Raw genomic sequence first — 288358 nt, forward strand, 5'->3', positions numbered from 1 at the left:
AAACCCTTTTTGCTGGGCAAGTAGGACCTGTAAATCTACACAATACATAGTTTAAAGTTTGAGTCTATCAAATTAGGTTTTGGATTTATAGCTGTTTTTGTGTCTTTTGCTTCAAAAGCATTTTCAGATAATTTGTGTGTTCTGAAGAAACTACAAGAGATATCTAACCCAAACTTTCTGTGCAAGAGGGGCTTGTACATCTGCACAACATGTCTTTTAAAGTTTGAACTTATCTTATTGCATTTCTGAGTTATAACAGTTTTTACGTTTTTATTGCTCCAAAAGCCTTTTCAGCCCATGAACAGTTGTTTGTGAGTTTCGAAAAAAGTGCAAGAGCTATTCAAACCCTTTTTGCTGGGCAAGTAGGACCTGTAAATCTACATAATATATAGTTTAAAGTTTGAGTCTATCATATTAGGTTTTGGATTTATAGCTGTTTTTGTGTCTATTGCTTCAAAAGCATTTTCAGATAAATTGTGTGTTCTGAAGAAACTACAAGAGATATCTAACCCAAACTTTCTGTGCAAGAGGGGCTTGTACATCTGCACAACATGTCATTTAAAGTTTGAACTTATCTTATTGCATTTTTTGAGTTATAGCAGTTTTTAAGTTTTTATTGCTCCAAAAGCCTTTTCAGCCCATGAACAGTTGTGTGCGTTTCGAAAAAAGTGCAAGAGCTATTCAAACCCTTTTTGCTGGGCAAGTAGGACCTGTAAATCTACACAATACATAGTTTAAAGTTTGAGTCTATCAAATTAGGTTTTGGATTTATAGCTGTTTTTGTGTCTATTGCTTCAAAACCATTTTCAGATAATTTGTGTGTTCTGAAGAAACTACAAGAGATATCTAACCCAAACTTTCTGTGCAAGAGGGGCTTGTACATCTGCACAACATGTCTTTTAAAGTTTGAACCTATCTTATTGCATTTTTGAGTTATAGCAGTTTTTACGTTTTTATTGCTCCAAAAGCCTTTTCAGCCCATTAACAGTTTTGTGCGTTTCGAAAAAAGTGCAAGAGCTATTCAAACCCTTTTTGCTGGGCAAGTAGGACCTGTAAATCTACACAATACATAGTTTAAAGTTTGAGTCTATCAAATTAGGTTTTGGATTTATAGCTGTTTTTGTGTCTTTTGCTTCAAAAGCATTTTCAGATAATTTGTGTGTTCTGAAGAAACTACAAGAGATATCTAACCCAAACTTTCTGTGCAAGAGGGGCTTGTACATCTGCACAACATGTCTTTTAAAGTTTGAACTTATCTTATTGCATTTCTGAGTTATAACAGTTTTTACGTTTTTATTGCTCCAAAAGCCTTTTCAGCCCATGAACAGTTGTTTGTGAGTTTCGAAAAAAGTGCAAGAGCTATTCAAACCCTTTTTGCTGGGCAAGTAGGACCTGTAAATCTACATAATATATAGTTTAAAGTTTGAGTCTATCATATTAGGTTTTGGATTTATAGCTGTTTTTGTGTCTATTGCTTCAAAAGCATTTTCAGATAAATTGTGTGTTCTGAAGAAACTACAAGAGATATCTAACCCAAACTTTCTGTGCAAGAGGGGCTTGTACATCTGCACAACATGTCATTTAAAGTTTGAACTTATCTTATTGCATTTTTTGAGTTATAGCAGTTTTTAAGTTTTTATTGCTCCAAAAGCCTTTTCAGCCCATGAACAGTTGTTTGTGAGTTTCGAAAAAAGTGAAAGAGCTATTCAAACCCTTTTTGCCTGGCAAGTAGGACCTGTAAATCTACACAATACATAGTTTAAAGTTTGAGTCTATCAAATTAGGTTTTGGATTTATAGCTGTTTTTGTGTCTTTTGCTTCAAAAGCATTTTCAGATAATTTGTGTGTTCTGAAGAAACTACAAGAGATATCTAACCCAAACTTTCTGTGCAAGAGGGGCTTGTACATCTGCACAACATGTCTTTTAAAGTTTGAACTTATCTTATTGCATTTTTGAGTTATAACAGTTTTAACGTTTTTATTGCTCCAAAAGCCTTTTCAGCCCATGAACAGTTGTTTGTGAGTTTCGAAATAAGTGCAAGAGCTATTCAAACCCTTTTTGCTGGGCAAGTAGGACCTGTAAATCTACACAATATATAGTTTAAAGTTTGAGTCTATCGTATTAGGTTTTGGATTTATAGCTGTTTTTGTGTCTATTGCTTCAAAAGCATTTTCAGATAATTTGTGTGTTCTGAAGAAACTACAAGAGATATCTAACCCAAACTTTCTGTGCAAGAGGGGCTTGTACATCTGCACAACATGTCTTTTAAAGTTTGAACTTATCTCATTGCATTTTTGAGTTATAGCAGTTTTTAAGTTTTTATTGCTCCAAAAGCCTTTTCAGCCCATGAACAGTTGTTTGTGAGTTTCGAAAAAAGTGCAAGAGCTATTCAAACCCTTTTTGCCTGGCAAGTAGGACCTGTAAATCTACACAATACATAGTTTAAAGTTTGAGTCTATCAAATTAGGTTTTGGATTTATAGCTGTTTTTGTGTCTACTGCTTCAAAAGCATTTTCAGATAATTTGTGTGTTCTGAAGAAACTACAAGAGATATCTAACCCAAACTTTCTGTGCAAGAGGGGCTTGTACATCTGCATAACATGTCTTTTAAAGTTTGAACTTATCTTATTGCATTTTTGAGTTATAGCAGTTTTTACGTTTTTATTGCTCCAAAAGCCTTTTCAGCCCATGAACAGTTGTGTGCGTTTCGAAAAAAGTGCAAGAGCAATTCAAACCCTTTTTGCTGGGCAAGTAGGACCTGTAAATCTACACAATATATAGTTTAAAGTTTGAGTCTATCATATTAGGTTTTGGATTTATAGCTGTTTTTGTGTCTATTGCTTCAAAAGCATTTTCAGATAAATTGTGTGTTCTGAAGAAACTACAAGAGATATCTAACCCAAACTTTCTGTGCAAGAGGGGCTTGTACATCTGCACAACATGTCATTTAAAGTTTGAACTTATCTTATTGCATTTTTGAGTTATAGCAGTTTTTAAGTTTTTATTGCTCCAAAAGCCTTTTCAGCCCATGAACAGTTGTTTGTGAGTTTCGAAAAAACTGCAAGAGCTATTCAAACCCTTTTTGCCTGGCAAGTAGGACCTGTAAATCTACACAATACATAGTTTAAAGTTTGAGTCTATCAAATTAGGTTTTGGATTTATAGCTGTTTTTGTGTCTACTGCTTCAAAAGCATTTTCAGATAATTTGTGTGTTCTGAAGAAACTACAAGAGATATCTAACCCAAACTTTCTGTGCAAGAGGGGCTTGTACATCTGCATAACATGTCTTTTAAAGTTTGAACTTATCTTATTGAATTTTTGAGTTATAACAGTTTTAACGTTTTTATTGCTCCAAAAGCCTTTTCAGCCCATGAACAGTTGTTAGTGAGTTTCGAAAAAAGTGCAAGAGCTATTCAAACCCTTTTTGCTGGGCAAGTAGGACCTGTAAATCTACATAATATATAGTTTAAAGTTTGAGTCTATCATATTAGGTTTTGGTTTTATAGCTGTTTTTGTGTCTATTGCTTCAAAAGCATTTTCAGATAATTTGTGTGTTCTGAAGAAACTACAAGAGATATCTAACCCAAACTTTCTGTGCAAGAGGGGCTTGTACATCTGCATAACATGTCTTTTAAAGTTTGAACTTATCTTATTGCATTTTTGAGTTATAGCAGTTTTTACGTTTTTATTGCTCCAAAAGCCTTTTCAGCCCATGAACAGTTGTGTGCGTTTCGAAAAAAGTGCAAGAGCAATTCAAACCCTTTTTGCTGGGCAAGTAGGACCTGTAAATCTACACAATATATAGTTTAAAGTTTGAGTCTATCATATTAGGTTTTGGATTTATAGCTGTTTTTGTGTCTATTGCTTCAAAAGCATTTTCAGATAAATTGTGTGTTCTGAAGAAACTACAAGAGATATCTAACCCAAACTTTCTGTGCAAGAGGGGCTTGTACATCTGCACAACATGTCTTTTAAAGTTTGAACTTATCTTATTGCATTTCTGAGTTATAACAGTTTTTACGTTTTTATTGCTCCAAAAGCCTTTTCAGCCCATGAACAGTTGTTTGTGAGTTTCGAAAAAAGTGCAAGAGCTATTCAAACCCTTTTTGCTGGGCAAGTAGGACCTGTAAATCTACACAATACATAGTTTAAAGTTTGAGTCTATCAAATTAGGTTTTGGATTTATAGCTGTTTTTGTGTCTATTGCTTCAAAAGCATTTTCAGATAATTTGTGTGTTCTGAAGAAACTACAAGAGATATCTAACCCAAAGTTTCTGTGCAAGAGGGGCTTGTACATCTGCACAACATGTCTTTTAAAGTTTGAACCTATCTTATTGCATTTTTGAGTTATAGCAGTTTTTAAGTTTTTATTGCTCCAAAAGCCTTTTCAGCCCATGAACAGTTGTGTGCGTTTCGAAAAAAGTGCAAGAGCTATTCAAACCCTTTTTGCTGGGCAAGTAGGACCTGTAAATCTACACAATACATAGTTTAAAGTTTGAGTCTATCAAATTAGGTTTTGGATTTATAGCTGTTTTTGTGTCTTTTGCTTCAAAAGCATTTTCAGATAATTTGTGTGTTCTGAAGAAACTACAAGAGATATCTAACCCAAACTTTCTGTGCAAGAGGGGCTTGTACATCTGCACAACATGTCTTTTAAAGTTTGAACTTATCTTATTGCATTTTTGAGTTATAACAGTTTTAACGTTTTTATTGCTCCAAAAGCCTTTTCAGCCCATGAACAGTTGTTAGTGAGTTTCGAAAAAAGTGCAAGAGCTATTCAAACCCTTTTTGCTGGGCAAGTAGGACCTGTAAATCTACACAATATATAGTTTAAAGTTTGAGTCTATCATATTAGGTTTTGGATTTATAGCTGTTTTTGTGTCTATTGCTTCAAAAGCATTTTAAGATAATTTGTGTGTTCTGAAGAAACTACAAGAGATATCTAACCCAAACTTTCTGTGCAAGAGGGGCTTGTACATCTGCACAACATGTCATTTAAAGTTTGAACTTATCTTATTGCATTTTTGAGTTATAGCAGTTTTTAAGTTTTTATTGCTCCAAAAGCCTTTTCAGCCCATGAACAGTTGTTTGTGAGTTTCGAAAAAAGTACAAGAGCTATTCAAACCCTTTTTGCTGGGCAAGTAGGACCTGTAAATCTACACAATACATAGTTTAAAGTTTGAGTCTATCATATTAGGTTTTGGATTTATAGCTGTTTTTGTGTCTATTGCTTCAAAAGCATTTTCAGATAATTTGTGTGTTCTGAAGAAACTACAAGAGATATCTAACCCAAACTTTCTGTGCAAGAGGGGCTTGTACATCTGCATAACATGTCTTTTAAAGTTTGAACTTATCTTATTGAATTTTTGAGTTATAGCAGTTTTTACGTTTTTATTGCTCCAAAAGCCTTTTCAGCCCATGAACAGTTGTTTGTGAGTTTCGAAAAAAGTGCAAGAGCTATTCAAACCCTTTTTGCTTGGCAAGTAGGACCTGTAAATCTACATAATATATAGTTTAAAGTTTGAGTCTATCATATTAGGTTTTGGATTTATAGCTGTTTTTGTGTCTATTGCTTCAAAAGCATTTTCAGATAAATTGTGTGTTCTGAAGAAACTACAAGAGATATCTAACCCAAACTTTCTGTGCAAGAGGGGCTTGTACATCTGCACATGTCATTTAAAGTTTGAACTTATCTTATTGCATTTTTTGAGTTATAGCAGTTTTTAAGTTTTTATTGCTCCAAAAGCCTTTTCAGCCCATGAACAGTTGTTTGTGAGTTTCGAAAAAAGTGCAAGAGCTATTCAAACCCTTTTTGCTTGGCAAGTAGGACCTGTAAATCTACATAATATATAGTTTAAAGTTTGAGTCTATCATATTAGGTTTTGGATTTATAGCTGTTTTTGTGTCTATTGCTTCAAAAGCATTTTCAGATAAATTGTGTGTTCTGAAGAAACTACAAGAGATATCTAACCCAAACTTTCTGTGCAAGAGGGGCTTGTACATCTGCACAACATGTCATTTAAAGTTTGAACTTATCTTATTGCATTTTTTGAGTTATAGCAGTTTTTAAGTTTTTATTGCTCCAAAAGCCTTTTCAGCCCATGAACAGTTGTGTGCGTTTCGAAAAAAGTGCAAGAGCTATTCAAACCCTTTTTGCTGGGCAAGTAGGACCTGTAAATCTACACAATACATAGTTTAAAGTTTGAGTCTATCAAATTAGGTTTTGGATTTATAGCTGTTTTTGTGTCTATTGCTTCAAAAGCATTTTCAGATAATTTGTGTGTTCTGAAGAAACTACAAGAGATATCTAACCCAAACTTTCTGTGCAAAGAGGGGCTTGTACATCTGCACAACATGTCTTTTAAAGTTTGAACCTATCTTATTGTATTTTTGAGTTATAGCAGTTTTTACGTTTTTATTGCTCCAAAAGCCTTTTCAGCCCATGAACAGTATTGTGCGTTTCGAAAAAAGTGCAAGAGCTATTCAAACCCTTTTTGCTGGGCAAGTAGGACCTGTAAATCTACACAATATATAGTTTAAAGTTTGAGTCTATCATATTAGGTTTTGGATTTATAGCTGTTTTTGTGTCTATTGCTTCAAAAGCATTTTCAGATAAATTGTGTGTTCTGAAGAAACTACAAGAGATATCTAACCCAAACTTTCTGTGCAAGAGGGGCTTGTACATCTGCACAACATGTCATTTAAAGTTTGAACTTATCTTATTGCATTTTTTGAGTTATAGCAGTTTTTAAGTTTTTATTGCTCCAAAAGCCTTTTCAGCCCATGAACAGTTGTGTGCGTTTCGAAAAAAGTGCAAGAGCTATTCAAACCCTTTTTGCTGGGCAAGTAGGACCTGTAAATCTACACAATACATAGTTTAAAGTTTGAGTCTATCAAATTAGGTTTTGGATTTATAGCTGTTTTTGTGTCTTTTGCTTCAAAAGCATTTTCAGATAATTTGTGTGTTCTGAAGAAACTACAAGAGATATCTAACCCAAACTTTCTGTGCAAGAGGGGCTTGTACATCTGCACAACATGTCTTTTAAAGTTTGAACTTATCTTATTGCATTTCTGAGTTATAACAGTTTTTACGTTTTTATTGCTCCAAAAGCCTTTTCAGCCCATGAACAGTTGTTTGTGAGTTTCGAAAAAAGTGCAAGAGCTATTCAAACCCTTTTTGCTGGGCAAGTAGGACCTGTAAATCTACATAATATATAGTTTAAAGTTTGAGTCTATCATATTAGGTTTTGGATTTATAGCTGTTTTTGTGTCTATTGCTTCAAAAGCATTTTCAGATAAATTGTGTGTTCTGAAGAAACTACAAGAGATATCTAACCCAAACTTTCTGTGCAAGAGGGGCTTGTACATCTGCACAACATGTCATTTAAAGTTTGAACTTATCTTATTGCATTTTTTGAGTTATAGCAGTTTTTAAGTTTTTATTGCTCCAAAAGCCTTTTCAGCCCATGAACAGTTGTGTGCGTTTCGAAAAAAGTGCAAGAGCTATTCAAACCCTTTTTGCTGGGCAAGTAGGACCTGTAAATCTACACAATACATAGTTTAAAGTTTGAGTCTATCAAATTAGGTTTTGGATTTATAGCTGTTTTTGTGTCTATTGCTTCAAAACCATTTTCAGATAATTTGTGTGTTCTGAAGAAACTACAAGAGATATCTAACCCAAACTTTCTGTGCAAGAGGGGCTTGTACATCTGCACAACATGTCTTTTAAAGTTTGAACCTATCTTATTGCATTTTTGAGTTATAGCAGTTTTTACGTTTTTATTGCTCCAAAAGCCTTTTCAGCCCATTAACAGTTTTGTGCGTTTCGAAAAAAGTGCAAGAGCTATTCAAACCCTTTTTGCTGGGCAAGTAGGACCTGTAAATCTACACAATACATAGTTTAAAGTTTGAGTCTATCAAATTAGGTTTTGGATTTATAGCTGTTTTTGTGTCTTTTGCTTCAAAAGCATTTTCAGATAATTTGTGTGTTCTGAAGAAACTACAAGAGATATCTAACCCAAACTTTCTGTGCAAGAGGGGCTTGTACATCTGCACAACATGTCTTTTAAAGTTTGAACTTATCTTATTGCATTTCTGAGTTATAACAGTTTTTACGTTTTTATTGCTCCAAAAGCCTTTTCAGCCCATGAACAGTTGTTTGTGAGTTTCGAAAAAAGTGCAAGAGCTATTCAAACCCTTTTTGCTGGGCAAGTAGGACCTGTAAATCTACATAATATATAGTTTAAAGTTTGAGTCTATCATATTAGGTTTTGGATTTATAGCTGTTTTTGTGTCTATTGCTTCAAAAGCATTTTCAGATAAATTGTGTGTTCTGAAGAAACTACAAGAGATATCTAACCCAAACTTTCTGTGCAAGAGGGGCTTGTACATCTGCACAACATGTCATTTAAAGTTTGAACTTATCTTATTGCATTTTTTGAGTTATAGCAGTTTTTAAGTTTTTATTGCTCCAAAAGCCTTTTCAGCCCATGAACAGTTGTTTGTGAGTTTCGAAAAAAGTGAAAGAGCTATTCAAACCCTTTTTGCCTGGCAAGTAGGACCTGTAAATCTACACAATACATAGTTTAAAGTTTGAGTCTATCAAATTAGGTTTTGGATTTATAGCTGTTTTTGTGTCTTTTGCTTCAAAAGCATTTTCAGATAATTTGTGTGTTCTGAAGAAACTACAAGAGATATCTAACCCAAACTTTCTGTGCAAGAGGGGCTTGTACATCTGCACAACATGTCTTTTAAAGTTTGAACTTATCTTATTGCATTTTTGAGTTATAACAGTTTTAACGTTTTTATTGCTCCAAAAGCCTTTTCAGCCCATGAACAGTTGTTTGTGAGTTTCGAAATAAGTGCAAGAGCTATTCAAACCCTTTTTGCTGGGCAAGTAGGACCTGTAAATCTACACAATATATAGTTTAAAGTTTGAGTCTATCGTATTAGGTTTTGGATTTATAGCTGTTTTTGTGTCTATTGCTTCAAAAGCATTTTCAGATAATTTGTGTGTTCTGAAGAAACTACAAGAGATATCTAACCCAAACTTTCTGTGCAAGAGGGGCTTGTACATCTGCACAACATGTCTTTTAAAGTTTGAACTTATCTCATTGCATTTTTGAGTTATAGCAGTTTTTAAGTTTTTATTGCTCCAAAAGCCTTTTCAGCCCATGAACAGTTGTTTGTGAGTTTCGAAAAAAGTGCAAGAGCTATTCAAACCCTTTTTGCCTGGCAAGTAGGACCTGTAAATCTACACAATACATAGTTTAAAGTTTGAGTCTATCAAATTAGGTTTTGGATTTATAGCTGTTTTTGTGTCTACTGCTTCAAAAGCATTTTCAGATAATTTGTGTGTTCTGAAGAAACTACAAGAGATATCTAACCCAAACTTTCTGTGCAAGAGGGGCTTGTACATCTGCATAACATGTCTTTTAAAGTTTGAACTTATCTTATTGCATTTTTGAGTTATAGCAGTTTTTACGTTTTTATTGCTCCAAAAGCCTTTTCAGCCCATGAACAGTTGTGTGCGTTTCGAAAAAAGTGCAAGAGCAATTCAAACCCTTTTTGCTGGGCAAGTAGGACCTGTAAATCTACACAATATATAGTTTAAAGTTTGAGTCTATCATATTAGGTTTTGGATTTATAGCTGTTTTTGTGTCTATTGCTTCAAAAGCATTTTCAGATAAATTGTGTGTTCTGAAGAAACTACAAGAGATATCTAACCCAAACTTTCTGTGCAAGAGGGGCTTGTACATCTGCACAACATGTCATTTAAAGTTTGAACTTATCTTATTGCATTTTTGAGTTATAGCAGTTTTTAAGTTTTTATTGCTCCAAAAGCCTTTTCAGCCCATGAACAGTTGTTTGTGAGTTTCGAAAAAACTGCAAGAGCTATTCAAACCCTTTTTGCCTGGCAAGTAGGACCTGTAAATCTACACAATACATAGTTTAAAGTTTGAGTCTATCAAATTAGGTTTTGGATTTATAGCTGTTTTTGTGTCTACTGCTTCAAAAGCATTTTCAGATAATTTGTGTGTTCTGAAGAAACTACAAGAGATATCTAACCCAAACTTTCTGTGCAAGAGGGGCTTGTACATCTGCATAACATGTCTTTTAAAGTTTGAACTTATCTTATTGAATTTTTGAGTTATAACAGTTTTAACGTTTTTATTGCTCCAAAAGCCTTTTCAGCCCATGAACAGTTGTTAGTGAGTTTCGAAAAAAGTGCAAGAGCTATTCAAACCCTTTTTGCTGGGCAAGTAGGACCTGTAAATCTACATAATATATAGTTTAAAGTTTGAGTCTATCATATTAGGTTTTGGTTTTATAGCTGTTTTTGTGTCTATTGCTTCAAAAGCATTTTCAGATAATTTGTGTGTTCTGAAGAAACTACAAGAGATATCTAACCCAAACTTTCTGTGCAAGAGGGGCTTGTACATCTGCATAACATGTCTTTTAAAGTTTGAACTTATCTTATTGCATTTTTGAGTTATAGCAGTTTTTACGTTTTTATTGCTCCAAAAGCCTTTTCAGCCCATGAACAGTTGTGTGCGTTTCGAAAAAAGTGCAAGAGCAATTCAAACCCTTTTTGCTGGGCAAGTAGGACCTGTAAATCTACACAATATATAGTTTAAAGTTTGAGTCTATCATATTAGGTTTTGGATTTATAGCTGTTTTTGTGTCTATTGCTTCAAAAGCATTTTCAGATAAATTGTGTGTTCTGAAGAAACTACAAGAGATATCTAACCCAAACTTTCTGTGCAAGAGGGGCTTGTACATCTGCACAACATGTCTTTTAAAGTTTGAACTTATCTTATTGCATTTCTGAGTTATAACAGTTTTTACGTTTTTATTGCTCCAAAAGCCTTTTCAGCCCATGAACAGTTGTTTGTGAGTTTCGAAAAAAGTGCAAGAGCTATTCAAACCCTTTTTGCCTGGCAAGTAGAACCTGTAAATCTACACAATACATAGTTTAAAGTTTGAGTCTATCAAATTAGGTTTTGGATTTATAGCTGTTTTTGTGTCTACTGCTTCAAAAGCATTTTCAGATAATTTGTGTGTTCTGAAGAAACTACAAGAGATATCTAACCCATACTTTCTGTGCAAGAGGGGCTTGTACATCTGCATAACATGTCTTTTAAAGTTTGAACTTATCTTATTGAATTTTTGAGTTATAGCAGTTTTTACGTTTTTATTGCTCCAAAAGCCTTTTCAGCCCATGAACAGTTGTGTGCGTTTCGAAAAAAGTGCAAGAGCTATTCAAACCCTTTTTGCTGGGCAAGTAGGACCTGTAAATCTACACAATACATAGTTTAAAGTTTGAGTCTATCAAATTAGGTTTTGGATTTATAGCTGTTTTTGTGTCTATTGCTTCAAAAGCATTTTCAGATAATTTGTGTGTTCTGAAGAAACTACAAGAGATATCTAACCCAAAGTTTCTGTGCAAGAGGGGCTTGTACATCTGCACAACATGTCTTTTAAAGTTTGAACCTATCTTATTGCATTTTTGAGTTATAGCAGTTTTTAAGTTTTTATTGCTCCAAAAGCCTTTTCAGCCCATGAACAGTTGTGTGCGTTTCGAAAAAAGTGCAAGAGCTATTCAAACCCTTTTTGCTGGGCAAGTAGGACCTGTAAATCTACACAATACATAGTTTAAAGTTTGAGTCTATCAAATTAGGTTTTGGATTTATAGCTGTTTTTGTGTCTTTTGCTTCAAAAGCATTTTCAGATAATTTGTGTGTTCTGAAGAAACTACAAGAGATATCTAACCCAAACTTTCTGTGCAAGAGGGGCTTGTACATCTGCACAACATGTCTTTTAAAGTTTGAACTTATCTTATTGCATTTTTGAGTTATAACAGTTTTAACGTTTTTATTGCTCCAAAAGCCTTTTCAGCCCATGAACAGTTGTTAGTGAGTTTCGAAAAAAGTGCAAGAGCTATTCAAACCCTTTTTGCTGGGCAAGTAGGACCTGTAAATCTACACAATATATAGTTTAAAGTTTGAGTCTATCATATTAGGTTTTGGATTTATAGCTGTTTTTGTGTCTATTGCTTCAAAAGCATTTTAAGATAATTTGTGTGTTCTGAAGAAACTACAAGAGATATCTAACCCAAACTTTCTGTGCAAGAGGGGCTTGTACATCTGCACAACATGTCATTTAAAGTTTGAACTTATCTTATTGCATTTTTGAGTTATAGCAGTTTTTAAGTTTTTATTGCTCCAAAAGCCTTTTCAGCCCATGAACAGTTGTTTGTGAGTTTCGAAAAAAGTACAAGAGCTATTCAAACCCTTTTTGCTGGGCAAGTAGGACCTGTAAATCTACACAATACATAGTTTAAAGTTTGAGTCTATCATATTAGGTTTTGGATTTATAGCTGTTTTTGTGTCTATTGCTTCAAAAGCATTTTCAGATAATTTGTGTGTTCTGAAGAAACTACAAGAGATATCTAACCCAAACTTTCTGTGCAAGAGGGGCTTGTACATCTGCATAACATGTCTTTTAAAGTTTGAACTTATCTTATTGAATTTTTGAGTTATAGCAGTTTTTACGTTTTTATTGCTCCAAAAGCCTTTTCAGCCCATGAACAGTTGTTTGTGAGTTTCGAAAAAAGTGCAAGAGCTATTCAAACCCTTTTTGCTTGGCAAGTAGGACCTGTAAATCTACATAATATATAGTTTAAAGTTTGAGTCTATCATATTAGGTTTTGGATTTATAGCTGTTTTTGTGTCTATTGCTTCAAAAGCATTTTCAGATAAATTGTGTGTTCTGAAGAAACTACAAGAGATATCTAACCCAAACTTTCTGTGCAAGAGGGGCTTGTACATCTGCACATGTCATTTAAAGTTTGAACTTATCTTATTGCATTTTTTGAGTTATAGCAGTTTTTAAGTTTTTATTGCTCCAAAAGCCTTTTCAGCCCATGAACAGTTGTTTGTGAGTTTCGAAAAAAGTGCAAGAGCTATTCAAACCCTTTTTGCTTGGCAAGTAGGACCTGTAAATCTACATAATATATAGTTTAAAGTTTGAGTCTATCATATTAGGTTTTGGATTTATAGCTGTTTTTGTGTCTATTGCTTCAAAAGCATTTTCAGATAAATTGTGTGTTCTGAAGAAACTACAAGAGATATCTAACCCAAACTTTCTGTGCAAGAGGGGCTTGTACATCTGCACAACATGTCATTTAAAGTTTGAACTTATCTTATTGCATTTTTTGAGTTATAGCAGTTTTTAAGTTTTTATTGCTCCAAAAGCCTTTTCAGCCCATGAACAGTTGTGTGCGTTTCGAAAAAAGTGCAAGAGCTATTCAAACCCTTTTTGCTGGGCAAGTAGGACCTGTAAATCTACACAATACATAGTTTAAAGTTTGAGTCTATCAAATTAGGTTTTGGATTTATAGCTGTTTTTGTGTCTATTGCTTCAAAAGCATTTTCAGATAATTTGTGTGTTCTGAAGAAACTACAAGAGATATCTAACCCAAACTTTCTGTGCAAAGAGGGGCTTGTACATCTGCACAACATGTCTTTTAAAGTTTGAACCTATCTTATTGTATTTTTGAGTTATAGCAGTTTTTACGTTTTTATTGCTCCAAAAGCCTTTTCAGCCCATGAACAGTTGTGTGCGTTTCGAAAAAAGTGCAAGAGCTATTCAAACCCTTTTTGCTGGGCAAGTAGGACCTGTAAATCTACACAATATATAGTTTAAAGTTTGAGTCTATCATATTAGGTTTTGGATTTATAGCTGTTTTTGTGTCTATTGCTTCAAAAGCATTTTCAGATAAATTGTGTGTTCTGAAGAAACTACAAGAGATATCTAATCCAAACTTTCTGTGCAAGAGGGGCTTGTACATCTGCACAACATGTCATTTAAAGTTTGAACTTATCTTATTGCATTTTTTGAGTTATAGCAGTTTTTAAGTTTTTATTGCTCCAAAAGCCTTTTCAGCCCATGAACAGTTGTGTGCGTTTCGAAAAAAGTGCAAGAGCTATTCAAACCCTTTTTGCTGGGCAAGTAGGACCTGTAAATCTACACAATACATAGTTTAAAGTTTGAGTCTATCAAATTAGGTTTTGGATTTATAGCTGTTTTTGTGTCTTTTGCTTCAAAAGCATTTTCAGATAATTTGTGTGTTCTGAAGAAACTACAAGAGATATCTAACCCAAACTTTCTGTGCAAGAGGGGCTTGTACATCTGCACAACATGTCTTTTAAAGTTTGAACTTATCTTATTGCATTTTTGAGTTATAACAGTTTTAACGTTTTTATTGCTCCAAAAGCCTTTTCAGCCCATGAACAGTTGTTAGTGAGTTTCGAAAAAAGTGCAAGAGTTATTCAAACCCTTTTTGCTGGGCAAGTAGGACCTGTAAATCTACACAATATATAGTTTAAAGTTTGAGTCTATCATATTAGGTTTTGGATTTATAGCTGTTTTTGTGTCTATTGCTTCAAAAGCATTTTCAGATAATTTGTGTGTTCTGAAGAAACTACAAGAGATATCTAACCCAAACTTTCTGTGCAAGAGGGGCTTGTACATCTGCACAACATGTCTTTTAAAGTTTGAACTTATCTTATTGCATTTTTGAGTTATAGCAGTTTTTAAGTTTTTATTGCTCCAAAAGCCTTTTCAGCCCATGAACAGTTGTTTGTGAGTTTCGAAAAAAGTGCAAGAGCTATTCAAACCCTTTTTGCTGGGCAAGTAGGACCTGTAAATCTACACAATACATAGTTTAAAGTTTGAGTCTATCATATTAGGTTTTGGATTTATAGCTGTTTTTGTGTCTATTGCTTCAAAAGCATTTTCAGATAATTTGTGTGTTCTGAAGAAACTACAAGAGATATCTAACCCAAACTTTCTGTGCAAGAGGGGCTTGTACATCTGCACAACATGTCTTTTAAAGTTTGAACCTATCTTATTGTATTTTTGAGTTATAGCAGTTTTTACGTTTTTATTGCTCCAAAAGCCTTTTCAGCCCATGAACAGTATTGTGCGTTTCGAAAAAAGTGCAAGAGCTATTCAAACCCTTTTTGCTGGGCAAGTAGGACCTGTAAATCTACACAATATATAGTTTAAAGTTTGAGTCTATCATATTAGGTTTTGGATTTATAGCTGTTTTTGTGTCTATTGCTTCAAAAGCATTTTCAGATAAATTGTGTGTTCTGAAGAAACTACAAGAGATATCTAACCCAAACTTTCTGTGCAAGAGGGGCTTGTACATCTGCACAACATGTCATTTAAAGTTTGAACTTATCTTATTGCATTTTTTGAGTTATAGCAGTTTTTAAGTTTTTATTGCTCCAAAAGCCTTTTCAGCCCATGAACAGTTGTGTGCGTTTCGAAAAAAGTGCAAGAGCTATTCAAACCCTTTTTGCTGGGCAAGTAGGACCTGTAAATCTACACAATACATAGTTTAAAGTTTGAGTCTATCAAATTAGGTTTTGGATTTATAGCTGTTTTTGTGTCTTTTGCTTCAAAAGCATTTTCAGATAATTTGTGTGTTCTGAAGAAACTACAAGAGATATCTAACCCAAACTTTCTGTGCAAGAGGGGCTTGTACATCTGCACAACATGTCTTTTAAAGTTTGAACTTATCTTATTGCATTTTTGAGTTATAACAGTTTTAACGTTTTTATTGCTCCAAAAGCCTTTTCAGCCCATGAACAGTTGTTAGTGAGTTTCGAAAAAAGTGCAAGAGTTATTCAAACCCTTTTTGCTGGGCAAGTAGGACCTGTAAATCTACACAATATATAGTTTAAAGTTTGAGTCTATCATATTAGGTTTTGGATTTATAGCTGTTTTTGTGTCTATTGCTTCAAAAGCATTTTCAGATAATTTGTGTGTTCTGAAGAAACTACAAGAGATATCTAACCCAAACTTTCTGTGCAAGAGGGGCTTGTACATCTGCACAACATGTCTTTTAAAGTTTGAACTTATCTTATTGCATTTTTGAGTTATAGCAGTTTTTAAGTTTTTATTGCTCCAAAAGCCTTTTCAGCCCATGAACAGTTGTTTGTGAGTTTCGAAAAAAGTGCAAGAGCTATTCAAACCCTTTTTGCTGGGCAAGTAGGACCTGTAAATCTACACAATACATAGTTTAAAGTTTGAGTCTATCATATTAGGTTTTGGATTTATAGCTGTTTTTGTGTCTATTGCTTCAAAAGCATTTTCAGATAATTTGTGTGTTCTGAAGAAACTACAAGAGATATCTAACCCAAACTTTCTGTGCAAGAGGGGCTTGTACATCTGCACAACATGTCTTTTAAAGTTTGAACTTATCTTATTGCATTTTTGAGTTATAGCAGTTTTTACGTTTTTATTGCTCCAAAAGCCTTTTCAGCCCATGAACAGTTGTGTGCGTTTCGAAAAAAGTGCAAGAGCAATTCAAACCCTTTTTGCTGGGCAAGTAGGACCTGTAAATCTACACAATATATAGTTTAAAGTTTGAGTCTATCATATTAGGTTTTGGATTTATAGCTGTTTTTGTGTCTATTGCTTCAAAAGCATTTTCAGATAAATTGTGTGTTCTGAAGAAACTACAAGAGATATCTAACCCAAACTTTCTGTGCAAGAGGGGCTTGTACATCTGCACAACATGTCATTTAAAGTTTGAACTTATCTTATTGCATTTTTGAGTTATAGCAGTTTTTAAGTTTTTATTGCTCCAAAAGCCTTTTCAGCCCATGAACAGTTGTTTGTGAGTTTCGAAAAAACTGCAAGAGCTATTCAAACCCTTTTTGCCTGGCAAGTAGGACCTGTAAATCTACACAATACATAGTTTAAAGTTTGAGTCTATCAAATTAGGTTTTGGATTTATAGCTGTTTTTGTGTCTACTGCTTCAAAAGCATTTTCAGATAATTTGTGTGTTCTGAAGAAACTACAAGAGATATCTAACCCAAACTTTCTGTGCAAGAGGGGCTTGTACATCTGCATAACATGTCTTTTAAAGTTTGAACTTATCTTATTGAATTTTTGAGTTATAGCAGTTTTTACGTTTTTATTGCTCCAAAAGCCTTTTCAGCCCATGAACAGTTGTGTGCGTTTCGAAAAAAGTGCAAGAGCTATTCAAACCCTTTTTGCTGGGCAAGTAGGACCTGTAAATCTACACAATACATAGTTTAAAGTTTGAGTCTATCAAATTAGGTTTTGGATTTATAGCTGTTTTTGTGTCTATTGCTTCAAAAGCATTTTCAGATAATTTGTGTGTTCTGAAGAAACTACAAGAGATATCTAACCCAAAGTTTCTGTGCAAGAGGGGCTTGTACATCTGCACAACATGTCTTTTAAAGTTTGAACCTATCTTATTGTATTTTTGAGTTATAGCAGTTTTTACGTTTTTATTGCTCCAAAAGCCTTTTCAGCCCATGAACAGTATTGTGCGTTTCGAAAAAAGTGCAAGAGCTATTCAAACCCTTTTTGCTGGGCAAGTAGGACCTGTAAATCTACACAATATATAGTTTAAAGTTTGAGTCTATCATATTAGGTTTTGGATTTATAGCTGTTTTTGTGTCTATTGCTTCAAAAGCATTTTCAGATAAATTGTGTGTTCTGAAGAAACTACAAGAGATATCTAACCCAAACTTTCTGTGCAAGAGGGGCTTGTACATCTGCACAACATGTCATTTAAAGTTTGAACTTATCTTATTGCATTTTTTGAGTTATAGCAGTTTTTAAGTTTTTATTGCTCCAAAAGCCTTTTCAGCCCATGAACAGTTGTGTGCGTTTCGAAAAAAGTGCAAGAGCTATTCAAACCCTTTTTGCTGGGCAAGTAGGACCTGTAAATCTACACAATACATAGTTTAAAGTTTGAGTCTATCAAATTAGGTTTTGGATTTATAGCTGTTTTTGTGTCTTTTGCTTCAAAAGCATTTTCAGATAATTTGTGTGTTCTGAAGAAACTACAAGAGATATCTAACCCAAACTTTCTGTGCAAGAGGGGCTTGTACATCTGCACAACATGTCTTTTAAAGTTTGAACTTATCTTATTGCATTTCTGAGTTATAACAGTTTTTACGTTTTTATTGCTCCAAAAGCCTTTTCAGCCCATGAACAGTTGTTTGTGAGTTTCGAAAAAAGTGCAAGAGCTATTCAAACCCTTTTTGCTGGGCAAGTAGGACCTGTAAATCTACATAATATATAGTTTAAAGTTTGAGTCTATCATATTAGGTTTTGGATTTATAGCTGTTTTTGTGTCTATTGCTTCAAAAGCATTTTCAGATAAATTGTGTGTTCTGAAGAAACTACAAGAGATATCTAACCCAAACTTTCTGTGCAAGAGGGGCTTGTACATCTGCACAACATGTCATTTAAAGTTTGAACTTATCTTATTGCATTTTTTGAGTTATAGCAGTTTTTAAGTTTTTATTGCTCCAAAAGCCTTTTCAGCCCATGAACAGTTGTGTGCGTTTCGAAAAAAGTGCAAGAGCTATTCAAACCCTTTTTGCTGGGCAAGTAGGACCTGTAAATCTACACAATACATAGTTTAAAGTTTGAGTCTATCAAATTAGGTTTTGGATTTATAGCTGTTTTTGTGTCTATTGCTTCAAAACCATTTTCAGATAATTTGTGTGTTCTGAAGAAACTACAAGAGATATCTAACCCAAACTTTCTGTGCAAGAGGGGCTTGTACATCTGCACAACATGTCTTTTAAAGTTTGAACCTATCTTATTGCATTTTTGAGTTATAGCAGTTTTTACGTTTTTATTGCTCCAAAAGCCTTTTCAGCCCATTAACAGTTTTGTGCGTTTCGAAAAAAGTGCAAGAGCTATTCAAACCCTTTTTGCTGGGCAAGTAGGACCTGTAAATCTACACAATACATAGTTTAAAGTTTGAGTCTATCAAATTAGGTTTTGGATTTATAGCTGTTTTTGTGTCTTTTGCTTCAAAAGCATTTTCAGATAATTTGTGTGTTCTGAAGAAACTACAAGAGATATCTAACCCAAACTTTCTGTGCAAGAGGGGCTTGTACATCTGCACAACATGTCTTTTAAAGTTTGAACTTATCTTATTGCATTTCTGAGTTATAACAGTTTTTACGTTTTTATTGCTCCAAAAGCCTTTTCAGCCCATGAACAGTTGTTTGTGAGTTTCGAAAAAAGTGCAAGAGCTATTCAAACCCTTTTTGCTGGGCAAGTAGGACCTGTAAATCTACATAATATATAGTTTAAAGTTTGAGTCTATCATATTAGGTTTTGGATTTATAGCTGTTTTTGTGTCTATTGCTTCAAAAGCATTTTCAGATAAATTGTGTGTTCTGAAGAAACTACAAGAGATATCTAACCCAAACTTTCTGTGCAAGAGGGGCTTGTACATCTGCACAACATGTCATTTAAAGTTTGAACTTATCTTATTGCATTTTTTGAGTTATAGCAGTTTTTAAGTTTTTATTGCTCCAAAAGCCTTTTCAGCCCATGAACAGTTGTTTGTGAGTTTCGAAAAAAGTGAAAGAGCTATTCAAACCCTTTTTGCCTGGCAAGTAGGACCTGTAAATCTACACAATACATAGTTTAAAGTTTGAGTCTATCAAATTAGGTTTTGGATTTATAGCTGTTTTTGTGTCTTTTGCTTCAAAAGCATTTTCAGATAATTTGTGTGTTCTGAAGAAACTACAAGAGATATCTAACCCAAACTTTCTGTGCAAGAGGGGCTTGTACATCTGCACAACATGTCTTTTAAAGTTTGAACTTATCTTATTGCATTTTTGAGTTATAACAGTTTTAACGTTTTTATTGCTCCAAAAGCCTTTTCAGCCCATGAACAGTTGTTTGTGAGTTTCGAAATAAGTGCAAGAGCTATTCAAACCCTTTTTGCTGGGCAAGTAGGACCTGTAAATCTACACAATATATAGTTTAAAGTTTGAGTCTATCGTATTAGGTTTTGGATTTATAGCTGTTTTTGTGTCTATTGCTTCAAAAGCATTTTCAGATAATTTGTGTGTTCTGAAGAAACTACAAGAGATATCTAACCCAAACTTTCTGTGCAAGAGGGGCTTGTACATCTGCACAACATGTCTTTTAAAGTTTGAACTTATCTCATTGCATTTTTGAGTTATAGCAGTTTTTAAGTTTTTATTGCTCCAAAAGCCTTTTCAGCCCATGAACAGTTGTTTGTGAGTTTCGAAAAAAGTGCAAGAGCTATTCAAACCCTTTTTGCCTGGCAAGTAGGACCTGTAAATCTACACAATACATAGTTTAAAGTTTGAGTCTATCAAATTAGGTTTTGGATTTATAGCTGTTTTTGTGTCTACTGCTTCAAAAGCATTTTCAGATAATTTGTGTGTTCTGAAGAAACTACAAGAGATATCTAACCCAAACTTTCTGTGCAAGAGGGGCTTGTACATCTGCATAACATGTCTTTTAAAGTTTGAACTTATCTTATTGCATTTTTGAGTTATAGCAGTTTTTACGTTTTTATTGCTCCAAAAGCCTTTTCAGCCCATGAACAGTTGTGTGCGTTTCGAAAAAAGTGCAAGAGCAATTCAAACCCTTTTTGCTGGGCAAGTAGGACCTGTAAATCTACACAATATATAGTTTAAAGTTTGAGTCTATCATATTAGGTTTTGGATTTATAGCTGTTTTTGTGTCTATTGCTTCAAAAGCATTTTCAGATAAATTGTGTGTTCTGAAGAAACTACAAGAGATATCTAACCCAAACTTTCTGTGCAAGAGGGGCTTGTACATCTGCACAACATGTCATTTAAAGTTTGAACTTATCTTATTGCATTTTTGAGTTATAGCAGTTTTTAAGTTTTTATTGCTCCAAAAGCCTTTTCAGCCCATGAACAGTTGTTTGTGAGTTTCGAAAAAACTGCAAGAGCTATTCAAACCCTTTTTGCCTGGCAAGTAGGACCTGTAAATCTACACAATACATAGTTTAAAGTTTGAGTCTATCAAATTAGGTTTTGGATTTATAGCTGTTTTTGTGTCTACTGCTTCAAAAGCATTTTCAGATAATTTGTGTGTTCTGAAGAAACTACAAGAGATATCTAACCCAAACTTTCTGTGCAAGAGGGGCTTGTACATCTGCATAACATGTCTTTTAAAGTTTGAACTTATCTTATTGAATTTTTGAGTTATAGCAGTTTTTACGTTTTTATTGCTCCAAAAGCCTTTTCAGCCCATGAACAATTGTGTGCGTTTCGAAAAAAGTGCAAGAGCTATTCAAACCCTTTTTGCTGGGCAAGTAGGACCTGTAAATCTACACAATACATAGTTTAAAGTTTGAGTCTATCAAATTAGGTTTTGGATTTATAGCTGTTTTTGTGTCTTTTGCTTCAAAAGCATTTTCAGATAATTTGTGTGTTCTGAAGAAACTACAAGAGATATCTAACCCAAACTTTCTGTGCAAGAGGGGCTTGTACATCTGCACAACATGTCTTTTAAAGTTTGAACTTATCTTATTGCATTTCTGAGTTATAACAGTTTTTACGTTTTTATTGCTCCAAAAGCCTTTTCAGCCCATGAACAGTTGTTTGTGAGTTTCGAAAAAAGTGCAAGAGCTATTCAAACCCTTTTTGCTGGGCAAGTAGGACCTGTAAATCTACATAATATATAGTTTAAAGTTTGAGTCTATCATATTAGGTTTTGGTTTTATAGCTGTTTTTGTGTCTATTGCTTCAAAAGCATTTTCAGATAATTTGTGTGTTCTGAAGAAACTACAAGAGATATCTAACCCAAACTTTCTGTGCAAGAGGGGCTTGTACATCTGCATAACATGTCTTTTAAAGTTTGAACTTATCTTATTGCATTTTTGAGTTATAGCAGTTTTTACGTTTTTATTGCTCCAAAAGCCTTTTCAGCCCATGAACAGTTGTGTGCGTTTCGAAAAAAGTGCAAGAGCAATTCAAACCCTTTTTGCTGGGCAAGTAGGACCTGTAAATCTACACAATATATAGTTTAAAGTTTGAGTCTATCATATTAGGTTTTGGATTTATAGCTGTTTTTGTGTCTATTGCTTCAAAAGCATTTTCAGATAAATTGTGTGTTCTGAAGAAACTACAAGAGATATCTAACCCAAACTTTCTGTGCAAGAGGGGCTTGTACATCTGCACAACATGTCTTTTAAAGTTTGAACTTATCTTATTGCATTTCTGAGTTATAACAGTTTTTACGTTTTTATTGCTCCAAAAGCCTTTTCAGCCCATGAACAGTTGTTTGTGAGTTTCGAAAAAAGTGCAAGAGCTATTCAAACCCTTTTTGCCTGGCAAGTAGAACCTGTAAATCTACACAATACATAGTTTAAAGTTTGAGTCTATCAAATTAGGTTTTGGATTTATAGCTGTTTTTGTGTCTACTGCTTCAAAAGCATTTTCAGATAATTTGTGTGTTCTGAAGAAACTACAAGAGATATCTAACCCAAACTTTCTGTGCAAGAGGGGCTTGTACATCTGCATAACATGTCTTTTAAAGTTTGAACTTATCTTATTGAATTTTTGAGTTATAGCAGTTTTTACGTTTTTATTGCTCCAAAAGCCTTTTCAGCCCATGAACAGTTGTGTGCGTTTCGAAAAAAGTGCAAGAGCTATTCAAACCCTTTTTGCTGGGCAAGTAGGACCTGTAAATCTACACAATACATAGTTTAAAGTTTGAGTCTATCAAATTAGGTTTTGGATTTATAGCTGTTTTTGTGTCTATTGCTTCAAAAGCATTTTCAGATAATTTGTGTGTTCTGAAGAAACTACAAGAGATATCTAACCCAAAGTTTCTATGCAAGAGGGGCTTGTACATCTGCACAACATGTCTTTTAAAGTTTGAACCTATCTTATTGCATTTTTGAGTTATAGCAGTTTTTAAGTTTTTATTGCTCCAAAAGCCTTTTCAGCCCATGAACAGTTGTGTGCGTTTCGAAAAAAGTGCAAGAGCTATTCAAACCCTTTTTGCTGGGCAAGTAGGACCTGTAAATCTACACAATACATAGTTTAAAGTTTGAGTCTATCAAATTAGGTTTTGGATTTATAGCTGTTTTTGTGTCTTTTGCTTCAAAAGCATTTTCAGATAATTTGTGTGTTCTGAAGAAACTACAAGAGATATCTAACCCAAACTTTCTGTGCAAGAGGGGCTTGTACATCTGCACAACATGTCTTTTAAAGTTTGAACTTATCTTATTGCATTTTTGAGTTATAACAGTTTTAACGTTTTTATTGCTCCAAAAGCCTTTTCAGCCCATGAACAGTTGTTAGTGAGTTTCGAAAAAAGTGCAAGAGCTATTCAAACCCTTTTTGCTGGGCAAGTAGGACCTGTAAATCTACACAATATATAGTTTAAAGTTTGAGTCTATCATATTAGGTTTTGGATTTATAGCTGTTTTTGTGTCTATTGCTTCAAAAGCATTTTAAGATAATTTGTGTGTTCTGAAGAAACTACAAGAGATATCTAACCCAAACTTTCTGTGCAAGAGGGGCTTGTACATCTGCACAACATGTCATTTAAAGTTTGAACTTATCTTATTGCATTTTTGAGTTATAGCAGTTTTTAAGTTTTTATTGCTCCAAAAGCCTTTTCAGCCCATGAACAGTTGTTTGTGAGTTTCGAAAAAAGTGCAAGAGCTATTCAAACCCTTTTTGCTTGGCAAGTAGGACCTGTAAATCTACATAATATATAGTTTAAAGTTTGAGTCTATCATATTAGGTTTTGGATTTATAGCTGTTTTTGTGTCTATTGCTTCAAAAGCATTTTCAGATAAATTGTGTGTTCTGAAGAAACTACAAGAGATATCTAACCCAAACTTTCTGTGCAAGAGGGGCTTGTACATCTGCACATGTCATTTAAAGTTTGAACTTATCTTATTGCATTTTTTGAGTTATAGCAGTTTTTAAGTTTTTATTGCTCCAAAAGCCTTTTCAGCCCATGAACAGTTGTTTGTGAGTTTCGAAATAAGTGCAAGAGCTATTCAAACCCTTTTTGCTTGGCAAGTAGGACCTGTAAATCTACATAATATATAGTTTAAAGTTTGAGTCTATCATATTAGGTTTTGGATTTATAGCTGTTTTTGTGTCTATTGCTTCAAAAGCATTTTCAGATAAATTGTGTGTTCTGAAGAAACTACAAGAGATATCTAACCCAAACTTTCTGTGCAAGAGGGGCTTGTACATCTGCACAACATGTCATTTAAAGTTTGAACTTATCTTATTGCATTTTTTGAGTTATAGCAGTTTTTAAGTTTTTATTGCTCCAAAAGCCTTTTCAGCCCATGAACAGTTGTGTGCGTTTCGAAAAAAGTGCAAGAGCTATTCAAACCCTTTTTGCTGGGCAAGTAGGACCTGTAAATCTACACAATACATAGTTTAAAGTTTGAGTCTATCAAATTAGGTTTTGGATTTATAGCTGTTTTTGTGTCTATTGCTTCAAAAGCATTTTCAGATAATTTGTGTGTTCTGAAGAAACTACAAGAGATATCTAACCCAAACTTTCTGTGCAAAGAGGGGCTTGTACATCTGCACAACATGTCTTTTAAAGTTTGAACCTATCTTATTGTATTTTTGAGTTATAGCAGTTTTTACGTTTTTATTGCTCCAAAAGCCTTTTCAGCCCATGAACAGTATTGTGCGTTTCGAAAAAAGTGCAAGAGCTATTCAAACCCTTTTTGCTGGGCAAGTAGGACCTGTAAATCTACACAATATATAGTTTAAAGTTTGAGTCTATCATATTAGGTTTTGGATTTATAGCTGTTTTTGTGTCTATTGCTTCAAAAGCATTTTCAGATAAATTGTGTGTTCTGAAGAAACTACAAGAGATATCTAATCCAAACTTTCTGTGCAAGAGGGGCTTGTACATCTGCACAACATGTCATTTAAAGTTTGAACTTATCTTATTGCATTTTTTGAGTTATAGCAGTTTTTAAGTTTTTATTGCTCCAAAAGCCTTTTCAGCCCATGAACAGTTGTGTGCGTTTCGAAAAAAGTGCAAGAGCTATTCAAACCCTTTTTGCTGGGCAAGTAGGACCTGTAAATCTACACAATACATAGTTTAAAGTTTGAGTCTATCAAATTAGGTTTTGGATTTATAGCTGTTTTTGTGTCTTTTGCTTCAAAAGCATTTTCAGATAATTTGTGTGTTCTGAAGAAACTACAAGAGATATCTAACCCAAACTTTCTGTGCAAGAGGGGCTTGTACATCTGCACAACATGTCTTTTAAAGTTTGAACTTATCTTATTGCATTTTTGAGTTATAACAGTTTTAACGTTTTTATTGCTCCAAAAGCCTTTTCAGCCCATGAACAGTTGTTAGTGAGTTTCGAAAAAAGTGCAAGAGTTATTCAAACCCTTTTTGCTGGGCAAGTAGGACCTGTAAATCTACACAATATATAGTTTAAAGTTTGAGTCTATCATATTAGGTTTTGGATTTATAGCTGTTTTTGTGTCTATTGCTTCAAAAGCATTTTCAGATAATTTGTGTGTTCTGAAGAAACTACAAGAGATATCTAACCCAAACTTTCTGTGCAAGAGGGGCTTGTACATCTGCACAACATGTCTTTTAAAGTTTGAACTTATCTTATTGCATTTTTGAGTTATAGCAGTTTTTAAGTTTTTATTGCTCCAAAAGCCTTTTCAGCCCATGAACAGTTGTTTGTGAGTTTCGAAAAAAGTGCAAGAGCTATTCAAACCCTTTTTGCTGGGCAAGTAGGACCTGTAAATCTACACAATACATAGTTTAAAGTTTGAGTCTATCATATTAGGTTTTGGATTTATAGCTGTTTTTGTGTCTATTGCTTCAAAAGCATTTTCAGATAATTTGTGTGTTCTGAAGAAACTACAAGAGATATCTAACCCAAACTTTCTGTGCAAGAGGGGCTTGTACATCTGCACAACATGTCTTTTAAAGTTTGAACCTATCTTATTGTATTTTTGAGTTATAGCAGTTTTTACGTTTTTATTGCTCCAAAAGCCTTTTCAGCCCATGAACAGTATTGTGCGTTTCGAAAAAAGTGCAAGAGCTATTCAAACCCTTTTTGCTGGGCAAGTAGGACCTGTAAATCTACACAATATATAGTTTAAAGTTTGAGTCTATCATATTAGGTTTTGGATTTATAGCTGTTTTTGTGTCTATTGCTTCAAAAGCATTTTCAGATAAATTGTGTGTTCTGAAGAAACTACAAGAGATATCTAACCCAAACTTTCTGTGCAAGAGGGGCTTGTACATCTGCACAACATGTCATTTAAAGTTTGAACTTATCTTATTGCATTTTTTGAGTTATAGCAGTTTTTAAGTTTTTATTGCTCCAAAAGCCTTTTCAGCCCATGAACAGTTGTGTGCGTTTCGAAAAAAGTGCAAGAGCTATTCAAACCCTTTTTGCTGGGCAAGTAGGACCTGTAAATCTACACAATACATAGTTTAAAGTTTGAGTCTATCAAATTAGGTTTTGGATTTATAGCTGTTTTTGTGTCTTTTGCTTCAAAAGCATTTTCAGATAATTTGTGTGTTCTGAAGAAACTACAAGAGATATCTAACCCAAACTTTCTGTGCAAGAGGGGCTTGTACATCTGCACAACATGTCTTTTAAAGTTTGAACTTATCTTATTGCATTTTTGAGTTATAACAGTTTTAACGTTTTTATTGCTCCAAAAGCCTTTTCAGCCCATGAACAGTTGTTTGTGAGTTTCGAAAAAAGTGCAAGAGCTATTCAAACCCTTTTTGCTGGGCAAGTAGGACCTGTAAATCTACACAATACATAGTTTAAAGTTTGAGTCTATCATATTAGGTTTTGGATTTATAGCTGTTTTTGTGTCTATTGCTTCAAAAGCATTTTCAGATAATTTGTGTGTTCTGAAGAAACTACAAGAGATATCTAACCCAAACTTTCTGTGCAAGAGGGGCTTGTACATCTGCACAACATGTCTTTTAAAGTTTGAACTTATCTTATTGCATTTTTGAGTTATAGCAGTTTTTACGTTTTTATTGCTCCAAAAGCCTTTTCAGCCCATGAACAGTTGTGTGCGTTTCGAAAAAAGTGCAAGAGCAATTCAAACCCTTTTTGCTGGGCAAGTAGGACCTGTAAATCTACACAATATATAGTTTAAAGTTTGAGTCTATCATATTAGGTTTTGGATTTATAGCTGTTTTTGTGTCTATTGCTTCAAAAGCATTTTCAGATAAATTGTGTGTTCTGAAGAAACTACAAGAGATATCTAACCCAAACTTTCTGTGCAAGAGGGGCTTGTACATCTGCACAACATGTCATTTAAAGTTTGAACTTATCTTATTGCATTTTTGAGTTATAGCAGTTTTTAAGTTTTTATTGCTCCAAAAGCCTTTTCAGCCCATGAACAGTTGTTTGTGAGTTTCGAAAAAACTGCAAGAGCTATTCAAACCCTTTTTGCCTGGCAAGTAGGACCTGTAAATCTACACAATACATAGTTTAAAGTTTGAGTCTATCAAATTAGGTTTTGGATTTATAGCTGTTTTTGTGTCTACTGCTTCAAAAGCATTTTCAGATAATTTGTGTGTTCTGAAGAAACTACAAGAGATATCTAACCCAAACTTTCTGTGCAAGAGGGGCTTGTACATCTGCATAACATGTCTTTTAAAGTTTGAACTTATCTTATTGAATTTTTGAGTTATAGCAGTTTTTACGTTTTTATTGCTCCAAAAGCCTTTTCAGCCCATGAACAGTTGTGTGCGTTTCGAAAAAAGTGCAAGAGCTATTCAAACCCTTTTTGCTGGGCAAGTAGGACCTGTAAATCTACACAATACATAGTTTAAAGTTTGAGTCTATCAAATTAGGTTTTGGATTTATAGCTGTTTTTGTGTCTATTGCTTCAAAAGCATTTTCAGATAATTTGTGTGTTCTGAAGAAACTACAAGAGATATCTAACCCAAAGTTTCTGTGCAAGAGGGGCTTGTACATCTGCACAACATGTCTTTTAAAGTTTGAACCTATCTTATTGCATTTTTGAGTTATAGCAGTTTTTAAGTTTTTATTGCTCCAAAAGCCTTTTCAGCCCATGAACAGTTGTGTGCGTTTCGAAAAAAGTGCAAGAGCTATTCAAACCCTTTTTGCTGGGCAAGTAGGACCTGTAAATCTACACAATACATAGTTTAAAGTTTGAGTCTATCAAATTAGGTTTTGGATTTATAGCTGTTTTTGTGTCTTTTGCTTCAAAAGCATTTTCAGATAATTTGTGTGTTCTGAAGAAACTACAAGAGATATCTAACCCAAACTTTCTGTGCAAGAGGGGCTTGTACATCTGCACAACATGTCTTTTAAAGTTTGAACTTATCTTATTGCATTTTTGAGTTATAGCAGTTTTTAAGTTTTTATTGCTCCAAAAGCCTTTTCAGCCCATGAACAGTTGTTTGTGAGTTTCGAAAAAAGTACAAGAGCTATTCAAACCCTTTTTGCTGGGCAAGTAGGACCTGTAAATCTACACAATACATAGTTTAAAGTTTGAGTCTATCATATTAGGTTTTGGATTTATAGCTGTTTTTGTGTCTATTGCTTCAAAAGCATTTTCAGATAATTTGTGTGTTCTGAAGAAACTACAAGAGATATCTAACCCAAACTTTCTGTGCAAGAGGGGCTTGTATATCTGCAAAACATGTCTTTTAAAGTTTGAACCTATCTTATTGCATTTTTGAGTTATAGCAGTTTTTACGTTTTTATTGCTCCAAAAGCCTTTTCAGCCCATGAACAGTTTTGTGCGTTTCGAAAAAAGTGCAAGAGCTATTCAAACCCTTTTTGCTGGGCAAGTAGGACCTGTAAATCTACACAATATATAGTTTAAAGTTTGAGTCTATCATATTAGGTTTTGGATTTATAGCTGTTTTTGTGTCTATTGCTTCAAAAGCATTTTCAGATAATTTGTGTGTTCTGAAGAAACTACAAGAGATATCTAACCCAAACTTTCTGTGCAAGAGGGGCTTGTACATCTGCACAACATGTCTTTTAAAGTTTGAACCTATCTTATTGCATTTTTGAGTTATAGCAGTTTTTACGTTTTTATTGCTCCAAAAGCCTTTTCAGCCCATGAACAGTTGTTTGTGAGTTTCGAAAAAAGTGCAAGAGCTATTCAAACCCTTTTTGCTGGGCAAGTAGGACCTGTAAATCTACACAATACATAGTTTAAAGTTTGAGTCTATCATATTAGGTTTTGGATTTATAGCTGTTTTTGTGTCTATTGCTTCAAAAGCATTTTCAGATAATTTGTGTGTTCTGAAGAAACTACAAGAGATATCTAACCCAAACTTTCTGTGCAAGAGGGGCTTGTACATCTGCACAACATGTCTTTTAAAGTTTGAACCTATCTTATTGTATTTTTGAGTTATAGCAGTTTTTACGTTTTTATTGCTCCAAAAGCCTTTTCAGCCCATGAACAGTATTGTGCGTTTCGAAAAAAGTGCAAGAGCTATTCAAACCCTTTTTGCTGGGCAAGTAGGACCTGTAAATCTACACAATATATAGTTTAAAGTTTGAGTCTATCATATTAGGTTTTGGATTTATAGCTGTTTTTGTGTCTATTGCTTCAAAAGCATTTTCAGATAAATTGTGTGTTCTGAAGAAACTACAAGAGATATCTAACCCAAACTTTCTGTGCAAGAGGGGCTTGTACATCTGCACAACATGTCATTTAAAGTTTGAACTTATCTTATTGCATTTTTTGAGTTATAGCAGTTTTTAAGTTTTTATTGCTCCAAAAGCCTTTTCAGCCCATGAACAGTTGTGTGCGTTTCGAAAAAAGTGCAAGAGCTATTCAAACCCTTTTTGCTGGGCAAGTAGGACCTGTAAATCTACACAATACATAGTTTAAAGTTTGAGTCTATCAAATTAGGTTTTGGATTTATAGCTGTTTTTGTGTCTTTTGCTTCAAAAGCATTTTCAGATAATTTGTGTGTTCTGAAGAAACTACAAGAGATATCTAACCCAAACTTTCTGTGCAAGAGGGGCTTGTACATCTGCACAACATGTCTTTTAAAGTTTGAACTTATCTTATTGCATTTTTGAGTTATAACAGTTTTAACGTTTTTATTGCTCCAAAAGCCTTTTCAGCCCATGAACAGTTGTTAGTGAGTTTCGAAAAAAGTGCAAGAGTTATTCAAACCCTTTTTGCTGGGCAAGTAGGACCTGTAAATCTACACAATATATAGTTTAAAGTTTGAGTCTATCATATTAGGTTTTGGATTTATAGCTGTTTTTGTGTCTATTGCTTCAAAAGCATTTTCAGATAATTTGTGTGTTCTGAAGAAACTACAAGAGATATCTAACCCAAACTTTCTGTGCAAGAGGGGCTTGTACATCTGCACAACATGTCTTTTAAAGTTTGAACTTATCTTATTGCATTTTTGAGTTATAGCAGTTTTTAAGTTTTTATTGCTCCAAAAGCCTTTTCAGCCCATGAACAGTTGTTTGTGAGTTTCGAAAAAAGTGCAAGAGCTATTCAAACCCTTTTTGCTGGGCAAGTAGGACCTGTAAATCTACACAATACATAGTTTAAAGTTTGAGTCTATCATATTAGGTTTTGGATTTATAGCTGTTTTTGTGTCTATTGCTTCAAAAGCATTTTCAGATAATTTGTGTGTTCTGAAGAAACTACAAGAGATATCTAACCCAAACTTTCTGTGCAAGAGGGGCTTGTACATCTGCACAACATGTCTTTTAAAGTTTGAACTTATCTTATTGCATTTTTGAGTTATAGCAGTTTTTACGTTTTTATTGCTCCAAAAGCCTTTTCAGCCCATGAACAGTTGTGTGCGTTTCGAAAAAAGTGCAAGAGCAATTCAAACCCTTTTTGCTGGGCAAGTAGGACCTGTAAATCTACACAATATATAGTTTAAAGTTTGAGTCTATCATATTAGGTTTTGGATTTATAGCTGTTTTTGTGTCTATTGCTTCAAAAGCATTTTCAGATAAATTGTGTGTTCTGAAGAAACTACAAGAGATATCTAACCCAAACTTTCTGTGCAAGAGGGGCTTGTACATCTGCACAACATGTCATTTAAAGTTTGAACTTATCTTATTGCATTTTTGAGTTATAGCAGTTTTTAAGTTTTTATTGCTCCAAAAGCCTTTTCAGCCCATGAACAGTTGTTTGTGAGTTTCGAAAAAACTGCAAGAGCTATTCAAACCCTTTTTGCCTGGCAAGTAGGACCTGTAAATCTACACAATACATAGTTTAAAGTTTGAGTCTATCAAATTAGGTTTTGGATTTATAGCTGTTTTTGTGTCTACTGCTTCAAAAGCATTTTCAGATAATTTGTGTGTTCTGAAGAAACTACAAGAGATATCTAACCCAAACTTTCTGTGCAAGAGGGGCTTGTACATCTGCATAACATGTCTTTTAAAGTTTGAACTTATCTTATTGAATTTTTGAGTTATAGCAGTTTTTACGTTTTTATTGCTCCAAAAGCCTTTTCAGCCCATGAACAGTTGTGTGCGTTTCGAAAAAAGTGCAAGAGCTATTCAAACCCTTTTTGCTGGGCAAGTAGGACCTGTAAATCTACACAATACATAGTTTAAAGTTTGAGTCTATCAAATTAGGTTTTGGATTTATAGCTGTTTTTGTGTCTATTGCTTCAAAAGCATTTTCAGATAATTTGTGTGTTCTGAAGAAACTACAAGAGATATCTAACCCAAACTTTCTGTGCAAGAGGGGCTTGTACATCTGCACAACATGTCTTTTAAAGTTTGAACCTATCTTATTGCATTTTTGAGTTATAGCAGTTTTTAAGTTTTTATTGCTCCAAAAGCCTTTTCAGCCCATGAACAGTTGTGTGCGTTTCGAAAAAAGTGCAAGAGCTATTCAAACCCTTTTTGCTGGGCAAGTAGGACCTGTAAATCTACACAATACATAGTTTAAAGTTTGAGTCTATCAAATTAGGTTTTGGATTTATAGCTGTTTTTGTGTCTTTTGCTTCAAAAGCATTTTCAGATAATTTGTGTGTTCTGAAGAAACTACAAGAGATATCTAACCCAAACTTTCTGTGCAAGAGGGGCTTGTACATCTGCACAACATGTCTTTTAAAGTTTGAACTTATCTTATTGCATTTTTGAGTTATAGCAGTTTTTAAGTTTTTATTGCTCCAAAAGCCTTTTCAGCCCATGAACAGTTGTTTGTGAGTTTCGAAAAAAGTACAAGAGCTATTCAAACCCTTTTTGCTGGGCAAGTAGGACCTGTAAATCTACACAATACATAGTTTAAAGTTTGAGTCTATCATATTAGGTTTTGGATTTATAGCTGTTTTTGTGTCTATTGCTTCAAAAGCATTTTCAGATAATTTGTGTGTTCTGAAGAAACTACAAGAGATATCTAACCCAAACTTTCTGTGCAAGAGGGGCTTGTATATCTGCAAAACATGTCTTTTAAAGTTTGAACCTATCTTATTGCATTTTTGAGTTATAGCAGTTTTTACGTTTTTATTGCTCCAAAAGCCTTTTCAGCCCATGAACAGTTTTGTGCGTTTCGAAAAAAGTGCAAGAGCTATTCAAACCCTTTTTGCTGGGCAAGTAGGACCTGTAAATCTACACAATATATAGTTTAAAGTTTGAGTCTATCATATTAGGTTTTGGATTTATAGCTGTTTTTGTGTCTATTGCTTCAAAAGCATTTTCAGATAAATTGTGTTTTCTGAAGAAACTACAAGAGATATCTAACCCAAACTTTCTGTGCAAGAGGGGCTTGTACATCTGCACAACATGTCATTTAAAGTTTGAACTTATCTTATTGCATTTTTGAGTTATAGCAGTTTTTAAGTTTTTATTGCTCCAAAAGCCTTTTCAGCCCATGAACAGTTGTTTGTGAGTTTCGAAAAAACTGCAAGAGCTATTCAAACCCTTTTTGCCTGGCAAGTAGGACCTGTAAATCTACACAATACATAGTTCAAAGTTTGAGTCTATCAAATTAGGTTTTGGATTTATAGCTGTTTTTGTGTCTACTGCTTCAAAAGCATTTTCAGATAATTTGTGTGTTCTGAAGAAACTACAAGAGATATCTAACCCAAACTTTCTGTGCAAGAGGGGCTTGTACATCTGCATAACATTTCTTTTAAAGTTTGAACTTATCTTATTGAATTTTTGAGTTATAGCAGTTTTTACGTTTTTATTGCTCCAAAAGCCTTTTCAGCCCATGAACAGTTGTGTGCGTTTCGAAAAAAGTGCAAGAGCTATTCAAACCCTTTTTGCTGGGCAAGTAGGACCTGTAAATCTACACAATACATAGTTTAAAGTTTGAGTCTATCAAATTAGGTTTTGGATTTATAGCTGTTTTTGTGTCTTTTGCTTCAAAAGCATTTTCAGATAATTTGTGTGTTCTGAAGAAACTACAAGAGATATCTAACCCAAACTTTCTGTGCAAGAGGGGCTTGTACATCTGCACAACATGTCTTTTAAAGTTTGAACTTATCTTATTGCATTTTTGAGTTATAACAGTTTTAACGTTTTTATTGCTCCAAAAGCCTTTTCAGCCCATGAACAGTTGTTAGTGAGTTTCGAAAAAAGTGCAAGAGTTATTCAAACCCTTTTTGCTGGGCAAGTAGGACCTGTAAATCTACACAATATATAGTTTAAAGTTTGAGTCTATCATATTAGGTTTTGGATTTATAGCTGTTTTTGTGTCTATTGCTTCAAAAGCATTTTCAGATAATTTGTGTGTTCTGAAGAAACTACAAGAGATATCTAACCCAAACTTTCTGTGCAAGAGGGGCTTGTACATCTGCACAACATGTCTTTTAAAGTTTGAACTTATCTTATTGCATTTTTGAGTTATAGCAGTTTTTAAGTTTTTATTGCTCCAAAAGCCTTTTCAGCCCATGAACAGTTGTTTGTGAGTTTCGAAAAAAGTGCAAGAGCTATTCAAACCCTTTTTGCTGGGCAAGTAGGACCTGTAAATCTACACAATACATAGTTTAAAGTTTGAGTCTATCATATTAGGTTTTGGATTTATAGCTGTTTTTGTGTCTATTGCTTCAAAAGCATTTTCAGATAATTTGTGTGTTCTGAAGAAACTACAAGAGATATCTAACCCAAACTTTCTGTGCAAGAGGGGCTTGTACATCTGCACAACATGTCTTTTAAAGTTTGAACTTATCTTATTGCATTTTTGAGTTATAGCAGTTTTTACGTTTTTATTGCTCCAAAAGCCTTTTCAGCCCATGAACAGTTGTGTGCGTTTCGAAAAAAGTGCAAGAGCAATTCAAACCCTTTTTACTGGGCAAGTAGGACCTGTAAATCTACACAATATATAGTTTAAAGTTTGAGTCTATCATATTAGGTTTTGGATTTATAGCTGTTTTTGTGTCTATTGCTTCAAAAGCATTTTAAGATAATTTGTGTGTTCTGAAGAAACTACAAGAGATATCTAACCCAAACTTTCTGTGCAAGAGGGGCTTGTACATCTGCACAACATGTCATTTAAAGTTTGAACTTATCTTATTGCATTTTTGAGTTATAGCAGTTTTTAAGTTTTTATTGCTCCAAAAGCCTTTTCAGCCCATGAACAGTTGTTTGTGAGTTTCGAAAAAAGTACAAGAGCTATTCAAACCCTTTTTGCTGGGCAAGTAGGACCTGTAAATCTACACAATACATAGTTTAAAGTTTGAGTCTATCATATTAGGTTTTGGATTTATAGCTGTTTTTGTGTCTATTGCTTCAAAAGCATTTTCAGATAATTTGTGTGTTCTGAAGAAACTACAAGAGATATCTAACCCAAACTTTCTGTGCAAGAGGGGCTTGTATATCTGCAAAACACGTCTTTTAAAGTTTGAACCTATCTTATTGCATTTTTGAGTTATAGCAGTTTTTACGTTTTTATTGCTCCAAAAGCCTTTTCAGCCCATGAACAGTTTTGTGCGTTTCGAAAAAAGTGCAAGAGCTATTCAAACCCTTTTTGCTGGGCAAGTAGGACCTGTAAATCTACACAATATATAGTTTAAAGTTTGAGTCTATCATATTAGGTTTTGGATTTATAGCTGTTTTTGTGTCTATTGCTTCAAAAGCATTTTCAGATAATTTGTGTGTTCTGAAGAAACTACAAGAGATATCTAACCCAAACTTTCTGTGCAAGAGGGGCTTGTACATCTGCACAACATGTCTTTTAAAGTTTGAACCTATCTTATTGCATTTTTGAGTTATAGCAGTTTTTACGTTTTTATTGCTCCAAAAGCCTTTTCAGCCCATGAACAGTTGTGTGCGTTTCGAAAAAAGTGCAAGAGCAATTCAAACCCTTTTTGCTGGGCAAGTAGGACCTGTAAATCTACACAATATATAGTTTAAAGTTTGAGTCTATCATATTAGGTTTTGGATTTATAGCTGTTTTTGTGTCTATTGCTTCAAAAGCATTTTCAGATAAATTGTGTGTTCTGAAGAAACTACAAGAGATATCTAACCCAAACTTTCTGTGCAAGAGGGGCTTGTACATCTGCACAACATGTCATTTAAAGTTTGAACTTATCTTATTGCATTTTTGAGTTATAGCAGTTTTTAAGTTTTTATTGCTCCAAAAGCCTTTTCAGCCCATGAACAGTTGTTTGTGAGTTTCGAAAAAACTGCAAGAGCTATTCAAACCCTTTTTGCCTGGCAAGTAGGACCTGTAAATCTACACAATACATAGTTTAAAGTTTGAGTCTATCAAATTAGGTTTTGGATTTATAGCTGTTTTTGTGTCTACTGCTTCAAAAGCATTTTCAGATAATTTGTGTGTTCTGAAGAAACTACAAGAGATATCTAACCCAAACTTTCTGTGCAAGAGGGGCTTGTACATCTGCATAACATGTCTTTTAAAGTTTGAACTTATCTTATTGAATTTTTGAGTTATAGCAGTTTTTACGTTTTTATTGCTCCAAAAGCCTTTTCAGCCCATGAACAGTTGTGTGCGTTTCGAAAAAAGTGCAAGAGCTATTCAAACCCTTTTTGCTGGGCAAGTAGGACCTGTAAATCTACACAATACATAGTTTAAAGTTTGAGTCTATCAAATTAGGTTTTGGATTTATAGCTGTTTTTGTGTCTATTGCTTCAAAAGCATTTTCAGATAATTTGTGTGTTCTGAAGAAACTACAAGAGATATCTAACCCAAAGTTTCTGTGCAAGAGGGGCTTGTACATCTGCACAACATGTCTTTTAAAGTTTGAACCTATCTTATTGCATTTTTGAGTTATAGCAGTTTTTAAGTTTTTATTGCTCCAAAAGCCTTTTCAGCCCATGAACAGTTGTGTGCGTTTCGAAAAAAGTGCAAGAGCTATTCAAACCCTTTTTGCTGGGCAAGTAGGACCTGTAAATCTACACAATACATAGTTTAAAGTTTGAGTCTATCAAATTAGGTTTTGGATTTATAGCTGTTTTTGTGTCTTTTGCTTCAAAAGCATTTTCAGATAATTTGTGTGTTCTGAAGAAACTACAAGAGATATCTAACCCAAACTTTCTGTGCAAGAGGGGCTTGTACATCTGCACAACATGTCATTTAAAGTTTGAACTTATCTTATTGCATTTTTGAGTTATAGCAGTTTTTAAGTTTTTATTGCTCCAAAAGCCTTTTCAGCCCATGAACAGTTGTTTGTGAGTTTCGAAAAAAGTACAAGAGCTATTCAAACCCTTTTTGCTGGGCAAGTAGGACCTGTAAATCTACACAATATATAGTTTAAAGTTTGAGTCTATCATATTAGGTTTTGGATTCATAGCTGTTTTTGTGTCTATTGCTTCAAAAGCATTTTCAGATAATTTGTGTGTTCTGAAGAAACTACAAGAGATATCTAACCCAAACTTTCTGTGCAAGAGGGGCTTGTACATCTGCACAACATGTCTTTTAAAGTTTGAACTTATCTTATTGCATTTCTGAGTTATAACAGTTTTTACGTTTTTATTGCTCCAAAAGCCTTTTCAGCCCATGAACAGTTGTTTGTGAGTTTCGAAAAAAGTGCAAGAGCTATTCAAACCCTTTTTGCTGGGCAAGTAGGACCTGTAAATCTACACAATACATAGTTTAAAGTTTGAGTCTATCAAATTAGGTTTTGGATTTATAGCTGTTTTTGTGTCTACTGCTTCAAAAGCATTTTCAGATAATTTGTGTGTTCTGAAGAAACTACAAGAGATATCTAACCCAAACTTTCTGTGCAAGAGGGGCTTGTACATCTGCATAACATGTCTTTTAAAGTTTGAACTTATCTTATTGAATTTTTGAGTTATAGCAGTTTTTACGTTTTTATTGCTCCAAAAGCCTTTTCAGCCCATGAACAGTTGTGTGCGTTTCGAAAAAAGTGCAAGAGCTATTCAAACCCTTTTTGCTGGGCAAGTAGGACCTGTAAATCTACACAATACATAGTTTAAAGTTTAGTCTATCAAATTAGGTTTTGGATATATAGCTGTTTTTGTGTCTATTGCTTCAAAAGCATTTTCAGATAATTTGTGTGTTCTGAAGAAACTACAAGAGATATCTAACCCAAACTTTCTGTGCAAGAGGGGCTTGTACATCTGCACAACATGTCTTTTAAAGTTTGAACCTATCTTATATCATTTTTGAGTTATAGCAGTTTTTAAGTTTTTATTGCTCCAAAAGCCTTTTCAGCCCATGAACAGTTGTGTGCGTTTCGAAAAAAGTGCAAGAGCAATTCAAACCCTTTTTGCTGGGCAAGTAGGACCTGTAAATCTACACAATATATAGTTTAAAGTTTGAGTCTATCATATTAGGTTTTGGATTTATAGCTGTTTTTGTGTCTATTGCTTCAAAAGCATTTTCAGATAAATTATGTGTTCTGAAGAAACTACAAGAGATATCTAACCCAAACTTTCTGTGCAAGAGGGGCTTGTACATCTGCACAACATGTCTTTTAAAGTTTGAACCTATCTTATTGCATTTTTGAGTTATAGCAGTTTTTAAGTTTTTATTGCTCCAAAAGCCTTTTCAGCCCATGAACAGTTGTGTGCGTTTCGAAAAAAGTGCAAGAGCTATTCAAACCCTTTTTGCTGGGCAAGTAGGACCTGTAAATCTACACAATACATAGTTTAAAGTTTGAGTCTATCAAATTAGGTTTTGGATTTATAGCTGTTTTTGTGTCTTTTGCTTCAAAAGCATTTTCAGATAATTTGTGTGTTCTGAAGAAACTACAAGAGATATCTAACCCAAACTTTCTGTGCAAGAGGGGCTTGTACATCTGCATAACATGTCTTTTAAAGTTTGAACTTATCTTATTGCATTTTTGAGTTATAACAGTTTTAACGTTTTTATTGCTCCAAAAGCCTTTTCAGCCCATGAACATTTGTTAGTGAGTTTCGAAAAAAGTGCAAGAGCTATTCAAACCCTTTTTGCTGGGCAAGTAGGACCTGTAAATCTACACAATATATAGTTTAAAGTTTGAGTCTATCATATTAGGTTTTGGATTTATAGCTGTTTTTGTGTCTATTGCTTCAAAAGCATTTTCAGATAATTTGTGTGTTCTGAAGAAACTACAAGAGATATCTAACCCAAACTTTCTGTGCAACAGGGGCTTGTACATCTGCACAACATGTCATTTAAAGTTTGAACTTATCTTATTGCATTTTTGAGTTATAGCAGTTTTTAAGTTTTTATTGCTCCAAAAGCCTTTTCAGCCCATGAACAGTTGTTTGTGAGTTTCGAAAAAAGTACAAGAGCTATTCAAACCCTTTTTGCTGGGCAAGTAGGACCTGTAAATCTACACAATACATAGTTTAAAGTTTGAGTCTATCATATTAGGTTTTGGATTTATAGCTGTTTTTGTGTCTATTGCTTCAAAAGCATTTTCAGATAATTTGTGTGTTCTGAAGAAACTACAAGAGATATCTAACCCAAAGTTTCTGTGCAAGAGGGGCTTGTACATCTGCACAACATGTCTTTTAAAGTTTGAACCTATCTTATTGCATTTTTGAGTTATAGCAGTTTTTAAGTTTTTATTGCTCCAAAAGCCTTTTCAGCCCATGAACAGTTGTGTGCGTTTCGAAAAAAGTGCAAGAGCTATTCAAACCCTTTTTGCTGGGCAAGTAGGACCTGTAAATCTACACAATACATAGTTTAAAGTTTGAGTCTATCAAATTAGGTTTTGGATTTATAGCTGTTTTTGTGTCTTTTGCTTCAAAAGCATTTTCAGATAATTTGTGTGTTCTGAAGAAACTACAAGAGATATCTAACCCAAACTTTCTGTGCAAGAGGGGCTTGTACATCTGCACAACATGTCTTTTAAAGTTTGAACTTATCTTATTGCATTTTTGAGTTATAACAGTTTTAACGTTTTTATTGCTCCAAAAGCCTTTTCAGCCCATGAACAGTTGTTAATGAGTTTCGAAAAAAGTGCAAGAGCTATTCAAACCCTTTTTGCTGGGCAAGTAGGACCTGTAAATCTACACAATATATAGTTTAAAGTTTGAGTCTATCATATTAGGTTTTGGATTTATAGCTGTTTTTGTGTCTATTGCTTCAAAAGCATTTTAAGATAATTTGTGTGTTCTGAAGAAACTACAAGAGATATCTAACCCAAACTTTCTGTGCAAGAGGGGCTTGTACATCTGCACAACATGTCATTTAAAGTTTGAACTTATCTTATTGCATTTTTGAGTTATAGCAGTTTTTAAGTTTTTATTGCTCCAAAAGCCTTTTCAGCCCATGAACAGTTGTTTGTGAGTTTCGAAAAAAGTACAAGAGCTATTCAAACCCTTTTTGCTGGGCAAGTAGGACCTGTAAATCTACACAATACATAGTTTAAAGTTTGAGTCTATCATATTAGGTTTTGGATTTATAGCTGTTTTTGTGTCTATTGCTTCAAAAGCATTTTCAGATAATTTGTGTGTTCTGAAGAAACTACAAGAGATATCTAACCCAAACTTTCTGTGCAAGAGGGGCTTGTATATCTGCAAAACACGTCTTTTAAAGTTTGAACCTATCTTATTGCATTTTTGAGTTATAGCAGTTTTTACGTTTTTATTGCTCCAAAAGCCTTTTCAGCCCATGAACAGTTTTGTGCGTTTCGAAAAAAGTGCAAGAGCTATTCAAACCCTTTTTGCTGGGCAAGTAGGACCTGTAAATCTACACAATATATAGTTTAAAGTTTGAGTCTATCATATTAGGTTTTGGATTTATAGCTGTTTTTGTGTCTATTGCTTCAAAAGCATTTTCAGATAATTTGTGTGTTCTGAAGAAACTACAAGAGATATCTAACCCAAACTTTCTGTGCAAGAGGGGCTTGTACATCTGCACAACATGTCTTTTAAAGTTTGAACCTATCTTATTGCATTTTTGAGTTATAGCAGTTTTTACGTTTTTATTGCTCCAAAAGCCTTTTCAGCCCATGAACAGTTGTGTGCGTTTCGAAAAAAGTGCAAGAGCAATTCAAACCCTTTTTGCTGGGCAAGTAGGACCTGTAAATCTACACAATATATAGTTTAAAGTTTGAGTCTATCATATTAGGTTTTGGATTTATAGCTGTTTTTGTGTCTATTGCTTCAAAAGCATTTTCAGATAAATTGTGTGTTCTGAAGAAACTACAAGAGATATCTAACCCAAACTTTCTGTGCAAGAGGGGCTTGTACATCTGCACAACATGTCATTTAAAGTTTGAACTTATCTTATTGCATTTTTGAGTTATAGCAGTTTTTAAGTTTTTATTGCTCCAAAAGCCTTTTCAGCCCATGAACAGTTGTTTGTGAGTTTCGAAAAACTGCAAGAGCTATTCAAACCCTTTTTGCCTGGCAAGTAGGACCTGTAAATCTACACAATACATAGTTTAAAGTTTGAGTCTATCAAATTAGGTTTTGGATTTATAGCTGTTTTTGTGTCTACTGCTTCAAAAGCATTTTCAGATAATTTGTGTGTTCTGAAGAAACTACAAGAGATATCTAACCCAAACTTTCTGTGCAAGAGGGGCTTGTACATCTGCATAACATGTCTTTTAAAGTTTGAACTTATCTTATTGAATTTTTGAGTTATAGCAGTTTTTACGTTTTTATTGCTCCAAAAGCCTTTTCAGCCCATGAACAGTTGTGTGCGTTTCGAAAAAAGTGCAAGAGCTATTCAAACCCTTTTTGCTGGGCAAGTAGGACCTGTAAATCTACACAATACATAGTTTAAAGTTTGAGTCTATCAAATTAGGTTTTGGATTTATAGCTGTTTTTGTGTCTATTGCTTCAAAAGCATTTTCAGATAATTTGTGTGTTCTGAAGAAACTACAAGAGATATCTAACCCAAAGTTTCTGTGCAAGAGGGGCTTGTACATCTGCACAACATGTCTTTTAAAGTTTGAACCTATCTTATTGCATTTTTGAGTTATAGCAGTTTTTAAGTTTTTATTGCTCCAAAAGCCTTTTCAGCCCATGAACAGTTGTGTGCGTTTCGAAAAAAGTGCAAGAGCTATTCAAACCCTTTTTGCTGGGCAAGTAGGACCTGTAAATCTACACAATACATAGTTTAAAGTTTGAGTCTATCAAATTAGGTTTTGGATTTATAGCTGTTTTTGTGTCTTTTGCTTCAAAAGCATTTTCAGATAATTTGTGTGTTCTGAAGAAACTACAAGAGATATCTAACCCAAACTTTCTGTGCAAGAGGGGCTTGTACATCTGCACAACATGTCATTTAAAGTTTGAACTTATCTTATTGCATTTTTGAGTTATAGCAGTTTTTAAGTTTTTATTGCTCCAAAAGCCTTTTCAGCCCATGAACAGTTGTTTGTGAGTTTCGAAAAAAGTACAAGAGCTATTCAAACCCTTTTTGCTGGGCAAGTAGGACCTGTAAATCTACACAATACATAGTTTAAAGTTTGAGTCTATCATATTAGGTTTTGGATATATAGCTGTTTTTGTGTCTATTGCTTCAAAAGCATTTTCAGATAATTTGTGTGTTCTGAAGAAACTACAAGAGATATCTAACCCAAACTTTCTGTGCAAGAGGGGCTTGTACATCTGCACAACATGTCTTTTAAAGTTTGAACCTATCTTATATCATTTTTGAGTTATAGCAGTTTTTAAGTTTTTATTGCTCCAAAAGCCTTTTCAGCCCATGAACAGTTGTGTGCGTTTCGAAAAAAGTGCAAGAGCAATTCAAACCCTTTTTGCTGGGCAAGTAGGACCTGTAAATCTACACAATATATAGTTTAAAGTTTGAGTCTATCATATTAGGTTTTGGATTTATAGCTGTTTTTGTGTCTATTGCTTCAAAAGCATTTTCAGATAAATTATGTGTTCTGAAGAAACTACAAGAGATATCTAACCCAAACTTTCTGTGCAAGAGGGGCTTGTACATCTGCACAACATGTCTTTTAAAGTTTGAACCTATCTTATTGCATTTTTGAGTTATAGCAGTTTTTAAGTTTTTATTGCTCCAAAAGCCTTTTCAGCCCATGAACAGTTGTGTGCGTTTCGAAAAAAGTGCAAGAGCTATTCAAACCCTTTTTGCTGGGCAAGTAGGACCTGTAAATCTACACAATACATAGTTTAAAGTTTGAGTCTATCAAATTAGGTTTTGGATTTATAGCTGTTTTTGTGTCTTTTGCTTCAAAAGCATTTTCAGATAATTTGTGTGTTCTGAAGAAACTACAAGAGATATCTAACCCAAACTTTCTGTGCAAGAGGGGCTTGTACATCTGCACAACATGTCTTTTAAAGTTTGAACTTATCTTATTGCATTTTTGAGTTATAACAGTTTTAACGTTTTTATTGCTCCAAAAGCCTTTTCAGCCCATGAACATTTGTTAGTGAGTTTCGAAAAAAGTGCAAGAGCTATTCAAACCCTTTTTGCTGGGCAAGTAGGACCTGTAAATCTACACAATATATAGTTTAAAGTTTGAGTCTATCATATTAGGTTTTGGATTTATAGCTGTTTTTGTGTCTATTGCTTCAAAAGCATTTTCAGATAATTTGTGTGTTCTGAAGAAACTACAAGAGATATCTAACCCAAACTTTCTATGCAACAGGGGCTTGTACATCTGCACAACATGTCATTTAAAGTTTGAACTTATCTTATTGCATTTTTGAGTTATAGCAGTTTTTAAGTTTTTATTGCTCCAAAAGCCTTTTCAGCCCATGAACAGTTGTTTGTGAGTTTCGAAAAAAGTACAAGAGCTATTCAAACCCTTTTTGCTGGGCAAGTAGGACCTGTAAATCTACACAATACATAGTTTAAAGTTTGAGTCTATCATATTAGGTTTTGGATTTATAGCTGTTTTTGTGTCTATTGCTTCAAAAGCATTTTCAGATAATTTGTGTGTTCTGAAGAAACTACAAGAGATATCTAACCCAAAGTTTCTGTGCAAGAGGGGCTTGTACATCTGCACAACATGTCTTTTAAAGTTTGAACCTATCTTATTGCATTTTTGAGTTATAGCAGTTTTTAAGTTTTTATTGCTCCAAAAGCCTTTTCAGCCCATGAACAGTTGTGTGCGTTTCGAAAAAAGTGCAAGAGCTATTCAAACCCTTTTTGCTGGGCAAGTAGGACCTGTAAATCTACACAATACATAGTTTAAAGTTTGAGTCTATCAAATTAGGTTTTGGATTTATAGCTGTTTTTGTGTCTTTTGCTTCAAAAGCATTTTCAGATAATTTGTGTGTTCTGAAGAAACTACAAGAGATATCTAACCCAAACTTTCTGTGCAAGAGGGGCTTGTACATCTGCACAACATGTCTTTTAAAGTTTGAACTTATCTTATTGCATTTTTGAGTTATAACAGTTTTAACGTTTTTATTGCTCCAAAAGCCTTTTCAGCCCATGAACAGTTGTTAATGAGTTTCGAAAAAAGTGCAAGAGCTATTCAAACCCTTTTTGCTGGGCAAGTAGGACCTGTAAATCTACACAATATATAGTTTAAAGTTTGAGTCTATCATATTAGGTTTTGGATTTATAGCTGTTTTTGTGTCTATTGCTTCAAAAGCATTTTAAGATAATTTGTGTGTTCTGAAGAAACTACAAGAGATATCTAACCCAAACTTTCTGTGCAAGAGGGGCTTGTACATCTGCACAACATGTCATTTAAAGTTTGAACTTATCTTATTGCATTTTTGAGTTATAGCAGTTTTTAAGTTTTTATTGCTCCAAAAGCCTTTTCAGCCCATGAACAGTTGTTTGTGAGTTTCGAAAAAAGTACAAGAGCTATTCAAACCCTTTTTGCTGGGCAAGTAGGACCTGTAAATCTACACAATACATAGTTTAAAGTTTGAGTCTATCATATTAGGTTTTGGATTTATAGCTGTTTTTGTGTCTATTGCTTCAAAAGCATTTTCAGATAATTTGTGTGTTCTGAAGAAACTACAAGAGATATCTAACCCAAACTTTCTGTGCAAGAGGGGCTTGTATATCTGCAAAACACGTCTTTTAAAGTTTGAACCTATCTTATTGCATTTTTGAGTTATAGCAGTTTTTACGTTTTTATTGCTCCAAAAGCCTTTTCAGCCCATGAACAGTTTTGTGCGTTTCGAAAAAAGTGCAAGAGCTATTCAAACCCTTTTTGCTGGGCAAGTAGGACCTGTAAATCTACACAATATATAGTTTAAAGTTTGAGTCTATCATATTAGGTTTTGGATTTATAGCTGTTTTTGTGTCTATTGCTTCAAAAGCATTTTCAGATAATTTGTGTGTTCTGAAGAAACTACAAGAGATATCTAACCCAAACTTTCTGTGCAAGAGGGGCTTGTACATCTGCACAACATGTCTTTTAAAGTTTGAACCTATCTTATTGCATTTTTGAGTTATAGCAGTTTTTACGTTTTTATTGCTCCAAAAGCCTTTTCAGCCCATGAACAGTTGTGTGCGTTTCGAAAAAAGTGCAAGAGCAATTCAAACCCTTTTTGCTGGGCAAGTAGGACCTGTAAATCTACACAATATATAGTTTAAAGTTTGAGTCTATCATATTAGGTTTTGGATTTATAGCTGTTTTTGTGTCTATTGCTTCAAAAGCATTTTCAGATAAATTGTGTGTTCTGAAGAAACTACAAGAGATATCTAACCCAAACTTTCTGTGCAAGAGGGGCTTGTACATCTGCACAACATGTCATTTAAAGTTTGAACTTATCTTATTGCATTTTTGAGTTATAGCAGTTTTTAAGTTTTTATTGCTCCAAAAGCCTTTTCAGCCCATGAACAGTTGTTTGTGAGTTTCGAAAAACTGCAAGAGCTATTCAAACCCTTTTTGCCTGGCAAGTAGGACCTGTAAATCTACACAATACATAGTTTAAAGTTTGAGTCTATCAAATTAGGTTTTGGATTTATAGCTGTTTTTGTGTCTACTGCTTCAAAAGCATTTTCAGATAATTTGTGTGTTCTGAAGAAACTACAAGAGATATCTAACCCAAACTTTCTGTGCAAGAGGGGCTTGTACATCTGCATAACATGTCTTTTAAAGTTTGAACTTATCTTATTGAATTTTTGAGTTATAGCAGTTTTTACGTTTTTATTGCTCCAAAAGCCTTTTCAGCCCATGAACAGTTGTGTGCGTTTCGAAAAAAGTGCAAGAGCTATTCAAACCCTTTTTGCTGGGCAAGTAGGACCTGTAAATCTACACAATACATAGTTTAAAGTTTGAGTCTATCAAATTAGGTTTTGGATTTATAGCTGTTTTTGTGTCTATTGCTTCAAAAGCATTTTCAGATAATTTGTGTGTTCTGAAGAAACTACAAGAGATATCTAACCCAAAGTTTCTGTGCAAGAGGGGCTTGTACATCTGCACAACATGTCTTTTAAAGTTTGAACCTATCTTATTGCATTTTTGAGTTATAGCAGTTTTTAAGTTTTTATTGCTCCAAAAGCCTTTTCAGCCCATGAACAGTTGTGTGCGTTTCGAAAAAAGTGCAAGAGCTATTCAAACCCTTTTTGCTGGGCAAGTAGGACCTGTAAATCTACACAATACATAGTTTAAAGTTTGAGTCTATCAAATTAGGTTTTGGATTTATAGCTGTTTTTGTGTCTTTTGCTTCAAAAGCATTTTCAGATAATTTGTGTGTTCTGAAGAAACTACAAGAGATATCTAACCCAAACTTTCTGTGCAAGAGGGGCTTGTACATCTGCACAACATGTCATTTAAAGTTTGAACTTATCTTATTGCATTTTTGAGTTATAGCAGTTTTTAAGTTTTTATTGCTCCAAAAGCCTTTTCAGCCCATGAACAGTTGTTTGTGAGTTTCGAAAAAAGTACAAGAGCTATTCAAACCCTTTTTGCTGGGCAAGTAGGACCTGTAAATCTACACAATACATAGTTTAAAGTTTGAGTCTATCATATTAGGTTTTGGATTTATAGCTGTTTTTGTGTCTATTGCTTCAAAAGCATTTTCAGATAATTTGTGTGTTCTGAAGAAACTACAAGAGATATCTAACCCAAACTTTCTGTGCAAGAGGGGCTTGTACATCTGCAAAACATGTCTTTTAAAGTTTGAACCTATCTTATTGCATTTTTGAGTTATAGCAGTTTTTACGTTTTTATTGCTCCAAAAGCCTTTTCAGCCCATGAACAGTTGTTTGTGAGTTTCGAAAAAAGTGCAAGAGCTATTCAAACCCTTTTTGCTGGGCAAGTAGGACCTGTAAATCTACACAATACATAGTTTAAAGTTTGAGTCTATCAAATTAGGTTTTGGATTTATAGCTGTTTTTGTGTCTACTGCTTCAAAAGCATTTTCAGATAATTTGTGTGTTCTGAAGAAACTACAAGAGATATCTAACCCAAACTTTCTGTGCAAGAGGGGCTTGTACATCTGCACAACATGTCTTTTAAAGTTTGAACCTATCTTATATCATTTTTGAGTTATAGCAGTTTTTAAGTTTTTATTGCTCCAAAAGCCTTTTCAGCCCATGAACAGTTGTGTGCGTTTCGAAAAAAGTGCAAGAGCAATTCAAACCCTTTTTGCTGGGCAAGTAGGACCTGTAAATCTACACAATATATAGTTTAAAGTTTGAGTCTATCATATTAGGTTTTGGATTTATAGCTGTTTTTGTGTCTATTGCTTCAAAAGCATTTTCAGATAAATTATGTGTTCTGAAGAAACTACAAGAGATATCTAACCCAAACTTTCTGTGCAAGAGGGGCTTGTACATCTGCACAACATGTCTTTTAAAGTTTGAACCTATCTTATTGCATTTTTGAGTTATAGCAGTTTTTAAGTTTTTATTGCTCCAAAAGCCTTTTCAGCCCATGAACAGTTGTGTGCGTTTCGAAAAAAGTGCAAGAGCTATTCAAACCCTTTTTGCTGGGCAAGTAGGACCTGTAAATCTACACAATACATAGTTTAAAGTTTGAGTCTATCAAATTAGGTTTTGGATTTATAGCTGTTTTTGTGTCTTTTGCTTCAAAAGCATTTTCAGATAATTTGTGTGTTCTGAAGAAACTACAAGAGATATCTAACCCAAACTTTCTGTGCAAGAGGGGCTTGTACATCTGCACAACATGTCTTTTAAAGTTTGAACTTATCTTATTGCATTTTTGAGTTATAACAGTTTTAACGTTTTTATTGCTCCAAAAGCCTTTTCAGCCCATGAACATTTGTTAGTGAGTTTCGAAAAAAGTGCAAGAGCTATTCAAACCCTTTTTGCTGGGCAAGTAGGACCTGTAAATCTACACAATATATAGTTTAAAGTTTGAGTCTATCATATTAGGTTTTGGATTTATAGCTGTTTTTGTGTCTATTGCTTCAAAAGCATTTTCAGATAATTTGTGTGTTCTGAAGAAACTACAAGAGATATCTAACCCAAACTTTCTGTGCAACAGGGGCTTGTACATCTGCACAACATGTCATTTAAAGTTTGAACTTATCTTATTGCATTTTTGAGTTATAGCAGTTTTTAAGTTTTTATTGCTCCAAAAGCCTTTTCAGCCCATGAACAGTTGTTTGTGAGTTTCGAAAAAAGTACAAGAGCTATTCAAACCCTTTTTGCTGGGCAAGTAGGACCTGTAAATCTACACAATACATAGTTTAAAGTTTGAGTCTATCATATTAGGTTTTGGATTTATAGCTGTTTTTGTGTCTATTGCTTCAAAAGCATTTTCAGATAATTTGTGTGTTCTGAAGAAACTACAAGAGATATCTAACCCAAACTTTCTGTGCAAGAGGGGCTTGTACATCTGCAAAACATGTCTTTTAAAGTTTGAACCTATCTTATTGCATTTTTGAGTTATAGCAGTTTTTACGTTTTTATTGCTCCAAAAGCCTTTTCAGCCCATGAACAGTTTTGTGCGTTTCGAAAAAAGTGCAAGAGCTATTCAAACCCTTTTTGCTGGGCAAGTAGGACCTGTAAATCTACACAATACATAGTTTAAAGTTTGAGTCTATCAAATTAGGTTTTGGATTTATAGCTGTTTTTGTGTCTATTGCTTCAAAAGCATTTTCAGATAATTTGTGTGTTCTGAAGAAACTACAAGAGATATCTAACCCAAACTTTCTGTGCAAGAGGGGCTTGTACATCTGCACAACATGTCTTTTAAAGTTTGAACCTATCTTATTGCATTTTTGAGTTATAACAGTTTTAACGTTTTTATTGCTCCAAAAGCCTTTTCAGCCCATGAACAGTTTTGTGCGTTTCGAAAAAAGTGCAAGAGCTATTCAAACCCTTTTTGCTGGGCAAGTAGGACCTGTAAATCTACACAATACATAGTTTAAAGTTTGAGTCTATCAAATTAGGTTTTGGATTTATAGCTGTTTTTGTGTCTATTGCTTCAAAAGCATTTTCAGATAATTTGTGTGTTCTGAAGAAACTACAAGAGATATCTAACCCAAACTTTCTGTGCAAGAGGGGCTTGTACATCTGCACAACATGTCTTTTAAAGTTTGAACCTATCTTATTGCATTTTTGAGTTATAGCAGTTTTTAAGTTTTTATTGCTCCAAAAACCTTTTCAGCCCATGAACAGTTGTGTGCGTTTCGAAAAAAGTGCAAGAGCTATTCAAACCCTTTTTGCTGGGCAAGTAGGACCTGTAAATCTACACAATACATAGTTTAAAGTTTGAGTCTATCAAATTAGGTTTTGGATTTATAGCTGTTTTTGTGTCTTTTGCTTCAAAAGCATTTTCAGATAATTTGTGTGTTCTGAAGAAACTACAAGAGATATCTAACCCAAACTTTCTGTGCAAGAGGGGCTTGTACATCTGCACAACATGTCTTTTAAAGTTTGAACTTATCTTATTGCATTTTTGAGTTATAACAGTTTTAACGTTTTTATTGCTCCAAAAGCCTTTTCAGCCCATGAACAGTTGTTAGTGAGTTTCGAAAAAAGTGCAAGAGCTATTCAAACCCTTTTTGCTGGGCAAGTAGGACCTGTAAATCTACACAATATATAGTTTAAAGTTTGAGTCTATCGTATTAGGTTTTGGATTTATAGCTGTTTTTGTGTCTATTGCTTCAAAAGCATTTTCAGATAATTTGTGTGTTCTGAAGAAACTACAAGAGATATCTAACCCAAACTTTCTGTGCAAGAGGGGCTTGTACATCTGCACAACATGTCTTTTAAAGTTTGAACTTATCTTATTGCATTTTTGAGTTATAGCAGTTTTTAAGTTTTTATTGCTCCAAAAGCCTTTTCAGCCCATGAACAGTTGTTTGTGAGTTTCGAAAAAACTGCAAGAGCTATTCAAACCCTTTTTGCTGGGCAAGTAGGACCTGTAAATCTACACAATACATAGTTTAAAGTTTGAGTCTATCATATTAGGTTTTGGATTTATAGCTGTTTTTGTGTCTATTGCTTCAAAAGCATTTTCAGATAATTTGTGTGTTCTGAAGAAACTACAAGAGATATCTAACCCAAACTTTCTGTGCAAGAGGGGCTTGTACATCTGCACAACATGTCTTTTAAAGTTTGAACTTATCTCATTGCATTTTTGAGTTATAGCAGTTTTTAAGTTTTTATTGCTCCAAAAGCCTTTTCAGCCCATGAACAGTTGTTTGTGAGTTTCGAAAAAAGTGCAAGAGCTATTCAAACCCTTTTTGCTGGGCAAGTAGGACCTGTAAATCTACATAATATATAGTTTAAAGTTTGAGTCTATCATATTAGGTTTTGGATTTATAGCTGTTTTTGTGTCTATTGCTTCAAAAGCATTTTCAGATAATTTGTGTGTTCTGAAGAAACTACAAGAGATATCTAACCCAAACTTTCTGTGCAAGAGGGGTTTGTACATCTGCACAACATGTCATTTAAAGTTTGAACTTATCTTATTGCATTTTTGAGTTATAGCAGTTTTTAAGTTTTTATTGCTCCAAAAGCCTTTTCAGCCCATGAACAGTTGTTTGTGAGTTTCGAAAAAAGTACAAGAGCTATTCAAACCCTTTTTGCTGGGCAAGTAGGACCTGTAAATCTACACAATACATAGTTTAAAGTTTGAGTCTATCAAATTAGGTTTTGGATTTATAGCTGTTTTTGTGTCTTTTGCTTCAAAAGCATTTTCAGATAATTTGTGTGTTCTGAAGAAACTACAAGAGATATCTAACCCAAACTTTCTGTGCAAGAGGGGCTTGTACATCTGCACAACATGTCTTTTAAAGTTTGAACTTATCTTATTGCATTTTTGAGTTATAACAGTTTTAACGTTTTTATTGCTCCAAAAGCCTTTTCAGCCCATGAACAGTTGTTAGTGAGTTTCGAAAAAAGTGCAAGAGCTATTCAAACCCTTTTTGCTGGGCAAGTAGGACCTGTAAATCTACACAATATATAGTTTAAAGTTTGAGTCTATCGTATTAGGTTTTGGATTTATAGCTGTTTTTGTGTCTATTGCTTCAAAAACATTTTCAGATAATTTGTGTGTTCTGAAGAAACTACAAGAGATATCTAACCCAAACTTTCTGTGCAAGAGGGGCTTGTACATCTGCACAACATGTCTTTTAAAGTTTGAACTTATCTTATTGCATTTTTGAGTTATAGCAGTTTTTAAGTTTTTATTGCTCCAAAAGCCTTTTCAGCCCATGAACAGTTGTTTGTGAGTTTCGAAAAAACTGCAAGAGCTATTCAAACCCTTTTTGCTGGGCAAGTAGGACCTGTAAATCTACACAATACATAGTTTAAAGTTTGAGTCTATCATATTAGGTTTTGGATTTATAGCTGTTTTTGTGTCTATTGCTTCAAAAGCATTTTCAGATAATTTGTGTGTTCTGAAGAAACTACAAGAGATATCTAACCCAAACTTTCTGTGCAAGAGGGGCTTGTACATCTGCACAACATGTCTTTTAAAGTTTGAACTTATCTCATTGCATTTTTGAGTTATAGCAGTTTTTAAGTTTTTATTGCTCCAAAAGCCTTTTCAGCCCATGAACAGTTGTTTGTGAGTTTCGAAAAAAGTGCAAGAGCTATTCAAACCCTTTTTGCTGGGCAAGTAGGACCTGTAAATCTACATAATATATAGTTTAAAGTTTGAGTCTATCATATTAGGTTTTGGATTTATAGCTGTTTTTGTGTCTATTGCTTCAAAAGCATTTTCAGATAAATTGTGTGTTCTGAAGAAACTACAAGAGATATCTAACCCAAACTTTCTGTGCAAGAGGGGCTTGTACATCTGCACAACATGTCTTTTAAAGTTTGAACCTATCTTATTGCATTTTTGAGTTATAGCAGTTTTTACGTTTTTATTGCTCCAAAAGCCTTTTCAGCCCATGAACAGTTGTTTGTGAGTTTCGAAAAAAGTGCAAGAGCTATTCAAACCCTTTTTGCTTGGCAAGTAGGACCTGTAAATCTACATAATATATAGTTTAAAGTTTGAGTCTATCATATTAGGTTTTGGATTTATAGCTGTTTTTGTGTCTATTGCTTCAAAAGCATTTTCAGATAAATTGTGTGTTCTGAAGAAACTACAAGAGATATCTAACCCAAACTTTCTGTGCAAGAGGGGCTTGTACATCTGCACAACATGTCATTTAAAGTTTGAACTTATCTTATTGCATTTTTTGAGTTATAGCAGTTTTTAAGTTTTTATTGCTCCAAAAGCCTTTTCAGCCCATGAACAGTTGTTTGTGAGTTTCGAAAAAAGTGCAAGAGCTATTCAAACCCTTTTTGCTTGGCAAGTAGGACCTGTAAATCTACATAATATATAGTTTAAAGTTTGAGTCTATCATATTAGGTTTTGGATTTATAGCTGTTTTTGTGTCTATTGCTTCAAAAGCATTTTCAGACAATTTGTGACTTCGGAAGAAAATACAAGAGATATCTAACCCAAACTTTCTGTGCAAGAGGGGCTTGTACATCTGCACAACATGTCATTTAAAGTTTGAACTTATCTTATTGCATTTTTGAGTTATAGCAGTTTTTAAGTTTTTATTGCTCCAAAAGCCTTTTCAGCCCATGAAGTTGTTTGTGAGTTTCGAAAAAACTGCAAGAGCTATTCAAACCCTTTTTGCCTGGCAAGTAGGACCTGTAAATCTACACAATACATAGTTTAAAGTTTGAGTCTATCAAATTAGGTTTTGGATTTATAGCTGTTTTTGTGTCTACCGCTTCAAAAGCATTTTCAGATAATTTGTGTGTTCTGAAGAAACTACAAGAGATATCTAACCCAAACTTTCTGTGCAAGAGGGGCTTGTACATCTGCATAACATGTCTTTTAAAGTTTGAACTTATCTTATTGAATTTTTGAGTTATAGCAGTTTTTACGTTTTTATTGCTCCAAAAGCCTTTTCAGCCCATGAACAGTTGTGTGCGTTTCGAAAAAAGTGCAAGAGCTATTCAAACCCTTTTTGCTGGGCAAGTAGGACCTGTAAATCTACACAATACATAGTTTAAAGTTTGAGTCTATCAAATTAGGTTTTGGATTTATAGCTGTTTTTGTGTCTATTGCTTCAAAAGCATTTTCAGATAATTTGTGTGTTCTGAAGAAACTACAAGAGATATCTAACCCAAACTTTCTGTGCAAGAGGGGCTTGTACATCTGCACAACATGTCTTTTAAAGTTTGAACCTATCTTATTGCATTTTTGAGTTATAGCAGTTTTTAAGTTTTTATTGCTCCAAAAGCCTTTTCAGCCCATGAACAGTTGTGTGCGTTTCGAAAAAAGTGCAAGAGCTATTCAAACCCTTTTTGCTGGGCAAGTAGGACCTGTAAATCTACACAATACATAGTTTAAAGTTTGAGTCTATCAAATTAGGTTTTGGATTTATAGCTGTTTTTGTGTCTTTTGCTTCAAAAGCATTTTCAGATAATTTGTGTGTTCTGAAGAAACTACAAGAGATATCTAACCCAAACTTTCTGTGCAAGAGGGGCTTGTACATCTGCACAACATGTCTTTTAAAGTTTGAACTTATCTTATTGCATTTTTGAGTTATAACAGTTTTAACGTTTTTATTGCTCCAAAAGCCTTTTCAGCCCATGAACAGTTGTTAGTGAGTTTCGAAAAAAGTACAAGAGCTATTCAAACCCTTTTTGCTGGGCAAGTAGGACCTGTAAATCTACACAATACATAGTTTAAAGTTTGAGTCTATCATATTAGGTTTTGGATTTATAGCTGTTTTTGTGTCTATTGCTTCAAAAGCATTTTCAGATAATTTGTGTGTTCTGAAGAAACTACAAGAGATATCTAACCCAAACTTTCTGTGCAAGAGGGGCTTGTACATCTGCAAAACATGTCTTTTAAAGTTTGAACCTATCTTATTGCATTTTTGAGTTATAACAGTTTTAACGTTTTTATTGCTCCAAAAGCCTTTTCAGCCCATGAACAGTTGTTAGTGAGTTTCGAAAAAAGTGCAAGAGCTATTCAAACCCTTTTTGCTGGGCAAGTAGGACCTGTAAATCTACACAATATATAGTTTAAAGTTTGAGTCTATCGTATTAGGTTTTGGATTTATAGCTGTTTTTGTGTCTATTGCTTCAAAAGCATTTTCAGATAATTTGTGTGTTCTGAAGAAACTACAAGAGATATCTAACCCAAACTTTCTGTGCAAGAGGGGCTTGTACATCTGCACAACATGTCTTTTAAAGTTTGAACTTATCTTATTGCATTTTTGAGTTATAGCAGTTTTTAAGTTTTTATTGCTCCAAAAGCCTTTTCAGCCCATGAACAGTTGTTTGTGAGTTTCGAAAAAACTGCAAGAGCTATTCAAACCCTTTTTGCTGGGCAAGTAGGACCTGTAAATCTACACAATACATAGTTTAAAGTTTGAGTCTATCATATTAGGTTTTGGATTTATAGCTGTTTTTGTGTCTATTGCTTCAAAAGCATTTTCAGATAATTTGTGTGTTCTGAAGAAACTACAAGAGATATCTAACCCAAACTTTCTGTGCAAGAGGGGCTTGTACATCTGCACAACATGTCTTTTAAAGTTTGAACTTATCTTATTGCATTTCTGAGTTATAACAGTTTTTACGTTTTTATTGCTCCAAAAGCCTTTTCAGCCCATGAACAGTTGTTTGTGAGTTTCGAAAAAAGTGCAAGAGCTATTCAAACCCTTTTTGCTGGGCATGTAGGACCTGTAAATCTACACAATATATAGTTTAAAGTTTGAGTCTATCATATTAGGTTTTGGATTTATAGCTGTTTTTGTGTCTATTGCTTCAAAAGCATTTTTAGATAATTTGTGTGTTCTGAAGAAACTACAAGAGATATCTAACCCAAACTTTCTGTGCAAGAGGGGCTTGTACATCTGCACAACATGTCTTTTAAAGTTTGAACTTATCTCATTGCATTTTTGAGTTATAGCAGTTTTTAAGTTTTTATTGCTCCAAAAGCCTTTTCAGCCCATGAACAGTTGTTTGTGAGTTTCGAAAAAAGTGCAAGAGCTATTCACAAACCCTTTTTGCCTGGCAAGTAGGACCTGTAAATCTACACAATACATAGTTTAAAGTTTGAGTCTATCAAATTAGGTTTTGGATTTATAGCTGTTTTTGTGTCTACTGCTTCAAAAGCATTTTCAGATAAATTGTGTGTTCTGAAGAAACTACAAGAGATATCTAACCCAAACTTTCTGTGCAAGAGGGGCTTGTACATCTGCACAACATGTCATTTAAAGTTTGAACTTATCTTATTGCATTTTTTGAGTTATAGCAGTTTTTAAGTTTTTATTGCTCCAAAAGCCTTTTCAGCCCATGAACAGTTGTTTGTGAGTTTCGAAAAAAGTGCAAGAGCTATTCAAACCCTTTTTGCTTGGCAAGTAGGACCTGTAAATCTACATAATATATAGTTTAAAGTTTGAGTCTATCATATTAGGTTTTGGATTTATAGCTGTTTTTGTGTCTATTGCTTCAAAAGCATTTTCAGATAAATTGTGTGTTCTGAAGAAACTACAAGAGATATCTAACCCAAACTTTCTGTGCAAGAGGGGCTTGTACATCTGCACAACATGTCATTTAAAGTTTGAACTTATCTTATTGCATTTTTTGAGTTATAGCAGTTTTTAAGTTTTTATTGCTCCAAAAGCCTTTTCAGCCCATGAACAGTTGTGTGCGTTTCGAAAAAAGTGCAAGAGCTATTCAAACCCTTTTTGCTGGGCAAGTAGGACCTGTAAATCTACACAATACATAGTTTAAAGTTTGAGTCTATCAAATTAGGTTTTGGATTTATAGCTGTTTTTGTGTCTATTGCTTCAAAAGCATTTTCAGATAATTTGTGTGTTCTGAAGAAACTACAAGAGATATCTAACCCAAACTTTCTGTGCAAGAGGGGCTTGTACATCTGCACAACATGTCTTTTAAAGTTTGAACTTATCTTATTGCATTTCTGAGTTATAACAGTTTTTACGTTTTTATTGCTCCAAAAGCCTTTTCAGCCCATGAACAGTTGTTTGTGAGTTTCGAAAAAAGTGCAAGAGCTATTCAAACCCTTTTTGCTGGGCATGTAGGACCTGTAAATCTACACAATATATAGTTTAAAGTTTGAGTCTATCATATTAGGTTTTGGATTTATAGCTGTTTTTGTGTCTATTGCTTCAAAAGCATTTTTAGATAATTTGTGTGTTCTGAAGAAACTACAAGAGATATCTAACCCAAACTTTCTGTGCAAGAGGGGCTTGTACATCTGCACAACATGTCTTTTAAAGTTTGAACTTATCTCATTGCATTTTTGAGTTATAGCAGTTTTTAAGTTTTTATTGCTCCAAAAGCCTTTTCAGCCCATGAACAGTTGTTTGTGAGTTTCGAAAAAAGTGCAAGAGCTATTCACAAACCCTTTTTGCCTGGCAAGTAGGACCTGTAAATCTACACAATACATAGTTTAAAGTTTGAGTCTATCAAATTAGGTTTTGGATTTATAGCTGTTTTTGTGTCTACTGCTTCAAAAGCATTTTCAGATAATTTGTGTGTTCTGAAGAAACTACAAGAGATATCTAACCCAAACTTTCTGTGCAAGAGGGGCTTGTACATCTGCACAACATGTCTTTTAAAGTTTGAACCTATCTTATTGCATTTTTGAGTTATAGCAGTTTTTACGTTTTTATTGCTCCAAAAGCCTTTTCAGCCCATGAACAGTTGTTTGTGAGTTTCGAAAAAAGTGCAAGAGCTATTCAAACCCTTTTTGCTTGGCAAGTAGGACCTGTAAATTAACATAATATATAGTTTAAAGTTTGAGTCTATCATATTAGGTTTTGGATTTATAGCTGTTTTTGTGTCTATTGCTTCAAAAGCATTTTCAGATAAATTGTGTGTTCTGAAGAAACTACAAGAGATATCTAACCCAAACTTTCTGTGCAAGAGGGGCTTGTACATCTGCACAACATGTCATTTAAAGTTTGAACTTATCTTATTGCATTTTTTGAGTTATAGCAGTTTTTAAGTTTTTATTGCTCCAAAAGCCTTTTCAGCCCATGAACAGTTGTTTGTGAGTTTCGAAAAAAGTGCAAGAGCTATTCAAACCCTTTTTGCTTGGCAAGTAGGACCTGTAAATCTACATAATATATAGTTTAAAGTTTGAGTCTATCATATTAGGTTTTGGATTTATAGCTGTTTTTGTGTCTATTGCTTCAAAAGCATTTTCAGATAAATTGTGTGTTCTGAAGAAACTACAAGAGATATCTAACCCAAACTTTCTGTGCAAGAGGGGCTTGTACATCTGCACAACATGTCATTTAAAGTTTGAACTTATCTTATTGCATTTTTTGAGTTATAGCAGTTTTTAAGTTTTTATTGCTCCAAAAGCCTTTTCAGCCCATGAACAGTTGTGTGCGTTTCGAAAAAAGTGCAAGAGCTATTCAAACCCTTTTTGCTGGGCAAGTAGGACCTGTAAATCTACACAATACATAGTTTAAAGTTTGAGTCTATCAAATTAGGTTTTGGATTTATAGCTGTTTTTGTGTCTATTGCTTCAAAAGCATTTTCAGATAATTTGTGTGTTCTGAAGAAACTACAAGAGATATCTAACCCAAACTTTCTGTGCAAAGAGGGGCTTGTACATCTGCACAACATGTCTTTTAAAGTTTGAACCTATCTTATTGCATTTTTGAGTTATAGCAGTTTTTACGTTTTTATTGCTCCAAAAGCCTTTTCAGCCCATGAACAGTATTGTGCGTTTCGAAAAAAGTGCAAGAGCTATTCAAACCCTTTTTGCTGGGCAAGTAGGACCTGTAAATCTACACAATATATAGTTTAAAGTTTGAGTCTATCATATTAGGTTTTGGATTTATAGCTGTTTTTGTGTCTATTGCTTCAAAAGCATTTTCAGATAAATTGTGTGTTCTGAAGAAACTACAAGAGATATCTAACCCAAACTTTCTGTGCAAGAGGGGCTTGTACATCTGCACAACATGTCATTTAAAGTTTGAACTTATCTTATTGCATTTTTTGAGTTATAGCAGTTTTTAAGTTTTTATTGCTCCAAAAGCCTTTTCAGCCCATGAACAGTTGTTTGTGAGTTTCGAAAAAAGTGCAAGAGCTATTCAAACCCTTTTTGCTTGGCAAGTAGGACCTGTAAATCTACATAATATATAGTTTAAAGTTTGAGTCTATCATATTAGGTTTTGGATTTATAGCTGTTTTTGTGTCTATTGCTTCAAAAGCATTTTCAGATAAATTGTGTGTTCTGAAGAAACTACAAGAGATATCTAACCCAAACTTTCTGTGCAAGAGGGGCTTGTACATCTGCACAACATGTCATTTAAAGTTTGAACTTATCTTATTGCATTTTTTGAGTTATAGCAGTTTTTAAGTTTTTATTGCTCCAAAAGCCTTTTCAGCCCATGAACAGTTGTGTGCGTTTCGAAAAAAGTGCAAGAGCTATTCAAACCCTTTTTGCTGGGCAAGTAGGACCTGTAAATCTACACAATACATAGTTTAAAGTTTGAGTCTATCAAATTAGGTTTTGGATTTATAGCTGTTTTTGTGTCTATTGCTTCAAAAGCATTTTCAGATAATTTGTGTGTTCTGAAGAAACTACAAGAGATATCTAACCCAAACTTTCTGTGCAAGAGGGGCTTGTACATCTGCACAACATGTCTTTTAAAGTTTGAACTTATCTTATTGCATTTCTGAGTTATAACAGTTTTTACGTTTTTATTGCTCCAAAAGCCTTTTCAGCCCATGAACAGTTGTTTGTGAGTTTCGAAAAAAGTGCAAGAGCTATTCAAACCCTTTTTGCTGGGCATGTAGGACCTGTAAATCTACACAATATATAGTTTAAAGTTTGAGTCTATCATATTAGGTTTTGGATTTATAGCTGTTTTTGTGTCTATTGCTTCAAAAGCATTTTTAGATAATTTGTGTGTTCTGAAGAAACTACAAGAGATATCTAACCCAAACTTTCTGTGCAAGAGGGGCTTGTACATCTGCACAACATGTCTTTTAAAGTTTGAACTTATCTCATTGCATTTTTGAGTTATAGCAGTTTTTAAGTTTTTATTGCTCCAAAAGCCTTTTCAGCCCATGAACAGTTGTTTGTGAGTTTCGAAAAAAGTGCAAGAGCTATTCACAAACCCTTTTTGCCTGGCAAGTAGGACCTGTAAATCTACACAATACATAGTTTAAAGTTTGAGTCTATCAAATTAGGTTTTGGATTTATAGCTGTTTTTGTGTCTACTGCTTCAAAAGCATTTTCAGATAATTTGTGTGTTCTGAAGAAACTACAAGAGATATCTAACCCAAACTTTCTGTGCAAGAGGGGCTTGTACATCTGCACAACATGTCTTTTAAAGTTTGAACCTATCTTATTGCATTTTTGAGTTATAGCAGTTTTTACGTTTTTATTGCTCCAAAAGCCTTTTCAGCCCATGAACAGTTGTTTGTGAGTTTCGAAAAAAGTGCAAGAGCTATTCAAACCCTTTTTGCTTGGCAAGTAGGACCTGTAAATCTACATAATATATAGTTTAAAGTTTGAGTCTATCATATTAGGTTTTGGATTTATAGCTGTTTTTGTGTCTATTGCTTCAAAAGCATTTTCAGATAAATTGTGTGTTCTGAAGAAACTACAAGAGATATCTAACCCAAACTTTCTGTGCAAGAGGGGCTTGTAACATCTGCACAACATGTCATTTAAAGTTTGAACTTATCTTATTGCATTTTTTGAGTTATAGCAGTTTTTAAGTTTTTATTGCTCCAAAAGCCTTTTCAGCCCATGAACAGTTGTGTGCGTTTCGAAAAAAGTGCAAGAGCTATTCAAACCCTTTTTGCTGGGCAAGTAGGACCTGTAAATCTACACAATACATAGTTTAAAGTTTGAGTCTATCAAATTAGGTTTTGGATTTATAGCTGTTTTTGTGTCTATTGCTTCAAAAGCATTTTCAGATAATTTGTGTGTTCTGAAGAAACTACAAGAGATATCTAACCCAAACTTTCTGTGCAAGAGGGGCTTGTACATCTGCACAACATGTCTTTTAAAGTTTGAACTTATCTTATTGCATTTCTGAGTTATAACAGTTTTTACGTTTTTATTGCTCCAAAAGCCTTTTCAGCCCATGAACAGTTGTTTGTGAGTTTCGAAAAAAGTGCAAGAGCTATTCAAACCCTTTTTGCTGGGCAAGTAGGACCTGTAAATCTACATAATATATAGTTTAAAGTTTGAGTCTATCATATTAGGTTTTGGATTTATAGCTGTTTTTGTGTCTATTGCTTCAAAAGCATTTTCAGATAAATTGTGTGTTCTGAAGAAACTACAAGAGATATCTAACCCAAACTTTCTGTGCAAGAGGGGCTTGTACATCTGCACAACATGTCTTTTAAAGTTTGAACCTATCTTATTGCATTTTTGAGTTATAGCAGTTTTTACGTTTTTATTGCTCCAAAAGCCTTTTCAGCCCATGAACAGTTGTTTGTGAGTTTCGAAAAAAGTGCAAGAGCTATTCAAACCCTTTTTGCTTGGCAAGTAGGACCTGTAAATTAACATAATATATAGTTTAAAGTTTGAGTCTATCATATTAGGTTTTGGATTTATAGCTGTTTTTGTGTCTATTGCTTCAAAAGCATTTTCAGATAAATTGTGTGTTCTGAAGAAACTACAAGAGATATCTAACCCAAACTTTCTGTGCAAGAGGGGCTTGTACATCTGCACAACATGTCATTTAAAGTTTGAACTTATCTTATTGCATTTTTTGAGTTATAGCAGTTTTTAAGTTTTTATTGCTCCAAAAGCCTTTTCAGCCCATGAACAGTTGTTTGTGAGTTTCGAAAAAAGTGCAAGAGCTATTCAAACCCTTTTTGCTTGGCAAGTAGGACCTGTAAATCTACATAATATATAGTTTAAAGTTTGAGTCTATCATATTAGGTTTTGGATTTATAGCTGTTTTTGTGTCAATTGCTTCAAAAGCATTTTCAGATAAATTGTGTGTTCTGAAGAAACTACAAGAGATATCTAACCCAAACTTTCTGTGCAAGAGGGGCTTGTACATCTGCACAACATGTCATTTAAAGTTTGAACTTATCTTATTGCATTTTTTGAGTTATAGCAGTTTTTAAGTTTTTATTGCTCCAAAAGCCTTTTCAGCCCATGAACAGTTGTGTGCGTTTCGAAAAAAGTGCAAGAGCTATTCAAACCCTTTTTGCTGGGCAAGTAGGACCTGTAAATCTACACAATACATAGTTTAAAGTTTGAGTCTATCAAATTAGGTTTTGGATTTATAGCTGTTTTTGTGTCTATTGCTTCAAAAGCATTTTCAGATAATTTGTGTGTTCTGAAGAAACTACAAGAGATATCTAACCCAAACTTTCTGTGCAAAGAGGGGCTTGTACATCTGCACAACATGTCTTTTAAAGTTTGAACCTATCTTATTGCATTTTTGAGTTATAGCAGTTTTTACGTTTTTATTGCTCCAAAAGCCTTTTCAGCCCATGAACAGTATTGTGCGTTTCGAAAAAAGTGCAAGAGCTATTCAAACCCTTTTTGCTGGGCAAGTAGGACCTGTAAATCTACACAATATATAGTTTAAAGTTTGAGTCTATCATATTAGGTTTTGGATTTATAGCTGTTTTTGTGTCTATTGCTTCAAAAGCATTTTCAGATAAATTGTGTGTTCTGAAGAAACTACAAGAGATATCTAACCCAAACTTTCTGTGCAAGAGGGGCTTGTACATCTGCACAACATGTCATTTAAAGTTTGAACTTATCTTATTGCATTTTTTGAGTTATAGCAGTTTTTAAGTTTTTATTGCTCCAAAAGCCTTTTCAGCCCATGAACAGTTGTTTGTGAGTTTCGAAAAAAGTGCAAGAGCTATTCAAACCCTTTTTGCTTGGCAAGTAGGACCTGTAAATCTACATAATATATAGTTTAAAGTTTGAGTCTATCATATTAGGTTTTGGATTTATAGCTGTTTTTGTGTCTATTGCTTCAAAAGCATTTTCAGATAAATTGTGTGTTCTGAAGAAACTACAAGAGATATCTAACCCAAACTTTCTGTGCAAGAGGGGCTTGTACATCTGCACAACATGTCATTTAAAGTTTGAACTTATCTTATTGCATTTTTTGAGTTATAGCAGTTTTTAAGTTTTTATTGCTCCAAAAGCCTTTTCAGCCCATGAACAGTTGTGTGCGTTTCGAAAAAAGTGCAAGAGCTATTCAAACCCTTTTTGCTGGGCAAGTAGGACCTGTAAATCTACACAATACATAGTTTAAAGTTTGAGTCTATCAAATTAGGTTTTGGATTTATAGCTGTTTTTGTGTCTATTGCTTCAAAAGCATTTTCAGATAATTTGTGTGTTCTGAAGAAACTACAAGAGATATCTAACCCAAACTTTCTGTGCAAGAGGGGCTTGTACATCTGCACAACATGTCTTTTAAAGTTTGAACTTATCTTATTGCATTTCTGAGTTATAACAGTTTTTACGTTTTTATTGCTCCAAAAGCCTTTTCAGCCCATGAACAGTTGTTTGTGAGTTTCGAAAAAAGTGCAAGAGCTATTCAAACCCTTTTTGCTGGGCATGTAGGACCTGTAAATCTACACAATATATAGTTTAAAGTTTGAGTCTATCATATTAGGTTTTGGATTTATAGCTGTTTTTGTGTCTATTGCTTCAAAAGCATTTTTAGATAATTTGTGTGTTCTGAAGAAACTACAAGAGATATCTAACCCAAACTTTCTGTGCAAGAGGGGCTTGTACATCTGCACAACATGTCTTTTAAAGTTTGAACTTATCTCATTGCATTTTTGAGTTATAGCAGTTTTTAAGTTTTTATTGCTCCAAAAGCCTTTTCAGCCCATGAACAGTTGTTTGTGAGTTTCGAAAAAAGTGCAAGAGCTATTCACAAACCCTTTTTGCCTGGCAAGTAGGACCTGTAAATCTACACAATACATAGTTTAAAGTTTGAGTCTATCAAATTAGGTTTTGGATTTATAGCTGTTTTTGTGTCTACTGCTTCAAAAGCATTTTCAGATAATTTGTGTGTTCTGAAGAAACTACAAGAGATATCTAACCCAAACTTTCTGTGCAAGAGGGGCTTGTACATCTGCACAACATGTCTTTTAAAGTTTGAACCTATCTTATTGCATTTTTGAGTTATAGCAGTTTTTACGTTTTTATTGCTCCAAAAGCCTTTTCAGCCCATGAACAGTTGTTTGTGAGTTTCGAAAAAAGTGCAAGAGCTATTCAAACCCTTTTTGCTTGGCAAGTAGGACCTGTAAATCTACATAATATATAGTTTAAAGTTTGAGTCTATCATATTAGGTTTTGGATTTATAGCTGTTTTTGTGTCTATTGCTTCAAAAGCATTTTCAGATAAATTGTGTGTTCTGAAGAAACTACAAGAGATATCTAACCCAAACTTTCTGTGCAAGAGGGGCTTGTACATCTGCACAACATGTCATTTAAAGTTTGAACCTATCTTATTGCATTTTTGAGTTATAGCAGTTTTTACGTTTTTATTGCTCCAAAAGCCTTTTCAGCCCATGAACAGTTGTTTGTGAGTTTCGAAAAAAGTGCAAGAGCTATTCAAACCCTTTTTGCTTGGCAAGTAGGACCTGTAAATCTACATAATATATAGTTTAAAGTTTGAGTCTATCATATTAGGTTTTGGATTTATAGCTGTTTTTGTGTCTATTGCTTCAAAAGCATTTTCAGATAAATTGTGTGTTCTGAAGAAACTACAAGAGATATCTAACCCAAACTTTCTGTGCAAGAGGGGCTTGTACATCTGCACAACATGTCATTTAAAGTTTGAACTTATCTTATTGCATTTTTTGAGTTATAGCAGTTTTTAAGTTTTTATTGCTCCAAAAGCCTTTTCAGCCCATGAACAGTTGTTTGTGAGTTTCGAAAAAAGTGCAAGAGCTATTCAAACCCTTTTTGCTTGGCAAGTAGGACCTGTAAATCTACATAATATATAGTTTAAAGTTTGAGTCTATCATATTAGGTTTTGGATTTATAGCTGTTTTTGTGTCTATTGCTTCAAAAGCATTTTCAGATAATTTGTGTGTTCTGAAGAAACTACAAGAGATATCTAACCCAAACTTTCTGTGCAAAGAGGGGCTTGTACATCTGCACAACATGTCTTTTAAAGTTTGAACCTATCTTATTGCATTTTTGAGTTATAGCAGTTTTTACGTTTTTATTGCTCCAAAAGCCTTTTCAGCCCATGAACAGTATTGTGCGTTTCGAAAAAAGTGCAAGAGCTATTCAAACCCTTTTTGCTGGGCAAGTAGGACCTGTAAATCTACACAATATATAGTTTAAAGTTTGAGTCTATCATATTAGGTTTTGGATTTATAGCTGTTTTTGTGTCTATTGCTTCAAAAGCATTTTCAGATAAATTGTGTGTTCTGAAGAAACTACAAGAGATATCTAACCCAAACTTTCTGTGCAAGAGGGGCTTGTACATCTGCACAACATGTCATTTAAAGTTTGAACTTATCTTATTGCATTTTTTGAGTTATAGCAGTTTTTAAGTTTTTATTGCTCCAAAAGCCTTTTCAGCCCATGAACAGTTGTGTGCGTTTCGAAAAAAGTGCAAGAGCTATTCAAACCCTTTTTGCTTGGCAAGTAGGACCTGTAAATCTACATAATATATAGTTTAAAGTTTGAGTCTATCATATTAGGTTTTGGATTTATAGCTGTTTTTGTGTCTATTGCTTCAAAAGCATTTTCAGATAAATTGTGTGTTCTGAAGAAACTACAAGAGATATCTAACCCAAACTTTCTGTGCAAGAGGGGCTTGTACATCTGCACAACATGTCATTTAAAGTTTGAACTTATCTTATTGCATTTTTTGAGTTATAGCAGTTTTTAAGTTTTTATTGCTCCAAAAGCCTTTTCAGCCCATGAACAGTTGTTTGTGAGTTTCGAAAAAAGTGCAAGAGCTATTCAAACCCTTTTTGCTTGGCAAGTAGGACCTGTAAATCTACATAATATATAGTTTAAAGTTTGAGTCTATCATATTAGGTTTTGGATTTATAGCTGTTTTTGTGTCTATTGCTTCAAAAGCATTTTTAGATAATTTGTGTGTTCTGAAGAAACTACAAGAGATATCTAACCCAAACTTTCTGTGCAAGAGGGGCTTGTACATCTGCACAACATGTCTTTTAAAGTTTGAACTTATCTCATTGCATTTTTGAGTTATAGCAGTTTTTAAGTTTTTATTGCTCCAAAAGCCTTTTCAGCCCATGAACAGTTGTTTGTGAGTTTCGAAAAAAGTGCAAGAGCTATTCACAAACCCTTTTTGCCTGGCAAGTAGGACCTGTAAATCTACACAATACATAGTTTAAAGTTTGAGTCTATCAAATTAGGTTTTGGATTTATAGCTGTTTTTGTGTCTACTGCTTCAAAAGCATTTTCAGATAATTTGTGTGTTCTGAAGAAACTACAAGAGATATCTAACCCAAACTTTCTGTGCAAGAGGGGCTTGTACATCTGCACAACATGTCTTTTAAAGTTTGAACCTATCTTATTGCATTTTTGAGTTATAGCAGTTTTTACGTTTTTATTGCTCCAAAAGCCTTTTCAGCCCATGAACAGTTGTTTGTGAGTTTCGAAAAAAGTGCAAGAGCTATTCAAACCCTTTTTGCTGGGCAAGTAGGACCTGTAAATCTACATAATATATAGTTTAAAGTTTGAGTCTATCATATTAGGTTTTGGATTTATAGCTGTTTTTGTGTCTATTGCTTCAAAAGCATTTTCAGATAAATTGTGTGTTCTGAAGAAACTACAAGAGATATCTAACCCAAACTTTCTGTGCAAGAGGGGCTTGTACATCTGCACAACATGTCTTTTAAAGTTTGAACCTATCTTATTGCATTTTTGAGTTATAGCAGTTTTTACGTTTTTATTGCTCCAAAAGCCTTTTCAGCCCATGAACAGTTGTTTGTGAGTTTCGAAAAAAGTGCAAGAGCTATTCAAACCCTTTTTGCTTGGCAAGTAGGACCTGTAAATTAACATAATATATAGTTTAAAGTTTGAGTCTATCATATTAGGTTTTGGATTTATAGCTGTTTTTGTGTCTATTGCTTCAAAAGCATTTTCAGATAAATTGTGTGTTCTGAAGAAACTACAAGAGATATCTAACCCAAACTTTCTGTGCAAGAGGGGCTTGTACATCTGCACAACATGTCATTTAAAGTTTGAACTTATCTTATTGCATTTTTGAGTTATAGCAGTTTTTAAGTTTTTATTGCTCCAAAAGCCTTTTCAGCCCATTAACAGTTGTTTGTGAGTTTCGAAAAAACTGCAAGAGCTATTCAAACCCTTTTTGCCTGGCAAGTAGGACCTGTAAATCTACACAATACATAGTTTAAAGTTTGAGTCTATCAAATTAGGTTTTGGATTTATAGCTGTTTTTGTGTCTACTGCTTCAAAAGCATTTTCAGATAATTTGTGTGTTCTGAAGAAACTACAAGAGATATCTAACCCAAACTTTCTGTGCAAGAGGGGCTTGTACATCTGCACAACATGTCTTTTAAAGTTTGAACTTATCTTATTGCATTTTTGAGTTATAACAGTTTTAACGTTTTTATTGCTCCAAAAGCCTTTTCAGCCCATGAACAGTTGTTTGTGAGTTTCGAAAAAAGTACAAGAGCTATTCAAACCCTTTTTGCTGGGCAAGTAGGACCTGTAAATCTACACAATACATAGTTTAAAGTTTGAGTCTATCATATTAGGTTTTGGATTTATAGCTGTTTTTGTGTCTATTGCTTCAAAAGCATTTTCAGATAATTTGTGTGTTCTGAAGAAACTACAAGAGATATCTAACCCAAACTTTCTGTGCAAGAGGGGCTTGTACATCTGCAAAACATGTATTTTAAAGTTTGAACCTATCTTATTGCATTTTTGAGTTATAGCAGTTTTTACGTTTTTATTGCTCCAAAAGCCTTTTCAGCCCATGAACAGTTTTGTGCGTTTCGAAAAAAGTGCAAGAGCTATTCAAACCCTTTTTGCTGGGCAAGTAGGACCTGTAAATCTACACAATATATAGTTTAAAGTTTGAGTCTATCATATTAGGTTTTGGATTTATAGCTGTTTTTGTGTCTATTGCTTCAAAAGCATTTTCAGATAATTTGTGTGTTCTGAAGAAACTACAAGAGATATCTAACCCAAACTTTCTGTGCAAGAGGGGCTTGTACATCTGCACAACATGTCTTTTAAAGTTTGAACTTATCTTATTGCATTTCTGAGTTATAACAGTTTTTACGTTTTTATTGCTCCAAAAGCCTTTTCAGCCCATGAACAGTTGTTTGTGAGTTTCGAAAAAAGTGCAAGAGCTATTCAAACCCTTTTTGCTGGGCAAGTAGGACCTGTAAATCTACACAATACATAGTTTAAAGTTTGAGTCTATCAAATTAGGTTTTGGATTTATAGCTGTTTTTGTGTCTACTGCTTCAAAAGCATTTTCAGATAATTTGTGTGTTCTGAAGAAACTACAAGAGATATCTAACCCAAACTTTCTGTGCAAGAGGGGCTTGTACATCTGCATAACATGTCTTTTAAAGTTTGAACTTATCTTATTGAATTTTTGAGTTATAGCAGTTTTTACGTTTTTATTGCTCCAAAAGCCTTTTCAGCCCATGAACAGTTGTGTGCGTTTCGAAAAAAGTGCAAGAGCTATTCAAACCCTTTTTGCTGGGCAAGTAGGACCTGTAAATCTACACAATACATAGTTTAAAGTTTGAGTCTATCAAATTAGGTTTTGGATTTATAGCTGTTTTTGTGTCTTTTGCTTCAAAAGCATTTTCAGATAATTTGTGTGTTCTGAAGAAACTACAAGAGATATCTAACCCAAACTTTCTGTGCAAGAGGGGCTTGTACATCTGCAAAACATGTATTTTAAAGTTTGAACCTATCTTATTGCATTTTTGAGTTATAACAGTTTTAACGTTTTTATTGCTCCAAAAGCCTTTTCAGCCCATGAACAGTTGTTTGTGAGTTTCGAAAAAAGTACAAGAGCTATTCAAACCCTTTTTGCTGGGCAAGTAGGACCTGTAAATCTACACAATACATAGTTTAAAGTTTGAGTCTATCATATTAGGTTTTGGATTTATAGCTGTTTTTGTGTCTATTGCTTCAAAAGCATTTTCAGATAATTTGTGTGTTCTGAAGAAACTACAAGAGATATCTAACCCAAACTTTCTGTGCAAGAGGGGCTTGTACATCTGCAAAACATGTATTTTAAAGTTTGAACCTATCTTATTGCATTTTTGAGTTATAGCAGTTTTTACGTTTTTATTGCTCCAAAAGCCTTTTCAGCCCATGAACAGTTTTGTGCGTTTCGAAAAAAGTGCAAGAGCTATTCAAACCCTTTTTGCTGGGCAAGTAGGACCTGTAAATCTACACAATATATAGTTTAAAGTTTGAGTCTATCATATTAGGTTTTGGATTTATAGCTGTTTTTGTGTCTATTGCTTCAAAAGCATTTTCAGATAATTTGTGTGTTCTGAAGAAACTACAAGAGATATCTAACCCAAACTTTCTGTGCAAGAGGGGCTTGTACATCTGCACAACATGTCTTTTAAAGTTTGAACTTATCTTATTGCATTTCTGAGTTATAACAGTTTTTACGTTTTTATTGCTCCAAAAGCCTTTTCAGCCCATGAACAGTTGTTTGTGAGTTTCGAAAAAAGTGCAAGAGCTATTCAAACCCTTTTTGCTGGGCAAGTAGGACCTGTAAATCTACACAATACATAGTTTAAAGTTTGAGTCTATCAAATTAGGTTTTGGATTTATAGCTGTTTTTGTGTCTACTGCTTCAAAAGCATTTTCAGATAATTTGTGTGTTCTGAAGAAACTACAAGAGATATCTAACCCAAACTTTCTGTGCAAGAGGGGCTTGTACATCTGCATAACATGTCTTTTAAAGTTTGAACTTATCTTATTGAATTTTTGAGTTATAGCAGTTTTTACGTTTTTATTGCTCCAAAAGCCTTTTCAGCCCATGAACAGTTGTGTGCGTTTCGAAAAAAGTGCAAGAGCTATTCAAACCCTTTTTGCTGGGCAAGTAGGACCTGTAAATCTACACAATACATAGTTTAAAGTTTAGTCTATCAAATTAGGTTTTGGATATATAGCTGTTTTTGTGTCTATTGCTTCAAAAGCATTTTCAGATAATTTGTGTGTTCTGAAGAAACTACAAGAGATATCTAACCCAAACTTTCTGTGCAAGAGGGGCTTGTACATCTGCACAACATGTCTTTTAAAGTTTGAACCTATCTTATATCATTTTTGAGTTATAGCAGTTTTTAAGTTTTTATTGCTCCAAAAGCCTTTTCAGCCCATGAACAGTTGTGTGCGTTTCGAAAAAAGTGCAAGAGCAATTCAAACCCTTTTTGCTGGGCAAGTAGGACCTGTAAATCTACACAATATATAGTTTAAAGTTTGAGTCTATCATATTAGGTTTTGGATTTATAGCTGTTTTTGTGTCTATTGCTTCAAAAGCATTTTCAGATAAATTATGTGTTCTGAAGAAACTACAAGAGATATCTAACCCAAACTTTCTGTGCAAGAGGGGCTTGTACATCTGCACAACATGTCTTTTAAAGTTTGAACCTATCTTATTGCATTTTTGAGTTATAGCAGTTTTTAAGTTTTTATTGCTCCAAAAGCCTTTTCAGCCCATGAACAGTTGTGTGCGTTTCGAAAAAAGTGCAAGAGCTATTCAAACCCTTTTTGCTGGGCAAGTAGGACCTGTAAATCTACACAATATATAGTTTAAAGTTTGAGTCTATCAAATTAGGTTTTGGATTTATAGCTGTTTTTGTGTCTATTGCTTCAAAAGCATTTTCAGATAATTTGTGTGTTCTGAAGAAACTACAAGAGATATCTAACCCAAACTTTCTGTGCAAGAGGGGCTTGTACATCTGCATAACATGTCTTTTAAAGTTTGAACTTATCTTATTGCATTTTTGAGTTATAGCAGTTTTTACGTTTTTATTGCTCCAAAAGCCTTTTCAGCCCATGAACAGTTGTGTGCGTTTCGAAAAAAGTGCAAGAGCTATTCAAACCCTTTTTGCTGGGCAAGTAGGACCTGTAAATCTACACAATACATAGTTTAAAGTTTAGTCTATCAAATTAGGTTTTGGATATATAGCTGTTTTTGTGTCTATTGCTTCAAAAGCATTTTCAGATAATTTGTGTGTTCTGAAGAAACTACAAGAGATATCTAACCCAAACTTTCTGTGCAAGAGGGGCTTGTACATCTGCACAACATGTCTTTTAAAGTTTGAACCTATCTTATTGCATTTTTGAGTTATAGCAGTTTTTACGTTTTTATTGCTCCAAAAGCCTTTTCAGCCAATGAACAGTTGTGTGCGTTTCGAAAAAAGTGCAAGAGCAATTTAAACCCTTTTTGCTGGGCAAGTAGGACCTATAAATCTACACAATATATAGTTTAAAGTTTGAGTCTATCATATTAGGTTTTGGATTTATAGCTGTTTTTGTGTCTATTGCTTCAAAAGCATTTTCAGATAAATTATGTGTTCTGAAGAAACTACAAGAGATATCTAACCCAAACTTTCTGTGCAAGAGGGGCTTGTACATCTGCACAACATGTCATTTAAAGTTTGAACTTATCTTATTGCATTTTTGAGTTATAGCAGTTTTTAAGTTTTTATTGCTCCAAAAGCCTTTTCAGCCCATGAACAGTTGTTTGTGAGTTTCGAAAAAACTGCAAGAGCTATTCAAACCCTTTTTGCTGGGCAAGTAGGACCTGTAAATCTACACAATACATAGTTTAAAGTTTGAGTCTATCATATTAGGTTTTGGATTTATAGCTGTTTTTGTGTCTATTGCTTCAAAAGCATTTTCAGATAATTTGTGTGTTCTGAAGAAACTACAAGAGATATCTAACCCAAACTTTCTGTGCAAGAGGGGCTTGTACATCTGCAAAACATGTCTTTTAAAGTTTGAACCTATCTTATTGCATTTTTGAGTTATAGCAGTTTTTACGTTTTTATTGCTCCAAAAGCCTTTTCAGCCCATGAACAGTTTTGTGCGTTTCGAAAAAAGTGCAAGAGCTATTCAAACCCTTTTTGCTGGGCAAGTAGGACCTGTAAATCTACACAATACATAGTTTAAAGTTTGAGTCTATCAAATTAGGTTTTGGATTTATAGCTGTTTTTGTGTCTATTGCTTCAAAAGCATTTTCAGATAATTTGTGTGTTCTGAAGAAACTACAAGAGATATCTAACCCAAACTTTCTGTGCAAGAGGGGCTTGTACATCTGCACAACATGTCTTTTAAAGTTAGAACCTATCTTATTGCATTTTTGAGTTATAACAGTTTTAACGTTTTTATTGCTCCAAAAGCCTTTTCAGCCCATGAACAGTTGTTAGTGAGTTTCGAAAAAAGTGCAAGAGCTATTCAAACCCTTTTTGCTGGGCAAGTAGGACCTGTAAATCTACACAATATATAGTTTAAAGTTTGAGTCTATCATATTAGGTTTTGGATTTATAGCTGTTTTTGTGTCTATTGCTTCAAAAGCATTTTCAGATAATTTGTGTGTTCTGAAGAAACTACAAGAGATATCTAACCCAAACTTTCTGTGCAAGAGGGGTTTGTACATCTGCACAACATGTCATTTAAAGTTTGAACTTATCTTATTGCATTTTTGAGTTATAGCAGTTTTTAAGTTTTTATTGCTCCAAAAGCCTTTTCAGCCCATGAACAGTTGTTTGTGAGTTTCGAAAAAAGTACAAGAGCTATTCAAACCCTTTTTGCTGGGCAAGTAGGACCTGTAAATCTACACAATACATAGTTTAAAGTTTGAGTCTATCATATTAGGTTTTGGATTTATAGCTGTTTTTGTGTCTATTGCTTCAAAAGCATTTTCAGATAATTTGTGTGTTCTGAAGAAACTACAAGAGATATCTAACCCAAACTTTCTGTGCAAGAGGGGCTTGTACATCTGCAAAACATGTCTTTTAAAGTTTGAACCTATCTTATTGCATTTTTGAGTTATAGCAGTTTTTACGTTTTTATTGCTCCAAAAGCCTTTTCAGCCCATGAACAGTTTTGTGCGTTTCGAAAAAAGTGCAAGAGCTATTCAAACCCTTTTTGCTGGGCTAGTAGGACCTGTAAATCTACACAATACATAGTTTAAAGTTTGAGTCTATCAAATTAGGTTTTGGATTTATAGCTGTTTTTGTGTCTATTGCTTCAAAAGCATTTTCAGATAATTTGTGTGTTCTGAAGAAACTACAAGAGATATCTAACCCAAACTTTCTGTGCAAGAGGGGCTTGTACATCTGCATAACATGTCTTTTAAAGTTTGAACATATCTTATTGAATTTTTGAGTTATAGCAGTTTTTACGTTTTTATTGCTCCAAAAGCCTTTTCAGCCCATGAACAGTTGTGTGCGTTTCGAAAAAAGTGCAAGAGCTATTCAAACCCTTTTTGCTGGGCAAGTAGGACCTGTAAATCTACACAATACATAGTTTAAAGTTTGAGTCTATCAAATTAGGTTTTGGATTTATAGCTGTTTTTGTGTCTATTGCTTCAAAAGCATTTTCAGATAATTTGTGTGTTCTGAAGAAACTACAAGAGATATCTAACCCAAACTTTCTGTGCAAGAGGGGCTTGTACATCTGCACAACATGTCTTTAAAGTTTGAACCTATCTTATTGCATTTTTGAGTTATAGCAGTTTTTACGTTTTTATTGCTCCAAAAGCCTTTTCAGCCCATGAACAGTTTTGTGCGTTTCGAAAAAAGTGCAAGAGCTATTCAAACCCTTTTTGCTGGGCAAGTAGGACCTGTAAATCTACACAATATATAGTTTAAAGTTTGAGTCTATCATATTAGGTTTTGGATTTATAGCTGTTTTTGTGTCTATTGCTTCAAAAGCATTTTCAGATAATTTGTGTGTTCTGAAGAAACTACAAGAGATATCTAACCCAAACTTTCTGTGCAAGAGGGGCTTGTACATCTGCACAACATGTCTTTTAAAGTTTGAACTTATCTTATTGCATTTCTGAGTTATAACAGTTTTTACGTTTTTATTGCTCCAAAAGCCTTTTCAGCCCATGAACAGTTGTTTGTGAGTTTCGAAAAAAGTGCAAGAGCTATTCAAACCCTTTTTGCTGGGCAAGTAGGACCTGTAAATCTACATAATATATAGTTTAAAGTTTGAGTCTATCATATTAGGTTTTGGATTTATAGCTGTTTTTGTGTCTATTGCTTCAAAAGCATTTTCAGATAAATTGTGTGTTCTGAAGAAACTACAAGAGATATCTAACCCAAACTTTCTGTGCAAGAGGGGCTTGTACATCTGCACAACATGTCATTTAAAGTTTGAACTTATATTATTGCATTTTTGAGTTATAGCAGTTTTTAAGTTTTTATGGCTCCAAAAGCCTTTTCAGCCCATGAACAGTTGTTTGTGAGTTTCGAAAAAAGTACAAGAGCTATTCAAACCCTTTTTGCCTGGCAAGTAGGACCTGTAAATCTACACAATACATAGTTTAAAGTTTGAGTCTATCAAATTAGGTTTTGGATTTATAGCTGTTTTTGTGTCTACTGCTTCAAAAGCATTTTCAGATAATTTGTGTGTTCTGAAGAAACTACAAGAGATATCTAACCCAAACTTTCTGTGCAAGAGGGGCTTGTACATCTGCATAACATGTCTTTTAAAGTTTGAACTTATCTTATTGAATTTTTGAGTTATAGCAGTTTTTACGTTTTTAGTGCTCCAAAAGCCTTTTCAGCCCATGAACAGTTGTGTGCGTTTCGAAAAAAGTGCAAGAGCTATTCAAACCCTTTTGGCTGGGCAAGTAGGACCTGTAAATCTACACAATACATAGTTTAAAGTTTGAGTCTATCAAATTAGGTTTTGGATTTATAGCTGTTTTTGTGTCTATTGCTTCAAAAGCATTTTCAGATAATTTGTGTGTTCTGAAGAAACTACAAGAGATATCTAACCCAAACTTTCTGTGCAAGAGGGGCTTGTACATCTGCACAACATGTCTTTTAAAGTTTGAACCTATCTTATTGCATTTTTGAGTTATAGCAGTTTTTACGTTTTTATTGCTCCAAAAGCCTTTTCAGCCCATGAACAGTTGTTTGTGAGTTTCGAAAAAACTGCAAGAGCTATTCAAACCCTTTTTGCCTGGCAAGTAGGACCTGTAAATCTACACAATACATAGTTTAAAGTTTGAGTCTATCAAATTAGGTTTTGGATTTATAGCTGTTTTTGTGTCTACTGCTTCAAAAGCATTTTCAGATAATTTGTGTGTTCTGAAGAAACTACAAGAGATATCTAACCCAAACTTTCTGTGCAAGAGGGGCTTGTACATCTGCATAACATGTCTTTTAAAGTTTGAACTTATCTTATTGAATTTTTGAGTTATAGCAGTTTTTACGTTTTTATTGCTCCAAAAGCCTTTTCAGCCCATGAACAGTATTGTGCGTTTCGAAAAAAGTGCAAGAGCTATTCAAACCCTTTTTGCTGGGCAAGTAGGACCTGTAAATCTACACAATATATAGTTTAAAGTTTGAGTCTATCATATTAGGTTTTGGATTTATAGCTGTTTTTGTGTCTATTGCTTCAAAAGCATTTTCAGATAAATTATGTGTTCTGAAGAAACTACAAGAGATATCTAACCCAAACTTTCTGTGCAAGAGGGGCTTGTACATCTGCACAACATGTCTTTTAAAGTTTGAACCTATCTTATTGCATTTTTGAGTTATAGCAGTTTTTAAGTTTTTATTGCTCCAAAAGCCTTTTCAGCCCATGAACAGTTGTGTGCGTTTCGAAAAAAGTGCAAGAGCTATTCAAACCCTTTTTGCTGGGCAAGTAGGACCTGTAAATCTACACAATACATAGTTTAAAGTTTGAGTCTATCAAATTAGGTTTTGGATTTATAGCTGTTTTTGTGTCTTTTGCTTCAAAAGCATTTTCAGATAATTTGTGTGTTCTGAAGAAACTACAAGAGATATCTAACCCAAACTTTCTGTGCAAGAGGGGCTTGTACATCTGCACAACATGTCTTTTAAAGTTTGAACTTATCTTATTGCATTTTTGAGTTATAACAGTTTTAACGTTTTTATTGCTCCAAAAGCCTTTTCAGCCCATGAACAGTTGTTAGTGAGTTTCGAAAAAAGTGCAAGAGCTATTCAAACCCTTTTTGCTGGGCAAGTAGGACCTGTAAATCTACACAATATATAGTTTAAAGTTTGAGTCTATCATATTAGGTTTTGGATTTATAGCTGTTTTTGTGTCTATTGCTTCAAAAGCATTTTCAGATAATTTGTGTGTTCTGAAGAAACTACAAGAGATATCTAACCCAAACTTTCTGTGCAAGAGGGGCTTGTACATCTGCACAACATGTCTTTTAAAGTTTGAACCTATCTTATTGCATTTTTGAGTTATAACAGTTTTAACGTTTTTATTGCTCCAAAAGCCTTTTCAGCCCATGAACAGTTGTTAGTGAGTTTCGAAAAAAGTGCAAGAGCTATTCAAACCCTTTTTGCTGGGCAAGTAGGACCTGTAAATCTACACAATATATAGTTTAAAGTTTGAGTCTATCATATTAGGTTTTGGATTTATAGCTGTTTTTGTGTCTATTGCTTCAAAAGCATTTTCAGATAATTTGTGTGTTCTGAAGAAACTACAAGAGATATCTAACCCAAACTTTCTGTGCAAGAGGGGCTTGTACATCTGCATAACATGTCTTTTAAAGTTTGAACTTATCTTATTGCATTTTTGAGTTATAGCAGTTTTTACGTTTTTATTGCTCCAAAAGCCTTTTCAGCCCATGAACAGTTGTGTGCGTTTCGAAAAAAGTGCAAGAGCTATTCAAACCCTTTTTGCTGGGCAAGTAGGACCTGTAAATCTACACAATACATAGTTTAAAGTTTAGTCTATCAAATTAGGTTTTGGATATATAGCTGTTTTTGTGTCTATTGCTTCAAAAGCATTTTCAGATAATTTGTGTGTTCTGAAGAAACTACAAGAGATATCTAACCCAAACTTTCTGTGCAAGAGGGGCTTGTACATCTGCACAACATGTCTTTTAAAGTTTGAACCTATCTTATTGCATTTTTGAGTTATAGCAGTTTTTACGTTTTTATTGCTCCAAAAGCCTTTTCAGCCAATGAACAGTTGTGTGCGTTTCGAAAAAAGTGCAAGAGCAATTTAAACCCTTTTTGCTGGGCAAGTAGGACCTATAAATCTACACAATATATAGTTTAAAGTTTGAGTCTATCATATTAGGTTTTGGATTTATAGCTGTTTTTGTGTCTATTGCTTCAAAAGCATTTTCAGATAAATTATGTGTTCTGAAGAAACTACAAGAGATATCTAACCCAAACTTTCTGTGCAAGAGGGGCTTGTACATCTGCACAACATGTCATTTAAAGTTTGAACTTATCTTATTGCATTTTTGAGTTATAGCAGTTTTTAAGTTTTTATTGCTCCAAAAGCCTTTTCAGCCCATGAACAGTTGTTTGTGAGTTTCGAAAAAACTGCAAGAGCTATTCAAACCCTTTTTGCTGGGCAAGTAGGACCTGTAAATCTACACAATACATAGTTTAAAGTTTGAGTCTATCATATTAGGTTTTGGATTTATAGCTGTTTTTGTGTCTATTGCTTCAAAAGCATTTTCAGATAATTTGTGTGTTCTGAAGAAACTACAAGAGATATCTAACCCAAACTTTCTGTGCAAGAGGGGCTTGTACATCTGCAAAACATGTCTTTTAAAGTTTGAACCTATCTTATTGCATTTTTGAGTTATAGCAGTTTTTACGTTTTTATTGCTCCAAAAGCCTTTTCAGCCCATGAACAGTTTTGTGCGTTTCGAAAAAAGTGCAAGAGCTATTCAAACCCTTTTTGCTGGGCAAGTAGGACCTGTAAATCTACACAATACATAGTTTAAAGTTTGAGTCTATCAAATTAGGTTTTGGATTTATAGCTGTTTTTGTGTCTATTGCTTCAAAAGCATTTTCAGATAATTTGTGTGTTCTGAAGAAACTACAAGAGATATCTAACCCAAACTTTCTGTGCAAGAGGGGCTTGTACATCTGCACAACATGTCTTTTAAAGTTAGAACCTATCTTATTGCATTTTTGAGTTATAACAGTTTTAACGTTTTTATTGCTCCAAAAGCCTTTTCAGCCCATGAACAGTTGTTAGTGAGTTTCGAAAAAAGTGCAAGAGCTATTCAAACCCTTTTTGCTGGGCAAGTAGGACCTGTAAATCTACACAATATATAGTTTAAAGTTTGAGTCTATCATATTAGGTTTTGGATTTATAGCTGTTTTTGTGTCTATTGCTTCAAAAGCATTTTCAGATAATTTGTGTGTTCTGAAGAAACTACAAGAGATATCTAACCCAAACTTTCTGTGCAAGAGGGGTTTGTACATCTGCACAACATGTCATTTAAAGTTTGAACTTATCTTATTGCATTTTTGAGTTATAGCAGTTTTTAAGTTTTTATTGCTCCAAAAGCCTTTTCAGCCCATGAACAGTTGTTTGTGAGTTTCGAAAAAAGTACAAGAGCTATTCAAACCCTTTTTGCTGGGCAAGTAGGACCTGTAAATCTACACAATACATAGTTTAAAGTTTGAGTCTATCATATTAGGTTTTGGATTTATAGCTGTTTTTGTGTCTATTGCTTCAAAAGCATTTTCAGATAATTTGTGTGTTCTGAAGAAACTACAAGAGATATCTAACCCAAACTTTCTGTGCAAGAGGGGCTTGTACATCTGCAAAACATGTCTTTTAAAGTTTGAACCTATCTTATTGCATTTTTGAGTTATAGCAGTTTTTACGTTTTTATTGCTCCAAAAGCCTTTTCAGCCCATGAACAGTTTTGTGCGTTTCGAAAAAAGTGCAAGAGCTATTCAAACCCTTTTTGCTGGGCTAGTAGGACCTGTAAATCTACACAATACATAGTTTAAAGTTTGAGTCTATCAAATTAGGTTTTGGATTTATAGCTGTTTTTGTGTCTATTGCTTCAAAAGCATTTTCAGATAATTTGTGTGTTCTGAAGAAACTACAAGAGATATCTAACCCAAACTTTCTGTGCAAGAGGGGCTTGTACATCTGCATAACATGTCTTTTAAAGTTTGAACTTATCTTATTGAATTTTTGAGTTATAGCAGTTTTTACGTTTTTATTGCTCCAAAAGCCTTTTCAGCCCATGAACAGTTGTGTGCGTTTCGAAAAAAGTGCAAGAGCTATTCAAACCCTTTTTGCTGGGCAAGTAGGACCTGTAAATCTACACAATACATAGTTTAAAGTTTGAGTCTATCAAATTAGGTTTTGGATTTATAGCTGTTTTTGTGTCTATTGCTTCAAAAGCATTTTCAGATAATTTGTGTGTTCTGAAGAAACTACAAGAGATATCTAACCCAAACTTTCTGTGCAAGAGGGGCTTGTACATCTGCACAACATGTCTTTAAAGTTTGAACCTATCTTATTGCATTTTTGAGTTATAGCAGTTTTTACGTTTTTATTGCTCCAAAAGCCTTTTCAGCCCATGAACAGTTTTGTGCGTTTCGAAAAAAGTGCAAGAGCTATTCAAACCCTTTTTGCTGGGCAAGTAGGACCTGTAAATCTACACAATATATAGTTTAAAGTTTGAGTCTATCATATTAGGTTTTGGATTTATAGCTGTTTTTGTGTCTATTGCTTCAAAAGCATTTTCAGATAATTTGTGTGTTCTGAAGAAACTACAAGAGATATCTAACCCAAACTTTCTGTGCAAGAGGGGCTTGTACATCTGCACAACATGTCTTTTAAAGTTTGAACTTATCTTATTGCATTTCTGAGTTATAACAGTTTTTACGTTTTTATTGCTCCAAAAGCCTTTTCAGCCCATGAACAGTTGTTTGTGAGTTTCGAAAAAAGTGCAAGAGCTATTCAAACCCTTTTTGCTGGGCAAGTAGGACCTGTAAATCTACATAATATATAGTTTAAAGTTTGAGTCTATCATATTAGGTTTTGGATTTATAGCTGTTTTTGTGTCTATTGCTTCAAAAGCATTTTCAGATAAATTGTGTGTTCTGAAGAAACTACAAGAGATATCTAACCCAAACTTTCTGTGCAAGAGGGGCTTGTACATCTGCACAACATGTCATTTAAAGTTTGAACTTATATTATTGCATTTTTGAGTTATAGCAGTTTTTAAGTTTTTATGGCTCCAAAAGCCTTTTCAGCCCATGAACAGTTGTTTGTGAGTTTCGAAAAAAGTACAAGAGCTATTCAAACCCTTTTTGCCTGGCAAGTAGGACCTGTAAATCTACACAATACATAGTTTAAAGTTTGAGTCTATCAAATTAGGTTTTGGATTTATAGCTGTTTTTGTGTCTACTGCTTCAAAAGCATTTTCAGATAATTTGTGTGTTCTGAAGAAACTACAAGAGATATCTAACCCAAACTTTCTGTGCAAGAGGGGCTTGTACATCTGCATAACATGTCTTTTAAAGTTTGAACTTATCTTATTGAATTTTTGAGTTATAGCAGTTTTTACGTTTTTAGTGCTCCAAAAGCCTTTTCAGCCCATGAACAGTTGTGTGCGTTTCGAAAAAAGTGCAAGAGCTATTCAAACCCTTTTGGCTGGGCAAGTAGGACCTGTAAATCTACACAATACATAGTTTAAAGTTTGAGTCTATCAAATTAGGTTTTGGATTTATAGCTGTTTTTGTGTCTATTGCTTCAAAAGCATTTTCAGATAATTTGTGTGTTCTGAAGAAACTACAAGAGATATCTAACCCAAACTTTCTGTGCAAGAGGGGCTTGTACATCTGCACAACATGTCTTTTAAAGTTTGAACCTATCTTATTGCATTTTTGAGTTATAGCAATTTTTACGTTTTTATTGCTCCAAAAGCCTTTTCAGCCCATGAACAGTTGTTTGTGAGTTTCGAAAAAACTGCAAGAGCTATTCAAACCCTTTTTGCCTGGCAAGTAGGACCTGTAAATCTACACAATACATAGTTTAAAGTTTGAGTCTATCAAATTAGGTTTTGGATTTATAGCTGTTTTTGTGTCTACTGCTTCAAAAGCATTTTCAGATAATTTGTGTGTTCTGAAGAAACTACAAGAGATATCTAACCCAAACTTTCTGTGCAAGAGGGGCTTGTACATCTGCATAACATGTCTTTTAAAGTTTGAACTTATCTTATTGAATTTTTGAGTTATAGCAGTTTTTACGTTTTTATTGCTCCAAAAGCCTTTTCAGCCCATGAACAGTATTGTGCGTTTCGAAAAAAGTGCAAGAGCTATTCAAACCCTTTTTGCTGGGCAAGTAGGACCTGTAAATCTACACAATATATAGTTTAAAGTTTGAGTCTATCATATTAGGTTTTGGATTTATAGCTGTTTTTGTGTCTATTGCTTCAAAAGCATTTTCAGATAATTTGTGTGTTCTGAAGAAACTACAAGAGATATCTAACCCAAACCTTCTGTGCAAGAGGGGCTTGTACATCTGCACAACATGTCTTTTAAAGTTTGAACTTATCTTATTGCATTTCTGAGTTATAACAGTTTTTACGTTTTTATTGCTCCAAAAGCCTTTTCAGCCCATGAACAGTTGTTTGTGAGTTTCGAAAAAAGTGCAAGAGCTATTCAAACCCTTTTTGCTGGGCAAGTAGGACCTGTAAATCTACATAATATATAGTTTAAAGTTTGAGTCTATCATATTAGGTTTTGGATTTATAGCTGTTTTTGTGTCTATTGCTTCAAAAGCATTTTCAGATAAATTGTGTGTTCTGAAGAAACTACAAGAGATATCTAACCCAAACTTTCTGTGCAAGAGGGGCTTGTACATCTGCACAACATGTCTTTTAAAGTTTGAACTTATCTTATTGAATTTTTGAGTTATAGCAGTTTTTACGTTTTTATTGCTCCAAAAGCCTTTTCAGCCCATGAACAGTTTTGTGCGTTTCGAAAAAAGTGCAAGAGCTATTCAAACCCTTTTTGCTGGGCAAGTAGGACCTGTAAATCTACACAATACATAGTTTAAAGTTTGAGTCTATCAAATTAGGTTTTGGATTTATAGCTGTTTTTGTGTCTATTGCTTCAAAAGCATTTTCAGATAATTTGTGTGTTCTGAAGAAACTACAAGAGATATCTAACCCAAACTTTCTGTGCAAGAGGGGCTTGTACATCTGCACAACAAGTCTTTAAAGTTTGAACCTATCTTATTGCATTTTTGAGTTATAGCAGTTTTTACGTTTTTATTGCTCCAAAAGCCTTTTCAGCCCATGAACAGTTTTGTGCGTTTCGAAAAAAGTGCAAGAGCTATTCAAACCCTTTTTGCTGGGCAAGTAGGACCTGTAAATCTACACAATATATAGTTTAAAGTTTGAGTCTATCATATTAGGTTTTGGATTTATAGCTGTTTTTGTGTCTATTGCTTCAAAAGCATTTTCAGATAATTTGTGTGTTCTGAAGAAACTACAAGAGATATCTAACCCAAACTTTCTGTGCAAGAGGGGCTTGTACATCTGCACAACATGTCTTTTAAAGTTTGAACTTATCTTATTGCATTTCTGAGTTATAACAGTTTTTACGTTTTTATTGCTCCAAAAGCCTTTTCAGCCCATGAACAGTTGTTTGTGAGTTTCGAAAAAAGTGCAAGAGCTATTCAAACCCTTTTTGCTGGGCAAGTAGGACCTGTAAATCTACATAATATATAGTTTAAAGTTTGAGTCTATCATATTAGGTTTTGGATTTATAGCTGTTTTTGTGTCTATTGCTTCAAAAGCATTTTCAGATAAATTGTGTGTTCTGAAGAAACTACAAGAGATATCTAACCCAAACTTTCTGTGCAAGAGGGGCTTGTACATCTGCACAACATGTCATTTAAAGTTTGAACTTATATTATTGCATTTTTGAGTTATAGCAGTTTTTAAGTTTTTATTGCTCCAAAAGCCTTTTCAGCCCATGAACAGTTGTTTGTGAGTTTCGAAAAAAGTACAAGAGCTATTCAAACCCTTTTTGCCTGGCAAGTAGGACCTGTAAATCTACACAATACATAGTTTAAAGTTTGAGTCTATCAAATTAGGTTTTGGATTTATAGCTGTTTTTGTGTCTACTGCTTCAAAAGCATTTTCAGATAATTTGTGTGTTCTGAAGAAACTACAAGAGATATCTAACCCAAACTTTCTGTGCAAGAGGGGCTTGTACATCTGCATAACATGTCTTTTAAAGTTTGAACTTATCTTATTGAATTTTTGAGTTATAGCAGTTTTTACGTTTTTAGTGCTCCAAAAGCCTTTTCAGCCCATGAACAGTTTTGTGCGTTTCGAAAAAAGTGCAAGAGCTATTCAAACCCTTTTTGCTGGGCAAGTAGGACCTGTAAATCTACACAATATATAGTTTAAAGTTTGAGTCTATCATATTAGGTTTTGGATTTATAGCTGTTTTTGTGTCGATTGCTTCAAAAGCATTTTCAGATAATTTGTGTGTTCTGAAAAAACTACAAGAGATATCTAACCCAAACTTTCTGTGCAAGAGGGGCTTGTACATCTGCACAACATGTCTTTTAAAGTTTGAACTTATCTTATTGCATTTCTGAGTTATAACAGTTTTTACGTTTTTATTGCTCCAAAAGCCTTTTCAGCCCATGAACAGTTGTTTGTGAGTTTTCGAAAAAAGTGCAAAAGCTATTCGAACCCTTTTTGCTGGGCAAGTAGGACCTGTAAATCGACACAATATATAGTTTAAAGTTTGAGTCTATCATATTAGGTTTTGGATTTATAGCTGTTTTTGTGTCTATTGCTTCAAAAGCATTTTCAGATAATTTGTGTGTTCTGAAAAAAACTACAAGAGATATCTAACCCAAACTTTCTGTGCAAGAGGGGCTTGTACATCTGCACAACATGTCTTTTAAATTTTGAACCTATCTTATTGCATTTTTGAGTTATAGCAGTTTTTACGTTTTTATTGCTCCAAAAGCCTTTTCAGCCCATGAACAGTTTTGTGCGTTTCGAAAAAAGTGCAAGAGCTATTCAAACCCTTTTTGCTGGGCAAGTAGGACCTGTAAATCTACACAAAATATTGTTTAAAGTTTGAGTCTATCATATTAGGTTTTGGATTTATAGCTGTTTTTGTGTCTATTGCTTCAAAAGCATTTTCAGATAATTTGTGTGTTCTGAAGAAACTACAAGAGATATCTAACCCATACTTTCTGTGCAAGAGGGGCTTGTACATCTGCACAACATGTCTTTTAAAGTTTGAACCTATCTTATTGCATTTTTGAGTTATAGCAGTTTTTACGTTTTTATTGCTCCAAAAGCCTTTTCAGCCCATGAACAGTTGTTTGTGAGTTTTTTTAAAAAAGTGCAAGAGCTATTCAAACCCTTTTTGCTGGGCAAGTAGGACCTGTAAATCTACACAATATATAGTTTAAAGTTTGAGTCTATCATATTAGGTTTTGGATTTATAGCTGTTTTTGTGTCTATTGCTTCAAAAGCATTTTTAGATAATTTGTGTGTTCTGAAGAAACTACAAGAGATATCTAACCCAAACTTTCTGTGCAAGAGGGGCTTGTACATCTGCACAAAATGTCTTTTAAAGTTTGAACTTATCTTATTGCATTTTTGAGTTATAGCAGTTTTTACGTTTTTATTGCTCCAAAAGCCTTTTCAGCCCATGAACAGTTTTGTGCGTTTCGAAAAAAGTGCAAGAGCTATTCAAACCCTTTTTGCTGGGCAAGTAGGACCTGTAAATCTACACAATATATAGTTTAAAGTTTGAGTCTATCATATTAGGTTTTGGATTTATAGCTGTTTTTGTGTCGATTGCTTCAAAAGCATTTTCAGATAATTTGTGTGTTCTGAAAAAACTACAAGAGATATCTAACCCAAACTTTCTGTGCAAGAGGGGCTTGTACATCTGCACAACATGTCTTTTAAAGTTTGAACTTATCTTATTGCATTTCTGAGTTATAACAGTTTTTACGTTTTTATTGCTCCAAAAGCCTTTTCAGCCCATGAACAGTTGTTTGTGAGTTTTCGAAAAAAGTGCAAAAGCTATTCGAACCCTTTTTGCTGGGCAAGTAGGACCTGTAAATCTACACAATATATAGTTTAAAGTTTGAGTCTATCATATTAGGTTTTGGATTTATAGCTGTTTTTGTGTCTATTGCTTCAAAAGCATTTTCAGATAATTTGTGTGTTCTGAAAAAAACTACAAGAGATATCTAACCCAAACTTTCTGTGCAAGAGGGGCTTGTACATCTGCACAACATGTCTTTTAAATTTTGAACCTATCTTATTGCATTTTTGAGTTATAGCAGTTTTTACGTTTTTATTGCTCCAAAAGCCTTTTCAGCCCATGAACAGTTTTGTGCGTTTCGAAAAAAGTGCAAGAGCTATTCAAACCCTTTTTGCTGGGCAAGTAGGACCTGTAAATCTACACAAAATATTGTTTAAAGTTTGAGTCTATCATATTAGGTTTTGGATTTATAGCTGTTTTTGTGTCTATTGCTTCAAAAGCATTTTCAGATAATTTGTGTGTTCTGAAGAAACTACAAGAGATATCTAACCCATACTTTCTGTGCAAGAGGGGCTTGTACATCTGCACAACATGTCTTTTAAAGTTTGAACCTATCTTATTGCATTTTTGAGTTATAGCAGTTTTTACGTTTTTATTGCTCCAAAAGCCTTTTCAGCCCATGAACAGTTGTTTGTGAGTTTTTTAAAAAAGTGCAAGAGCTATTCAAACCCTTTTTGCTGGGCAAGTAGACCTGTAAATCTACACAATATAGAGTTTAAAGTTTGAGTCTATCATATTAGGTTTTGGATTTATAGCTGTTTTTGTGTCTATTGCTTCAAAAGCATTTTCACATAATTTGTGTTTTCTGAAGAAACTGCAAGATATATCTAACCCATACTTTCTGTGCAAGAGGGGCTTGTACATATGCACAACATGTCTTTTAAAGTTTGAACTTATCTTATAGCATTTTTGAGTTATAGCAGTTTTTACTGTTTTATTGCTCCAAAATCCTTATCAGCCCATGAACAGTTATTTGTGAGTTTTGAAAAAAGTGCAAGAGCTATTCAAACCCTTTTTGCTGGGCAAGTAGGACCTGTAAGTCTACACAATATATAGTTTAAAGTTCTAGTCTATCATCTTAGGTTTTGGAGTTATAGCGTTTTTGTTATTATTGCTTCAAAAGCATTTTCAGACAATTTGTGAGTTCTGAAGAAAATGCAAGAGATTTCTAACCCATACTTTCTGAGCAAGAAGGGCTTGTACATCTGCACAACATATCTTTTAAAGTTCGAACTTGTCATATTGCATTTTTGAGTTATAGCAGTTTTAACAGTTTTTATTGCTCCAAAAGCCTTTTCAGCCCATGAACAGTTGTTTTTGAGTTCTGAAAAAAGTCCAAGAGCTATTCAATCCCTATTGGCTGGGCAAGTACCCACATAGCAGACGGATCTGGGCCAGTTCTGGCAAAGTGCTGGCAACAATGGCTGACTTCTGACATGGCAATTCACATGTTGGCCAGAGTCGGGCCAGGTCTTGTATTGATGGCATGGGCCATATGAGCCATGCCAGATGTGGGCCTGTTCCGGCAAAGTGCTGGCAACAATGGCTGACTTCTGGCATGGCAATTCACATGTCGGCCAGAGTTGGGCCAGGTTTGGCATTGATGGCATGGGCCATATGAGGCATGCCAGATGTGGGCCAGTTCCGGCAAAGTGCTGGCAACAATGGCTGACTTCTGGCATTGCAATTCACATGTCGGCCAGAGTCGGGCCAGGTCTGGTATTGATGGCATGGGCCATATGAGGCATGCCAGATGTGGGCCAGTTCCGGCAAAGTGCTGGCAACAATGGCTGACTTCTGGCGTGGCAATTCACATGTCGGCCAGAGTCGGGCCAGGTCTGGCATTGATGTTATGGGCCATATGAGGCATGCCAGATGTGGGCCAGTGGTATATTTGCAGTACGTTGTCCAGATTTTCAGACCTATTCATATTTATTTTAGCCAATTTTACATTTTTTACTATATTTACTTTATTTTATTGATTTCAACTGGTAGGCCTACTCCTATTTTTTATGTTGCCCCAATTGCAAAAGAATATTCAGTTTATGAATGTGTGACTTATTTCTGAAGTGAGCACAGCAGCTGCAATATTAATAATATTAGTATTATTAGTATGATAATAATAGTAATAATAATAAGAAGAACAATAATAATTAATAGTCAGATATATTTATGGCATAATATGAGACTAGAGAAATTATTGCCATGGTTCCATTTTCTGACTGTAAATATAATTAAGACCTCTTGTTATTAATAATTGTAATCAATACCGCATGAATAGGGACGTACATACACAAACATAATTTATTCAGACCAGCAGGTGCTTTAAGGCTGGATTAAAACGCTTTATTCACTGATTTTGGGGCCTGTTGCTGCTCCAGCAATTGCAATATGGCCGCCACGATTTCCACAGCAAGAAAAGATCTTTATTTAATTTAATTTCATCATGTATTTTACCCAGTTTATCACTTTCGCGGGCATTTGATGGCGCGAATTGGATTCGCTCCGCCCACCTTCTTCTGTCTCGCCTCATCACCTTTAGTGCTTCAATTCCTGTGTCCGTAAGTATACATTATTTCATCAAAGTCGATATACCAGTGATTATGGCCTTTACAACTTTAAATATGTAGTGTGTATGTAGTCGAGGTATGTTCTATTTGCGAGTTGGTGCCAGGTTAATACTGTAAAAGCTGTTCGGAGGTTAGCCGATCCTGATTTAACTTTGGCTAACCAGAATGTGCAGTCATACAGGTTTGCGTCGGTCTTAAATTTGTACCACTGAATGAATGGGCGTTTATTCTAGATTTAACGGTGACTGCCCACAAGTCCGATTTGGTTCACGTACAAGTCCGAAGGTTACCCCCCACGAGACCGAAGGTTCGCTAGTTCGAAGGTTCACAAGTCCGAAGGTTTTAAAGGTTCACAAGTCCGAAGGTTCGCTAGTCCTTAGGTTCACTGGTCCGAAATTTCGCTAGTCCGAAATTTCGCTAGTCCTTAGGTTCACTGGTCCGAAGGTTCACTAGTCCGAAGCTTCGCTAGTCCGAAAGTTCCTCATAGGCTAAAGTGAAGGTGCAGACGGCATCGGGATGTAGTCAGTCTGTAAAATGTGCACGAAGCACGAAGACACGCACTGGGGCTCGTCACGTTTAATGTACCAGCTGCTCACAGGTGGCACCGCAAGTTCTACTGTGTATATAAAAATAACAAGGGAACAGATCGAATCCTCCGTTTTATGCCCTCATTTGATCATAAGAAAAATGCGTGAACAGAATCCTCCACTCTATGCCTTCATTTGATCATAAGAAAAATGCGTGAACAGAATCCTCCGTTCTATGCCTTCATTTTATCATAAGAAATATGTGTGATCAGAATCCTCCACTCTATGCTTTCATTTGATCAAGGTATAGAAATGATATATGTATATATAGAAACGCGTGATCCGATCACCGTAGGATTGGTAGTCAAAAAGGAAATTCAGCTGGCCAAGACGGGAGTGTCTACAGAGCCGCGGTGCGCGGCCGAAACTGCTGGGCTATTTGAGTTAATTCATTCATTAATAATACGATAAGGAGCTCAGGCTATGCACAGAACCAAGTCGGTTATGGAAAATACGTGAGTTTAATCATAAAAAGTGCATCAACACTAGAAAAGTCCAAAAAGCAGAGTGTGGGGCAAAGGGAGGCGAGGAGAGCCCGCTGCGCAGACACACATCTTCGGACTCGTGAACCTTCGGACTTGTGAACCTTAAAATTTCGGTGAAATTTTTTAAATTTCTGTGAAATTTCGGACTCGTGAACCTTCGGACTAATAAACCTTCGGACATGTGAACCTTAAAATTTCGGAATTTTCGGACTCGTGAACCTTCGGACCAGTAAACCTTCGGACTCGTGGGCAGCCACCAGTCCGAATTGGTTCGCTAGTCCGAAGTTTCGCTAGTCCCAAGGTTCGCTAGTCCGAAGCGCAGCAAACTCTCCTCACGGCTCTGGTGTGTGTGCGCCAGTTAGGGACCGTCTTTAAAGCCAGGAAAAAAATATTCTTTAAAAATCTACAAATGGTTACATTTTTAAACTCAAAATGACTATGGCACCAAGGATTAGCAACTTTGATTTATGCTGTTGTTGTTTTTTCTTTGTATCAATATGTTTGATTTTTTTTTTTAAGATAACATATTTTAAATAAACACTTGTGCAACCGTACTTTCGAGACGGTCCCTGACTGGCGCACCAAGCGGCACTTCAGCACGCAGCTCCCCGCGCCGTGCTACTGCGGGCTGGGCACATTCAGACGAAGCTCCTGCTAGTTACGGAAGCGAATGTCCAACGTGAAATTAACGTCACCGCGGTGATATTACATCGTCTCCGGGATTAAACTGTTTTCCAGAAGGCATTCTAAGAAAGCTGAATTTCGGTTTTTGACTTCCAATCCTAAGTGATCGGATCACGCGTATTTCTATACTTATGATCAAATGACAAGGTGGAGGATTCAAGTTGTTCCCTAGTATATATATACACAGTATAACTTGGGGTGCCACCTGTGAGCAGCTGGTACATTGTGACTAGCATCCAGCACTTAGTCAAAGTGAATGAACTATAGGTCTAGAATTTAACCAGTTAATACATGTTACTTCTCTTTCAGGACTTTGCAAGGCCACCTTGTCTAGAATCACATCAGGTACAATTATTGTTAATTATTTTGTGTTATATTATAATGATACAATCTGAATAAAAAAGAAAAGAGCCAATCCACCACAATTACAATTACTACATCCTAAATAGAGAAACAGGTTTAGACGATTCAAATTATTTTATTTAGTTATTTATTATTTAGCCATCTGATCGTTTCCATGGAGATATGCCAATATAATTTGTACCACTAAATGGGTACAAATTATTTTTGTGTAACTGTTTGTCTTAGAACTGGAGTCCGGAATGAAGTTATTATTATTTTAAATATACCAGTATGATTTTGTACATGATTTAAATTTGGCATATTATCATAATCAATATATTTGAATAATTCAGCTTTGCCAGTGTGTTTTCTCTCTATTCTGCCTCCACTCAAAGCACAGACTGACTGTTTGCCTGCAGTTGTCACAAATAGAACAAGGCATCAACAAGACAAGTCTCTTTCTATTAATTACTCTTTAAAAGCTATGTCATAAAATTTTTCAAAATTACAAACAAGAAAGAAAGCAAGAAAAAAAAAAGTAGATCTTAACACATTTTCGATGATTACCTGACATCGGGAATATTTTAAGCCCTTATAGCAAAAATTGAAAAACAATTTGGAATTTCCAAGAGACAAGTGTAAGGTAGTTTGTTTTTATATTACAAAGGATGTAAAAAATATATACTTTCTAGCCTCAAAATTGTATTACAATTTCACAAAAGATAAAATGTGAAGTATGTATCTGTAGAGCAGTCATTCCTAACCTTGTTGTTAACCCAAATTTGGGCCCCCAAAGATTCCCAGGGTTTCTTGAAAATGAGGTCTGGACTAGATGGTGTGATCTTTATAGACTTTATTAACAGGCCATTCCCTCATTAAATTATTTCATTCATTACATCATTCATTACAGTTGTATAACATCTATAATTGATTATAAAATTATGATATTTTTCATATAAGACCGTAGCATGTACACATTTGGGCCCTCAGTGTATCCACAGGTAAAATATGGGTCACTGGGAGAAAAATGTTGGAAACCAAATAGACAATATGAAAAACTATTGTGGAGAGTTTTTGTCTATCATTATCTTTTTGTCCAATCTATTAAATAAACAAATAATGTAAAATATGAATAATAAATGTCTTTTAACCAGGCTCTGCTATCACTCCACATGCAAAACCTCATGATTTTTCATATTTTGAGATATTGTGAAATAAATCCCAGTTTCTTTACCTTTCAGATGGAGGGGAACTGGGCTTACAATTAACGTGGCAATATGAGAAGAAAAGCTTTGAAAAAGGTGCACAAACTTGTGGAATCATTACAGAATGATCACATGCAGGAAGCTGCATGTGATCATTCTGTGGAGGCATGTTTGAAAAGAGATGCCTCATGTGTGGAAATGAACACAGATGACGATGAGAGTGAGCCTATTGAAATGTTGGACTCAGAATATGCTAGGTTTGACGACGCTGATGAAGCGGATCAACATCCTGCTGAGGAACAGGCCCCTGATTTAATTTCATCTCTTGCTGACTGGGCCATTGAGTTCGGCATTTCTCTTATTGCTTTGTCAGCCTTGCTCTCCATCCTGCGATTTCACCACTCCTTTCTGCCCAAAGATCCAAGGACCTTGTTAAATACAAAAACACACTACAAGATTGAGAATTTGGCGGGTGGAACGTTCCACTATTTTGGAATTCTTAATGCCTGTAAACGGATCCTGAATAATGTTTATTCATTTCTTCCAAATGGACATGTCTTTCAGCTGCAGCAAAATTTTGATGGTTTGCCACTTTTTAAGAGCACAGCTACCCAGTTTTGGACAATTCTTGGCATCCTACAGGGATATTGTCCAAAGCCAGTTGTGATTGGTCTCTTTTGTGGCAATACAAAGCCTGACTCTTTGATAGAATATTAACGTGATCTGGTGGCTGATTTAAAGGCCCTAAGTAGTGGTTTTGTCTTTAAGGGAAAGACATTTGTTTTGAATGTCAGCTCTGTTATGTGTGATGCACCAGCACGAGCCTTTATGAAAGCAGTAAAGTCACATACTGCATACCATGGATGTGACAAGTGCCATCAAAGAGGTCTTCGGATAGGAAGCAGGATGACTTTCCCAGAGGTCAGTGCTAGACGTAGGACTGATCAGTGCTTTAGAGCAGGCATTGATGAAGACCACCATCATGGAAACACACCATTATCCTAAATTAAAATTGATATGGTTGCTTCCTTTTCTCATGATTACATGCACCTGGTGTGCCAAGGAGTGATGAGGCGGTTATTAGACCTGTGGATAGGCCCCCCTGGGTCCTTTGTGTTGCCGTTTGTCAGCTACCCAGGTCTCCCTTGTGTCAGAGAAACTACTTTCTTTGAGGGAATACATTCCATTGGAGTTTGCCAGAAGACCACGCACACTGCTTGAAAAAAACAGATGGAAGGCTACCGAACTTCGTTAGTTCTTGTTGTATACTGGACCTGTTGTTCTGAAAGATGTATTGAAGTCTATGATAACTTCATGCTGTTGTCTGTGGCTGTTTACATCTTGGCAAGTTCTGAACATTGTGTGAGAATGAATCGAATGGCTGATTCTTTACTTGTTTCCTTTGTTCAACATTTTGGATCTCTTTATGGGCAAGAATTTCTTGTTTATAATGTGCATTGTCTTGTCCACCTCAGCCAAGATGTGAAGATGCATGGGCATTTAGACTCGATTTCTGGTTTCCCTTTTGAAAATCTTCTAGGGCAGCTGAAAAAAATGGTTAGGGGGCCAAGCAATGCCCTAGTCCAAGTTATCCGTAGGCTGTCGGAAATTGAATATGTCAATCAAAGTACTCCTCTTTCTTCCCCCAAAAAGAGTACAAGGTGGAGCATCGACAGGGGCCAGTGCCACATTCAGATGATGTGAAACAGTTTAAAATACTACTGCAGGATGGATTCCTTGTCAAACAAGCACACCTCACCCTAAAGTCAAGGGTGAGGTGATCCTAGTTGAAAACTTCTTTACACATGGAGGTATAGAATATGTTGTAGGGAGGGAGTTCAAACACAAGGAACCTTTCTTTGTATACCCATTTGACTCTAGAGACCTGGGTATTTACAAAGTTTCACATCTGGCCTCCAAGGTGAAGTATTTTGAAATGGAGGAAAAACTTCAGAAATATGTTCGACTGCCATATCAGGACACATTTGTTGTGGTCCTGCTCATGGAAATGAGTCTCATTAAGAAACAAAATGTCAAGTTAATTTTACATAGTTTACTGTTCTTAAAAAGAACTGGAACAGTATGCTGTTCCAGTTCTTTTTAAATATACCTTTTTTACGTTATGCATGGGGATGTATCACATAGTGATATTTGAAAGCACTAATGAAGTAGAGGTGGTTCCTGCAAAGTGGGTCCATGAAGGGAAATGTTCGTGGCCAAATAATAAATCAGATGTGGCAAAGGCAACAAGATTTCAAGAAGACCCTGGTGCAGAATGGACGGCTTTCAACGTTCATGTAATCTATACAGCTGGTAAGTACTTTGATTTCAGTGTGTTGTCACTAGTGATATACTTGGTGCATTTGATATTTTTGTGTTTATTCAAATGCACATCTCTCTCTGCATACATGAAATATATGGGATTCTTGTATTAGTTTAACACAGAGATTTCTGCTCCTGAAAGTGGTAAAATGTGAACTTTGATCTGAATCTTACCAAATTACTCCTTGTTTTGAAGCGGACTACAATGAGGCCAGGCTAAAGCTTCCGAAAGCTGTTGAAAATACAGACTTGGGCACAGGTGGGGAGGATTCCCCTATTAAATCAAAAAGAAGAAGAATGTGAGTTGGTTTATTTCATATCTATAGGTTTGTGATGTTTATTTATTGTTTTACTTTGTTTTATACTAGTTGAAAGAACATACAGGATTCCGATGATGATGATGAGGCTTTTTAAGTGGCTTGGGCTTCAAGCCACTTAAAAAGTAAGTAATTGGCTCTGTGCACAGAACGTTATTTTTTTAATTATGCTTTAGCGTTAGCACTAAGACCAAACATGTCCCTATATAAGTACACAAGTGTCCTTTGGTATTCACCTGTTTCGTAAAGTCATATCTAGCCAGCAATGCTCACCTCCTGCACAAGCTTAGGCTTCTGTCCCCCCACGCTGTGTCAGACATTTGCCCTCCACCGCGTATTTCTTTGCACCTTGCCCCAGTAATTCTCTCTACGGGTGGCGAGTCCACAGGAGGGTGGACCCACATCGTCCTTTCTGGCTGAGCCCCATGGGGGTGAACCTGCCTTACGAGCGCCAACCCCAGGCCTGGCTTTAGGGTACTTGCCATAGGAAGTGAACTACTCTTAGTCTGACCCGTCACCTAGGACCAGTTTTATGGGGAAGAAATTACACATGGCACATTTAAAGTATTTTGTATTTGCACTTTCTTTTAAGACTTGCTGCATTACCGTGTCCCCGAGGATTGAATTTTGCTCTGGCTCCTCCAGCCTGCACCACTCTGGCCCCAGCACTCAACCCTCCAGCCTGCACCACTCTGGCCCCAGCACTCAACCCTCCAGCCTGCACCACTCTGGCCCCAGCACTCAACCCTCCAGCCTGCACCTCTCTGGCCCCAGCACTCAACCCTCCAACCTGCACCTCTCTGGCCACAGCACACCGTCCTCAGGCCCAAGATCAGAAACCAGTTTACATCTTTGTAAGTATTTGTATATTTACTCTGATCATTAAAACAAATCAAAACTCATTGTTAATGTTATTTTACAGCCCTCTTGAAAAACATTTTAACAAATCGAGAACTGATGATGGACCAAATGAGGATTATGTATAAAACTATCCAGGGATTGCAAGCCGAGCAGGAGGACGAGATGGCTCCAAAAAATGTTCCGCTGAGTGATCTGCAGGGTGTAGAAAACTTATGGCCCGTTCAGACCGGGGCGGCAAAAGCGTCCAGTTTACATTCAAAGTCTATGTAAACGCGCGTCGAGCACCTCCTGCGTTTTTGCGGCGCGGCTTCCGCTTATTTGCGGCGCGATTCGCCGAGGAGCGCGGCGAGGCGGGTGCGCTTTTGCGTTTTCCGCTCGAGACGCTTTGACGGGCGTATAAGCATCAATGCATCAAAATGGTTCGCCGCAAATAAGTTCAGAATTTTGAGCTTTTCTGCGGCGCGGCGGTGCAGCAGCCAATCAGAGATGACGCTCCGGTGACGTACGTACACATTTCACCCCGAGAAGAACCGGCACCACAACAATGGCAGACGATATATATATATATATAGAGATATATCTATATATATCTATAGATCTATCTATCTATCTATAGATATATATATATAGTTATTTACTGTTCTATTTTTCCACAAAATAAATTATTTTACATTATAAAATGTGTGTCCTGTTTACATGCATCTTTTTCATATATATAATACTGGGGAGTCTGTGGGAAATTCAGTGGCTATTTAAAGATGTACTTATTTAATTTACCACAATTCAAGATCATAAACAAAAACAAGATGAGATAATCCTTTATTAGTCCACACAGTGGGGAAATTTCAGTGTTACAACGCACAAGTAGGTACAGAAGTAAAGAGAACAGAGAACTAAAGAGCTGAGAAGCTTCTCACTGTTTTATTCATTTAACTTTATCTCATTCTGTGTAAACAACCAGACATTTGGGCTCAATCTTGAGTGAGCATGTGGTCTTTGCTATAAATATGAAAATCCCTTTATCAAAAACACTTCTGTGTTGTGGACGTCCAGTCCTCTGTGTTGTGGACGTCCAGTCCTCTGTGTTGTGGACGTCCAGTCCTCTGTGTTGTGGACGTCCAGTCCTCTGTTGTGGACGTCCAGTCCTCTGTTGTGGACGTCCAGTCCTCTGTTGTGGACGTTCAGTCCTCTGTTGTGGACGTTCAGTCCTCTGTTGTGGACCTGAAGCTGCTGGTGATTGTCCTGTAGAAATCCCCAGTGGCAAGAGATCTGAATAATAAAACAAACAAATAACTATATAGCCTAAATTTAGTCTACTTGTACTTTCATTAAATATACCACAATCGAATTTTAAATGGTGCACTAGAACAAAATATTAACGCTATGAAAACTATGTTTTTTTTACTAAAAAAAATATAAATTTTTACTATCTATGTACTTTTCATTGGTTTTATACACAACCACAAGCAGATACACAGCAGATACACAACAGATAAACAGTACATACACAGCACATACACAGTACATACACAGCAGATACACAGCACATACACAGCAGATACACAGCACATACACAGCAGATACACAGTACATACACAGCAGATACACAGCACATACACAGCAGATACACAACAGATACACAGCACATACACAGCACATACACAACAGATACACAGCACATACACAGCACATACACAACAGATACACAGCACATACACAGCACATACACAGTACATACACAGTACATACACAGCAGATACACAACAGATACACAGCACATACACAGCACATACACAGCACACACAGCACATACACAGCACACACACAGCACATACACAGCACACACACAGCACACGCACAGCACACGCACAGCAGATACACAGCACATGCACAGCACACACACAGCACACACACAGCAGATACACAGCACACGCACAACACACGCACACCACATACACTTTATTATTGCGCTCAGACATGAATATTTGTGTACTGACCTGATGGACAGATGGACAGGCGTCTGTAGTTGTTGTCCTGGTACATGTCCGCGCACCAATGCGGGAAACAAGTCATCAAACAGGACCCGGACAAACGAAACTACAGCTGAGAGCGATGTTTATCCAGTCTTGAAGCAAATGATGGTATTGACTCAACTCGGATCACTGGTGGATCCAGACACGCCGCCGAGCGTCTCCGTTTTTGGGCTTTGAAGAGCAAATACGCAAAAGGCACTTTCTCAACTTTGATCCGCCATTGGAGAAGCCAGACTGACAACACCTCCACTGCGCATGCGCACGCGGCAAACGCGCGTCTGCTTACTATACTTCGTCTCTGCTCCGCTGCGTCGAGAACGCGGCGTATTTGCGTTTTTCTTCATGCGTACTTGCGTCCAACTTCGCCATAACGCGCGAATAGGCGTTTGCGGTTTGAACGGGCCTTTAGAAGTGCAACTGAAGGAAAACGCAGATTTGAATGAGCAACTGGTAAGATTCTTTTCATGGGCCTGTACAGAAATGTATATATATATTAACACAATGCACTTTAAACTTAAAATGTGGCAGTTATTGTATGTTGTTGACAACAAGAAATTATTTTTATTCACAGACCATCAGTCTGGCTTTAAAGGGTGGTGGAACCCTCAAAGAGTGCGTGGGACGGATAATGGGCGCACTGTTCACACATTCCCTGAGCAAACAAATAAACTGGAGAGGAATCAATGGAAAGATTGGATTCCAGCACCTACAGGTCAAAAATCTTGTGGTTGGTACGTTCATATAAGGGTTGACTCTATAAATTACATGTCTTTAATCCTGCTCTGGTCCCTCCTCTGGTCCCTGCTCTAGGCTCTGGTCCCTGCTCTAGGCTCTGGTCCCTCCTCTGGTTCCTGCTCTGGTCCCTCCTCTGCTCCCTCCTCTGCTCCCGCCTCTGATCCCTGCTCTGGTCCCTGCTCTGGTGCCTCCTCTGCTCCCTGCTCTAGGCTCTGGTCCCTCCTCTGGTCCCTCCTCTGCTCCCTGCTTTAGGCTCTGGTCCCTCCTCTGGTCCCTGCTCTAGGCTCTGGTCCCTCCTCTGGTCCCTGCTCTAGGCTCTGGTCTCTGCTGGTCCCTGCTCTAGGCTCTGGTCCCTGCTCTAGGCTCTGGTCCCTCCTCTGGTCCCTGCTCTGGTCCCTCCTCTGCTCCCTCCTCTTCTCCCGCCTCTGGTCCCTGCTCTGGTACCTCCTCTGGTCCCTCCTCTGGTCCCTGCTCTAGGCTCTGGTCCCTCCTCTGGTCCCTGCCCTAGGCTCGGGTCCCTCCTCTGGTCCCTGCTCTAGGCTCTGGTCCCTCCTCTGGTCCCTGCTCTAGGCTCTGGTCCCTCCGCTGGTCCCTGCTCTAGGCTCTGGTCCCTCCTCTGGTCCCTGCACTAGGCTCTGGTCCCTCTTCTGGCCCTGCTCTAGGTTCTGGTCCCTGATCTAGGCTCTGGTCCCTCTGATCCCTGCTCTAAAAATCTGTGCCCACATATATTAATTCATGTTCTGTATTCTCAGCGGCTGTGCAGCGCAACCGCCTCACCGCAAGTGCAACTGCCCAGGAAATCGAGCTGAAAATAACAAAGTGGCTTCAAAATGCTCCGGACCAGAATGGTGGACGCACTGAAAGGATGAGGAGAAAAGAGGGTTTGAGCGTAAAAGAATGAAAAATAACTTTCTTTGGTTACTTGTTACTTGTTATACGGTTAAACTGCATTTGTTAGACTACACGTGTCAGTAAAATGTAGAAAAACATCTAATATCTATATATTTAATATTCATAATTGAGTGTCTGCGTGATGTCACGCAGGCACCAGGAAAGAATTCCGCAGACACTCAATGCCCAAATTCATTTAAATGGGGAAAACTGATACTTTAGAAAATTCGACAATTCTGCAAAAAGTACAAGTTGTTCAAATGTCAAAAGTAATAGCACACGTACTACTGCGAAAGCGATCGTAATGAGGTATAACATGTTGAAATCGGTTGAAGAGTTAAGGAGTTGAAACTGGCTAAATGGAGTACTAATACTTTTGCAAATTCTAGCAAATTCTGCAAAAAGTACAAGTTGTTCAAATGTCAAAAGTAATAGCACACATACTACTGCGAAAGCGATCGTAATGAGGTATAACATGTTGAAATCGGTTGAAGCGTTAAGGGTTGAAAATATAATAATAAAAAAGCGAAAGAACATGGCCCCCCACTGGCCCAGTGCCAGAACCGGGCCAGACCTGGGCCAGACCTAGGCCAGCACTGGGCCAGCTCCGAGTGTCCACATCTGGCCCAGTGCTGATTTGCCAGACCTGAGCCAGCACTGGGCCAGCACTGGGCCAGCACTGGGCCAGCTCTGAGTGTCCACATCTGGCCCAGTGCTAATTTGCCAGAACTGGGCCAGCACTGGGCCAGAACTAGGCCAGAACTGGGCCAGAATTGGGCCAGATCTGGCAGTTACATCTGGCCCACATGGCGCAAAGAATGACGGCCCCCCACTGGCCCAGTGCTGATCTGCCAGAACCGGACCAGACCTGGGCCAGAACTGGGCCAGCACTGGGCCAGCTCTGAGTGTCCACATCTGGCCCAGTGCTGATTTGCCAGACCTGGGCCAGAACTGGGCCAGCACTGGGCCAGCACTGGGCCAGCACTGGGCCAGCTCTGAGTGTCCACGTCTGGCCCAGTTCTGGCCCAGACATGGGCCACCTCTGGCAAACAAGCAGTGGGCCAGTGGGGGGCCGTCATTCTTTGCGCCATGTGGGCCAGATGTAACTGCCGGATCTGGCCCTGATCTGGTCCAGACCAAATTTGCTATCTGGGTAGGACCTGTAAATCTACACAATATAATATAATAAGAGATATCTAACCAATACTTTCTGAGCAAGAAGAGCTTGTACATCTGCACAACATGTCTTTTAAAGTTTGAATTTATCATATTGCATTTATGAGTTATAGCAGTTTTTACTGTTTTTATTAATCCAAAAGCCTTTTCAGCCCATGAACAGTTGTTTGTGAGTTCTGAAAAAAGTCCAAGAGCTATTCAAACCCTATTTGCTGGGCAAGTATGACCTGTAAATCTACACAATATATAGTTTAGAGTTTGAGTCTATCATCTTAGGTTTTTGAGTTATAGCTGTTTTTGTTATTATTTCTTCAAAAGCATTTTCAGACAATTTGTGAGTTCTGAAGAAAATACAAGAGATTTTTAACCCATACTTTCTGAGTAAGAAGAGCTTGTACATCTGCACAACATATCTTTGAAAGTTTGAACTTATCATATTGCATTTATGAGTTATAGCAGTTTTTACTGTTTTATTGCTCCAAAAGCCTTTTCAGCCCATGAACAGTTGTTTGTGAGTTTTGAAAAAAGTGCAAGAGCTATTCAAACCCTTTTTGCTGGGCAAGTAGGACCTGTAAATCTACACAATATATAGTTTAAAGTTTGAGTCTATCATATTAAGTTTTGGATTTATAGCTGTTTTTGTGTCTATTGCTTCAAAAGCATTTTCACATAATTTGTGTTTTCTGAAGAAACTGCAAAAGATATCTAACCCATACTTTCTGTGCAAGAGGGGCTTGTACATCTGCACAACATGTCTTTTAAAGTTTGAACCTATCTTATTGCATTTTTGAGTTATAGCAGTTTTTACTGTTTTATTGCTCTAAAAGCCTTTTCAGCCCATGAACAGTTGTTTGTGAGTTTTGAAAAAGTGCAAGAGCTATTCAAACCCTTTTTGCTGGGCAAGTAGGACCTGTAACTCTACACAATATAGAGTTTAAAGTTTGAGTCTATCATATTAAGTTTTGGATTTATAGCTGTTTTTGTGTCTATTGCTTCAAAAGCATTTTCACATAATTTGTGTTTTCTGAAGAAACTGCAAGAGATATCTAACCCATACTTTCAGTGCAAGAGGGGCTTGTACATCTGCACAACATGTATTTTAAAGTTTGAACCTATCTAATCGCATTTTTGAGTTATAGCAGTTTTTACTGTTTTATTGCTCCAAAAGCCTTTTCAGCCCATGAACAGTTGTTTGTGAGTTTTTTTAAAAAGTGCAAGAGCTATTCAAACCCTTTTTGCTGGGCAAGTAGGACCTGTAACTCTACACAATATATAGTTTAAAGTTTGAGTCTATCATATTAGGTTTTGGATTTATAGCTGTTTTTGTGTCTATTGCTTCAAAAGCATTTTCACATAATTTGTGTTTTCTGAAGAAACTGCAAGAGATATCTAACCCATACTTTCTGTGCAAGAGGGGCTTGTACATCTGCACAACATGTCTTTTAAAGTTTGAACCTATCTTATAACATTTTTGAGTTATAGCAGTTTTTACTGTTTTATTGCTCCAAAAGCCTTTTCAGCCCATGAACAGTTATTTGTGAGTTTTGAAAAAAGTGCAAGAACTATTCAAACCCTTTTTGCTGGGCATGTAGGACCTGTAAATCTACACAATATATAGTTTAAAGTTTGAGTCTATCATATTAGGTTTTGGATTTATAGCTGTTTTTGTGTCTATTGCTTCAAAAGCATTTTCACATAATTTGTGTTTTCTGAAGAAACTGCAAGAGATATCTAACCCATACTTTCTGTGCAAGAGGGCCTTGTACATCTGCACAACATGTCTTTTAAAGTTTGAACCTATCTTATTGCATTTTTGAGTTATAGCAGTTTTTACTGTTTTATTGCTCAAAAGCCTTTTCAGCCCATGAACAGTTGTTTGTGAGTTTCGAAAAAAGTGCAAGAGCTATTCAAACCCTTTTTGCTGGGCAAGTAGGACCTGTGAATCTACACAATATATAGTTTAAAGTTTGAGTCTATCTTATTAAGTTTTGGATTTATAGCTGTTTTTGTGTCTATTGCTTCAAAAGCATTTTCACATAATTTGTGTTTTCTGAAGAAACTGCAAGAGATATCTAACCCATACTTTCTGTGCAAGAGGGGCTTGTACATCTGCACAACATGTCTTTTAAAGTTTGAACTTATCTTATAACATTTTGAGTTATAGCAGTTTTTACTGTTTTATTGCTCCAAAAGCCTTTTCAGCCCATCCATCCATCCATCCATTTTCTACCGCTTGTTCCCTTTCGGGGTCGCGGGTGACTGGAGCCTATCCCAGTGACTTCGGGCCTTAGGCGGGGTACACCCTGGACGGTGGCCAACTTGTCGCAGGGCCGACTGTTTTATTGCTCAAAAGCCTTTTCAGCCCATGAACAGTTATTTGTGAGTTTTGAAAAAAGTGCAAGAGCTATTCAAACCCTTTTTGCTGGGCAAGTAGGACCTGTTATTCTACACAATATGTAGTTTAAAGTTTGAGTCTATCATTTTAGGTTTTGGATTTATAGCTGTTTTTGTGTCTATTGCTTCAAAAGCATTTTCACATAATTTGTGTTTTCTGAAGAAATTGCAAGAGATATCTAACCCATACTTTCTGTGCAAGAGGGGCTTGTACATCTGCACAACATGTCTTTTAAAGTTTGAACCTATCTTATTGCATTTTTGAGTTATAGCAGTTTTTACTGTTTTATTGCTCTAAAAGCCTTTTCAGCCCATGAACAGTTGTTTGTGAGTTTTGAAAAAAGTGCAAGAGCTATTCAAACCCTTTTTGCTGGGCAAGTAGGACCTGTAAATCTACACAATATATAGTTTCAAGTTTGAGTCTATCATATTAGGTTTTGGATTTATAGCTGTTTTTGTGTCTATTGCTTCAAAAGCATTTTCACATAATTTGTGTTTTCTGAAGAAACTGCAAGAGATATCTAACCCATACTTTCTGTGCAAGAGGGGCTTGTACATCTGCACAACATGTCTTTTAAAGTTTGAACTTATCTTATTGCATTTTTGAGTTATAGCAGTTTTTACTGTTTTTTTGCTCCAAAAGCTTTTTCAGCCCATGAACAGTTGTTTGTGAGTTTTGAAAAAAGTGCAAGAGCTATTCAAACCCTTTTTGCTGGGCAAGTAGGACCTGTAAATCTACACAATATAGAGTTTAAAGTTTGAGTCTATCATATTAGGTTTTGGATTTATAGCTGTTTTTGTGTCTATTGCTTCAAATGCATTTTCACATAATTTGTGTTTTCTGAAGAAACTGCAAAAGATATCTAACCCATACTTTCTGTGCAAGAGGGGCTTGTACATCTGCACAACATGTCTTTTAAAGTTTGAACCTATCTTATTGCATTTTTGAGTTATAGCAGTTTTTACTGTTTTATTGCTCCAAAAGCCTTTTCAGCCCATGAACAGTTGTTTGTGAGTTTTGAAAAAAGTGCAAGAGCTATTCAAACCCTTTTTGCTGGGCAAGTAGGACCTGTAACTGTACACAATATAGAGTTTAAAGTTTGAGTTTATCATATTAGGTTTTGGATTTTTAGCTGTTCTTGTGTCTATTGCTTCAAAAGCATTTTCACATAATTTGTGTTTTCTGAAGAAACTGCAAGAGATATCTAACCCATACTTTCTGTGCAAGAGGGGCTTGTACATCTGCACAACATGTCTTTTAAAGTTTGAACCTATCTTATTGCATTTTTGAGTTATAGCAGTTTTTACTGTTTTATTGCTCCAAAAGCCTTTTCAGCCCATGAACAGTTGTTTGTGAGTTTTTTTAAAAAGTGCAAGAGCTATTCAAACCCTTTTTGCTGGGCAAGTAGGACCTGTAACTCTACACAATATAGAGTTTAAAGTTTGAGTCTATCATATTAGGTTTTGGATTTATAGCTGTTTTTGTGTCTATTGCTTCAAAAGCATTTTCACATAATTTGTGTTTTCTGAAGAAACTGCAAGAGATATCTAACCCATACTTTCTGTGCAAGAGGGGCTTGTACATCTGCACAACATGTCTTTTAAAGTTTGAACCTATCTTATTGCATTTTTGAGTTATAGCAGTTTTTACTGTTTTATTGCTCCAAAAGCCTTTTCAGCCCATGAACAGTTGTTTGTGAGTTTTGACAAAAGTGCAAGAGCTATTCAAACCTTTTTTGCTGGGCATGTAGGACCTGTAAATCTACACAATATATAGTTTAAAGTTTGAGTCTATCATATTAGGTTTTGGATTTATAGCTGTTTTTGTGTCTATTGCTTCAAAAGCATTTTCACATAATTTGTGTTTTCTGAAGAAACTGCAAGAGATATCTAACCCATACTTTCTGTGCAAGAGGGGCTTGTACATCTGCACAACATGTCTTTTAAAGTTTGAACCTATCTTATTGCATTTTTGAGTTATAGCAGTTTTTACTGTTTTATTGCTCCAAAAGCCTTTTCAGCCCATGAACAGTTGTTTGTGAGTTTTTTTTAAAAGTGCAAGAGCTATTCAAACCCTTTGGCTGGGCAAGTAGGACCTGTAATTCTACACAATATAGAGTTTAAAGTTTGAGTCTATCATATTAGGTTTTGGATTTATAGCTGTTTTTGTGTCTATTGCTTCAAAAGCATTTTCACATAATTTGTGTTTTCTGAAGAAACTGCAAAAGATATCTAACCCATACTTTCTGTGCAAGAGGGGCTTGTACATCTGCACAACATGTCTTTTAAAGTTTGAACCTATCTTATTGCATTTTTGAGTTATAGCAGTTTTTACTGTTTTATTGCTCCAAAAGCCTTTTCAGCCCATGAACAGTTGTTTGTGAGTTTTGAAAAAAGTGCAAGAGCTATTCAAACCCTTTTTGCTGGGCAAGTAGGACCTGTAAATCTACACAATATATAGTTTCAAGTTTGAGTCTATCATATTAGGTTTTGGATTTATAGCTGTTTTTGTGTCTATTGCTTCAAAAGCATTTTCACATAATTTGTGTTTTCTGAAGAAACTGCAAGAGATATCTAACCCATACTTTCTGTGCAAGAGGGGCTTGTACATCTGCACAACATGTCTTTTAAAGTTTGAACTTATTTTATTGCATTTTTGAGTTATAGCAGTTTTTACTGTTTTTTTGCTCCAAAAGCTTTTTCAGCCCATGAACAGTTGTTTGTGAGTTTTGAAAAAAGTGCAAGAGCTATTCAAACCCTTTTTGCTGGGCAAGTAGGACCTGTAAATCTACACAATATAGAGTTTAAAGTTTGAGTCTATCATATTAGGTTTTGGATTTATAGCTGTTTTTGTGTCTATTGCTTCAAATGCATTTTCACATAATTTGTGTTTTCTGAAGAAACTGCAAAAGATATCTAACCCATACTTTCTGTGCAAGAGGGGCTTGTACATCTGCACAACATGTCTTTTAAAGTTTGAACCTATCTTATTGCATTTTTGAGTTATAGCAGTTTTTACTGTTTTATTGCTCCAAAAGCCTTTTCAGCCCATGAACAGTTGTTTGTGAGTTTTGAAAAAAGTGCAAGAGCTATTCAAACCCTTTTTGCTGGGCAAGTAGGACCTGTAACTGTACACAATATAGAGTTTAAAGTTTGAGTCTATCATATTATGTTTTGGATTTTTAGCTGTTTTTGTGTCTATTGCTTCAAAAGCATTTTCACATAATTTGTGTTTTCTGAAGAAACTGCAAGAGATATCTAACCCACACTTTCTGTGCAAGAGGGGCTTGTACATCTGCACAACATGTCTTTTAAAGTTTGAACCTATCTTATTGCATTTTTGAGTTATAGCAGTTTTTACTGTTTTATTGCTCCAAAAGCCTTTTCAGCCCATGAACAGTTGTTTGTGAGTTTTGAAAAAAGTGCAAGAGCTATTCAAACCCTTTTTGCTGGGCAAGTAGGACCTGTAACTGTACACAATATAGAGTTTAAAGTTTGAGTCTATCATATTATGTTTTGGATTTTTAGCTGTTTTTGTGTCTATTGCTTCAAAAGCATTTTCACATAATTTGTGTTTTCTGAAGAAACTGCAAGAGATATCTAACCCATACTTTCTGTGCAAGAGGGGCTTGTACATCTGCACAACATGTCTTTTAAAGTTTGAACCTATCTTATTGCATTTTTGAGTTATAGCAGTTTTTACTGTTTTATTGCTCCAAAAGCCTTTTCAGCCCATGAACAGTTGTTTGTGAGTTTTGACAAAAGTGCAAGAGCTATTCAAACCTTTTTTGCTGGGCATGTAGGACCTGTAAATCTACACAATATATAGTTTAAAGTTTGAGTCTATCATATTAGGTTTTGGATTTATAGCTGTTTTTGTGTCTATTGCTTCAAAAGCATTTTCACATAATTTGTGTTTTCTGAAGAAACTGCAAGAGATATCTAACCCATACTTTCTGTGCAAGAGGGGCTTGTACATCTGCACAACATGTCTTTTAAAGTTTGAACCTATCTTATTGCATTTTTGAGTTATAGCAGTTTTTACTGTTTTATTGCTCCAAAAGCCTTTTCAGCCCATGAACAGTTGTTTGTGAGTTTTTTTTTAAAAGTGCAAGAGCTATTCAAACCCTTTGGCTGGGCAAGTAGGACCTGTAATTCTACACAATATAGAGTTTAAAGTTTGAGTCTATCATATTAGGTTTTGGATTTATAGCTGTTTTTGTGTCTATTGCTTCAAAAGCATTTTCACATAATTTGTGTTTTCTGAAGAAACTGCAAAAGATATCTAACCCATACTTTCTGTGCAAGAGGGGCTTGTACATCTGCACAACATGTCTTTTAAAGTTTGAACCTATCTTATTGCATTTTTGAGTTATAGCAGTTTTTACTGTTTTATTGCTCCAAAAGCCTTTTCAGCCCATGAACAGTTGTTTGTGAGTTTTGAAAAAAGTGCAAGAGCTATTCAAACCCTTTTTGCTGGGCAAGTAGGACCTGTAAATCTACACAATATATAGTTTCAAGTTTGAGTCTATCATATTAGGTTTTGGATTTATAGCTGTTTTTGTGTCTATTGCTTCAAAAGCATTTTCACATAATTTGTGTTTTCTGAAGAAACTGCAAGAGATATCTAACCCATACTTTCTGTGCAAGAGGGGCTTGTACATCTGCACAACATGTCTTTTAAAGTTTGAACTTATCTTATTGCATTTTTGAGTTATAGCAGTTTTTACTGTTTTTTTGCTCCAAAAGCTTTTTCAGCCCATGAACAGTTGTTTGTGAGTTTTGAAAAAAGTGCAAGAGCTATTCAAACCCTTTTTGCTGGGCAAGTAGGACCTGTAAATCTACACAATATAGAGTTTAAAGTTTGAGTCTATCATATTAGGTTTTGGATTTATAGCTGTTTTTGTGTCTATTGCTTCAAATGCATTTTCACATAATTTGTGTTTTCTGAAGAAACTGCAAAAGATATCTAACCCATACTTTCTGTGCAAGAGGGGCTTGTACATCTGCACAACATGTCTTTTAAAGTTTGAACCTATCTTATTGCATTTTTGAGTTATAGCAGTTTTTACTGTTTTATTGCTCCAAAAGCCTTTTCAGCCCATGAACAGTTGTTTGTGAGTTTTGAAAAAAGTGCAAGAGCTATTCAAACCCTTTTTGCTGGGCAAGTAGGACCTGTAACTGTACACAATATAGAGTTTAAAGTTTGAGTCTATCATATTATGTTTTGGATTTTTAGCTGTTTTTGTGTCTATTGCTTCAAAAGCATTTTCACATAATTTGTGTTTTCTGAAGAAACTGCAAGAGATATCTAACCCACACTTTCTGTGCAAGAGGGGCTTGTACATCTGCACAACATGTCTTTTAAAGTTTGAACCTATCTTATTGCATTTTTGAGTTATAGCAGTTTTTACTGTTTTATTGCTCCAAAAGCCTTTTCAGCCCATGAACAGTTGTTTGTGAGTTTTGAAAAAAGTGCAAGAGCTATTCAAACCCTTTTTGCTGGGCAAGTAGGACCTGTAACTGTACACAATATAGAGTTTAAAGTTTGAGTCTATCATATTATGTTTTGGATTTTTAGCTGTTTTTGTGTCTATTGCTTCAAAAGCATTTTCACATAATTTGTGTTTTCTGAAGAAACTGCAAGAGATATCTAACCCACACTTTCTGTGCAAGAGGGGCTTGTACATCTGCACAACATGTCTTTTAAAGTTTGAACCTATCTTATTGCATTTTTGAGTTATAGCAGTTTTTACAGTTTTATTGCTCCAAAAGCCTTTTCAGCCCATGAACAGTTGTTTGTGAGTTTTTTTAAAAAGTGCAAGAGCTATTCAAACCCTTTTTGCTGGGCAAGTAGGACCTGTAACTCTACACAATATAGAGTTTAAAGTTTGAGTCTATCATATTAGGTTTTGGATTTATAGCTGTTTTTGTGTCTATTGCTTCAATAGCATTTTCACATAATTTGTGTTTTCTGAAGAAACTGCAAGAGATATCTAACCCATACTTTCTGTGCAAGAGGGGCTTGTACATCTGCACAACATGTCTTTTAAAGTTTGAACCTATCTTATTGCATTTTTGAGTTATAGCAGTTTTTACTGTTTTATTGCTCCAAAAGCCTTTTCAGCCCATGAACAGTTGTTTGTGAGTTTTTTTAAAAAGTGCAAGAGCTATTCAAACCCTTTTTGCTGGGCAAATAGGACCTGTAACTCTACACAATATAGAGTTTAAAGTTTGAGTCTATCATATTAGGTTTTGGATTTATAGCTGTTTTTGTGTCTATTGCTTCAAAAGCATTTTCACATAATTTGTGTTTTCTGAAGAAACTGCAAGAGATATCTAACCCATACTTTCTGTGCAAGAGGGGCTTGTACATCTGCACAACATGTCTTTTAAAGTTTGAACATATCTTATTGCATTTTTGAGTTATAGCAGTTTTTACTGTTTTATTGCTCCAAAAGCCTTTTCAGCCCATGAACAGTTGTTTGTGAGTTTTGACAAAAGTGCAAGAGCTATTCAAACCTTTTTTGCTGGGCATGTAGGACCTGTAAATCTACACAATATATAGTTTAAAGTTTGAGTCTATCATATTAGGTGTTGGAATTATAGCTGTTTTTGTGTCTATTGCTTCAAAAGCATTTTCACATAATTTGTGTTTTCTGAAGAAACTGCAAAAGATATCTAACCCATACTTTCTGTGCAAGAGGGGCTTGTACATCTGCACAACATGTCTTTTAAAGTTTGAACCTATCTTATTGCATTTTTGAGTTATAGCAGTTTTTACTGTTTTATTGCTCCAAAAGCCTTTTCAGCCCATGAACAGTTGTTTGTGAGTTTTTTTTAAAAAGTGCAAGAGCTATTCAAACCCTTTTTGCTGGGCAAGTAGGACCTGTAACTCTACACAATATATAGTTTAAAGTTTGAGTCTATCATATTAGGTTTTGGATTTATAGCTGTTTTTGTGTCTATTGCTTCAAAAGCATTTTCACATAATTTGTGTTTTCTGAAGAAACTGCAAGAGATATTTAACCCAAACTTTCTGTGCAAGAGGGGCTTGTACATCTGCACAACATGTCTTTTAAAGTTTGAACTTATCTTATTGCATTTTTGAGTTATAGCAGTTTTTACTGTTTTATTGCTCCAAAAGCCTTTTCAGCCCATGAAAAAAGTGCAAGAGCTATTCAAACCCTTTTTGCTGGGCAAGTAGGACCTGTAAATCTACACAATATAGAGTTTAAAGTTTGAGTCTATCATATTAGGTTTTGGATTTATAGCTGTTTTTGTGTCTATTGCTTCAAAAGCATTTTCACATAATTTGTGTTTTCTGAAGAAACTGCAAGAGATATCTAACCCATACTTTCTGTGCAAGAGGGGCTTGTACATCTGCACAACATGTCTTTTAAAGTTTGAACCTATCTTATTGCATTTTTGAGTTATAGCAGTTTTTACTGTTTTATTGCTCCAAAAGCCTTTTCAGCCCATGAACAGTTGTTTGTGAGTTTTTTTTAAAAGTGCAAGAGCTATTCAAACCCTTTGGCTGGGCAAGTAGGACCTGTAATTCTACACAATATATAGTTTAAAGTTTGAGTCTATCATATTAGGTTTTGGATTTATAGCTGTTTTTGTGTCTATTGCTTCAAAAGCATTTTCACATAATTTGTGTTTTCTGAAGAAACTGCAAAAGATATCTAACCCATACTTTCTGTGCAAGAGGGGCTTGTACATCTGCACAACATGTCTTTTAAAGTTTGAACCTATCTTATTGCATTTTTGAGTTATAGCAGTTTTTACTGTTTTATTGCTCCAAAAGCCTTTTCAGCCCATGAACAGTTGTTTGTGAGTTTTGAAAAAAGTGCAAGAGCTATTCAAACCCTTTTTGCTGGGCAAGTAGGACCTGTAACTGTACACAATATAGAGTTTAAAGTTTGAGTCTATCATATTAGGTTTTGGATTTATAGCTGTTTTTGTGTCTATTGCTTCAAAAGCATTTTCACATAATTTGTGTTTTCTGAAGAAACTGCAAGAGATATCTAACCCATACTTTCTGTGCAAGAGGGGCTTGTACATCTGCACAACATGTCTTTTAAAGTTTGAACCTATCTTATTGCATTTTTGAGTTATAGCTGTTTTTACTGTTTTATTGCTCCAAAAGCCTTTTCAGCCCATGAACAGTTGTTTGTGAGTTTTTTTTTAAAAGTGCAAGAGCTATTCAAACCCTTTTTGCTGGGCAAGTAGGACCTGTAACTCTACACAATATAGAGTTTAAAGTTTGAGTCTATCTTATTAGGTTTTGGATTTATAGCTGTTTTTGTGTCTATTGCTTCAAAAGCATTTTCACATAATTTGTGTTTTCTGAAGAAACTGCAAAAGATATCTAACCCATACTTTCTGTGCAAGAGGGGCTTGTACATCTGCACAACATGTCTTTTAAAGTTTGAACTTATCATATTGCATTTTTGAGTTATAGCAGTTTTTACTGTTTTATTGCTCCAAAAGCCTTTTCAGCCCATGAACAGTTGTTTGTGAGTTTTGAAAAAAGTGCAAGAGCTATTCAAACCCTTTTTGCTGGGCAAGTAGGACCTGTAACTGTACACAATATAGAGTTTAAAGTTTGAGTCTATCATATTATGTTTTGGATTTTTAGCTGTTTTTGTGTCTATTGCTTCAAAAGCATTTTCACATAATTTGTGTTTTCTGAAGAAACTGCAAGAGATATCTAACCCACACTTTCTGTGCAAGAGGGGCTTGTACATCTGCACAACATGTCTTTTAAAGTTTGAACCTATCTTATTGCATTTTTGAGTTATAGCAGTTTTTACTGTTTTATTGCTCCAAAAGCCTTTTCAGCCCATGAACAGTTGTTTGTGAGTTTTGAAAAAAGTGCAAGAGCTATTCAAACCCTTTTTGCTGGGCAAGTAGGACCTGTAACTGTACACAATATAGAGTTTAAAGTTTGAGTCTATCATATTATGTTTTGGATTTTTAGCTGTTTTTGTGTCTATTGCTTCAAAAGCATTTTCACATAATTTGTGTTTTCTGAAGAAACTGCAAGAGATATCTAACCCACACTTTCTGTGCAAGAGGGGCTTGTACATCTGCACAACATGTCTTTTAAAGTTTGAACCTATCTTATTGCATTTTTGAGTTATAGCAGTTTTTACTGTTTTATTGCTCCAAAAGCCTTTTCAGCCCATGAACAGTTGTTTGTGAGTTTTTTTAAAAAGTGCAAGAGCTATTCAAACCCTTTTTGCTGGGCAAGTAGGACCTGTAACTCTACACAATATAGAGTTTAAAGTTTGAGTCTATCATATTAGGTTTTGGATTTATAGCTGTTTTTGTGTCTATTGCTTCAATAGCATTTTCACATAATTTGTGTTTTCTGAAGAAACTGCAAGAGATATCTAAGCCATACTTTCTGTGCAAGAGGGGCTTGTACATCTGCACAACATGTCTTTTAAAGTTTGAACCTATCTTATTGCATTTTTGAGTTATAGCAGTTTTTACTGTTTTATTGCTCCAAAAGCCTTTTCAGCCCATGAACAGTTGTTTGTGAGTTTTTTTAAAAAGTGCAAGAGCTATTCAAACCCTTTTTGCTGGGCAAATAGGACCTGTAACTCTACACAATATAGAGTTTAAAGTTTGAGTCTATCATATTAGGTTTTGGATTTATAGCTGTTTTTGTGTCTATTGCTTCAAAAGCATTTTCACATAATTTGTGTTTTCTGAAGAAACTGCAAGAGATATCTAACCCATACTTTCTGTGCAAGAGGGGCTTGTACATCTGCACAACATGTCTTTTAAAGTTTGAACATATCTTATTGCATTTTTGAGTTATAGCAGTTTTTACTGTTTTATTGCTCCAAAAGCCTTTTCAGCCCATGAACAGTTGTTTGTGAGTTTTGACAAAAGTGCAAGAGCTATTCAAACCTTTTTTGCTGGGCATGTAGGACCTGTAAATCTACACAATATATAGTTTAAAGTTTGAGTCTATCATATTAGGTGTTGGAATTATAGCTGTTTTTGTGTCTATTGCTTCAAAAGCATTTTCACATAATTTGTGTTTTCTGAAGAAACTGCAAAAGATATCTAACCCATACTTTCTGTGCAAGAGGGGCTTGTACATCTGCACAACATGTCTTTTAAAGTTTGAACCTATCTTATTGCATTTTTGAGTTATAGCAGTTTTTACTGTTTTATTGCTCCAAAAGCCTTTTCAGCCCATGAACAGTTGTTTGTGAGTTTTTTTTAAAAAGTGCAAGAGCTATTCAAACCCTTTTTGCTGGGCAAGTAGGACCTGTAACTCTACACAATATATAGTTTAAAGTTTGAGTCTATCATATTAGGTTTTGGATTTATAGCTGTTTTTGTGTCTATTGCTTCAAAAGCATTTTCACATAATTTGTGTTTTCTGAAGAAACTGCAAGAGATATTTAACCCAAACTTTCTGTGCAAGAGGGGCTTGTACATCTGCACAACATGTCTTTTAAAGTTTGAACTTATCTTATTGCATTTTTTGAGTTATAGCAGTTTTTACTGTTTTATTGCTCCAAAAGCCTTTTCAGCCCATGAAAAAAGTGCAAGAGCTATTCAAACCCTTTTTGCTGGGCAAGTAGGACCTGTAAATCTACACAATATAGAGTTTAAAGTTTGAGTCTATCATATTAGGTTTTGGATTTATAGCTGTTTTTGTGTCTATTGCTTCAAAAGCATTTTCACATAATTTGTGTTTTCTGAAGAAACTGCAAGAGATATCTAACCCATACTTTCTGTGCAAGAGGGGCTTGTACATCTGCACAACATGTCTTTTAAAGTTTGAACCTATCTTATTGCATTTTTGAGTTATAGCAGTTTTTACTGTTTTATTGCTCCAAAAGCCTTTTCAGCCCATGAACAGTTGTTTGTGAGTTTTTTTTAAAAGTGCAAGAGCTATTCAAACCCTTTGGCTGGGCAAGTAGGACCTGTAATTCTACACAATATATAGTTTAAAGTTTGAGTCTATCATATTAGGTTTTGGATTTATAGCTGTTTTTGTGTCTATTGCTTCAAAAGCATTTTCACATAATTTGTGTTTTCTGAAGAAACTGCAAAAGATATCTAACCCATACTTTCTGTGCAAGAGGGGCTTGTACATCTGCACAACATGTCTTTTAAAGTTTGAACCTATCTTATTGCATTTTTGAGTTATAGCAGTTTTTACTGTTTTATTGCTCCAAAAGCCTTTTCAGCCCATGAACAGTTGTTTGTGAGTTTTGAAAAAAGTGCAAGAGCTATTCAAACCCTTTTTGCTGGGCAAGTAGGACCTGTAACTGTACACAATATAGAGTTTAAAGTTTGAGTCTATCATATTAGGTTTTGGATTTATAGCTGTTTTTGTGTCTATTGCTTCAAAAGCATTTTCACATAATTTGTGTTTTCTGAAGAAACTGCAAGAGATATCTAACCCATACTTTCTGTGCAAGAGGGGCTTGTACATCTGCACAACATGTCTTTTAAAGTTTGAACCTATCTTATTGCATTTTTGAGTTATAGCTGTTTTTACTGTTTTATTGCTCCAAAAGCCTTTTCAGCCCATGAACAGTTGTTTGTGAGTTTTTTTTTAAAAGTGCAAGAGCTATTCAAACCCTTTTTGCTGGGCAAGTAGGACCTGTAACTCTACACAATATAGAGTTTAAAGTTTGAGTCTATCTTATTAGGTTTTGGATTTATAGCTGTTTTTGTGTCTATTGCTTCAAAAGCATTTTCACATAATTTGTGTTTTCTGAAGAAACTGCAAAAGATATCTAACCCATACTTTCTGTGCAAGAGGGGCTTGTACATCTGCACAACATGTCTTTTAAAGTTTGAACCTATCTTATTGCATTTTTGAGTTATAGCAGTTTTTACTGTTTTATTGCTCCAAAAGCCTTTTCAGCCCATGAACAGTTGTTTGTGAGTTTTGAAAAAAGTGCAAGAGCTATTCAAACCCTTTTTGCTGGGCAAGTAGGACCTGTAACTGTACACAATATAGAGTTTAAAGTTTGAGTCTATCATATTAGGTTTTGGATTTTTAGCTGTTTTTGTGTCTATTGCTTCAAAAGCATTTTCACATAATTTGTGTTTTCTGAAGAAACTACAAGAGATATCTAACCCATACTTTCTGTGCAAGAGGGGCTTGTACATATGCATAACATGTCTTTTAAAGTTTGAACCTATCTTATTGCATTTTTGAGTTATAGCAGTTTTTACTGTTTTATTGCTCCAAAAGCCTTTTCAGCCCATGAACAGTTGTTTGTGAGTTTTTTTAAAAAGTGCAAGAGCTATTCAAACCCTTTTTGCTGGGCAAGTAGGACCTGTAACTCTACACAATATAGAGTTTAAAGTTTGAGTCTATCATATTAGGTTTTGGATTTATAGCTGTTTTTGTGTCTATTGCTTCAAAAGCATTTTCACATAATTTGTGTTTTCTGAAGAAACTGCAAGAGATATTTAACCCAAACTTTCTGTGCAAGAGGGGCTTGTACATCTGCACAACATGTCTTTTAAAGTTTGAACTTATCATATTGCATTTTTGAGTTATAGCAGTTTTTACTGTTTTATTGCTCCAAAAGCCTTTTCAGCCCATGAAAAAAGTGCAAGAGCTATTCAAACCCTTTTTGCTGGGCAAGTAGGACCTGTAAATCTACACAATATAGAGTTTAAAGTTTGAGTCTATCATATTAGGTTTTGGATTTATAGCTGTTTTTGTGTCTATTGCTTCAAAAGCATTTTCACATAATTTGTGTTTTCTGAAGAAACTGCAAGAGATATCTAACCCATACTTTCTGTGCAAGAGGGGCTTGTACATCTGCACAACATGTCTTTTAAAGTTTGAACCTATCTTATTGCATTTTTGAGTTATAGCAGTTTTTACTGTTTTATTGCTCCAAAAGCCTTTTCAGCCCATGAACAGTTGTTTGTGAGTTTTTTTTAAAAGTGCAAGAGCTATTCAAACCCTTTGGCTGGGCAAGTAGGACCTGTTATTCTACACAATATATAGTTTAAAGTTTGAGTCTATCATATTAGGTTTTGGATTTATAGCTGTTTTTGTGTCTATTGCTTCAAAAGCATTTTCACATAATTTGTGTTTTCTGAAGAAACTGCCAAAGATATCTAACCCATACTTTCTGTGCAAGAGGGGCTTGTACATCTGCACAAAATGTCTTTTAAAGTTTGAACCTATCTTATTGCATTTTTGAGTTATAGCAGTTTTTACTGTTTTATTGCTCCAAAAGCCTTTTCAGCCCATGAACAGTTGTTTGTGAGTTTTGAAAAAAGTGCAAGAGCTATTCAAACCCTTTTTGCTGGGCAAGTAGGACCTGTAACTGTACACAATATAGAGTTTAAAGTTTGAGTCTATCATATTAGGTTTTGGATTTTTAGCTTTTTTTGTGACTATTGCCTCAAAAGCATTTTCACATAATTTGTGTTTTCTGAAGAAACTGCAAGAGATATCTAACCCATACTTTCTGTGCAAGAGGGGCTTGTACATCTGCACAACATGTCTTTTAAAGTTTGAACCTATCTTATGGCATTTTTGAGTTATAGCTGTTTTTACTGTTTTATTGCTCCAAAAGCCTTTTCAGCCCATGAACAGTTGTTTGTGAGTTTTTTTAAAAAGTGCAAGAGCTATTCAAACCCTTTTTGCTGGGCAAGTAGGACCTGTAACTCTACTCAATATAGAGTTTAAAGTTTGAGTCTATCTTATTAGGTTTTGGATTTATAGCTGTTTATGTGTCTATTGCTTCAAAAGCATTTTCACATAATTTGTGTTTTCTGAAGAAACTGCAAAAGATATCTAACCCATACTTTCTGTGCAAGAGGGGCTTGTACATCTGCACAACATGTCTTTTAAAGTTTGAACCTATCTTATTGCATTTTTGAGTTATAGCAGTTTTTACTGTTTTATTGCTCCAAAAGCCTTTTCAGCCCATGAACAGTTGTTTGTGAGTTTTGAAAAAAGTGCAAGAGCTATTCAAACCCTTTTTGCTGGGCAAGTAGGACCTGTAACTGTACACAATATAGAGTTTAAAGTTTGAGTCTATCATATTAGGTTTTGGATTTTTAGCTGTTTTTGTGTCTATTGCTTCAAAAGCATTTTCACATAATTTGTGTTTTCTGAAGAAACTGCAAGAGATATCTAACCCATACTTTCTGTGCAAGAGGGGCTTGTACATCTGCACAACATGTCTTTTAAAGTTTGAACCTATCTTATTGCATTTTTGAGTTATAGCAGTTTTTACTGTTTTATTGCTCCAAAAGCCTTTTCAGCCCATGAACAGTTGTTTGTGAGTTTTTTTAAAAAGTGCAAGAGCTATTCAAACCCTTTTTGCTGGGCAAGTAGGACCTGTAACTCTACACAATATAGAGTTTAAAGTTTGAGTCTATCTTATTAGGTTTTGGATTTATAGCTGTTTTTGTGTCTATTGCTTCAAAAGCATTTTCACATAATTTGTGTTTTCTGAAGAAACTGCAAGAGATATCTAACCCATACTTTCTGTGCAAGAGGGGCTTGTACATCTGCACAACATGTCTTTTAAAGTTTGAACCTATCTTATTGCATTTTTGAGTTATAGCAGTTTTTACTGTTTTATTGCTCCAAAAGCCTTTTCAGCCCATGAACAGTTGTTTGTGAGTTTTTTTAAAAAGTGCAAGAGCTATTCAAACCCTTTTTGCTGGGCAAATAGGACCTGTAACTCTACACAATATAGAGTTTAAAGTTTGAGTCTATCATATTAGGTTTTGGATTTATAGCTGTTTTTGTGTCTATTGCTTCAAAAGCATTTTCACATAATTTGTGTTTTCTGAAGAAACTGCAAGAGATATCTAACCCATACTTTCTGTGCAAGAGGGGCTTGTACATCTGCACAACATGTCTTTTAAAGTTTGAACCTATCTTATTGCATTTTTGAGTTATAGCAGTTTTTACTGTTTTATTGCTCCAAAAGCCTTTTAAGCCCATGAACAGTTGTTTGTGAGTTTTTTTTAAAAGTGCAAAAGCTATTCAAACCCTTTGGCTGGGCAAGTAGGACCTGTAATTCTACACAATATATAGTTTAAAGTTTGAGTCTATCATATTAGGTTTTGGATTTATAGCTGTTTTTGTGTCTATTGCTTCAAAAGCATTTTCACATAATTTGTGTTTTCTGAAGAAACTGCAAAAGATATCTAACCCATACTTTCTGTGCAAGAGGGGCTTGTACATCTGCACAACATGTCTTTTAAAGTTTGAACCTATCTTATTGCATTTTTGAGTTATAGCTGTTTTTACTGTTTTATTGCTCCAAAAGCCTTTTCAGCCCATGAACAGTTGTTTGTGAGTTTTTTTAAAAAGTGCAAGAGCTATTCAAACCCTTTTTGCTGGGCAAGTAGGACCTGTAACTCTACACAATATAGAGTTTAAAGTTTGAGTCTATCTTATTAGGTTTTGGATTTATAGCTGTTTTTGTGTCTATTGCTTCAAAAGCATTTTCACATAATTTGTGTTTTCTGAAGAAACTGCAAAAGATATCTAACCCATACTTTCTGTGCAAGAGGGGCTTGTACATCTGCACAACATGTCTTTTAAAGTTTGAACCTATCTTATTGCATTTTTGAGTTATAGCAGTTTTTACTGTTTTATTGCTCCAAAAGCCTTTTCAGCCCATGAACAGTTGTTTGTGAGTTTTGAAAAAAGTGCAAGAGCTATTCAAACCCTTTTTGCTGGGCAAGTAGGACCTGTAACTGTACACAATATAGAGTTTAAAGTTTGAGTCTATCATATTATGTTTTGGATTTTTAGCTGTTTTTGTGTCTATTGCTTCAAAAGCATTGTCACATAATTTGTGTTTTCTGAAGAAACTGCAAGAGATATCTAACCCATACTTTCTGTGCAAGAGGGGCTTGTACATCTGCACAACATGTCTTTTAAAGTTTGAACCTATCTTATTGCATTTTTGAGTTATAGCAGTTTTTACTGTTTTATTGCTTCAAAAGCCTTTTCAGCCCATGAACAGTTGTTTGTGAGTTTTTTTAAAAAGTGCAAGAGCTATTCAAACCCTTTTTGCTGGGCAAGTAGGACCTGTAACTCTACACAATATAGAGTTTAAAGTTTGAGTCTATCTTATTAGGTTTTGGATTTATAGCTGTTTTTGTGTCTATTGCTTCAAAAGCATTTTCACATAATTTGTGTTTTCTGAAGAAACTGCAAGAGATATCTAACCCATACTTTCTGTGCAAGAGGGGCTTGTACATCTGCACAACATGTCTTTTAAAGTTTGAACCTATCTTATTGCATTTTTGAGTTATAGCAGTTTTTACTGTTTTATTGCTCCAAAAGCCTTTTCAGCCCATGAACAGTTGTTTGTGAGTTTTTTTAAAAAGTGCAAGAGCTATTCAAACCCTTTTTGCTGGGCAAATAGGACCTGTAACTCTACACAATATAGAGTTTAAAGTTTGAGTCTATCATATTAGGTTTTGGATTTATAGCTGTTTTTGTGTCTATTGCTTCAAAAGCATTTTCACATAATTTGTGTTTTCTGAAGAAACTGCAAGAGATATCTAACCCATACTTTCTGTGCAAGAGGGGCTTGTACATCTGCACAACATGTCTTTTAAAGTTTGAACATATCTTAATGCATTTTTGAGTTATAGCAGTTTTTACTGTTTTATTGCTCCAAAAGTCTTTTCAGCCCATGAACAGTTGTTTGTGAGTTTTGACAAAAGTGCAAGAGCTATTCAAACGTTTTTTGCTGGGCATGTAGGACCTGTAAATCTACACAATATATAGTTTAAAGTTTGAGTCTATCATATTAGGTGTTGGAATTATAGCTGTTTTTGTGTCTATTGCTTCAAAAGCATTTTCACATAATTTGTGTTTTCTGAAGAAACTGCAAAAGATATCTAACCCATACTTTCTGTGCAAGAGGGGCTTGTACATCTGCACAACATGTCTTTTAAAGTTTGAACCTATCTTATTGCATTTTTGAGTTATAGCAGTTTTTACTGTTTTATTGCTCCAAAAGCCTTTTCAGCCCATGAACAGTTGTTTGTGAGTTTTGAAAAAAGTGCAAGAGCTATTCAAACCCTTTTTGCTGGGCAAGTAGGACCTGTAACTGTACACAATATAGAGTTTAAAGTTTGAGTCTATCATATTAGGTTTTGGATTTTTAGCTGTTTTTGTGTCTATTGCTTCAAAAGCATTTTCACATAATTTGTGTTTTCTGAAGAAACTGCAAGAGATATCTAACCCATACTTTCTGTGCAAGAGGGGCTTGTACATCTGCACAACATGTCTTTTAAAGTTTGAACCTATCTTATTGCATTTTTGAGTTATAGCTGTTTTTACTGTTTTATTGCTCCAAAAGCCTTTTCAGCCCATGAACAGTTGTTTGTGAGTTTTTTTAAAAAGTGCAAGAGCTATTCAAACCCTTTGGCTGGGCAAGTAGGACCTGTAATTCTACACAATATATAGTTTAAAGTTTGAGTCTATCATATTAGGTTTTGGATTTATAGCTGTTTTTGTGTCTATTGCTTCAAAAGCATTTTCACATAATTTGTGTTTTCTGAAGAAACTGCAAAAGATATCTAACCCATACTTTCTGTGCAAGAGGGGCTTGTACATCTGCACAACATGTCTTTTAAAGTTTGAACCTATCTTATTGCATTTTTGAGTTATAGCAGTTTTTACTGTTTTATTGCTCCAAAAGCCTTTTCAGCCCATGAACAGTTGTTTGTGAGTTTTGAAAAAAGTGCAAGAGCTATTCAAACCCTTTTTGCTGGGCAAGTAGGACCTGTAACTGTACACAATATAGAGTTTAAAGTTTGAGTCTATCATATTAGGTTTTGGATTTTTAGCTGTTTTTGTGTCTATTGCTTCAAAAGCATTTTCACATAATTTGTGTTTTCTGAAGAAACTGCAAGAGATATCTAACCCATACTTTCTGTGCAAGAGGGGCTTGTACATCTGCACAACATGTCTTTTAAAGTTTGAACCTATCTTATTGCATTTTTGAGTTATAGCTGTTTTTACTGTTTTATTGCTCCAAAAGCCTTTTCAGCCCATGAACAGTTGTTTGTGAGTTTTTTTAAAAAGTGCAAGAGCTATTCAAACCCTTTTTGCTGGGCAAGTAGGACCTGTAACTCTACACAATATAGAGTTTAAAGTTTGAGTCTATCTTATTAGGTTTTGGATTTATAGCTGTTTTTGTGTCTATTGCTTCAAAAGCATTTTCACATAATTTGTGTTTTCTGAAGAAACTGCAAAAGATATCTAACCCATACTTTCTGTGCAAGAGGGGCTTGTACATCTGCACAACATGTCTTTTAAAGTTTGAACCTATCTTATTGCATTTTTGAGTTATAGCAGTTTTTACTGTTTTATTGCTCCAAAAGCCTTTTCAGCCCATGAACAGTTGTTTGTGAGTTTTGAAAAAAGTGCAAGAGCTATTCAAACCCTTTTTGCTGGGCAAGTAGGACCTGTAACTGTACACAATATAGAGTTTAAAGTTTGAGTCTATCATATTAGGTTTTGGATTTTTAGCTGTTTTTGTGTCTATTGCTTCAAAAGCATTTTCACATAATTTGTGTTTTCTGAAGAAACTGCAAGAGATATCTAACCCATACTTTCTGTGCAAGAGGGGCTTGTACATATGCACAACATGTCTTTTAAAGTTTGAACCTATCTTATTGCATTTTTGAGTTATAGCAGTTTTTACTGTTTTATTGCTCCAAAAGCCTTTTCAGCCCATGAACAGTTGTTTGTGAGTTTTTTTAAAAAGTGCAAGAGCTATTCAAACCCTTTTTGCTGGGCAAGTAGGACCTGTAACTCTACACAATATAGAGTTTAAAGTTTGAGTCTATCTTATTAGGTTTTGGATTTATAGCTGTTTTTGTGTCTATTGCTTCAAAAGCATTTTCACATAATTTGTGTTTTCTGAAGAAACTGCAAGAGATATCTAACCCATACTTTCTGTGCAAGAGGGGCTTGTACATCTGCACAACATGTCTTTTAAAGTTTGAACCTATCTTATTGCATTTTTGAGTTATAGCAGTTTTTACTGTTTTATTGCTCCAAAAGCCTTTTCAGCCCATGAACAGTTGTTTGTGAGTTTTTTTAAAAAGTGCAAGAGCTATTCAAACCCTTTTTGCTGGGCAAATAGGACCTGTAACTCTACACAATATAGAGTATAAAGTTTGAGTCTATCATATTAGGTTTTGGATTTATAGCTGTTTTTGTGTCTATTGCTTCAAAAGCATTTTCACATAATTTGTGTTTTCTGAAGAAACTGCAAGAGATATCTAACCCATACTTTCTGTGCAAGAGGGGCTTGTACATCTGCACAACATGTCTTTTAAAGTTTGAACCTATCTTATTGCATTTTTGAGTTATAGCAGTTTTTACTGTTTTATTGCTCCAAAAGCCTTTTCAGCCCATGAACAGTTGTTTGTGAGTTTTTTTAAAAAGTGCAAGAGCTATTCAAACCCTTTTTGCTGGGCAAGTAGGACCTGTAACTCTACACAATATATAGTTTAAAGTTTGAGTCTATCATATTAGGTTTTGGATTTATAGCTGTTTTTGTGTCTATTGCTTCAAAAGCATTTTCACATAATTTGTGTTTTCTGAAGAAACTGCAAGAGATATTTAACCCAAACTTTCTGTGCAAGAGGGGCTTGTACATCTGCACAACATGTCTTTTAAAGTTTGAACTTATCATATTGCATTTTTGAGTTATAGCAGTTTTTACTGTTTTATTGCTCCAAAAGCCTTTTCAGCCCATGAAAAAAGTGCAAGAGCTATTCAAACCCTTTTTGCTGGGCAAGTAGGACCTGTAAATCTACACAATATAGAGTTTAAAGTTTGAGTCTATCATATTAGGTTTTGGATTTATAGCTGTTTTTGTGTCTATTGCTTCAAAAGCATTTTCACATAATTTGTGTTTTCTGAAGAAACTGCAAGAGATATCTAACCCATACTTTCTGTGCAAGAGGGGCTTGTACATCTGCACAACATGTCTTTTAAAGTTTGAACCTATCTTATTGCATTTTTGAGTTATAGCTGTTTTTACTGTTTTATTGCTCCAAAAGCCTTTTCAGCCCATGAACAGTTGTTTGTGAGTTTTTTTAAAAAGTGCAAGAGCTATTCAAACCCTTTTTGCTGGGCAAGTAGGACCTGTAACTCTACACAATATAGAGTTTAAAGTTTGAGTCTATCTTATTAGGTTTTGGATTTATAGCTGTTTTTGTGTCTATTGCTTCAAAAGCATTTTCACATAATTTGTGTTTTCTGAAGAAACTGCAAAAGATATCTAACCCATACTTTCTGTGCAAGAGGGGCTTGTACATCTGCACAACATGTCTTTTAAAGTTTGAACACCTATCTTATTGCATTTTTGAGTTATAGCAGTTTTTACTGTTTTATTGCTCCAAAAGCCTTTTCAGCCCATGAACAGTTGTTTGTGAGTTTTTTTTAAAAGTGCAAGAGCTATTCAAACCCTTTGGCTGGGCAAGTAGGACCTGTAATTCTACACAATATATAGTTTAAAGTTTGAGTCTATCATATTAGGTTTTGGATTTATAGCTGTTTTTGTGTCTATTGCTTCAAAAGCATTTTCACATAATTTGTGTTTTCTGAAGAAACTGCAAAAGATATCTAACCCATACTTTCTGTGCAAGAGGGGCTTGTACATCTGCACAACATGTCTTTTAAAGTTTGAACCTATCTTATTGCATTTTTGAGTTATAGCAGTTTTTACTGTTTTATTGCTCCAAAAGCCTTTTCAGCCCATGAACAGTTGTTTGTGAGTTTTGAAAAAAGTGCAAGAGCTATTCAAACCCTTTTTGCTGGGCAAGTAGGACCTGTAACTGTACACAATATAGAGTTTAAAGTTTGAGTCTATCATATTAGGTTTTGGATTTATAGCTGTTTTTGTGTCTATTGCTTCAAAAGCATTTTCACATAATTTGTGTTTTCTGAAGAAACTGCAAGAGATATCTAACCCATACTTTCTGTGCAAGAGGGGCTTGTACATCTGCACAACATGTCTTTTAAAGTTTGAACCTATCTTATTGCATTTTTGAGTTATAGCTGTTTTTACTGTTTTATTGCTCCAAAAGCCTTTTCAGCCCATGAACAGTTGTTTGTGAGTTTTTTTTTAAAAGTGCAAGAGCTATTCAAACCCTTTTTGCTGGGCAAGTAGGACCTGTAACTCTACACAATATAGAGTTTAAAGTTTGAGTCTATCTTATTAGGTTTTGGATTTATAGCTGTTTTTGTGTCTATTGCTTCAAAAGCATTTTCACATAATTTGTGTTTTCTGAAGAAACTGCAAAAGATATCTAACCCATACTTTCTGTGCAAGAGGGGCTTGTACATCTGCACAACATGTCTTTTAAAGTTTGAACCTATCTTATTGCATTTTTGAGTTATAGCAGTTTTTACTGTTTTATTGCTCCAAAAGCCTTTTCAGCCCATGAACAGTTGTTTGTGAGTTTTGAAAAAAGTGCAAGAGCTATTCAAACCCTTTTTGCTGGGCAAGTAGGACCTGTAACTGTACACAATATAGAGTTTAAAGTTTGAGTCTATCATATTAGGTTTTGGATTTTTAGCTGTTTTTGTGTCTATTGCTTCAAAAGCATTTTCACATAATTTGTGTTTTCTGAAGAAACTACAAGAGATATCTAACCCATACTTTCTGTGCAAGAGGGGCTTGTACATATGCATAACATGTCTTTTAAAGTTTGAACCTATCTTATTGCATTTTTGAGTTATAGCAGTTTTTACTGTTTTATTGCTCCAAAAGCCTTTTCAGCCCATGAACAGTTGTTTGTGAGTTTTTTTAAAAAGTGCAAGAGCTATTCAAACCCTTTTTGCTGGGCAAGTAGGACCTGTAACTCTACACAATATAGAGTTTAAAGTTTGAGTCTATCATATTAGGTTTTGGATTTATAGCTGTTTTTGTGTCTATTGCTTCAAAAGCATTTTCACATAATTTGTGTTTTCTGAAGAAACTGCAAGAGATATTTAACCCAAACTTTCTGTGCAAGAGGGGCTTGTACATCTGCACAACATGTCTTTTAAAGTTTGAACTTATCATATTGCATTTTTGAGTTATAGCAGTTTTTACTGTTTTATTGCTCCAAAAGCCTTTTCAGCCCATGAAAAAAGTGCAAGAGCTATTCAAACCCTTTTTGCTGGGCAAGTAGGACCTGTAAATCTACACAATATAGAGTTTAAAGTTTGAGTCTATCATATTAGGTTTTGGATTTATAGCTGTTTTTGTGTCTATTGCTTCAAAAGCATTTTCACATAATTTGTGTTTTCTGAAGAAACTGCAAGAGATATCTAACCCATACTTTCTGTGCAAGAGGGGCTTGTACATCTGCACAACATGTCTTTTAAAGTTTGAACCTATCTTATTGCATTTTTGAGTTATAGCAGTTTTTACTGTTTTATTGCTCCAAAAGCCTTTTCAGCCCATGAACAGTTGTTTGTGAGTTTTTTTTAAAAGTGCAAGAGCTATTCAAACCCTTTGGCTGGGCAAGTAGGACCTGTTATTCTACACAATATATAGTTTAAAGTTTGAGTCTATCATATTAGGTTTTGGATTTATAGCTGTTTTTGTGTCTATTGCTTCAAAAGCATTTTCACATAATTTGTGTTTTCTGAAGAAACTGCCAAAGATATCTAACCCATACTTTCTGTGCAAGAGGGGCTTGTACATCTGCACAAAATGTCTTTTAAAGTTTGAACCTATCTTATTGCATTTTTGAGTTATAGCAGTTTTTACTGTTTTATTGCTCCAAAAGCCTTTTCAGCCCATGAACAGTTGTTTGTGAGTTTTGAAAAAAGTGCAAGAGCTATTCAAACCCTTTTTGCTGGGCAAGTAGGACCTGTAACTGTACACAATATAGAGTTTAAAGTTTGAGTCTATCATATTAGGTTTTGGATTTTTAGCTTTTTTTGTGACTATTGCCTCAAAAGCATTTTCACATAATTTGTGTTTTCTGAAGAAACTGCAAGAGATATCTAACCCATACTTTCTGTGCAAGAGGGGCTTGTACATCTGCACAACATGTCTTTTAAAGTTTGAACCTATCTTATGGCATTTTTGAGTTATAGCTGTTTTTACTGTTTTATTGCTCCAAAAGCCTTTTCAGCCCATGAACAGTTGTTTGTGAGTTTTTTTAAAAAGTGCAAGAGCTATTCAAACCCTTTTTGCTGGGCAAGTAGGACCTGTAACTCTACTCAATATAGAGTTTAAAGTTTGAGTCTATCTTATTAGGTTTTGGATTTATAGCTGTTTATGTGTCTATTGCTTCAAAAGCATTTTCACATAATTTGTGTTTTCTGAAGAAACTGCAAAAGATATCTAACCCATACTTTCTGTGCAAGAGGGGCTTGTACATCTGCACAACATGTCTTTTAAAGTTTGAACCTATCTTATTGCATTTTTGAGTTATAGCAGTTTTTACTGTTTTATTGCTCCAAAAGCCTTTTCAGCCCATGAACAGTTGTTTGTGAGTTTTGAAAAAAGTGCAAGAGCTATTCAAACCCTTTTTGCTGGGCAAGTAGGACCTGTAACTGTACACAATATAGAGTTTAAAGTTTGAGTCTATCATATTAGGTTTTGGATTTTTAGCTGTTTTTGTGTCTATTGCTTCAAAAGCATTTTCACATAATTTGTGTTTTCTGAAGAAACTGCAAGAGATATCTAACCCATACTTTCTGTGCAAGAGGGGCTTGTACATCTGCACAACATGTCTTTTAAAGTTTGAACCTATCTTATTGCATTTTTGAGTTATAGCAGTTTTTACTGTTTTATTGCTCCAAAAGCCTTTTCAGCCCATGAACAGTTGTTTGTGAGTTTTTTTAAAAAGTGCAAGAGCTATTCAAACCCTTTTTGCTGGGCAAGTAGGACCTGTAACTCTACACAATATAGAGTTTAAAGTTTGAGTCTATCTTATTAGGTTTTGGATTTATAGCTGTTTTTGTGTCTATTGCTTCAAAAGCATTTTCACATAATTTGTGTTTTCTGAAGAAACTGCAAGAGATATCTAACCCATACTTTCTGTGCAAGAGGGGCTTGTACATCTGCACAACATGTCTTTTAAAGTTTGAACCTATCTTATTGCATTTTTGAGTTATAGCAGTTTTTACTGTTTTATTGCTCCAAAAGCCTTTTCAGCCCATGAACAGTTGTTTGTGAGTTTTTTTAAAAAGTGCAAGAGCTATTCAAACCCTTTTTGCTGGGCAAATAGGACCTGTAACTCTACACAATATAGAGTTTAAAGTTTGAGTCTATCATATTAGGTTTTGGATTTATAGCTGTTTTTGTGTCTATTGCTTCAAAAGCATTTTCACATAATTTGTGTTTTCTGAAGAAACTGCAAGAGATATCTAACCCATACTTTCTGTGCAAGAGGGGCTTGTACATCTGCACAACATGTCTTTTAAAGTTTGAACCTATCTTATTGCATTTTTGAGTTATAGCAGTTTTTACTGTTTTATTGCTCCAAAAGCCTTTTAAGCCCATGAACAGTTGTTTGTGAGTTTTTTTTAAAAGTGCAAAAGCTATTCAAACCCTTTGGCTGGGCAAGTAGGACCTGTAATTCTACACAATATATAGTTTAAAGTTTGAGTCTATCATATTAGGTTTTGGATTTATAGCTGTTTTTGTGTCTATTGCTTCAAAAGCATTTTCACATAATTTGTGTTTTCTGAAGAAACTGCAAAAGATATCTAACCCATACTTTCTGTGCAAGAGGGGCTTGTACATCTGCACAACATGTCTTTTAAAGTTTGAACCTATCTTATTGCATTTTTGAGTTATAGCTGTTTTTACTGTTTTATTGCTCCAAAAGCCTTTTCAGCCCATGAACAGTTGTTTGTGAGTTTTTTTAAAAAGTGCAAGAGCTATTCAAACCCTTTTTGCTGGGCAAGTAGGACCTGTAACTCTACACAATATAGAGTTTAAAGTTTGAGTCTATCTTATTAGGTTTTGGATTTATAGCTGTTTTTGTGTCTATTGCTTCAAAAGCATTTTCACATAATTTGTGTTTTCTGAAGAAACTGCAAAAGATATCTAACCCATACTTTCTGTGCAAGAGGGGCTTGTACATCTGCACAACATGTCTTTTAAAGTTTGAACCTATCTTATTGCATTTTTGAGTTATAGCAGTTTTTACTGTTTTATTGCTCCAAAAGCCTTTTCAGCCCATGAACAGTTGTTTGTGAGTTTTGAAAAAAGTGCAAGAGCTATTCAAACCCTTTTTGCTGGGCAAGTAGGACCTGTAACTGTACACAATATAGAGTTTAAAGTTTGAGTCTATCATATTATGTTTTGGATTTTTAGCTGTTTTTGTGTCTATTGCTTCAAAAGCATTGTCACATAATTTGTGTTTTCTGAAGAAACTGCAAGAGATATCTAACCCATACTTTCTGTGCAAGAGGGGCTTGTACATCTGCACAACATGTCTTTTAAAGTTTGAACCTATCTTATTGCATTTTTGAGTTATAGCAGTTTTTACTGTTTTATTGCTTCAAAAGCCTTTTCAGCCCATGAACAGTTGTTTGTGAGTTTTTTTAAAAAGTGCAAGAGCTATTCAAACCCTTTTTGCTGGGCAAGTAGGACCTGTAACTCTACACAATATAGAGTTTAAAGTTTGAGTCTATCTTATTAGGTTTTGGATTTATAGCTGTTTTTGTGTCTATTGCTTCAAAAGCATTTTCACATAATTTGTGTTTTCTGAAGAAACTGCAAGAGATATCTAACCCATACTTTCTGTGCAAGAGGGGCTTGTACATCTGCACAACATGTCTTTTAAAGTTTGAACCTATCTTATTGCATTTTTGAGTTATAGCAGTTTTTACTGTTTTATTGCTCCAAAAGCCTTTTCAGCCCATGAACAGTTGTTTGTGAGTTTTTTTAAAAAGTGCAAGAGCTATTCAAACCCTTTTTGCTGGGCAAATAGGACCTGTAACTCTACACAATATAGAGTTTAAAGTTTGAGTCTATCATATTAGGTTTTGGATTTATAGCTGTTTTTGTGTCTATTGCTTCAAAAGCATTTTCACATAATTTGTGTTTTCTGAAGAAACTGCAAGAGATATCTAACCCATACTTTCTGTGCAAGAGGGGCTTGTACATCTGCACAACATGTCTTTTAAAGTTTGAACATATCTTAATGCATTTTTGAGTTATAGCAGTTTTTACTGTTTTATTGCTCCAAAAGTCTTTTCAGCCCATGAACAGTTGTTTGTGAGTTTTGACAAAAGTGCAAGAGCTATTCAAACGTTTTTTGCTGGGCATGTAGGACCTGTAAATCTACACAATATATAGTTTAAAGTTTGAGTCTATCATATTAGGTGTTGGAATTATAGCTGTTTTTGTGTCTATTGCTTCAAAAGCATTTTCACATAATTTGTGTTTTCTGAAGAAACTGCAAAAGATATCTAACCCATACTTTCTGTGCAAGAGGGGCTTGTACATCTGCACAACATGTCTTTTAAAGTTTGAACCTATCTTATTGCATTTTTGAGTTATAGCAGTTTTTACTGTTTTATTGCTCCAAAAGCCTTTTCAGCCCATGAACAGTTGTTTGTGAGTTTTGAAAAAAGTGCAAGAGCTATTCAAACCCTTTTTGCTGGGCAAGTAGGACCTGTAACTGTACACAATATAGAGTTTAAAGTTTGAGTCTATCATATTAGGTTTTGGATTTTTAGCTGTTTTTGTGTCTATTGCTTCAAAAGCATTTTCACATAATTTGTGTTTTCTGAAGAAACTGCAAGAGATATCTAACCCATACTTTCTGTGCAAGAGGGGCTTGTACATCTGCACAACATGTCTTTTAAAGTTTGAACCTATCTTATTGCATTTTTGAGTTATAGCTGTTTTTACTGTTTTATTGCTCCAAAAGCCTTTTCAGCCCATGAACAGTTGTTTGTGAGTTTTTTTAAAAAGTGCAAGAGCTATTCAAACCCTTTGGCTGGGCAAGTAGGACCTGTAATTCTACACAATATATAGTTTAAAGTTTGAGTCTATCATATTAGGTTTTGGATTTATAGCTGTTTTTGTGTCTATTGCTTCAAAAGCATTTTCACATAATTTGTGTTTTCTGAAGAAACTGCAAAAGATATCTAACCCATACTTTCTGTGCAAGAGGGGCTTGTACATCTGCACAACATGTCTTTTAAAGTTTGAACCTATCTTATTGCATTTTTGAGTTATAGCAGTTTTTACTGTTTTATTGCTCCAAAAGCCTTTTCAGCCCATGAACAGTTGTTTGTGAGTTTTGAAAAAAGTGCAAGAGCTATTCAAACCCTTTTTGCTGGGCAAGTAGGACCTGTAACTGTACACAATATAGAGTTTAAAGTTTGAGTCTATCATATTAGGTTTTGGATTTTTAGCTGTTTTTGTGTCTATTGCTTCAAAAGCATTTTCACATAATTTGTGTTTTCTGAAGAAACTGCAAGAGATATCTAACCCATACTTTCTGTGCAAGAGGGGCTTGTACATCTGCACAACATGTCTTTTAAAGTTTGAACCTATCTTATTGCATTTTTGAGTTATAGCTGTTTTTACTGTTTTATTGCTCCAAAAGCCTTTTCAGCCCATGAACAGTTGTTTGTGAGTTTTTTTAAAAAGTGCAAGAGCTATTCAAACCCTTTTTGCTGGGCAAGTAGGACCTGTAACTCTACACAATATAGAGTTTAAAGTTTGAGTCTATCTTATTAGGTTTTGGATTTATAGCTGTTTTTGTGTCTATTGCTTCAAAAGCATTTTCACATAATTTGTGTTTTCTGAAGAAACTGCAAAAGATATCTAACCCATACTTTCTGTGCAAGAGGGGCTTGTACATCTGCACAACATGTCTTTTAAAGTTTGAACCTATCTTATTGCATTTTTGAGTTATAGCAGTTTTTACTGTTTTATTGCTCCAAAAGCCTTTTCAGCCCATGAACAGTTGTTTGTGAGTTTTGAAAAAAGTGCAAGAGCTATTCAAACCCTTTTTGCTGGGCAAGTAGGACCTGTAACTGTACACAATATAGAGTTTAAAGTTTGAGTCTATCATATTAGGTTTTGGATTTTTAGCTGTTTTTGTGTCTATTGCTTCAAAAGCATTTTCACATAATTTGTGTTTTCTGAAGAAACTGCAAGAGATATCTAACCCATACTTTCTGTGCAAGAGGGGCTTGTACATATGCACAACATGTCTTTTAAAGTTTGAACCTATCTTATTGCATTTTTGAGTTATAGCAGTTTTTACTGTTTTATTGCTCCAAAAGCCTTTTCAGCCCATGAACAGTTGTTTGTGAGTTTTTTTAAAAAGTGCAAGAGCTATTCAAACCCTTTTTGCTGGGCAAGTAGGACCTGTAACTCTACACAATATAGAGTTTAAAGTTTGAGTCTATCTTATTAGGTTTTGGATTTATAGCTGTTTTTGTGTCTATTGCTTCAAAAGCATTTTCACATAATTTGTGTTTTCTGAAGAAACTGCAAGAGATATCTAACCCATACTTTCTGTGCAAGAGGGGCTTGTACATCTGCACAACATGTCTTTTAAAGTTTGAACCTATCTTATTGCATTTTTGAGTTATAGCAGTTTTTACTGTTTTATTGCTCCAAAAGCCTTTTCAGCCCATGAACAGTTGTTTGTGAGTTTTTTTAAAAAGTGCAAGAGCTATTCAAACCCTTTTTGCTGGGCAAATAGGACCTGTAACTCTACACAATATAGAGTATAAAGTTTGAGTCTATCATATTAGGTTTTGGATTTATAGCTGTTTTTGTGTCTATTGCTTCAAAAGCATTTTCACATAATTTGTGTTTTCTGAAGAAACTGCAAGAGATATCTAACCCATACTTTCTGTGCAAGAGGGGCTTGTACATCTGCACAACATGTCTTTTAAAGTTTGAACCTATCTTATTGCATTTTTGAGTTATAGCAGTTTTTACTGTTTTATTGCTCCAAAAGCCTTTTCAGCCCATGAACAGTTGTTTGTGAGTTTTTTTAAAAAGTGCAAGAGCTATTCAAACCCTTTTTGCTGGGCAAGTAGGACCTGTAACTCTACACAATATATAGTTTAAAGTTTGAGTCTATCATATTAGGTTTTGGATTTATAGCTGTTTTTGTGTCTATTGCTTCAAAAGCATTTTCACATAATTTGTGTTTTCTGAAGAAACTGCAAGAGATATTTAACCCAAACTTTCTGTGCAAGAGGGGCTTGTACATCTGCACAACATGTCTTTTAAAGTTTGAACTTATCATATTGCATTTTTGAGTTATAGCAGTTTTTACTGTTTTATTGCTCCAAAAGCCTTTTCAGCCCATGAAAAAAGTGCAAGAGCTATTCAAACCCTTTTTGCTGGGCAAGTAGGACCTGTAAATCTACACAATATAGAGTTTAAAGTTTGAGTCTATCATATTAGGTTTTGGATTTATAGCTGTTTTTGTGTCTATTGCTTCAAAAGCATTTTCACATAATTTGTGTTTTCTGAAGAAACTGCAAGAGATATCTAACCCATACTTTCTGTGCAAGAGGGGCTTGTACATCTGCACAACATGTCTTTTAAAGTTTGAACCTATCTTATTGCATTTTTGAGTTATAGCTGTTTTTACTGTTTTATTGCTCCAAAAGCCTTTTCAGCCCATGAACAGTTGTTTGTGAGTTTTTTTAAAAAGTGCAAGAGCTATTCAAACCCTTTTTGCTGGGCAAGTAGGACCTGTAACTCTACACAATATAGAGTTTAAAGTTTGAGTCTATCTTATTAGGTTTTGGATTTATAGCTGTTTTTGTGTCTATTGCTTCAAAAGCATTTTCACATAATTTGTGTTTTCTGAAGAAACTGCAAAAGATATCTAACCCATACTTTCTGTGCAAGAGGGGCTTGTACATCTGCACAACATGTCTTTTAAAGTTTGAACACCTATCTTATTGCATTTTTGAGTTATAGCAGTTTTTACTGTTTTATTGCTCCAAAAGCCTTTTCAGCCCATGAACAGTTGTTTGTGAGTTTTTTTAAAAAGTGCAAGAGCTATTCAAACCCTTTTTGCTGGGCAAGTAGGACCTGTAACTCTACACAATATAGAGTTTAAAGTTTGAGTCTATCTTATTAGGTTTTGGATTTATAGCTGTTTTTGTGTCTATTGCTTCAAAAGCATTTTCACATAATTTGTGTTTTCTGAAGAAACTGCAAGAGATATCTAACCCATACTTTCTGTGCAAGAGGGGCTTGTACATCTGCACAACATGTCTTTTAAAGTTTGAACCTATCTTATTGCATTTTTGAGTTATAGCAGTTTTTACTGTTTTATTGCTCCAAAAGCCTTTTCAGCCCATGAACAGTTGTTTGTGAGTTTTTTTAAAAAGTGCAAGAGCTATTCAAACCCTTTTTGCTGGGCAAATAGGACCTGTAACTCTACACAATATAGAGTTTAAAGTTTGAGTCTATCATATTAGGTTTTGGATTTATAGCTGTTTTTGTGTCTATTGCTTCAAAAGCATTTTCACATAATTTGTGTTTTCTGAAGAAACTGCAAGAGATATCTAACCCATACTTTCTGTGCAAGAGGGGCTTGTACATCTGCACAACATGTCTTTTAAAGTTTGAACCTATCTTATTGCATTTTTGAGTTATAGCAGTTTTTACTGTTTTATTGCTCCAAAAGCCTTTTCAGCCCATGAACAGTTGTTTGTGAGTTTTTTTAAAAAGTGCAAGAGCTATTCAAACCCTTTTTGCTGGGCAAATAGGACCTGTAACTCTACACAATATAGAGTTTAAAGTTTGAGTCTATCATATTAGGTTTTGGATTTATAGCTGTTTTTGTGTCTATTGCTTCAAAAGCATTTTCACATAATTTGTGTTTTCTGAAGAAACTGCAAGAGATATCTAACCCATACTTTCTGTGCAAGAGGGGCTTGTACATCTGCACAACATGTCTTTTAAAGTTTGAACATATCTTATTGCATTTTTGAGTTATAGCAGTTTTTACTGTTTTATTGCTCCAAAAGCCTTTTCAGCCCATGAAAAAAGTGCAAGAGCTATTCAAACCCTTTTTGCTGGGCAAGTAGGACCTGTAAATCTACACAATATAGAGTTTAAAGTTTGAGTCTATCATATTAGGTTTTGGATTTATAGCTGTTTTTGTGTCTATTGCTTCAAAAGCATTTTCACATAATTTGTGTTTTCTGAAGAAACTGCAAGAGATATCTAACCCATACTTTCTGTGCAAGAGGGGCTTGTACATCTGCACAACATGTCTTTTAAAGTTTGAACCTATCTTATTGCATTTTTGAGTTATAGCAGTTTTTACTGTTTTATTGCTCCAAAAGCCTTTTCAGCCCATGAACAGTTGTTTGTGAGTTTTTTTTAAAAGTGCAAGAGCTATTCAAACCCTTTGGCTGGGCAAGTAGGACCTGTAATTCTACACAATATATAGTTTAAAGTTTGAGTCTATCCTATTAGGTTTTGGATTTATAGCTGTTTTTGTGTCTATTGCTTCAAAAGCATTTTCACATAATTTGTGTTTTCTGAAGAAACTGCAAAAGATATCTAATCCATACTTTCAGTGCAAGAGGGGCTTGTACATCTGCACAACATGTCTTTTAAAGTTTGAACATATCTTATTGCATTTTTGAGTTATAGCAGTTTTTACTGTTTTATTGCTCCAAAAGCCTTTTCAGCCCATGAACAGTTGTTTGTGAGTTTTTTTAAAAAGTGCAAGAGCTATTCAAACCCTTTTTGCTGGGCAAGTAGGACCTGTAACTCTACACAATATAGAGTTTAAAGTTTGAGTCTATCTTATTAGGTTTTGGATTTATAGCTGTTTTTGTGTCTATTGCTTCAAAAGCATTTTCACATAATTTGTGTTTTCTGAAGAAACTGCAAGAGATATCTAACCCATACTTTCTGTGCAAGAGGGGCTTGTACATCTGCACAACATGTCTTTTAAAGTTTGAACCTATCTTATTGCATTTTTGAGTTATAGCAGTTTTTACTGTTTTATTGCTCCAAAAGCCTTTTCAGCCCATGAACAGTTGTTTGTGAGTTTTTTTAAAAAGTGCAAGAGCTATTCAAACCCTTTTTGCTGGGCAAATAGGACCTGTAACTCTACACAATATAGAGTTTAAAGTTTGAGTCTATCATATTAGGTTTTGGATTTATAGCTGTTTTTGTGTCTATTGCTTCAAAAGCATTTTCACATAATTTGTGTTTTCTGAAGAAACTGCAAGAGATATCTAACCCATACTTTCTGTGCAAGAGGGGCTTGTACATCTGCACAACATGTCTTTTAAAGTTTGAACCTATCTTATTGCATTTTTGAGTTATAGCAGTTTTTACTGTTTTATTGCTCCAAAAGCCTTTTCAGCCCATGAACAGTTGTTTGTGAGTTTTTTTAAAAAGTGCAAGAGCTATTCAAACCCTTTTTGCTGGGCAAATAGGACCTGTAACTCTACACAATATAGAGTTTAAAGTTTGAGTCTATCATATTAGGTTTTGGATTTATAGCTGTTTTTGTGTCTATTGCTTCAAAAGCATTTTCACATAATTTGTGTTTTCTGAAGAAACTGCAAGAGATATCTAACCCATACTTTCTGTGCAAGAGGGGCTTGTACATCTGCACAACATGTCTTTTAAAGTTTGAACATATCTTATTGCATTTTTGAGTTATAGCAGTTTTTACTGTTTTATTGCTCCAAAAGCCTTTTCAGCCCATGAAAAAAGTGCAAGAGCTATTCAAACCCTTTTTGCTGGGCAAGTAGGACCTGTAAATCTACACAATATAGAGTTTAAAGTTTGAGTCTATCATATTAGGTTTTGGATTTATAGCTGTTTTTGTGTCTATTGCTTCAAAAGCATTTTCACATAATTTGTGTTTTCTGAAGAAACTGCAAGAGATATCTAACCCATACTTTCTGTGCAAGAGGGGCTTGTACATCTGCACAACATGTCTTTTAAAGTTTGAACCTATCTTATTGCATTTTTGAGTTATAGCAGTTTTTACTGTTTTATTGCTCCAAAAGCCTTTTCAGCCCATGAACAGTTGTTTGTGAGTTTTTTTTAAAAGTGCAAGAGCTATTCAAACCCTTTGGCTGGGCAAGTAGGACCTGTAATTCTACACAATATATAGTTTAAAGTTTGAGTCTATCATATTAGGTTTTGGATTTATAGCTGTTTTTGTGTCTATTGCTTCAAAAGCATTTTCACATAATTTGTGTTTTCTGAAGAAACTGCAAAAGATATCTAACCCATACTTTCTGTGCAAGAGGGGCTTGTACATCTGCACAACATGTCTTTTAAAGTTTGAACCTATCTTATTGCATTTTTGAGTTATAGCAGTTTTTACTGTTTTATTGCTCCAAAAGCCTTTTCAGCCCATGAACAGTTGTTTGTGAGTTTTGAAAAAAGTGCAAGAGCTATTCAAACCCTTTTTGCTGGGCAAGTAGGACCTGTAACTGTACACAATATAGAGTTTAAAGTTTGAGTCTATCATATTAGGTTTTGGATTTTTAGCTGTTTTTGTGTCTATTGCTTCAAAAGCATTTTCACATAATTTGTGTTTTCTGAAGAAACTGCAAGAGATATCTAACCCATACTTTCTGTGCAAGAGGGGCTTGTACATCTGCACAACATGTCTTTTAAAGTTTGAACCTATCTTATTGCATTTTTGAGTTATAGCTGTTTTTACTGTTTAATTGCTCCAAAAGCCTTTTCAGCCCATGAACAGTTGTTTGTGAGTTTTTTTAAAAAGTGCAAGAGCTATTCAAACCCTTTTTGCTGGGCAAGTAGGACCTGTAACTCTACACAATATAGAGTTTAAAGTTTGAGTCTATCTTATTAGGTTTTGGATTTATAGCTGTTTTTGTGTCTATTGCTTCAAAAGCATTTTCACATAATTTGTGTTTTCTGAAGAAACTGCAAAAGATATCTAACCCATACTTTCTGTGCAAGAGGGGCTTGTACATCTGCACAACATGTCTTTTAAAGTTTGAACCTATCTTATTGCATTTTTGAGTTATAGCAGTTTTTACTGTTTTATTGCTCCAAAAGCCTTTTCAGCCCATGAACAGTTGTTTGTGAGTTTTGAAAAAAGTGCAAGAGCTATTCAAACCCTTTTTGCTGGGCAAGTAGGACCTGTAACTCTACACAATATAGAGTTTAAAGTTTGAGTCTATCATATTAGGTTTTGGATTTTTAGCTGTTTTTGTGTCTATTGCTTCAAAAGCATTTTCACATAATTTGTGTTTTCTGAAGAAACTGCAAGAGATATCTAACCCATACTTTCTGTGCAAGAGGGGCTTGTACATCTGCACAACATGTCTTTTAAAGTTTGAACCTATCTTATTGCATTTTTGAGTTATAGCAGTTTTTACTGTTTTATTGCTCCAAAAGCCTTTTCAGCCCATGAACAGTTGTTTGTGAGTTTTTTTAAAAAGTGCAAGAGCTATTCAAACCCTTTTTGCTGGGCAAGTAGGACCTGTAAATCTACACAATATAGAGTTTAAAGTTTGAGTCTATCATATTTGGTTTTGGATTTATAGCTGTTTTTGTGTCTATTGCTCCAAAAGCATTTTCACATAATTTGTGTTTTCTGAAGAAACTGCAAGAGATATCTAACCCATACTTTCTGTGCAAGAGGGGCTTGTACATCTGCACAACATGTCTTTTAAAGTTTGAACCTATCTTATTGCATTTTTGAGTTATAGCAGTTTTTACTGTTTTATTGCTCCAAAAGCCCATGAACAGTTGTTTGTGAGTTTTTTTTTAAAGTGCAAGAGCTATTCAAACCCTTTGGCTGGGCAAGTAGGACCTGTAATTCTACACAATATATAGTTTAAAGTTTGAGTCTATCATATTAGGTTTAGGATTTATAGCTGTTTTTGTGTCTATTGCTTCAAAAGCATTTTCACATAATTTGTGTTTTCTGAAGAAACTGCAAAAGATATCTAACCCATACTTTCTGTGCAAGAGGGGCTTGTACATCTGCACAACATGTCTTTTAAAGTTTGAACCTATCTTATTGCATTTTTGAGTTATAGCAGTTTTTACTGTTTTATTGCTCCAAAAGCCTTTTCAGCCCATGAACAGTTGTTTGTGAGTTTTTTTAAAAAGTGCAAGAGCTATTCAAACCCTTTTTGCTGGGCAAATAGGACCTGTAACTCTACACAATATAGAGTTTAAAGTTTGAGTCTATCATATTAGGTTTTGGATTTATAGCTGTTTTTGTGTCTATTGCTTCAAAAGCATTTTCACATAATTTGTGTTTTCTGAAGAAACTGCAAGAGATATCTAACCCATACTTTCTGTGCAAGAGGGGCTTGTACATCTGCACAACATGTCTTTTAAAGTTTGAACCTATCTTATTGCATTTTTGAGTTATAGCAGTTTTTACTGTTTTATTGCTCCAAAAGCCTTTTCAGCCCATGAACAGTTGTTTGTGAGTTTTTTTAAAAAGTGCAAGAGCTATTCAAACCCTTTTTGCTGGGCAAATAGGACCTGTAACTCTACACAATATAGAGTTTAAAGTTTGAGTCTATCATATTAGGTTTTGGATTTATAGCTGTTTTTGTGTCTATTGCTTCAAAAGCATTTTCACATAATTTGTGTTTTCTGAAGAAACTGCAAGAGATATCTAACCCATACTTTCTGTGCAAGAGGGGCTTGTACATCTGCACAACATGTCTTTTAAAGTTTGAACATATCTTATTGCATTTTTGAGTTATAGCAGTTTTTACTGTTTTATTGCTCCAAAAGCCTTTTCAGCCCATGAAAAAAGTGCAAGAGCTATTCAAACCCTTTTTGCTGGGCAAGTAGGACCTGTAAATCTACACAATATAGAGTTTAAAGTTTGAGTCTATCATATTAGGTTTTGGATTTATAGCTGTTTTTGTGTCTATTGCTTCAAAAGCATTTTCACATAATTTGTGTTTTCTGAAGAAACTGCAAGAGATATCTAACCCATACTTTCTGTGCAAGAGGGGCTTGTACATCTGCACAACATGTCTTTTAAAGTTTGAACCTATCTTATTGCATTTTTGAGTTATAGCAGTTTTTACTGTTTTATTGCTCCAAAAGCCTTTTCAGCCCATGAACAGTTGTTTGTGAGTTTTTTTTAAAAGTGCAAGAGCTATTCAAACCCTTTGGCTGGGCAAGTAGGACCTGTAATTCTACACAATATATAGTTTAAAGTTTGAGTCTATCATATTAGGTTTTGGATTTATAGCTGTTTTTGTGTCTATTGCTTCAAAAGCATTTTCACATAATTTGTGTTTTCTGAAGAAACTGCAAAAGATATCTAACCCATACTTTCTGTGCAAGAGGGGCTTGTACATCTGCACAACATGTCTTTTAAAGTTTGAACCTATCTTATTGCATTTTTGAGTTATAGCAGTTTTTACTGTTTTATTGCTCCAAAAGCCTTTTCAGCCCATGAACAGTTGTTTGTGAGTTTTGAAAAAAGTGCAAGAGCTATTCAAACCCTTTTTGCTGGGCAAGTAGGACCTGTAACTGTACACAATATAGAGTTTAAAGTTTGAGTCTATCATATTAGGTTTTGGATTTTTAGCTGTTTTTGTGTCTATTGCTTCAAAAGCATTTTCACATAATTTGTGTTTTCTGAAGAAACTGCAAGAGATATCTAACCCATACTTTCTGTGCAAGAGGGGCTTGTACATCTGCACAACATGTCTTTTAAAGTTTGAACCTATCTTATTGCATTTTTGAGTTATAGCTGTTTTTACTGTTTAATTGCTCCAAAAGCCTTTTCAGCCCATGAACAGTTGTTTGTGAGTTTTTTTAAAAAGTGCAAGAGCTATTCAAACCCTTTTTGCTGGGCAAGTAGGACCTGTAACTCTACACAATATAGAGTTTAAAGTTTGAGTCTATCTTATTAGGTTTTGGATTTATAGCTGTTTTTGTGTCTATTGCTTCAAAAGCATTTTCACATAATTTGTGTTTTCTGAAGAAACTGCAAAAGATATCTAACCCATACTTTCTGTGCAAGAGGGGCTTGTACATCTGCACAACATGTCTTTTAAAGTTTGAACCTATCTTATTGCATTTTTGAGTTATAGCAGTTTTTACTGTTTTATTGCTCCAAAAGCCTTTTCAGCCCATGAACAGTTGTTTGTGAGTTTTGAAAAAAGTGCAAGAGCTATTCAAACCCTTTTTGCTGGGCAAGTAGGACCTGTAACTCTACACAATATAGAGTTTAAAGTTTGAGTCTATCATATTAGGTTTTGGATTTTTAGCTGTTTTTGTGTCTATTGCTTCAAAAGCATTTTCACATAATTTGTGTTTTCTGAAGAAACTGCAAGAGATATCTAACCCATACTTTCTGTGCAAGAGGGGCTTGTACATCTGCACAACATGTCTTTTAAAGTTTGAACCTATCTTATTGCATTTTTGAGTTATAGCAGTTTTTACTGTTTTATTGCTCCAAAAGCCTTTTCAGCCCATGAACAGTTGTTTGTGAGTTTTTTTAAAAAGTGCAAGAGCTATTCAAACCCTTTTTGCTGGGCAAGTAGGACCTGTAAATCTACACAATATAGAGTTTAAAGTTTGAGTCTATCATATTTGGTTTTGGATTTATAGCTGTTTTTGTGTCTATTGCTCCAAAAGCATTTTCACATAATTTGTGTTTTCTGAAGAAACTGCAAGAGATATCTAACCCATACTTTCTGTGCAAGAGGGGCTTGTACATCTGCACAACATGTCTTTTAAAGTTTGAACCTATCTTATTGCATTTTTGAGTTATAGCAGTTTTTACTGTTTTATTGCTCCAAAAGCCCATGAACAGTTGTTTGTGAGTTTTTTTTTAAAGTGCAAGAGCTATTCAAACCCTTTGGCTGGGCAAGTAGGACCTGTAATTCTACACAATATATAGTTTAAAGTTTGAGTCTATCATATTAGGTTTAGGATTTATAGCTGTTTTTGTGTCTATTGCTTCAAAAGCATTTTCACATAATTTGTGTTTTCTGAAGAAACTGCAAAAGATATCTAACCCATACTTTCTGTGCAAGAGGGGCTTGTACATCTGCACAACATGTCTTTTAAAGTTTGAACCTATCTTATTGCATTTTTGAGTTATAGCAGTTTTTACTGTTTTATTGCTCCAAAAGCCTTTTCAGCCCATGAACAGTTGTTTGTGAGTTTTGAAAAAAGTGCAAGAGCTATTCAAACCCTTTTTGCTGGGCAAGTAGGACCTGTAACTGTACACAATATAGAGTTTAAAGTTTGAGTCTATCATATTAGGTTTTGGATTTTTAGCTGTTTTTGTGTCTATTGCTTCAAAAGCATTTTCACATAATTTGTGTTTTCTGAAGAAACTGCAAGAGATATCTAACCCATACTTTCTGTGCAAGAGGGGCTTGTACATCTGCACAACATGTCTTTTAAAGTTTGAACCTATCTTATTGCATTTTTGAGTTATAGCAGTTTTTACTGTTTTATTGCTCCAAAAGCCCATGAACAGTTGTTTGTGAGTTTTTTTTAAAAGTGCAAGAGCTATTCAAACCCTTTGGCTGGGCAAGTAGGACCTGTAATTCTACACAATATATAGTTTAAAGTTTGAGTCTATCATATTAGGTTTTGGATTTATAGCTGTTTTTGTGTCTATTGCTTCAAAAGCATTTTCACATAATTTGTGTTTTCTGAAGAAACTGCAAAAGATATCTAACCCATACTTTCTGTGCAAGAGGGGCTTGTACATCTGCACAACATGTCTTTTAAAGTTTGAACCTATCTTATTGCATTTTTGAGTTATAGCAGTTTTTACTGTTTTATTGCTCCAAAAGCCTTTTCAGCCCATGAACAGTTGTTTGTGAGTTTTGAAAAAAGTGCAAGAGCTATTCAAACCCTTTTTGCTGGGCAAGTAGGACCTGTAACTGTACACAATATAGAGTTTAAAGTTTGAGTCTATCATATTAGGTTTTGGATTTTTAGCTGTTTTTGTGTCTATTGCTTCAAAAGCATTTTCACATAATTTGTGTTTTCTGAAGAAACTGCAAGAGATATCTAACCCATACTTTCTGTGCAAGAGGGGCTTGTACATCTGCACAACATGTCTTTTAAAGTTTGAACCTATCTTATTGCATTTTTGAGTTATAGCAGTTTTTACTGTTTTATTGCTCCAAAAGCCTTTTCAGCCCATGAACAGTTGTTTGTGAGTTTTTTTAAAAAGTGCAAGAGCTATTCAAACCCTTTTTGCTGGGCAAATAGGACCTGTAACTCTACACAATATAGAGTTTAAAGTTTGAGTCTATCATATTAGGTTTTGGATTTATAGCTGTTTTTGTGTCTATTGCTTCAAAAGCATTTTCACATAATTTGTGTTTTCTGAAGAAACTGCAAGAGATATCTAACCCATACTTTCTGTGCAAGAGGGGCTTGTACATCTGCACAACATGTCTTTTAAAGTTTGAACATATCTTATTGCATTTTTGAGTTATAGCAGTTTTTACTGTTTTATTGCTCCAAAAGCCTTTTCAGCCCATGAAAAAAGTGCAAGAGCTATTCAAACCCTTTTTGCTGGGCAAGTAGGACCTGTAAATCTACACAATATAGAGTTTAAAGTTTGAGTCTATCATATTAGGTTTTGGATTTATAGCTGTTTTTGTGTCTATTGCTTCAAAAGCATTTTCACATAATTTGTGTTTTCTGAAGAAACTGCAAGAGATATCTAACCCATACTTTCTGTGCAAGAGGGGCTTGTACATCTGCACAACATGTCTTTTAAAGTTTGAACCTATCTTATTGCATTTTTGAGTTATAGCAGTTTTTACTGTTTTATTGCTCCAAAAGCCTTTTCAGCCCATGAACAGTTGTTTGTGAGTTTTTTTTAAAAGTGCAAGAGCTATTCAAACCCTTTGGCTGGGCAAGTAGGACCTGTAATTCTACACAATATATAGTTTAAAGTTTGAGTCTATCATATTAGGTTTTGGATTTATAGCTGTTTTTGTGTCTATTGCTTCAAAAGCATTTTCACATAATTTGTGTTTTCTGAAGAAACTGCAAAAGATATCTAACCCATACTTTCTGTGCAAGAGGGGCTTGTACATCTGCACAACATGTCTTTTAAAGTTTGAACCTATCTTATTGCATTTTTGAGTTATAGCAGTTTTTACTGTTTAATTGCTCCAAAAGCCTTTTCAGCCCATGAACAGTTGTTTGTGAGTTTTTTTAAAAAGTGCAAGAGCTATTCAAACCCTTTTTGCTGGGCAAGTAGGACCTGTAACTCTACACAATATAGAGTTTAAAGTTTGAGTCTATCTTATTAGGTTTTGGATTTATAGCTGTTTTTGTGTCTATTGCTTCAAAAGCATTTTCACATAATTTGTGTTTTCTGAAGAAACTGCAAAAGATATCTAACCCATACTTTCTGTGCAAGAGGGGCTTGTACATCTGCACAACATGTCTTTTAAAGTTTGAACCTATCTTATTGCATTTTTGAGTTATAGCAGTTTTTACTGTTTTATTGCTCCAAAAGCCTTTTCAGCCCATGAACAGTTGTTTGTGAGTTTTGAAAAAAGTGCAAGAGCTATTCAAACCCTTTTTGCTGGGCAAGTAGGACCTGTAACTGTACACAATATAGAGTTTAAAGTTTGAGTCTATCATATTAGGTTTTGGATTTTTAGCTGTTTTTGTGTCTATTGCTTCAAAAGCATTTTCACATAATTTGTGTTTTCTGAAGAAACTGCAAGAGATATCTAACCCATACTTTCTGTGCAAGAGGGGCTTGTACATCTGCACAACATGTCTTTTAAAGTTTGAACCTATCTTATTGCATTTTTGAGTTATAGCAGTTTTTACTGTTTTATTGCTCCAAAAGCCTTTTCAGCCCATGAACAGTTGTTTGTGAGTTTTTTTAAAAAGTGCAAGAGCTATTCAAACCCTTTTTGCTGGGCAAGTAGGACCTGTAAATCTACACAATATAGAGTTTAAAGTTTGAGTCTATCATATTTGGTTTTGGATTTATAGCTGTTTTTGTGTCTATTGCTCCAAAAGCATTTTCACATAATTTGTGTTTTCTGAAGAAACTGCAAGAGATATCTAACCCATACTTTCTGTGCAAGAGGGGCTTGTACATCTGCACAACATGTCTTTTAAAGTTTGAACCTATCTTATTGCATTTTTGAGTTATAGCAGTTTTTACTGTTTTATTGCTCCAAAAGCCCATGAACAGTTGTTTGTGAGTTTTTTTTTAAAGTGCAAGAGCTATTCAAACCCTTTGGCTGGGCAAGTAGGACCTGTAATTCTACACAATATATAGTTTAAAGTTTGAGTCTATCATATTAGGTTTAGGATTTATAGCTGTTTTTGTGTCTATTGCTTCAAAAGCATTTTCACATAATTTGTGTTTTCTGAAGAAACTGCAAAAGATATCTAACCCATACTTTCTGTGCAAGAGGGGCTTGTACATCTGCACAACATGTCTTTTAAAGTTTGAACCTATCTTATTGCATTTTTGAGTTATAGCAGTTTTTACTGTTTTATTGCTCCAAAAGCCTTTTCAGCCCATGAACAGTTGTTTGTGAGTTTTGAAAAAAGTGCAAGAGCTATTCAAACCCTTTTTGCTGGGCAAGTAGGACCTGTAACTGTACACAATATAGAGTTTAAAGTTTGAGTCTATCATATTAGGTTTTGGATTTTTAGCTGTTTTTGTGTCTATTGCTTCAAAAGCATTTTCACATAATTTGTGTTTTCTGAAGAAACTGCAAGAGATATCTAACCCATACTTTCTGTGCAAGAGGGGCTTGTACATCTGCACAACATGTCTTTTAAAGTTTGAACCTATCTTATTGCATTTTTGAGTTATAGCTGTTTTTACTGTTTTATTGCTCCAAAAGCCTTTTCAGCCCATGAACAGTTGTTTGTGAGTTTTTTTTAAAAAGTGCAAGAGCTATTCAAACCCTTTTTGCTGGGCAAGTAGGACCTGTAACTCTACACAATATAGAGTTTAAAGTTTGAGTATATCTTATTAGGTTTTGGATTTATAGCTGTTTTTGTGTCTATTGCTTCAAAAGCATTTTCACATAATTTGTGTTTTCTGAAGAAACTGCAAAAGATATCTAACCCATACTTTCTGTGCAAGAGGGGCTTGTACATCTGCACAACATGTCTTTTAAAGTTTGAACCTATCTTATTGCATTTTTGAGTTATAGCAGTTTTTACTGTTTTATTGCTCCAAAAGCCTTTTCAGCCCATGAACAGTTGTTTGTGAGTTTTGAAAAAAGTGCAAGAGCTATTCAAACCCTTTTTGCTGGGCAAGTAGGACCTGTAACTGTACACAATATAGAGTTTAAAGTTTGAGTCTATCATATTAGGTTTTGGATTTTTAGCTGTTTTTGTGTCTATTGCTTCAAAAGCATTTTCACATAATTTGTGTTTTCTGAAGAAACTGCAAGAGATATCTAACCCATACTTTCTGTGCAAGAGGGGCTTGTACATCTGCACAACATGTCTTTTAAAGTTTGAACCTATCTTATTGCATTTTTGAGTTATAGCAGTTTTTACTGTTTTATTGCTCCAAAAGCCTTTTTAGCCCATGAACAGTTGTTTGTGAGTTTTTTTAAAAAGTGCAAGAGCTATTCAAACCCTTTTTGCTGGGCAAGTAGGACCTGTAACTCTACACAATATAGAGTTTAAAGTTTGAGTCTATCATATTAGGTTTTGGATTTTTAGCTGTTTTTGTGTCTATTGCTTCAAAAGCATTTTCACATAATTTGTGTTTTCTGAAGAAACTGCAAGAGATATCTAACCCATACTTTCTGTGCAAGAGGGGCTTGTACATCTGCACAACATGTCTTTTAAAGTTTGAACCTATCTTATTGCATTTTTGAGTTATAGCAGTTTTTACTGTTTTATTGCTCCAAAAGCCTTTTCAGCCCATGAACAGTTGTTTGTGAGTTTTTTTAAAAAGTGCAAGAGCTATTCAAACCCTTTTTGCTGGGCAAGTAGGACCTGTAACTCTACACAATATATAGTTTAAAGTTTGAGTCTATCATATTAGGTTTTGGATTTATAGCTGTTTTTGTGTCTATTGCTTCAAAAGCATTTTCACATAATTTGTGTTTTCTGAAGAAACTGCAAGAGATATTTAACCCAAACTTTCTGTGCAAGATGGGCTTGTACATCTGCACAACATGTCTTTTAAAGTTTGAACTTATCTTATTGCATTTTTGAGTTATAGCAGTTTTTACTGTTTTATTGCTCCAAAAGCCTTTTCAGCCCATGAAAAAAGTGCAAGAGCTATTCAAACCCTTTTTGCTGGGCAAGTAGGACCTGTAAATCTACACAATATAGAGTTTAAAGTTTGAGTCTATCATATTTGGTTTTGGATTTATAGCTGTTTTTGTGTCTATTGCTTCAAAAGCATTTTCACATAATTTGTGTTTTCTGAAGAAACTGCAAGAGATATCTAACCCATACTTTCTGTGCAAGAGGGGCTTGTACATCTGCACAACATGTCTTTTAAAGTTTGAACCTATCTTATTGCATTTTTGAGTTATAGCAGTTTTTACTGTTTTATTGCTCCAAAAGCCCATGAACAGTTGTTTGTGAGTTTTTTTTAAAAGTGCAAGAGCTATTCAAACCCTTTGGCTGGGCAAGTAGGACCTGTAATTCTACACAATATATAGTTTAAAGTTTGAGTCTATCATATTAGGTTTTGGATTTATAGCTGTTTTTGTGTCTATTGCTTCAAAAGCATTTTCACATAATTTGTGTTTTCTGAAGAAACTGCAAAAGATATCTAACCCATACTTTCTGTGCAAGAGGGGCTTGTACATCTGCACAACATGTCTTTTAAAGTTTGAACCTATCTTATTGCATTTTTGAGTTATAGCAGTTTTTACTGTTTTATTGCTCCAAAAGCCTTTTCAGCCCATGAACAGTTGTTTGTGAGTTTTGAAAAAAGTGCAAGAGCTATTCAAACCCTTTTTGCTGGGCAAGTAGGACCTGTAACTGTACACAATATAGAGTTTAAAGTTTGAGTCTATCATATTAGGTTTTGGATTTTTAGCTGTTTTTGTGTCTATTGCTTCAAAAGCATTTTCACATAATTTGTGTTTTCTGAAGAAACTGCAAGAGATATCTAACCCATACTTTCTGTGCAAGAGGGGCTTGTACATCTGCACAACATGTCTTTTAAAGTTTGAACCTATCTTATTGCATTTTTGAGTTATAGCTGTTTTTACTGTTTTATTGCTCCAAAAGCCTTTTCAGCCCATGAACAGTTGTTTGTGAGTTTTTTTAAAAAGTGCAAGAGCTATTCAAACCCTTTTTGCTGGGCAAGTAGGACCTGTAACTCTACACAATATAGAGTTTAAAGTTTGAGTATATCTTATTAGGTTTTGGATTTATAGCTGTTTTTGTGTCTATTGCTTCAAAAGCATTTTCACATAATTTGTGTTTTCTGAAGAAACTGCAAAAGATATCTAACCCATACTTTCTGTGCAAGAGGGGCTTGTACATCTGCACAACATGTCTTTTAAAGTTTGAACCTATCTTATTGCATTTTTGAGTTATAGCAGTTTTTACTGTTTTATTGCTCCAAAAGCCTTTTCAGCCCATGAACAGTTGTTTGTGAGTTTTGAAAAAAGTGCAAGAGCTATTCAAACCCTTTTTGCTGGGCAAGTAGGACCTGTAACTGTACACAATATAGAGTTTAAAGTTTGAGTCTATCATATTAGGTTTTGGATTTTTAGCTGTTTTTGTGTCTATTGCTTCAAAAGCATTTTCACATAATTTGTGTTTTCTGAAGAAACTGCAAGAGATATTTAACCCAAACTTTCTGTGCAAGAGGGGCTTGTACATCTGCACAACATGTCTTTTAAAGTTTGAACTTATCTTATTGCATTTTTGAGTTATAGCAGTTTTTACTGTTTTATTGCTCCAAAAGCCTTTTCAGCCCATGAAAAAAGTGCAAGAGCTATTCAAACCCTTTTTGCTGGGCAAGTAGGACCTGTAAATCTACACAATATAGAGTTTAAAGTTTGAGTCTATCATATTAGGTTTTGGATTTATAGCTGTTTTTGTGTCTATTGCTTCAAAAGCATTTTCACATAATTTGTGTTTTCTGAAGAAACTGCAAGAGATATCTAACCCATACTTTCTGTGCAAGAGGGGCTTGTACATCTGCACAACATGTCTTTTAAAGTTTGAACCTATCTTATTGCATTTTTGAGTTATAGCAGTTTTTACTGTTTTATTGCTCCAAAAGCCCATGAACAGTTGTTTGTGAGTTTTTTTTAAAAGTGCAAGAGCTATTCAAACCCTTTGGCTGGGCAAGTAGGACCTGTAATTCTACACAATATATAGTTTAAAGTTTGAGTCTATCATATTAGGCTTTGGATTTATAGCTGTTTTTGTGTCTATTGCTTCAAAAGCATTTTCACATAATTTGTGTTTTCTGAAGAAACTGCAAAAGATATCTAACCCATACTTTCTGTGCAAGAGGGGCTTGTACATCTGCACAACATGTCTTTTAAAGTTTGAACCTATCTTATTGCATTTTTGAGTTATAGCAGTTTTTACTGTTTTATTGCTCCAAAAGCCTTTTTAGCCCATGAACAGTTGTTTGTGAGTTTTTTTAAAAAGTGCAAGAGCTATTCAAACCCTTTTTGCTGGGCAAGTAGGACCTGTAACTCTACACAATATAGAGTTTAAAGTTTGAGTCTATCATATTAGGTTTTGGATTTTTAGCTGTTTTTGTGTCTATTGCTTCAAAAGCATTTTCACATAATTTGTGTTTTCTGAAGAAACTGCAAGAGATATCTAACCCATACTTTCTGTGCAAGAGGGGCTTGTACATCTGCACAACATGTCTTTTAAAGTTTGAACCTATCTTATTGCATTTTTGAGTTATAGCAGTTTTTACTGTTTTATTGCTCCAAAAGCCTTTTCAGCCCATGAACAGTTGTTTGTGAGTTTTTTTAAAAAGTGCAAGAGCTATTCAAACCCTTTTTGCTGGGCAAGTAGGACCTGTAACTCTACACAATATATAGTTTAAAGTTTGAGTCTATCATATTAGGTTTTGGATTTATAGCTGTTTTTGTGTCTATTGCTTCAAAAGCATTTTCACATAATTTGTGTTTTCTGAAGAAACTGCAAGAGATATTTAACCCAAACTTTCTGTGCAAGATGGGCTTGTACATCTGCACAACATGTCTTTTAAAGTTTGAACTTATCTTATTGCATTTTTGAGTTATAGCAGTTTTTACTGTTTTATTGCTCCAAAAGCCTTTTCAGCCCATGAAAAAAGTGCAAGAGCTATTCAAACCCTTTTTGCTGGGCAAGTAGGACCTGTAAATCTACACAATATAGAGTTTAAAGTTTGAGTCTATCATATTTGGTTTTGGATTTATAGCTGTTTTTGTGTCTATTGCTTCAAAAGCATTTTCACATAATTTGTGTTTTCTGAAGAAACTGCAAGAGATATCTAACCCATACTTTCTGTGCAAGAGGGGCTTGTACATCTGCACAACATGTCTTTTAAAGTTTGAACCTATCTTATTGCATTTTTGAGTTATAGCAGTTTTTACTGTTTTATTGCTCCAAAAGCCCATGAACAGTTGTTTGTGAGTTTTTTTTAAAAGTGCAAGAGCTATTCAAACCCTTTGGCTGGGCAAGTAGGACCTGTAATTCTACACAATATATAGTTTAAAGTTTGAGTCTATCATATTAGGTTTTGGATTTATAGCTGTTTTTGTGTCTATTGCTTCAAAAGCATTTTCACATAATTTGTGTTTTCTGAAGAAACTGCAAAAGATATCTAACCCATACTTTCTGTGCAAGAGGGGCTTGTACATCTGCACAACATGTCTTTTAAAGTTTGAACCTATCTTATTGCATTTTTGAGTTATAGCAGTTTTTACTGTTTTATTGCTCCAAAAGCCTTTTCAGCCCATGAACAGTTGTTTGTGAGTTTTGAAAAAAGTGCAAGAGCTATTCAAACCCTTTTTGCTGGGCAAGTAGGACCTGTAACTGTACACAATATAGAGTTTAAAGTTTGAGTCTATCATATTAGGTTTTGGATTTTTAGCTGTTTTTGTGTCTATTGCTTCAAAAGCATTTTCACATAATTTGTGTTTTCTGAAGAAACTGCAAGAGATATCTAACCCATACTTTCTGTGCAAGAGGGGCTTGTACATCTGCACAACATGTCTTTTAAAGTTTGAACCTATCTTATTGCATTTTTGAGTTATAGCTGTTTTTACTGTTTTATTGCTCCAAAAGCCTTTTCAGCCCATGAACAGTTGTTTGTGAGTTTTTTTAAAAAGTGCAAGAGCTATTCAAACCCTTTTTGCTGGGCAAGTAGGACCTGTAACTCTACACAATATAGAGTTTAAAGTTTGAGTATATCTTATTAGGTTTTGGATTTATAGCTGTTTTTGTGTCTATTGCTTCAAAAGCATTTTCACATAATTTGTGTTTTCTGAAGAAACTGCAAAAGATATCTAACCCATACTTTCTGTGCAAGAGGGGCTTGTACATCTGCACAACATGTCTTTTAAAGTTTGAACCTATCTTATTGCATTTTTGAGTTATAGCAGTTTTTACTGTTTTATTGCTCCAAAAGCCTTTTCAGCCCATGAACAGTTGTTTGTGAGTTTTGAAAAAAGTGCAAGAGCTATTCAAACCCTTTTTGCTGGGCAAGTAGGACCTGTAACTGTACACAATATAGAGTTTAAAGTTTGAGTCTATCATATTAGGTTTTGGATTTTTAGCTGTTTTTGTGTCTATTGCTTCAAAAGCATTTTCACATAATTTGTGTTTTCTGAAGAAACTGCAAGAGATATTTAACCCAAACTTTCTGTGCAAGAGGGGCTTGTACATCTGCACAACATGTCTTTTAAAGTTTGAACTTATCTTATTGCATTTTTGAGTTATAGCAGTTTTTACTGTTTTATTGCTCCAAAAGCCTTTTCAGCCCATGAAAAAAGTGCAAGAGCTATTCAAACCCTTTTTGCTGGGCAAGTAGGACCTGTAAATCTACACAATATAGAGTTTAAAGTTTGAGTCTATCATATTAGGTTTTGGATTTATAGCTGTTTTTGTGTCTATTGCTTCAAAAGCATTTTCACATAATTTGTGTTTTCTGAAGAAACTGCAAGAGATATCTAACCCATACTTTCTGTGCAAGAGGGGCTTGTACATCTGCACAACATGTCTTTTAAAGTTTGAACCTATCTTATTGCATTTTTGAGTTATAGCAGTTTTTACTGTTTTATTGCTCCAAAAGCCCATGAACAGTTGTTTGTGAGTTTTTTTTAAAAGTGCAAGAGCTATTCAAACCCTTTGGCTGGGCAAGTAGGACCTGTAATTCTACACAATATATAGTTTAAAGTTTGAGTCTATCATTTTAGGCTTTGGATTTATAGCTGTTTTTGTGTCTATTGCTTCAAAAGCATTTTCACATAATTTGTGTTTTCTGAAGAAACTGCAAAAGATATCTAACCCATACTTTCTGTGCAAGAGGGGCTTGTACATCTGCACAACATGTCTTTTAAAGTTTGAACCTATCTTATTGCATTTTTGAGTTATAGCAGTTTTTACTGTTTTATTGCTCCAAAAGCCTTTTCAGCCCATGAACAGTTGTTTGTGAGTTTTGAAAAAAGTGCAAGAGCTATTCAAACCCTTTTTGCTGGGCAAGTAGGACCTGTAACTGTACACAATATAGAGTTTAAAGTTTGAGTCTATCATATTAGGTTTTGGATTTTTAGCTGTTTTTGTGTCTATTGCTTCAAAAGCATTTTCACATAATTTGTGTTTTCTGAAGAAACTGCAAGAGATATCTAACCCATACTTTCTGTGCAAGAGGGGCTTGTACATCTGCACAACATGTCTTTTAAAGTTTGAACCTATCTTATTGCATTTTTGAGTTATAGCTGTTTTTACTGTTTTATTGCTCCAAAAGCCTTTTCAGCCCATGAACAGTTGTTTGTGAGTTTTTTTAAAAAGTGCAAGAGCTATTCAAACCCTTTTTGCTGGGCAAGTAGGACCTGTAACTCTACACAATATAGAGTTTAAAGTTTGAGTATATCTTATTAGGTTTTGGATTTATAGCTGTTTTTGTGTCTATTGCTTCAAAAGCATTTTCACATAATTTGTGTTTTCTGAAGAAACTGCAAAAGATATCTAACCCATACTTTCTGTGCAAGAGGGGCTTGTACATCTGCACAACATGTCTTTTAAAGTTTGAACCTATCTTATTGCATTTTTGAGTTATAGCAGTTTTTACTGTTTTATTGCTCCAAAAGCCTTTTCAGCCCATGAACAGTTGTTTGTGAGTTTTGAAAAAAGTGCAAGTGCTATTCAAACCCTTTTTGCTGGGCAAGTAGGACCTGTAACTGTACACAATATAGAGTTTAAAGTTTGAGTCTATCATATTAGGTTTTGGATTTTTAGCTGTTTTTGTGTCTATTGCTTCAAAAGCATTTTCACATAATTTGTGTTTTCTGAAGAAACTGCAAGAGATATCTAACCCATACTTTCTGTGCAAGAGGGGCTTGTACATCTGCACAACATGTCTTTTAAAGTTTGAACCTATCTTATTGCATTTTTGAGTTATAGCAGTTTTTACTGTTTTATTGCTCCAAAAGCCTTTTCAGCCCATGAACAGTTGTTTGTGAGTTTTTTTAAAAAGTGCAAGAGCTATTCAAACCCTTTTTGCTGGGCAAGTAGGACCTGTAACTCTACACAATATAGAGTTTAAAGTTTGAGTCTATCTTATTAGGTTTTGGATTTATAGCTGTTTTTGTGTCTATTGCTTCAAAAGCATTTTCACATAATTTGTGTTTTCTGAAGAAACTGCAAGAGATATCTAACCCATACTTTCTGTGCAAGAGGGGCTTGTACATCTGCACAACATTTTTTATAACGTTTGAACCTATCTTATTGCATTTTTGAGTTATAGCAGTTTGTACTGTTTTATTGCTCCAAAAGCTTTTTCAGCCCATGAACAGTTGTTTGTGAGTTTTGAAAAAAGTGCAAGAGCTATTCAAACCTTTTTTGCTGGGCAAGTAGGACCTGTAAATCTACACAATATATAGTTTAAAGTTTGAGTCTATCATATTAGGTTTTGGATTTTTAGCTGTTTTTGTGTCTATTGCTTCAAAAGCATTTTCACATAATTTGTGTTTTCTGAAGAAACTGCAAGAGATATCTAACCCATACTTTCTGTGCAAGAGGGGCTTGTACATCTGCACAACATGTCTTTTAAAGTTTGAACCTATCTTATTGCATTTTTGAGTTATAGCTGTTTTTACTGTTTTATTGCTCCAAAAGCCTTTTCAGCCCATGAACAGTTGTTTGTGAGTTTTTTTAAAAAGTGCAAGAGCTATTCAAACCCTTTTTGCTGGGCAAGTAGGACCTGTAACTCTACACAATATAGAGTTTAAAGTTTGAGTCTATCTTATTAGGTTTTGGATTTATAGCTGTTTTTGTGTCTATTGCTTCAAAAGCATTTTCACATAATTTGTGTTTTCTGAAGAAACTGCAAAAGATATCTAACCCATACTTTCTGTGCAAGAGGGGCTTGTACATCTGCACAACATGTCTTTTAAAGTTTGAACCTATCTTATTGCATTTTTGAGTTATAGCAGTTTTTACTGTTTTATTGCTCCAAAAGCCTTTTCAGCCCATGAACAGTTGTTTGTGAGTTTTGAAAAAAGTGCAAGAGCTATTCAAACCCTTTTTGCTGGGCAAGTAGGACCTGTAACTGTACACAATATAGAGTTTAAAGTTTGAGTCTATCATATTAGGTTTTGGATTTTTAGCTGTTTTTGTGTCTATTGCTTCAAAAGCATTTTCACATAATTTGTGTTTTCTGAAGAAACTGCAAGAGATATCTAACCCATACTTTCTGTGCAAGAGGGGCTTGTACATCTGCACAACATGTCTTTTAAAGTTTGAACCTATCTTATTGCATTTTTGAGTTATAGCTGTTTTTACTGTTTTATTGCTCCAAAAGCCTTTTCAGCCCATGAACAGTTGTTTGTGAGTTTTTTTAAAAAGTGCAAGAGCTATTCAAACCCTTTTTGCTGGGCAAGTAGGACCTGTAACTCTACACAATATAGAGTTTAAAGTTTGAGTATATCTTATTAGGTTTTGGATTTATAGCTGTTTTTGTGTCTATTGCTTCAAAAGCATTTTCACATAATTTGTGTTTTCTGAAGAAACTGCAAAAGATATCTAACCCATACTTTCTGTGCAAGAGGGGCTTGTACATCTGCACAACATGTCTTTTAAAGTTTGAACCTATCTTATTGCATTTTTGAGTTATAGCAGTTTTTACTGTTTTATTGCTCCAAAAGCCTTTTCAGCCCATGAACAGTTGTTTGTGAGTTTTGAAAAAAGTGCAAGTGCTATTCAAACCCTTTTTGCTGGGCAAGTAGGACCTGTAACTGTACACAATATAGAGTTTAAAGTTTGAGTCTATCATATTAGGTTTTGGATTTTTAGCTGTTTTTGTGTCTATTGCTTCAAAAGCATTTTCACATAATTTGTGTTTTCTGAAGAAACTGCAAGAGATATCTAACCCATACTTTCTGTGCAAGAGGGGCTTGTACATCTGCACAACATGTCTTTTAAAGTTTGAACCTATCTTATTGCATTTTTGAGTTATAGCAGTTTTTACTGTTTTATTGCTCCAAAAGCCTTTTCAGCCCATGAACAGTTGTTTGTGAGTTTTTTTAAAAAGTGCAAGAGCTATTCAAACCCTTTTTGCTGGGCAAGTAGGACCTGTAACTCTACACAATATAGAGTTTAAAGTTTGAGTCTATCTTATTAGGTTTTGGATTTATAGCTGTTTTTGTGTCTATTGCTTCAAAAGCATTTTCACATAATTTGTGTTTTCTGAAGAAACTGCAAGAGATATCTAACCCATACTTTCTGTGCAAGAGGGGCTTGTACATCTGCACAACATTTTTTATAACGTTTGAACCTATCTTATTGCATTTTTGAGTTATAGCAGTTTGTACTGTTTTATTGCTCCAAAAGCTTTTTCAGCCCATGAACAGTTGTTTGTGAGTTTTGAAAAAAGTGCAAGAGCTATTCAAACCTTTTTTGCTGGGCAAGTAGGACCTGTAAATCTACACAATATATAGTTTAAAGTTTGAGTCTATCATATTAGGTTTTGGATTTTTAGCTGTTTTTGTGTCTATTGCTTCAAAAGCATTTTCACATAATTTGTGTTTTCTGAAGAAACTGCAAGAGATATCTAACCCATACTTTCTGTGCAAGAGGGGCTTGTACATCTGCACAACATGTCTTTTAAAGTTTGAACCTATCTTATTGCATTTTTGAGTTATAGCTGTTTTTACTGTTTTATTGCTCCAAAAGCCTTTTCAGCCCATGAACAGTTGTTTGTGAGTTTTTTTAAAAAGTGCAAGAGCTATTCAAACCCTTTTTGCTGGGCAAGTAGGACCTGTAACTCTACACAATATAGAGTTTAAAGTTTGAGTCTATCTTATTAGGTTTTGGATTTATAGCTGTTTTTGTGTCTATTGCTTCAAAAGCATTTTCACATAATTTGTGTTTTCTGAAGAAACTGCAAAAGATATCTAACCCATACTTTCTGTGCAAGAGGGGCTTGTACATCTGCACAACATGTCTTTTAAAGTTTGAACCTATCTTATTGCATTTTTGAGTTATAGCAGTTTTTACTGTTTTATTGCTCCAAAAGCCTTTTCAGCCCATGAACAGTTGTTTGTGAGTTTTGAAAAAAGTGCAAGAGCTATTCAAACCCTTTTTGCTGGGCAAGTAGGACCTGTAACTGTACACAATATAGAGTTTAAAGTTTGAGTCTATCATATTAGGTTTTGGATTTTTAGCTGTTTTTGTGTCTATTGCTTCAAAAGCATTTTCACATAATTTGTGTTTTCTGAAGAAACTGCAAGAGATATCTAACCCATACTTTCTGTGCAAGAGGGGCTTGTACATCTGCACAACATGTCTTTTAAAGTTTGAACCTATCTTATTGCATTTTTGAGTTATAGCAGTTTTTACTGTTTTATTGCTCCAAAAGCCTTTTCAGCCCATGAACAGTTGTTTGTGAGTTTTTTTAAAAAGTGCAAGAGCTATTCAAACCCTTTTTGCTGGGCAAGTAGGACCTGTAACTCTACACAATATAGAGTTTAAAGTTTGAGTCTATCTTATTAGGTTTTGGATTTATAGCTGTTTTTGTGTCTATTGCTTCAAAAGCATTTTCACATAATTTGTGTTTTCTGAAGAAACTGCAAGAGATATCTAACCCATACTTTCTGTGCAAGAGGGGCTTGTACATCTGCACAACATGTCTTTTAAAGTTTGAACATATCTTATTGCATTTTTGAGTTATAGCAGTTTTTACTGTTTTATTGCTCCAAAAGCCTTTTCAGCCCATGAACAGTTGTTTGTGAGTTTTGAAAAAAGTGCAAGTGCTATTCAAACCCTTTTTGCTGGGCAAGTAGGACCTGTAACTGTACACAATATAGAGTTTAAAGTTTGAGTCTATCATATTAGGTTTTGGATTTTTAGCTGTTTTTGTGTCTATTGCTTCAAAAGCATTTTCACATAATTTGTGTTTTCTGAAGAAACTGCAAGAGATATCTAACCCATACTTTCTGTGCAAGAGGGGCTTGTACATCTGCACAACATGTCTTTTAAAGTTTGAACCTATCTTATTGCATTTTTGAGTTATAGCAGTTTTTACTGTTTTATTGCTCCAAAAGCCTTTTCAGCCCATGAACAGTTGTTTGTGAGTTTTTTTAAAAAGTGCAAGAGCTATTCAAACCCTTTTTGCTGGGCAAGTAGGACCTGTAACTCTACACAATATAGAGTTTAAAGTTTGAGTCTATCTTATTAGGTTTTGGATTTATAGCTGTTTTTGTGTCTATTGCTTCAAAAGCATTTTCACATAATTTGTGTTTTCTGAAGAAACTGCAAGAGATATCTAACCCATACTTTCTGTGCAAGAGGGGCTTGTACATCTGCACAACATGTCTTTTAAAGTTTGAACATATCTTATTGAATTTTTGAGTTATAGCAGTTTGTACTGTTTTATTGCTCCAAAAGCTTTTTCAGCCCATGAACAGTTGTTTGTGAGTTTTGAAAAAAGTGCAAGAGCTATTCAAACCTTTTTTGCTGGGCAAGTAGGACCTGTAAATCTACACAATATATAGTTTAAAGTTTGAGTCTATCATATTAGGTTTTGGATTTTTAGCTGTTTTTGTGTCTATTGCTTCAAAAGCATTTTCACATAATTTGTGTTTTCTGAAGAAACTGCAAGAGATATCTAACCCATACTTTCTGTGCAAGAGGGGCTTGTACATCTGCACAACATGTCTTTTAAAGTTTGAACCTATCTTATTGCATTTTTGAGTTATAGCTGTTTTTACTGTTTTATTGCTCCAAAAGCCTTTTCAGCCCATGAACAGTTGTTTGTGAGTTTTTTTAAAAAGTGCAAGAGCTATTCAAACCCTTTTTGCTGGGCAAGTAGGACCTGTAACTCTACACAATATAGAGTTTAAAGTTTGAGTCTATCTTATTAGGTTTTGGATTTATAGCTGTTTTTGTGTCTATTGCTTCAAAAGCATTTTCACATAATTTGTGTTTTCTGAAGAAACTGCAAAAGATATCTAACCCATACTTTCTGTGCAAGAGGGGCTTGTACATCTGCACAACATGTCTTTTAAAGTTTGAACCTATCTTATTGCATTTTTGAGTTATAGCAGTTTTTACTGTTTTATTGCTCCAAAAGCCTTTTCAGCCCATGAACAGTTGTTTGTGAGTTTTGAAAAAAGTGCAAGAGCTATTCAAACCCTTTTTGCTGGGCAAGTAGGACCTGTAACTGTACACAATATAGAGTTTAAAGTTTGAGTCTATCATATTAGGTTTTGGATTTTTAGCTGTTTTTGTGTCTATTGCTTCAAAAGCATTTTCACATAATTTGTGTTTTCTGAAGAAACTGCAAGAGATATCTAACCCATACTTTCTGTGCAAGAGGGGCTTGTACATCTGCACAACATGTCTTTTAAAGTTTGAACCTATCTTATTGCATTTTTGAGTTATAGCAGTTTTTACTGTTTTATTGCTCCAAAAGCCTTTTCAGCCCATGAACAGTTGTTTGTGAGTTTTTTTAAAAAGTGCAAGAGCTATTCAAACCCTTTTTGCTGGGCAAGTAGGACCTGTAACTCTACACAATATAGAGTTTAAAGTTTGAGTCTATCTTATTAGGTTTTGGATTTATAGCTGTTTTTGTGTCTATTGCTTCAAAAGCATTTTCACATAATTTGTGTTTTCTGAAGAAACTGCAAGAGATATCTAACCCATACTTTCTGTGCAAGAGGGGCTTGTACATCTGCACAACATGTCTTTTAAAGTTTGAACATATCTTATTGCATTTTTGAGTTATAGCAGTTTTTACTGTTTTATTGCTCCAAAAGCTTTTTCAGCCCATGAACAGTTGTTTGTGAGTTTTGACAAAAGTGCAAGAGCTATTCAAACCTTTTTTGCTGGGCAAGTAGGACCTGTAAATCTACACAATATATAGTTTAAAGTTTGAGTCTATCATATTAGGTTTTGGATTTATAGCTGTTTTTGTGTCTATTGCTTCAAAAGCATTTTCACATAATTTGTGTTTTCTGAAAAAACTGCAAGAGATTTCTAACCCATACTTTCTGTGCAAGAGGGGCTTGTACATCTGCACAACATGTCTTTTAAAGTTTGAACTTATCTTATAGCATTTTTGAGTTATAGCAGTTTTTACTGTTTTATTGCTCCAAAAGCTTTTTCAGCCCATGAACAGTTGTTTGTGAGTTTTTTTAAAAAAGTGCAAGAGCTATTCAAACCCTTTTTGCTGGGCAAGTAGGACCTGTAAATCTACACAATATATAGTTTAAAGTTTGAGTCTATCATATTAGGTTTTGGATTTATAGCTGTTTTTGTGTCTATTGCTTCAAAAGCATTTTCACATAATTTGTGTTTTCTGAAGAAACTGCAAGAGATATCTAGCCCATACTTTCTGTGCAAGAGGGGCTTGTACATCTGCACAACATTTTTTTATAACGTTTTAACCTATCTTATTGCATTTTTGAGTTATAGCAGTTTTTACTGTTTTATTGCTCCAAAAGCCTTTTCAGCCCATGAACAGTTGTTTGTGAGTTTTGAAAAAAGTGCAAGAACTATTCAAACCCTTTTTGCTGGGCAAGTAGGACCTGTAAATCTACACAATATATAGTTTAAAGTTTGAGTCTATCATATTAGGTTTTGGATTTATAGCTGTTTTTGTGTCTATTGCTTCAAAAGCATTTTCACATAATTTGTGTTTTCTGAAGAAACTGCAAAAGATATCTAATCCATACTTTCTGCGCAAGAGGGGCTTGTTCATCTGCAAAACATGTCTTTTAAAGTTTGAATCTATCTTATTGCATTTTTGAGTTACAGCAGTTTTTACTGTTTTATTGCTCCAAAAGCCTTTTCAGCCCATGAACAGTTGTTTGTGAGTTTTGAAAAAAGTGCAAGAGCTATTCAAACCCTTTTTGCTGGGCAAGTAGGACCTGTAAATCAACACAATATATAGTTTAAAGTTTGAGTCTATCATATTAGGTTTTGGATTTATAGCTGTTTTTGTGTCTATTGCTTCAAAAGCATTTTCACATAATTTGTGTTTTCTGAAGAAACTGCAAAAGATATCTAATCCATACTTTCTGTGCAAGAGGGGCTTGTACATCTGCACAACATATCTTTTAAAGTTTGAACCTATCTTATTGCATTTTTGAGTTATAGCAGTTTCTACTGTTTTATTGCTCCAAAAGCCTTTTCAGCTCATAAACAGTTGTTTGTGAGTTTCAAAAAAAGTGTTAGAGCTATTCAAACCCTTTTTGCTGGGCAAGTAGGACCTGTAACTCTACACAATATATAGTTTAAAGTTTGAGTCTATCATATTAGGTTTTGGATTTATAGCTGTTTTTGTGTCTATTGCTTCAAAAGCATTTTCACATAATTTGTGTTTTCTGAAGAAACTGCAAAAGATATCTAATCCATACTTTCTGCGCAAGAGGGGCTTGTTCATCTGCAAAACATGTCTTTTAAAGTTTGAATCTATCTTATTGCATTTTTGAGTTACAGCAGTTTTTACTGTTTTATTGCTCCAAAAGCCTTTTCAGCCCATGAACAGTTGTTTGTGAGTTTTGAAAAAAGTGCAAGAGCTATTCAAACCCTTTTTGCTGGGCAAGAAGGACCTGTAAATCAACACAATATATAGTTTAAAGTTTGAGTCTATCATATTAGGTTTGGGATTTATAGCTGTTTTTGTGTCTATTGCTTCAAAAGCATTTTCACATAATTTGTGTTTTCTGAAGAAACTGCAAAATATATCTAATCCATACTTTCTCTGCAAGAGAGGCTTGTACATCTGCACAACATGTTTTTTAAAGTTTGAATCTATCTTATTGCATTTTTGAGTTATAGCAGTTTTTACTGTTTTATTGCTCCAAAAGCCTTTTCAGCCCATGAACAGTTGTTTGTGAGTTTTGAAAAAACTGCAAGAACTATTCAAACCCTTTTTGCTGGGCAAGTAGGACCTGTAAATCTACACAATATGTAGTTTAAAGTTTGAGTCTATCATATTAGGTTTTGGATTTATAGCTGTTTTTGTGTCTATTGCTTCAAAAGCATTTTCACATAATTTGTGTTTTCTGAAGAAACTGCAAGAGATATCTAACCCAAACTTTCTGTGCAAGAGGGGCTTGTACATCTGCACAACATTTTTTTATAACGTTTGAACCTATCTTATTGCATTTTTGAGTTATAGCAGTTTTTACTGTTTTATTGCTCCAAAAGCCTTTTCAGCCCATGAACAGTTGTTTGTGAGTTTTGAAAAAAGTGCAAGAACTATTCAAACCCTTTTTGCTGGGCAAGTAGGACCTGTAACTCTACACAATATATAGTTTAAAGTTTGAGTCTATCCTATTAGGTTTTGGATTTATAGCTGTTTTTGTGTCTATTGCTTCAAAAGCATTTTCACATAATTTGTGTTTTCTGAAGAAACTGCAAAAGATATCTAATCCATACTTTCTGTGCAAGAGGGGCTTGTACATCTGCAAAACATGTCTTTTAAAGTTTGAATCTATCTTATTGCATTTTTGAGTTACAGCAGTTTTTACTGTTTTATTGCTCCAAAAGCCTTTTCAGCCCATGAACAGTTGTTTGTGAGTTTTGAAAAAAGTGCAAGAGCTATTCAAACCCTTTTTGCTGGGCAAGTAGGACCTGTAAATCAACACAATATATAGTTTAAAGTTTGAGTCTATCATATTAGGTTTTGGATTTATAGCTGTTTTTGTGTCTATTGCTTCAAAAGCATTTTCACATAATTTGTGTTTTCTGAAGAAACTGCAAGAGATATCTAACCCATACTTTCTGTGCAAGAGGGGCTTGTACATCTGCACAACATGTTTTTTTAAAGTTTGAACCTATCTTATTGCATTTTTGAGTTATAGCAGTTTTTACTGTTTTATTGCTCCAAAAGCCTTTTCAGCCCATGAACAGTTGTTTGTGAGTTTTGAAAAAAGTGCAAGAACTATTCAAACCCTTTTTGCTGGGCAAGTAGGACCTGTAAATCTACACAATATATAGTTTAAAGTTTGAGTCTATCATATTAGGTTTTGGATTTATAGCTGTTTTTGTGTCTATTGCTTCAAAAGCATTTTCACATAATTTGTGTTTTCTGAAGAAACTGCAAGAGATATCTAGCCCATACTTTCTGTGCAAGAGGGGCTTGTACATCTGCACAACATTTTTTTATAACGTTTGAACCTATCTTATTGCATTTTTGAGTTATAGCAGTTTTTACTGTTTTATTGCTCCAAAAGCCTTTTCAGCCCATGAACAGTTGTTTGTGAGTTTTGAAAAAAGTGCAAGAACTATTCAAACCCTTTTTGCTGGGCAAGTAGGACCTGTAAATCTACACAATATATAGTTTAAAGTTTGAGTCTATCCTTTTAGGTTTTGGATTTATAGCTGTTTTTGTGTCTATTGCTTCAAAAGCATTTTCACATAATTTGTGTTTTCTGAAGAAACTGCAAAAGATATCTAATCCATACTTTCTGTGCAAGAGGGGCTTGTACATCTGCACAACATGTTTTTTTAAAGTTTGAACCTATCTTATTGCATTTTTGAGTTATAGCAGTTTTTACTGTTTTATTGCTCCAAAAGCCTTTTCAGCCCATGAACAGTTGTTTGTGAGTTTTGAAAAAAGTGCAAGAACTATTCAAACCCTTTTTGCTGGGCAAGTAGGACCTGTAAATCTACACAATATATAGTTTAAAGTTTGAGTCTATCATATTAGGTTTTGGATTTATAGCTGTTTTTGTGTCTATTGCTTCAAAAGCATTTTCACATAATTTGTGTTTTCTGAAGAAACTGCAAAAGATATCTAATCCATACTTTCTGCGCAAGAGGGGCTTGTTCATCTGCAAAACATGTCTTTTAAAGTTTGAATCTATCTTATTGCATTTTTGAGTTACAGCAGTTTTTACTGTTTTATTGCTCCAAAAGCCTTTTCAGCCCATGAACAGTTGTTTGTGAGTTTTGAAAAAACTGCAAGAACTATTCAAACCCTTTTTGCTGGGCAAGTAGGACCTGTAAATCTACACAATATGTAGTTTAAAGTTTGAGTCTATCATATTAGGTTTTGGATTTATAGCTGTTTTTGTGTCTATTGCTTCAAAAGCATTTTCACATAATTTGTGTTTTCTGAAGAAACTGCAAAAGATATCTAATCCATACTTTCTGTGCAAGAGGGGCTTGTACATCTGCAAAACATGTCTTTTAAAGTTTGAATCTATCTTATTGCATTTTTGAGTTACAGCAGTTTTTACTGTTTTATTGCTCCAAAAGCCTTTTCAGCCCATGAACAGTTGTTTGTGAGTTTTGAAAAAAGTGCAAGAGCTATTCAAACCCTTTTTGCTGGGCAAGTAGGACCTGTAAATCAACACAATATATAGTTTAAAGTTTGAGTCTATCATATTAGGTTTTGGATTTATAGCTGTTTTTGTGTCTATTGCTTCAAAAGCATTTTCACATAATTTGTGTTTTCTGAAGAAACTGCAAGAGATATCTAACCCATACTTTCTGTGCAAGAGGGGCTTGTACATCTGCACAACATGTTTTTTTAAAGTTTGAACCTATCTTATTGCATTTTTGAGTTATAGCAGTTTTTACTGTTTTATTGCTCCAAAAGCCTTTTCAGCCCATGAACAGTTGTTTGTGAGTTTTGAAAAAAGTGCAAGAACTATTCAAACCCTTTTTGCTGGGCAAGTAGGACCTGTAAATCTACACAATATATAGTTTAAAGTTTGAGTCTATCATATTAGGTTTTGGATTTATAGCTGTTTTTGTGTCTATTGCTTCAAAAGCATTTTCACATAATTTGTGTTTTCTGAAGAAACTGCAAGAGATATCTAGCCCATACTTTCTGTGCAAGAGGGGCTTGTACATCTGCACAACATTTTTTTATAACGTTTGAACCTATCTTATTGCATTTTTGAGTTATAGCAGTTTTTACTGTTTTATTGCTCCAAAAGCCTTTTCAGCCCATGAACAGTTGTTTGTGAGTTTTGAAAAAAGTGCAAGAACTATTCAAACCCTTTTTGCTGGGCAAGTAGGACCTGTAAATCTACACAATATATAGTTTAAAGTTTGAGTCTATCCTATTAGGTTTTGGATTTATAGCTGTTTTTGTGTCTATTGCTTCAAAAGCATTTTCACATAATTTGTGTTTTCTGAAGAAACTGCAAAAGATATCTAATCCATACTTTCAGTGCAAGAGGGGCTTGTACATCTGCACAACATGTCTTTTAAAGTTTGAATCTATCTTATTGCATTTTTGAGTTACAGCAGTTTTTACTGTTTTATTGCTCCAAAAGCCTTTTCAGCCCATGAACAGTTGTTTGTGAGTTTTGAAAAAAGTGCAAGAGCTATTCGAACCCTTTTTGCTGGGCAAGTAGGACCTGTAAATCAACACAATATATAGTTTAAAGTTTGAGTCTATCATATTAGGTTTTGGATTTATAGCTGTTTTTGTGTCTATTGCTTCAAAAGCATTTTCAAATAATTTGTGTTTTCTGAAGAAACTGCAAGAGATATCTAACCCATACTTTCTGTGCAAGAGGGGCTTGTACATCTGCACAACAGTTTTTTTTAAAGTTTGAACCTATCTTATTGCATTTTTGAGTTATAGCAGTTTTTACTGTTTTATTGCTCCAAAAGCCTTTTCAGCCCATGAACAGTTGTTTGTGAGTTTTGAAAAAAGTGCAAGAACTATTCAAACCCTTTTTGCTGGGCAAGTAGGACCTGTAAATCTACACAATATATAGTTTAAAGTTTGAGTCTATCATATTAGGTTTTGGATTTATAGCTGTTTTTGTGTCTATTGCTTCAAAAGCATTTTCAAATAATTTGTGTTTTCTGAAGAAACTGCAAAAGATATCTAATCCATACTTTGTGCGAAAGAGGGGCTTGTTCATCTGCAAAACATGTCTTTTAAAGTTTGAATCTATCTTATTGCATTTTTGAGTTACAGCAGTTTTTACTGTTTTATTGCTCCAAAAGCCTTTTCAGCCCATGAACAGTTGTTTGTGAGTTTTGACAAAAGTGCAAGAGCTATTCAAACCCTTTTTGCTGGGCAAGTAGGACCTGTAAATCAACACAATATATAGTTTAAAGTTTGAGTCTATCATATTAGGTTTGGGATTTATAGCTGTTTTTGTGTCTATTGCTTCAAAAGCATTTTCACATAATTTGTGTTTTCTGAAGAAACTGCAAGAGATATCTAATCCATACTTTCTCTGCAAGAGAGGCTTGTACATCTGCACAACATGTTTTTTAAAGTTTGAATCTATCTTATTGCATTTTTGAGTTATAGCAGTTTTTACTGTTTTATTGCTCCAAAAGCCTTTTCAGCCCATGAACAGTTGTTTGTGAGTTTTGAAAAAACTGCAAGAACTATTCAAACCCTTTTTGCTGGGCAAGTAGGACCTGTAAATCTACACAATATGTAGTTTAAAGTTTGAGTCTATCATATTAGGTTTTGGATTTATAGCTGTTTTTGTGTCTATTGCTTCAAAAGCATTTTCACATAATTTGTGTTTTCTGAAGAAACTGCAAGAGATATCTAGCCCATACTTTCTGTGCAAGAGGGGCTTGTACATCTGCACAACATGTCTTTTAAAGTTTGAACCTATCTTATTGCATTTTTGAGTTATAGCAGTTTTTACTGTTTTATTGCTCCAAAAGCCTTTTCAGCCCATGAACAGTTGTTTGTGAGTTTTGAAAAAAGTGCAAGAACTATTCAAACCCTTTTTGCTGGGCAAGTAGGACCTGTAAATCTACACAATATATAGTTTAAAGTTTGAGTCTATCCTATTAGGTTTTGGATTTATAGCTGTTTTTGTGTCTATTGCTTCAAAAGCATTTTCACATAATTTGTGTTTTCTGAAGAAACTGCAAAAGATATCTAATCCATACTTTCAGTGCAAGAGGGCCTTGTACATCTGCACAACATGTCTTTTAAAGTTTGAATCTATCTTATTGCATTTTTGAGTTACAGCAGTTTTTACTGTTTTATTGCTCCAAAAGCCTTTTCAGCCCATGAACAGTTGTTTGTGAGTTTTGAAAAAAGTGCAAGAGCTATTCAAACCCTTTTTGCTGGGCAAGTAGGACCTGTAAATCAACACAATATATAGTTTAAAGTTTGAGTCTATCATATTAGGTTTTGGATTTATAGCTGTTTTTGTGTCTATTGCTTCAAAAGCATTTTCACATAATTTGTGTTTTCTGAAGAAACTGCAAGAGATATCTAACCCATACTTTCTGTGCAAGAGGGGCTTGTACATCTGCACAACATGTTTTTTTTAAAGTTTGAACCTCTCTTATTGCATTTTTGAGTTATAGCAGTTTTTACTGTTTTATTGCTCCAAAAGCCTTTTCAGCCCATGAACAGTTGTTTGTGAGTTTTGAAAAAAGTGCAAGAACTATTCAAACCCTTTTTGCTGGGCAAGTAGGACCTGTAAATCTACACAATATATAGTTTAAAGTTTGAGTCTATCATATTAGGTTTTGGATTTATAGCTGTTTTTGTGTCTATTGCTTCAAAAGCATTTTCACATAATTTGTGTTTTCTGAAGAAACTGCAAGAGATATCTAGCCCATACTTTCTGTGCAAGAGGGGCTTGTACATCTGCACAACATTTTTTTATAACGTTTGAACCTATCTTATTGCATTTTTGAGTTATAGCAGTTTTTACTGTTTTATTGCTCCAAAAGCCTTTTCAGCCCATGAACAGTTGTTTGTGAGTTTTGAAAAAAGTGCAAGAACTATTCAAACCCTTTTTGCTGGGCAAGTAGGACCTGTAAATCTACACAATATATAGTTTAAAGTTTGAGTCTATCCTTTTAGGTTTTGGATTTATAGCTGTTTTTGTGTCTATTGCTTCAAAAGCATTTTCACATAATTTGTGTTTTCTGAAGAAACTGCAAAAGATATCTAATCCATACTTTCTGTGCAAGAGAGGCTTGTACATCTGCACAACATGTTTTTTAAAGTTTGAATCTATCTTATTGCATTTTTGAGTTATAGCAGTTTTTACTGTTTTATTGCTCCAAAAGCCTTTTCAGCCCATGAACAGTTGTTTGTGATTTTTGAAAAAAGTGCAAGAACTATTCGAACCCTTTTTGCTGGGCAAGTAGGACCTGTAACTCTACACAATATAGAGTTTAAAGTTTGAGTCTATCATATTAGGTTTTGGATTTATAGCTGTTTTTGTGTCTATTGCTTCAAAAGCATTTTCACATAATTTGTGTTTTCTGAAGAAACTGCAAGAGATATCTAGCCCATACTTTCTCTGCAAGAGAGGCTTGTACATCTGCAAAACATGTTTTTTAAAGTTTGAATCTATCTTATTGCATTTTTGAGTTATAGCAGTTTTTACTGTTTTATTGCTCCAAAAGCCTTTTCAGCCCATGAACAGTTGTTTGTGAGTTTTGAAAAAAGTGCAAGAACTATTCAAACCCTTTTTGCTGGGCAAGTAGGACCTGTAAATCTACACAATATGTAGTTTAAAGTTTGAGTCTATCATATTAGGTTTTGGATTTATAGCTGTTTTTGTGTCTATTGCTTCAAAAGCATTTTCACATAATTTGTGTTTTCTGAAGAAACTGCAAGAGATATCTAGCCCATACTTTCTGTGCAAGAGGGGCTTGTACATCTGCACAACATTTTTTTATAACGTTTGAACCTATCTTATTGCATTTTTGAGTTATAGCAGTTTTTACTGTTTTATTGCTCCAAAAGCCTTTTCAGCCCATGAACAGTTGTTTGTGAGTTTTGAAAAAAGTGCAAGAACTATTCAAACCCTTTTTGCTGGGCAAGTAGGACCTGTAAATCTACACAATATATAGTTTAAAGTTTGAGTCTATCCTTTTAGGTTTTGGATTTATAGCTGTTTTTGTGTCTATTGCTTCAAAAGCATTTTCACATAATTTGTGTTTTCTGAAGAAACTGCAAAAGATATCTAATCCATACTTTCTGTGCAAGAGGGGCTTGTACATCTGCAAAACATGTCTTTTAAAGTTTGAATCTATCTTATTGCATTTTTGAGTTACAGCAGTTTTTACTGTTTTATTGCTCCAAAAGCCTTTTCAGCCCATGAACAGTTGTTTGTGATTTTTGAAAAAAGTGCAAGAGCTATTCGAACCCTTTTTGCTGGGCAAGTAGGACCTGTAACTCTACACAATATAGAGTTTAAAGTTTGAGTCTATCATATTAGGTTTTGGATTTATAGCTGTTTTTGTGTCTATTGCTTCAAAAGCATTTTCACATAATTTGTGTTTTCTGAAGAAACTGCAAGAGATATCTAACCCATACTTTCTGTGCAAGAGGGGCTTGTACATCTGCACAACATGTTTTTTTAAAGTTTGAACCTATCTTATTGCATTTTTGAGTTATAGCAGTTTTTACTGTTTTATTGCTCCAAAAGCCTTTTCAGCCCATGAACAGTTGTTTGTGAGTTTTGAAAAAAGTGCAAGAACTATTCAAACCCTTTTTGCTGGGCAAGTAGGACCTGTAAATCTACACAATATATAGTTTAAAGTTTGAGTCTATCATATTAGGTTTTGGATTTATAGCTGTTTTTGTGTCTATTGCTTCAAAAGCATTTTCACATAATTTGTGTTTTCTGAAGAAACTGCAAAAGATATCTAATCCATACTTTCTGCGGAAGAGGGGCTTGTTCATCTGCAAAACATGTCTTTTAAAGTTTGAATCTATCTTATTGCATTTTTGAGTTACAGCAGTTTTTACTGTTTTATTGCTCCAAAAGCCTTTTCAGCCCATGAACAGTTGTTTGTGAGTTTTGAAAAAAGTGCAAGAGCTATTCAAACCCTTTTCGCTGGGCAAGTAGGACCTGTAAATCAACACAATATATAGTTTAAAGTTTGAGTCTATCATATTAGGTTTTGGATTTATAGCTGTTTTTGTGTCTATTGCTTCAAAAGCATTTTCACATAATTTGTGTTTTCTGAAGAAACTGCAAGAGATATCTAACCCATACTTTCTGTGCAAGAGGGGCTTGTACATCTGCACAACATGTTTTTTTAAAGTTTGAACCTATCTTATTGCATTTTTGAGTTATAGCAGTTTTTACTGTTTTATTGCTCCAAAAGCCTTTTCAGCCCATGAACAGTTGTTTGTGAGTTTTGAAAAAAGTGCAAGAACTATTCAAACCCTTTTTGCTGGGCAAGTAGGACCTGTAAATCTACACAATATATAGTTTAAAGTTTGAGTCTATCATATTAGGTTTTGGATTTATAGCTGTTTTTGTGTCTATTGCTTCAAAAGCATTTTCACATAATTTGTGTTTTCTGAAGAAACTGCAAAAGATATCTAATCCATACTTTCTGCGCAAGAGGGGCTTGTTCATCTGCAAAACATGTCTTTTAAAGTTTGAATCTATCTTATTGCATTTTTGAGTTACAGCAGTTTTTACTGTTTTATTGCTCCAAAAGCCTTTTCAGCCCATGAACAGTTGTTTGTGAGTTTTGAAAAAACTGCAAGAACTATTCAAACCCTTTTTGCTGGGCAAGTAGGACCTGTAAATCTACACAATATGTAGTTTAAAGTTTGAGTCTATCATATTAGGTTTTGGATTTATAGCTGTTTTTGTGTCTATTGCTTCAAAAGCATTTTCACATAATTTGTGTTTTCTGAAGAAACTGCAAAAGATATCTAATCCATACTTTCTGTGCAAGAGGGGCTTGTACATCTGCAAAACATGTCTTTTAAAGTTTGAATCTATCTTATTGCATTTTTGAGTTACAGCAGTTTTTACTGTTTTATTGCTCCAAAAGCCTTTTCAGCCCATGAACAGTTGTTTGTGAGTTTTGAAAAAAGTGCAAGAGCTATTCAAACCCTTTTTGCTGGGCAAGTAGGACCTGTAAATCAACACAATATATAGTTTAAAGTTTGAGTCTATCATATTAGGTTTTGGATTTATAGCTGTTTTTGTGTCTATTGCTTCAAAAGCATTTTCACATAATTTGTGTTTTCTGAAGAAACTGCAAGAGATATCTAACCCATACTTTCTGTGCAAGAGGGGCTTGTACATCTGCACAACATGTTTTTTTAAAGTTTGAACCTATCTTATTGCATTTTTGAGTTATAGCAGTTTTTACTGTTTTATTGCTCCAAAAGCCTTTTCAGCCCATGAACAGTTGTTTGTGAGTTTTGAAAAAAGTGCAAGAACTATTCAAACCCTTTTTGCTGGGCAAGTAGGACCTGTAAATCTACACAATATATAGTTTAAAGTTTGAGTCTATCATATTAGGTTTTGGATTTATAGCTGTTTTTGTGTCTATTGCTTCAAAAGCATTTTCACATAATTTGTGTTTTCTGAAGAAACTGCAAGAGATATCTAGCCCATACTTTCTGTGCAAGAGGGGCTTGTACATCTGCACAAAATTTTTTTATAACGTTTGAACCTATCTTATTGCATTTTTGAGTTATAGCAGTTTTTACTGTTTTATTGCTCCAAAAGCCTTTTCAGCCCATGAACAGTTGTTTGTCAGTTTTGAAAAAAGTGCAAGAACTATTCAAACCCTTTTTGCTGGGCAAGTAGGACCTGTAAATCTACACAATATATAGTTTAAAGTTTGAGTCTATCATATTAGGTTTTGGATTTATAGCTGTTTTTGTGTCTATTGCTTCAAAAGCATTTTCACATAATTTGTGTTTTCTGAAGAAACTGCAAGAGATATCTAGCCCATACTTTCTGTGCAAGAGGGGCTTGTACATCTGCACAACATTTTTTTATAATGTTTGAACCTATCTTATTGCATTTTTGAGTTATAGCAGTTTTTACTGTTTTATTGCTCCAAAAGCCTTTTCAGCCCATGAACAGTTGTTTGTGAGTTTTGAAAAAAGTGCAAGAACTATTCAAACCCTTTTTGCTGGGCAAGTAGGACCTGTAAATCTACACAATATATAGTTTAAAGTTTGAGTCTATCCTATTAGGTTTTGGATTTATAGCTGTTTTTGTGTCTATTGCTTCAAAAGCATTTTCACATAATTTGTGTTTTCTGAAGAAACTGCAAAAGATATCTAATCCATACTTTCAGTGCAAGAGGGGCTTGTACATCTGCACAACATGTCTTTTAAAGTTTGAATCTATCTTATTGCATTTTTGAGTTACAGCAGTTTTTACTGTTTTATTGCTCCAAAAGCCTTTTCAGCCCATGAACAGTTGTTTGTGAGTTTTGAAAAAAGTGCAAGAGCTATTCAAACCCTTTTTGCTGGGCAAGTAGGACCTGTAAATCAACACAATATATAGTTTAAAGTTTGAGTCTATCATATTAGGTTTTGGATTTATAGCTGTTTTTGTGTCTATTGCTTCAAAAGCATTTTCACATAATTTGTGTTTTCTGAAGAAACTGCAAGAGATATCTAACCCATACTTTCTGTGCAAGAGGGGCTTGTACATCTGCAAAACATGTCTTTTAAAGTTTGAATCTATCTTATTGCATTTTTGAGTTACAGCAGTTTTTACTGTTTTATTGCTCCAAAAGCCTTTTCAGCCCATGAACAGTTGTTTGTGAGTTTTGAAAAAAGTGCAAGAGCTATTCAAACCCTTTTTGCTGGGCAAGTAGGACCTGTAAATCAACACAATATATAGTTTAAAGTTTGAGTCTATCATATTAGGTTTTGGATTTATAGCTGTTTTTGTGTCTATTGCTTCAAAAGCATTTTCACATAATTTGTGTTTTCTGAAGAAACTGCAAGAGATATCTAACCCATACTTTCTGTGCAAGAGGGGCTTGTACATCTGCACAACATGTTTTTTTAAAGTTTGAACCTATCTTATTGCATTTTTGAGTTATAGCAGTTTTTACTGTTTTATTGCTCCAAAAGCCTTTTCAGCCCATGAACAGTTGTTTGTGAGTTTTGAAAAAAGTGCAAGAACTATTCAAACCCTTTTTGCTGGGCAAGTAGGACCTGTAAATCTACACAATATATAGTTTAAAGTTTGAGTCTATCATATTAGGTTTTGGATTTATAGCTGTTTTTGTGTCTATTGCTTCAAAAGCATTTTCACATAATTTGTGTTTTCTGAAGAAACTGCAAGAGATATCTAGCCCATACTTTCTGTGCAAGAGGGGCTTGTACATCTGCACAAAATTTTTTTATAACGTTTGAACCTATCTTATTGCATTTTTGAGTTATAGCAGTTTTTACTGTTTTATTGCTCCAAAAGCCTTTTCAGCCCATGAACAGTTGTTTGTGAGTTTTGAAAAAAGTGCAAGAACTATTCAAACCCTTTTTGCTGGGCAAGTAGGACCTGTAAATCTACACAATATATAGTTTAAAGTTTGAGTCTATCATATTAGGTTTTGGATTTATAGCTGTTTTTGTGTCTATTGCTTCAAAAGCATTTTCACATAATTTGTGTTTTCTGAAGAAACTGCAAGAGATATCTAGCCCATACTTTCTGTGCAAGAGGGGCTTGTACATCTGCACAACATTTTTTTATAATGTTTGAACCTATCTTATTGCATTTTTGAGTTATAGCAGTTTTTACTGTTTTATTGCTCCAAAAGCCTTTTCAGCCCATGAACAGTTGTTTGTGAGTTTTGAAAAAAGTGCAAGAACTATTCAAACCCTTTTTGCTGGGCAAGTAGGACCTGTAAATCTACACAATATATAGTTTAAAGTTTGAGTCTATCCTATTAGGTTTTGGATTTATAGCTGTTTTTGTGTCTATTGCTTCAAAAGCATTTTCACATAATTTGTGTTTTCTGAAGAAACTGCAAAAGATATCTAATCCATACTTTCAGTGCAAGAGGGGCTTGTACATCTGCACAACATGTCTTTTAAAGTTTGAATCTATCTTATTGCATTTTTGAGTTACAGCAGTTTTTACTGTTTTATTGCTCCAAAAGCCTTTTCAGCCCATGAACAGTTGTTTGTGAGTTTTGAAAAAAGTGCAAGAGCTATTCAAACCCTTTTTGCTGGGCAAGTAGGACCTGTAAATCAACACAATATATAGTTTAAAGTTTGAGTCTATCATATTAGGTTTTGGATTTATAGCTGTTTTTGTGTCTATTGCTTCAAAAGCATTTTCACATAATTTGTGTTTTCTGAAGAAACTGCAAGAGATATCTAACCCATACGTTCTGTGCAAGAGGGGCTTGTACATCTGCACAACATGTTTTTTTAAAGTTTGAACCTATCTTATTGCATTTTTGAGTTATAGCAGTTTTTACTGTTTTATTGCTCCAAAAGCCTTTTCAGCCCATGAACAGTTGTTTGTGAGTTTTGAAAAAAGTGCAAGAACTATTCGAACCCTTTTTGCTGGGCAAGTAGGACCTGTAACTCTACACAATATAGAGTTTAAAGTTTGAGTCTATCATATTAGGTTTTGGATTTATAGCTGTTTTTGTGTCTATTGCTTCAAAAGCATTTTCACATAATTTGTGTTTTCTGAAGAAACTGCAAGAGATATCTAGCCCATACTTTCTCTGCAAGAGAGGCTTGTACATCTGCAAAACATGTTTTTTAAAGTTTGAATCTATCTTATTGCATTTTTGAGTTATAGCAGTTTTTACTGTTTTATTGCTCCAAAAGCCTTTTCAGCCCATGAACAGTTGTTTGTGAGTTTTGAAAAAAGTGCAAGAACTATTCAAACCCTTTTTGCTGGGCAAGTAGGACCTGTAAATCTACACAATATGTAGTTTAAAGTTTGAGTCTATCATATTAGGTTTTGGATTTATAGCTGTTTTTGTGTCTATTGCTTCAAAAGCATTTTCACATAATTTGTGTTTTCTGAAGAAACTGCAAGAGATATCTAGCCCATACTTTCTGTGCAAGAGGGGCTTGTACATCTGCACAAAATTTTTTTATAACGTTTGAACCTATCTTATTGCATTTTTGAGTTATAGCAGTTTTTACTGTTTTATTGCTCCAAAAGCCTTTTCAGCCCATGAACAGTTGTTTGTCAGTTTTGAAAAAAGTGCAAGAACTATTCAAACCCTTTTTGCTGGGCAAGTAGGACCTGTAAATCTACACAATATATAGTTTAAAGTTTGAGTCTATCATATTAGGTTTTGGATTTATAGCTGTTTTTGTGTCTATTGCTTCAAAAGCATTTTCACATAATTTGTGTTTTCTGAAGAAACTGCAAGAGATATCTAGCCCATACTTTCTGTGCAAGAGGGGCTTGTACATCTGCACAACATTTTTTTATAATGTTTGAACCTATCTTATTGCATTTTTGAGTTATAGCAGTTTTTACTGTTTTATTGCTCCAAAAGCCTTTTCAGCCCATGAACAGTTGTTTGTGAGTTTTGAAAAAAGTGCAAGAACTATTCAAACCCTTTTTGCTGGGCAAGTAGGACCTGTAAATCTACACAATATATAGTTTAAAGTTTGAGTCTATCCTATTAGGTTTTGGATTTATAGCTGTTTTTGTGTCTATTGCTTCAAAAGCATTTTCACATAATTTGTGTTTTCTGAAGAAACTGCAAAAGATATCTAATCCATACTTTCAGTGCAAGAGGGGCTTGTACATCTGCACAACATGTCTTTTAAAGTTTGAATCTATCTTATTGCATTTTTGAGTTACAGCAGTTTTTACTGTTTTATTGCTCCAAAAGCCTTTTCAGCCCATGAACAGTTGTTTGTGAGTTTTGAAAAAAGTGCAAGAGCTATTCAAACCCTTTTTGCTGGGCAAGTAGGACCTGTAAATCAACACAATATATAGTTTAAAGTTTGAGTCTATCATATTAGGTTTTGGATTTATAGCTGTTTTTGTGTCTATTGCTTCAAAAGCATTTTCACATAATTTGTGTTTTCTGAAGAAACTGCAAGAGATATCTAACCCATACTTTCTGTGCAAGAGGGGCTTGTACATCTGCAAAACATGTCTTTTAAAGTTTGAATCTATCTTATTGCATTTTTGAGTTACAGCAGTTTTTACTGTTTTATTGCTCCAAAAGCCTTTTCAGCCCATGAACAGTTGTTTGTGAGTTTTGAAAAAAGTGCAAGAGCTATTCAAACCCTTTTTGCTGGGCAAGTAGGACCTGTAAATCAACACAATATATAGTTTAAAGTTTGAGTCTATCATATTAGGTTTTGGATTTATAGCTGTTTTTGTGTCTATTGCTTCAAAAGCATTTTCACATAATTTGTGTTTTCTGAAGAAACTGCAAGAGATATCTAACCCATACTTTCTGTGCAAGAGGGGCTTGTACATCTGCACAACATGTTTTTTTAAAGTTTGAACCTATCTTATTGCATTTTTGAGTTATAGCAGTTTTTACTGTTTTATTGCTCCAAAAGCCTTTTCAGCCCATGAACAGTTGTTTGTGAGTTTTGAAAAAAGTGCAAGAACTATTCAAACCCTTTTTGCTGGGCAAGTAGGACCTGTAAATCTACACAATATATAGTTTAAAGTTTGAGTCTATCATATTAGGTTTTGGATTTATAGCTGTTTTTGTGTCTATTGCTTCAAAAGCATTTTCACATAATTTGTGTTTTCTGAAGAAACTGCAAGAGATATCTAGCCCATACTTTCTGTGCAAGAGGGGCTTGTACATCTGCACAAAATTTTTTTATAACGTTTGAACCTATCTTATTGCATTTTTGAGTTATAGCAGTTTTTACTGTTTTATTGCTCCAAAAGCCTTTTCAGCCCATGAACAGTTGTTTGTGAGTTTTGAAAAAAGTGCAAGAACTATTCAAACCCTTTTTGCTGGGCAAGTAGGACCTGTAAATCTACACAATATATAGTTTAAAGTTTGAGTCTATCATATTAGGTTTTGGATTTATAGCTGTTTTTGTGTCTATTGCTTCAAAAGCATTTTCACATAATTTGTGTTTTCTGAAGAAACTGCAAGAGATATCTAGCCCATACTTTCTGTGCAAGAGGGGCTTGTACATCTGCACAACATTTTTTTATAATGTTTGAACCTATCTTATTGCATTTTTGAGTTATAGCAGTTTTTACTGTTTTATTGCTCCAAAAGCCTTTTCAGCCCATGAACAGTTGTTTGTGAGTTTTGAAAAAAGTGCAAGAACTATTCAAACCCTTTTTGCTGGGCAAGTAGGACCTGTAAATCTACACAATATATAGTTTAAAGTTTGAGTCTATCCTATTAGGTTTTGGATTTATAGCTGTTTTTGTGTCTATTGCTTCAAAAGCATTTTCACATAATTTGTGTTTTCTGAAGAAACTGCAAAAGATATCTAATCCATACTTTCAGTGCAAGAGGGGCTTGTACATCTGCACAACATGTCTTTTAAAGTTTGAATCTATCTTATTGCATTTTTGAGTTACAGCAGTTTTTACTGTTTTATTGCTCCAAAAGCCTTTTCAGCCCATGAACAGTTGTTTGTGAGTTTTGAAAAAAGTGCAAGAGCTATTCAAACCCTTTTTGCTGGGCAAGTAGGACCTGTAAATCAACACAATATATAGTTTAAAGTTTGAGTCTATCATATTAGGTTTTGGATTTATAGCTGTTTTTGTGTCTATTGCTTCAAAAGCATTTTCACATAATTTGTGTTTTCTGAAGAAACTGCAAGAGATATCTAACCCATACGTTCTGTGCAAGAGGGGCTTGTACATCTGCACAACATGTTTTTTTAAAGTTTGAACCTATCTTATTGCATTTTTGAGTTATAGCAGTTTTTACTGTTTTATTGCTCCAAAAGCCTTTTCAGCCCATGAACAGTTGTTTGTGAGTTTTGAAAAAAGTGCAAGAACTATTCGAACCCTTTTTGCTGGGCAAGTAGGACCTGTAACTCTACACAATATAGAGTTTAAAGTTTGAGTCTATCATATTAGGTTTTGGATTTATAGCTGTTTTTGTGTCTATTGCTTCAAAAGCATTTTCACATAATTTGTGTTTTCTGAAGAAACTGCAAGAGATATCTAGCCCATACTTTCTCTGCAAGAGAGGCTTGTACATCTGCAAAACATGTTTTTTAAAGTTTGAATCTATCTTATTGCATTTTTGAGTTATAGCAGTTTTTACTGTTTTATTGCTCCAAAAGCCTTTTCAGCCCATGAACAGTTGTTTGTGAGTTTTGAAAAAAGTGCAAGAACTATTCAAACCCTTTTTGCTGGGCAAGTAGGACCTGTAAATCTACACAATATGTAGTTTAAAGTTTGAGTCTATCATATTAGGTTTTGGATTTATAGCTGTTTTTGTGTCTATTGCTTCAAAAGCATTTTCACATAATTTGTGTTTTCTGAAGAAACTGCAAGAGATATCTAGCCCATACTTTCTGTGCAAGAGGGGCTTGTACATCTGCACAACATTTTTTTATAACGTTTGAACCTATCTTATTGCATTTTTGAGTTATAGCAGTTTTTACTGTTTTATTGCTCCAAAAGCCTTTTCAGCCCATGAACAGTTGTTTGTGAGTTTTGAAAAAAGTGCAAGAACTATTCAAACCCTTTTTGCTGGGCAAGTAGGACCTGTAAATCTACACAATATATAGTTTAAAGTTTGAGTCTATCCTTTTAGGTTTTGGATTTATAGCTGTTTTTGTGTCTATTGCTTCAAAAGCATTTTCACATAATTTGTGTTTTCTGAAGAAACTGCAAAAGATATCTAATCCATACTTTCTGTGCAAGAGGGGCTTGTACATCTGCAAAACATGTCTTTTAAAGTTTGAATCTATCTTATTGCATTTTTGAGTTACAGCAGTTTTTACTGTTTTATTGCTCCAAAAGCCTTTTCAGCCCATGAACAGTTGTTTGTGATTTTTGAAAAAAGTGCAAGAGCTATTCGAACCCTTTTTGCTGGGCAAGTAGGACCTGTAACTCTACACAATATAGAGTTTAAAGTTTGAGTCTATCATATTAGGTTTTGGATTTATAGCTGTTTTTGTGTCTATTGCTTCAAAAGCATTTTCACATAATTTGTGTTTTCTGAAGAAACTGCAAGAGATATCTAACCCATACTTTCTGTGCAAGAGGGGCTTGTACATCTGCACAACATGTTTTTTTAAAGTTTGAACCTATCTTATTGCATTTTTGAGTTATAGCAGTTTTTACTGTTTTATTGCTCCAAAAGCCTTTTCAGCCCATGAACAGTTGTTTGTGAGTTTTGAAAAAAGTGCAAGAACTATTCAAACCCTTTTTGCTGGGCAAGTAGGACCTGTAAATCTACACAATATATAGTTTAAAGTTTGAGTCTATCATATTAGGTTTTGGATTTATAGCTGTTTTTGTGTCTATTGCTTCAAAAGCATTTTCACATAATTTGTGTTTTCTGAAGAAACTGCAAAAGATATCTAATCCATACTTTCTGCGCAAGAGGGGCTTGTTCATCTGCAAAACATGTCTTTTAAAGTTTGAATCTATCTTATTGCATTTTTGAGTTACAGCAGTTTTTACTGTTTTATTGCTCCAAAAGCCTTTTCAGCCCATGAACAGTTGTTTGTGAGTTTTGAAAAAACTGCAAGAACTATTCAAACCCTTTTTGCTGGGCAAGTAGGACCTGTAAATCTACACAATATGTAGTTTAAAGTTTGAGTCTATCATATTAGGTTTTGGATTTATAGCTGTTTTTGTGTCTATTGCTTCAAAAGCATTTTCACATAATTTGTGTTTTCTGAAGAAACTGCAAAAGATATCTAATCCATACTTTCTGTGCAAGAGGGGCTTGTACATCTGCAAAACATGTCTTTTAAAGTTTGAATCTATCTTATTGCATTTTTGAGTTACAGCAGTTTTTACTGTTTTATTGCTCCAAAAGCCTTTTCAGCCCATGAACAGTTGTTTGTGAGTTTTGAAAAAAGTGCAAGAGCTATTCAAACCCTTTTTGCTGGGCAAGTAGGACCTGTAAATCAACACAATATATAGTTTAAAGTTTGAGTCTATCATATTAGGTTTTGGATTTATAGCTGTTTTTGTGTCTATTGCTTCAAAAGCATTTTCACATAATTTGTGTTTTCTGAAGAAACTGCAAGAGATATCTAACCCATACTTTCTGTGCAAGAGGGGCTTGTACATCTGCACAACATGTTTTTTTAAAGTTTGAACCTATCTTATTGCATTTTTGAGTTATAGCAGTTTTTACTGTTTTATTGCTCCAAAAGCCTTTTCAGCCCATGAACAGTTGTTTGTGAGTTTTGAAAAAAGTGCAAGAACTATTCAAACCCTTTTTGCTGGGCAAGTAGGACCTGTAAATCTACACAATATATAGTTTAAAGTTTGAGTCTATCATATTAGGTTTTGGATTTATAGCTGTTTTTGTGTCTATTGCTTCAAAAGCATTTTCACATAATTTGTGTTTTCTGAAGAAACTGCAAGAGATATCTAGCCCATACTTTCTGTGCAAGAGGGGCTTGTACATCTGCACAACATTTTTTTATAACGTTTGAACCTATCTTATTGCATTTTTGAGTTATAGCAGTTTTTACTGTTTTATTGCTCCAAAAGCCTTTTCAGCCCATGAACAGTTGTTTGTGAGTTTTGAAAAAAGTGCAAGAACTATTCAAACCCTTTTTGCTGGGCAAGTAGGACCTGTAAATCTACACAATATATAGTTTAAAGTTTGAGTCTATCATATTAGGTTTTGGATTTATAGCTGTTTTTGTGTCTATTGCTTCAAAAGCATTTTCACATAATTTGTGTTTTCTGAAGAAACTGCAAGAGATATCTAGCCCATACTTTCTGTGCAAGAGGGGCTTGTACATCTGCACAACATTTTTTTATAATGTTTGAACCTATCTTATTGCATTTTTGAGTTATAGCAGTTTTTACTGTTTTATTGCTCCAAAAGCCTTTTCAGCCCATGAACAGTTGTTTGTGAGTTTTGAAAAAAGTGCAAGAACTATTCAAACCCTTTTTGCTGGGCAAGTAGGACCTGTAAATCTACACAATATATAGTTTAAAGTTTGAGTCTATCCTATTAGGTTTTGGATTTATAGCTGTTTTTGTGTCAATTGCTTTAAAAGCATTTTCACATAATTTGTGTTTTCTGAAGAAACTGCAAAAGATATCTAATCCATACTTTCAGTGCAAGAGGGGCTTGTACATCTGCACAACATGTCTTTTAAAGTTTGAATCTATCTTATTGCATTTTTGAGTTACAGCAGTTTTTACTGTTTTATTGCTCCAAAAGCCTTTTCAGCCCATGAACAGTTGTTTGTGAGTTTTGAAAAAAGTGCAAGAGCTATTCAAACCCTTTTTGCTGGGCAAGTAGGACCTGTAAATCAACACAATATATAGTTTAAAGTTTGAGTCTATCATATTAGGTTTTGGATTTATAGCTGTTTTTGTGTCTATTGCTTCAAAAGCATTTTCACATAATTTGTGTTTTCTGAAGAAACTGCAAGAGATATCTAACCCATACTTTCTGTGCAAGAGGGGCTTGTACATCTGCACAACATGTTTTTTTAAAGTTTGAACCTCTCTTATTGCATTTTTGAGTTATAGCAGTTTTTACTGTTTTATTGCTCCAAAAGCCTTTTCAGCCCATGAACAGTTGTTTGTGAGTTTTGAAAAAACTGCAAGAACTATTCAAACCCTTTTTGCTGGGCAAGTAGGACCTGTAAATCTACACAATATATAGTTTAAAGTTTGAGTCTATCATATTAGGTTTTGGATTTATAGCTGTTTTTGTGTCTATTGCTTCAAAAGCATTTTCACATAATTTGTGTTTTCTGAAGAAACTGCAAGAGATATCTAGCCCATACTTTCTGTGCAAGAGGGGCTTGTACATCTGCACAACATTTTTTTATAACGTTTGAACCTATCTTATTGCATTTTTGAGTTATAGCAGTTTTTACTGTTTTATTGCTCCAAAAGCCTTTTCAGCCCATGAACAGTTGTTTGTGAGTTTTGAAAAAAGTGCAAGAACTATTCAAACCCTTTTTGCTGGGCAAGTAGGACCTGTAAATCTACACAATATATAGTTTAAAGTTTGAGTCTATCCTTTTAGGTTTTGGATTTATAGCTGTTTTTGTGTCTATTGCTTCAAAAGCATTTTCACATAATTTGTGTTTTCTGAAGAAACTGCAAAAGATATCTAATCCATACTTTCTGTGCAAGAGGGGCTTGTACATCTGCAAAACATGTCTTTTAAAGTTTGAATCTATCTTATTGCATTTTTGAGTTACAGCAGTTTTTACTGTTTTATTGCTCCAAAAGCCTTTTCAGCCCATGAACAGTTGTTTGTGATTTTTGAAAAAAGTGCAAGAGCTATTCGAACCCTTTTTGCTGGGCAAGTAGGACCTGTAACTCTACACAATATAGAGTTTAAAGTTTGAGTCTATCATATTAGGTTTTGGATTTATAGCTGTTTTTGTGTCTATTGCTTCAAAAGCATTTTCACATAATTTGTGTTTTCTGAAGAAACTGCAAGAGATATCTAACCCATACTTTCTGTGCAAGAGGGGCTTGTACATCTGCACAACAGTTTTTTTTAAAGTTTGAACCTATCTTATTGCATTTTTGAGTTATAGCAGTTTTTACTGTTTTATTGCTCCAAAAGCCTTTTCAGCCCATGAACAGTTGTTTGTGAGTTTTGAAAAAAGTGCAAGAACTATTCAAACCCTTTTTGCTGGGCAAGTAGGACCTGTAAATCTACACAATATATAGTTTAAAGTTTGAGTCTATCATATTAGGTTTTGGATTTATAGCTGTTTTTGTGTCTATTGCTTCAAAAGCATTTTCAAATAATTTGTGTTTTCTGAAGAAACTGCAAAAGATATCTAATCCATACTTTGTGCGAAAGAGGGGCTTGTTCATCTGCAAAACATGTCTTTTAAAGTTTGAACCTATCTTATTGCATTTTTGAGTTATAGCAGTTTTTACTGTTTTATTGCTCCAAAAGCCTTTTCAGCCCATGAACAGTTGTTTGTGAGTTTTGAAAAAAGTGCAAGAACTATTCAAACCCTTTTTGCTGGGCAAGTAGGACCTGTAAATCTACACAATATATAGTTTAAAGTTTGAGTCTATCCTATTAGGTTTTGGATTTATAGCTGTTTTTGTGTCTATTGCTTCAAAAGCATTTTCACATAATTTGTGTTTTCTGAAGAAACTGCAAAAGATATCTAATCCATACTTTCAGTGCAAGAGGGCCTTGTACATCTGCACAACATGTCTTTTAAAGTTTGAATCTATCTTATTGCATTTTTGAGTTACAGCAGTTTTTACTGTTTTATTGCTCCAAAAGCCTTTTCAGCCCATGAACAGTTGTTTGTGAGTTTTGAAAAAAGTGCAAGAGCTATTCAAACCCTTTTTGCTGGGCAAGTAGGACCTGTAAATCAACACAATATATAGTTTAAAGTTTGAGTCTATCATATTAGGTTTTGGATTTATAGCTGTTTTTGTGTCTATTGCTTCAAAAGCATTTTCACATAATTTGTGTTTTCTGAAGAAACTGCAAGAGATATCTAACCCATACTTTCTGTGCAAGAGGGGCTTGTACATCTGCACAACATGTTTTTTTTAAAGTTTGAACCTCTCTTATTGCATTTTTGAGTTATAGCAGTTTTTACTGTTTTATTGCTCCAAAAGCCTTTTCAGCCCATGAACAGTTGTTTGTGAGTTTTGAAAAAAGTGCAAGAACTATTCGAACCCTTTTTGCTGGGCAAGTAGGACCTGTAAATCTACACAATATATAGTTTAAAGTTTGAGTCTATCATATTAGGTTTTGGATTTATAGCTGTTTTTGTGTCTATTGCTTCAAAAGCATTTTCACATAATTTGTGTTTTCTGAAGAAACTGCAAGAGATATCTAGCCCATACTTTCTGTGCAAGAGGGGCTTGTACCTCTGCACAACATTTTTTTATAACGTTTGAACCTATCTTATTGCATTTTTGAGTTATAGCAGTTTTTACTGTTTTATTGCTCCAAAAGCCTTTTCAGCCCATGAACAGTTGTTTGTGAGTTTTGAAAAAAGTGCAAGAACTATTCAAACCCTTTTTGCTGGGCAAGTAGGACCTGTAAATCTACACAATATATAGTTTAAAGTTTGAGTCTATCCTTTTAGGTTTTGGATTTATAGCTGTTTTTGTGTCTATTGCTTCAAAAGCATTTTCACATAATTTGTGTTTTCTGAAGAAACTGCAAAAGATATCTAATCCATACTTTCTGTGCAAGAGAGGCTTGTACATCTGCACAACATGTTTTTTAAAGTTTGAATCTATCTTATTGCATTTTTGAGTTATAGCAGTTTTTACTGTTTTATTGCTCCAAAAGCCTTTTCAGCCCATGAACAGTTGTTTGTGATTTTTGAAAAAAGTGCAAGAACTATTCGAACCCTTTTTGCTGGGCAAGTAGGACCTGTAACTCTACACAATATAGAGTTTAAAGTTTGAGTCTATCATATTAGGTTTTGGATTTATAGCTGTTTTTGTGTCTATTGCTTCAAAAGCATTTTCACATAATTTGTGTTTTCTGAAGAAACTGCAAGAGATATCTAGCCCATACTTTCTCTGCAAGAGAGGCTTGTACATCTGCAAAACATGTTTTTTAAAGTTTGAATCTATCTTATTGCATTTTTGAGTTATAGCAGTTTTTACTGTTTTATTGCTCCAAAAGCCTTTTCAGCCCATGAACAGTTGTTTGTGAGTTTTGAAAAAAGTGCAAGAACTATTCAAACCCTTTTTGCTGGGCAAGTAGGACCTGTAAATCTACACAATATGTAGTTTAAAGTTTGAGTCTATCATATTAGGTTTTGGATTTATAGCTGTTTTTGTGTCTATTGCTTCAAAAGCATTTTCACATAATTTGTGTTTTCTGAAGAAACTGCAAGAGATATCTAGCCCATACTTTCTGTGCAAGAGGGGCTTGTACATCTGCACAACATGTTTTTTAAAGTTTGAATCTATCTTATTGCATTTTTGAGTTATAGCAGTTTTTACTGTTTTATTGCTCCAAAAGCCTTTTCAGCCCATGAACAGTTGTTTGTGATTTTTGAAAAAAGTGCAAGAACTATTCGAACCCTTTTTGCTGGGCAAGTAGGACCTGTAACTGTACACAATATAGAGTTTAAAGTTTGAGTCTATCATATTAGGTTTTGGATTTATAGCTGTTTTTGTGTCTATTGCTTCAAAAGCATTTTCACATAATTTGTGTTTTCTGAAGAAACTGCAAGAGATATCTAGCCCATACTTTCTCTGCAAGAGAGGCTTGTACATCTGCAAAACATGTTTTTTAAAGTTTGAATCTATCTTATTGCATTTTTGAGTTATAGCAGTTTTTACTGTTTTATTGCTCCAAAAGCCTTTTCAGCCCATGAACAGTTGTTTGTGAGTTTTGAAAAAAGTGCAAGAACTATTCAAACCCTTTTTGCTGGGCAAGTAGGACCTGTAAATCTACACAATATGTAGTTTAAAGTTTGAGTCTATCATATTAGGTTTTGGATTTATAGCTGTTTTTGTGTCTATTGCTTCAAAAGCATTTTCACATAATTTGTGTTTTCTGAAGAAACTGCAAGAGATATCTAGCCCATACTTTCTGTGCAAGAGGGGCTTGTACATCTGCACAACATTTTTTTATAACGTTTGAACCTATCTTATTGCATTTTTGAGTTATAGCAGTTTTTACTGTTTTATTGCTCCAAAAGCCTTTTCAGCCCATGAACAGTTGTTTGTGAGTTTTGAAAAAACTGCAAGAACTATTCAAACCCTTTTTGCTGGGCAAGTAGGACCTGTAAATCTACACAATATGTAGTTTAAAGTTTGAGTCTATCCTATTAGGTTTTGGATTTATAGCTGTTTTTGTGTCTATTGCTTCAAAAGCATTTTCACATAATTTGTGTTTTCTGAAGAAACTGCAAAAGATATCTAGCCCATACTTTCTGTGCAAGAGGGGCTTGTACATCTGCAAAACATGTCTTTTAAAGTTTGAATCTATCTTATTGCATTTTTGAGTTACAGCAGTTTTTACTGTTTTATTGCTCCAAAAGCCTTTTCAGCCCATGAACAGTTGTTTGTGAGTTTTGAAAAAAGTGCAAGAGCTATTCAAACCCTTTTTGCTGGGCAAGTAGGACCTGTAAATCAACACAATATATAGTTTAAAGTTTGAGTCTATCATATTAGGTTTTGGATTTATAGCTGTTTTTGTGTCTATTGCTTCAAAAGCATTTTCACATAATTTGTGTTTTCTGAAGAAACTGCAAGAGATATCTAACCCATACTTTCTGTGCAAGAGGGGCTTGTACATCTGCACAACATGTTTTTTTAAAGTTTGAACCTATCTTATTGCATTTTTGAGTTATAGCAGTTTTTACTGTTTTATTGCTCCAAAAGCCTTTTCAGCCCATGAACAGTTGTTTGTGAGTTTTGAAAAAAGTGCAAGAACTATTCAAACCCTTTTTGCTGGGCAAGTAGGACCTGTAAATCTACACAATATATAGTTTAAAGTTTGAGTCTATCATATTAGGTTTTGGATTTATAGCTGTTTTTGTGTCTATTGCTTCAAAAGCATTTTCACATAATTTGTGTTTTCTGAAGAAACTGCAAGAGATATCTAGCCCATACTTTCTGTGCAAGAGGGGCTTGTACATCTGCACAACATTTTTTTATAATGTTTGAACCTATCTTATTGCATTTTTGAGTTATAGCAGTTTTTACTGTTTTATTGCTCCAAAAGCCTTTTCAGCCCATGAACAGTTGTTTGTGAGTTTTGAAAAAAGTGCAAGAACTATTCAAACCCTTTTTGCTGGGCAAGTAGGACCTGTAAATCTACACAATATATAGTTTAAAGTTTGAGTCTATCCTATTAGGTTTTGGATTTATAGCTGTTTTTGTGTCTATTGCTTCAAAAGCATTTTCACATAATTTGTGTTTTCTGAAGAAACTGCAAAAGATATCTAATCCATACTTTCAGTGCAAGAGGGGCTTGTACATCTGCACAACATGTCTTTTAAAGTTTGAATCTATCTTATTGCATTTTTGAGTTACAGCAGTTTTTACTGTTTTATTGCTCCAAAAGCCTTTTCAGCCCATGAACAGTTGTTTGTGAGTTTTGAAAAAACTGCAAGAACTATTCAAACCCTTTTTGCTGGGCAAGTAGGACCTGTAAATCTACACAATATATAGTTTAAAGTTTGAGTCTATCATATTAGGTTTTGGATTTATAGCTGTTTTTGTGTCTATTGCTTCAAAAGCATTTTCACATAATTTGTGTTTTCTGAAGAAACTGCAAGAGATATCTAGCCCATACTTTCTGTGCAAGAGGGGCTTGTACATCTGCACAACATTTTTTATAACGTTTGAACCTATCTTATTGCATTTTTGAGTTATAGCAGTTTTTACTGTTTTATTGCTCCAAAAGCCTTTTCAGCCCATGAACAGTTGTTTGTGAGTTTTGAAAAAAGTGCAAGAACTATTCAAACCCTTTTTGCTGGGCAAGTAGGACCTGTAAATCTACACAATATATAGTTTAAAGTTTGAGTCTATCATATTAGGTTTTGGATTTATAGCTGTTTTTGTGTCTATTGCTTCAAAAGCATTTTCAAATAATTTGTGTTTTCTGAAGAAACTGCAAAAGATATCTAATCCATACTTTGTGCGAAAGAGGGGCTTGTTCATCTGCAAAACATGTCTTTTAAAGTTTGAATCTATCTTATTGCATTTTTGAGTTACAGCAGTTTTTACTGTTTTATTGCTCCAAAAGCCTTTTCAGCCCATGAACAGTTGTTTGTGAGTTTTGACAAAAGTGCAAGAGCTATTCAAACCCTTTTTGCTGGGCAAGTAGGACCTGTAAATCAACACAATATATAGTTTAAAGTTTGAGTCTATCATATTAGGTTTGGGATTTATAGCTGTTTTTGTGTCTATTGCTTCAAAAGCATTTTCACATAATTTGTGTTTTCTGAAGAAACTGCAAAATATATCTAATCCATACTTTCTCTGCAAGAGAGGCTTGTACATCTGCACAACATGTTTTTTAAAGTTTGAATCTATCTTATTGCATTTTTGAGTTATAGCAGTTTTTACTGTTTTATTGCTCCAAAAGCCTTTTCAGCCCATGAACAGTTGTTTGTGAGTTTTGAAAAAACTGCAAGAACTATTCAAACCCTTTTTGCTGGGCAAGTAGGACCTGTAAATCTACACAATATGTAGTTTAAAGTTTGAGTCTATCATATTAGGTTTTGGATTTATAGCTGTTTTTGTGTCTATTGCTTCAAAAGCATTTTCACATAATTTGTGTTTTCTGAAGAAACTGCAAGAGATATCTAGCCCATACTTTCTGTGCAAGAGGGGCTTGTACATCTGCACAACATGTCTTTTAAAGTTTGAACCTACCTTATTGCATTTTTGAGTTATAGCAGTTTTTACTGTTTTATTGCTCCAAAAGCCTTTTCAGCCCATGAACAGTTGTTTGTGAGTTTTGAAAAAAGTGCAAGAACTATTCAAACCCTTTTTGCTGGGCAAGTAGGACCTGTAAATCTACACAATATATAGTTTAAAGTTTGAGTCTATCCTATTAGGTTTTGGATTTATAGCTGTTTTTGTGTCTATTGCTTCAAAAGCATTTTCACATAATTTGTGTTTTCTGAAGAAACTGCAAGAGATATCTAGCCCATACTTTCTGTGCAAGAGGGGCTTGTACATCTGCACAACATTTTTTTATAACGTTTGAACCTATCTTATTGCATTTTTGAGTTATAGCAGTTTTTACTGTTTTATTGCTCCAAAAGCCTTTTCAGCCCATGAACAGTTGTTTGTGAGTTTTGAAAAAAGTGCAAGAACTATTCAAACCCTTTTTGCTGGGCAAGTAGGACCTGTAAATCTACACAATATATAGTTTAAAGTTTGAGTCTATCCTTTTAGGTTTTGGATTTATAGCTGTTTTTGTGTCTATTGCTTCAAAAGCATTTTCACATAATTTGTGTTTTCTGAAGAAACTGCAAAAGATATCTAATCCATACTTTCTGTGCAAGAGGGGCTTGTACATCTGCAAAACATGTCTTTTAAAGTTTGAATCTATCTTATTGCATTTTTGAGTTACAGCAGTTTTTACTGTTTTATTGCTCCAAAAGCCTTTTCAGCCCATGAACAGTTGTTTGTGATTTTTGAAAAAAGTGCAAGAGCTATTCGAACCCTTTTTGCTGGGCAAGTAGGACCTGTAACTCTACACAATATAGAGTTTAAAGTTTGAGTCTATCATATTAGGTTTTGGATTTATAGCTGTTTTTGTGTCTATTGCTTCAAAAGCATTTTCACATAATTTGTGTTTTCTGAAGAAACTGCAAGAGATATCTAATCCATACTTTCTCTGCAAGAGAGGCTTGTACATCTGCACAACATGTTTTTTAAAGTTTGAATCTATCTTATTGCATTTTTGAGTTATAGCAGTTTTTACTGTTTTATTGCTCCAAAAGCCTTTTCAGCCCATGAACAGTTGTTTGTGAGTTTTGAAAAAAGTGCAAGAACTATTCAAACCCTTTTTGCTGGGCAAGTAGGACCTGTAAATCTACACAATATGTAGTTTAAAGTTTGAGTCTATCATATTAGGTTTTGGATTTATAGCTGTTTTTGTGTCTATTGCTTCAAAAGCATTTTCACATAATTTGTGTTTTCTGAAGAAACTGCAAGAGATATCTAGCCCATACTTTCTGTGCAAGAGGGGCTTGTACATCTGCACAACATTTTTTTATAACGTTTGAACCTATCTTATTGCATTTTTGAGTTATAGCAGTTTTTACTGTTTTATTGCTCCAAAAGCCTTTTCAGCCCATGAACAGTTGTTTGTGAGTTTTGAAAAAAGTGCAAGAACTATTCAAACCCTTTTTGCTGGGCAAGTAGGACCTGTAAATCTACACAATATATAGTTTAAAGTTTGAGTCTATCCTTTTAGGTTTTGGATTTATAGCTGTTTTTGTGTCTATTGCTTCAAAAGCATTTTCACATAATTTGTGTTTTCTGAAGAAACTGCAAAAGATATCTAATCCATACTTTCTGTGCAAGAGGGGCTTGTACATCTGCAAAACATGTCTTTTAAAGTTTGAATCTATCTTATTGCATTTTTGAGTTACAGCAGTTTTTACTGTTTTATTGCTCCAAAAGCCTTTTCAGCCCATGAACAGTTGTTTGTGATTTTTGAAAAAAGTGCAAGAGCTATTCGAACCCTTTTTGCTGGGCAAGTAGGACCTGTAACTCTACACAATATAGAGTTTAAAGTTTGAGTCTATCATATTAGGTTTTGGATTTATAGCTGTTTTTGTGTCTATTGCTTCAAAAGCATTTTCACATAATTTGTGTTTTCTGAAGAAACTGCAAGAGATATCTAATCCATACTTTCTCTGCAAGAGAGGCTTGTACATCTGCACAACATGTTTTTTAAAGTTTGAATCTATCTTATTGCATTTTTGAGTTATAGCAGTTTTTACTGTTTTATTGCTCCAAAAGCCTTTTCAGCCCATGAACAGTTGTTTGTGAGTTTTGAAAAAAGTGCAAGAACTATTCAAACCCTTTTTGCTGGGCAAGTAGGACCTGTAAATCTACACAATATGTAGTTTAAAGTTTGAGTCTATCATATTAGGTTTTGGATTTATAGCTGTTTTTGTGTCTATTGCTTCAAAAGCATTTTCACATAATTTGTGTTTTCTGAAGAAACTGCAAGAGATATCTAGCCCATACTTTCTGTGCAAGAGGGGCTTGTACATCTGCAAAACATGTCTTTTAAAGTTTGAATCTATCTTATTGCATTTTTGAGTTACAGCAGTTTTTACTGTTTTATTGCTCCAAAAGCCTTTTCAGCCCATGAACAGTTGTTTGTGAGTTTTGAAAAAAGTGCAAGAGCTATTCAAACCCTTTTTGCTGGGCAAGTAGGACCTGTAAATCAACACAATATATAGTTTAAAGTTTGAGTCTATCATATTAGGTTTTGGATTTATAGCTGTTTTTGTGTCTATTGCTTCAAAAGCATTTTCACATAATTTGTGTTTTCTGAAGAAACTGCAAGAGATATCTAACCCATACTTTCTGTGCAAGAGGGGCTTGTACATCTGCACAACATGTTTTTTTAAAGTTTGAACCTATCTTATTGCATTTTTGAGTTATAGCAGTTTTTACTGTTTTATTGCTCCAAAAGCCTTTTCAGCCCATGAACAGTTGTTTGTGAGTTTTGAAAAAAGTGCAAGAACTATTCAAACCCTTTTTGCTGGGCAAGTAGGACCTGTAAATCTACACAATATATAGTTTAAAGTTTGAGTCTATCCTATTAGGTTTTGGATTTATAGCTGTTTTTGTGTCTATTGCTTCAAAAGCATTTTCACATAATTTGTGTTTTCTGAAGAAACTGCAAAAGATATCTAATCCATACTTTCTGTGCAAGAGGGGCTTTGTACATCTGCAAAACATGTCTTTTAAAGTTTGAATCTATCTTATTGCATTTTTGAGTTACAGCAGTTTTTACTGTTTTATTGCTCCAAAAGCCTTTTCAGCCCATGAACAGTTGTTTGTGAGTTTTGAAAAAAGTGCAAGAACTATTCAAACCCTTTTTGCTGGGCAAGTAGGACCTGTAAATCTACACAATATATAGTTTAAAGTTTGAGTCTATCATATTAGGTTTTGGATTTATAGCTGTTTTTGTGTCTATTGCTTCAAAAGCATTTTCACATAATTTGTGTTTTCTGAAGAAACTGCAAAAGATATCTAATCCATACTTTCTGCGCAAGAGGGGCTTGTTCATCTGCAAAACATGTCTTTTAAAGTTTGAATCTATCTTATTGCATTTTTGAGTTACAGCAGTTTTTACTGTTTTATTGCTCCAAAAGCCTTTTCAGCCCATGAACAGTTGTTTGTGAGTTTTGAAAAAAGTGCAAGAGCTATTCAAACCCTTTTTGCTGGGCAAGTAGGACCTGTAAATCTACACAATATATAGTTTAAAGTTTGAGTCTATCCTATTAGGTTTTGGATTTATAGCTGTTTTTGTGTCTATTGCTTCAAAAGCATTTTCACATAATTTGTGTTTTCTGAAGAAACTGCAAAAGATATCTAATCCATACTTTCTGTGCAAGAGGGGCTTGTACATCTGCAAAACATGTCTTTTAAAGTTTGAATCTATCTTATTGCATTTTTGAGTTACAGCAGTTTTTACTGTTTTATTGCTCCAAAAGCCTTTTCAGCCCATGAACAGTTGTTTGTGAGTTTTGAAAAAAGTGCAAGAACTATTCAAACCCTTTTTGCTGGGCAAGTAGGACCTGTAAATCTACACAATATATAGTTTAAAGTTTGAGTCTATCATATTAGGTTTTGGATTTATAGCTGTTTTTGTGTCTATTGCTTCAAAAGCATTTTCACATAATTTGTGTTTTCTGAAGAAACTGCAAAAGATATCTAATCCATACTTTCTGCGCAAGAGGGGCTTGTTCATCTGCAAAACATGTCTTTTAAAGTTTGAATCTATCTTATTGCATTTTTGAGTTACAGCAGTTTTTACTGTTTTATTGCTCCAAAAGCCTTTTCAGCCCATGAACAGTTGTTTGTGAGTTTTGAAAAAAGTGCAAGAGCTATTCAAACCCTTTTTGCTGGGCAAGTAGGACCTGTAAATCAACACAATATATAGTTTAAAGTTTGAGTCTATCATATTAGGTTTTGGATTTATAGCTGTTTTTGTGTCTATTGCTTCAAAAGCATTTTCACATAATTTGTGTTTTCTGAAGAAACTGCAAAAGATATCTAATCCATACTTTCTGTGCAAGAGGGGCTTGTACATCTGCACAACATATCTTTTAAAGTTTGAACCTATCTTATTGCATTTTTGAGTTATAGCAGTTTCTACTGTTTTATTGCTCCAAAAGCCTTTTCAGCTCATAAACAGTTGTTTGTGAGTTTCAAAAAAAGTGTTAGAGCTATTCGAACCCTTTTTGCTGGGCAAGTAGGACCTGTAACTCTACACAATATATAGTTTAAAGTTTGAGTCTATCATATTAGGTTTTGGATTTATAGCTGTTTTTGTGTCTATTGCTTCAAAAGCATTTTCACATAATTTGTGTTTTCTGAAGAAACTGCAAAAGATATCTAATCCATACTTTCTGCGCAAGAGGGGCTTGTTCATCTGCAAAACATGTCTTTTAAAGTTTGAATCTATCTTATTGCATTTTTGAGTTACAGCAGTTTTTACTGTTTTATTGCTCCAAAAGCCTTTTCAGCCCATGAACAGTTGTTTGTGAGTTTTGAAAAAAGTGCAAGAGCTATTCAAACCCTTTTTGCTGGGCAAGTAGGACCTGTAAATCAACACAATATATAGTTTAAAGTTTGAGTCTATCATATTAGGTTTGGGATTTATAGCTGTTTTTGTGTCTATTGCTTCAAAAGCATTTTCACATAATTTGTGTTTTCTGAAGAAACTGCAAAATATATCTAATCCATACTTTCTCTGCAAGAGAGGCTTGTACATCTGCACAACATGTTTTTAAAGTTTGAATCTATCTTATTGCATTTTTGAGTTATAGCAGTTTTTACTGTTTTATTGCTCCAAAAGCCTTTTCAGCCCATGAACAGTTGTTTGTGAGTTTTGAAAAAAGTGCAAGAACTATTCAAACCCTTTTTGCTGGGCAAGTAGGACCTGTAAATCTACACAATATGTAGTTTAAAGTTTGAGTCTATCATATTAGGTTTTGGATTTATAGCTGTTTTTGTGTCTATTGCTTCAAAAGCATTTTCACATAATTTGTGTTTTCTGAAGAAACTGCAAGAGATATCTAGCCCATACTTTCTGTGCAAGAGGGGCTTGTACATCTGCACAACATTTTTTTATAACGTTTGAACCTATCTTATTGCATTTTTGAGTTATAGCAGTTTTTACTGTTTTATTGCTCCAAAAGCCTTTTCAGCCCATGAACAGTTGTTTGTGAGTTTTGAAAAAAGTGCAAGAACTATTCAAACCCTTTTTGCTGGGCAAGTAGGACCTGTAACTCTACACAATATATAGTTTAAAGTTTGAGTCTATCCTATTAGGTTTTGGATTTATAGCTGTTTTTGTGTCTATTGCTTCAAAAGCATTTTCACATAATTTGTGTTTTCTGAAGAAACTGCAAAAGATATCTAATCCATACTTTCTGTGCAAGAGGGGCTTGTACATCTGCAAAACATGTCTTTTAAAGTTTGAATCTATCTTATTGCATTTTTGAGTTACAGCAGTTTTTACTGTTTTATTGCTCCAAAAGCCTTTTCAGCCCATGAACAGTTGTTTGTGAGTTTTGAAAAAAGTGCAAGAGCTATCCAAACCCTTTTTGCTGGGCAAGTAGGACCTGTAAATCAACACAATATATAGTTTAAAGTTTGAGTCTATCATATTAGGTTTTGGATTTATAGCTGTTTTTGTGTCTATTGCTTCAAAAGCATTTTCACATAATTTGTGTTTTCTGAAGAAACTGCAAGAGATATCTAACCCATACTTTCTGTGCAAGAGGGGCTTGTACATCTGCACAACATGTTTTTTTAAAGTTTGAACCTATCTTATTGCATTTTTGAGTTATAGCAGTTTTTACTGTTTTATTGCTCCAAAAGCCTTTTCAGCCCATGAACAGTTGTTTGTGAGTTTTGAAAAAAGTGCAAGAACTATTCAAACCCTTTTTGCTGGGCAAGTAGGACCTGTAAATCTACACAATATATAGTTTAAAGTTTGAGTCTATCCTATTAGGTTTTGGATTTATAGCTGTTTTTGTGTCTATTGCTTCAAAAGCATTTTCACATAATTTGTGTTTTCTGAAGAAACTGCAAAAGATATCTAATCCATACTTTCTGTGCAAGAGGGGCTTGTACATCTGCAAAACATGTCTTTTAAAGTTTGAATCTATCTTATTGCATTTTTGAGTTACAGCAGTTTTTACTGTTTTATTGCTCCAAAAGCCTTTTCAGCCCATGAACAGTTGTTTGTGAGTTTTGAAAAAAGTGCAAGAGCTATTCAAACCCTTTTTGCTGGGCAAGTAGGACCTGTAAATCAACACAATATATAGTTTAAAGTTTGAGTCTATCATATTAGGTTTTGGATTTATAGCTGTTTTTGTGTCTATTGCTTCAAAAGCATTTTCACATAATTTGTGTTTTCTGAAGAAACTGCAAGAGATATCTAACCCATACTTTCTGTGCAAGAGGGGCTTGTACATCTGCACAACATGTTTTTTTAAAGTTTGAACCTATCTTATTGCATTTTTGAGTTATAGCAGTTTTTACTGTTTTATTGCTCCAAAAGCCTTTTCAGCCCATGAACAGTTGTTTGTGAGTTTTGAAAAAAGTGCAAGAACTATTCAAACCCTTTTTGCTGGGCAAGTAGGACCTGTAAATCTACACAATATATAGTTTAAAGTTTGAGTCTATCATATTAGGTTTTGGATTTATAGCTGTTTTTGTGTCTATTGCTTCAAAAGCATTTTCACATAATTTGTGTTTTCTGAAGAAACTGCAAAAGATATCTAATCCATACTTTCTGCGCAAGAGGGGCTTGTTCATCTGCAAAACATGTCTTTTAAAGTTTGAATCTATCTTATTGCATTTTTGAGTTACAGCAGTTTTTACTGTTTTATTGCTCCAAAAGCCTTTTCAGCCCATGAACAGTTGTTTGTGAGTTTTGAAAAAAGTGCAAGAGCTATTCAAACCCTTTTTGCTGGGCAAGTAGGACCTGTAAATCAACACAATATATAGTTTAAAGTTTGAGTCTATCATATTAGGTTTGGGATTTATAGCTGTTTTTGTGTCTATTGCTTCAAAAGCATTTTCACATAATTTGTGTTTTCTGAAGAAACTGCAAAATATATCTAATCCATACTTTCTGTGCAAGAGAGGCTTGTTCATCTGCACAATATGTTTTTTAAAGTTTGAATCTATCTTATTGCATTTTTGAGTTATAGCTGTTTTTACTGTTTTATTGCTCCAAAAGCCTTTTCAGCCCATGAACAGTTGTTTGTGAGTTTTGAAAAAAGTGCAAGAGCTATTCAAACCCTTTTTGCTGGGCAAGTAGGACCTGTAAATCAACACAATATATAGTTTAAAGTTTGAGTCTATCATATTAGGTTTTGGATTTATAGCTGTTTTTGTGTCTATTGCTTCAAAAGCATTTTCACATAATTTGTGTTTTCTGAAGAAACTGCAAAAGATATCTAATCCATACTTTCTGTGCAAGAGGGGCTTGTACATCTGCACAACATATCTTTTAAAGTTTGAACCTATCTTATTGCATTTTTGAGTTATAGCAGTTTCTACTGTTTTATTGCTCCAAAAGCCTTTTCAGCTCATAAACAGTTGTTTGTGAGTTTCAGAAAAAGTGTTAGAGCTATTCGAACCCTTTTTGCTGGGCAAGTAGGACCTGTAACTCTACACAATATATAGTTTAAAGTTTGAGTCTATCATATTAGGTTTTGGATTTATAGCTGTTTTTGTGTCTATTGCTTCAAAAGCATTTTCACATAATTTGTGTTTTCTGAAGAAACTGCAAAAGATATCTAATCCATACTTTCTGCGCAAGAGGGGCTTGTTCATCTGCAAAACATGTCTTTTAAAGTTTGAATCTATCTTATTGCATTTTTGAGTTACAGCAGTTTTTACTGTTTTATTGCTCCAAAAGCCTTTTCAGCCCATGAACAGTTGTTTGTGAGTTTTGAAAAAACTGCAAGAACTATTCAAACCCTTTTTGCTGGGCAAATAGGACCTGTAAATCTACACAATATGTAGTTTAAAGTTTGAGTCTATCATATTAGGTTTTGGATTTATAGCTGTTTTTGTGTCTATTGCTTCAAAAGCATTTTCACATAATTTGTGTTTTCTGAAGAAACTGCAAGAGATATCTAGCCCATACTTTCTGTGCAAGAGGGGCTTGTACATCTGCACAACATTTTTTTATAACGTTTGAACCTATCTTATTGCATTTTTGAGTTATAGCAGTTTTTACTGTTTTATTGCTCCAAAAGCCTTTTCAGCCCATGAACAGTTGTTTGTGAGTTTTGAAAAAAGTGCAAGAACTATTCAAACCCTTTTTGCTGGGCAAGTAGGACCTGTAAATCTACACAATATATAGTTTAAAGTTTGAGTCTATCCTATTAGGTTTTGGATTTATAGCTGTTTTTGTGTCTATTGCTTCAAAAGCATTTTCACATAATTTGTGTTTTCTGAAGAAACTGCAAAAGATATCTAATCCATACTTTCTGTGCAAGAGGGGCTTGTACATCTGCAAAACATGTCTTTTAAAGTTTGAATCTATCTTATTGCATTTTTGAGTTACAGCAGTTTTTACTGTTTTATTGCTCCAAAAGCCTTTTCAGCCCATGAACAGTTGTTTGTGAGTTTTGAAAAAAGTGCAAGAGCTATTCAAACCCTTTTTGCTGGGCAAGTAGGACCTGTAAATCAACACAATATATAGTTTAAAGTTTGAGTCTATCATATTAGGTTTGGGATTTATAGCTGTTTTTGTGTCTATTGCTTCAAAAGCATTTTCACATAATTTGTGTTTTCTGAAGAAACTGCAAAATATATCTAATCCATACTTTCTGTGCAAGAGAGGCTTGTTCATCTGCACAATATGTTTTTTAAAGTTTGAATCTATCTTATTGCATTTTTGAGTTATAGCTGTTTTTACTGTTTTATTGCTCCAAAAGCCTTTTCAGCCCATGAACAGTTGTTTGTGAGTTTTGAAAAAAGTGCAAGAGCTATTCAAACCCTTTTTGCTGGGCAAGTAGGACCTGTAAATCAACACAATATATAGTTTAAAGTTTGAGTCTATCATATTAGGTTTTGGATTTATAGCTGTTTTTGTGTCTTTTGCTTCAAAAGCATTTTCAGATAATTTGTGTGTTCTGAAGAAACTACAAGAGATATCTAACCCATACTTTCTGTGCAAGAGGGGCTTGTACATCTGCACAACATGTCATTTAAAGTTTGAACCTATCTTATTGCATTTTTGAGTTACAGCAGTTTTTACTGTTTTATTGCTAGAAAAGCCTTTTCAGCCCATGAACAGTTGTTTGTGAGTTTCAAAAAAAGTGCAAGAGCTATTCGAACCCTTTTTGCTGGGCAAGTAGGACCTGTAAATCTACACAATATATAGTTGAAAGTTTGAGTCTATCATAGTAGGTTTTGAATATATAGCTGTTTTTGTGTCTATTGCGTCAAAAGCATTTTCAGATAATTTGTGTGTTCTGAAGAAACTACAAGAGATATCTAACCCATACTTTCTGTGCAAGAGGGGCTTGTACATCTGCACAACATGTCTTTTAAAGTTTGAACCTATCTTATTGTATTTTTGAGTTATAGCAGTTTTTACTGTTTTATTGCTCCAAAAGCCTTTTCAGCCCATGAACAGTTGTTTGTGATTTTTGAAAAAAGTGCAAGAGCTATTCGAACCCTTTTTGCTGGGCAAGTAGGACCTGTAAATCTACACAATATATAGTTCAAAGTTTGAGTCTATCATATTAGGTTTTGGATTTATAGCTGTTTTTGTGTCTATTGCTTCAAAAGCATTTTCAGATAATTTGTGTGTTCTGAAGAAACTACAAGAGATATCTAACCCATACTTTCTGTGCAAGAGGGGCTTGTACATCTGCACAACATATCTTTTAAAGTTTGAACCTATCTTATTGCATTTTTGAGTTATAGCAGTGTTTTACTGTTTTATTGCTAGAAAAGCCTTTTCAGCCCATGAACAGTTGTTTGTGAGTTTTGAAAAAAGTGCAAGATCTAATCGAACCCTTTTTGCTGGGCAAGTAGGACGTGTAAATCTACACAATATATAGTTTAAAGTTTGAGTCTATCATATTAGGTTTTGGATTTATAGCTGTTTTTGTGTCTATTGCTTCAAAAGCATTTTCACATAATTTGTGTGTTCTGAAGAAACTACAAGAGATATCTAACCCATACTTTCTGTGCAAGAGGGGCTTGTACATCTGCACGACATGTCTTTTAAAGTTTGAACCTATCTTATTGCATTTTTGAGTTATAGCAGTTTTTACTGTTTTATTGCTAGAAAAGCCTTTTCAGCCCATGAACAGTTGTTTGTGAGTTTCAAAAAAAAATGCAAGAGCTATCCGAACCCTTTTTGCTGGGCAAGTAGGACCTGTAAATCTACACAATATATAGTTTAAAGTTTGAGTCTATCATATTATGATTTGGATTTATAGCTGTTTTTGTGCCTATTGCTTCAAGAGCATTTTCAGATCATTTGTGTGTTCTGAAAAAACTACAAGAGATATCTAACCCATACTTTCTGTGCAAGAGGGGCTTGTACATCTGCACAACATGTCTTTTAAAGTTTGAACCTATCTTATTGCATTTTTGAGTTATAGCAGTTTTTACTGTTTTATTGCTCCAAAAGCCTTTTCAGCCCATGAACAGTTGTTTGTGAGTTTCGAAAAAAGTGCAAGAGCTATTCGAACCCTTTTTGCTGGGCAAGTAGGACCTGTAAATCTACACAATATATAGTTGAAAGTTTGAGTCTATCATATTATGTTTTGGATTTATAGCTGTTTTTTTTTTTTTTTTTTTTTATTGATTTTGCATTTAAAAGACACCACATAGTGCACTCAAAACATCAAAGCAAGTATAATCATAAGTTACATAAACTTATACATATCTATATACACATACCGGTACATGTACACGTATATACACATCAGGTGCTGTAACATTGGTACCCACCACTTGACCGAGTAACCTAGCATCCCAGACTGAGGCCCACCCCAACTGGAACCAGTGTCGGGGGCAAACGCACGGGCAGGCCAACACCGGACCCCCCCCAATTAACTTCAGGGCGGTCCCGACCCATGCCGGAGCCAGTACTGATCCAAAATGCGGAGCTCACAGGGCCGCCTTCATCCCGTGTCCAGGAATCCACTCGACCGTCCAAGAGAAGGCACGGAAATTGAGATCAAGCCTCTTACCCCGCGCCAAGCCGAAGCTGGGACTCCAGCACCGCACTATACATATACCTGTACATATACACATACACCCATACATGCCTACGCACCTACACCCCTACACCCTTATACCCCTACACCCTTACACCCCTACATACCCCCTAAAAAGAGAGGAGAGGAGAAAAAAGGGGGGGAATATATATGTGATAATAATAATTAAAAATAATAAAATATAATCATAATCATCGTAATAATAAATAATAAATAAATAAAAATAATAATAGTAAGTACTGTATTTTACATCTATAAGAGGTTTTGGAGCGGCACCAATTATGTTATTTACCTTGAGTTCCATATCTACAGTAATATCTGCTCACCATGATCCCTTAAAATTTATCAAGTTATAGCATATCTACTTTAATGATTAGTAAGTTTATCCCATAAATTTAGTGATAGTTTTCTTAATCTGAAAAGCCCATGGTAATCACCTTATTCCATTCCTCTCCAAAAAAGGAGGCTAGTGGGGACCAGTTTTTAACAAAGGGTCCTACAGAGCCTTTCAGGACGTGTGAGAGCCTCTCCAGTGGCATTAAGGACATGATCTTCTCCCTCCACATACGAAGATCTGGAGGTTCATCGTCTAGCCATCTTTGTAGGATTGTTAAGCGGGCTGCAAATAATAAAATTCTCAAAATATATTTATGCTTCTTCTCGGAATATGTGTCTAGTCCTAAAACAAAACAATAAGGATCTGCTGGGATATTTATGAGTAGGAGGCGTTTAATTTCTGTTCGGACACATTGCCAAAAATGTTGAACTTGGGGACAAAACCATATTAGATGAGAGTATGTTCCCAAACTGGCTTTACATTTTCGACACTGTGGAGAGCTTGTAGAATCATATTTACTGTGAATAACTGGTGTCACATGAAGCCTATGGATTATTTTGTATTGGGTTTCATAAGATCTATTAGAACATGTAATTTTCTTTGCATTTAATAATACTTGTTTCCATTTTGACTCGTCCAACTGGGCTCCAAAGTCATCGGTCCAGAGATTTTTACCTTTTATCAAAATGGGTTTGACAAACATACGTTTATACAAATAGCCTAAGCTTTTCTTTTTTAATTGAGCTGCCTTAAGTAGAATAGTTTCAAGTTCATTATTATAAGGGCCATTTTTATAGAATGGAATTGAAAAGATATAGCTTCTTATCTGTAAATATCGATAGAAATGTGTCTGTGGGAGATTATATTCTAACTTAAGTTGAGAAAAAGATTTTAGGTTTCCACTAGAGAAGAGGTCTTGGATCTTATATATACCGGCGTCTCTCCACATTTTAAAGCCTGCATCTGTGCATGATACTGGAAAATCGGGATTTTCATAAACGGGTGCTAAAAATGAATATTGCTCCACTATTCTGAAGTGTCTGCGCACATTTTGCCAAGTTTTGAGGGTATTTTTCACAACAACATTATCATTTAGCCCTTTTATCAAGGAATTATTATTTATAAACGGTATGGCTGAGAGTGCTGTATTTAGTCCCAGCGCTTCAAGATCCAAGTATGAAGAGTCAGTATCATTTCTAATCCATTCTAGTATATATTTAATTTGGGCAGCCCAGAAGTAGTATTTTATGTTTGGTAATGCTAAGCCTCCTTTGTCAACTGGTAATTGTAGTTTTTCTAATTTCAGTCTCGGGCGTTTCCCTTTCCAAAGAAATTTCCTGATTAGTTGGTGAATTGACTTAAAAAATATTTCAGGAACATGATTAGGTAAAAGCTGCATTGGATATAGCAATCTTGGCAAGATGTTCATTTTAATGACGGCAACTCTCCCGGTCAATGATAATGGAAGAGGAGTCCATCTTTGTAAGTCTTTCTTAATTTTAGTCATGGCTTGATTTAGATTTAACTCTGCTATATCATTGATTTTGGGGGAGATATTTAGACCAAGATATTTAAAGCCTTCAGATGATAATTTAAAGGGTATATATTTAGTTAGTTCGGAATAATTATACTTTCCCAAGGGTAGTGCAGTAGATTTCTCGTAGTTAACCTTATAGCCTGATAACTCTCCAAATGTGTTTATAATGTTGATTAGTGGAGGAACAGAGCCTATTGGATCATTTAAGAATAAAAGGACATCATCTGCATAGAGCGAGATCTTGTGTGTTTTGACTTCAGTTTGTATTCCTTTCACTAAAGAGGATATTCTTATCATTTCGGCCAAAGGTTCCATTGCTAAGACGAAAAGTAATGGTGACAGAGGGCAGCCTTGTTTACTGCCTTTACTTACTGAGAATGGAGATGATGTCACTCCGTTAATACATATTGAGGCTTGAGGTGTGGAGTACAGAAGTCTTACCCAATCAGTAAACACTTCTCCAAAAGAGAATTATTTTAAAGTGTAAAACAAATAAGGCCATTCAATATTGTCAAATGCCTTTTCAGCGTCCAATGTTACTATCATAGCATCTGATTGTTTCATCTTAATATATTGTAATATGTTAATTAGGCGCCTTATGTTGGTATATGAATTCCTATTAGCCACAAATCCTGTCTGGTCATTATTAATAATTTTAGGTACTATATTGTTAATTCTGGCTGCAAGCAGTTTGGCCAATATTTTACAGTCTATATTTTGAATGCTAATGGGCCGATACGAGGCGGGGTTGTTGGGGTCTTTATTTTCCTTTAAAATCACTTTTATAGTCGCCTGTTGCAGAGAAGGAGGAAGTGTTTTAATCAAAAAGGAGTGAATATACATTTTAGTTAATAAAGGGGCAAAAATATCTTTAAATATTTTATAAATTTCAGATGGTAGGCCATCTGGCCCACATGCCTTCCCTGATGGAAGGTTGTCTATCATTTTCTCAACTTCCTCACAAGTTATGTCCTTCTCACAGCTCTGTTTGTCCACCTCTGAGATTTTAGTTAACTTTATTTGTTGAGAAAAATTGTGCATTTTTAATTGTGTGCCTGAAAATTTAGATGAATACAGTATAGAATAATATTCACTAAATACTTTTGCAATTTCCATATTTGCATAGCAGATCTTACCCTTTGGATCTTTAATTTGGGTAATTGCTTTGTTGGGAGCAGTGTTATTAATGAGATTAGAAAGATACTTTCCAGATCTATTAGCTTGTTCATATACTTTATGTTTTTGTTTAAATAAGTCTTTTTCTGCATTTTGAGTTATTAGGACATTCAAAGCCGTCCTTATTCTTAATAATTTAGCCCAATTTGCTTCGTTAACATTGTGTTTATGGTCAAGCTCTGCTTGTTTTAATTCCTCTTCGAGGCGAGTTTGTTCATTCAGTTTCTTTTTCTTTTTAGCTGAGCAATAAGCAATTATTAATCCTCTTAAATAGGCCTTAGTTGTTTCCCACAAGTTTGAAGGGGTTGTATATTCATTGTCATTCTCTTGTATAAAAAAATGTAGTTCTTTACGAATCATAGAGCAAAACTCAGAGTCCGATAGAATGGATCGATTACAATTCCATGTACATCTACCTGAATAGATGTGGGACATATTCATATGCAAAAAAATGGGAGCATGATCTGAGATGTGAATAGAGCCGATAGTACATTTGTCAATCTTTTCAATTAGGTTTTGTGGAACTAGAAAATAGTCAATACGTGAGGGCTTGAATAAAATGTGAAATTCTTATCAAGTGGGTTTTGTCTACGCCAGATATCAATTATGCCCGTTTCCTGAAGCATTTGACGCATAGATTTCTGTCTGGGGTTTAAAGAGGTTTTACAGCTGGGGAGTTTATCTACATTACCATCTAAGAAACAATTCCAATCACCCCCTATAATAGTATTTGTAGTTCCAAATTCCACAATCAATGATGTCAATTTAGAAAAAATATTCAATTCAATTTTTGGAGCTGCATAGACATTCAGGATGGTCACAGTTTGGCCATATAATGAACCGTGTACTAAAACAAAACATCCCCCTGGATCTGATTCAATGTGTTCAACTTTAAGTGGAAGATTTTTGTGGATCAGAATTGCAACTCCTCTGCTTTTGCTATTATAAGAGGAAAAATATATTTGGCCGCCCCAGTCTCTTTTCAGTTTTAAATGCTCCGATTTTGTCAAATGGGTCTCTTGTAGCAGTCCAATGGCTACCCTTTCCTTTTTCATAAATGTTAATATTTTATTCCTTTTTGTCGAGTTATTGCACCCTTTAATATTCCAAGAACATGTTATGACTGTTTTGACATTTACCATGAATTTATTCTAAAACATGTGAGCTTGTTCCATCTTCTCAGAAGCCACAAATTGCTCAGTAGATCATTGGATGCCGGTATAGCTGTTTTTGTGTCTATTGCGTCAAAAGCATTTTCAGATCATTTGTGTGTTCTGAAGAAACTACAAGTGATATCTAACCCATACTTTCTGTGCAAGAGGGGCTTGTACATCTAGACAACATGTCTTTTAAAGTTTGAACCTATCTTATTGCATTTTTGAGTTATCAAATCAAATCAAATCAAATCAATTTATTTTTGTAAGGCCCAAAATCACAACAACAGTTGCCTCTGAGGGCCACAGGGAGAAATGAATCAACAATGTCTGTGGTGGCGATGGAGTCAGACAATGTCTGTGATGGCGAGGGACGATGTCCCAGGGTCCTCTGTCCTTAGACTCTCCTTCTCGGCCAGGAAAAACTACAAAAAAAAAACCTCTTTGGGAAAAAAGCGTAGAAACCTGGAGGAGTTCCAGTGAAGGAGAGATCCGACTCTCACAGACGGACAGACGGACACGAGGAGACTGGAGCTGGACCCACTCTTCAGGCAGATGAGGGACCGACTGAGGCGAACTGGACCCACTCTTCAGGCAGATGAGGGACCGTCGGAGTCGAGCAGGACCCACTCTTCAGGCAGATGAGGGACCGTCGGAGGCGAACTGGACCCACTCCTCAGGCAGATGAGGGACCGTGGGAGGCGAGCTGGACCCACTCTTCAGGTAGATGAGGCACCGTCGGAGGCGAGCTGGACCCACTCTTCAGGCAGATGAGGGACCGACTGAGGCGAACTGGAGCCACTCTTCAGGCAGATGAGGGACCGTCCACATGGGGCAGGGACCACTTCACCAGGAGAGGGACATCTGGGTCCACAGGTCCTCAGGAGTGAGAGAAAGAAAAAGAAGGCGGTGAACAGTTTGCAAGTGGAATTAAAAAATAAATATTGTTTGATAGCATAAGTAGTCAGAAGAAGAGGATAGTGCTCAAGCTGTCATACTTCCCCCAGCACAGTTACTCCTAGGGCAGCGTAGCTGAAGCTGTGGGTTTATCTTTCTGTTCCTAACTACTCTGACCATAAGCGATTTCAAAGAGGAACGTTTTAAGCCTGGACTTAAATGAAGAGACTGTGTCAGCATATTTAACATGGGTCGGGAGCTGATTCCATAACACAGGGGCTTGGTAGCTAAACGCTCTACCTCCTACAGTACTTTTAGAGACTCTTGGCACCACCAGAAGGCCGGCATTCTGAGAGCGAAGAGCTCTGTTTGGATGATATGGTTCTATAGCATCTTTGAGGTAGGATGGGGCCATGTCATTTATGGCTTTGTAGGTCAAGAGTAGAATTTTGAATTTGATTCTGGACTCGACGGGGAGCCAGTGAAGAGACTTCAGCACTGGCGTAATGTGCTCTCTTCTTTTTGTTCCTGTTAGTAATCTTGCTGCTGCATTTTGAACCAGTTGAAAGCTTTTTATGGAGCTTTTAGGACACGCTGCAAGCAGGGAGTTACAGTAGTCTAATCTAGTCGTTACAAATGCATGGATAAGTTTTTCGGCATCACTTTTAGGCAGGATTCTTCTGATTTTGGCGATGTTGCGCAAATGGAAATAGGCTGTTTTACAAGCTTGATTTATATGAGCTTTAAATGAGAGCTCCTGGTCAAATAAGACTCCAAGGTTTCTTACAGTAGAACTGGAGGCTACACTGACATTGTCCAGTGTGACTATCTGCTCAGATAGAGCGTCTCGTAGATGCTTAGGGCCAAGCACAATGACCTCGGTTTTTTCAGGGTTAAGAAGCAGGTAGTTTAGTGTCATCCAGGTTTTTATCTCCTTCACACAAGTACTAAGTCTGTCTACTTGATCGCTCTGATCAGGTTTCATTGATAAATACAGCTGAGTGTCGTCTGCATAGCAGTGGAAGTTAATGTCATGCTTTCTGATAATGTTGCCTAATGGCAGCATATAAAGAGTAAACAGAATTGGACCGAGTACCGAACCCTGTGGCACACCGTGAATTACTTTAGAGCTTGGTGAGGAGCTCTGGTTTACATTAACAAATTGGAACCTATCAGATAGATAGGATTTAAACCAGCTGAGGGCTGTTCCTCCAACACCTACATCACATTCTAACCTCTGCAGTAGAATGTTGTGGTCAATGGTGTCAAACGCTGCGCTGAGGTCCAACAGAACCAGGATTGAGACCAGTCCATCGTCAGCGGCTAATAACAAATCATTTGTGACTTTAACTAGTGCAGTTTCAGTGCTGTGGTGGGCTCTGAACCCTGACTGGAAAACTTCAAATAAGTTATTGTCCTGCAGGTGGCGACAAAGCTGTTTTACTACAACTTTTTCAAGGATTTTAGAGACGAAGGGAAGATTTGAAATAGGTCTGTAGTTTACCAATAGGTCGGGATCTAGATTAGGCTTTTTCAGAAGAGGTTTAATGACTGCATGTTTGAAGGACTGTGGAACATAGCCACTTTCGAGTGAAGTATTTATTATATTAAGAATAGGGTCTATAATTAGGGGAAGAATGTCTTTGAGGAGTCTGCTTGGAATGGGGTCTAGGACACAAGTTGAGCTTTTAGAGGACATAATGGCTGAAGTTATCTCTGCTTGATCAACAGCTGTGAACCTTTCTAGGTTTACAGGTGGATTTATATGGGACGTTAGATTTACAGCTTGGGCTAGTTCAGGGCTAATAGCGGGGGTAATTTCATCTAATTTATCTCTGATTGTTTTTATTTTATTATTAAAAAATAGGAGGAAATCATCAGAGCTAAGTGTAGCTGGGATTGAGGGCTCTACTGCACTGTGACAGTTTGTTAGCCTAGCTACAGTGCTGAAAAGGAATTTAGTGTTACTTTTGTTGACTTCTATTAGATTTGAATAATATCTGGTTTGGGCCTTACGCAGAGCCTGCTTATAGGACAGCAGGCAACTTTTCCATGCTTTTAGGGATTCTTCGGTGTGAGAGCGACGAAATAATCCCTCTAACTTTCTAACTCTTTGTTTATGTGAACGCAGTTCTTGATTGTACCATGGGGAGGCGCGCTTTGGCCTAATGACCTTCTGTTTTAACGGCGCGACAACGTCAAGAGCAGACTTCAGAGAATTCATGGTCAAGTCGACACATTGATCACTTAAACTGGGACTAAAACTGTTCTCAGCAGGATCACATGACATGTCACTGAATATTGGCTCTATTATTTCTTTGAATTTTGAGATAGATTTTTCAGATATTGTCCTTTTCATTATAACTTTATTTTGTGGGACTGGATGATCTTTAAGAATAAACTGAAAGGTAATTAGGAAATGATCTGACAATATAGGGTTTTGAGGGAGGACAATGAGGTCACTAATCTCTGTTCCATACGTTAGGACAAGATCCAGAGTGTTCTTGTGAGTGTGAGTCGGTTTATTTACATTCTGAGTGAAACCAATGCTGTCTAACAAGGCGCTGAAGGCATTACTGAGAGCGTCATCACTCATGTTCACGTGGATATTAAAGTCTCCAACTATAACTATTTTATCCCAGGCTAACACTAAGTTTGATATAAAGTCAGAAAACTCTGTTAAAAACTCTGAGTAGGGACCAGGAGGTCGGTAGATAACTATGAACAAAACTCCTTTTTGGTTTTTCATATTTGGACATGTGATTGACAGCATAAGGCTTTCAAATGAGTGAAATGCATTGTTAGTTTTAGGGCTCATGAGTAGGCTTGAGTGGGAGATCACTGCCACACCACCACCTCGGCCTGTGCTCCTGGCAGTCTGAAAGTTATAGCAGTTTTTCTGTTTTATTGCTCCAAAAGCCTTTTCAGCCCATGAACAGTTGTTTGTGAGTTTTGAAAAAAGTGCAAGAGCTAATCGAACCCTTTTTGCTGGGCAAGTAGGACCTGTAAATCTACACAATATATAGTTTAAAGTTTGAGTCTATCATATTAGGTTTTGGATTTATAGCTGTTTTTGTGTCTATTGCTTCAAAAGCATTTTCAGATAATTTGTGTGTTCTGAAGAAACTGCAAGAGATATCTAACCCATACTTTCAGTGCAAGAGGGGCTTGTACATCTGCACAACATGTCTTTTAAAGTTTGAACCTATCTTATTGCATTTTTGAGTTATAGCAGTTTTTACTGTTTTATTGCTCCAAAAGCCTTTTCAGCCCATGAACAGTTGTTTGTGAGTTTCGAAAAAAGTGCAAGAGCTATTCGAACCCTTTTTGCTGGGCAAGTAGGACCTGTAAATCTACACAATATATAGTTGAAAGTTTGAGTCTATCATAGTAGGTTTTGAATATATAGCTGTTTTTGTGTCTATTGCGTCAAAAGCATTTTCAGATAATTTGTGTGTTCTGAAGAAACTACAAGAGATATCTAACCCATACTTTCTGTGCAAGAGGGGCTTGTACATCTGCACAACATGTCTTTAAAAGTTTGAACCTATCTTATTGCATTTTTGAGTTATAGCAGTTTTTTTTACTGTTTTATTGCTCCAAAAGCCTTTTCAGCCCATGAACAGTTGTTTGTGAGTTTCGAAAAAAGTGCAAGAGCTATTCGAACCCTTTTTGCTGGGCAAGTAGGACCTGTAAATCTACACAATATATAGTTGAAAGTTTGAGTCTATCATATTATGTTTTGGATTTATAGCTGTTTTTGTGTCTATTGCGTCAAAAGCATTTTCAGATCATTTGTGTGTTCTGAAGAAACTACAAGAGATATCTAACCCATACTTTCTGTGCAAGAGGGGCTTGTACATCAGCACAACATGTCTTTTAAAGTTTGAACCTATCTTATTGCATTTTTGAGTTATAGCAGTTTTTCTGTTTTATTGCTCCAAAAGCCTTTTCAGCCCATGAACAGTTGTTTGTGAGTTTTGAAAAAAGTGCAAGATCTAATCGAACCCTTTTTGCTGGGCAAGTAGGACGTGTAAATCTACACAATATATAGTTTAAAGTTTGAGTCTATCATATTAGGTTTTGGATTTATAGCTGTTTTTGTGTCTATTGCTTCAAAAGCATTTTCAGATAATTTGTGTGTTCTGAAGAAACTACAAGAGATATCTAACCCATACTTTCTGTGCAAGAGGGGCTTGTACATCTGCACAACATGTCTTTTAAAGTTAAAACCTATCTTAATGCAATTTTGAGTTATAGCAGTTTTTACTGTTTTGTTGCTCCAAAAGCCTTTTCAGCCCATGAACAGTTGTTTGTGATATTTGAAAAAAGTGCAAGAGCTATTCGAACCCTTTTTGCTGGGCAAGTAGGACCTGTAACTCTACACAATATAGAGTTTAAAGTTTGAGTCTATCATATTAGGTTTTGGATTTATAGCTGTGTTTGTGTCTATTGCTTCAAAAGCATTTTCACATAATTTGTGTGTTCTGAAGAAACTACAAGAGATATCTAACCCATACTTTCTGTGCAAGAGGGGCTTGTACATCTGCACGACATGTCTTTTAAAGTTTGAACCTATCTTATTGCATTTTTGAGTTATAGCAGTTTTTACTGTTTTATTGCTAGAAAAGCCTTTTCAGCCCATGAACAGTTGTTTGTGAGTTTCAAAAAAAATGCAAGAGCTATCCGAACCCTTTTTGCTGGGCAAGTAGGACCTGTAAATCTACACAATATATAGTTTAAAGTTTGAGTCTATCATATTATGTTTTGGATTTATAGCTGTTTTTGTGCCTATTGCTTCAAAAGCATTTTCAGATCATTTGTGTGTTCTGAAAAAACTACAAGAGATATCTAACCCATACTTTCTGTGCAAGAGGGGCTTGTACATCTGCACAACATGTCTTTTAAAGTTTGAACCTATCTTATTGCATTTTTGAGTTATAGCAGTTTTTACTGTTTTATTGCTCCAAAAGCCTTTTCAGCCCATGAACAGTTGTTTGTGAGTTTCGAAAAAAGTGCAAGAGCTATTCGAACCCTTTTTGCTGGGCAAGTAGGACCTGTAAATCTACACAATATATAGTTGAAAGTTTGAGTCTATCATAGTAGGTTTTGAATATATAGCTGTTTTTGTGTCTATTGCGTCAAAAGCATTTTCAGATAATTTGTGTGTTCTGAAGAAACTACAAGAGATATCTAACCCATACTTTCTGTGCAAGAGGGGCTTGTACATCTGCACAACATGTCTTTTAAAGTTTGAACCTATCTTATTGTATTTTTGAGTTATAGCAGTTTTTACTGTTTTATTGCTCCAAAAGCCTTTTCAGCCCATGAACAGTTGTTTGTGATTTTTGAAAAAAGTGCAAGAGCTATTCGAACCCTTTTTGCTGGGCAAGTAGGACCTGTAAATCTACACAATATATAGTTTAAAGTTTGAGTCTATCATATTAGGTTTTGGATTTATAGCTGTTTTTGTGTCTATTGCTTCAAAAGCATTTTCAGATAATTTGTGTGTTCTGAAGAAACTACAAGAGATATCTAACCCATACTTTCTGTGCAAGAGGGGCTTGTACATCTGCACAACATATCTTTTAAAGTTTGAACCTATCTTATTGCATTTTTGAGTTATAGCAGTTTTTACTGTTTTATTGCTAGAAAAGCCTTTTCAGCCCATGAACAGTTGTTTGTGAGTTTCAAAAAAAATGCAAGAGCTATTCGAACCCTTTTTGCTGGGCAAGTAGGACCTGTAAATCTACACAATATATAGTTTAAAGTTTGAGTTTATCATATTATGTTTTGGATTTATAGCTGTTTTTGTGTCTATTGCTTCAAAAGCATTTTAAGATCATTTGTGTGTTCTGAAAAAACTACAAGAGATATCTAACCCATACTTTCTGTGCAAGAGGGGCTTGTACATCTGCACAACATGTCTTTTAAAGTTAAAACCTATCTTATTGCAATTTTGAGTTATAGCAGTTTTTACTGTTTTATTGCTCCAAAAGCCTTTTCAGCCCATGAACAGTTGTTTGTGAGTTTCAAAAAAAATGCAAGAGCTATCCGAACCCTTTTTGCTGGGCAAGTAGGACCTGTAAATCTACACAATATATAGTTGAAAGTTTGAGTCTATCATATTATGATTTGGATTTATAGCTGTTTTTGTGCCTATTGCTTCAAAAGCATTTTCAGATCATTTGTGTGTTCTGAAAAAACTACAAGAGATATCTAACCCATACTTTCTGTGCAAGAGGGGCTTGTACATCTGCACAACATGTCTTTTAAAGTTTGAACCTATCTTATTGCATTTTTGAGTTATAGCAGTTTTTACTGTTTTATTGCTCCAAAAGCCTTTTCAGCCCATGAACAGTTGTTTGTGAGTTTCGAAAAAAGTGCAAGAGCTATTCGAACCCTTTTTGCTGGGCAATTAGGACCTATAAATCTACACAATATATAGTTGAAAGTTTGAGTCTATCATATTATGTTTTGGATTTATAGCTGTTTTTGTGTCTATTGCGTCAAAAGCATTTTCAGATCATTTGTGTGTTCTGAAGAAACTACAAGAGATATCTAACCCATACTTTCTGTGCAAGAGGGGCTTGTACATCTAGACAACATGTCTTTTAAAGTTTGAACCTATCTTATTGCATTTTTGAGTTATAGCAGTTTTTCTGTTTTATTGCTCCAAAAGCCTTTTCAGCCCATGAACAGTTTTTTGTGATTTTTAAAAAAAGTGCAAGAGCTATTCGAACCCTTTTTGCTGGGCAAGTACGACCTGTAACTCTACACAATATAGAGTTTAAAGTTTGAGTCTATCATATTAGGTTTTGGATTTATAGCTGTTTTTGTGTCTATTGCTTCAAAAGCATTTTCACATAATTTGTGTGTTCTGAAGAAACTACAAGAGATATCTAACCCATACTTTCTGTGCAAGAGGGGCTTGTACATCTGCACAACATGTCTTTCAAAGTTTGAACCTATCTTATTGCATTTTTCAGTTATAGCAGTTTTTACAGTTTTATTGCTAGAAAAGCCTTTTCAGCCCATGAACATTTGTTTGTGAGTTTCAAAAAAAATGCAAGAGCTGTCCGAACCCTTTTTGCTGGGCAAGTAGGACCTGTAAATCTACACAATATATAGTTTAAAGTTTGAGTCTATCATATTATGTTTAGGATTTATAGCTGTTTTTGTGCCTATTGCTTCAATAGCATTTTCAGATCATTTGTGTGTTCTGAAAAAACTACAAGAGATATCTAACCCATACTTTCTGTGCAAGAGGGGCTTGTACATCTGCACAACATGTCTTTTAAAGTTTGAACCTATCTTATTGCATTTTTGAGTTATAGCAGTTTTTACTGTTTTATTGCTCCAAAAGCCTTTTCAGCCCATGAACAGTTGTTTGTGAGTTTCGAAAAAAGTGCAAGAGCTATTCGAACCCTTTTTGCTGGGCAAGTAGGACCTGTAAATCTACACAATATGTAGTTGAAAGTTTGAGTCTATCATAGTAGGTTTTGAATTTATAGCTGTTTTTGTGTCTATTGCGTCAAAAGCATTATCAGATAATTTGTGTGTTCTGAAGAAACTACAAGAGATATCTAACCCATACTTTCTGTGCAAGAGGGGCTTGTACATCTGCACAACATGTCATTTAAAGTTTGAACTTATCTTATTGCATTTTTGAGTTATAGCAGTTTTTAAGTTTTTATTGCTCCAAAAGCCTTTTCAGCCCATGAACAGTTGTTTGTGAGTTTCGAAAAAAGTGCAAGAGCTATTCGAACCGTTTTTGCTGGGCAAGTAGGACCTGTAAATCTAAACAATATATAGTTTAAAGTTTGAGTCTATCATATTAGGTTTTGGATTTATAGCTGTTTTTGTGTCTATTGCTTCAAAAGCATTTTCAGATAATTTGTGTGTTCTGAAGAAATTACAAGAGATATCTAACCCATACTTTCTGTGCAAGAGGGGCTTGTACATCAGCACAACATGTCTTTTAAAGTTCGAACCTATCTCATTGCATTTTTGAGTTATAGCAGTTTTTACTGTTTTTTTGCTCCAAAAGCCTTTCAGCCCATGAACAGTTGTTTGTGAGGTTTGAAAAAAGTGCAAGAGCTATTCGAACCCTTTTTGCTGGGCAAGTAGGACCTGTAAATCTACACAATATATAGTTGAAAGTTTGAGTCGATCATATTATGATTTGGATTTATAGCTGTTTTTGTGCCTATTGCTTCAAAAGCATTTTCAGATCATTTGTGTGTTCTGAAAAAACTACAAGAGATATCTAACCCATACTTTCTGTGCAAGAGGGGCTTGTACATCTGCACAACATGTCTTTTAAAGTTTGAACCTATCTTATTGCATTTTTGAGTTATAGCAGTTTTTACTGTTTTATTGCTCCAAAAGCCTTTTCAGCCCATGAACAGTTGTTTGTGAGTTTCGAAAAAAGTGCAAGAGCTATTCGAACCCTTTTTGCTGGGCAATTAGGACCTATAAATCTACACAATATATAGTTGAAAGTTTGAGTCTATCATATTATGTTTTGGATTTATAGCTGTTTTTGTGTCTATTGCGTCAAAAGCATTTTCAGATCATTTGTGTGTTCTGAAGAAACTACAAGAGATATCTAACCCATACTTTCTGTGCAAGAGGGGCTTGTACATCTAGACAACATGTCTTTTAAAGTTTGAACCTATCTTATTGCATTTTTGAGTTATAGCAGTTTTTCTGTTTTATTGCTCCAAAAGCCTTTTCAGCCCATGAACAGTTTTTTGTGATTTTTAAAAAAAGTGCAAGAGCTATTCGAACCCTTTTTGCTGGGCAAGTACGACCTGTAACTCTACACAATATAGAGTTTAAAGTTTGAGTCTATCATATTAGGTTTTGGATTTATAGCTGTTTTTGTGTCTATTGCTTCAAAAGCATTTTCACATAATTTGTGTGTTCTGAAGAAACTACAAGAGATATCTAACCCATACTTTCTGTGCAAGAGGGGCTTGTACATCTGCACAACATGTCTTTCAAAGTTTGAACCTATCTTATTGCATTTTTCAGTTATAGCAGTTTTTACAGTTTTATTGCTAGAAAAGCCTTTTCAGCCCATGAACATTTGTTTGTGAGTTTCAAAAAAAATGCAAGAGCTGTCCGAACCCTTTTTGCTGGGCAAGTAGGACCTGTAAATCTACACAATATATAGTTTAAAGTTTGAGTCTATCATATTATGTTTAGGATTTATAGCTGTTTTTGTGCCTATTGCTTCAAAAGCATTTTCAGATCATTTGTGTGTTCTGAAAAAACTACAAGAGATATCTAACCCATACTTTCTGTGAAAGAGGGGCTTGTACATCTGCACAACATGTCTTTTAAAGTTTGAACCTATCTTATTGCATTTTTGAGTTATAGCAGTTTTTACTGTTTTATTGCTCCAAAAGCCTTTTCAGCCCATGAACAGTTGTTTGTGAGTTTCGAAAAAAGTGCAAGAGCTATTCGAACCGTTTTTGCTGGGCAAGTAGGACCTGTAAATCTACACAATATGTAGTTGAAAGTTTGAGTCTATCATAGTAGGTTTTGAATTTATAGCTGTTTTTGTGTCTATTGCGTCAAAAGCATTTTCAGATAATTTGTGTGTTCTGAAGAAACTACAAGAGATATCTAACCCATACTTTCTGTGCAAGAGGGGCTTGTACATCTGCACAACATGTCATTTAAAGTTTGAACTTATCTTATTGCATTTTTGAGTTATAGCAGTTTTTAAGTTTTTATTGCTCCAAAAGCCTTTTCAGCCCATGAACAGTTGTTTGTGAGTTTCGAAAAAAGTGCAAGAGCTATTCGAACCGTTTTTGCTGGGCAAGTAGGACCTGTAAATCTAAACAATATATAGTTTAAAGTTTGAGTCTATCATATTAGGTTTTGGATTTATAGCTGTTTTTGTGTCTATTGCTTCAAAAGCATTTTCAGATAATTTGTGTGTTCTGAAGAAACTACAAGAGATATCTAACCCATACTTTCTGTGCAAGAGGGGCTTGTACATCAGCACAACATGTCTTTTAAAGTTTGAACCTATCTCATTGCATTTTTGAGTTATAGCAGTTTTTACTGTTTTTTTGCTCCAAAAGCCTTTCAGCCCATGAACAGTTGTTTGTGAGGTTTGAAAAAAGTGCAAGAGCTATTCAAACCCTTTTTGCTGGGCAAGTAGGACCTGTAAATCTACACAATATATAGTTGAAAGTTTGAGTCGATCATATTAGGTTTTGGATTTATAGCTGTTTTTGTGTCTATTGCGTCAAAAGCATTTTCAGATCATTTGTGTGTTCTGAAGAAACTACAAGAGATATCTAACCCATACTTTCTGTGCAAGAGGGGCTTGTACATCTAGACAACATGTCTTTTAAAGTTTGAACCTATCTTATTGCATTTTTGAGTTATAGCAGTGTTTCTGTTTTATTGCTCCAAAAGCCTTTTCAGCCCATGAACAGTTGTTTGTGAGTTTTGAAAAAAGTGCAAGATCTAATCGAACCCTTTTTGCTGGGCAAGTAGGACGTGTAAATCTACACAATATATAGTTTAAAGTTTGAGTCTATCATATTAGGTTTTGGATTTATAGCTGTTTTTGTGTCTATTGCTTCAAAAGCATTTTCAGATAATTTGTGTGTTCTGAAGAAACTACAAGAGATATCTAACCCATACTTTCTGTGCAAGAGGGGCTTGTACATCTGCACAACATGTCTTTTAAAGTTAAAACCTATCTTATTGCAATTTTTAGTTATAGCAGTTTTTACTGTTTAATTGCTCCAAAAGCCTTTTCAGCCCATGAACAGTTGTTTGTGATATTTGAAAAAAGTGCAAGAGCTATTCGAACCCTTTTTGCTGGGCAAGTAGGACCTGTAACTCTACACAATATAGAGTTTAAAGTTTGAGTCTATCATATTAGGTTTTGGATTTATAGCTGTTTTTGTGTCTATTGCTTCAAAAGCATTTTCACATAATTTGTGTGTTCTGAAGAAACTACAAGAGATATCTAACCCATACTTTCTGTGCAAGAGGGGCTTGTACATCTGCAAAACATGTCTTTTAAAGTTTGAACCTATCTTATTGCATTTTTGAGTTATAGCAGTTTTTACTGTTTTATTGCTAGAAAAGCCTTTTCAGCCCATGAACAGTTGTTTGTGAGTTTCAAAAAAAATGCAAGAGCTATCCGAACCCTTTTTGCTGGGCAAGTAGGACCTGTAAATCTACACAATATATAGTTTAAAGTTTGAGTCTATCATATTATGTTTTGGATTTATAGCTATTTTTGTGCCTATTGCTTCAAAAGCATTTTCAGATCATTTGTGTGTTCTGAAAAAACTACAAGAGATATCTAACCCATACTTTCTGTGCAAGAGGGGCTTGTACATCTGCACAACATGTCTTTTAAAGTTTGAACCTATCTTATTGCATTTTTGAGTTATAGCAGTTTTTACTGTTTTATTGCTCCAAAAGCCTTTTCAGCCCATGAACAGTTGTTTGTGAGTTTCGAAAAAAGTGCAAGAGCTATTCGAACCCTTTTTGCAGGGCAAGTAGGACCTGTAAATCTACACAATATATAGTTGAAAGTTTGAGTCTATCATATTATGTTTGGGATTTATAGCTGTTTTTGTGCCTATTGCTTCAAAAGCATTTTCAGATCATTTGTGTGTTCTGAAAAAACTACAAGAGATATCTAACCCATACTTTCTGTGCAAGAGGGGCTTGCACATCTGCACAACATGTGTTTTAAAGTTTGAACCTATCTTATTGCATTTTTGAGTTATAGCAGTTTTTACTGTTTTATTGCTCCAAAAGCCTTTTCAGCCTATGAACAGTTGTTTGTGAGTTTCGAAAAAAGTGCAAGAGCTATTCGAACCGTTTTTGCTGGGCAAGTATGACCTGTAAATCTAAACAATATATAGTTTAAAGTTTGAGTCTATCATATTAGGTTTTGGATTTATAGCTGTTTTTGTGTCTATTGCTTCAAAAGCATTTTCAGATAATTTGTGTGTTCTGAAGAAACTACAAGAGATATCTAACCCATACTTTCTGTGCAAGAGGGGCTTGTACATCTGCACGACATGTCTTTTAAAGTTTGAACCTATCTTATTGCATTTTTGAGTTATAGCAGTTTTTACTGTTTTATTGCTAGAAAAGCCTTTTCAGCCCATGAACAGTTGTTTGTGCGTTTCAAAAAAAATGCAAGAGCTATCCGAACCCTTTTTGCTGGGCAAGTAGGACCTGTAAATCTACACAATATATAGTTTAAAGTTTGAGTCTATCATATTATGTTTTGGATTTATAGCTGTTTTTGTGCCTATTGCTTCAAAAGCATTTTCAGATCATTTGTGTGTTCTGAAAAAACTACAAGAGATATCTAACCCATACTTTCTGTGCAAGAGGGGCTTGTACATCTGCACAACATGTCTTTTAAAGTTTGAACCTATCTTATTGCATTTTTGAGTTATAGCAGTTTTTACTGTTTTATTGCTCCAAAAGCCTTTTCAGCCCATGAACAGTTGTTTGTGAGTTTCAAAAAAAGTGCAAGAGCTATTCGAACCCTTTTTGCTGGGCAAGTAGGACCTGTAAATCTACACAATATGTAGTTGAAAGTTTGAGTCTATCATAGTAGGTTTTGAATTTATAGCTGTTTTTGTGTCTATTGCGTCAAAAGCATTTTCAGATAATTTGTGTGTTCTGAAGAAACTACAAGAGATATCTAACCCATACTTTCTGTGCAAGAGGGGCTTGTACATCTGCACAACATGTCTTTTAAAGTTTGAACCTATCTTATTGCATTTTTGAGTTATAGCAGTTTTTACTGTTTTATTGCTCCAAAAGCCTTTTCAGCCTATGAACAGTTGTTTGTGAGTTTCGAAAAAAGTGCAAGAGCTATTCGAACCGTTTTTGCTGGGCAAGTAGGACCTGTAAATCTAAACAATATATAGTTTAAAGTTTGAGTCTATCATATTAGGTTTTGGATTTATAGCTGTTTTTGTGTCTATTGCTTCAAAAGCATTTTCAGATAATTTGTGTGTTCTGAAGAAACTACAAGAGATATCTAACCCATACTTTCTGTGCAAGAGGGGCTTGTACATCAGCACAACATGTCTTTTAAAGTGTGAACCTATCTTATTGCATTTTTGAGTTATAGCAGTTTTTACTGTTTTATTGCTCCAAAAGCCTTTTCAGCCCATGAACAGTTGTTTGTGAGTTTCGAAAAAAGTGCAAGAGCTATTCGAACCGTTTTTGCTGGGCAAGTAGGACCTGTAAATCTACACAATATGTAGTTGAAAGTTTGAGTCTATCATAGTAGGTTTTGAATTTATAGCTGTTTTTGTGTCTATTGCGTCAAAAGCATTTTCAGATAATTTGTGTGTTCTGAAGAAACTACAAGAGATATCTAACCCATACTTTCTGTGCAAGAGGGGCTTGTACATCTGCACAACATGTCATTTAAAGTTTGAACTTATCTTATTGCATTTTTGAGTTATAGCAGTTTTTAAGTTTTTATTGCTCCAAAAGCCTTTTCAGCCCATGAACAGTTGTTTGTGAGTTTCGAAAAAAGTGCAAGAGCTATTCGAACCGTTTTTGCTGGGCAAGTAGGACCTGTAAATCTAAACAATATATAGTTTAAAGTTTGAGTCTATCATATTAGGTTTTGGATTTATAGCTGTTTTTGTGTCTATTGCTTCAAAAGCATTTTCAGATAATTTGTGTGTTCTGAAGAAACTACAAGAGATATCTAACCCATACTTTCTGTGCAAGAGGGGCTTGTACATCAGCACAACATGTCTTTTAAAGTTTGAACCTATCTCATTGCATTTTTGAGTTATAGCAGTTTTTACTGTTTTTTTGCTCCAAAAGCCTTTCAGCCCATGAACAGTTGTTTGTGAGGTTTGAAAAAAGTGCAAGAGCTATTCAAACCCTTTTTGCTGGGCAAGTAGGACCTGTAAATCTACACAATATATAGTTGAAAGTTTGAGTCGATCATATTAGGTTTTGGATTTATAGCTGTTTTTGTGTCTATTGCGTCAAAAGCATTTTCAGATCATTTGTGTGTTCTGAAGAAACTACAAGAGATATCTAACCCATACTTTCTGTGCAAGAGGGGCTTGTACATCTAGACAACATGTCTTTTAAAGTTTGAACCTATCTTATTGCATTTTTGAGTTATAGCAGTGTTTCTGTTTTATTGCTCCAAAAGCCTTTTCAGCCCATGAACAGTTGTTTGTGAGTTTTGAAAAAAGTGCAAGATCTAATCGAACCCTTTTTGCTGGGCAAGTAGGACGTGTAAATCTACACAATATATAGTTTAAAGTTTGAGTCTATCATATTAGGTTTTGGATTTATAGCTGTTTTTGTGTCTATTGCTTCAAAAGCATTTTCAGATAATTTGTGTGTTCTGAAGAAACTACAAGAGATATCTAACCCATACTTTCTGTGCAAGAGGGGCTTGTACATCTGCACAACATGTCTTTTAAAGTTAAAACCTATCTTATTGCAATTTTGAGTTATAGCAGTTTTTACTGTTTAATTGCTCCAAAAGCCTTTTCAGCCCATGAACAGTTGTTTGTGATATTTGAAAAAAGTGCAAGAGCTATTCGAACCCTTTTTGCTGGGCAAGTAGGACCTGTAACTCTACACAATATAGAGTTTAAAGTTTGAGTCTATCATATTAGGTTTTGGATTTATAGCTGTTTTTGTGTCTATTGCTTCAAAAGCATTTTCACATAATTTGTGTGTTCTGAAGAAACTACAAGAGATATCTAACCCATACTTTCTGTGCAAGAGGGGCTTGTACATCTGCACGACATGTCTTTTAAAGTTTGAACCTATCTTATTGCATTTTTGAGTTATAGCAGTTTTTACTGTTTTATTGCTAGAAAAGCCTTTTCAGCCCATGAACAGTTGTTTGTGAGTTTCAAAAAAAATGCAAGAGCTATCCGAACCCTTTTTGCTGGGCAAGTAGGACCTGTAAATCTACACAATATATAGTTTAAAGTTTGAGTCTATCATATTATGTTTTGGATTTATAGCTATTTTTGTGCCTATTGCTTCAAAAGCATTTTCAGATCATTTGTGTGTTCTGAAAAAACTACAAGAGATATCTAACCCATACTTTCTGTGCAAGAGGGGCTTGTACATCTGCACAACATGTCTTTTAAAGTTTGAACCTATCTTATTGCATTTTTGAGTTATAGCAGTTTTTACTGTTTTATTGCTCCAAAAGCCTTTTCAGCCCATGAACAGTTGTTTGTGAGTTTCGAAAAAAGTGCAAGAGCTATTCGAACCCTTTTTGCAGGGCAAGTAGGACCTGTAAATCTACACAATATATAGTTGAAAGTTTGAGTCTATCATATTATGTTTGGGATTTATAGCTGTTTTTGTGCCTATTGCTTCAAAAGCATTTTCAGATCATTTGTGTGTTCTGAAAAAACTACAAGAGATATCTAACCCATACTTTCTGTGCAAGAGGGGCTTGCACATCTGCACAACATGTGTTTTAAAGTTTGAACCTATCTTATTGCATTTTTGAGTTATAGCAGTTTTTACTGTTTTATTGCTCCAAAAGCCTTTTCAGCCTATGAACAGTTGTTTGTGAGTTTCGAAAAAAGTGCAAGAGCTATTCGAACCGTTTTTGCTGGGCAAGTATGACCTGTAAATCTAAACAATATATAGTTTAAAGTTTGAGTCTATCATATTAGGTTTTGGATTTATAGCTGTTTTTGTGTCTATTGCTTCAAAAGCATTTTCAGATAATTTGTGTGTTCTGAAGAAACTACAAGAGATATCTAACCCATACTTTCTGTGCAAGAGGGGCTTGTACATCTGCACAACATGTCTTTTAAAGTTTGAACTTATCTTATTGCATTTTTGAGTTATAGCAGTTTTTACTGTTTAATTGCTCCAAAAGCCTTTTCAGCCCATGAACAGTTGTTTGTGATATTTGAAAAAAGTGCAAGAGCTATTCGAACCCTTTTTGCTGGGCAAGTAGGACCTGTAACTGTACACAATATAGAGTTTAAAGTTTGAGTCTATCATATTAGGTTTTGGATTTATAGCTGTTTTTGTGTCTATTGCTTCAAAAGCATTTTCACATAATTTGTGTGTTCTGAAGAAACTACAAGAGATATCTAACCCATACTTTCTGTGCAAGAGGGGCTTGTACATCTGCACGACATGTCTTTTAAAGTTTGAACCTATCTTATTGCATTTTTGAGTTATAGCAGTTTTTACTGTTTTATTGCTAGAAAAGCCTTTTCAGCCCATGAACAGTTGTTTGTGAGTTTCAAAAAAAATGCAAGAGCTATCCGAACCCTTTTTGCTGGGCAAGTAGGACCTGTAAATCTACACAATATATAGTTTAAAGTTTGAGTCTATCATATTATGTTTTGGATTTATAGCTGTTTTTGTGCCTATTGCTTCAAAAGCATTTTCAGATCATTTGTGTGTTCTGAAAAAACTATAAGAGATATCTAACCCATACTTTCTGTGCAAGAGGGGCTTGTACATCTGCACAACATGTCTTTTAAAGTTTGAACCTATCTTATTGCATTTTTGAGTTATAGCAGTTTTTACTGTTTTATTGCTCCAAAAGCCTTTTCAGCCCATGAACAGTTGTTTGTGAGTTTCAAAAAAAGTGCAAGAGCTATTCGAACCCTTTTTGCTGGGCAAGTAGGACCTGTAAATCTACACAATATGTAGTTGAAAGTTTGAGTCTATCATAGTAGGTTTTGAATTTATAGCTGTTTTTGTGTCTATTGCGTCAAAAGCATTTTCAGATAATTTGTGTGTTCTGAAGAAACTACAAGAGATATCTAACCCATACTTTCTGTGCAAGAGGGGCTTGTACATCTGCACAACATGTCTTTTAAAGTTTGAACCTATCTTATTGCATTTTTGAGTTATAGCAGTTTTTACTGTTTTATTGCTCCAAAAGCCTTTTCAGCCTATGAACAGTTGTTTGTGAGTTTCGAAAAAAGTGCAAGAGCTATTCGAACCGTTTTTGCTGGGCAAGTAGGACCTGTAAATCTAAACAATATATAGTTTAAAGTTTGAGTCTATCATATTAGGTTTTGGATTTATAGCTGTTTTTGTGTCTATTGCTTCAAAAGCATTTTCAGATAATTTGTGTGTTCTGAAGAAACTACAAGAGATATCTAACCCATACTTTCTGTGCAAGAGGGGCTTGTACATCAGCACAACATGTCTTTTAAAGTGTGAACCTATCTTATTGCATTTTTGAGTTATAGCAGTTTTTACTGTTTTATTGCTCCAAAAGCCTTTTCAGCCCATGAACAGTTGTTTGTGAGGTTTGAAAAAAGTGCAAGAGCTATTCGAACCCTTTTTGCTGGGCAAGTAGGACTTGTAAATCTACACAATATATAGTTGAAAGTTTGAGTCTATCATATTAGGTTTTGGATTTATAGCTGTTTTTGTGTCTATTGCTTCAAAAGCATTTTCAGATAATTTGTGTGTTCTGAAGAAACTACAAGAGATATCTAACCCATACTTTCTGTGCAAGAGGGGCTTGTACATCAGCACAACATGTCTTTTAAAGTTTGAACCTATCTTATTGCATTTTTGAGTTATAGCAGTTTTTACTGTTTTATTGCTCCAAAAGCCTTTTCAGCCCATGAACAGTTGTTTGTGAGTTTTGAAAAAAGTGCAAGAGCTATTCGAACCCTTTTTGCTGGGCAAGTAGGACCTGTAAATCTACACAATATATAGTTTAAAGTTTGAGTCTATCATATTATGTTTTGGATTTATAGCTATTTTTGTGCCTATTGCTTCAAAAGCATTTTCAGATCATTTGTGTGTTCTGAAAAAACTACAAGAGATATCTAACCCATACTTTCTGTGCAAGAGGGGCTTGTACATCTGCACAACATGTCTTTTAAAGTTTGAACCTATCTTATTGCATTTTTGAGTTATAGCAGTTTTTACTGTTTTATTGCTCCAAAAGCCTTTTCAGCCCATGAACAGTTGTTTGTGAGTTTCGAAAAAAGTGCAAGAGCTATTCGAACCCTTTTTGCAGGGCAAGTAGGACCTGTAAATCTACACAATATATAGTTGAAAGTTTGAGTCTATCATATTATGTTTGGGATTTATAGCTGTTTTTGTGCCTATTGCTTCAAAAGCATTTTCAGATCATTTGTGTGTTCTGAAAAAACTACAAGAGATATCTAACCCATACTTTCTGTGCAAGAGGGGCTTGCACATCTGCACAACATGTGTTTTAAAGTTTGAACCTATCTTATTGCATTTTTGAGTTATAGCAGTTTTTACTGTTTTATTGCTCCAAAAGCCTTTTCAGCCTATGAACAGTTGTTTGTGAGTTTCGAAAAAAGTGCAAGAGCTATTCGAACCGTTTTTGCTGGGCAAGTATGACCTGTAAATCTAAACAATATATAGTTTAAAGTTTGAGTCTATCATATTAGGTTTTGGATTTATAGCTGTTTTTGTGTCTATTGCTTCAAAAGCATTTTCAGATAATTTGTGTGTTCTGAAGAAACTACAAGAGATATCTAACCCATACTTTCTGTGCAAGAGGGGCTTGTACATCTGCACAACATGTCTTTTAAAGTTTGAACTTATCTTATTGCATTTTTGAGTTATAGCAGTTTTTACTGTTTAATTGCTCCAAAAGCCTTTTCAGCCCATGAACAGTTGTTTGTGATATTTGAAAAAAGTGCAAGAGCTATTCGAACCCTTTTTGCTGGGCAAGTAGGACCTGTAACTGTACACAATATAGAGTTTAAAGTTTGAGTCTATCATATTAGGTTTTGGATTTATAGCTGTTTTTGTGTCTATTGCTTCAAAAGCATTTTCACATAATTTGTGTGTTCTGAAGAAACTACAAGAGATATCTAACCCATACTTTCTGTGCAAGAGGGGCTTGTACATCTGCACGACATGTCTTTTAAAGTTTGAACCTATCTTATTGCATTTTTGAGTTATAGCAGTTTTTACTGTTTTATTGCTAGAAAAGCCTTTTCAGCCCATGAACAGTTGTTTGTGAGTTTCAAAAAAAATGCAAGAGCTATCCGAACCCTTTTTGCTGGGCAAGTAGGACCTGTAAATCTACACAATATATAGTTTAAAGTTTGAGTCTATCATATTATGTTTTGGATTTATAGCTGTTTTTGTGCCTATTGCTTCAAAAGCATTTTCAGATCATTTGTGTGTTCTGAAAAAACTATAAGAGATATCTAACCCATACTTTCTGTGCAAGAGGGGCTTGTACATCTGCACAACATGTCTTTTAAAGTTTGAACCTATCTTATTGCATTTTTGAGTTATAGCAGTTTTTACTGTTTTATTGCTCCAAAAGCCTTTTCAGCCCATGAACAGTTGTTTGTGAGTTTCAAAAAAAGTGCAAGAGCTATTCGAACCCTTTTTGCTGGGCAAGTAGGACCTGTAAATCTACACAATATGTAGTTGAAAGTTTGAGTCTATCATAGTAGGTTTTGAATTTATAGCTGTTTTTGTGTCTATTGCGTCAAAAGCATTTTCAGATAATTTGTGTGTTCTGAAGAAACTACAAGAGATATCTAACCCATACTTTCTGTGCAAGAGGGGCTTGTACATCTGCACAACATGTCTTTTAAAGTTTGAACCTATCTTATTGCATTTTTGAGTTATAGCAGTTTTTACTGTTTTATTGCTCCAAAAGCCTTTTCAGCCTATGAACAGTTGTTTGTGAGTTTCGAAAAAAGTGCAAGAGCTATTCGAACCGTTTTTGCTGGGCAAGTAGGACCTGTAAATCTAAACAATATATAGTTTAAAGTTTGAGTCTATCATATTAGGTTTTGGATTTATAGCTGTTTTTGTGTCTATTGCTTCAAAAGCATTTTCAGATAATTTGTGTGTTCTGAAGAAACTACAAGAGATATCTAACCCATACTTTCTGTGCAAGAGGGGCTTGTACATCAGCACAACATGTCTTTTAAAGTGTGAACCTATCTTATTGCATTTTTGAGTTATAGCAGTTTTTACTGTTTTATTGCTCCAAAAGCCTTTTCAGCCCATGAACAGTTGTTTGTGAGGTTTGAAAAAAGTGCAAGAGCTATTCGAACCCTTTTTGCTGGGCAAGTAGGACTTGTAAATCTACACAATATATAGTTGAAAGTTTGAGTCTATCATATTAGGTTTTGGATTTATAGCTGTTTTTGTGTCTATTGCTTCAAAAGCATTTTCAGATAATTTGTGTGTTCTGAAGAAACTACAAGAGATATCTAACCCATACTTTCTGTGCAAGAGGGGCTTGTACATCAGCACAACATGTCTTTTAAAGTTTGAACCTATCTTATTGCATTTTTGAGTTATAGCAGTTTTTACTGTTTTATTGCTCCAAAAGCCTTTTCAGCCCATGAACAGTTGTTTGTGAGTTTTGAAAAAAGTGCAAGAGCTATTCGAACCCTTTTTGCTGGGCAAGTAGGACCTGTAAATCTACACAATATATAGTTTAAAGTTTGAGTCTATCATATTAGGTTTCGGATTTATAGCTGTTTTTGTGTCTATTGCTTCAAAAGCATTTTCAGATAATTTGTGTGTTCTGAAGAAACTACAAGAGATATCTAACCCATACTTTCTGTGCAAGAGGGGCTTGTACATCTGCACAACATGTCTTTTAAAGTTTGAACCTATCTTATTGCATTTTTGAGTTATAGCAGTTTTTACTGTTTTATTGCTCCAAAAGCCTTTTCAGCCCATGAACAGTTGTTTGTGAGTTTCGAAAAAAGTGCAAGAGCTATTCGAACCCTTTTTGCTGGGCAAGTAGGACCTGTAAATCTACACAATATATAGTTGAAAGTTTGAGTCTATCATATTATGTTTGGGATTTATAGCTGTTTTTGTGCCTATTGCTTCAAAAGCATTTTCAGATCATTTGTGTGTTCTGAAAAAACTACAAGAGATATCTAACCCATACTTTCTGTGCAAGAGGGGCTTGTACATCTGCACAACATGTCTTTTAAAGTTTGAACCTATCTTATTGCATTTTTGAGTTATAGCAGTTTTTACTGTTTTATTGCTCCAAAAGCCTTTTCAGCCCATGAACAGTTGTTTGTGAGTTTCGAAAAAAGTACAAGAGCTATTCGAACCGTTTTTGCTGGGCAAGTAGGACCTGTAAATCTAAACAATATATAGTTTAAAGTTTGAGTCTATCATATTAGGTTTTGGATTTATAGCTGTTTTTGTGTCTATTGCTTCAAAAGCATTTTCAGATAATTTGTGTGTTCTGAAGAAACTACAAGAGATATCTAACCCATACTTTCTGTGCAAGAGGGGCTTGTACATCTGCACAACATGTCTTTTAAAGTTAAAACCTATCTTATTGCAATTTTGAGTTATAGCAGTTTTTACTGTTTAATTGCTCCAAAAGCCTTTTCAGCCCATGAACAGTTGTTTGTGAGTTTCGAAAAAAGTTTAAGAGCTATTCGAACCCTTTTTGCTGGGCAAGTAGGACCTGTAAATCTACACAATATATAGTTGAAAGTTTGAGTCTATCATATTATGTTTTGGATTTATAGCTGTTTTTGTGTCTATTGCGTCAAAAGCATTTTCAGATAATTTGTGTGTTCTGAAGAAACTACAAGAGATATCTAACCCAAACTTTCTGTGCAAGAGGGGCTTGTACATCTAGACAACATGTCTTTTAAAGTTTGAACCTATCTTATTGCAATTTTGAGTTATAGCTGTTTTTACTGTTTTATTGCTCCAAAAGCCTTTTCAGCCCATGAACAGTTGTTTGTGATTTTTGAAAAAAGTGCAAGAGCTATTCGAACCCTTTTTGCTGGGCAAGTACGACCTGTAACTCTACACAATATAGAGTTTAAAGTTTGAGTCTATCATATTAGGTAATGGATTTATAGCTGTTTTTGTGTCTATTGCTTCAAAAGCATTTTCACATAATTTGTGTGTTCTGAAGAAACTACAAGAGATATCTAACCCATACTTTCTGTGCAAGAGGGGCTTGTACATCTGCACGACATGTCTTTTAAAGTTTGAACCTATCTTATTGCATTTTTCAGTTATAGCAGTTTTTACTGTTTTATTGCTAGAAAAGCCTTTTCAGCCCATGAACATTTGTTTGTGAGTTTAAAAAAAAATGCAAGAGCTATCCGAACCCTTTTTGCTGGGCAAGTAGGACCTGTAAATCTACACAATATATAGTTTAAAGTTTGAGTCTATCATATTATGTTTTGGATTTATAGCTGTTTTTGTGCCTATTGCTTCAAAAGCATTTTCAGATCATTTGTGTGTTCTGAAAAAACTACAAGAGATATCTAACCCATACTTTCTGTGCAAGAGAGGCTTGTACATCTGCACAACATGTCTTTTAAAGTTTGAACCTATCTTATTGCATTTTTGAGTTATAGCAGTTTTTACTGTTTTATTGCTCCAAAAGCCTTTTCAGCCCATGAACAGTTGTTTGTGAGTTTCGAAAAAAGTGCAAGAGCTATTCGAACCCTTTTTGCTGGGCAAGTAGGACCTGTAAATCTACACAATATGTAGTTGAAAGTTTGAGTCTATCATAGTAGGTTTTGAATTTATAGCTGTTTTTGTGTCTATTGCGTCAAAAGCATTTTCAGATAATTTGTGTGTTCTGAAGAAACTACAAGAGATATCTAACCCATACTTTCTGTGCAAGAGGGGCTTGTACATCTGCACAACATGTCTTTTAAAGTTTGAACCTATCTTATTGCATTTTTGAGTTATAGCAGTTTTTACTGTTTTATTGCTCCAAAAGCCTTTTCAGCCTATGAACAGTTGTTTGTGAGTTTCGAAAAAAGTGCAAGAGCTATTCGAACCGTTTTTGCTGGGCAAGTAGGACCTGTAAATCTAAACAATATATAGTTTAAAGTTTGAGTCTATCATATTAGGTTTTGGATTTATAGCTGTTTTTGTGTCTATTGCTTCAAAAGCATTTTCAGATAATTTGTGTGTTCTGAAGAAACTACAAGAGATATCTAACCCATACTTTCTGTGCAAGAGGGGCTTGTACATCAGCACAACATGTCTTTTAAAGTGTGAACCTATCTTATTGCATTTTTGAGTTATAGCAGTTTTTACTGTTTTATTGCTCCAAAAGCCTTTTCAGCCCATGAACAGTTGTTTGTGAGGTTTGAAAAAAGTGCAAGAGCTATTCGAACCCTTTTTGCTGGGCAAGTAGGACTTGTAAATCTACACAATATATAGTTGAAAGTTTGAGTCTATCATATTAGGTTTTGGATTTATAGCTGTTTTTGTGTCTATTGCTTCAAAAGCATTTTCAGATAATTTGTGTGTTCTGAAGAAACTACAAGAGATATCTAACCCATACTTTCTGTGCAAGAGGGGCTTGTACATCAGCACAACATGTCTTTTAAAGTTTGAACCTATCTTATTGCATTTTTGAGTTATAGCAGTTTTTACTGTTTTATTGCTCCAAAAGCCTTTTCAGCCCATGAACAGTTGTTTGTGATTTTTGAAAAAAGTGCAAGAGCTATTCGAACCGTTTTTGCTGGGCAAGTAGGACCTGTAAATCTAAACAATATATAGTTTAAAGTTTGAGTCTATCATATTATGTTTTGGATTTATAGCTGTTTTTGTGTCTATTGCTTCAAAAGCATTTTCAGATAATTTGTGTGTTCTGAAGAAACTACAAGAGATATCTAACCCATACTTTCTGTGCAAGAGGGGCTTGTATATCAGCACAACATGTCTTTTAACGTTTGAACCTATCTTATTGCATTTTTGAGTTATAGCAGTTTTTACTGTTTTATTGCTCCAAAAGCCTTTTCAGCCCATGAACAGTTGTTTGTGAGGTTTGAAAAAAGTGCAAGAGCTATTCGAACCCTTTTTGCTGGGCAAGTAGGACTTGTAAATCTACACAATATATAGTTTAAAGTTTGAGTCTATCATATTAGGTTTTGGATTTATAGCTGTTTTTGTGTCTATTGCTTCAAAAGCATTTTCAGATAATTTGTGTGTTCTGAAGAAACTACAAGAGATATCTAACCCATACTTTCTGTGCAAGAGGGGCTTGTACATCAGCACAACATGTCTTTTAAAGTTTGAACCTATCTTATTGCATTTTTGAGTTATAGCAGTTTTTACTGTTTTATTGCTCCAAAAGCCTTTTCAGCCCATGAACAGTTGTTTGTGAGTTTTGAAAAAAGTGCAAGAGCTATTCGAACCCTTTTTGCTGGGCAAGTAGGACCTGTAAATCTACACAATATATAGTTTAAAGTTTGAGTCTATCATATTAGGTTTCGGATTTATAGCTGTTTTTGTGTCTATTGCTTCAAAAGCATTTTCAGATAATTTGTGTGTTCTGAAGAAACTACAAGAGATATCTAACCCATACTTTCTGTGCAAGAGGGGCTTGTACATCTGCACAACATGTCTTTTAAAGTTTGAACCTATCTTATTGCATTTTTGAGTTAAAGCAGTTTTTACTGTTTTATTGCTCCAAAAGCCTTTTCAGCCCATGAACAGTTGTTTGTGAGTTTCGAAAAAAGTGCAAGAGCTATTCGAACCCTATTTGCTGGGCATGTAGGACCTGTAAATCTACACAATATATAGTTTAAAGTTTGAGTCTATCATATTATGTTTTGGATTTATAGCTGTTTTTGTGCCTATTGCTTCAAAAGCATTTTCAGATCATTTGTGTGTTCTGAAAAAACTACAAGAGATATCTAACCCATACTTTCTGTGCAAGAGGGGCTTGTACATCTGCACAACATGTCTTTTAAAGTTTGAACCTATCTTATTGCATTTTTGAGTTATAGCAGTTTTTACTGTTTTATTGCTCCAAAAGCCTTTTCAGCCCATGAACAGTTGTTTGTGAGTTTCGAAAAAAGTGCAAGAGCTATTCGAACCCTTTTTGCTGGGCAAGTAGGACCTGTAAATCTACACAATATATAGTTGAAAGTTTGAGTCTATCATATTATGTTTGGGATTTATAGCTGTTTTTGTGCCTATTGCTTCAAAAGCATTTTCAGATCATTTGTGTGTTCTGAAAAAACTACAAGAGATATCTAACCCATACTTTCTGTGCAAGAGGGGCTTGTACATCTGCACAACATGTCTTTTAAAGTTTGAACCTATCTTATTGCATTTTTGAGTTATAGCAGTTTTTACTGTTTTATTGCTCCAAAAGCCTTTTCAGCCCATGAACAGTTGTTTGTGAGTTTCGAAAAAAGTACAAGAGCTATTCGAACCGTTTTTGCTGGGCAAGTAGGACCTGTAAATCTAAACAATATATAGTTTAAAGTTTGAGTCTATCATATTAGGTTTTGGATTTATAGCTGTTTTTGTGTCTATTGCTTCAAAAGCATTTTCAGATAATTTGTGTGTTCTGAAGAAACTACAAGAGATATCTAACCCATACTTTCTGTGCAAGAGGGGCTTGTACATCTGCACAACATGTCTTTTAAAGTTAAAACCTATCTTATTGCAATTTTGAGTTATAGCAGTTTTTACTGTTTAATTGCTCCAAAAGCCTTTTCAGCCCATGAACAGTTGTTTGTGATATTTGAAAAAAGTGCAAGAGCTATTCGAACCCTTTTTGCTGGGCAAGTAGGACCTGTAACTCTACACAATATAGAGTTTAAAGTTTGAGTCTATCATATTAGGTTTTGGATTTATAGCTGTTTTTGTGTCTATTGCTTCAAAAGCATTTTCACATAATTTGTGTGTTCTGAAGAAACTACAAGAGATATCTAACCCATACTTTCTGTGCAAGAGGGGCTTGTACATCTGCACGACATGTCTTTTAAAGTTTGAACCTATCTTATTGCATTTTTGAGTTATAGCAGTTTTTACTGTTTTATTGCTAGAAAAGCCTTTTCAGCCCATGAACAGTTGTTTGTGAGTTTCAAAAAAAATGCAAGAGCTATCCGAACCCTTTTTGCTGGGCAAGTAGGACCTGTAAATCTACACAATATATAGTTTAAAGTTTGAGTCTATCATATTATGTTTTGGATTTATAGCTGTTTTTGTGCCTATTGCTTCAAAAGCATTTTCAGATCATTTGTGTGTTCTGAAAAAACTACAAGAGATTTCTAACCCATACTTTCTGTGCAAGAGGGGCTTGTACATCTGCACAACATGTCTTTTAAAGTTTGAACCTATCTTATTGCATTTTTGAGTTATAGCAGTTTTTACTGTTTTATTGCTCCAAAAGCCTTTTCAGCCCATGAACAGTTGTTTGTGAGTTTTGAAAAAAGTGCAAGAGCTATTCGAACCCTTTTTGCTGGGCAAGTAGGACCTGTAAATCTACACAATATATAGTTGAAAGTTTGAGTCTATCATATTATGTTTTGGATTTATAGCTGTTTTTGTGCCTATTGCTTCAAAAGCATTTTCAGATCATTTGTGTGTTCTGAAAAAACTACAAGAGATATCTAACCCATACTTTCTTTGCAAGAGGGGCTTGTACAACATGTCTTTTAAAGTTTGAACCTATCTTATTGCATTTTTGAGTTATAGCAGTTTTTACTGTTTTATTGCTCCAAAAGCCTTTTCAGCCCATGAACAGTTGTTTGTGAGTTTCAAAAAAAGTGCAAGAGCTATTCGAACCCTTTTTGCTGGGCAAGTAGGACCTGTAAATCTACACAATATGTAGTTGAAAGTTTGAGTCTATCATAGTAGGTTTTGAATTTATAGCTGTTTTTGTGTCTATTGCGTCAAAAGCATTTTCAGATAATTTGTGTGTTCTGAAGAAACTACAAGAGATATCTAACCCATACTTTCTGTGCAAGAGGGGCTTGCACATCTGCACAACATGTCTTTTAAAGTTTGAACCTATCTTATTGCATTTTTGAGTTATAGCAGTTTTTACTGTTTTATTGCTCCAAAAGCCTTTTCAGCCTATGAACAGTTGTTTGTGAGTTTCGAAAAAAGTGCAAGAGCTATTCGAACCGTTTTTGCTGGGCAAGTAGGACCTGTAAATCTAAACAATATATAGTTTAAAGTTTGAGTCTATCATATTAGGTTTTGGATTTATAGCTGTTTTTGTGTCTATTGCTTCAAAAGCATTTTCAGATCATTTGTGTGTTCTGAAGAAACTACAAGAGATATCTAACCCATACTTTCTGTGCAAGAGGGGCTTGTACATCAGCACAACATGTCTTTTAAAGTTTGAACCTATCTTATTGCATTTTTGAGTTATAGCAGTTTTTACTGTTTTATTGCTCCAAAAGCCTTTTCAGCCCATGAACAGTTGTTTGTGAGGTTTGAAAAACGTGCAAGAGCTATTCGAACCCTTTTTGCTGGGCAAGTAGGACCTGTAACTGTACACAATATAGAGTTTAAAGTTTGAGTCTATCATATTAGGTTTTGGATTTATAGCTGTTTTTGTGTCTATTGCTTCAAAAGCATTTTCAGATAATTTGTGTGTTCTGAAGAAACTACAAGAGATATCTAACCCATACTTTCTGTGCAAGAGGGGCTTGTACATCAGCACAACATGTCTTTTAAAGTTTGAACCTATCTTATTGCATTTTTGAGTTATAGCAGTTTTTACTGTTTTATTGCTCCAAAAGCCTTTTCAGCCCATGAACAGTTGTTTGTGATTTTTGAAAAAAGTGCAAGAGCTATTTGAACCGTTTTTGCTGGGCAAGTAGGACCTGTAAATCTAAACAATATATAGTTTAAAGTTTGAGTCTATCATATTATGTTTTGGATTTATAGCTGTTTTTGTGTCTATTGCTTCAAAAGCATTTTCAGATAATTTGTGTGTTCTGAAGAAACTACAAGAGATATCTAACCCATACTTTCTGTGCAAGAGGGGCTTGTATATCAGCACAACATGTCTTTTAACGTTTGAACCTATCTTATTGCATTTTTGAGTTATAGCAGTTTTTACTGTTTTATTGCTCCAAAAGCCTTTTCAGCCCATGAACAGTTGTTTGTGAGGTTTGAAAAAAGTGCAAGAGCTATTCGAACCCTTTTTGCTGGGCAAGTAGGAACTGTAAATTTACACATTATATAGTTTAAAGTTTGAGTCTATCATATTAGGTTTTGGATTTATAGCTGTTTTTGTGTCTATTGCTTCAAAAGCATTTTCAGATAATTTGTGTGTTCTGAAGAAACTACAAGAGATATCTAACCCATACTTTCTGTGCAAGAGGGGCTTGTACATCAGCACAACATGTCTTTCAAAGTTTGAACCTATCTTATTGCATTTTTGAGTTATAGCAGTTTTTACTGTTTTATTGCTCCAAAAGCCTTTTCAGCCCATGAACAGTTGTTTGTGAGTTTTGAAAAAAGTGCAAGAGCTATTCGAACCCTTTTTGCTGGGCAAGTAGGACCTGTAAATCTACACATTATATAGTTTAAAGTTTGAGTCTATCATATTAGGTTTCGGATTTATAGCTGTTTTTGTGTCTATTGCTTCAAAAGCATTTTCAGATAATTTGTGTGTTCTGAAGAAACTACAAGAGATATCTAACCCATACTTTCTGTGCAAGAGGGGCTTGTACATCTGCACAACATGTCTTTTAAAGTTTGAACCTATCTTATTGCATTTTTGAGTTAAAGCAGTTTTTACTGTATTATTGCTCCAAAAGCCTTTTCAGCCCATGAACAGTTGTTTGTGAGTTTCGAAAAAAGTGCAAGAGCTATTCGAACCCTATTTGCTGGGCATGTAGGACCTGTAAATCTACACAATATATAGTTTAAAGTTTGAGTCTATCATCTTAGGTTTTGGAGTTATAGCTGTTTTTGTTTTTATTGCTTCAAAAGCATTTTCAGACAATTTGTGAGTTCTGAAGAAAATACAAGAGATTTCTAACCCATACTTTCTGAGCAAGAAGGGCTTGTACATCTGCACAGCATATCTTTTAAAGTTTAACTTATCTTTCATTTTTGAGTTACAGTGAACCCTCGTTTATCGCGAGGGTTACTTTCCAAAACGAACCCGCAATAGGCGTACTCCGCGAAGTAGAAACCTTTATTTTTTTACAGTTATTATACAATGAAATACTCCATAAAACATTGAAGCTCACGCGCGGCGCCGCTCTCACCGGCGTGTCCAGCAGCTCACACGCGCGCTCTCACCGGCCTCGCAAACTTCAATTTGGCAAGCGGTTTTACGTACATGTACATATTAATCCATAACGTTATTGACACACAGGTAGAGAAGACTCGGAGAGGCTGTTTAGCCAATCAGAATGCAGAACATTATGCATGATGAAATCCGCGAAGCAGCGAGACCGCGAAAAGTGAACCGCGTTATAGCGAGGGATCACTGTATAGCAGTTTTGACTGTTTTTATTGATCCAAAAGCCTTTTCAGCCCATGAACAGTTGTTTGTGAGTTCTGAAAAAAGCAAAAGAGCTATTCAAACCCTATTTGCTGGGCAAGTAGGACCTGTAAATCTACACAACATATAGCTTAAAGTTTGAGTCTATCATCTTAGGTTTTGGAGTTATAGCTGTTTTTGTTTTCATTGCTTCAAAAGCATTTGCAGACAATTTGTGAGTTATGAAGAAAATACAAGAGATTTCTAACCCATCCTTTCTGAGCAAGAAGAGCTTGTACATCTGCACAACATATCTTTTAAAGTTTGAACTTATTCATATTGCATTTTTGAGTTATAGCAGTTTTGACTGTTTTTATTGCTCCAAAAGCCTTTTCAGCCCATGAACAGTTGTTTGTGAGTTCTGAAAAAAGTACAAGAGCTATTCAAACCCTATTTGCTGGGCAAGTAGGACCTGTAAATTTACACAATATATAGTTGAGATTCCCACATTTGGGGAATTCACAGGGGTCAGCACATCCTGTTTGTGCAATGGACGAGCCTCGCCCTGGGTGAACCACCTTCCTGATCACGGTGTCGCTCCTTCCAGGTAAGTATGAGTTGCTCCGCTCTGAGGCCCAGGCCCTGGAAGAGGCAATGTGGCAGCATGGTCCCTCCAGCCATTTGCATGGACCCCCCCAGCTTCCACCCCACGATTGACTGACTATTTTTTTTTCTTCTCCCCCCTTTCTTCAGCTTTTGACCATGGTCTAACATTGTTGACTTGTCACAAACGTACCCGGAGTAGCATTCGGCGTCATCCGTGTGAGTTTGATGCATCCTTGTCAGAAAGTCCTGTCCCCTCCGAGCATCAAACACACTTCGCTTGCGAGCTCCTCGGTAAGTGACGTTAGAAACGGCAGCGACACACACGCAAGTCTATGTGTTCTAAGCACTCTTCCTGGGTTCGATTCCCAGACGGGGAGAGAAACTGCATTTTACTCAGCACAAAAGCGATGACGCTTAGGACTTGTCCCACCAACGTACGCGGGCTACACTATCGGCTGCGTGTGGCTTCTTTAGTGTAGCGGTTATCACGTTAGCCTCACACGCAAAAGGTCCCCGGCTCGAAACCGGGCAGAAGCACGCCCTCATGTGAAGACTTTAATTGTCAAGGATGGGTTTGAATGTCGGTGTTGCATTTGACCCAAAAAAAATCCTGAGAGAGGAGGTGCACCGTTCCCGGAGGTACTGCAATACCGAGCCGATGCGTGGAGTGGACGGAGCAAGCCCCAAATGCCATCTCCCTGGTCCAAAAATCAATTTTATATATGGTCCCCGGGTAGGGGACGTATCAGATATTTAACTGATAAGAACAGATTTTTTCTTTTGAAAAAGTTTATTGACACCATTAACAATATTGATCACATCTCATTTCATTGATTTACATTTTCACATTTTTTCTTTTTTGCACATTTTTAACAATAAAACCAATAGTTTGATAAATATGTTTACATTAAAGTGGTTTAGTGATAAAAAAAATAGCTAAAAACAATGTTTATTTAAATAGCTGTTTCAATAAAATTGTCCATCAAAAGGGAGTGCAATTCATAAAAGCCCTCTTTGTGCAGGAGCTGGGTGAGTCCCTATCCAGAATAACTCATCCTGCTCCTCCAAACATTTGCTCTCTCGGGAGCCTGTGATGTTCAAATCAAATCAATTTATTTTTGTAAGGCCCAAAATCACAACAACAGTCGCCTCTGAGGGCCACAGGGAGAAATTAATCAACAATGTCTGTGGTGGCGATGAAGTCAGACAATGTCTGTGGTGGCGATGAAGTCAGACAATGTCTGTGGTGGCGAGGGACGATGTCCCAGGGTCCTCTGTCTTTAGACTCTCCTTCTCGGCCAGGAAAAACTACAAAAAAAACCTCTAGAGGAGGCTCTCTCCCACAGCTCCTCTTTTGGAGAGCCAGGCCGCTTTGACCTTCGAGTAAGGCTTCCGGTATCCTTCGTCCGAATGAGCACAGAGGCGATTTCTTCTTTGTGGCTGTGTCCTAGGGCCCGCCGCCTTCAGCTACAGCCTCTCGGACTGTAGCTGCTGCCTTCCGGATCACAGCTACAGGGGGAATCTGCATGTGCCTTCCTACCAACAGGTTTCTGGAGGTCCAGATGGCGTCTTTGATGGCGGCGAGGGTGAGCCAAATTCTTGAGAAGTCCTTTTTTGTTACTCTCTGACTTAGGCCCACCCCGTACAGCATTAGCTGGGCTGTCAGGACCTCCCCTGCTGGTAGATACGGGAATTGCAAGGATTCGGCTATTGCCCACTGGCCGACGGCGGCTCTGTACTCCCAAAGGAGGTGCCTTACCGACTCAGGCGCGCCACAACCTGGTCGGGAGCAGGACGGGTTTCGGGACAGTCCTCGGGAGTACATCACGGCTCTGACCGGGAGAACCTCATGAGCCACCATCCAGGACAGGTCCCGGAGTCTGTTTGGGAGAGCAGGATGGTTGACATTGCGCCAAACTCACTGGTTCCCACTCCTGCACAGAAGAGATTATAAAACGGTGGTTGGTTAAAAGTTGCAACTCCTCCTGCTCCAGGTTAAAATGCTTTAAAAAGGTGGGGATTAAAGCATAAAACTTAGGCAGGTTAAAAGTAACAGGTGTTCTCAGGTCGACCGGTAAAAACTTCTTGGTCCTCAGGTAGGAACCCATCCAGAATCGTGTGAAGGCTTTAGTCTTTGGATTTCTGGATGGGTCCTTTGAAAGTGTCAGGTGCATTGCCGTGTATCTGGCTCCCAGGAAAAGGTGGAGGTCCGGGACGCCTTTCCCCCCTTTTTCTTTGGTTCTCTTCATGACATCTCTTCTTATTCTTTCCCACTTTGACCCCCATAAGAAGTAAAAGATCGCCCTCTCCACAGTTAAAAGCACGCTCCTTGGAGGGATAAAAACAGAACAAATTAGTAAAAACAAGGGTAAAATCATTGACTCGACGATTAAAACCTTCCCTTCCATGGTCAGTCCTCTAAATGTCCAGAGTCCCAGTCTTTGCCTAACTTTTCCTATCAGGTCGCCCCAATTTGCATTTCCACCCCCCTCCCAGTCAAACTTGATTCCCAGGATCTTTTGTCCTTGGGTTGCAGTGAGGGGGCGGTCTCGTCGGGGGTCCATGGTCCATAAAATTGGGCTTGGGTCTTGGTACTGTTAAGTCTCGACCCAGAGGCCAGTCCAAACCAGTCTGTCAAGTCCAAAGTCTGTAGCCTGTTTACAGGAGGGCAGATAACGGACAGAACTGACGGACACCGCAGTTGATTTGCACTGCTTTTGTAAGATGCCCGTCAACAATGAATCTGCTGCTGATCCCGCGGTATAGCAGCCCCACCCACTCTAAATACCTCTCAGGTAAGCCCACTTTTTGCAGTACCGCAAAGAGGTACTGGTGCGAGATCCGATCAAAAGCCTTCTCGAAGTCTAAATTTAGGACTACTAGCCGAATGTTTCTGTCTCTCGCATAACGGATGGTGTCTCTGATCAGTACGAGGCTGTCGGTGATCTTCCTCCCGGGGATGGCACAGGCTTGTTCCGGTACAATCAGTCCCTCTAAAAACACAGAAAGACGTGAGGATAAAATCTTACTAAAAAGTTTGCAGTCCAGATTTAAAAGAGTGATCGGTCTCCAGTTGGTCAAGTCAGTCTTGTCTTTGTCTTTGGGGAGGAGAGTCACTATCCCTAATCTGAAACTGTCAGGTAGTCGGCCTAGTCTTTCAAACTCCATAAAAACAGTCAGTAAGTCAGGTGCTAAAATGTCCCAGAAAGTCACAAGTTCAGGAAGGCTCCGCCCAATGGGCTGGACTTACCACAGAATAGTACAAATATCGGAGTTCTCAACCTAAATTCTTTTATTGACAATGACTCTTGGATGAGAGTCTAAACGTCAATTTTTTCTGAGTCCAGATGACTACAACTGAAGCTTTTTCTACAATACAATCTTAAAGGCGGTATGGACGATTTTTCGGCGATTTGGGAACGCAGGCGGCCCCCGGGGATTTGCCCTTTTTAAAAGTCCTGATATGTTTTGTTAAATCTAAAAGGGTAAAATCCTGGATTAAAAGCTCACTGTCTGATAAAATGTTTTCAATGTAGTTAAATGAAACCGTTTTAAACACACTTTTTATTTGTTTCGTACCATATAGCTTTTCATAAAAACTTTCAACTGTTTGTTTTAATTCTTCGGTTGTTTGTGCCAGCTGGCCATCCTCTTTTTTGGGTGTTAAAAATATTTTACTTTTGTATAAAATTTTCTTTAAAAAGTACCTTGTGCATTTTTCGTTTTGTTCCAATTCTTTTTTTTTGGCTCTTAAAATTATTCCTTTACTTTTTATTTCAGCAAGGTCTGACATTTCTTTTTTTAATCTTTTGTATTTCTTCATTAAAATCAAGTCCTTCTTTTATTAAGTTAAAATATCTTTGTAACCGCTTCTGCAGTCCCAACATTCTCTTTTATTTTTTTATTTTTTCCCATATATCTAAAAAAATTCCTAGTCCTAGATTTGACCATCTCCCACCAGTGTGCTCGTGTCTCATGCAAGTCTTGACGGGTCTGCCAGTCCTTGAACTGCTCCCTGTACTGACTGACGATGTCAGCATTGTTTAACAGGGAGCAGTTCAACTTCCACAGACCACTTCCTGAAGTCAAACCCGAGGACAGTGATAAGAGTGCAGGAAAGCATCACGTGATCGGAAAAGAAAACAGGGGTCAATCTAGCATCGGTAGGTGGGCAGTCCCTGGTAAAAACGTAGTCAATGCGAGAGGCTCTGGTGTCATCACCACTGAACCAGGTGAAGCCCTCCTCTCTTGGATGCATGGTTTTGAAGCAGTCTCGTAGTTTAAAATCCCTACACAAACCCTGCAATAAAACCGATGTTTTGTCTAGTTTAAAATCCCCTGTTCTCTTCCTATCATCTTTGGTTAAAATACAGTTAAAGTCCCCAGCTAAAATAAAAGGAGTTCTACCTAGCATGTGGGACTGCAGATCTTCTAAAAACTCATACCTGTCGTGTTTGTCAGTAAAACATAAATGTTTAAGAGTTTAAAATCCCGCCCCATAAAACTCAGATATATTAAAAGTGCCCGTCCTTCTTTCACCACAGTGCTGTCCGTTACCGTCACCAGGGGGTTCTTGATTAAAATGGCCACTCCATCATTTTTATTTTGGTTGGAGCCACTCCAGACGGATGTGTGTGGCCACAACTCCTCCCAGTCTCTGTAATGATTTAAAAACGGTAGACAACATTCTTGTGATAAAAACACATCCGAGTTAAAGGAGTTAAGACAGGATAAAATACTCTGGGCTCTTAACTCTAGACTTCACACGTCTCACATTGATTGTTGAGAAAAAAACAGGTATAACATTATTAAAAGACTAAGGGGGGGAAAAAAAACGTTTACGATTAAACAAAATAAAACAGTTAAAATCCGGTTAAAAGAGGCCGTTATGGAGGACCTCTGCCTTCTCTCTTGTAGGTGAGAGAGGAGGGGTTTTAGCAACGTGTCCCCTTCTGTCCATCATTTTCATGGGGAATGTCCTTGGGGTTGATTTCATAGCTACCGTGAGGAACGAGACCTCGTTGGGTGAATCGGGGGGGAAGGTTCTGGGCTCCTCCACAGAGTCGCTGTCTGAGAGAGTCCCAGGTCTTCCCCTCTTCTCCGAGAGCAAGTTACTCTCAGAGGACGATTCTGACAGAGGCCTCTTGAGGTACTGGGCGTGGTTCAGGAGGGAGTTCAGACACTCATCCAGCGGGTCCAGAGGCCCGAGGGGTCCCATCGCCTCTATGGTTCCGAGTTCCATTTTGGTTTCAGGAATGGAGGCCTCCTCAGGCCTCCGTTCCCCCTCCCCCCTCTGAGTGTCAGTGGGTGGGGCTCCCGCAGGCACCACCACCCCCTCCTGAGTGTGTGTGGGTGGAGCCTCCGCAGGCCCCACCTCCTCCTCCTGGGTCTGTGTGGGAGGAGCCTCCACAGGCCCCACCCTCTCCTCCTCAGCCCCCTCCTTCCCAAATAGCTCTTCCACCATTTTGTCAAGTCCTCCATGTGCTTGTCCGCCATCTTGTTCTTTTGTAACATTTTGGGTTCCGGCCTTCAGTTTGTTGGCAAATGATTTTGGGCAATCTCTGAAGAGGTGACCTAAGTCCCCACAGAGATTGCACTTTCTGCCATTGGTACATTCCTCGAATGTGTGTCCAATTTCTCTACACTTCCTGCAGACCACTTGAGTGCAAGCCTCCACTAAGTGCCCATGCTCCCCACTCCGCCGGCAGAGCTTGGGTTGTCCTTGGTAGTGGATATAGCCCCGGTTATCCCCCAGGACTATCATACTAGGCAGGTGCTTCAGGCCTTGGTAGCCCTGGGGGTCCTGCCACCCTCCAGCTGCCTGTCCAAATGCCGTCCACATCTCTGACCTTGATAGCCTGGCCTTTCACCGTGCAAAATCTTCCCAGCCACATACAAATGTCATCAGCACTCACAGTTTCATTGAACATTCTAACAATCACATGTTTCAGTGAGTTGTCAGTCAAGTTCTCAACAATGAATGCTGTAAACTGGGGCTTCACCCCTTCAAATCTTGTCCAGAATTCTTTCAGAATTATCGCAGAGCGATAGCTCACATCAAAGCCTTTGTTGAAAGGCAGGGTCAAAATACAGTTTAGGTCATCGGCTTTGAAATTCAGAGCTTTCTGGACAAGGTGTCTGGAAAAGTCCAAACGTGAATACTGTGGTACTTTTCCAGACACCTCCTTCAGGGTGAAGCGCACCCTGTGGTGCCTCCTCCTGCCGGCATGGGAGGCCGACATTCTGGAGACACCAACAGCTTAAAACCAAATAAAACTCACTAAAACTAGCTTAAAACCAGATAAAACCAATTAAAAAATAAATATGTGCAGCTAAAACCAGTTAAAGGTGGTATGGACGATTTTTTTCAGCAAATTTTTTGTCATATTTCCTCGTGGCGTGGATAAATCATTAGTCCTGCCACGTATCAATCATAAAACGCACCTACCGCTCACCTGCAGCCGCGTCAGGCTCGTCCCCACATTTCCACGTGCCTAAGCGCATGGATCTATCATAATATAGTTCCCTCAGTGTACGGGGCAAAATGAAGACGGAGAAAGACAGTTCGAGCTGACGCAGAAGTGGACAGAAATCTACGGGAGACGAGCAATGCGATGCGCTCCGTTCCGCTAATAAACAAACGCACATGTGTGTTGTATCGTTCCGCACGGGGGAGTGCGCATGCGCACTTCCGCCTGCGTTCCCAAATTGCCGAAAAATCGTCCATACCGCCTTTAAGATTGTATTGTAGAAAAAGCTTCAGTTGTAGTCATCTGGACTCAGAAAAATTTGACGTTTCGACTCTCATCCAAGAGTCATTGTCAATAAAAGAATTTAGGTCGAGAACTCCAATATTTGTACTATTCTGTGGTAAGTCCAGCCCATTGGGCGGAGCCTTCCTGAAGTGGAAAGAGTTGTTAGTTTCAACAGAAACTTGCCCTCTTTGTATCTACCGAGCCTATTCAGACCTTTAATGGGCTATTAGTATCCCCTTTGTCTTTGTGAGACACCTCTCCAGGGGTTCAGTATACCATTATAGATACCAGGAAGATTGAATCTTAGTCCTCCATTTCTGTCTAAAGAATGTCTTTCTTTTTTAACAAAAATAGCTTCCTTAATTCCTCTTTCAAACCATCTTTTCTCCCTGCTTAAAATCTTCACCTCACCGTCTTCAAACGAGTGATTAGAGGCTTCAAGATGGAGATTCACGGCGCTCTGTGGTCCTGAACTTGTATTTCTTCTGTGCTGATAGAGCCTCTTGTGCAGAGGCTGTTTAGTCTCACCTATGTAACGTTCTTTACAACTTTCTTCACTGCATTGGATAGAATAAACTACATTGCTCTGTTTTTGAGTCTGCAACTTGTCCTTAGGGTGAACCAGTTTTTGTCTTAAAGTGTTTCCTGGTTTAAAATAAACAGGGACTTCGTGTTGTCTAAAAATTCTCTGCAGTTTTTCCGACAGGCCAGAGACATAAGGGATAGAAACACCCTTCCTTCTCTGTTCAGTTTCCCTTTTGTCCTGCTTCTTGGTTCTCTTCACTCTGTTGAGAGCCCAAGCGGGGTAACCACAGGCTGAGAGGGCATTTCGGACGTGTTTTTCCTCCTTCTTCTTACCCTCTGAGCTGGTGGGCACACCTTGAGCTTTGTGTTGTAAGGTTCTGATCACTCCCAGCTTGTGCTGTAGTGGGTGGTTGGAGCCAAAGAGCAGATACCGGTCCGTGTGTGTCGGTTTCCTATATACTTCTATTTGGAGCTTCCCGTCCTCTCCTCTGATCGTGGAACAATCAAGAAAGGCCAAGCGGTTCTCCTTAGCGTCTTCTCTTGTAAACCTGATATGTGGGTCCACAGCATTGATGTGCTCTGAGAAGGCTTCCAACTCACAGGTTGGCCACCCATAGTGGCCAACCGGTACATGGAGCACTTTGAGAAGAAGGCACTGGCCTCCTTCTCAGGCATTGCCCCAAAGCTGTGGCTTCGCTATGTCGATGATACTTTTGTAACAATCAAGAAACAAGAGTTGGAAGCCTTCTCAGAGCACATCAATGCTGGTGACCACGGTCTAACATTGTTGACTTGTCACAAACGTACCCGGAGTAGCATTCGGCGTCATCTGCGTGAGTTTGATGCATCCTTGTCAGAAAGTCCTGTCCCCTCCGAGCGTCAAACACACTTCGCTCGCGAGCTCCTCGGTAAGTGACGTTTTCTCGACCAGTGAGGGCGCAGGGAGCCCCAGGTTAAACGGCAGCGATACACACGCAAGTCTATGTGTTCTAAGCACTCTTCCTGGGTTCAATTCCCAGACGGGGAGAGAAACTGCATTTACCCAGCACAAAAGCGATGACGCTTAGGACTTGTCCCACCAACGTACGCGGGCTACACTACCGCCTGCGTGTGGCTTCTGTAGTGTAGCGGTTATCACGTTTTCCTCACACGCTAAAGGTTCCCGGCTCGAAACCGGGCAGAAGCACGCCATCATGTGGAGACTTTAATTGTCAAGGATGGGTTTGAATGTCGGTGTTGCATTTGACCCAAAAAAAACACACACACAAAAAATAAATAAATAAATAAAAAACACAACTAGTCACACACACACACATATACTGTACTTCACAAAGGGGCCACTCAAATTCCAAATGTGGCCTATTTTGCACAAGGGTTTACGTTGAGGTCCGAACGGGCTACCTCCCAAGGGGGTTGGGTTTAGAAACAGTTACTTTACCTTCCCTCCCTCTCTTCTCCAGTCAGGGTAAAATCCATTAGTTTTCTGCCCTGTTTTTAAAATTCCCACCCTGTTACCAGTCCTTGAATCACACATGTCACATGTCCCAACCACATGTTCACACCCAGCCAATCAACCTGCTGAGCAGTCAACACCTGTTGCCCAGACTTCCTCCCAATCAGTAGTGTGGGAGAGGAGCTTGGAATAACACCTGCTCAGGTCAGCTTGCAAACCAAATACTTGTCGCATTCTAATTCTAGTCACAATACTTACTCTTACCTATTTGTGGAACCAGTCTTCACTGAACACGCTTTGAAGGGACTTCATCACATGTTATATTACTATTGTTCAATGGAATTGGTGAGTCTGAATATTTTCAATTGTTAGCCAATATGCTACTTAGCATTAGCATGTAGCAGCTAATGCTAACATGTGGTCTAGGCTAACAGCCTTGTTTAATCTGTATTAGGTGTTGTCCTTAATCTTTACTATTTTTGTTGGACTGTTGGATGTACAAATATTGCACATATATGACATGATATTCAAACCGTTTATTGTATTGTATTGTATATTGTTACTGTACACAGTTCAGAGCTAACCACAAGTTAGCATACACTGCTCATTTTGGTCCTGTTTACTCTGTAGGTGCCCTCATTTGGGTAAAACGATGGCGAGCTAATGAAAAGCCCGGAGCTAAGCACCGTCGAGTGCAGACCCGCATGCCATTGGTCTGGGCCGTGAGAGAGTTTCAACCTTTGGAATATCTGGAACAGAACTTTATAATGTTTGGAACCAACATTATATGCATCACTGAATTTCACTGTACATAATTTTTGGGGTTAATTGTTTATTATGTAAATAATTCACAATATATGGTACCAACACCAAATCCAACAATTTGCTTTTGTGTTTACTGTCCAACACCCTCCAGCAGTCGAATTTGGATCTTCTGTTTTCCTTATACTAGCTTTTTCCTTTACTACATTCGTAACAACCCGACTAATAACCTGTTACAGGGGACTGCGGATCAGAAGATTCTAGGTTTGACTCCTGGCTAGCTTGCCAAATGTTACACCCTCCCCCCTTTAAGTACGCAGCGGGACGTGCATGATTATCAAGTCAACTAAAGTTAGTTACGACTGAGGTGCCTAAAGCATCAGACAGATCGTGAAGCAATGTCTGGACAACAGAGATCAATGGATTTCCTAAGTATGCATAGGTAAGGCTCTTAGGTGGTGATCCATGGCGATTTGAGCGCCTAAGACAGGGCTCATCTTCAGGTACATTGTCTGTATTGTCACAAATAATTTACCTAGTAGAATCTGGTTCAAGATTGTTTGCATCTTGATGTCCAGTTACCGGAAGAACGTCGGTGAGAATTGAATTAGTGCAATCAGGTAAGTGCTCAGGTAGATTCCTTTCCACAGGATTTGACTCAAGTACAGGTAAGTTGGTGTCATCTCTCGAGTCAGGTACATTTTCATCCACTGGCACTTCTGAGACTCTTCTGCAGTAGAGAGGGGTTGAACAAAGCTATTTGCATGTCTGGGAAGTGAGCTTATTGGTGCAATAACCTTTTCCACTGAAAACCTAAAAGTATCGGGAACATGGTGGTTCTTCCGGCAAACTTTCCTCATATGCAATACTTAAGAGACTAACTGGAGTGAATAACTGGAGATGACACTGCATCAACATCTGCCTCGGGAAGGAATCCACATGGCAGAAGTAGATTGCGATGCAATGTGCGTTGTGGGCCATCACAACTGGAAGATCTCCAGCTTTCTTGACAATGGAAAACAGTTTGTTCCCAGTTGTCACTTAATTTGTGTTTCCCACGTATTCTAACATTTCGAACCAATACTCGGTTTGTGCTCTTCGCAGCATTCTTTGAAGCTCTTCTGTAGCTCTCCTTCAACCTTGACTTCAGATTTTGCACTTATTAAGATAAGATATTCCTTTTGTCCCACATGGGGAAATGTCCCTCCCGTGGGCCCACCACCCGCAGGAGGATCCATAAGGGGCCGGTGCAGAGAGATCTGGGTGGCAGTCGACGGCAGGGGCCTTGGCGACCAGATCTCCAGACACAGAGACTAACTCTGGGGACATGGAATGTCACCTCGCTGGGGGGAAAGAGCCTGAGCTTGTGCGGGAGGTTGAGCGATACCGACTAGATATAGTCGGCCTCACCTCCACGCACAGTAAGGGATGCCGTCAGACTGAAGAAGGAGGCCTATCAGGCCACTCTGGCTTGTAGGTCTCCGGAGGTCATCGACGGGTATCGGCAGGCCAAGCGAGCCGCGGCTCGTGCTGTCGCAGAGGCAAAAACCCGGGCCTAGGAGGAGTTCGGGGAGGCCATGGAGGACTATCGGTCGGCACCAAAGAAATTCTGGCAAACCGTCCGGCGGCTCCGGAGGGGGAAGCAGTGTCTCACCAACACCGTTTACGGTGCGGGTGGAGGCCTGCTGACCTCGACTGGGGATGTCGTCGGACGGTGGAAGGAATACTTTGAGGATCTCCTTAATCCCTCAGTCACGTCTTCCGAAGAGGAAGTAGAGACCGGGGACTCGGAGGCTGGCTCATCCATCACCCAAGCTGAAGTCAATGAGGTTGTTCGCAAACTCCTCGGTGGCAGGGCTCCGGGGGTGGACGAGAGCCCTGAGTACCTAAAGTATCTGGATGTTGTAGGACTGTCTTGGTTGACACGTCTCTGCAACATCGCGTGGCGTTCGGGGACCGTGCCTCTGGACTGGCAGACCGGGGTGGTGGTCCCTCTGTTCAAGAAGGGAGACCGGAGGGTGTGTTCCAACTACAGAGGAATCACACTCCTCAGCCTCCCGGGTAAGGTCTATTCCAAGGTACTGGAGAGGAGAATCCGACCGATAGTCGAACCTCGGATTCAGGAGGAGCAGAGTGGTTTTCGTCCCGGTCGTGGAACACTGGACCAGCTCTATACCCTCCATCGGGTGCTCGAGGGTTCATGGGAGTTTGCCCAACCAGTCCACATGTGCTTTGTGGATCTGGAGAAGGCTTTCGACCATGTCCCTTGGGGGGTGCTCCGGGAGTACGGGGTCCGGGGCCCTTTGCTCAGGACTGTCCAGTCCCTGTATGACCGGAGCAGGAGCTGTGTTCGCATTGCCGGCAGTATGTCAGACCTGTTCCCAGTGCATGTTGGACTCCGCCAGGGCTGCCCTTTGTCACCGGTTCTGTTCATAATTTTTATGGACAGAATTTCTAGGCGCAGTCAGGGGTCGGAGGGTGTCCGGTTTGGGGACCACAGGATCTCATCTCTGCTGTTTGCAAACGATGTTGTCCTGATGGCTCCATCAAACCCGGACCTGCAACATGCACTGGGACGGTTTGCAGCAGAGTGTGAAGCGCCTGGGATGAGAATCAGCACCTCCAAATCCGAGGCCATGGTTCTCGACCGGAAAAGGGTGGCTTGCCTTCTTCAGGTGGGTGGGGTGTCCTTGTCCCAAGTGGAGGAGTTCAAGTATCTCGGGGTCTTGTTCACGAGTGAGGGAAGGATGGCGCGTGAGATCGACAGGCGGATCGGTGCAGCGGCTGCAGTGATGCGGTCGCTGCATCGGACTGTTGTGGGGAAGAGGGAGCTGAGCCGAAAGGCAAAGCTCTCTATTTACCGGTCGGTCTACGTTCCTACCCTCACCTATGGTCATGAGCTTTGGGTGACCGAAAGAACAAGATCGCGGATACAAGCGGTCGAAATGAGTTTCCTCCGCCGTGTGGCTGGGCGCTCCCTTAGAGATAAGGTGAGGAGCTCGGCCACACGGGGGGAGCTCGGAGTAGAGCCGCTGCTCCTCCACGTCGAGAGGAGCCAGCTGAGGTGGCTCGGGCATCTGTTCCGGATGCCTCCTGGGCGCCTCCCTCGGGAGGTGTTTCAGGCATGTCCCACCGGGAAGAGGCCCCGGGGAAGACCCAGGACACGCTGTCTCTCGGCTGGCCTGGGAACGCCTCGGGATCCCCCCGGAGGAGTTAGAGGAAGTGTCTGGGGAGGAGGAAGTCTGGGAATCCCTGCTCAGACTGCTGCCCCCGCGACCCGGCCCCGGATAAAGCGGCAGAAGATGGATGGATGGATGGATGGATGGGGAAATGTCATTGATTCAACGCAGGTAGATAGAGGTAGATACAGAAGAAAAGAACAGATCACTTATAGGAAGTTTGAAAAACACTTTAAGTAGAAGATCTCCTATAAACAAAAACTCCCATAGACATTAGATATTGACATTGCGGTTCACAGGAAGACGAGGGGATCGCCCAAAACATCAGTTCATAAGGAGTGAACGCGGTGACATCATTCTTTGTACGAATATATGCATGCACCAGTGGTTTGACAAACTCATGCCGTTTTGATTTTTGTTTGTTCTCCAGGGTCCCCAGCATATTCAGCAAAGTTCTGTTAAATCTCTCAACTGGGTTGATACCATAGTAAACAATGAAGTTGTCCCAAAGGCTTTTTGCCACAGTCCTAGCATTTTGATTAGGGGTAGGAATTGCAATAGCAAACTTTGTGAAGTGGTCTGTTAACACCAAAATGTCCTTTGTGTTGCTTGTGTCTGGCTCAACTGAGAAAATCCATACAAAGAATGTTGACAAGAGGGGCTGCTTTCTCTGGCAGTGTTTTACGTCGTACACAGCGACGTAAAAGATTGTTGCTCATTGTCCCTTCGCTTACGATACAAAATACTGTCGACAATCTCCAATCTGTTACTTTCCCTCAAGAAGAATGGAAGTTCAGGCAGCTCTTCGCTGGCTGTTGAGGGAACCTTTTCTCCAGTCTCCATCTGATGAATAATCTCACGGAGGCTAGGATCTGCCCTTTGCTTGTCTTGAACATCCAAATGAGAGAATGCTGGAACTATTCAGTGTAGGCATCAGGAACTGATTCAGCCATGATGGAAAGCAATTCAACCAGAGTGGTTTCACCTTGTGTTCTGATGAGACTGCTTTGACAGTCTTCTTCTTCTATTTGAGTAAACATCTTAAATAAAAAGTGCTTAATATAACCTTTTCCTCCATGTATCGGCGCATTTCAATGTATGAGTCTGTGTTTGCAGTGCGATGGTTTTGAGAGGCTGTTACTGTGGTGGCAAAAATCTCTTAAGACAAAGAAGCAAGTAGTCTCGTTTCAAAAGTAAACTGTTTAATCTTGTGGCTGAATCAGAAAGAAACTCGTGTGGACTCGGCCATTCTCATGGACGGCCGAGTCCACGCGTCGGTCTCTTGCCTGCTTCCCAAACTGTGTGTCTCCCAAATCCTCCTGTCCCACCTCTGTCCCCTTCCTTTAATCACAGATGGTCACATGACCATTCCACATTTACAATTCACAAGCAGGTCTTAGAGGACATAGATGCAAATGGCACAGGCAAAAGGACAACCAGAGAATACAGGGTTACATTTACATTTTGACTGCCGACACCTTAGAGAACAGGCTTGTCCTGGACACCCGTGGTTCCTTTTATTCGATTGGGAAGGCAGGAAGTTTACCGGCTCTTAAGAACAAAAGCAGCTGATTGCTCTGGTGTGAGGGTGTCCAGACCTGAGATGTCAGGCAGTGACTTTGGGCGTCACAAAAATGAATTGAATTGAATTAGAATTGAATCGAAATTGAAACCAGGCAGAGGGCCAGATTCTTATTTTTCCATAACGTTCACACAGCACCAAGATATGAGCAACTGCCACCAGGCACCTTTTATAGGCCACTGGGTTGAATGGACCCTCCTATTCAGAGGACCAGGTAAGTCACAATCTTTCTAAAACAGCACAGATAAAAGCTAAGTGAAGAAAAACAGTGTCAATATACATACTTCAATTTAATACAAAAATATATTCTTTAAATTTACTGTGCACATTTCAACCTCACCACATTTTAAAATCGTCAATTCCCTAAAACACCCCTCCTATTCTCCCACAATGTTCTGCCCCGGAACCTTCTTAAGGTGCTCCGGCTCCCTGGGGACTCTTTTGACTGGCGCACCTAAAATGGCTGACACATGAGGTAAGGTAACATTTCATTTTGTTAAACTTAACAGTTACATATATTCTCTCTTCTGTTCCAGGTCAACTCACACCACAGCCCTCTCAATAAATCCTTTAAAACACCCACTAGTTTCCTTGTATTCTCTTCCTAAGCTTATGTAATGGTCAGCAACATTACACCACAGTCAAACTCTTGCCACAATCTTGATGGACTGTGTTGAAGTACGTCTGGTTTCTTCAGCGATTACCTCTGCCTCTTTGCTGATCAAAGCTTGCGTCTCACTGATAATTTGTGTCTTGATGTTGTCCACATTTCCAGGGTCATTAAAGACAATGTTTTCGAACCGCATGTCCAAAAATTTACTCGTGGAGTGCAGTAGTGTTCAATGTTTTGAAAACGGCGCCTGCACTGTGCAAGTAGAACAGAAGACGACACAAAGAAATTATCTTGGAAATGGTTACATACTGCTCAGCCGACACCTCCAGAGTTGCCTCTTCAAATGGCTTAAGCACTTGTCTGCCTCATGGTGGGCCAACTTTCATCAAGGCACAAGCAGTTTTTTCCAAGGAGACAAAGTGCAGTTGTGACAGCCTGTTGCTGTCCATGTAGTCTCTCCAGCATGTACAGGCGCTGTGGTGGAAAGAACAATCGCTCCACATTTGTCTAAAATTGACACACGATCAGCATCAGCCTTTATGGAGTCCTTAACAATAAGGTTGAGGGTGTGCGCAAAACAGGGAAGATGTTTCCAGCCAGCTTTTCTTACAGCATGAACTTTTTCAGCAATACCCCAGTCATTTGCAGGGGATGCTCAGCAATATTGTCTGCAGTGTGTTGAACAGCCACATGCACTGTACTATTGCATGACTGCATCTGCCAGTTCTCATCAATAAAGTGTCCTGTCACAGTCAAATAGGATTCAGTTCTAGACACTACACTGTTTGGATGTGCGATGTTGCTTTCCACTTCTCCGGCTCATGCTCGTACCGTTTTGGAACGACATGATTAATTTCCTGCTTGGGATTTGATAGCGTGGAACCAGTTTCTTCATTTACAACCTGAAACCTTCATCTTCCACCAAGTCTTTTGCGATCATCTTGCCAATGGTCCAGGTAAGATCCTGAACAAAGGGGGAATGATCTGAAAATAGATAACATGGGGGGAAACATTTAAATCAGAAAACCCGTGATTGTTTTTTGTTAGAAGTCTTCGCATTCAAGTTGTGCATTTATTTATTTGAAAATGTAATGGTTAACTTTTTTTTGGACCCATTGATAGTGGTATTCTCAGCCCATCTTTAGCCAACAAGCTTGCTTTTACATATAACGCTTTATATCCCACCATTTGTTGATTTGATTTTTAACGTCTAATTATTAAAATTATTTCATATCATATTTCATAAATACCTGGTATGCCTTTGCCATGGTCAAGACTTTCCACCAAGCTCTTCTGTTTAAAAGATGCAGACAATGTCGCAGCTCTTGCCTCTCGTCTTTTTTCAGCTTTGGCAAGGATGAACCGATTTAAGGTGTTTAAAGAGCTTGCTTGTGTTACTGCTGTGAGGCACTGTCTTGTCACAAATGCTGCAGCTGTTCCCTTGACAACGGGTGAAACATACCCATTCCACACTCCTTCGTTCAGACATTTTAAGATGCCGCATGTGCGGTTGTGGCATAAATATGGGCAGTGTTAGTTTAATAACTTTGATTGTCGAGTTGTGGTTTTAAGTTTTAAGCTAAATAATATCAATATTTTTGTCATGCGATCAATACCCAAAAAGTGACAACTGAGTATCAATCCCCCCATCATTAGTTGATGAATTCAAATATCTTGGGCTGATACTAGACCCCCAGCGAAAATTTTACAAACGCATTAAGAAAATATCCAAAACAATACAAAGAAATCTAAATTGTTTTAAACTAATTAGACACTACATCCCAAACCAAGCGGCCCTGCTGTACATGTTACATGCTATGATCTTCTCTCATATTTCATACTGCATGATATCATGGGCCCAGGCAGCTCCCTCAGCCACAAAGAAAATCGGTTCAACGAGGCAATATAAATTATGGATAAAAAACCTGTCCAATTTCATCATTGCCCCATTAAGAATTATAATTTATTACGTTTTGAAAGCTACAGTAAACTGTTTTCTTAAATTATGTTTCAAATGTATTAATAACTTGGCCCCTGTACATTTACACAGAGACTAAACAGCAGCAGCAACAAGAGGCTCCTCAAACCAAAACAGTTAAATCCCAGAGTGCAGGACGTCATTTGGACTATCATTCTTCTCCTTTAAGAGCTGTAAACTCTGGAAATCACTTCCACCTGAAATAAAGTGCATCTCGGAAGTAAATATGTTCACGGGGAGTGACGGTGCATGAGTACATTTATTGCAATTATTCAAACTTTTACTATTATAATAGAGCATATTTAACTAGAAAATCTGCAATGGCCTGACCTCTCTCACACGCACTCTCTCTCTCGCACGCGCACACTCTCGCACGCTCTCGCTCGCACACTCTCGCTCGCACGCTCACTCACGCACACTCACTCACGCACACTCTCGCTCGCACACTCTCACTCACGCACACTCTCACTCACGCACACTCTCACTCACTAAAGAATTCATTCCGCAGACACTCAATACCAAAATTCATTTAAATGGGGAAAAAGTACTAATACTTTTGAAAATTCTTCTCAAAAAGTACAAGTTGTTCAAATGTCAAAAGTAATAGCACACATACTACTGTGAAAGCGATCACAATGAGGTATAACATGTTGAAATCGGTTGAAGCGTTGAAACTGGTTAAATGGAAAATATAATAAAAAATGTGTGACATACTCACAATACAAGAACATATAGTGCCTGCCATTAGGATGTAGTCAACTCATATTGTAAGTCTCATTTCAAAGTGGATAAGAACTCTTGTTAACTTTTAGCAGAGAGCTAGGCTACGAGCTAATGCTGAGCACTACAACAACAAACCTTCCGATAGCCCTGCTGCTGCTGCTTCTTCTGGCTCTTCTCACTCCTTCATGTGGATAAACCAGTCACAAGTCTCCCCAGAGACGTTTTGAGTTATTCGCAGATTCTGAAAGTGTAAATTCAAAGCTAGACAATGATGTCTCACTCATGTACATCTGATATTTGAGCAAGTTGTGGTCATTTGAATATTTACACCTCTGAAAAACTTTTACTGAGAAAACTGGCCTCAAACATTCCTGACCTGGATCACAAGGTAGGACAATGTGCTCATTTGCATCTCATTGAGATGAGCCCCTCCCCTCCTCTACAGATGTCACACTGTTTTTGGTGCATTCAGAACAACCTTAGAATCAAGAAATGTTTATTACACTAATTGCTAACAATCTACACAAACAGAGTTAAGTGAAATTTTATTTTCACGTTAACAAATCACATCTACCATCCAGAAGTCTGAGTTGAATTTAAAAATAAAATTTCAGCTTTAGCTAATATATGAGCAGATTGTCAGTGTTAGATGCTCTGTCACTGGGCCAGTGACTGACATTCTCATCTATTTCACCGTTTGTTTTGCCACAACTTCAAACCCACTCCTTTACTGTCCGTGTATTGTCCGTTCAATATTAGAGGCCTTATCAATGATTTCCTATTAGTCTGGGCTCAACATTTCCAGCCTGAAGCAGCGTTTTAGCTTCGCACCGCCCGGCTCCGGTAGTCTAACTCGACCCCCAAAAGTCAGTGGTAAAGCAATCCTTTAGAATAAAAGTACCTCAGTTCCGTTGCAAATGGTCTCTGCGTTTTCTTAGCTTAGCTCCGTCCGGCTCCGGTGGAACAACAACAAGCCAAAAGTGACAATAAAATCATAAAAACTAAACCCAAACCACCATGAAACACAGCGTTAAAGCAATCCTTTAGAGCGGTGGTCCCCAAACTACGGCCCGCGGGCCACATCCGGCCCGCCGGGCCTTTCAATCCGGCCCGCCGGGCCTTTCAATCCGGCCCGCCGGGCCTTTCAATCCGGCCCGCCGGGCCTTTCAATCCGGCCCGCCGGGCCTTTCAATCCGGCCCGCCGGGCCTTTCAATCCGGCCCGCCAAGTTATGTTAAAAAAAAAAATTGAATTATTTTTTTTGCCGTAGGCTTTATTAGACAGTAGATGGAATGAGAAAGAAAGGAAGGGGAATGATGAGAGAGAAAAGAGGACATGCAGCACATGTCGGAATCGGGATTCAAACTCACAATACTGTGGCTGGCCGTTCATTTTACCTTTCGCCTGTAATGCCCACATTTCCCCAAGAGATGGCACTGTTCCCTCTAAGCTGCGCGCCTGCACAGCTGCGCACTGCTCGCACACTGCGAGCGAAAATCTATGGCGCGCAGAAAATAAAATTCACCACAAACAGCCACCGGGGCCAATCAAGCAGGAAGCGCAAGTGTTTGACACTGAAGAAGACTCTTGTGGACAGTCTTAGAAGACTCTTGTGGACGACAGTAGATAATCATTATTTAATGCATTTAGAAAACAATTTGTACATTGAGCCTTGCATTTGTTGCTTTGTTACAAGTTACAGGTCAAATCTTGCGTGTAATTTATAGTAATTCATTAGTTCACACAAAAACACCATATTTTCCTAGCCCGGCCCCTCGGACAAATTTTAGAATGTGGCCCTCGAGTCAAAAGGTTTGGGGACCACTGGTTTAGAGTAAAAGTACCTCAGTTCCATTGCAATGCAATGCAGGGGTCCAGTGCTGCAGATCTCACAGTGCTGAATAGTGCAGGGTTTTGCTTAGCTTAGCTCCGTCCAGCTCCGGCCGGTCGACAACAACAAGCCGAACTCAGTGGCTAGCGCAGGAACAAACACCATGAGGACCGGGGGCACTTTCGTCTTAAAGGCGCAATGGGCGATTTGAGAACGCAGGCGGAAGTGCGCCTGCCACTCCCCCGTGCGGACTGATACAACACACACGTGCGTTTGTTTATTAGCGCAACGGAGTAGATCGCATCGCTCGTCTCCTGTAGATTTCTGTCCACTTCTGCGTCAGCTCGAACTGTCTTTCTCCGTCTTCATTTTGCCCCGTACACTGAGGGAACTATATTATGATAGATCCATGCGCTTAGGCACGCGGAAACGTGGGCACGAACCGCACGCGGCTGCAGGTGAGCGATAGGTGCATTTTATGATTGATACGTGGCAGGACAAATGATTTATCCACGCCACAAGGAAATATGATAAAAAAAATTGCTGAAAAAAAATCGTCCATACCATCTTTAAGCATTTGATAGATGTAGTTGTGGTAGAATCATAAGCTCTGGAGAAAGTCTGGAGAAATGAATTAAACGAAAGCGTAGCTGCTGCTGAATAAGTAGCCATGTGCTTCGCAGCTGATTGGTCGAAAAAGAAAAACATTGCGCTGCTGAAAAAAGGTAACACCCCCGAGAGGAGCACGAAAACTACCCATTTTTAACAGCTTAATGTGTACTTTTAAGGTAACGAAGACTGTTATCTGAAGCACAGAGGGGGAGGGGCTCCTTTATAATTTCAACTTTCACATAACGCAAAAAAAAGAAAATCACAAATTTGGGGGGAAAAAGCTAAAATCCTGTTTTTCTCCATTTGGTCCAGGCCGACTTGTGGCGGTTTTACGGGCGGTGAGTCACATATGTGTCCCTCAGACTCTTCGACCGCGGTCTGCAGATTATTAATTATTTGAACCGTATCAACTATCAATACATATATTTTAATTGTTTAAAAGTTGTAATAACTTACCAGGCAGTCCAGTCTCCTCACGGATCTTCTTCCAGGCTCGGTCCTTCTTGTATTCCACCAAAGACACGTCATAAAGCGAGAGAGAGGAAGGAGACGGCATTGAAAGTTTCCTTGAGAAGGTGATCCCAGGGTCCATTTCCAGCTCTGGAGTTGCCTGATAATGAGCGCATCATGAAGGCTGCAAAAGTTAAAGGAGACCAGTACAAAGGTAAACAAGTGCTCTTCACCCCTGATATTCATTACAGCCCTAATCTGCAGCACATGTAAAACCAGTAAGAACGTTTGTAAATGACTCAACTAGGAAAAATAGGCCAACATTTAGGAAAATCTGAGAACATTTAAGGTGAGACAAAATGTTTAGTCTAACCTGTGACCTACGAAAAAAGATAATTTGTATAAATCTACCAACTTTAGAGTGATAGCATCCTGTCCTGCACTGATCTTCTGATCCACTGATCTGATGTGTTGAATTAGAGTTATTCTGGCTAAACTATATAAATATACAAGGAGAAAAATAAAAACATGAATACATTTTTGTGATAAAAAAAATTATACAAAAAATACAAAATCGACAAAACATAATTCAAATGTTCCTTTAGACCACACACCACACACACACACACACACACACACACACACACACAGAGGAATTATTCCAAACTAGTATCTTTGCATTATATAAAAGTCGCGCCCCCTTAATACAAATGTTCATTTAGACCACTTTAGTCACATACCATATGTATAATTCCAAACTACCGTACTTTTTGTACTTTAAGCCACTACTTTTTTCCCACGCTTTGAAACCTCTGGTCATTAACGCACAATGTTGCGTCTAATGCCTGACACAAAATGCTCCGACTGGACTAACATTATACTGGACATTCATATCATGGAAAAAAAAATTACATTTGGACTTACTTTGAAAATTGACCAATTTGATTAGACTTGCATCTGGTGTCGCTTTAGTGTGATCACATGTGGATATAATCAAAAGGGGGAATTGTGAACTTTGACCATGCACTTCTTGCATCCATCTTGTTTGTATCATATGGGATACAATACTTTGTTACTGTGTAATTCATTATCAAGGAACTGGTATAAATAATCCTAAACCTGACATGCCATTATATCATACCCAAACAACTATTTAAACTACAGTTAGACCCAGCAAATCCCAAAAATGACACCAATTGGAACAAAACTGAGAACAAGTACATCAAAAAATGGGACAATGTAAACTCAATTTAATGTGTAGAATGAAAACATAGATTTAGCCTGGATGGTGGTGCATAGAGCCATAGCAACATGGGTTTTCCTTAAAGGTCCCATATCATGCCAAGTCGACTTTTCAGATTTTTTAACCTTCTTACAGTGTTATTGGTCCCTCATATATGTGCCCAAAGTGGTTTTTGATTGATTCCTGCAGTTTTTAGCTAGGCGGGATAGGCGCGCCTAACACCTACCACCAGGGACGCGCCTCACACCTACCACCAGGGACGCTCCTCACACCTACCACCAGGGACGCTCCCCACGCCTACCACCAGGGACGCTCCCCACGCCTACCACCAGGGTCGCGCCTCACGCCTGCCACCAGGGACGATCCTCACGCCTGCCACCAGGGACGCGCCTCACGCCTACCACCAGGGACGCTCCCCACGCCTACCACCAGGGTCGCGCCTCACGCCTGCCACCAGGGATGATCCTCACGCCTGCCACCAGGGACGCGCCTCACGTCTACCACCAGGGACGATTCTCGCACCTACCACCAGGGACGCGCCTCGCACCTACCACCAGGGACGCGCCTCGCACCTACCACAAGGGACGCGCCTCGCACCTACCACAAGGGACCACCAGGGACGCGCCTCGCACCTACCACCAGGGACGCGCCTCACACCTACCACCAGGGACGCGCCTCACACCTACCACAAGGGACGCGCCTCACACCTACCACCAGGGACGCGCCTCACACCTACCACCAGGGACGCGCCTCACACCTACCACCAGGGACGCGCCTCACACCTACCACCAGGGTCACGCCTCACACCTACCACCAGGGACGCGCCTCACACCTACCACCAGGGACGCGCCTCACACCTACCAACAGGGACGCGCCTCACACCTACCACCAGGGACGCGCATCACACCTACCACCAGGGACGCGCGTCATCCCTTGCCTGTTTCAGCCCCTCCTCCAGGAAGCACTCTGTTCCTGGGACATGCCCCCCCCCTCCCCACCTCCGCGCTGCTGCCACTGATCTTTAAAATAAAAGAGGATGTTCTCGAACTAATGGGGAAAAAGTAGAAACCTGGAGGAATTCCAAAGAAGGAGAGATCCAACTCCCTCAGACGGACAGGAGGACGGAGGAGGAGATAGACAGTGGAGCTGGAGCCACTCAGGAGGAGAACCAGTTCTTCAGGAGGAGAACCAGTTCTTCAGGAGGAGAACCAGTTCTTCAGGAGGAGAACCAGTTCTTCAGGAGGAGAACCAGTTCTTCAGGAGGAGAACCAGTTCTTCCAGGCAGATGAAGAACCGTTCATATGGAGTAGAGACCGCTTCTCCAGGGAATCGAGGAGCATCTGGGTCCACAGGTCATCGATGTGCCTGTCCCACTCCCAGTGGGGAAGTGGGAGAAGAAGAAATGGCAATGAACAGATTGCAAGTGAAATGAAATATTAAATATTCTGTTTGTCAGAGCAGAGGATAGTGCTCAAGCTGCCATACTTCCCCCAGCATAGTTGCTCCTAGGGCAGCATAGCTGGGAAACTGTAGGTTTATATTTCTGTTCCTAACTGGCCTGACCATAAGCCATCTCAAAGATCATTGATAAATACTGTGTGTCATCTGCATAGCAGTTTAAGTTAATGCCATGCTTTCTGATAATGTTACCTAAAGGCAGCTTATAAAGATTACAAATAATTGGATTGAATACTGACCCCTGAGGCACACCTTAAGTTACTTTAGAACAAGCTGAGGAACTCTGATTTACATAACAAACTGGTACCTATTAGGTAAATGGGCTTCAAACCAGCTGAGGGCTGGGCCTCTGACACCTACATCACATTCTAACCTCTGCAGTAGAATGTTGTGGTCGATGGTGTCAAACGCTGAGGTCAGAACCAGGATTGAGAACAGTCAATCGTCTGCAGCTAATAATAAATCATTTGTGACTTTAACTAGTGCAGTTTCAGTGCTGTGGGCTCTGGACCCTGCTGTGGTGGGCTCTGGACCCTGCTGTGGTGGGCTCCGGACCCTGCTGTGGTGGGCTCCGGACCCTGCTGTGGTGGGCTCCGGACCCTGCTGTGGTGGGCTCGGGACCCTGCTGTGGTGGGCTCGGGACCCTGCTGTGGTGGGCTCAGAACCCTGACTGGAAAACCTCAAATAAGTTATTGTCCTGTAGGTGGCGACAAAGCTGTTTAACTACAACTTTTTCAATGATTTTAGAGACAAAGGGAAGATTTGAAATAGGTCTGTGCTTTACCAATAGGTCGGGATCTAGGTTAGGTTTTTTAAAAGAGGTTTAATGACGTCATGTTTGAAGGATGTGGAACATAAGCACTTTCTAGTGAAGTATTTATTATATTAGGAATAGGGTCTATAATTAGGGGGAGAATGTCTTTGAGGAGCTTGGAATGGGGTCTAGGACACAAGTTGAGCTTTTAGAGGACATAAGGGCTGAAGTTATTTCTCTTGATCAACAGCTGTGAACCTTTCTAAATTTACTGGTGGATTTATATGGAACACTAGTTTTACAGCTTGGGCTTGTTCAGGGTGAATAGTGGGAGTCATTTCATCTAATTTATCTCTGTTTTTATTTTATAGTTGAAAAATAGAAAGAAATCAGAGCGGAGAGAAGCTGGGATTGACGCCTCTACTGCGCTGTGACTGTTAGCCTTTTGGCTAAGATCAAGTGTAGTATCTTTACTATATTTGGTTTTAGTTTTGGGTGAGACAGCGGTCGCCTCTGGGGTCAACCTGGTGTTTGCCTTTGTTGCACTCACCTTTGGCGTCAGGACAAATTGTACCGTTTTGTTAATTGTAACTTTTGTTTATATTTTTTCAGCACTTTAAGGCACCCCAGCGCTTTATTGTTCGTAAGTACAATCTTAACTGGTTTTAGCTGCACATATTTATTTTTTTTAATTGGTTTTAACTGGTATTAAAGGCATTTTTACAGAATTTTAGTTGGTTTTAAGCTGTTGGTGCCTCCAGAATGTCGGCCTCCCATGCCGGCAGGAGGAGGCACCACAGCGTGCGCTTCACCCTGAGGGAGGTGTCTGGAAAAGTACCACAGTATTCACATTTGGACTTTTCCAGACACCTCGTCCAGAAAGCTCTGCAATTCAAAGCCGATGACCTCAACTGTATTTTGACTCTGCCTTTCAACAAAGGCTTTGATGTGAGCTTTCGCTCTGCAATAATTCTGAAAGAATTCTGGACAAGGTTTGAAGGGGTGAAGTCCCAGTTTACAGCATTCATTGTGGAGACTTTGACTGACAATTCACTAAAACATGTGATTGTTAGAATGTTCAATGAAACTGTGAATGATGATTTGTATTTGGCTGGGAAGATTTTGCACGGTGAAAGGCCAGGCTATCAAGGTCAGAGATGTGGACGGCATTTGGACAGGCAGCTGGAGGGTCCCCATTCAATAATGGCCAGACCCCCAGGGCTACCAAGGCCTGAAGCACCTGCCTAGTGAGATAGTCCTGGGGGATAACCGGGGCTATATTCACTACCAAGGACAACCCAAGCTCTGCCGGCGGTGTGGGGAGCATGGACACTGTGACAGAGCTGCCTAGTCAACACCGGCACTGAGGGCACGACACGGCACCGCGCGCTCCCGTATCTCTGTTGCGCTGAGCACACACACTAACCGCGTGAATGTTTGAACCAGCCGGGATGAGCGTGTGTCACAAGCCAGCGCCTTTACCTTTCACGTTCCCCATGTCGTACAGTATTTTCCACCATTTCGGTGGGATCCAAGGTGCACACTTGGTCCCGCCGAGAGCCCAACTCCTCACTCCTTTCCACTTCCGCACACGTTCCCATAGCTCCCGCTGATTGGCCAAACAGAGGCAAATGTTTTGATTTATTTGGGGTATATTTTTATATATTAATTTGGGGAAAATTGTGTTCATTTTATAACGGTATTTTGGTTGGGTAATGTATGCCCATGGGAGGGGCATAAGAGTATTTAAGCAGGGCTGTTTTAGCTGCCAAAAGGGATGGAGTGTGGATGCAGAGCTGGAAGCACCTGGGCAGCTAACAGAAACCCGAGAACCTAAAATTCTAGATGTCAAAGTGTAAATATGTTTTGTCACATTTTTTTGGGCACTTTGTAAGAGCTCGAGGGTATGTTTATTCTTCTTCACTTTTTTTGCACTAAATACATCGCGGAAAACTGGATTTTTGACTCGGCCATAGTATTTTTTGCTTGCACACAAGTGGTCTGCGGTAAGTGTAGAGAAAATGAAGACACATTCGAGGAATGTACTAATGGCAAAAGGTGCAATTCTCTGTGGGGACTTAGGTCACCTCTTCAGAGACTGCCCAAAATCAGCAACGTTTACAAGGTCCTCCATAACGGCCTCTTTTAACTGGACTTTACCATAAAACCAAATAAAACGGTTAAACATTTTTTAGTCTTTTAAAAAAATGACATACCCGGACTGCCCACCTACCGATGCTAGATTGACCTGTTTTTTTTTTTTTGATCACGTGATGCTTCCCTGCACTCTATCACTGTCCTCGGGTTTGACTTCAGGAAGTGGTCTGTGGAAGTTGAACTGCTCCCTGTTAAGCGATGCCGACATCGTCAGTCAGTACAGGGAGCTGTACAGGGAGCTGTACAAGGACTGGCAGACCCTTCAAGACTTATGAGACACGAACACACTGGTGGGAGATGGTCAAATCTAGGACTAGAACTTGAAAATAGCCGCATGTTGGGACTGCAGAAGCGTTTACAAAGATAAAAGTTTAAGTAAGTTGATTTTAATTAAGAAATAAAAGATCAAAAAACAAATGTCAGACCTATCTGAAATAAAAAGTAAAGGAATAATTTTAAATCTCTACAGTACCAAAGAAATTAATGAAACCGTCTGCCACACTTCTTAACTCCATCAAAAATATTTTATCAGACAGTGAGCTTTTAACAGTTTGATATAGTTTTATTATAAACCTATTTTATTATTTTAAAATGACATACCCGTTTTTAATCATACTCATGGCAATCACACTTTCTACAATCAATGTGAGAAGTGAAGAGTCTAGAGTGTTTGATCCTGTATTGACTCTTAACTTTGATGCGTTTTAATTACATTTTTAAAATCGCTAGGAGTTGTGACTACACACACATCCATTAGGAGTAACTCTAACCAAAATACCCCTAGGTGACGGGCAGTACTGTGGTGAGAGACCGGACACTTTTGACGTACCCAGCCGCCATTTTACCACCGCTGTTTTAATAGATAATTAATTTATTGAACGAAGGTTTTTATTGTTCATGTGTATTGCAGCATCTCTGGGAACGTTGCACCTCCACTTTCAGGTAAAACATTCAGCGTTCTTTTTTTTCTTCCTTTCTACCCTTTTAACATCCATCCATCCATCCATCCATTTTCTGCCGCTTATCCGGGGCCGGGTCGCGGGGGCAGCAGTCTGGGCAGGGACTCCCAGACTTCCTTCTCCCCAGACACTTCCAACTCCTCCGGGGGGATCCCGAGGCGTTCCCAGGCCAGCCGAGAGACAGTCTCTCCAGCGTGTCCTGGGTCTTCCCCGGGCCTCTTCCCGGTGGGACATGCCTGAAACACCTCCCGAGGGAGGCGCCCAGGAGGTATTCGGAACAGATGCCTGAGCCACCTCAGCTGGCTTCTCTCGACGTGGAGGCGCAGCGGCTCTACTCCGAGCTGCCCCCGTGTGGCCAAGCTCCGCACCTTATCTCTCCAGCCACACGGCGGAGGAAACTCATTTCGACCGCTTGTATCTGCGATCGTGTTCTTTCGGTCATTACCAAAAGCTTATGACCATAGGTGAGGGTAGGAACAAAGACCGACCGGTAAATAGAGAGCTTTGCCTTTCGGCTCAGCTCCCTCTTTACCACAACGGTCCGATCCGCCTGTCGATCTCACACTCCATCCTTCCCTCACTCGTGAACAAGACCCCGAGATACTTGAACTCCTCCACTTGGGGCAAGGACACCCCACCCACCTGAAAAGGGCAAGCCACCTTTTTCTGGTCGAGAACCATGGTTCCCTTTTAACATTACATTCCGAAAAGAGTGCCATCATAAAGTCATGTTAAATACTCTTTGCCTTGGTGGTTTGGAGTCAGACTTTACTGTGCAGTACACTTTTTATGGACACGTGTGGAGCTGTGTGCGTTCTGACATTGGATTGATCAACACAGCGCACATTCTGCTGCATCAGTCTTTTCTAATTTTGTTTCTATATTTGATCTTTTGATAAGGTTTTATATATGCCCTGAACATGAAAGGATGCTACTCATATATTTAAAAGGACACAAAACAGAAGAAAAAAATACCTGGAAAACCAAAAGGATTAATTGCAAAAACACAAGATGAACTCACCAAAAATGAAGGGGCCTACAACTCCCCAAATCACTATGCTCTGCCATAATTTGCTATTATCCAAATACTTTATGCAGGTTTGTTATCAATCCCGAGAGTTTGAACCAAACATGGGTTTCCCAAACATGCCCGTCTGAAATCAACAACACAAACGTATAGAGTTTGTATGTCTATATAAATACCAATGCCATTCTGTTGTCACCATCATCGTAATAAGAGAATATGGACATGTGACACACAGCGAAAGTTTGAATAGGTATTTACATTGACAGGAGCCTCTTTTCACCTCTAGTTATGACTGGACATCATCTGATGAATTTACCGCTACACTACAGAAACAAGACCCAAGTTGGCCATGGAAGGTATTTCCTGTGAGGAAATCCTTGGTGGGACAAGTTTAAGCCCAATTGCAAACCTCTCCTGGTTTGTAAAACATAATTCATCTCCCTGTCTGGGACTTGTCTTGTGCATGACAAGCGAAGATACTGTCCACTATATTAACGAGTACATAAGAGAAAAAGTATGAAATGTTTTTCATCTTGACAGTTTTCACCCCTGCCACAGGCATAAATTCATTGATCTCTTTGATGTAAAGTTAGAAGAACTACACCAACAATTTGGCCATTTACAAGACCCTTTGAGGATGCAGAACGTCTAGATTTGCTGCCAAGGCTTGGTTTCTCAAAGATCAAATTGTGTTGGCAGGGCCAAAAACACAGAGCCTAACCACATGTTCTGCATTTGTTCCTCATGGCTGACATCCCAATGTGTTTCTTGAATGCAGAGCACATCGCACTGGGCTCCGCAGGCTGCCTGCATTCCAAGAGGACAAGGAGAACGCCACAAAGCAAAGAGGAAGTATAGGAGGAGATGACCAATTATTCTATTTTGATTTCTTATTGGTGCCCGTCACGTCAGTATCGCCAAGTCTCTTTTTAGTTCCAACATTAAAGTCCATCAGGTCATCATTCATAAAGGAGCTCAGCGCGTTGTGTGAGGCAGAGCTACATGCGGAGGATGGTGGATTGAGGGCTTAATTGAGGGTAGTTTGGAGGCAGTGGGGATCAAGGAGGTGTAGCCGCCCTGCACGGCAGAACGTTCCGACTCCTGCCACCCGCTCGCCGTGTCCAGCTGAGGATTCACGCTGGCCGTGCATGGCAGTGCGCTCCCCGGCCTCTGCGTTTTGTGCCTCACCGGAAGACACTTTCCCTCTCGCTTTTTGAGCCGCTGGTCCACCTGTCCCCTCTTACCACAGTCAGAAACGAGCTTAGGATCACCACCCGGAGCCCGAGAGATGTCCCCCCCTTTGGAGGTAAGGTGCGGGGCCTGTTCCGCACCCATCTTCCTCCCGGGTTCAGCCTCGGCCTCCACAGGTCCAGGAGGTAGACCCTCACGGGTCCCCTCCCTCCGGTCAGGAGGAGCAGTGGACACTGGTTGTCCTGACTCGACCTTCCCAGACGCCAGCGCTGTGTTGGAAACCTGCTCCTGTGACACCCCCACCACCCACTTCTCTTTGACTGAGAGCTCAATTTCGGGCACGTTCCAGGCACCACCACCACTCCTCCAGCCTCTCTATTGTCCCCACCAGCGTTCTCCTTGTCCTCCATGTCACCCGCACCACATGGTTAAAATGTCTGAACATGCGGCACTCTATATTTCAGAGCCCTCTGCGCGAGAATGAAGACACCCCCTACACACCCGCACTATCGTGAATTACCAACGTCACATGACGTCTGGGTCTCCGTCTCTGGGTGGAATCTGCATGTCCTCCCCGTGGGTTCTCTCCGGGTTCTCCGGCATCCACCCACCGTCCAAACGCATGCATGTGTGAAATTAAGTGTTGTATTAGACAAGACAGATGAGTCTGAAATGGAGGATGAGAGAGAAGGGAGGACATGCAATAAATTGTCGGAGTCGGAATCCAAACTCACGACACTGTGCCGACTGCACATGGAGCCTGACATACGTGTGCTGTGCCTTGGCAGCACTCTTTTTTGTTTCTATGTTACCTTTTCATCTGATTCCTGTTCATTTGTTGTGTTCAACCAGAGAGTCTAAAAGCATTTAGAATCAATCTATTAATGGCTAAATCAATCCAATGGCATCAGATCTTAGTAGCATCCTTTAACAGCACACTGAACCCAATCAAACGATCAAAAATGTTAACAAAAATGAGAAGAAGAATAGACATTGAACATCAAAACAAAATGTTGTGGTATAAAATGCATTATATTCATCATAAAGAGGGAAACATAAGGGGGGATTAGCTATACTGATTGCAAACCCAATAGCTTTAGAACAGCGTTCTTGAATGCAAAGAGGGCAGATATTTACTGATTAAAGGAAGTATGAAAGAAAAGGTTTTTGCCCTGATGAATGTGTATGCTCAACCAGGGAGTGATATCATCTTCTATACAAATATTATGGACCTGATTGTAAACCACTCTGAGGGAACCCCAAGTTGTGGCGGCGATTGGAATTTCCGCATCCAACCTATATTGTACTTGACAACTTTGAAAGGCACTGGAGGAAAAATAAACTTGAAGTTCCATAAATTAATGAAGGTTATAGGACTGAGTGAAATCTGGAGGGAGATGAACCCTTTATGTATGCCAACATACCCAATTTTCGAACAGACATGCAATTTACTACAGAATAGACTCTTTATTTTCAATAAAGAGATCTAAAATCACTGAAGCAGATATAGGCACAATAGACCCAAGCGATCATGCTTTACATTTCTGTAGATTTGGAGGAAAGACAAAAAAAAAAAAAAAAACACACTGGAGGTTCAATGCAGCTGCTTAATGACCCTTTGTTTAAGGACAAAATGTCCAACAACATTAAGACTTATCTGGGGCAAAATTTTACATTTTCCCACCCATGCTTTGAGATTTGTTTGTTGTGGGATTCTCCAGATGTTAAGTGGATTCAAATTAGTTTTCCACAAGATGCTCAGAGACATGGCACGGCAGCCATTGTGGGCGGAGAGACTTTCGAGTGGACGCTTCCAGAGCAGTCTTGAGAGGACAAATTATAGCCATAGCCTCTGAAAAAAAAGAAACAAAAGGGAGAAAAAGCTAAAAGATCTGCAAGAAGGTTTAAAATTGCTGGAGGAAAACCATGCCAAAAATGGGTGTCTTAAAATGCTATAAGAAACTAAAAAGATGAGAAATTAATTTTCAGACTTCACACAAAATAGCTAAGAAAATGCTCTTTTCCAAACAAAGATTATGAGAGTGGATCGACATTTTCTAAATTACCATCTTGAAAACTAACAAGCTGAAAAACATGGGACAGGCAAAATTATGTAATCTCCAGCACTTGAAACCTATAAAAAACATTTTCAAAATTTCCAGACAAGAAGAATGTATACATTCCTTTCTGGACAATCACAATTTGCCTGTGATGTCAGCTGAAATAACAGTTTTGGAAATACAAGGCACAATCAAAAGATTAAAAGAACCAAACATCTACAGGGAGCAATGGGTTCACTTCAAAGTGGTATCAAGCTTTTTCCTGCTGCAGACGATGTATTTGACCAAACCAGAAATTTAAATACCCAATGTGATTCATTTTTTCAAGAAGTTGGTCCAATGTCTGGATAAAATTAAATGCACAAACAAACTGAAATTCTCCCTTACTGGCGCCCCCCTCTGACCTTTGGCACACAAAAACTCTTTGATATTTAAGTGTGGTACCTCATAGAGACCCATCAACAATTCTGGAGAAACATTATACCCCTCTTTATACTTTATACCTTGAACCTTATCTCCTATTTATGTTAAAGGATTGAAACTATAAAAATTTATATTTTGCCCTGATTTCTCCATCCGTCCCAGACTCAGAATAAAACAATCTCTAGATTTATATGGCAAGGGAAAAACCCTGTATCTGATTTAAAACTTTACAATTATCAAAAGAAAAAAGGAGGCGGGGTTTACCTATGAAAAAACACTTTATTTCAGCTCAAATCAGAGCGTTGCTGGTGTGACTCAGAATATGAAGCTCAATGGTCTCATATTGAGAGTAATGTGGTGCCGGAGGTTCCTGTACAGGTCTTACTGGCAGATGACAGACGCTTGAGTCATTTGGAGGAAGTTAAGAATCCCTGGGTCAAATCTGTTCTTACAACATGGAAGGAGCTGATCAAGACATAAACTAAACAAAGATGTTAAAATCTTAAACTGGTTGTCCTATGATCAAAATGTCACACCAACAGCTCAGACTCAAGATTTAAAGTCTGGACACCAAAATGTATAAAAGGTCTTTTACCAGATTGTAAAGGAGAATCATCTGAAGACAATCGGCAGGTATCTTTGGAGCATCCTCCTGGCAGCTGCGAAAAAGCACCGCACAAAAAAAATTGACATAAAATGCACATTATATTGAAAACTAGAAAAATGAAAAGAAATATATATATATATATATATATATATATATATATATATAAAAATTAATAAATAACATATTCGAACTAAAAATGAGCAAATTTGACATTTTGTGGGTAAAAATGGGAATGTTTTTTGGGTGTACGTGTGTTTTAGCTTCTATTGTTTTATTTTATGTCTTGTAGTAATAATAAATAAAACAAATCTTAATTAATAAAATAAAGACAATTATCCTGCATGCGGCCTCAGAGCCGCAAACCTCCTGAGTCACCTTTAAAAATGCCAGTGGTGTGATATGTGCTCCCTCAGACACTTCCAACTCCACAATGAGTTCATTCATAAACTTCCCTTTTCTTTTTTGTTCTTCCCTTCTAATATTATATAACAGTCTTACCTTCTCCACTTGTCCATGATCCAAAGCTTTTGTCGTGTCCAAGCTGGGGTCCGATGCCATGTGGTTCATCCTGGGATCTGCCATCTTGCAAAAAAAGAGCAAACTAAACCCAAACTACACCTGCCAGTAATGGGAGGGGGACAAACTACAGAAGTGAAAAAAAACACATCAATCTGAGCGTGCTCTGCTCCCACACCTGCACTGATTGCTCCCTCTGTGGGCGGTCCTCCAAGCTGGTGTGGCTGAAGTGAAATACTGAGGCTCAGAACTCCTCTAAATATACAGTGGCCATAGTTTATTGCATACAATACTCTGTTTCCAGGAAGTACATTTATATTGGGATTTTGACACCACTTGCCTAGTCAAAAGAAAATCCCTGTTCCCGTCAATCAGCTGATTGTTATTGATTGTTTTTGCGTCTATGGAGTGGCCACAGAGTATTTAAGCTTCTGTTTTATATGTGCGTTTGAAGTAGGATTGGCGCTAGCATTAGTTTTTGCCCCGAGAACATCGACACGGAGCATGTCTGCTTCAGGAGCACTTTTCTTTCATGGATCTATTATATTATCTGCATGAGGCTCTGCCCGCGATCCAAACTGAGAAGTGGCCACTACGCGGGACTACAGCCTCACGGTCGGACCATTTCAAGAGTTCGCCTCTAAAATTACCGAAAATGCTAAATTATTTTTTGTCTAAGAATAAAATAGATGGAATTTGATTGTTTCTAAAATCCTTAAAAATATTTTTTTTGATCTCATGGTGAACGCAATCCTCGTGAACGAGCCTCAGAAGAACATGTGACGAAAACTAAACACAAGCAGAAGAAAGTGGACGAGACCACGATACACGTGTTTCATGTCCTCACGTTTTCACACATCATTCAATATGAAGTGCAAATCAGCTATTACAGTTAACACAAGCTAACACAAGCAAACGTTTAGCTACACAAAAAGTTGCATTTGGAATGATACGCCGTGATTTCAGGGCTCATGCCTTATGCAAATAAATAACTCATTATTTTCTCCGTCAAAGATAAATTGTTTTAATGTATTGTGTTTTCTTCAGGTTAAGTTTAACACAGACCAGGGGAAACTAGAAAAAGAAGGGGAAATAAAGTGATGTTTTTATTATGTGCAATCAAAAACAACCAATAATTCAAATATAACCTGCTGAAATGGGTAATATCTTACACATATAAATGTAAACGTATTACAAGTATTACGTATTACGTAAAAGTGACAGTGGTGTACTCACAGGGCTGATAAGATGACATTTGAGGTTTTATTACCAATGTAATAATGAAGTGTGCTGTGTTTAAACAGCAAAGCACACGCTTGTTTTCTATAGGAATGTCATGGATTTACTTCCATGGAATATGTACAGAGATTTAGCAAACATGTCAGTTATGTTCTAACTTCTAAGGTTTAAACTTATACATAAGTAACAACTTTTGGTACTAGCTTTAAAAATGACTGTGAAAAGAGGAACTTTTGTGTTACAGAACGAAATGTAAATGTGTCAATAACATATTCCAGCTTTTCTCTGTTACATGTACAGAATATATCGATGTTCTAATGATTATCGTTCTCATCTTCTCCAGAGTGAAGCAGCCGTCCAGAGCAGAGCTGACCGTCCTGACCAGTGAGTTTAGCCTCTGTCTGTGCCGTCCAGAGCAGAGCTGACCGTCCACTCTTCTTCTTCGTTAATTCTTTTTGTTATTTGACAACTTCTCATTACAAAGCAAACATGCAGGCAATCCTTCTGCATTGGCAATGAAAGCAATTCATTCTTCCTTTAATCCTCCGCTCACGTGCCCCGCCCACGTACTCCGCCCACATGTGTTGCAGGCTATGATGCAAATCTTTGTTGACAGAAATGCTGAAATTGAATATTTATTATAAAAATGTTTACAGAATGTTTACATTGGAAAATGTTCAGAATGTTTGCGTCATGTTTGTCCTCCGACAGAAACCATATTAAAACAACAAATATATCCCCCCATCTATTTCTATTTTCATAAAAAAAATTTAATAGCTCCAGAGAGGCACTAGGAGGACTAACCCTAACCTTAAAGAGACGCATGCGGCTCCGGAGCCGTGGGTTGCCGATCCCTGCCCTAGGAGTATGATATTTGGAAAAACTCCTGAGTCATGTTTAGCGGATTTCATCATATTTTTTACTTGTGTTGTCACCATCTCCCTCTGTGCCAAATTTCATAATTCTATGATCAGATTTTTTTTGGCCATTTCCTATCGCTCAATGCATTTTTTGTACATTTGGGGGCGCTGACGCGTCAATTTTTTTAATAAAAAAAAGGTGATAGCCAGAACGTAGAGACACACGATTTAAGCCGGGGCGACCGGGCCTTTCCTGTAGTCGGCCCCAAACTTTAGAACACTCTTCCTCCACATAAAGACTGCCCCTTCGGCTGATGCTCTCAAGTCTGGTTTAAACATACACTTTTATTCACTAACATTTAACCCGGCATGAGAATTGTGTGGTCCTCTGACGGTCTTTTATTATTTATATATTTCATGTTGTTTTAATTTGTTTTTATTTGGTTAGTTCATATTTATTTATTATGTATGTATTATTTATTTTTTTTACATATTTTGCCTGTGCTTGTTTTGTACTCTGTGCAGCACTTTGGAGACTGTGTTGGTAAAATGTGCTATACAAATTGGATTATATAGGAATGCAAATTTCCGTGTCTTCTCTTCAATATTTACTGGATGAAAAATAGGGAAGGTGGTCCCGAAGGGACTGGCTGCCACTGCAGGTCGAAGACTCTGCAAGGTGTGTCACAAGAAGACCCCTGTTGGCTGCCAATCTTGTAACATTCCTCTGTGCTTTGTGCAAACTGTTACGGCCAGTGGCACAAAGACATGAGACTGGAGTAAACCTTTTTGTGTATATTGTTTGTGAATAGTTTTACATTTTGCACAATTTTTTGCCTGTTTTTTTTTCATGGTGACACTGATGTTTACATCATAGAGGAGCTAAAATTGTAATAAAACAGTTTGGCACAGTTGGCACATATTTGGATCACTTGTTCCGAATATACTTTTTGATACAAAAAGATCAACAGCACCAAAATGCCTGTTCCTAGAGATCTGAAACTTTACACAGTTGTCATGACAACAGCATGTGCAGTGAACAGCATAAGCACACAATGAAGTATGTCTTGCTTAGGACCTTTACAAATTGATAATAATTCAATAATATTCAGGTGGGACTAAAAAAAGGATGTTTGGTTTATGTTTGGGCTTCTGTAGTGTAAGTTCTGAAGCCCTGACAGTGTGACATCTGCACATCTGCAGAAACTAGAAGGCCTAAGCTTTATAATGATGCATCACACTCACATGTGGAATGTAACATTCTCTTTTAATAAGCAATGCCATTTGGGTCCAACCATTGTGCACAGGGGGAAAGAGGCGGATGGTAACAGGTTAAAGAAAAAATATACACATCAAGCTTAAAATAAAGTTAATAAAAAAATATACAGATAATGTAGAGTATTGGAATATAGATGGTCAAAAGGCTGCAAACAACCTTAAATGCAAAAGTAAAATAAAGTACAGACATAAAATAAAGGCGGCAAATAAACAGAAATACAAAACCAATGTAAAGTATAAAGAAAAATCTAAAGCTGCCAGCATCAATAAATTTGAAATATAAAGCTATTTTTTTTATCACAAACTAAATGTCAAAGCAGCCAGTAAACAGGAGTACAAAGCCAATCCCCTTCATACATAAAAAGGTTAAAGCAATTTTTAAACAAAAATACCACAATTATGAACCATTCAAAATTAAACTCTTAACTCTTAAAGGTGGTATGGACGATTTTTTTCAGCAAATTTTTTATCATATTTCCTCGTGGCGTGGATAAATCATTTGTCCTGCCACGTATCAATCATAAAACGCACCTATCGCTCACCTGCTGCCGCGTGCGGTTCTTCCCCACGTTTCCGCGTGCCCAAGCGCATGGATCTATCATAATATAGTTCCCTCAGTGTACGGGGCAAAATGAAGACGGAGAAAGACTGTTCGAGCTGACGCAGAAGTGGACAGAAATCTACGGGAGACGAGAGATGCGATGCGCTCCGTTGCGCTAATAAACAAACGCACGTGTGTGTTGTATCGGTCCACACGGGGGAGTGCGCATGCGCACTTCCACCTGCGTTCTCAAATCGCCGAAAAATCGTCCATTACGCCTTTAAACAGCTTACAGGAAAATCATTAACAATTTAAACTTCACTTTTGTCATGCAACAGCTTTTAAAGAAAGCTGAAGATGGTCCAGAATATGTTTGTTGTGTGTGTTTAAAACTTTTATTTAATAACCAGGACTTACCTTTTAAAAGGAAGACTTTATGACCAAACCTAAATGTGCTGCTGTAGCTGATGCCTGTATCTCAGAGGCGTATTTACATTTGTGCAACAATAATTGCTCAACTCCATTCCCCCTCTTGGATTGCTGAGGTAGTTTATGGATCTGCTACACATGTAACTCCAAACTCTGTAAAGGTGACACGCCAGCTGAAAGTTCAGTCAATAATTTGCAATTGGACGACATTCCAGCCGAACTTGCATGTTTGAAAATCATTGAACAGCATTTAGTGGCACTTAATATACATTTTATTAAAGTTGTAACCTTGCCAAAGGGGGGTCAGTGGAGGGGGCCCTTCGACCTGTGTCCCCTCCCGAATTACACGGACCGTAAAGCTCTTGCCATGTAGCAATATGGACGGTTGTTTGTTGCCAGTAAAATTTAAGCGCAAACTTTCATATAAAGGACATTACGAGTATCAGTATGTGGAGACAGAGCATGTACGGAGGGCCATTGCATTTCTTAGAGAAAATAATGAGTATTTTATAGACATTGATTTTAATGAGGAGTGGGTTAATGAGTTTGATAGGGAAGAACAGGAAGCGAAGGATACGGGAGCAGACGTTAACGTAGCGGCTAAGGAAACGGGAGCAGACGTTAACGTAGCGGCTAAGGATACGGGAGCAGACGTTAACGTAGCGGCTAAGGATACGGGAGCAGACGTTAACGTATCGGCTAAGGGTAAGGGAGCAGACGTTAACGTAGCGGCTAAGGGTACGGGAGCAGACGTTAACGTAGCGGCTAAGGGTACGGGAGCAGACGTTAACGTAGCAGCTAAGGGTACGGGAGCAGACGTTAACATAGCGGCTAAGGGTACGGGAGCAGACGTTAACATAGCGGCTAAGGGTACGGGAGCAGACGTTAACATAGCGGCTAAGGGTACGGGAGCAGACGTTAACGTAGCGGCTAAGGGTACGGGAGCAGACGTTAAAGGAAAAATAGAGGATTTTTGAGAGGACTGTTTGTCCCTTTTTGAAAAGTGCTCATGCGCACCCTGAAGCACGGAATAGCCTCGTTCCGAACTAATCGGCTGTCCACGCCACAAGGAAATGAGACAGATTTGGCACCAAAAAATCCTTCATAATTCCCTTAACGTAGCGGCTATGGATACGGGAGCAGACGTTAACGTAGTGGACATTATTGAAGTAATGGCAAATTGGGTGGAGCAATTAGCAATTAGATGATGAGTTTCTCCATGATCGACAGCGGCACTGCATGTACCAGGACACATTCTTCATGCCTGTTGATATAACTCAGGAGGCTCTTGATAACTTTTTTGAGGGTGTTTTAAATTTAGCTCCGGCTGAGGGTAACAGCCCAGTAAGTTTGTTAAAGGATAAAGAAAATGAAGCTAAATGCTTTCCAAAAGAGTTTCCCTTTGAAGGCGATACATTTCATACCCCTCGGAAAACACATTTAACCTTGTGCCGATATTTTGTTAACAGACTAATGCATGTGGATGACAGATTTGCACAAAATGTTAAGTTTTTCTTTTTGGCATTATACATGTTGGAAGTTGAGCAGGTTGTGTCAAAAGTGCCCATAGCTTTGCGAAAAGCGACATTCTGGTCATGGTATTGCTGCTTTACAGGAATTACTACAGTTTGATAACGGTTATCGCTTTATGACACCTATAAGAGGAACGCCGCCCTTCTTGCAGTCGGCACACTTTTATTTTGTATTCATTCGTCAGCTCGGTATTCCGTCGTGGTTTTGCTCCTTTAGTTCTGCAGATCTCCGGTGGCCAAGCCTCTTGAAAACACTCTTAAAGCAGGAAGGTAGGACGCGGAGGGTTTCAGATTTGGACTGGGTTGAGAGATGTGACCTTTTGCGTCGTCACCCTGTAACCGCGGCTTGCATGTTTGACTCCTGTTGGCACAGATTTTTACATAAAGTTATTAAGTCACCAGCTCAGCCCATCAATAAAGTCATAGATTATTTCTATTGCATAGAATTCCAGAAGAGGGGAAGTCCACACTGTCACCGTCTCATTGGATAGACCAGGCTCTGAAACTTGGGGTAAACTCTGACGGGGAGGTCTTTAAGTTTGTGGATAAATAAGTCACCTGTAAACGGCCCTCAAACCCAAATTTATTGGAAAAAGTTACTTTGGTGCAGCAGCAGTCCAAAAGTCACTCCAAAACGTGTAGTAAAGGTAAAAAGGTGTGCTATTTTAATTTTCCCTGCCCAATATTGATTCGTTCATCAAACAGCTGAATCTGTCCCACTTGTTGCAAGGGAACAAGCTGAAGTTCTTATAGCTGCGCTTAAGAAGGCTACTCTTGATGAAAATAACCTGTCTCTTAGTGCTCAGGAATTGTTTGCGTCCTTTGAGGTATCACAGTGTGTACGGCGTTTTAGGCGGACACACACACAGTTTCAGACAGGGAACTCGACAAAGTCTGGATTAATAATTACGACGAGAAGTTATTAATTTGCTGGAATGCCAATGTGGACATCCAGTTTGTTATAGATGCGTGGGCTTGTGTTGTGTACATTATTTCATATATTTCTTAGTCTGGAAGTGAAATGTGTTTGCTCTTAAATTGTGCACAAAATAGGCTTCTAAAGGTAATCTTAGAGCAAAAGAGGAATTGAAAATATTAGTCATCTTCATAATCGAGATGGTCTGCGCAGGAAGCTGTCTATCGTGTAACAGGGATGCATCTTAAAGAGCTTTTGCGCAAAGTTGAATTCATTCCAACAGGCAATAATATAGTTCACATGAGCAGACCCATAAGTGAAATAGATGAGGAAATAGATGAGGAAAAACCGGACGATATTTGGATGAGAAACACTATTGATCGTTACTTGGGTAGACCACATAACGAGACATTTAATGACATGTGCATTGTGACATTCTTATCCGAGTATCGCTTACTCAGTCTGACAAATGTAAAAAAATCTATTACGTTCCAAAATCATTTGGGTGCAATTATTAAGAGAACACGGACCAAGCCTGCAGTTTTTCATTATGCACGGTTTTCTGAGACTAAAGTTAGAGTTATTTCATCAAAGTATCCTTCAGTTATTCCTGCCATATCGCATTGAGGCTGACCTTAAGCCGCCTCCGTATGATACATTTGAGGAATTTTATAAAAACTGTGAAGTTCGTTTGAGTGACGGGTCCCTACATACAGTTAAATCGATTGTTGATTCAAATAGGCGTTGCTTTGAACTTGCAGCTGAGGACCTGGAGGAGGTCCAGGAGCAGATGGACGGTGATGACGTCTTAGAGGATGCATGGGGCTTGCTCTGCCCAGAGCAGGAAGTTGAGAGGTTGGAGTCAAAGGAGGAGAACAGAGAGAAGATGCAGGGAGCTAACTCTGAGCATGAGCAAGAGCCCATTCACAACTTGGCCGTGAGCAATCAGCAAATTGGTCATATTGAGAAAGCAAATGTTATGAGTCGTAAAGAGGGTCTTTCACTTGTGAGAACTCTGAACGAGCAATAGCTGTCTATTTTTTACAAAATACGTCAATTTAAGCAAGGACCCTGACCCATTACATGTTTTTATTACGGGTGGAGCAGGCACTGGGAAAAGTCACCTGATTAGAGCGATTCAATATGAGGCGTCTCGGTTATTGGCTCCTACGTGCCATAGTCCTGATAATGTCAGCGTTTTATTAACGGCTCCGACAGGGATAGCGGCATATAATTTACAGGCGGCTACTATCCATTCAACATTTAGTATTGGTACAAGTATTTCCCTCCCCTACACGCCGCTGGGGGAGGAAAAGCTCAATACATTGCGTGCTAAATACGTTATCTACGAATTGTAATATTGATGAAATATCTATGGTCGACAAAGATATTTACGTACATTCTCCATTTGGAAATTTGTCCATTATAGTTGTAAGGGATTTCTTTCAATTGTCACCAGTCATGGGTCATCCTCTGTACAAGGAAGAGGATTAGGAATAGATTTATTCAAAATTGCGGCACAATAGTGAGACAAAGCGATAACACTTTTGCAGAGCTGCTAAACCGGCTAAGAGTGCGCTCAAGAGGAACACACATGCTTGATGACAATCGAGCTTTATTACAAAGTCTTGAAACTGGCGAAGATCCTGACTTGTTGCACATTTTCACCAAAAACGAGTTTGTGTGAAATTATACTTTCAAAGTATTAAACCGAGTATGCGAGGATACGATACCAGTCTGTGCGCGAGATTTTGGGTATGACAAAAAGACAGGGAAATTAAAACAACTGAAAGGACATCTCCATAAGTCAAAACAATCCAGTTTGGAGGAGACTTTAATCCTGGGGGTAAATGCACGCGTTACGCTGTGTAAAAATGTAGATTTAGCCGACGGTCTAGTAAATGGGGTATGTGGCTTTGTTACACATATAGTTGAAAATCCACAGGAAAAGCAGCCTCCTTTAGCAATATATGTTAAATTTGACGACGATCGTGTAGGTGCGCAGAGAAGGAGGTAAACACGTACCCCTGCAGACCTGACTGGTTCTACCCGCATAGAACCAGAGGAGGAACAAGCCAATAAGAGAGGCGAAAAGCGGCGGCAGTTTCCTCTAAAACTCGCGTGGGCGTGTACAGTACATAAAGTACAAGGTGTAACCGTCTATAAAGCCGTAGTGTCTCTTAAGAAAGTATTTACGGCGGGTCATGCGTATGTGGCTCTTAGTCGTGTTAGGAGTTTAGAGGGTCTGATTATTCAAGACTTTAAAGAAGATGCCATTTATTGCAACAATGGCATCAGAGCGCCCTTGAGAGCATGCCTCCCTTCATGGTCCAAAGTATGCCCTGGCACTTGGAGGCACATGTTCTGACATTATTTTTCATGAATGTCCATGGTTTGGTTCGACATGTGTCAGATTTGGCTTTATGCACACAGCATTGGCGGCCTAACTGTATTGCTGTGGTAGAGACATGGTTAACTGTAGATTCATCTTTTCAAACTAGTCACATTTATTTATTTATAAATGCATTTATCCTCCAGAGCAGTGGTCATCCAGCTCGGTTTAGGGGGGCCCATCCATGCTCTGACACCTTGCCGTGGTGGATGGGCTTGGGTCCTTTCATGATCCCAAGAGCTAAGAAGGGCAGGGGTCTACAACCCTGGCAGGTTCAACCATGCCGGACAGGTGAAGGGGGAGAAGGCAGACTAAGATCAGATCATCAAACTATGACTAATTTAATGACATTTACAAAGAAACTGATTTTTCCAAAGAATCTATTTTACTAACTACCCCTTTTACTCCTTTTTCAGGACACAAAGACAAGACCACTAACCCTAACCCATCTACAACAGCCAACAACTGTCAATTGAAGTAATTATAAGTACATGGAATACTTAATCGAATTAAGAAACATTGCCCATTTATTTTGCTTTTCTTTCACCTTCCCAACAATGTATTCTTTTCAAAATATCAATGTACTGATTTGTAATTTATATTACCACTTTGTATCAAGTAGTTAATAAAAGACTAATATAAAGTTCTTTGTTTCCTTTTCTTTCAGTACCAAAGTAACTCCATACAAAGTTGACCCATTGTTACTGTTACAAATGTGTCTATACTACCTGTAAAAAAGTTGAACTAAATATCTTATTAAACTGTGGTGCTTCACTATCCAGTTCAACTAGAAAATTACAAAAGGTGAAGTGATTCACAATATGAAAGCCTCACTTATCCTGATCTTACCAGATTGAAGTCAGACAGAGGAAAATGTGTGCATACTAGTGTTTTCATTAATAAACTTATACTATTATAATGCATTAATATACCTTTAATATTGATATAACTTCACCCGCACACTGCAAATATATATATATATTCCTCTTGCTTGCTTCTTTGTGTGTTCCTTGTCTGTTTACACTCCCTGGTGCACCTGTCATGGAGGATTAATGTTTAAAGATATATGTATCCTGTGTTTATATGTACCATGTGTCTCCAAGTCTCTGTAGAATAACATTCTTTCCTCAAGTCTAGACTGTTTCTTTCTCACAAGACCATATATTAGGAAAACTGGGCTGATCAATAAGAAGAGGAGGTCTACGGAGGAGCGGCCAGATTTCAACCTTCATTAATATTAATTTTTCCTGTGTCTGTTAAGAACGTGAGGGAGAGATGCCAGGCAGAGCTCCTGCTGGTCAGCACGTGTGTTAGGGACAGGTTAACGCTCCACATTTTGTATTAGCTGTAATGGTCAGGGAAATAAACTTTTACTACGACCATTTCATTGTCTCGTTTTCTTAGATATTTAGCACCCGACACTAGCTTACTCCTCATTTAAATTTATTGGGTAAAAGTGGACTAAGCGAGCTACCTTCTGGCACGGCCTTATGGACCTGATAGGCCCCTCGCCAGCTTGTGGCGCTCGGGCCAAATAATACGAAACAGACAAAGAAAAATGGTAGCTAATGATAATCTCTCACATCATGCTGTTTTTATTGCAGAATAGTTTAAATTTGAGTTGTTGCATAGGAGAGTTGGATGACACAAAGTCAGTCCAGTGCATTATGCAAGGCCGACAGGAGCACTCAAGATGTGGCAAGGCTATTGAGACGTGTTTTTATTCATTGTAGTGATGGCTAGAATTTGCTTTTAAATTTACATATATCTAATTTATGTCCATCCATCCATCCATTTTCTGCCGCTTATCCGGGGCCAGGTCGCGGGGGCAGCAGTCTGAGCAGGGACTCCCAGACTTCCCTCTCCCCAGACACTTCCTCCAACTCCTCCGGGGGGTCCCGAGGCGTTCCCAGGCCAGCCGAGAGAAATAGTCTCTCCAACGTGTCCTGGGTCTTCCCCGGGGCCTCTTCCCGGTGGGACATGCCTGAAACACCTCCCAGGAGGCATCCGGAACAGATGCCCGAGCCACCTCAGCTGGCTCTTCTCGACGTGGAGGAGCAGCGGCTCTACTCCGAGCTCCCCCCGTGTGGCCGAGCTCCTCACCTTATCTCTAAGGGAGCGCCCAGCCACACGGCGGAGGAAACTCATTTCGACCGCTTGTATCCACGATCTTGTTCTTTCGGTCATTACCCAAAGCTCATGACCATAGGTGAGGTCAGAACGTAGACCGACCGGTAAATAGAGAGCTTTGCCTTTCGGCTCAGCTCCCTCTTTACCACAACGGTCTGATGCAGCGACTGCATCACTGCAGCCGCTGCACCGATCCGCCTGTCGATCTCACGCTCCATCCTTCCCTCACTCGTGAACAAGCCCCCGAGATACTTGAACTCCTCCACTTGGGGCAAGGACACCCCACCCACCTGAAGAGGGCAAGCCACCTTTTTCCGGTCGAGAACCATGGCCTCGGATTTGGAGGTGATGATTCTCATCCCAGCTGCTTCACACTCGGCTGCAAACCGTCCCAGTGCATGTTGCAGGTCCGGGTTTGATGGAGCCATCAGGACAACATCGTCTGCAAACAGCAGAGATGGAATCCTGTGGTCCCCAAACCGGACACCCTCCGACCCCTGACTGCGCCTAGAAATTCTGTCAGAACCGGTGACAAAGGGCAGGGAGTCCAACATGCACTGGGAACAGGTCTGACTTACTGCCGGCAATGCGAACACAGCTCCTGCTCCGGTCATACTGGGACCGGACAGCCCTGAGCAAAGGGCCCCGGACCCCGTACTCCCGGAGCACCCCCCAAAGGACACCCCGAGGGACACGGTCGAAAGCCTTCTCCAGATCCACAAAGCACATGTGGACTGGTTGGGCAAACTCCCATGAACCCTCGAGCACCCGATGGAGGGTATAGAGCTGGTCCAGTGTTCCACGACCGGGACGAAAACCACTCTGCTCCTCCTGAATCCGAGGTTCGACTATCGGTCGGATTCTCCTCTCCAGTACCTTGGAATAGACCTTACCCGGGAGGCTGAGGCGTGTGATCCCTCTGTAGTTGGAACACACCCTCCGGTCCCCCTTCTTAAACAGAGGGACCACCACCCCGGTCTGTCAGTCCAGAGGCACGGTCCCCGACCGCCACGCGATGTTGCAGAGACGTTTCAACCAAGACAGTCCTACAACATCCAGATACTCTAGGTACTCAGGGCGGATCTCATCCACCCCCGGAGCCCTGCCACCGAGGAGTTTGCGAACAACCTTGGTGACTTCAGCTTGGGTGACGGATGAGCCAGCCTCCGAGTCCCCGGTCTCTACTTCCTCTTCAGAAGACGTGACTGAGGGATTAAGGAGATCCTCAAAGTATTCCTTCCACCGTCCGACGACATCCCCAGTCGAGGTCTAATTTATGTGAATGTCAAAATTAAACAGTCTAAATTTCAGCTCAGACTTCAAATAACTGACAGTCATTCCAGTATTTCTGCCTGAAAGACGTATGTTTGGATGATGGATCTTTAAGGTTTGTATTTATTGTCGACAATTGTGAATGAGGTTGTGAAATCAGCACAAATGCATTATTATGAAGTTATTGAGACATTATATGTTCTTGTATTGTGAGTGATGTCCCAATTTTTTTAGTATTATTATTATTATATTTTCCATGATTTTCCATTTAGCCAGTTTCAACTCCTTAACGCTTCAACCGATTTAAAACATGTTACACCTCATTATGATCGCTTTCGCAGTAGTACGTGTGCTATTACTTTTGACATTTGAAAAACTTGTACTTTTTGCAGAATTTTCAAAAGTTGTTGTTGTTGTTGTTGTTGTTGTTTTATGGCGGTTGGCATCCAATTGTTGCATTACCGCCAGACTTTATTCCTCAGACTTAGTACTCCTCCCATTGCTTTGGTGTTGTTGTTGTTGTTGTTGTTGTTGTTGTTTTATGGCGGTTGGCATCCGAGTGTTGCATTACCGCCAGACTTTATTCTTCAGACGTTTCGTAGTCCTCAGACTCTGTCGTAGTCCGTAAAAGTACTCCTCCCATTGCTTTGGCGTTACAAAGCCCATGAGGTCATGATGTGTTTTTGTGACTAGAATAGTTGTTTTATGGCGGTTGGCATCCGAGTGTTGCATTACCGCCAGACTTTATTCCTCAGACTTTGTCGTAAAGTATTAGTACTTTGTAGTAGTATTAGTATTAGTCTGTGGAATTCTTTAGACTTTATTCTTTAGGCTTTATTCTTTAGAATTTTGTGACAGAGCCAGTCGAGCGAGAGAGAAAGAGAGAGAGAGAGAGAAAGAGAGAGAGAGGGGGGGAGAGAGGGAGAGAGAGGGAGAGAGAGCGGGGGAGAGGGAGAGAGAGGGAGAGGGAGGAATGGAAAATATAATAATAATAATAAAAAATTTGTGACATCACTCACAATACAAGAACTGCGTGACGTCATCACGCGCAGACACTATATGTTCTTGTATTGTGGAGAGGGAGGGAGAAGGAGAGAGGGAGAGAGAGAGGGGGAGAGAGGTAGACTTTATTCTTTAGGCTTTATTCTTTAGAATTTTGGGACGGAGCCAGTCGAGCGAGAGAGAGAGAGAGGGGGGAGAGGGGGAGAGGGAGGGAGAGGGAGAGAGAGAGGGAGGGAGAGAGAGAGAGGGAGAGGGAGGGAGGGAGAGGGAGATGGGGGGAGAGGGATAGACGCAGACACTCCAGCAATGGCTTCAGCCATTGCAGATTTTCTAGTTATGGATTACCCTTTTACCTTTTTAGGGTTTTTGGTTGTTTTGAAGTGAAATGTTTCATTGTGTTGGAATCTAAAGCCTGATGATCAATGTTGACTTACAAGCAAGTGTCTGTGGGATTATAACTCCAAATGGAATATATCAGTCAATTAATAACTGTGCAAAACAGAAGATGTTTATGACAGTCCACTTGGACTCAGACATGCTGAGCGGCCGATTGTTGCTCTGACTGTATTTACCGTATTTGTCTTATCTTTCTTATGAGGGAAAATGTCATTTTCTTCACGCAACACGATTGGTTTAATGTCAGTGACTGTTTTTTTCTTTTCTTTGAATCTTATCAAACATTCATGAACACATATTTCAACATCAGTATCACAATCAACTTATTCGATTCACCGCTGAGTTCCCTGAAAACAAGCAGTTACAACGTGGACAATAATTAGCAGTATTATATAATCAGACTAGACTTATTATTTTAGGCCTATATTGGTATGGTATCTGAATACTATTAAATACTATTTATCTCTTTTTTATTATTATATTAACTACACCAAGATGTCAATATGATTTTGATTTTTATTCACGTCACAATATGTCATTGGCACACACATTACAAGTGAACGTAATCACAGAAAGAAACATGCACATTCTTGCATCATTACATATGGCACAAGCCACAGCTCGAACAACGGCTCACTTGACTTCAGTAACAAAGGGAGGAAGGCTCGACGGCGGTGTGTCTGATGCCATGTTCTCCGTCCTGGGGTGAGCCATGCCCAAATTAACAAAAAACACCCAGTAAGTAGTACCAGGAGGGGAACAAACTAAAGAACTGAAAAAACAAAATCAAAATGATCAAAAAAAACCTTTAAACACCAAAAAACGATCTAAAGGTTTGGGCACCGCACCATGCAGCAAACCACTGCTCTCACACACCTGCTCTCACACACCTGCTCTCACACACCACTGCTCTCACACACCACTGCTCTCAGACACCACTGCTCTCACACACCTGCTCTCATACACCAGCTCTCATACACCTGCTCTCACACACCTGCTCGCTGACACCTGCTCTCACACACCTGCTCTCACACACCACTGCTCTCACACACCTGCTCTCACACACCACTGCTCTCACACACCTGCTCTCACACACCTTCTCTCACACACCACTGCCCTCACACACCTGCTCTCACACACCTTCTCTCTGACACCTATTCTCACACACCTGCTCTCTGACACCTGCTCTCACACACCTGCTCTCACGCACCTGCTCACCAGTGTGTAATCTATGTTTACCTCATTGGACACTCAGGAGGAACACACAAGCTTTTCTTGTAAACTTGAATCTTTAAACCTAAAGAAAACCCTGCTCGAAGTTTGAAGACAAGTTTTGTGCTTTGTCTAATTTGGCCATTTCCCTGGTTTTTGCTATAATAAAGTTTAGCTCTTTTTTTCTGTTCAAGTTGGAGTTAGTTTGGAGATGGCTTACAGCAATACTATAAAGTCAAACACGCTCAAATTAACATCATCGGTTACATCAGTTCATAGGCACAAACTTCAGTTTAGAATACGACCTGTGATCTAACCCGTCCCAAAACCTTGCCCTAATCTTAATCAAAGTAACTGTTCCTAAATCTAACCCTAGCCTCTTTGGGAGGTAGCCCATTCAGACCCTAAGTAAACCCTTATAGAAAATAGCCCGAATGGAATTTGAGTTTCGAAAGCATAAGCCTCAATAAACCTTTATTTATTTTTATGTATTTATAAAGGGAAAATCCAACGAGAAAAGTTCTCTTTTTCACTTGTTAAAACACAACACAAAATACACAAACACAAATAAAACATTCAATATGAGAGACAATAATTGAAACATTGCATTGGCAACGCGGGTCGTCCTTGACCAGTTCTTAAAAATCATTAAAGAAATAAAATGATTTATTTCAAAAAGTCTCTGTGTTTTGTTCCACAAGAGCAAAGTTGATGAAAGTCTTTTTTCCTGTCTCTGTGTCGACACGATGAGATTGTAAGATAAACATGTCCTGAGACTCAAACGGTGAATACTTGAACTAATGTGCAATAAATAATCAGGCAAAATGCCAAAAAGAGCCTTAAACACAAACAAAAGGCCGAGCTGTTCTCTTCATCCAATGATCACATTCTACTTTAGAATATAAATCACTGTTCTGTGTCCTTCTCCTGTAATGAGCCTTAGAGCTGAACCTCAGAGCTGAACCTTAGAGCTGAGCCTCAGAGCTGAACCTTAGAGCTGAACTTCAGAGCTGAACCTTAGAGCTGAGCCTCAGAGCTGAACCTCAGAGCTGAACCTTAGAGTTGAACCTTAGAGCTGAGCCTTAGAGCTGAATGCATGTATATATATGTATATATATATATATATATATATATATATATATATATATATATATATATATATATATATATATATATATATATAATATCATTAATATCATCTAGAACTGAGACTATTATGTGATCTGGATGAACTGTTTTCTACACGTTTTATTTCCAAAGAAGAATGACAATCTGGCTTTAAGATGATGAAGGCTCTTGTATGAGTTTGTTAAAGGAGAGTTTATCATCGATCCAGATGCAAGTATTTTTAATCGGGTACTTGTTCGATCATATTACCATCAAGCGTAAGTGTCTTTTAGAGAACAGCATACATTTTGTGTTATTTGAATTCACTAATAATTTTAAATTAACAGTTTTGTTCGATGGAGTGAAAATCTTCTTAAATATTTTGAATCACCTGTGCTTAGCAGACAGAATTGCTTCATCTGCAACTGCTACTGTACTTTAGATGATGCACTGTGCGGGGGCCATTATTCAAGGCAAAAATGTTCTTGGCCCCACCAGAAAGAAAAACTTTGTGGCACTTAAGATAAGATAGCCTTTATTTGTCCACACAATGGGGAAATTTCGGAGTTGCAACGCAAGTAGATACAGGAGTAAAAGAACAGATAACTTATAGGAAGCTTTAAAAAAAAAACACTCTTAATAGAAAAACTCTTATAAACAAAACTCTTATAGTTGAAAATTTGTGGGTGGGTAGAACAGGCTGGGAAATAGATTTTCAAAGTTAGGGGCCTGGGGGGCCCCTATCTAAAAAAGTTAGGGCCCCCCAGCAATTTCAGGGGCCCACAAGCGCGGGCGGCATCGCGTCATAAGAACAAGATAAATGTGTTGTTTTAAACCTGGTTATTAGCATGTAAAACAATTTAAAGAACTTTTATCTTTTATTTGATATGAAGAGCACGAATACTGAATTCCTATAAACCAGAGATCATGATGATGATGATTTACTGTTTAATTCAATATAATAACGTTTCTTAGATACAAAATAAATACTGTTTACAGCATTTGACACAAGGAGATCTTTCTACAGCAGGAATAAATAAAATCACAGTCTACAAAATAACCTGAGTACGCAGCGGCCAATCAGATGCCCGCTTTCATCGAAATTAGGTCACAGCAACCGCTCAGCCAATGAGAAGCGAGAATACAACTACGAAATGGCATGTCTGTCAAAATGAAATGTAAACGATGAAAATGCCCCAAATATGGCCAAATTAGGCCTTAGTTATTTTATTACTTGGTTTACAGATCCACCGCACTTAGATTATTGATTTTTACAATATAAATAAAATTAATTATTATCAAGTTTTTTTATAAAGTACCGCCGACAACGCAAAACAGCATTAAATGAAATATAAAAAGCGATATTTAGTCAAAAGATAAGAGCGCAAGAAGCATGACGGAGCACCTCCGCCCCTGCAGACACATCTCCCCACATTTTCTCCAGCGCGTTTTGCCGTGACTCAGGCTGTACACTTAGAAGTGTGAGTTCTGAGTGTAAAACACGCTAAATCTACTGTTACACTTACCTGCGCGTCGCGTCTCCCCCCCTTTCCTCCCGTGGTCCGTTTTGAGCAAACCCGGAAGAAAAAATCTTTTGAAATTGAAATTATATTTATATTTCGCCTGTTCAATATATTTAATTTAAAAATCCGTAAACCAAGTAATAGAATAACTACGGCCTTACTAGTTAAATCTTGATTTTTTTTTTCGAGGAATTTCGATACAGGGGCACGGGGGGCCCCCTCCAAATTCAAACCCGGTGCCCGTCGGCGATTTGAGGGGCCACGGGCCCCAATCTATTTTGCAGCCAGGTAGAAAAGTCTTAAACACATGGGGAAAAAGACCCTCAATGGATGTCCCCCACGCCAAGATTTACCCATCAGTCTACAAGGATTAAAGTGAGGAAGGCAGCAGGATCTGACGGCATCAGCCCCAGGCTCCTTAAGTCCTGTAGATGAACTGTGTGGAGTTATGGAGCATGTCTTCAACATGAGCCTGAAGCTGAGGGTGGTACCACAGGTCTGAAGACCTCCTGTCTGGTACCTGTGCCCAAGACACCGCACGCCAAAGACCTCAACAGCTTCAGGCCGGTGGCTCTCACGTCCCACCTGATGAAGACACTGGAGCTGGTCCTGGACCACCTCCGCTCCACCGTGAGCTCAGCCATGGACCCGCTGCAGTTTGCATATCAGCCTAGCATCGGAGTGGAGGACGCCGTCATCTCCCTGCTGCACCGCTCTCTCTCTCACCTGGAAAAGCCTGGCAGCTCTGTGAGGATCCTGTTCTTTCATCTCTCCAGCGCCTTCAACACCATCAGCTCCTGAGGGACAAGCTGGAGACGGCTGGTGTGGAGTACGACCTGCAGAGTGGATCCTGGACTACCTCACAGACCGACCCCAGTTTGTGAGAGCCCGGGACTGTGTCTGACACTCGGACCTGCAGTGTGGGGGACCTGCAGTGTGGGGGCGCCCCAGAGCACTGTCCTCGCGCCCATTCTCTTCACCCTCTACACTGCAGACCTCAGACACGACACGGACAGCTGTGTCCTGCAGAAGTTCTCTGACCACTCTGCCATCATCGGACTCATCACGGACGATGATGCGGAGGACAGAGGACTGGAGCAGGACTTTGTGGACTGGTGTCAGCAAAACCACCTCCTCATCGGGGAAGACCAAGGAGATGGTGGTGGAGGACACTCTGTCTGCTCTGGAGAGCAGCTTCAGTGACTGATCCACCCTCGCTGTGTGAAGGAGACGTTTCACAGGTCTTTCCTTCTGCTGCTGTCAGACTCTATAACAAACACTGTTAGTCCTGAACATGTGTCATTCAGCTTCAGAATCATGTGCAATACTTTGACATAATCATGTGCAATACTGTGACATAATCTCTTGCAATATTTTCTGTCCATATAACAGCTGTAAATAAGAGTGTTACTATTGTTATTATTATTATTATTTTCATTAAGAGTATAAGAGGTTTTATTAGAGTTTTATAAGTTATCTGTTATTCTGTTATTTTTCACTTCTCTGTGTTGCAACACTGGTATTTCCCCATTGTGGGACAAATAAAGGCTTATCTTATCTTATCTTATTAAACATGTGCTTAAGGACCTATCCAAAGGACTTAGCCAGATACCGCCAAGAGAATTGACAAGTAAAAAAAAAAAACTATCCGCAGATATGGAGAAACTTACCCCAATAAATGTATTATCAGTGGAGAAGAGCATAAGAGCATGAGAAAACATCAACTTTCATGAATTGACAAACAGACACAGAGATTTGGCTTGGCAAATTGGCCATAAATGTTTGGCAACTCAAGAATTCCTCTTTAAAATAAATTTTAGGACTTCTGGTTATGGTGGCACTTTGAGCAGACGCACCTCCCACCGCGGTTGCTAAACACGGCTTTAAATTCATCGTTTGACCCAAACTAATCCCAAAGAGGAAGAACAGAAGATGAGTAAACAAGGAAGACACAAGTCTGCTAACACTACGGGACCAAGGCAAATAAAGTTGTTGGCCCACGGTCCCATTAGAAAACAGCCCGCAGCACAAGCTAACAAAGCCAACGAGGCTAACACAGCTAACATGGCTAGCAAACCTGATGCGAAGAGGTGTGTTTTTTCCCCGCCTGAGACGCGATGGAGATTCTCTCGACTTCCTTGCATCGGAGGGGGAAGAAAGCACAACGAGTCATCAGTTGTTGCTGCTGGATTTGGAGTCCAGATCACGTGGTTCTAACCTGAGGCTTGTGGGAGGAGAAGAAGGAGAAGAAGGAGGAGAAGAAGGAGAAGAAGAAGACGAAGGAAAAGAAGGAAAAGAAGGAAAAGAAGGAAAGGAAACAGAAAGCTTTTTGGAGAAGATTATTCCTGAGCTCCTTGATGACTCAGGAGTTAAAGTCTCTCCTGTCACAATAGAAAGAGCACATCACCATGGCAACCAAGATAATTATGTTTCTTAAAGATCGTGTGAAGGAACGTGTCATGACGGCTGCAAGGGTTAAAAGAGACCTCCAGGGTTAAAGGAGACCTCCAGTACAAGCGCGTCTTCTTTGCTCCAGATATTTCATACAAGGTCAACAACAACGACAACAAAAGTTCCACTACATCTGTGACGAGCTCAGGAGGAAACTGAGACATGGGTTCTCTTTCCCTGAGACTCTTCTGACTTTAGAAGGAAAAAAACTCTCAGAACACCAGGAGAAGCAGAGGTGCTCCTCAGGACACCAGGAGAAGCAGAGGTGCTCCTCAGAACACCAGGAGAAGCAGAGGTGCTCCTCAGAACACCAGGAGAAGCAGAGGTGCTCCTCAGAACACCAGGAGAAGCAGAGGCGTTCCTCAGGACACCAGGAGAAGCAGAGGTGCTCCTCAGAACACCAGGAGAAGCAGAAGTGCTCCTCAGAACACCAGGAGAAGCAGAGGCGCTCCTCAGAACACCAGGAGAAGCAGAGGTGCTCGTGGTCTGGACTGAGCAGGTGGAGGTCACCATGGTGATACATTTCTGTTCATTTGAAGAGACTGATGACATGATGTATTTGTGTTTCACGTCAGACTTTCTGCTCCATGTTGGCGTCTGCTTTAGGACATAAACTTTGTGATTAAATACATCGACTCATCCATGTGCAAAATGTGGGAGGTTGGAAAATACTTGCAGAGTGCAGCGGGGGGCGTGGTGAGCCAGGGGGCGTGGTGAGCCAGGGGGCGTGGTGAGCCAGGGGGCGTGGTGAGCCAGGGGGCGTGGTGAGCCAGGGGGCGTGGTGAGCCAGGGAGGTTATATATCCAGTTCTTTCTGAGGATTGGTGTCAGGAGTGACAGGGGAGTTTTTGGGGCCCTTAATTAGGATTGGACTTCCCTCTATAAGGCCTGTTTCCAGTGTCGAAGTTTAGTCTATACAGACTGCGAGAGGCGAAGATTGTTCTCAAAGTCTTTATTTGATGAAAACAGGGAAAAACAGGCAAAACAGCAGCATGTTGTTCGTCTTGCAGCTGAGATTCGACTCTTCACAAGATTTAGCTGTGTTTTATATCGCTGTCGCTTGGGTCTGATAAACATGGCTTGACCTTCGCTATGACGTCTGCTTTAAGATTGTTTAGACTAGTCCACAGATGATCAGAAAATACATAGAATAGTTAAAATACACAGAATAGTTCATTGTGACCCATATTGTCTTGACTCATGATATATAGGACACAGACATGACAATAATTTGATCAATATCCACAATTCCCCCTTTTGATCACATTCACATGTGATCACACTAAAGAGGCGCCAGACGCAACCTAACAGAATAACAGAACGTAAACCCCCCAAAAACATATTAAATGTTTAAAAATCAAATTAAATCATTATATAATCAAGCAAATCCTTAAAATAACTCATTTAGTAAAAATCTATGTGAGACAAGGAGCATCCCCAGTTAGTGTAAACACATGGTGGGATGTAGTAATCAGATTAGTCAGATTCTGGAAAAAGCATTGGAGTCTTGTCACTATCAGAGTTAGATTTGTGTTTGAGTAGTTGCGTGTGTAATCAGGGTCAAAGATAAGCAGGTTGTCTAGTAAGAGCAGATGCAATCAAGTGTTCTATAAGTGATCTAAGACAGCACAGCATCCAATCATAATCAATACACAGGCAATAACAATAATATTGGTGAAAAACAGAAACAGTGCCAGCCCATGGCCCAAAGATGTGGTATAACCAGGGAGACCACAAGAGGCAAGGGTGGTTGTAGATGATTCTGGCTTGACATGGGTTGGCTCATATTCATCATTTGAGGTCTTTGAAATTGGCCAGGTTGGTTTGGGGCCATTTGGTGTTGACCTCTTTGTGTTTGCCCTATGGGGCAGTCTCGAGCCCAATGTCCAGTTCCAAAGCAGTTTAAGCACTGATCAGGAGTCACGCTGAACCTGTTTTGTCCTCTTCCAGCTCCTGGCCCACGTCCTCTTCCACGAGAGAATTTATTACGTTCACGTCCTTGATTGTAGATGATTTCTGAAGCAGGTGTGTTGTTCCTTGGTCCTGTGGCGGATGGGACTGCCTGTGGTTGTGTCATAGTGGGTTGTACTTGTCCCAGGACCATTTTAAGCGCCATAGCAATCTGTTGGGCACTGTCTGACACTGGATTATCTTCTGTAGCCACAGCCATTACCTTGGCAGACTTTTTTTTTTATTATTCACCTCTTCTTGGAGCTTTTTGAGTTGTAATTTGATTTTTGCCATTTTCATTTTTTCCATATCCTCATTCCGTCCCTTTTTTCCCTTCAGGTATTTAGCAATGTGATGTTGGCAGTTGGCATCAAACTCTTTTTCTGTCTTGGAGTAAAGACCCACAACATCAGCCAAATGATCCTGGACACATTTGGGTAGTCCTTTTACCAGAGTAGAAAAGAACATGAGAGTGTTGCCAGTACCAGGTTGTATGGGCTCTCCAGTTGCATCATGGAACTGTGCTTTAGCTCTTTGCTTATATGTAAAGTAGTCTTCATCATTTTTCATTTCCAGAGCCAACAGTGCGTCAGGAAGGCAGGTGGGATACATTCCTTTAAGTACCTGAGTTAACTGAGGCTTTATGGTGGCAAATGATGTGGATACTTCAGAACAGATCCTGGCCACCGTATTCTCATCTGTTGCTTTTATAAGAATTGCAGACACATCTCCCCAGCAAAGTGTTTCTCCCGCAGTATTCGTGGTCAATGCTCTGAGGAAGGCCAGCGCACCTTGTGTCAGTTCAGGCAGTTTTAACATAAGCCCTTCTAGATCTTTCAATGCGAATGGTTGGTACACTCCTTGGTTACTTGCAGTCATTCGGAGAGGTGCAATGAGAGGAGGAGCCTCTTCATTGCTAGAAAACTCATCCTCTTCTTCCTTGAGACCTTTGTGGACGGGGAGCGGGTGAAGTTCTCCACTCAGGAAAGCATCGTTGTATCCTTGCTCATTCACCATTCCTGTGAATGCTCCCACCACATATTGATTTGGTGTTGACACAAATGGGTCTGAACCTGTTTTCTTCTGTTGTTCCACTCCTCTTTGAATGTGGAGTTTCTGCTATACTTGCTTCTTACTTTTAGCTTCTATTACCCCAGTTCCTAGGTCTGTTTCCCCCTTTTGTCCACGTTTTTTTTCTTCTTGTTTCCTGAATAGATCAGCCGCCACTTCTCGTTCTTTTTCTTCCAGTAGTTGTTGTAATCTTCTTTCTTCATCTGTGTCTGAATGCATTGGTGGCAAGTTGTTCTTTTTGAGCCACTGTTTGCTCGAGCATGAATTTGGAGATGTGATTTTGGCTGGAAACCAATGTTGTCAAAGCTAACACATGTTGCTTCAAATCTGTATCCGTCTTTGTTCTTGAGTGGGTTCTGACGGAACCATAGTCAGAGTACCCGAGACTACAGCATGTTTCGTTGGCAGTTGTGATATGTATACCCCAGTCTGCTCGCTCTCCTCATCTGTTCTAGAGTCTTCATCTTTGTTTTTGTTTTTCACTCCAAAAGGGATGCGCTTATTGGCTCTGTTTTTCTGTTTCATTTTGTTTTTTCTAATTGTTTGATGCTCTTCTGGTTTCACCTGAATATTGGCCAAAAATAGTGTCTCTCTTTTCTGATTAAAATGTCTTTTGCCATTTTATGTAGTTTCACTGAAAATGATAATTTTTGTTCATGTTCTTTCAGTTTCTTTTTGTCAACAGTTTTTCCTTTCACTGTCCAAATCTGATGTGTTTTGTAATGCAGGACCCTAGATTGATGATATTCATTAATACAATTCCATTTTTGTTCTGTGGGAGGAGCCACTGCTTCGTCACCGTGAGGAATCAATCTTTTCTCTGCACATTTTTGGAAGAGGTTCTTCATTTGTGTAGTTTGCTTTTTTGCTTCCTTTGGGTTTTGTTCATTTGCACGGATTGTATTTTCGAGATCCTTCAAAAATGTATTAATTTTGAATGGAATAAGGTTCATTTTATTTAATTCATCTATATCTTAATTTCTATGTATTATTATTTAATAATAAAAAACTGTGGCAGTCAGTGGTCTTTCAAAAACAAACAAAAGAATAAAACAAATAATAATAATAATAATAACTATTACTAATACTATAATTTGAACAATAATTATAACAATAAAAATGAAATGAAATATGTTTAGGGAAAAAATTATATTAAAATTAAAATTTAAAATTAAAGATTTAAAATAAAAAATAATAATTAAATTAAATAAGACAATTGAAAATTTTAAATTAAAAATATAAATAGAATACAACCTATAACCAATTTAATTAACTAAATAAATAAAAATTCCACCTAGCCACAGAGGGTAGTCTTGTCAGTAGAATGCTTTAAGCCAAGTAATAGCTTCCTTAGTTCCCTTTAGTTACCTACACATCCCACGTTTTATTTTTATTTATTTCCAACTCCTTTTTAAATCAGTCCAACTGATTGTCTAAACTAATGAGCCAACATTCACTAAATTCATGTATGCAATGAGGAAAATGTAGGTCAAGTTTTGGCAAACCTCAACAATTTAGCATTTTCAATGTGCAGATTTTCATAATAAATACAATAGGTTTCTGCCTTACTTTTGTTGTATGTCCCAGTCACAATGGTAAGTCAAAAATAAACTAGCAATTGACTCCTCTTGTCTCTCTCTCGGCTCGG

At 36.5% G+C, this 288358-nt stretch overlaps 1 non-coding gene and 1 pseudogene across 1 annotated transcript; both read right to left on the reverse strand.

Annotated features, from left to right (window-relative positions):
• Positions 1 to 230407: 230407 nt before the first annotated feature.
• LOC140371119 (U1 spliceosomal RNA) lies at positions 230408 to 230562 on the reverse strand (annotated as a pseudogene).
• A 608-nt stretch (positions 230563 to 231170) lies between these two features.
• LOC140371120 (U2 spliceosomal RNA) lies at positions 231171 to 231363 on the reverse strand. The gene has a single exon (XR_011928429.1). It is a non-coding gene; the product is annotated as a U2 spliceosomal RNA (small nuclear RNA).
• Positions 231364 to 288358: the final 56995 nt, after the last annotated feature.

The sequence above is a fragment of the Eucyclogobius newberryi genome, unplaced genomic scaffold (assembly GCF_026437365.1).
Source record: "Eucyclogobius newberryi isolate DKJ021-1_F unplaced genomic scaffold, fEucNew1.0.hap1 SCAF_21, whole genome shotgun sequence".
In the NCBI taxonomy this organism is placed as follows: domain Eukaryota; kingdom Metazoa; phylum Chordata; class Actinopteri; order Gobiiformes; family Gobiidae; genus Eucyclogobius; species Eucyclogobius newberryi.